The sequence below is a fragment of the Gorilla gorilla genome, chromosome 8 (genome assembly GCF_029281585.2).
Source record: "Gorilla gorilla gorilla isolate KB3781 chromosome 8, NHGRI_mGorGor1-v2.1_pri, whole genome shotgun sequence".
In the NCBI taxonomy this organism is placed as follows: domain Eukaryota; kingdom Metazoa; phylum Chordata; class Mammalia; order Primates; family Hominidae; genus Gorilla; species Gorilla gorilla.
Window position 1 is genome coordinate 101,535,466 of NC_073232.2, and position 215,294 is coordinate 101,750,759.

The window sequence follows — 215,294 nt, forward strand, 5'->3', positions numbered from 1 at the left end:
AAAACAAAACTAAAATGAATAGGCAGGAGTTAGATGGGGTGAGTGATGGGTGATGGGTGTGTGGTTAATAATAGGAATATTTACTGTCATCTGCAAGAACATCTGGGACACCTCCTCCTTTTCCTGAGGAATCAGGGATCCGGGGCCAAATTTCACTTTATCTTTCTTTTAGAAAGGGCTGTACCTGCTGCATGTATGTTTTAATTAAGAAAACTGAATATACAGAAATTCCAGATTTCAGAAGCAATGCTTTCATGTTCATTTGCAGTAGCTATGGATGGATTCATGAAAACAGGGGCTTCCTCAGAATCCCCTTGCACATCTATCAGCCACTCTAGTGTATACTATTGACTCACCAGTTTTGCAAAGCAAGGCACACCTCCAATTCTGTTCTTCCCCTAATCCATTCCCACAAATAATAAAATAATTGACTGCTCAGTGTTAATCTTTCTATGAAACTTTACAGAGTAATCCTATCATTTGCCTGTTATACAGAAATCAGCTGAAAAGCATTAAGAATATTAGCGTTCTTTTCCTCCATGAAACTGCTAGAGCACAACAAACAGAGCCCCTTCTCCTGCCTCCTTTTCTCTAACAACCCCCAACAGAACACCCTACACCCAGATTCCTCTCTTTCCATGGTAAGGCTGATGGAGGCTTAGAAGGACACTTGGTATGCCCGCTCCCTCTTCCCTTTTTTATCAGTCAAAATACCAGTGAAACGGGAGTCAATACTTATTTGATTCATGTTCTTTTTTTTTTCTTTTTTAAAGCACGAATAACATTTCTTTCAAAATAAATATACAGTTCTATAAAAAAATATAAGAAGGTACTATAATCTTGGTCACTGTCCAGCAGAAACATGTTTGATTGCTTTTAGAGTCAGAAGTCAACACCATCCACAAAAATGCATTCTTTTAGTCAAGTTTTAGAACACTTTGAAACATAGAAAAGTCCTTATTCTACAAACAAGTCCTTTTAGAGATACTCTAAATATGCCAGTGATGAATGTCTAATTCATATGCAGGATTCAAGGCTATTGAGGTGAGCTAGACTAAGAATACCAAGAACACAAAATTGTATTGATACACAAACAGTATGTAAATTACTTTGTCAGATTACAAAAATGCATCAGGTTTTATCTATGGTTTTCATCGGTTAATAAGTTAGTTGCTTTAAAAATATATATAGCTCAGGTGTTTCTCTTCATTCAAGTGTGAAAGGCACAGCAGTCCCGAGTCTTAGGGACACCCACCGCAGCCACATCACCGCGCTGGGACAGATGCAGTCCGCAGCGTTCCCAGTATTTTGTCCCAGTGTGTAAAGTACGGAGCGAAGTTGCAGTTAAAGTGAGAGTGATGCAGGTCGTGGTGCACCACACCCCCGTACCACCCGAAGGGCACCAGTCTGTGAGTGGACCAAGGGAAGTTGTAGCCGGAGTGGTCCTCCACGGACAGCCAGATGTTGACCACGTGGAAGGTCAGGGTGGTGAGCGGGTGGCACCCGAGCAGTGTGACGTTCATCATGTCGAAGAAGCCCAAAGAAAACAGTTCCCAGACGCTCATATACTGCGTTGCCAGCGCGAACGAGGACGAGTTCTGGTGGTGCACCTTGTGGAAGGTGCGGTACAGCCAGGGCACCTTGTGGTGCAGCAGGTGCCACACGAAGAACTCCATGTCGAAGAGTAGCAGGCAGAACAGGATGTGGTGCAGCAGCAGGAGCAGCTCGGGAGCTTCGTGGGGCAGGAGGGCCGGGCTGCGCGCCCAATGCAGCAGCGTCACGGGGAACACAAACATCACATGCTGGTAGAGGGTCTGCCCCAGGCAAGGTAGCAGCTGCCGCGCGGATGGCGAGAAGTCAGGGTGGATCTTGTAGCGCCGCAGGGCGGGCACCCAGGAGCACAGGATATCCAGGACCACGAAGGGCAGGCAAAAGCCCACGTATGTGGTGATGGAGAAGATGACCGGGAAGAAGGGCGACTGTAGGAGGGCCTCCCAGCTCCTCAGGTGGTCCCAGAGAGGCTGCAGGAACAGCTGCCCGGAGCTGCAAAGGACCTGGGGGTCGGAGCAGTTGTGGCAGCTCATTGCGAGGCTGTGCAAGGCAGCTGAGGCTGCTGCTCGAGTCCCACCGACTTTTCACAGGACTCACGGCCCCGCCCCGAGTGATGTCAGCTGCCTTTCCATCCTTTTCCCGGCGATGCGAAGCTTGAATAAGTTAGCAACCCGGCAGAGTGGCCCTTGATTGCTGTAAATGTGCTCATCTATAGCCGCATCTTACCGGCTTTTAGATATGCGTGTATGCAGTGGCACTTCGTACTTTTCATATAAGTTCTGATTTTTCAGTTGACGTACAATTAACACGTGATACAATGTACAGATCTACCGTGTGGAGTTTCTATGAGTTTGGCAACTCAGTTCACGTGTGTCATCACGGGTCTCAAACTAGACCGTTTACATTGCCACCAGAAAGCCCTCCTTTGTAATCAATGCAGAATTGCTTGTTTTTTAATGCATACGTATAACTGCATCCATGTGCTTTCATAAAGACGCAAGCATAATCGCATTTTAAAAAACTGTTTAAAGCTACATGCGGTCTGTAGCTCGGGTGTTTTCTGAGAACCCGGTTGCTGTCTATCCAGCGGCGATCGGGAAACGAGCCCTTTGCACAGGGAACCGCTGGTCCCCGAACGCCGGCGGTGACCGTCAGCTCAGGAAATCAGACGGGAAGGGTGGCCGGATGGGAACCTCCGCCAGCTCCAGCTTGTCCCCAGAGTTTTCCTGGCCGGCGGGCAGCAAGCTAGAGAGACCACGCACGCAGGCTCTCCGGGAGAGGCCGCAGCCCGGCCCCGTAGCTACCCTCGGCGGCGCGTCCCGGGGCGCCGGGCCCGCGATCAGAGCCGGAGGCACCACCGCACAGCGAAAGAGGGCTCCGCGGCGGCCAGGCTCAGCTTTGCCGGGAAAATGCTGGGTTTAACGCCCAGTCTGCGCCAATCTGGCTAAAAAGCCCGTTGTATCTCAATTTGGGGCGGGAACACTTAATTCAGCAAACCACCTGCGTTGTTCGTCAAGGGAAAGAGATGTGAGTTCCTGAAGCCTCCCGGGAGGCTGTTGAAGGACCAGGTGATGTCGTCACTACCCAGCCCTTCCCCTTGTTGGCTTTGTGGGGCCAACTTGCACTCGCCCTCTGCCTCCCGTCCTTGAATCCACTCCGGGCCCACAGACCCCGGCTACGGGGCTCTTCTCTATCCCCTGCGTTTCTCCGCCACCCAAGTGGGGTCCTCGGGCCAGGGGCCACCGAGCACAAGGAGGTCGGTACTAGGAGAGCTCTTGAGAGACCCTGGGAACAGCACAAAAATCCTCGCGTTCAACCCGGGGTCTGACACATGACACGATACAAGGGTCCCTTAGGGGATAGACGTTTTAGACACCAGCTTTGAAGCCGGGGAGCACTCCTAATTCTTGCTTAGTGTCTTGTATCTATGTGGTTGTGTCCAGCCCTTTACTCCTTGAAGCTTGCATTTTCTTATCCCCCCGATTCCCCACAAAGGGAAATTGAGAGTATTAAATGGAAAAATAATAAGTCTACCGTGTAAAGCCCACCTACTAGGTGCCACGCATTGGCTAAATGTTTTATTTGAATTGATTTTATCCAATCCTCAAAAGAGCTGGCTTCCTCACCCTGCCAAGAAGTAGGACTATTATTATTGCTGTGGGTTTACAGCAGTAAAATCATAGGTCCTAGCACACAGCAAACACACCAAGTAATATGCATGGTATTTTAAATTTGTACTCCACACGTTACCTAAAGAATAACTGAGAAATTTGAAATTAAAATCAAGTAAGATTAAAGAGAAATAAAAGATATAAAGCCATCTATTATGAGGAAAGAACAAGTACTACAAAAATATGGACCAATATATGGGCCTAAAACTAAGATAATATATGGTATATATGCATACATATGATATATATAATATGCCAATTCATAATATGTAATATATAAGATATAGATACGTATAATAGGCCAATTTGTAATTCAGAGTCTCCTAACTGGTGTGTGTCCACTAACTGCCACTGATGGAATACTGACATTCCTTAGGTGCTCATTCCCAGGAGCCCTCAGCAGTAGCCTCTAGTCCTACAGCAGCCTTTTTATTTAACCCAGTGTACTATGAAAACGTTATTATATTCTGCTGACATATTTGCTGTTGATGAGATAAAGGTTCAGAAGCAGCGTTGAGTTTCTTGACAGCCAATACAAAAAGGGAACAAGGGTGAATTTTTCTAATGCTGCTGCTTTGATTTCTAGATGATAGCAGAAAATAGGTATAATGTAGGCCCCTAGTTGCTTCCAATTAAACAACCTGTCCTTCCAAGGCTGTCCACCTCCACCGCCCGCACGCCCCCCGCCCCAACATCTCCTCCCTTCCCCGGTGTTGTTTTCACTTCACTTTTAGGGTAACCCAGAAACTTTTCTTCTCATTCCGGCTAGACGTGGTCTTGTCCTTGATGCAGTGTCTCAGAGAAGAGCGTCCTTCTCACTGCTCCAAACGGACCATTAGAGCTCACTTTCTCAACATTAAAATTGGATTTCTGCTCATAAGTAAAATATCACTCAAATTTACCCTCAACAGAAGTTAGCCCTCAAATTTCCTTTCAGCACACATTGTCCTTTTCTTGTGGTCTCAGTTATCATGCTTGGGTGCTCTGGTTGCGAGAGCAAGAAAGATTTTTTTTTAAGTGAGTGGCATTAACGGGTTTGCTTAATTTGGATTTAGCTGCTAGATATGCTGTCAAGACTGTCTCCTTTGAGTCCCCAGCCCCAACCAACCCATTCATTTTCTGCTTTGGTGTATCCATCGTCTATCGCTGTTAGAATAGTGTCCATGTGCCGACTACAGAAAGCCGAGGGCAGCAAAACTTGAGAGCGCTGGCTTCAGCCTGCTTTGTCCGTACTCTCCCCCGTGACTTTGTGGCACTTTGAAGGATAGCAACTAGCTTCTCTGCCATCTCTGCACTTGCAACTGACCAGGACAGAAGTTTTTGTCTAACATACAAATGCAACCATCCCAGGGAAATTGGTGAATTACAGTCGTATTAGTTCTCCACTCTATATCATGTGGAATGCTGAACAATATGTCAGGTAACCAAAAACAGGATCACTTAATGGACCAAAATAAAATTGAACACTATCAAGTGCTGACTAAGGTGGTATCATTTCTTGAATTTGGCACATGTGCACCTTTAAACAGTTTTTATTTGCACAAAAATGTAATAGCTTGCTAGATGAATAGGTCTTTTTAGAGCACAGGGTGTATCTTCTAGGACTTCTTCTTACAGTGCCAAGCATTGCATCTTGTATGTAATGAGTGTTCAAAAGATATTTGTGGACTCAAGATTCATTTTAAAGGATATTAGCTCTAAATTGAGGCTAAAAAGCAAATCTTTTTTTTTTTCTGGAGTACTGCTTGATGTAGTTTGGATCTACCCACCTGTAAAGACGGTTTTCCCTAAAACGGGGTGTTTTCTGATTAGAACTTTGGCCACACCATTTCTTGTCCAATTGATGGTTTTCCGCAAAAGCGGGTGTTTTCTGACAGGTAGCATTAGAACTTTGGCCACGCCATCTCTTCTCCAGTTGATCATGGCTTCCTGCATATGGTTTTTATCTTAGTATGGTTTTTCTGGCGGGGTTGGAGGACAGGAATCTTTTATTTTCTGCTTATCACAGGGGTCAAATCACTTTTCTGAGAGTACAACAATCAAGTTTGTGCACACTCATCACAATCTCAAAGTTATATGGCACCAACTTACCAAAAGACTGTGGATGCTGCTCCCCTTCCCCCAGCAAATAGAACATGTAGTTAGCAAAGCCTGCCATCAATCACATAATCCCTTTTTTAAATGACCTTTATGAATTTCTTTTTCTTTCTCAAATTAGATAAGGCCATTTGGGCATCTGTTTAATCAAAACTGTTCCTGGCTATTAGAGATGTGTAGTGTTGTGTAACAGGGAAGACTCATAGAGGTGGAATGATCTCGAATATCAAAAGCTAATCCTTCATTTTAAAGACTAAAGATTAAAAATGCAGTCTCAGAAAAGTCAAGACAAGGCTAGCTAGGGATAAAAAGCAAGTTACAGCCAAACTGAGCAGAAAAGGGCCAGGGTTGGTTCCAAGGTAAGTATCTCTTCAGGAGGAGTTTGGTATTGGAAGGGGTCATTGAAGCTGCTTTTATGTGACACTTTACAAAAGACTCAGAAAACATTAATTAGCCATGCCAAAAACAACAGGAGATGCTTATGAAGAACATGGGGATGTTAGCTTCCTCCAGACATTCTCCTGATGCTCCTATTGGTCCAAATACTGGTGCATATTTGGTTTTAAACACTCTCTATTCTGATCCACTTACATGTCGCATTTAAGTGGGCGCTTCTACTCACTTATACTGTTGAAACTCTCATCAACCTCTCTGAAACTTTTAAGGCATATAAAATCATCCCCATTAAAAAGGCATTGCCTTGCCTGTAGAGAAACAAATACTCGCCTCACCTGTCAAAGGGGTTATTGCAAATATTAAAGCCTTATGAAAAGGCTTTGAAACCCCGTAAGGCACAATACAAAATCTGAAGTATTATTTTCAGTAATGCTAAGACAATTTGACAAAGAGTTTTGCTTGCTTAATTTGGAATTGAAGTTGAAATCTGCACCTAGCACAACATAATGAAATACTGATTGAGTAACTTTTTAAAAATCAGAATAATTACTATTCAAAGTTGCCTTTCAATGTCACAACAGATCAGAGTGACTTATCTTTTGAAAATCTCTTAATACATCAAAAAATGACAAGAAATCACATTACAGTGTATTTTTAATGTTTATATTTAATAAATCAACACCTTTAATACCCACAGACACAAAATAATCATTATTTGGGGATGTCACTAGTCTAAATTTCAGTCCTATATATGTGTGAGGCCTGAGTTAAAACCTTTTCCTCCTGCCACCCATCCCCCAACCACATCTGAAGTTCTGATCACTCATTTACCTATTAGGCAAATTTTTATTTTCAGTTTACATTTGAGGGGCAGGTATTCCTTGAGAATGTTTTCCAGGTGTTATCCGCTAGTCAAGAATTAATTATACTCCTGAACAGAAATAATACTACCATGGCTGGCCATCAAATTCCAACTGGCTCAGAAAGCAACAAAGTTCTCTACCTTCCCTAGAGGAAGATGCTGGAGAAAATCTTAGAAAAAGTAGTGAGGACATGAACAGACACTTCTCAAAAGAAGACACTTATGCAGCCAAAAAACACATGAAAAAATGCTCACCATCACTGGCCATCAGAGGAATGAAAATCAAAACGACAATGAGATACCATCTCACACCAGTTAGAATGGCAATCATTACAAAGTCAGGAAACAACAGGTGCTGGAGAGGATGTGGAGAAATAGGAACACTTTTACACTGTTGGTGGGACTGTAAACTAGTTCAACCATTGTGGAAGTCAGTGTGGCGATTCCTCAGGGATCTAGAACTAGAAATACCATTTGACCCAGCCATCCCATTACTGGGTATATACCCAAAGGACTATAAACCATGCTACTATAAAGACACATGCACACGTATGTTTATTGCAGCACTATTCACAATAGCAAAGACTTGGAACCAACCCAAATGTCCAACAATGATAGACTGGATTAAGAAAATGTGGCACATATACACCATGGAATGCTATGCAGCCATAAAAAATGATGAGTTCATGTCCTTTGTAGGGACATGGATGAAATTGGAAATCATCAATCTCAGTAAACTATCGCAAGAACAAAAAACCAAACACCGCATATTCTCACTCATAGGTGGGAATTGAACAATGAGAACACATGGACACAGGAAGGGGAATATCATCGCACTCTAGGGACTGTTGTGGGGTTGGGGGAGGTAGGAGGGATAGCTTTAGGAGATATACCTAATGCTAAATGACGAGTTAATGGGTGCAGCACACCAGCATGGCACATGTATACATATGTAACTAACCTGCACATTGTGCCCATGTACCCTAAAACTTAAAGTATAATAATAATAAAAGAAAAGAAAAGAAAAGAAAAAGTAGTGAGGGAAGAGAGCGTGGGAAGATTTGCAAGCAAAGCCAAGAGTGCCCTCTTGTGGCAAACAAAAAAATGATTTTTAAAAATCACTCGTTACTTGGTAGCCCTTCATTTCCCGGAGTAAACACATTAACCTTGAGAAGAGTTCCGAGTACTGCCAAGAGAGAAAGGGAAGAACCGGATGACTGTTAAATAAAAGAGAAAAAACATACACACAATTCTTTGGGCCTATAAGTCTCACTCAATTTTATTGAAAAGTTTAAGACTTTAAAAGTTACAAAGTAGTATTCGGCCTGCCTATATTAACCATTTACAAGCATTGTACTGTTAGTGCAGCTAAAGTAATTATATCAGAAAAACATATCAATTGTCATTTTGTCCACCGGACAGTATTGTAAGGAAACGATGCTGCAAGAAAAGCAGACAAATATGGACTTCCCAACATAGGGACGTGAAGCAGATGTATTAAAAATAAGGACGCATATAAAACTAAGACAAAATGAATCCCTGAGCTGAGTTTGCATCCGAAAACATCACGTTCACACTTCATTTGGGTGAAAATGAACTAGGACACTTCTCATGGGCAACCACGGGGCTTTGGCTTCACACAGATGTGATCAATAATGACAGTAGCTGGCTCCAAGAGTACATTAATCTCAGAAAAAATAGTGGTATAGTCTCCACAGGGATTTGCTTCTCAGATAAGTAGAATTATGGCCTGCCATGAAATTGAGAGCTCATGAATATAGATGGTTGAATGTATCAGTCTTCAAAGCATTTAAAACATACTTTTGTTTTTGTTTTATCAGTGCAATTTGTTTTTGAAGACTCAGGAAAACTATTTCATTTAACCTGAGCAATTAAAATGTGTCAAATCACAGCTGTCACAGTTAGGTTTGATAAAATTAATTGCAGCAGCCTTATTACTGGCACAGCTGTGATATTTCTGGATTTGACTATGCACCTGCTGCAGGAAAACATGATAAAATGTCATTTAGATCTCTGACTACAAGACCGTTAGACTAGAGCGCTCTTTAAGGCAAGGACATGAAAACTGCGTACTTTTATACCTCGCTTAAGTCAGTGACAGATTTACCAATGACAGCACAATTTTAAAATTCCAACACATATATTACTTTGTCCTATGAAGGGCAAAAAGTCAATATATTTTAAATTTTAAAAACAGAATGGATATAATGACCTTTTTACACATCAGTGATATTTAAAAGACTTAAAGAGACAATACTATGGTTGAGACACTGGCTTCCTATTCCAGCCCTAATTAAAGAAAAAATAGCTAGTATGTTTCTAATTGAACTAGAGTGAACTGGGCATCTTCAAAGTTATCATTTTCTTGGATATAAAAACACAAAAGACCTGGGAAAGAAAAACAAGTGTTTTACAGAAATGAAGCAAACACATTTTCACATGACATAATCATTGACTTGGTGGTACACAGCTCAAGTCCAGCTTTCACTGATATTTCCTCATTAGATTAATAATTTTATTATAAAGCCTCCAAGGGGCATCCAGGCCCCAAATGAAGTCAAGATGCTCCCACTCCGGAATGCTCTCATGGAACACCAAGTTGGTGATCTGAGTCAGTAAGATATTGACGTCGTAGACATCTGCAAGCCAGTCGTGACCCCCGCTCCAGACTGCAGTCGGCACAAGCATGTCCTTCACATTGTATGTGGGAGGATAACTCTACAATGAAAAGGAACCACACAATGCCTCGTTGTTGTTGTTGTTTTAATTTTCAAAATCACAATAAGCGCAATCTCCATTAAACATTGTCTAATAAGTTTGACTAACAGACTAAATTTTAAAAATCCCTTTGGGTATCTTTTCAAGTTGCCATTATCGGCACAAAAAAAGAAATCTAACCCCAAATGAAAGAATGCTAATTACAATCGCCACTAGCTGTGGAGCTGCTGCTGTAGGCTGGGCACCAAAATGAATGTTTAATCCCCGGCAAGGAAGGTGTTGTACTCCATAGGTAGTAGACTCAAGGCAATAGTGGCTGGAAAGAGTTTGGGGTCATGCCCTCCTACTTCTTCCCTTTGGGTGTAAGACAAGTCACAGAAATTCTCTAAGCCTCACTGTCCTCATGTTTAAGTCAGAGATAATCACGTTTACATCACAGAGATGCTCTGGGAATTAAATTTAAAAAACAGAGCAAAGTGCCTCACACTTCAGTGCATTTAGCATGCTCAAAAATGCTAATTTTATTAGTGCAGGGAAGAGGCTTAAGCAATGTAATCTGGCCAAGGCCCCATAGCTACCAGATAACAGACATAGGACTGTCTGACTCTACAGGCTATGTTCGTGATTACTCTGAGTAATGCATAACAGTGATGATTCTTATTTAGAGCTGGGGAAAGGACAAAGAGAGGAGGCCCAGTCCACAACACCAGCTACAAAGCTTGGATTGTTCTGAATGGACTGATGGAAAACAAACACTAGTCAACTCCCGCAAACATTTCCCACAGCACCTGAGCCTGGCCAGAATCCTGATAGGCCAGGCTGGCTTTCTTGATGAGTTTTCAGGGCCCCCTTTAATGAAAAGACTAAAAACTTTACCTGGTTGTAATGAAAATAATTCTTGGCACTGCTTCCCCAGTCAAAGGCTTGAAACTTTTGGAATTTAACAGCCTAAAAAGAAGATAATTTGGAAAAGAGTTATCTGACACCAAAGTTAGAGATAACATCATAGGTTGCTGGAGCTAGCCACGACCTCGGAAATCAACTTTATACCAATATCCAGATTTACTCTTCATTTCCAAGGCATTATTTTAAATGAAATGGCATGGTTTTGTCCTGCTTTACTGAATGACTCAATTTCTCATTGTATGATTGTTAAGCAGCTACCACCTGACACAAGAAAGCAGCTATGCACATATGCTGTCAATTATACTAGATCAACAGTTGCTCCTGCTAGCGGAACTTTATGCTGACATTTTCTGCTGAAATTTGCATCCTAAGCTTTTTCAAAGAGTTAGTCATTTTACTTGGGAAATAAAGGTAGACAGATAGATAGCTACATATCTATATATACACACATATATATATATATATAGAGAGAGAGAGAGATGGATATATATAGATAAAATAATTATAATATACAATTGGCCCTCCATATCCACAGTTTTGTATCTGTGGATTCAGCCAAGTGATATTTTGCAGATTGAAAATATTTGGAAAAAAACAATAAAAGATAATAAAACAATAAAAAATACAAATTTTAAAACAGTATAACACCTACTTACATAGCGTTTACATTGTATTAAGCATCATAAGTAATCTAGAGATGATTTAAAGCATATGAAAGGATGTGCATAGGCTATATGCAAATACTACATCATTTTATATAAGGGACTTGAGTATCTGTGAATTTTGGTTTGGGGGTGATGTCTGCAGCCAGTCCCCAAAGATACTTGTGGGACAACTGTATATTTTCTATTTACCCATTCTACTTGTCTAGTTATATTACTTAGTCAAATTTTAATGATGGTATTGATTAAACACTTTTTCTTGAGTATTGGTATCAGTATAATCACCAAATAGTACTGCATGCCAGCACAATTCTAACTAGTTAGGGATACTAGAGCCATGAAATTGAAATTGTATTGAAATTTGCATTTATTCATATTTAAAATAGTATAATATAAAATATTAGCAAAACGTCACTTATTTTTAAAATTCAAAATAGTGCAAATCCATATTTCCTCTACACTCTCAAATTAAATGTATGTCAAGAATTAAACACAAAATTGGCAAGCCAAATGAATTTGAAATGGTAAGTTTTGGCCACAAGGTGGCGCCTAGTAAAAAGAAATGCTCAGACATTCTTTGTCAAAACTGCTTTTGATTTATGTGAAGTCTGTTCTTATCAACTGCATACAATTCTACTGTTTGATGTAATAAAAGACAGAGTGAGATGATATACTATAGGGGATTGTTACAGGAGAAATATTTGGCATCTGTTTTTGCCGTTGCAAATGACTGATATTAAATACCTGTGGCATATTTAACAAGCAAAACAAAATTTGGATTCACAGCACCTGTTGGTACATCTGTTCCCCATCTTTGTCAGTGAAAATATATTGATGCAAACTATTCTGCCACTGAACACAGACAGCAGTTCATCACTTTGTCACATGTCCTTCAGCATTCATATGAAGCACCAGCGTGAGCACAGAATACAAAGGTGAAACTTGCCTATAGCTCAGACTGAAGTTCTAAATTTGACTTTGTGCTAAGTCACTTAGGACTTCAAGCTATCCACTTGAAAGGATATTTCAAAAGAAAAGTATTAAGATGATTTACAGCAACAAAAACCTGGAAATAAGCTAAAGCCCAATTTTAATAAGTAACAATCCCTTGTAGTATATCATCTCGCTCTGTGTTTTATTACATCAAACAGTAGAATTGTATGCAGTTGATAAGAACAGACTTCACATAAACCAAAAGCAGTTTTGAAGAGAATGTCTGGGCATTTCTTTTTACCGGGCGCCACCTTGTGGCCAAAACTTACCATTTCAAATAATAGATATTTGGGTAAATATGTTACATAAATATACACAAGGAGTATGCCACTGTCATAAATATAAATAAAATAGAAACAGAAAATGGCTTACAGATAATCTCATAAATAATACTAAGTGGAATAAAATGAAACCAAATATACACTAAGGTTATACTTCTGTGATAATCATATCACAGAGTATATGTAGATAATGATCAGGAGGAAATGCCTATAGTATTAGGATAAACCGTTTTAAAATGACATTTAAAAATTATATTTAGGTCTTGAATGGTAATAAAAATGTAAATGGGTTCAACTTTTCTAAAGTACAATATGTATTAGAAGTCTTAAAGCTATGCCTACCCTCTCCCTTACTAAGTCTACTGCTATGAATGTATCATCCTAAGAAAACACTCTAACATATAAGGACAGATGATTTATGACTGCAAAACAACTATCACTGCAAAAAACAAAATGATAATAAAATTCAAGCAACAGAAACTGCCCTTTATGACAAATATTTTAAAACTTTAGTTACTGACCCGGAAAGGCATTTTTAATTATGGCAGAGACTGCCACCCATTCCCATTCTTGCCGTCTTCCTTTCAGTAACAGAATCCCTAAAGCTTTCCCTAAGCACATGGCTGCCAAGATAGAAACCACATCCCCATCCTCCTGCGAGCAGCCAGGCTATGGCCATACCGCTCACTTCTAAGCTATCTCCTTCGCACAAAGTCACTTGCCCTGAGCTCACTCTCCCCTGCCTTCCTGTGAGTTGGAAGAGACATGGAGGTGACCCGGCTGCAACCAGGCAGAAGAGGACAACACCCCGAGGATGGCAGAGCTATAGTATGGAGGGAACTGGGTCCCTGCATGGCCTCATGGAACACAGCCAAAACCCTCTATCATCAGTCTGGGCCACCTCTCTCTGAACTTTATTATGAGAAAGAAATAAACTCTTTATTTAGCAGCTGTATTTTGGGGTCTCTAATACAACAGCTTAACTTGTATCTAACAAATATAATGGCATTTCATTAAATGAAAATTTACATAAAAGCAGATGTAGTATGATCTGACTTTTGTAATGGAAATGATTATATTACAAAACTGTAAGATTATACCAAAATATTAATAGTGGCTATTGCTGGGCGCTAGACATACAAGTCATTTTTCTTTCACTCATGTATTTTCTAAAATTTCATAAAACATATTACATGTTTAACAAAAATTATACTGAATATCCTTTTTACAGTGTTCTTTAAAAGCCTACCAAAAGTATGTTTTTTTTCCTTTAAAGAAAAAAGAAAAAAAGAGCACGTCGTAATCATCTAAGGCACTTAACTCAAACATAGATCCCAGGGTCACAGCCCTAGGAATTCAGAGTCTCCACAGGTCTCAGACAGGCCCAAGAACCAGTATTTTTAATAGCACCTTAGGTAGTTCAGAACAACACTGGAAAACTACATTGGGATGGCCTTCTTCAAACAGGTGAGAGTACCTGGGCTCTGGGCAGGGCCAGTGAGAAAGTGAGAAGTAATATCAAGTCTTGGCTCTGGGGAGCTCCGAAATTCACCAGGTTTATAAGGAGAATGGAAAGATGAGTATGCTATATTTAAAATCCCACTAAAGAACAAGGTATGGAATTTATTAACAAGTTAATCCTAATTATTTAAACAAAAAGTAAACTTCTGAATGTACTGTAAACAAAATGGCCTTTAAGGTCAACCCCAAACTCATACCATAAGAGCCCTCTAATGCCACACCTGAATTCTAGCCCCAGCCTGCCCGGCATCCAGGCCTGCCCACCTTCCACAGAAGGCTTTTCCTGCACTGCCTCTAGGAGCCTGCAGCCTGCACCAGTGGCAGCCCCTGGCCAACAGCCCAGAGGAGGGAAAGCCAAAGGGAAGATCCGATACAATGGCTGCACAAAGCAACCAACCATTTTACTGACAAAAGATGGTACAGCGGGTAGAAGAGCAAAGGCCCAGGCTGCCTTGTACAGCAAATCTGGGCTTTGCAAATATTCTGGAGGTATATTCCAGGGTAGTTAGAATCTAAAGTCACCAGGTCACAAATGGGGCACAGAGCAGTGCTCTGGCTCTCACCCTGCAGCCTTTGACCCTGGCAAGCTGCTGGATAAGAGGGCTGGAACAAGACCAGTAGCCTAGATGATAGCCGATCCAATGTCTCTACTGCAAACCCCATGCCCAGTGGAGGCCCAAGACACAGAAGGGTGAAGCAACACAGGTCTGTAATATAAAATAGAGTTGGCCTAGGACAGCCTTGGTTTCAACATTCCCAAGGGCCTCTGACATCCCAGGTCTGGTGGCCATTTGTACTTTGCTGAGGCCTGGCGTGTACTGTGTGTGGGCTGCCGGCAGTCACTAAGCTGGTGGGAAAGCTCAGGATCTGCCTCCAGCCAGCTCAGTCACCCTCCATCATCTCTGGGGGTGCAATAACTGATGAGGTGACAGACATTGGGCCTTTTAGGAAAATGTCCATTAGGTAAGAGGTCCTAGGCATCCTCAAAAATGTAGGGGAATTCTAGTGACAGGGTATATGAAGAAAACAAGTGACTATAAGCATAAATGTGACCAAGGAGAAAAGCAGAGACCTGAACCAAGAACCAAAATCCTCAATCTTTGTGAATTTGAGGATTTTTGAAGGTTTGGGGGCATTCCTTAAGTGGTAAGCATGTGCTGTTCAGCACGTCATGAACTATTTGCATTCCAGATGCCCCTCTTTTAGGCCACAACAAACTCTGCCCCTGAGGAACTGACATTTAACTCTCAGCCTTCTAGTTACTATAAAGGACCAGGAGCCTGAGGCCAGGCTCTTCCTAGTTCCTTAGAGACGAGCCCCAGGGAAAGGAGAACTATAGCACTGTTAGAGTTCCTGGGGCAACTGAAGAAGGAGATGAAAGTATCAGGATGTCCCGAACAGGTTTGCTCCCAAACCTGGTGGAGCAAAAGAATCTACCAGGCAGATTTTTTGAAAATGCAGATCCTCAGAAATAAAAAGGAATGAACTACTGACATACACAACATAGGAAAATTTCAAAACAAGTATTCTGAGTGAAAGAAGCCAGACAAAAACAAGTATAAACTGCATGACTGTTCTCATGCAAGCTCTAGAAAATGCAAACTAAGCTACAATGACAGGAAGCAGATCAGTGGGATTGAGGGGAGGGATGGGGGGAGGTATCACAAAGGGGCAGCAGGGACATTTTAGGATGATGATATATTTGCTGTGTCGATTATGGTGATGGTTTCACAGGTGTATACAAACACTGAAATATATCAAATTGTACACTTTAAATATTCTATGTCACTTATACCTCAATAAAAATTTTTTTAAAAAAATAATAAAACGACTCGGGAGGCTGAGGCAGGAGAATCACATGAAGCTGGGAGGCAGAGGTTGCAGTGAGCCAAGATCGCACCACTACACTCCAGCCTGGCAACAGAGTGAGAGTCCGTCTCAAAAAAATAAAATAAAACAAAAAAATAAAAGTACAGATTCTCTAGTCCAAATGATTGGGACACAGGAGTATTTGTTTTATAAGCCTGGATGGTAGCCAATCCAAGAATTCCACTATAATTCCAACTCTCATTACTTTTTTAATGCAATGATTTATTAAATAGTGTACTTTTTAAAGCAATTTGGTGATTCTGATGCAAGCAGTGACTGCCAGGTGTTTGGAAATTACTATTCAAGACACCTACAGTGTCTTGGTTTAGGGCTTAAATGGTGAGTTGTTTCATATTAAAAATGAAGTTAGCTGAAAAATAAATGGCACAAAATTATGTCCTGAGGTAGAAAGAAGTCCCTGACATATTGTCAGGTGAAAAAAGAAAAGCAAGCTGTAAAACAGTAAGCAGGAGAAAAATCAATCTATTTCTACATCTACTATTTCTATCCATGTCTTTAACAGCATCTTTTTGAAAAGAGGTATAGAATAGAATGCAGAGACATTCAATATCTATGGATATGCATTTCCTCTCTGTCTAGGATTATAGAATGATTTTATTTTCATTTTAAGATAATTTTTTTCTAGATGTAGTTTCTAAATTTTCTAGAATGAACATGACTTATTTACATGATAAAATAATCAAAACTGTATTTCAAAAGTCAGGGGCCCCCATTCACATCTATCATTGGTTTAGCTCCAGTTTATTCACTGCTATTCCAAGCATATTGTGATCAGGGGTTAGTGTTGAAACAGCGGTTTCTATCTCCAAAACGGCTTTAAAATCACTCTTTATGAAGCAACACAGAAATAAAAAAAATCTAGGACTCAATGAGAAGCAGATGGAGGGGAGGAAACAGGAGGAGGAAAAGAAAGCTGGGGGAGAAGGAAAGGGAGAGAATATATTAACCTGAGACTTGAGGAAGGGAGAGGAGGGAAAAGAAAAATGTCAACCCCAGTAGCTATTTGTGAACCCACGTATAACACAGTGTGCCCCACCACAGGTATCAAAAGCAACACAAGCACGATGACAAAAAACCCAGGACTCTGGGGAAGAAAACCAGATCAGATTTGTAAGCAGGTTGTCTTTCTATTTGGAAAGGGTTTGCATGCCCAGACCTTCTGATGTTGATTTTACATGAACCCCAAATGCACTCCTGGAATGCCTACCTGGCTCCAGTGTAACATGTTTTGCACAGAAGTTCCAGCAGGAGAATGTGTTGTATATACATCCACTCTAGACTGCAAAATAAATACATTGAAATGAAGAATGAAAACAGCATTAAGGTGGCATTGATAATAAACATTGTATTTTGCCCTTCAAAGCACTAAAAACTAGAGCCATAATCTCAAGTATGTGAGATGAGAGGTAGAAAAAAATTATTTGACTAAAAATCTGTCCTATAAAAATACATACAACCACATACAAAGTCCATATGAAGGAGGTGCAACAACATGGTAAGCACGGGACTGTGTGGGTTTCGTTTACAGGGCATTTTCATTTTCTTCTTCATGCTTTCCTGAATTTCCCAAATTTCATATAACAATCACACCTTGCTTTAATTATCAGACAAAAGAAAAATGGCACTGAAATTCCTTAGGGCCTTTATTCCAGGATTTTAACCCTTTTTTTCAAAATGCCACATGACAAACTAACAAACATATTTAGAAACACGGGCATAGTATTGGCCAAGGGTTTATATTTTATAAAATAAAATGGGTTTACATTTTATAAAATGTACTTTTATAAATACACACACACTGCAAGCATACACATATGTGTATGTAAATGGCCATTCCAAATTTAAATACTTATAGTAATTTTTGAAAAATTGTGTATTTTAGATTCGGGGGGTACATGTGCAGGTTTGTTACAAGGGTGGATTGCATGATGCTGAGATGCGGGCTTCTATTGATCCCATAACCCCAGTACTCAATATTGGCTATAGTACTCAATAGGAAGTTCTTCAGCCCTTGTCCCTCTCCCTCCTTCCTTTTGGAGTCCCCAGTGTCTATTGTTCCCATCTTTATGTTTACTACTTATAATAATTTCTAAAAGAAACAAATCACTAGAGTAATTATAAATATTACAACTTAATTTGTGACAGATCTCCTCATTCAATAGTCTCCATCTAGGTACAACATAAGAAGGTGACCACAGTCAGCCTGAGGATAGCAGCAGGTGGTACCGTATTCTAGGCATTGGCCAAAGTTCATGCTTGTGCCTCTCAAATGAAAGACTCTTTAGAGTTCTGATGAGGTCATTCCCGCCTCTCCCATATCATTCAACACAAATAAGCACATTCACAGATAAAAAAAAAAAAAATCAAATCTTACTATAAACATGCATACCATATTTAAATTTCTCTCATTAAATCCACACAGAAGAAAACAGAGATTTCCACAGAGCTCCTTCAGTATGACATGAGTGCAAACGTGGGTACCCAGCCACTTCAAAAACGCACTCTGGGGAAGAAATTCTTTGTCTCCAAATAAGTCCTACAAAATAAAAAGAAACCCAAGAACATCTCAGCATTTCATTCTGGTGCATAAGTCTCCATGACTCACCTCAGAAGCAGAGACAAGTACCCAATGTCTCCACGAATGGCCTCAGGAGAGAACGGCAACCAGTGGACATCAAACCAGGATGCTTTTGCACAAGTTTACCAAAGCAAAAATCACACACTACAGAGGTGTATTTAAATTCTCCAAATGAAGAGAAGGAGGCAGAAAATCAAATAAGTTTACAGCAGACTTCTACAGTGGGAAAGGGCCTTAATGATCACCCCTCCCAGGGCCATCCCCAAGTAATTTTCATCTGACTCTGATGGATCGGTGGTTACTTCTAAGATACAGTCAAGGCTGTGATTGATCAGTAATGTCTGCCAGAGGTGTGCCCATCTAATTCAATGCTACTGGCCAGCAGGCCAAATCCAGCCCATCGCTTGCTTTTTTATTTTGTTTTTAAAATTTTTTTTTATTGGCCAGGCATGATAGCTCACGCCTGTAATCCCAGCACTTTGAGAGGCCAAGGCAGAAGGACTGCCTAAGCCTAGGAGTTTCCATCTTTCCTATTTAAGTCTTCTAAATGGCCCATGAGAGACGTTATACCTCATTTCATGTATATATTTCTATACAGGATTTCATATGTGTGTGTGTAAACATATATTTCATAAAAGACATATAATGCATGCATAATAGAACATCTGGTCTTACCTAGCTTAAAACTCTTTTTCATGAAATCTATTTCCTCCTTGAACAGAGGTTCGGGTGCCACAGCTTTAGGGCAGAGCCCTGATGAAGCTACTGGCTGTGTTTAGGAGCCATATTATAAAATACAATAATGATAGTGTTGTTAGGTCACCCTCAGTGTAGCTAGGGATGGGCTTTTGGGAACATTTCCTGTCTCCCATCTCCTACATCCTCTGTGCACAGGCTCACCTCATGGGATAAAGGGCAACTCCACAAATGCTTAAATTATTTTCTCCCAGACTCTCCTTGCTCTCCCTGTGAGGTGGGCAGAGCTGTACTGACACATGCTAACCATGAGTACACGTGGCACCAGTGTGCAGGAAACGACAGGCGTCCCCGGCCACCCCTGGGTCTGGAAGGAGGGGTAAACGGAAAAAAAAAAAAGCCCACTGCTCCACTGATATCAAAATGCAGGGGAGGAAGGCACAGATTATCCCTCCACTTGCCAGTTCTTCAGATCTGAGGAGGAAATCTGCGGGGAGAGGAGAGGGATGGGAGGGGTCCAAGTACCTTAATGAGATGATCTGGTAATCGTCCTAATTTGGCCATAGGGCTAGTACAGAAGGCGACGGAAGCCACAGGACCCAGGGCAAAAAACATTTTAATCCTTTTAGCCAGCTCAGGGATCTGTGAAAATGCTATAAAACCTGTGAGAACAAAGGGAAGAAAACACGAATTCCATCATCTGGGATTTCCTTCTCAGAAAACACAAAGGCGTCACTCGCGACGCCCTCTCGCGGAGGCCTGAGACCCACGCAAACAATACCACCAGCAGGAGCCAAAACACTTGACATGGGGCACTCTGAACTTCCGTGTGCCCTAACACTGAATTTGGTTAAACTAGTAAATCAAGCATTTGTTAATGCTTGTTCCAAATCTCAACCTAGATAAGCACTGGAAGAAATCCAGTCTGGGAGAATCAGAAAATCTTCCCAGTTCCTTTTACAATGTAAATAACAGACTATTTCCAAGAGCCTCACCCCATCACCTTTATCCCCCCCATGCCCCTCCCCCAAAGAACAATTTACAGACACCACGTTGAAATAAACCACCAATGATTTCAAAGGAACTCACACATTTAGAATCCCCTAGCTTTAAAATATATTTTAACCCTTGATATGGTTTGGGTGTGTTCCCACCCAAATCTCATCTTTAATTGTAGTTCCCATAATTCCCATGTGTTGTGGGAGGGACCTGGTGGGAGATAATTGAATCATGGAGGCGGTTTCTCCCATACTGTTCTTGTGGTAGTGAGTAAGTCTCATGAGATTTGATGGTTTTATAAGGGGAAACTCCCTCACTTGGCTCTCACTCTCTCTTGTCTGCCACCATGTAAGACGTTCCTTGCTCTTCTGTCATTATTGTAAGGCCTCCCTAGCTCACAATCCATTAAACTGTGAGTCCATTAAACCTCTTTTTCTTTATAAATTGCCCAGTCTCGGGTATGTCTTTAGTAGTGGCATGAAAACGAATTAATACAACCCTCTCTGACGTCTTGCCACCTGGCCCCAGAATGTCACTTTAGGAAGCAGTGGGGCAAAGGTCCCAAGCAGGCAAGTCATGAAAGAAGAAATATAAATGAAGAAAAATGCCTAACTCCATTTTTTTTCTGGCAATATAACTACATGTTTTGAGACCCTTCAAAACATTCATACCTTTCATATAGTAAGGCTCCTTCTAGGAATATATTGTAAGGAAAACATGTGACGGGAACACTAAGGTGTTAGTCATAGTAAACATTAAAAGGGAGAATTAAATAAATTATAGGACAGGTTCCTAGCCCCTAATTACAAAAACTCTTGCTGACTAGAATTATGGGCAATTTTTATTTTCTTTAATTTTGCTAAATCTTATGTTCTTCTATTTTTCTACAGTGAACATGCATTACTTATATAATCAGCATAAATTAAAATGCATATAACTTTTCAAAATTTTTTGTAAACCAAATGTACCTGTAGTTAGTTATATTCCACTTAACTTCAGAAGGCAGTATATTTTCTTGTTTTCTTTATGTAAGTCTCTGAACTTAGAAACTACTTGTTTTCTACCCTCTCACATCCCTATCTTGCTTTATCTAGGAAAACATGTAATATATTGTGGCTTACATTAATTTCTTCAATTTCAACCATATACATGAATTTTCACAGAAGACTAAATGTTACCAACATTCCTTATCCTATTCGTTATTTCTGTTTGGCATTTAAAAATAAATGGAATTTGAACTAACATCTTTTTATATTTCACTTTTAAGAAAAGTACAAACTCTGTAATGAAGAATTTATATCAACTTCTGATCTTATTTACATACATACCTATAGTGGTGCCTTGAGAATGACCCACATAATACACTTGTTCTTGGCCAGTTTTATTCAGAATGAAGTTAATGGAAGCTGGTAGGTCATATTTTGCCATCTCATCATAACTGTAATCCAAGAAAGGAACTCTTTCATTGAAATAGTACATAAAATAGAATAGCACACACATACTGAGTATGCAGTTTGATGAGTTATCACAAACTAAACACAGCTGGGAAAACCAGCAGTGAGTCCAGGAAACAACACCAGCAGGACTGCAGAAGCCCCCTGGGGCTCTCTTCCAGTTGTGTCTCCCAAAAGTAACTATTGTCCTCATTTTTCACACCAGAAATTAGTTTCGCCTGTTTTTAAATATTTCTGTAAGTAGAATTATACAATGTGTATTCTCCTGTATCTGGCTTAATCCATTTTTTGCTGCATATAATTGTAAGTTGTTCATTCTTACTCTACTATATAAATATACAACACTTTATCCATTCACTGCTGACATGCATTTGGGTAGTTTCCTGTTTTCCGTTGTTACAAATAGTGTGACAATAAACCAATTCTTGTATATGCCTTTTGTTAAAAGCTCTCATTCTTGTGTTTCATGTCCTTAGAGGTGCCTCTGGTTTTAAAAATGGGAAGCAAGCCCGGAGGCTGCTATAGTGCTGCTGACTTTCTCTAATACCTGGTACCAAAACATAGACCAAAACGCAAGTGTGCGTATGGGTATATGCATGCACATGTTGCCACTGGCAGGAGAAGAGCCAGCCCCTAGCAAGTTCATACAAGGTGCCAGGTTCTGTGGAGGCCCCTTCTCTGCATCCTCTCCTTTAAGCCCCCAGTGACCTTATGAGGTAGGTGTTTATTATGCTCCATTTTACAAATAAGGAAACCAAGACACAGGAGGCTTATGTAAGATGTCCAATGTCATACAGCAATTAACTGGTGGAGCCAGAAGGAAGAGGGAGGAAAGGATAATTTCTGGAAAGAAGAAAAGTGAACACCTGGATTACATATTTATGGAGAAAGGAGGAAAGTTATGGAATAACATTTACCCAGCAGCACCCACACCACCAGAAATGCCAAAATAACTTAAGAATTCCTAACTAAATGTAAATCTTAATGTAATCATTTACTTATAATTTACCTTACTGCTAGTCATTAAATTCCTAGCAACATTTAAAACCTTTCAAAAGACACTAACTTCCCCTCTCATACAACTTCAGAGTTACCACCTATCTGCCTCTTCTGCTGGAAGCCTGTTGTCTGCTTTAAGAGTACTAAGGAAATACATCCATGCCATTATCAATTCAAATATACCTGAAAGCCCAGAATTCATCCTGAGAAACTGAGAGTGTCTTATGTTTCCGAGACCAGGTATTTCCTCTGCTGTTGCCCATCCACACGTCAAAACCAGCATCAGCAAGAATGAAGCCCAGGCTGCTGTTGGCAAGGTTTGTGACCCAGTTACTAGAATCTGCCAGCAAGCCATGTTGCAGGAAGACAACTGGTTTGGGACCTGAAAAACATTCACTGTTTAGGAGGCAGTAGCACCAAGCTTCAAAACAAATATGATATCTTGCTAAATAGAACATTCGTAAAAGATCCATAAGCAAATAATGAACTAGAAATAAATTGAAAGATTGACATAGTGATGTACTCACATATAATGTTAGTAAAGAATTTTTTTAAAACAGCACTGGCAAGGTATCAGTGAAACTGGACCATTTTTTGCATGTCCGCTAACAAAACACACTTATGTAAGCAGCAAAAACAAAAATCAATATATTTTTAAGAAATTATAAAATGTTTTTACAATTTTCTTTCTTATAAAATGTTTTTACAATTTGCTTTCGTAATAGCATTTCTCACAATAATTCCTAACAAAATAAACCAAAGGAAAACAAAAGATCACACATAATGAGACATCACTATACACGTATCAGAATGAGCAACATCCAAAAACGCTGAAAACACCAACTGCTGAAGAGGATGTGGAGGAATAGGAACTCTCATTCATTGCTGGTGGAAATGCAAACTGGTAGCACCACATTGGAAAAGTTTGGCAGTTTCTTGCAAAACTAAACATACTCTTACCACATAATCCAGCAATCACATTCCTTGGTATTTTACCCAAAGGAGTTAAAAACTTACATCTACACAAAAACCTGCATACAGATGTCTATAGTAGTTTTACTCATAATTGCCAAAATTTAGAAGCAACCAAGATGTGCTCCAGTAAATGAATGCGTAACTAAACTGTGCTACATCCAGACAATGGAGTATTACTCAGCCCTAAAAGGAAATGAGCTATCAAGCCATGAAAAGATGTAGAGGAACCTTAAATACATATTACTAAGATCTGTAAAGGCTGCATTCTATATGACATGCTGGAAAAGACAAAACTATAGAGAGAGTAAAAAAGATCCTGGTTGCCAGGGGTTAGGAGGGAGGAAGGAATTCATAGACAGAGCAAAGAGGATTTTTTAGGGCAGTAAGACTACTCTGTATGATACTATAGAGGTAGATACATGCCATCATACATTTGTCCAAAACTATAGAATATACAACATCAAGAGTGAACTGTAATGGCCGGGTGTGGTGGTTCATGCCTGCAATCCCAGCACTTTGGGAGGCTGAGGCGAGTGGATCACTTGAGGTCAGTAGTTCGAGACTAGCCTGGCCAACATGGCGAAACCCTGTCTCTACTAAAAATACAAAAAAGGTAGCTGGGTGTGGTGCCCCACACCTGTAATCCCAGCTATTCAGGAAGCTGAGGCAGGAGAATTGCTTCAACCCGGGAGGCAGAGGTTGCAGTGAGCCGAGATTGCACTGCTGCACTCCAGCCTAGGGGACAGAGGGAGACTCAGTCTCAAAAAAAAAAAAAAAAAAAAAAAAGGAACCCTAATGTAAACTATGGACTTTGTGTGAATGTAGGTTCATCAGCTGTAACAATTACAATTCCACTCTGTGAGGGATGTTCATAACAGGGGAGTGTGGGGGCAGAGGGTGTATGGGAAATCTCTGTACCTTCCACTCAATTTTGCTATGAACTTAAAACTGCTTTAAAAAATAAAATTTAATAAAAATTTTTATAGCTGAATAAAAGTTAAATAGATAAAAAGGCTCACACACACAAATTCATAAATATATATGTCTGTGTCTGCCTGTGAGAATTTATTTTCTACTCACCTGTACCTGAGACAGTGATATAGCAGAAAAAACAAAGATGTGGGAGCCAAAGAAACCTGACCTCAAGCTGCTTACCTAATGCTGAGACCATTCAGTTATTCACGAAACAAGCCTTTATTGAGTACCAGCTATGTGCCAGGCATTCTTCTCAGCACTGAGAACACAGCAGAGAACAAAAACAAGAGGAAAAAAAGTACCTCCATGGAGCTGACATTATACTGACCATGAGTTTTATCCACTTATTTGATTGATTGACTGATTGAGATAGGGTGTTGCTCTGTGACCCAGGATGGAGTGCAGTGGCGTGATCTCTGCTCACAGCAACCTCCACCTTCTGGGCTCAAGTGATCCTTCCATCTCAACCTCCTGAGTAGTTGGGATTTCAGGCATGCACCACCACACCCAGCTAATTTTTGTGTTTTTTGTAGAGACAGTGTTTCACCATGTTCCCAGGCTGGTCTCAAACTCCTGGACTCAAGCGATCTGCCCACCTCGGCTTCCCAAAGTGCGGGGTTTACAGGTGTGAGCCACCACGCCCAGCCTGATCATGAGTTTTAGACAGCTCAAACAAACCTAGGCTCAACTCTGTCCTCTCCAAGTTCTAACGTGACACCTTGGGGAAACATCTCCTAAAATTAATATAATTCCCTGAAGAGTCGAAATGATAATACACATTTTATAGGACACAGTGAGATATGAGATATTATATGAAAAGTAGGTAGCAAAGAGTCTGACACACAGTAAGAGTTCACTGTATATCAACTCATACTATTAAGTTGCTTAACTAGTCTGCGTCTCAGTTCCAAAAATAATTGTTAAGAGGAATAAGTAAGGTAAGTATCCAGTATAGTGACTGACACACGGGTCACAGTGAACAAATGAGAGCTTTCTTTGCCCTCTGCTCATTCTTTATAATAGTGAAAAACTGGAAATAAGCTAATTGTCAAGTGGTCAAATAATTCATTGAAATCCACTTGGCATAATAATTATCCATCAACCATGACAAGGACAGTGACAGCATAGAAAAGCTTATAACATACCTTGCAAAGGAAAAAAAAGCAAAATACAAAATTATAGACTACTCTAAATTACAGCTATGCAAAATTAATGTACACCAAAGAGGAGTGTAAAATACCAAGGAAAAATGAGAAGAATGATTTGTCCAGATGATAAGACTATAAGTGAATTGACAAATGTTCATTTCTGCTAATGTCCTAATATAGATTTGATAACTAGCAAATTGTTTTTAAATGACAGTTCTGCTGCAAGGTAGCTTCCGTAGACAACTCCGGAAGGCACTGCTCACATACATGAAAATATACATGGTACTTCCTGGAGTTGTACAACCTGGGGGTGCTGTACCCTTGTGTTGTTAAAATAGCAGGACCCCAGGCCAAGAGTATAAAATGATTCCTATAACTTTTATTTTTTTTTTAAGAGAGAAAAGGTCTCATTCTATCACCTAGACTGGAGTGCAGTGGCATGACTGCTCACTGCAGCCTCAAACTCCTGGACTCAAGTGATCCTCCCACCTCAGGCCCCTGAAGAACTGGGATTACAGGTGTGTACCACAACATCCAGCCAATTTTTTAAAAAACTTTTCATAGAGATGAGGTCTTACTATGTTGCCCAGGCTGGTCTCAAACTCCTGGCCTCAAATGATTCTCTTGCCTTGGCCTCTCAAAGTGCGGGGATTACAGAAGTGAAACATCATGTATGGCTGCTGTGATTTTCTAATCACAAAATAGAAATGCCAGGGCCATGCAGGTGAATTTCTACCCATGGGGAGAAAATAGAAAGCAAATAGGACAAGATTAGGGCTGCTTTATGTGCTCATCTTTGCCTTCAAAGGTTCATTTTAATGCAATATTAACAAGACTAAATTTACTACGAAAAATGTAAGTGGAAGGCATTGTGGTAGATACAGTGTCTTATGCACAGGCTTCTTGGCTTCAATGAAGAAGATGATAATCCAGCTGGGAAAATATGAAAATTGATCATTAAAAATCCAAAATTATAAACTGCAGTGTAAGTGACAATTATAATTACCAAAATTAATTTATCATTAAATTATAGTTGAAAAATGTGTAACTACAGGCACTACCATCATCTCATGGTAACTGTACGTGAGAATGGTGACCAGGCGCCGTATGATGCAGTGGCTCTGCTGTACTGATGGTGCCCAACACTTTCTAGAAAGAGGGGCTTTCCTGCTCATGTCACAGCTCTTTAGGTATGTTGAGGCACTTTTCACCCACCAGGAGTGATCGGGAGCTAGGCCATGAGTAAGGCGACTTGAGTTTGAAAGGCCAGGAACGGGCTGCTCCCACAGGTCAGGTCATTTCCAACAAAAACGACTGCAATCTTCTTCCCTCAGGATGGAGAGTCAGAGTGAGGCAAGAGGAAGGCTCGGTAGGTGGCCTAATTCCTTGGCACTTGTTCCAATCTGTGCCTCTGTAGTTAACATGGAAAACACGGGACTGCCTAGTCTACGCCTCAGGGGAGAGTGTCCAGAGAAAGGCAGCAATGGTTTGAAACCAGAGAGGGCCCTGGGGCAAGGATAATTGAGAGAGGAGGAGGAGGGTGATATGTGGCAGCCAGGCCAGGACAGAGGCTGGAAGGGGAGATGTTGGCCAGCACATGGGACCAGGACTCAGCTCCCCACCTTCTCTCGATGGAGAATGTTTAAAATTTCCCTAAAGTCTCTGTACTTCCCTCTGTAACCTCCAGAGCTTTGAATGGGGAAATGTGGAAGTTGACAAGTTGAAGATATATCAGGAAACGTCTTTAAACATCCCCAATAAATAACTCCTGGATTCCCAAGGGCAATGAGGAGCTGCTGCAGTTTTCCTGGGAGGTGAGTGTGAAGAAAGGAATGGCATGTGGACAGCTGGAGCATGTGCTACCCAGGAGACCATGCCTAAGGTGGCTGTGCAGCTTCTAAGAACATCGGTAAATACCCTTGTTCCACCCAGACCGAATTCACACCTGCACAACGCTTTTCTCAGGGAATTACTTTATCCTTTGAAGGAGGCTTCTAGAGAATAAGTCAAAGACACTATTTTTCTAATTGTCCTTTTTTGTTTGTTAGGGTTCTTCCATCCCCTACTTCAAGCTGAATACAAAAGCTCAATGAACAACAGGCACAAAAGATGCACCAGATGGGAAGGAAACAGTGAATCTATTCTTTACAAGCTAAATGTTTTCAAATCTGGAGAATCAGGGCCAAGCACTGCAAAGGGTACTGCAGACCACACTGTTTTCTCATGGGAAATGCTGGCAGATGAGGAAAAGGGCTGATGAAGAAAGGTAAACATCTGACAAATGGCATGGCTTTAGAGCAATGGAGGCCACTCAGCTGTGTCCTCCACATTCAGGTGAAAAGTTTTTAATGGAAATCTGCTGTATCTTAAGCAGTGCACTAGAAGGTAAAATATCAAGAAGTGATTTGAAAACATACATTACGTTTCGTGCAAACCTTTAGTGGTGCCTACTGAGTACCAGCCACTGCTATTAGGTTGTTGCAAAAGTCATTGTGGTTTTTGCCCTTAAAAAGCAATGGCAGGCCGGGCACGGTGGCTCACGCCTGTAATCCCAGCATTGTGGGAGGCTGAGGTGGGTGGATCACCTGAGGTCAAGAGTTTGAGGCCAGCCCGGCCAGCATGGTGAAACCCTCGTGGTGGGTGCCTGTAATCCCAGTTACTCAGGAGGCTGAGGTGGGTGGATCACCTGAGGTCAAGAGTTTGAGGCCAGCCTGGCCAGCATGGTGAAACCCTCGTGGTGGGTGCCTGTAATCCCAGTTACTCAGGAGGCTGAGGCAGGAGAATTGTTTGAACCCAAGAGGTAGAAGTTGTGGTCAGCCAAGATCGCACCACTGGACTCTAGCCTGGGTGACAGAGAGGGATTCCATTTACCCCCACCACCCACAAAATAAAAAAGCAATGGCAAAAACCACAATTACTTTTGCCCCAGACTAATAGATGCTAGGAATGCAAAGATGGGTAACCCACACTCCCTCCCACAGGGAGCTCCATCCTCGAGGGAGACAGACACACGATGACTGTCCAACCCAGCAAGAAGAAGGCTAGAACACCACTCAGGAAGGCCCAGAAGAAGGAGAAAGTTACTTGGCCAGTGGGACAAACATTTGACCTGGATTCTAAGTAAGAGACAGATGTTTCCACAAAGGGTTCTGGAGAAAACATAGGAGCAAGATGAATAGAGAGCTGACACTGCACCCAGGCCTTGGCCAGATGGGACCAGTGCGCACATGAAAGCCTCCCTGCCTGATTCTGATGCGCAGCCAGGCTGGGGAACCACTAGGAAAAGTCCAGTGCCTCGTCTGACCTGCGGACACAGGGAATAGGAAAGACTTCATGGGGTGCACATCTTTCCAGGCTGGGCCAGTTTCCTTTCATCCCAGAACAAAAAAGTCTCTTCTGAGGAGGGAGATGCAGAGGATATAACTTACTGAACTTCTAGAGATGGCAGTTCCATTAGGCAAGACGGATCCTCAGCAAAGAAAATAGTATCGAATCCTCGGGTGAAAAACCTTTAAAAATGGCTTCCAAACCTCTTGCCCCTTCCCTCTGGCATTGGGTGAATACAAAAGGGAATGGAAAAGACTGGATGCTGGAAGCAGGCCCAGCCAACTGTTGCCAGCTTCTCTCACCTGCTCCCACCAGGGGGAAGAAAGGAAGGTACAATGTGGTTCTTTCCCATCCCACCACCAAAGAAGGATTTAAGGATTTACTGGCAAAGGATGTTTCTCTCTGGGAAGGTAAAACCTATTGCTGTTCACATCTTCCAGTGAACTATTTCAGATTTCACTTCACCTTGCTGAGAACAGCTGATTGAAATGATAGCTAGCGCCGATTGCACGCTTGTATGCTGTAGGTACTGTACTGAAAATCCTTTGAAGTTGGCACTACTGCCATTTAACAGAACAGGGAATTGTGGTAAAGAAGTCAAGTAACTTGCCCAAGGCTGAACGAGAGCTAGGAAGCGGGAGGGTTGGAGTCTAACCAGGTGTGTCTGACACCACAGGCCATGCTTTTCAGTGCTTTGCTAGGGAAAGAAGGTTAACAAGAGAGAAGTCTCTAGAACACATTGAGGCCTTCCGGCTGAAGACAGGAAGCTATTTTTGAAAGGATGTGGACAAAGTGCTTGAAGAAAGTAATCTCTAGTAGATGGAGGGGATAGGGAATGAAAGGAGGGGCACCCACTCAGCCTCGCCTGGTCAGGCAGCTCCTCCAAGGCCCAGCCTGCTCAAGGCACTCAGGGACCCTGAAGCCCTGTTTGTCTGAGTGACAAACCAGCATGACAGGTCAAGGGCTGCCTTCCCCAGCTAGGCCCTACGGGTGGCTCTGGGAGTTCTGTGCAAATGCAACTTGAAGAAAAAGAAGCCTCTAGGAGGGCTGGGGATTAAGGGAAAAGACTAAAGGACCATTTCTCAGCCTGGAGATGGCAAGTGATTTCATTATGGCCCTAAATAGGACAAAGCTGACAAAGAAGCAGCCCAGTGGCAGTCCACCACAATGCTGCCTTCCCAGTGTGGGTGGAAGCCAGGAGGCGATTACTCAAGCTCCGAAACTGAATGTGCTGAGCCCACAGTCCCGCAGGAGGAAGATGACCGGGTAGGTGGGGAAGTTCCTCCTGCCTCCCAAGGCACTGGCCTTCTCTGCCAGGATGCTGAGTCCGGACAGGACTCCGTCACCCTCCAAAACACACGTGAGAAATCAGCTGAGGGCCAGGGCAGAACCAAAACAGAGAACAAGGAGGAGGTCAGACACCAGTGCGTTAGCATGAAGCAGACCTCAGTTCTTACTGGCTACAAAACTTTGTAGGATTTGCTCAATTCTCTCTGAAGTATAGGTGTCCTTTTCTAAAGTGAGAATGACGAAGTAGTTAATACATAGTAAAGCTGAATAAATAATGGTCCCTGATAGTAACAATAATAAATCTATACAGTTGGTCCTTAAACAACACAGGTTTGAACTGCACAGGTCCACTCATACATGGATTTTTTTTCAATAAACATTGAAAAATTTGTTGGAGATTTGCAACAATTTGAGAAAAACTAACAGACCAACTCTGTAGTCTAGAAATAATAAAAAGTTACTAAAAGGTTAGGTATGTCATGAACGCATAAAATATATTTAGATATTGGCCTTTTTTTATTTATTACCATAAATATACACAAAGTATAAAAAGTTAACATTTTCAAAACTTAGACACACACTTACAGACCAAACATGGTGCCATTGACAGTTAAGAGAAATGTAAACAAATGTAAAGATGTGGTATTAAATCATAACTACATAAAATTAACTAGAGTATATTGTGTACTACTGTAATAATTTTGTAGCCGCCTCCTGTTGCTCAAGTATTGTAAATATCTGCTTAAATTTCCCATGACACTAATCATCTCCACGTGAGCAGTTTCTCCAGTAAATTGCACACTGCAGTAAAAAGTGATCTCTTGCAGTTCTCGTATGTTTTTCATCGTGTTTAGCGCGATATCATAAACTTTGAATAACACCATTGGACCCATACAAAGAACTAATAGTGATCTGGGAGTGCTCCCAAAAAGCAGAGAAAAGTCCAGACAAGAAAAAGTTGAATTGCTTGATATGTGTCATAGATTGAGGTCTGCAGCTTCAATTATCTTCATTTCAAGATAAATGACACATAAAGATGATTGTTAAAATAAAAGGGAAAGAAAATTTGTGAAGCCATTTGTCATTGCAGCTATGACAGCAAGTGCCAAAACCTTGCACTTTTTCTGAAATACCTTTTATCTCATATTGAAAATGCAGCTTTTATGTGGGTGCAGGATTGCTCTAATATGATTCTAGACTCTAATATTCAAGATAAAGCAAGAATAGATTCTAGACTCTAAGATTCAAGAAAAAGCAAAGTCATTGTATGACAACTTAAAGAAAAAAGAAGGTGAAGAATCTAAAGTTGGAGAATTTAATGCCAATAAAAGATGCTTTGATAATTTTACATAGAGGTTTGGCTTTTAAAATGCCAATATAGACCAGGCACGGTGGCTTATGTTTGTAATCCCAGCATTTTGGGAGGCCAAAGTGGGAGGACCTCTTGAGGCCAGGAGTTCAAAACCAGTCTGAAAAACACAGTGAGATCCCCATCTCTATCAAAAATTGTTTTAAAAATTAGCCGAGTATGGTTGGCACATGTCTGTAGTCCTAGCTACTTAGAAGGCTGAGGTGAGAAGACTGGTTGAGCCAAGGAGTTTGAGGTTACAGTGAGCTATAATGGTGCCACTGTACTCCCGCTTGGTGACAGAGCAAGATGCTGTCTCTAAAAAACCAAAACTTAATTAATTTTAAGAATTAAAAATTTTAAAAACTTTAAAAATATGTCAAGATAACAGAAGAAGCAGCTCCTGCCAACCAAGAGGCTGCATATAAATTCCTAGAGGAAAATGTATCTGCCTGAACAGGTTTTTAATGCAGATGAAAGTGTTCCATTCTAACAAAAAAAAATATATATATATATCCCACAAAGGACATTTATTAGTAAGGAAGAGAAACAAGCACCAGGATTTAAGGCAAGAAGGGATAGGCTAACTCTACTGTTCTGTGCAAATGCAGTAGGGTTGATGGTCTGGTCTGCCGTTACCTATAAATCTGCTAATCCCTGAGCCTTAAAGGGAAAATATAGACATCAGCTGTCAGTCTTTTGGCTGTACAATAAGAAGTACTGGACAATGAGAACTATTTTTCCAGACTGGTTCCATTGATGCTTTTTTCCTGAAGTCAGGAAGTACTTTGCCAGTAAGGGACTGCCTTTCAAAGTTCTTTTGATATAGGACAATGCCTCTGGCCACGCAGAACCCCATGAATTCAATACCAAAGGCATCGAAGTGGTCTACTTGCCCCCAAACACATCTTTAATTCAGTCTCTAAATCAGGAGGTCATAAGGACCTTTAAGGCTCATTACACACATACACTATGGAAAGGATTGAATTGGAAGAGAATCCCAACAGAGAGAACATCATGAAGGTCTGGAAGAATTACACCCACTGAAGATGCCATTGTTGTTACAGAAAAAGCTGTGAAAGTCATCAAGCCTGAAACAATAAATTCCTGCTGGAGAAAAGTGTATCCAGATGTTGTGCATGACTTCACAGTATCCATATCCATGACTTAGCCAATCAAGGAAATCAAGAAAAAGATTGTGGATACGGCAAAAAGGTGGAGGGTGGGAGCAGGTAAAGAGTTTCAAGATATGCATCTTAAATAAAGTCAAGAGCTAACAGACACACCAGAGGAATTAACAGAAGATGATTTGATGGAGACGAGTGCTTCTAAAACAGCACCAGACGATGGGAAAGAAGACATGGGAGACGCAGTGCTAGAAAACAAACTGATATTAGACAATTCAGGAGAAGGGTGGCAAGTGCAATTATTCAAGACTTCCTTTACAACACTGACGCTTCTATGACACAGGCACTGAAACTAAAGCAAATGATGGAAGAATTGCTATTCTATAGAAACATTTCTAGGGAAATGAAAAAAGGACAGAAATTACAATGTATTTTCATAAAGTTACCCTGAATGTGCCCACTTCTCCTGTCTCCCCTTCCACTTCCTCCCCCTCTTCCACCTCTGCTACTCCTACAACAGCAAGACCAACTCCTCCTCTTCCTCCTCTTCCTTAGCCTGTTCCAACATAAGAATGAAGACCTTTATAATGATCCGCTTCCACTTAATGAATAGTAAATACATTTTCTTTTCCTTATGATTTCCTTATAACATTTTCTTTTCTCTAGCTTACTTATTGTATATATGGAATATATACATATATATTCCATAAGTATATATATTCCATAAGTATATATATGGAATATATACTTATTGTATATATGGAATATAATACATATAACATACAAAATATTTGGCTATGTACGTTACAGGTAAGCCCTCTGGTCAACAGTAGGCTATTAGTTAAATTTTGGGGAACGCAAAAGTTATATGCAGTTTTCAATAACTCTGGGGGACAGCACCCCTAACCCCCATGTTGTTAAAGAGTTAACTGTAAATGTAATAAAATACCATTAGAACATAACCACTATGAAGAAGGATAGAGTGAAATGGCATTCTTTGGCCCAGGTAATATAATCATAGTAACAGCAAGCGCATACTAAGTGTTGACAATGTGTCAGGCACCATGCTAAGCACTTAAGCACTTTACACGCATTATCTCAGATAAGTCACCTAACAGCTCTCTGAGTTGCTGTAGTAGGCACAAGCAGGACATCTAGCAGATGCAGGACATCTAAGTCAGATACTTTCCACTTTCCACAGTGTGACTTTATCAGGGACATCATAGCTGTTCTCTAGCCTGAGAAGAGGGCCAAGTGGGCAGAGACAGTCACGGGCTGTGTGACTCCTGTCTTCACTACCCACCAGCTGCTTTATCTTGGGCAAGTTAATTAACCCCTATAAACCTTGGTTTCCTCATCTGTAAAACAGGAGGTAATAGGAGTTCTTACACCCTAGAATTGTATGAGAGTTCACCTGATGATTCAGACAGGGCACAGCGCTTGGCCTGTCCACAGGACGCATTCAGGGAGTCATGTGGCCTTTGCCACTGTGCAGTCCACTGCACTCACACTTCACTGTCACGCTGCTGGGGAGCAGGTGACGTGCAGGAGTGAACACAACAAGAGCACCCTGCATCACAGAGCAGGGAAGAAAACCGTTCCATGCCTCAGAATGCTGTTTTCCCCAAAACCAGCAATAATCACTCTGACCACCAGGCAACACGAAGGCAGTAATGTGGTCTGTCTTGTTCACTGCAGAACGTTCCAGGACATTATCATAATTAGAGTTTTCCATGCACCCAGGATGGTGCTGGGCCATTTACATCATTCTTCCTCCTTTGGGGCCTCTGAGGCTTAGAGAGACTAAATCATTTGCCCTAGGACTCACAATTAGTATATGATGCAGCTGGGAATCAAACCCAGGTCATGTGACAAATGTGCCCATCATCTCCATGCCAAATTGCCTGTCTTCCCTGCCCCTCTCTGCCACCACGGCCAGTCCTCAGACAGCTTTGCAGCACAGCAACTTGAGTTCCAGAGCTTCACAGTTGAGCGAATTTTGGGAAATTATCCAGCTCTCATCCAAAATTCTCCCTCAACAGAAGGAGCAGAGGGTCCACAGAAGAAAGCACCTGCAGGGGACACAGGGCTAGAAATGACACAGTGCTTGTCACCTGACCCCCAGACATAGTTCTATGACATTTCTTACTTTTCTTACTTCTGTCCATTGTAAACAAAGGCATCTTCCTCCTGTCCATACAGTTTAGAATACATCCCTGTCATGGAGGGCTTAATCCTGAAGAAGTCAATATCAGAGACCATCAAATCCATGTTGACATTTCAAAATTAAAAACAGAGGCTGGGCACCATGGTTCATGCCTGTTATCCCAGCCCTTTGGGAGGCTGAGGGAGGATCATTTGAAGCTGTAGTAAGCTATGATTGTACCACTGCATTCTAGCCTGGGAGACACGGTGAGACTTTAAAAATATTTATGTATTTATTCATTAATATTTTAAATAAATAAATGTTGTAAAAGAAATTGTATCACCTGCACTTACTATACTGCATATATTTCACAGGCCTTATCAAATTTTCACAACAGCCTACGAAGTAGCCAGTATTATTCTTCCTGTTTAATAATTGAATAAGTCAAAACTTCGAGAGGTAAAGAAAATTGCCAAGGTCACACAGCTAGTTAAATAGTAGAGCCAGAACTTACACCCATGACTGGTGGCTCTTCACATGCTCAGCTTAATCATGAGGCAATACAGCTTCAAGTTTTACCCACCACAGGAAGCATTTAAGTTGTGTTCACGGACTCCTAGGAGCCCAGGAGTAGGAAATCCTTAATGCAGTGTGGCCTTGAGCACGGGACACTATTAAATTGCAATGTCACAGGAGGGCTGCAGGAGCATGCTTGGGTAGACTGCAGCCTGGAGCTAAAGCAATTTACCAAGTAAAGAGAATCAGAAAAGTCTTCATCCCTGCAGAGTCTGGTGGGGATGACAGAGGTCACACACATCATCACCTACATAATAATATATTGTTTATTGTCTTAATTGCGATGGAGAAAAACACAGAGGACTATAAGAATATGTAGCCAGGGGCCTGACCTGGTGTGAGAGGCTGAGGAAATCCTCCCTGAAGATGTGAAAATTAGGTTGAGAACAGAGGACAGGTCAGAGCGGTTAACCAGGAGGAAGAGGAGGGAAGGGGACAGGGCAGAGCACTATCTTCCTTTCCACTTGGCTTTCTGCTCTGATCCCAACCTGGGTCTATGAGATAAGCTGTACAGCTGACCTCACTTATGCTGCTCCATTAGGCAAAGGTTCTGAATGCAATCCCCTACCCAATGTGCCATCAGAGTGCTACATGAGCCTGAGCTCAGCCCAAGTCACCAAGCTCAGGCATTGATTAATGAACCCATGTCTGTTCGGCACCACCAGGGGTGAGGAATTACATCCCAGACTACCAAGGCCTATGTGTAGCCCGTTAGAGCACTGCAGTGATTCAAAAAATAGTTTCTTTAGAAGTGAAGGATTTTTCTATAAGGAAAGAAAAATCTAGAAATCAACCAGAATTCTAAAATAAACAATCAAAGCAAAATACAAGCTGATAGTCTCCTTCTAAAGACTTAACTCACAAGCCATGCTGTGAATTTTCAGCTATGACTCTAATAGCTCAATGGACAACCCCTGGGGAATCTTTGCTGAGGCCACAGTTGAAAAGCCTGTTTCTGCACACTGAAGGCAGTCATTCCAGGCTTTCACAGTCTAGAGCGCCACTTCACCCACTCGGCAATCAGATGCATAACTTTCAGATACAAATGTGCCACTCTTGGTGTGTGTATATATATATAAAATATATATTGTGCCTATCATGGGATCAACTTGGTTAATATTTATTATGTAAGGCCACATTCTCCAGTTCAAAGATCACTGAATCTGTAGTCAGACAGGTCAGGACATGACCCTCCGACCTGAGACAAATTCATTTCCCTATTTGAACCTGGCTGTCTTATCCAACAAAATGAGGATGTTAGTCTAGAACACAGGTTGCCAAAACCAAGAATTCTACCTTGGAATCCACCAGTGAAGTGTGTTAAAAAAAACAAAAATCCCTAGCCCAGGCAGGAATCTGAGATCCCTCCAGTGCTAACTCCCCATGACTTTCTGAAATAAGGCTGAGCAGATGAAAACAGAGCCACTTCCCTATGAAGTGTAATTTCTGAATTTCAATTCCCTTCAGGAGCAAAGCATTGCTCAACACTTCCTAAGAAGTTTGCTTAATGGTGGGAAACAGCATGCACATACTGCACGAGTAGCCAAGGGCTACTACTGTGCAGAATGGAGGTGAAAGGTACAAATACCAGCTGGACAGAATATTTAAGGAACAGTGTGTATCTTCATTTCTGAGACCCCTAAAGACTGCTGAATGGCAATTTCACATCATTATAGCTGGGCTTTAAGAAACTTAATCCTGCAAAACCACATAGGATGAATGAGAACGGGAAGCCTGGCAGAGAAAAGAGCAGTTAGGTAAAGCTTTTAAGCAAACATGAGCAGAGAAGCCATGTGGCCAAGCCCTGTGTTCATAAAAAAAACCTGATCTCCAAGTGAGGCTACACAGTCAGTCAAAGAGGTCCATGGCAACAGGACTGAAAGATGCTCACCATTCAGCTGTAGACTCAGGTTCCACAAGGAATGTGGTACCAAAAAATGAATAATGTTTTAATATATTTTGTAATTACTTGTAAATAGTATGAATGTATAGCAGTATTTTGTGTGTATTAAAAGCATTAATTTCTTAAACTATATAAGCAAACTGAATTTCCATAATCCTGTCTTGAAATTCTTTCTTTCTGTTAGTATACGAGCAGCCTTGAAAATGGAAATGGCTCAAGACTCTCTCAGCTGCTGAGCTTATTTCAGGCGCCCAGTTAAGTGGTAACAAGAGCCTAATGTAGGCTGGTGGTCAGGGAAACAGAAGAAAAAGATGAACTGAAGCAATTTAACGTGGGTGGCCTAGAGAGGACCCGTGGTCAAGAATGATTCTGCAGATTCCAGGCTAGGTCATTAGGAGGATGCTGGTGCTATTAATAATAGAGGAGGAAGTCAGGAGGGGAAGTGGGATGCATGAGAAGAGGACGCGTTTCACTTTGGGTGTGAAAGGTCTTCTCCATTCTTTTTATCTATTTGCCTTTAAACACCGGAAATAACACCAGTGGCAACAACCTTGCTCTTGAATAGGAGTGAAGGACAGTAAAGAGCCTCTGTCCATGCTCTGTTTTAGAATGTGGAAATGCAAACCATCAGGAAAGCGCCTATGCAGTTCTTAGGAAAATCACAGTTCCTTTAGAGAACTGAGTTGTTCACCATAGACTTCCTTGAAGACTCCCCACTGAGGTTAGCTCATAGCAGGTATGACATACACATCAGTGATCCCCTACAGGGAGGGCCTCTCAGAATAGAGAAAGAACATGAGGACCAAATGCTATGAACAGATTTAGCTTAGAGTAAATACTTTCAGTCTATATTCCCCCATTCTAAAGACCTAGACTCTCCATTCTCCCAATCCCCAACCCTCTTGCCAAAAATAAAATAAAGTATATATAATATATCTCACAGAGGTTAAAAAAAAAAAAAGAAAAAACAAAGCACACAAGAAGTCAGGGGCAGACCCACGTGTAGCACCAAGGTCCCCTAAGTCTCCTTTCTATTACCTGGGAGCATATCAAGACTCATGCTCACTTTCTTCATATTCCAGGGCACTGCACCTTCCCCTGCAAGAGTGTGATACACACAGGTAGGGCATGTGACTCTGTTTTAACCACTGTATGGAGAGAGAAGTCTGAAGCTGGATATAGGAGGAGAGCTCTCAGCAAGTTTTACTGAGATTCTTACCATCGTTTAACAGTGATTCATGTTACTAATTAATCAACTATAATTTTAAGAAAAATAATACAAAGCATTTTTCTTTATACAGTGTCTGAAATCAGTATACAGGGGTTATTCTTTGGGGGAAAAAAAAGGAAGGAAACCAAGATCATATGCTCGCTCTAGCATAAAATATATGTTTTGAGTGTTTTGAGCATAGGAAAAACTAAAAGCTCTCACTATAACTCATCACTCATTTTATAACATATTTATAAAAAGGAAGCTTAATGGCATATATCTGTAAACCATAAAAATCTCAAGAGTTAGAAATCAAATTTCAAAAAAACTGGTTGTCATGGCCACCTAAACATTATTAAACTCTTATTACAGCTAGAACACATGGAAGAAAAAAGTTAAACTAGGATAAATTAAGAAAAAGCAAAGCAAATAATAATACAATGCTCACATTAACACAAAGGGTGTTTAAGTTTGTTTTGAATAACAATTTGGGCAGGATTTGAGGCAAAGGTGGCTCTTTTGCCCGTATAACACTTAAATTGAAGAATAAATAGCTATCTAACTACCTTAATCTAAACCTTAATTTCCCCAAGAAAAGTCTCCAGAAACAAAAAAATGTTAGAGAATAAGCTACATCTTACTTGAACCTGGGAGGCGGAGGTTGCAGTGAGCCAAGATTGCACCATTGCATTCCAGCCTGGGCAACAAGACCGAAAATCCGTCTCAAGAAAATAAATAAATAAGCTACATCTGGAGAGATAATTGAATAAAGATTAGATCCTTCTTCTGATAACTGCTTAATAATTTCAATCAGTCTGTCTAGAAATTCCTTTATCTGCACTGGAAACTGCAGTTTTGCTTGAGTTATAAAATGAGAGAGAGAAAAAAGATATACATATATATGTATATATATACTTTTTAAGCCAAAGCTACAAGAACTTTCATATATTCATAGTGATAGTAATTATCAGGACACGTGCACATGAAAATCAGCTTGGCAATATATATCAAAATCACAAATGCATATAGCCTGTGATCCAAAAATTCTATTTCTGGACATGTATCATGTAAATAAACTTGCACACACAAAAGCTTATTTACAGCAGAAATATTTGTTAACAGAAGACTGAAATAGCACAAATATGCATTAATAGGACACTTGGTAAATAAATAATGATACAGTCATATAGTGAAATATCATGCACTTCTGGAAGATGTGCTTTATGTATTGTATGGAAAGATCTCCAAGATATTAAGTAAAAAATTCAAAGAACAAAATAGTGCCATCTTTTGCATTAAAATGGAGGCAAGGGAAAAATAAGAATCTGTGTGTGTATTTGTTTCTAATGAGATTTTAGGAAATAAAAAGATTTTAAAATGAAGTTATTTTAAAAAGATACACAAAAAAGCAGGAAGTAGGGAGTGAGAGAGAAGGGAGGCATTTCACTGTATGTCTTCTAATTCTCTGATTTTTAGATTATGTGAATTCAAAAAAATTAAATAATTTTTAAATAGCAAAAGCCATCTATTTAATGCTCAAAACATTTCATTAAATACGCTTCCTTAAAAAAACAAAGCCTCAGAGATTTTAGCATATCCTCAAATGAATCTGGCCTTTGAACAAAAAATTAGATGACTCTTGTCCTTACTTCTTTAAAAGAAAATTATTTTTCTTTGCCTTGCAAACCTCAACACAGTTAGTGCTTTCGTCTAAAAATAATCCCATTTCAATGTTTTTAAGTTAAATCTGAACTTGGTTACTAACACAAAACCCAGACGAATTCTGGTTTTTACTTTTAAGAGCCTTCCCATACCTTTGTCAGAATGGTTCTTCCTCCCATGAGGAATTCGGTTAAGGCACAGAATATATCCATCTTCTGTCTCAACTAGGTATTCCTCACTAGGGAATCCCCAGTAAGAGATAATTTCACTCTGTAGAGAAAAAGGACGATGGAAATTGGGTGGACAGAATCTGAAACAGTCTCCCACATTAACAGGCAAAGGAGCAGATAAACTATGTTCTCCAGGCTTTAAGAAAGCATTTGTCATTGAAATTTTAGTCTGCTAAATCTAGTAGCCAACTTCCCATCAGAAGAGTAAATCCTCCCTTGTTTCACGCTTGTGTTCCACCTACAGGTGTCTGGTTAAACTTCAGTTTCATCATTCTAGCATGTTTTATACCAAATTTGCCTAACTTTACCACATCTTGGGCCTCTTTGTTTCCATCCTGCCTACCGGGCACAAATAAATGCTGATTTCTTTCTTTTCTAAACATCCCAGCTAGAACTGTCAATGTACAAAACACTTTCTTTGTTTTGAGAGATCCCCTGCCGGCCAATAAAGTATAAAAAATATTAACTTGTTTTTATCAATGGACTAAAATAATTACATAGAATATCAAGGTGGGATGGAAGAAAAGTTGAACAAAATAGGGAATTATGGTCACATTCACTTCTCTATAAGGAAGGATTCATGGGACAATTGTTAATCAGGAGCTCAGTGGGATATGGATAATTCAATTATCCAGGGGATTTAATGTAAATAAGTGCACATACCCTCTCTACCATAAGTACTTGAAAGAATTTAATTTTACCATTCTTATTTAAAAAATTATTTTAAAAGTTGGAAAAATTGGGAGGCAAAAGAAAAGCTTTGAACTGAGAAGTAAAACTTAACTTTAAGACCCTGTTATCAGGTCATACTCTCCTGGCTCACTGTGAATTTCTCTCCAAGTCCCTAAGCTTGCCTGATTCTTCAGCTGGGTCACGGCAACATCTATTTTAAAGTTGCTGTTTGCTTTAATAATTTGTACTTTACTGATATTTTGTGCCTAAATGAGGTATTTCCAGATTTTATTGTTTACTTACGATTAATAACTTTCAGATGTTTTAATTAGTCGAGTGGTTATTTTTGCATATTTTTTCTAACAAAATTTTGCTCAGATACTTTGACTTCTGTATAGAAATATGTTCCCTGGACATTCTTAATCACAACCTTTGTTCAATGTATTCTAAAACCAGCTCTCAATAGCGGTAATGTTCTTGCAAAGTTTAAATACTTTTTTATAGTTTAAACAAACAGTGAGACTTAAAAACGAAATGAATAAAAAATCATAATTTATCTTATTAAGAAGTATATATAACATTAAACTGAGGTTTGTTAGCTACATATTACCTGGTGAGAAAAGCCTAGCAAACTGAATCTAAGATTCAGAGAAATTGGGCTGGGCACGGTGGCTCACGCCTGTAATCCCAGGACTTTGGGAGGCTGAGGTGGACAGATCACCTGAGCTCAGGAGTTCAAGACCACCCTGGGCAACATGGTGAAACCCTGTATCTACTAAACACAAAAAAAATTAGCCAGGCATGGTGGCGCGTGCCTGTAGTCCCAGCTACTTGGGAGGCTGAGGCTCGAGAATCGCTTGAGCCCCTGAGGCGGAGGTCACAATGAGCCGAGATCGCACCACTGCACTCCAGCCTGGGCGGGCAGGTGACAGAGTAAGACTGCCTCAAAAAAAAAAAAAAAAAAAAATTCAGAGAAATTGAAAAGCAAAGGAGTTATAAAGAGATGAATGTATGGGTATGGCTTCATGTAGCTCACATAACTGGATCGGGGAAATAGATGCATTTTAAAAGTACATAACTGTGAGAAACTTACCACATTCATGTTTGTTTCAGGATCCACAGCTGTCAGTTTCCCTCCAGACCCCTCAGAATGCACGGTCCAGAGAACCAAACAGACCACCAACCCCAAGAACCGCATTTTCATTCTGTATAATAAAACAGTCTATTATTATTTGCTTGAATTTTACTACACAAAAATATTCTGGTAAATTAATGCTCCCACAAAAAGTTCTGAACCAGATTTAGGGCAAGTAAAAGGTGAAAGGAAAATATGAAACAAATGACTCCAGCCATATCTGAAAGGAGAATAAGGAATTTTTAAATTTTATTTTTATTTATTTATTTATTTATTTATTTATTTATTTATTTATTTATGTTGAGATGGAGTCTTGCTCTGTCACCCAGGCTGGAGTGCAGTGGTGCAATCTCAGCTCACTGCAACCTCTGCCTCCTGGTTCAAGCAATTCTTCTGCCTCAGCCTCCCGAGTAGCTGGGACAACAGGCACGCACCACCACGACTGGCTAATTTTTGTATTTTTGTAGAGATGGGGTTTCAACATATTGGCCAGGCTGGTCTCGAACTCCTGGCTTCGTGATTCGCCCACCTCGGCCTCTCCAAGTGCTGGGATTACAGGCGTGAGCCACTGCGCCTGCCCAGGAATTTTTTTTTTTTTTCGGAGTCTCGCTCTGTTGCCCAGGCTGGAGTGCAGTGGCACAATCTCGGCTCACCACAACCTCTGCCTCCCAGGTTCAAGCAGTTCTGCCTCAGCCTCCAGAGTAGCTGGGACTACAGGTGCAGGCCACCATGCCCGGCTAATTTTTGTACTTTTAGTAGAGACGGGGTTTCACTATATTGGCAAGGCTGGTCTCAGATGACTTCGCGACCTGCCCGCCTCCGCCTCCCAAAGGAATTATTATTATTTTATTTTATTTATTTATTTATTTATTTATTTATTTATTTATTTATTTATTTATTTTGAGGCTGAGTCTCGCTCTGTTGCCCAGGCTGGAGTGCAGTGGCGCAATCTTGGCTCACTGCAAGCTCCGCCTCCCAGGTTCAGGCCATTCTCCTGCCTCAGACTCCCAGGTAGCTGGGACTACAGGCGCCCGCCACCACGCCTGGCAAATTTTTTTGTATTTTTTTTTTTTTTTTAGTAGAGACGGGGTTTCACTGTGTTAGCCAGGATGGTCTCGATCTCCTGACCTCGTGATCCGCCCGCCTCGGCCTCCCAAAGTGCTGGGATGACAGGCGTGAGCCACCGCGCCCGGCCCAAAGGAATTACTTTTAACTAAGAAACCTCCCACCCACCACCTCCAGTTAATATATGACCTTTGGAGTCCAGCATACCCATTCACCTCCTAACCCCAAAGTTAAAAACAAATTGGTCGTGGAGAAATAACAAAAGGCAAGACTTAGAAGAGGATAGTTTGAGAAAAAGAAAGAGACACAAAATTTCTGAGCTTGCTTATTTCCCACCTCTTGCCTTCCACCTATGATTTAGACATGTTTAAGTTCAGCCACTATTAGCTCTTCCTCCTACTTATCTAACCACTTCTGTTCTTGCCCCAAATTATACGTCAGCATTTAAATTTGTCATTCATGAGAAAAAAGTGAAATGAAAGAAAATAGAGCTTTCAAAAGAAACAGAAAGGAAAAATTTGACCCGTCTCTCTCCTTCTGAAATTCTCTAACCATCAAATCAACAAAGACCATCTTGGTTTCTGGCAGTGATGACTCAAAATCACAGCAAAGACCTTGAGGATGCTGAAGGCAAAGTTAAATGCCTCTCCTGAGAACACGCAAGTGGTCAGAGAAAAACCTAGGACTAGATCCCAGAACTTCTACATTTTTAAAAAATAAATAGAATCACTTAAAAAGATGCAGGCATGTATGCCCATACAAAGACTTGTACATAAATGTTTATAGCAGCTTTGGGTGTAATAGACAAAAACTGGAAAAACCCAAATGCTTTAAAATGGATGACTGGATAAATTATGGTATATACCTACTACTCAGCTATAAAAGGGAAGGAACACAAAAAAATATAGATTAATCTCAAAATAATTATGCCAAAAGAAGCCAGATCAAAATAAGGAAAAAAAAAGTACTGTCTGATCCCATTCATATAAAAGTCCACAAAATGCAGTCTAATCTATATTCACAGAAAGCAGATCAGTGGTTTCCTGGAGAGAAGGGGCAGTAAGAAAGGATCACAAAGGGGTATGCACAAATAATATTTTGGAGGTGATGTACAGGTTCATAATATTGAATGTACTGATGGTTTCACAGGTGTGTACACATGCAAAAACTTATACAATTGTACAATTGAAATATGCCATGCTATTGTATGTCAATAATACTCCAATACAGCTGTTTGTTTTTAGTTTTGTGTTTAAACTGAATATTCCACAAGTCTTAAGAAATTGATTCTCAGGAGATTGCAAAAGTGAACTGACTCCCTTCTGTTGATGGAATTCCTCCTGGAATTATTTTTTTCCAAGAAGTAGTGAACTCTGAAATTCTTTTTTCTTTTTCTTTTCTTTTTCTTTTTTTTTTCTTTTTTTTTTTTTTGAGACAGTCTTGCTCTGTCCCCCAGGCTGGAGTACAGTGGCGAGATCTCGGCTCACTGCAAGCTCCACCTCCTGGGTTCAGGCCATTCTCCCGCCTCAGCCTCCCAAGTAGCTGGGACTACAGGCGCCCACCACCACGCCTGGCTAATTTTGTTTTTGTATTTTTAGTAGAAACAGGGTTTCACCGTGTTAGCCAGGATGTCTCGATCTCCTGACCTCGTGATCCGCCGGCCTCGGCCTCCAAAAGTGCTAGGATTACAGGCGTGAGCCACCGCGCCCGGCCGTGAACTCTGAAATTCTAAACAGGAGCAAACGTTATCCCCTTCAGTGTGCATTGGCAAAGCAAGGCCACTGCTTCTACTTACAACTTTGTACTTCTTCATGATAGGAAGGATTGTACAGCCCCAGGCTATTTTTTATCATAAATGCAACCTCCCAAAAGTCTATTATCACTAGAGAATAAGGAGTAAATTGAAAGGGAAAAAATTAAAGGAATTACCACAATTGAAAACAGAGTAGCATCTGCAGGAGCTGCTTTCATTCAGCGGTTTTCCTACAGAACCTGTATCAACTGCCCAGAGGAAGGTCCATGAGAGTAACAGCTAAAGCTACTCAGCTGAAAATCTCACCCAGTTAAGTTTTCCTTCCAACACAACACTACATACTTAGTATGTTTTTCTCAACATACTAAGCCAAGCAATTCTTACTAAGAAGGAGATACTGTGAAAATCTCGAAGGAGGGGGAAAAAAAAACCTTCCAGGCTGAATTAAGTGTGCTTTTCTGGGCTGTATTAACACCTTTATCTCAGTTCTTTAGACTTTGTAACAATCTGACTCAGCTTTGTACCCCCAGGACCAAGCAAAGTGCCACGTATATATTAGATGCATAGTACAGATTCTGAAAAAAGATAAGAGCAGTCCAACAGTTCAGTGGCAGAAGAAAAGGCCCCAACGCAGCATGCTATTTAACTTTCTAATAACAACAATTATTACGACTCCCATTTAAGCTCTTGCGAGGCGCCAGCCACCGCAGGCAGCGCTTCTGATCTACTATGTCAATTACTCCTCCACCGACCCTATGGCAGTACCATTAATTCCATTTTTCAGGAATCTGAGGTTCACCCAGCTGAAGTACTGGAAGCAAAGTGTCAGCTGTTTAAAAAGCAGTATCGCTGGGACTTTAACCAGGATTGATGCCCAAGTCTGCTTTCGACCACGCCGTTGGCTAACAAGAGAGGTAGGATGGGATGCCTGGAGGAGCTAAGGGGAGAGCACGAGGATGCAGAGAGAGGAATCAGACATCCCTGCTGTCCTCGCGGTCCAGGAGCACTGGGCAGCTTCACTCACCGGAGACCGCGCCTGTCCAGGAAAGTGGACAGCGCCCAGGGAAGAGTGGGCTTCTCTCTGAAGTTGCTCTCTGAAGTTGCCCTGGTTGATTGGCAGATGCCTTGAGCCAACGCCCGCAGAAAAAGCACCCGCAGGCACCCCAGGCAAGACTCGCTGGGTCCAAACGCAGAGGGTCTTGCCGGCCGGCAGAGCCTCGGGGCGCGACCCTCCCCTTGCTGGAGGCACCAGCTTCCACGCCGCACCCGCACCTGGCAGCGCCGCGGCGCCGGCACTCTCACCTGGAGCTGTCCTGCGGGGCCGCTGTCTAGAGTCGCAGTGCCAGCTCTCAGGGGCCGGGATGCGGATAGGGGACCTGCAGGGGGCCTGGTCTGCCTTGTCGGGAGGGCGGGTGCCCACCACCCTCGGACTATTTGTTCAGCCAATCAGAGAAGCCAGCCACCGGGAAGTGCCTCGGAGACTCCGCCCCAGACCAGCGCGGCCGCTTGCCAGCCCCCCAGTTGACCCCATAGAGCATGCGCCGTAGGCGGTTCTAAGAGATGGAGCCCGTCCTCCGCCTCGCAGGCTGGCAGGTCCGCAGCTCTACCAGCGCGTCGCCTACGCATGCTCTCTTAGCAAAGGCTGTTTTAGGCGGCCTTCTGCTCCGCCCCCGAAGCTCCTGCAGGGCGGGCACCTTCTGCGCCTGACAGAGAGCATGTGGGCTCTATAAATGAAAGTGAATCATGGGCTCCATTTAAAGCGCTTATCATTGTGCCTGATGCAAAGCAATCTTGCTGCTTTAAATTTTTTATTATTATTAAAGATTTGTTAAAAGAGGAAACAATATTCAATATGCACATATTATTTATTAATCATGGTCTAAAACAAAGATTTTATTGAGCACCTACTAAATGCCAGGCATTAGTAAGACAGTGGAGGTATAGAAACCAACCAAACAAGGTTCCTGTTCTCTTGTATATATTCTGATGGGAAGAGACACATCATGAATAACTATATAATACATGAGGTGGTGATAAGTGCTATAAATAACAACAACAAAAACAAACAAATAACAACAACAACAACAAACAACAAGGGGCTGGGCACAGTGGCTCACGCCTGTAATCCCAGCAGTTTGGGAAGCTGAGGAGGGTGGATCACCTGAGGACAGGAGTTCAGGGCCAGCCTGGCCAACTTGGTGAAACCCCGTCTCTACTAAAAATACAAAATTAGCGGGCGTGGTGGTGTGTGCCTCTAATCCCAGATCCTTGGGAGGCTGAGGAAGGAAAATGGCTTGAACCAGGTAGGTGGAGGTTGCAGTGAGCAGAGATCATGCCACTGCACTCCAGCCTGGACAACAGAGTGAGACTCCATCTCAAAAAAAAAAAAAAAAAAAGGGATAAGGAGGATGATATGTATATGGTAATCAGGGAAGGACTCTTATGAAGTGACACCTGAGCACAGGCAAGGAGGTAGTTAACAGCCTTAGATATTGGAGAAAGCACATTCTGGGTGAAAATAGCAGGTACAAAGGCCCTGTGGTAGGAATATTCCTGGTGGGTCCTAGCCAGAGTGGTGAGGTCTTTGAGGCTAAAACAGAATGTACATAGTAGAAAGTAATAGAACATGAAGTCCTAGAAGTCTGGTGCCTTGGTAGCCACTTGTCAAGATCTTACCGTGTCTTCTGAGTAAGATGAGAAGCCAGTGTAATATTTTCAATAGAAGGGCAGCATAATCTAGTTTAGAAAGATCATTCTGAACTACAGAAGCAGGGAGACTAATTAGAAGGTGTATTAGTCTGTTCTCATGCTGCTAATAAAGACATACCCAAGACTGGGTAATTTATGAAGGAAAAAGGTTTAACTGACTCACAGTTTCACAGGACTGGGGAGGCCTCACAATCATGACAGAAGGCAAAAGGCTTGTCTTACATGGTGGCACATGTGAGAGAAAGAACCAAGTAAAAGGATTTTCCTCTTATAAAACCATCAGACCTTGTGAGACTTATTTACCACCACAAGAACAGTATGGGGTAGACTGCCCCCATGATTCAATTATCTCCCACCGGGTCCCTCCCACAACACGTGGGAATTACAGGAGCTATAATTCAAGATGAGATTTGGGTGGGGACACAGCCAAACCATATCTTTCTGCCCTTGGCCACTCCCAAATCTCACGTCCTCACATTTCAAAACCAATCATGCCTTCCCAGTAGTCCCCCAAAGTCTTAACTCATTTCAGCATTAACTCAAAAGTCCATAGTCCAAAGTCTCATCTGAGACAAGGCAAGTCCCTTCCACCTATTAGCCGGTAAAATCAAAAGCAAGTTAGTTGCTTCTTAGATACAATGGGGGTACAAGCATTGGATAAATACACCTGTTTCAAATGGGAGAAACTGGCCAAAATGAAGGAGCTAAAAGCCCCATGCAAGTCCAGATCCATCAAGGCAGTCATTTCTTAAAGCTCCAAAATGATCTCCTTTGACTCCATGTCTCACATCCAGGTCACACTGATGCAGGAGGTGGGTTCCCATGGTCTTGGGCAGCTCTGCCCCTGTGGCTTTGCAGGGGGACCCTTCCTCCTGGCTGCTTTCACAGGCTGGTGTTGAGTGTCTGTAGCTTTCCCACGTGCACAGTGCAAGCTATCGGTGGATCTACCATTCTGGGATCTGGGGGACAGTGGCCCTCTTCTCACAGCTGCACTAGGAAGTGCCCCATTGGGGACTCTGTGTGAGGCCTCCAATCCCACATTTCCCTTCTGCACTGACCTAGCCCAGGTTCTCCTTGAGGGCCCCACCCCTGCAGCAAACTTCTGCCTGGACATTCAGGCATTTCCATACATCCTCTGAAATACAGGTGGAGGTTCCCAAACCTCAATTCTTGACTTCTGTGCACCCACAGGCTCAACACCACATGGAAACTGCCAAGGCTTAGGGACTGTACCCTGTGAAGCCATGGCCTGAGCTGTACTTTAACCCCTTTTTGCCATGGCTAGAGTGACTGGGACACAGGCTGGGACATAAGTCCCTAGGCTGCACACAGCAGGGAGGACCTGAGCCAGCCCACAAAAGTATTTTTTCCTCCTAGGCCTCTGGGCCTGTGATAGGAGGGGATGCCTCAAAGGTCTCTGACATGCCCTGTCAGACATTTTCCCCATTGTCTTGGTAATTAACATTTGGCTCCTCATTACTTATGCAAATTTCTGCAGCCAGCTTGAATTTCTGCTCAGAAAATGGGTTTTTCTTTTCTATCGTATTGTCAGGCTGCAAATTTACTGAACTTTTATGTTTTGTTTCCCTTTTAAAACTGAATTATTTTAACAGCACCCAAGTCACCATTTCAATGTTTTACTGCTTAGAAATTTCTTCCCCCAGATGCCCTAAAGCATCTCCCTCAAGTTCAAAGTTTCACAAATCTCTAGGGCAGGGACAAAATGCCCCCAGTATCTTTGCTAAAACATAGCAAGAGTCACCTTTACTACAGTTCACAACAAGTTCGTCATCTCCATCTGAGACCACCTCAGCCTGGATTTCATTGTCCATATCATTATCAGCATTTTGGTCAAAGCCATTCAACAGTTCTGTAAGAAGTTCCAAACTTTCCCACATCTTCCTGTCTTCTTCTGAGCCCTCCACACTGTTCCAACCTCTCCCTGTTACCCAGTTCCAAAGCCACTTCCACATTTTTGGGTATCTTTAAATAGCACCCCACTCTACTGGCACCAATTTACTGTGTCAGTTCTTATGCTGCTAATAAAGACATACCCAAAACCAGGTAATTTGTAAAGGAAAGAGGTTTAATTGACTCACAGTTCCACGTGGCTAGGGAGGCCTCACAATCATGGCAGAAGGCAAAAGACATGTCTTACATGGCAGCAGACATGAGAGGATATGAGAACCAAGTGAAAGGGGTTTCCCCTTATAAACCCATCAGATCTCATGAGACCTAGTCACTACCATGAGAAAGGTATGGGGAAAACTGCCCCCATGATTTAATTATCTCCCACTGGGTCCCTCCCACAACATGCGGGCATTATGGGAACTACAATTCAAGATAATGATTTGGGTAGGAACACAGCCAAACCATATCAGAAGGCTACCACAATAGTCCAAGTGAGAGTTAATAATGACTTGGACCAGGATGCTGATAGCAGTGAAAGTGGAGAAAAATAGGCGGCTCTAGGTATGTTTATAAAGTTGAACCAATAGGACTTGCTGGTGGATTGAATACAGGTGTGAGAGGGACAGTAGCATCAAGGATGGCACTAATGGAGTTGCCATGAATGTGAATGGACAAACTACCAGGAAGAACAACTTGAGAGGGAAATTAGGAGTTTGTTCTAGATGTGTTGGTTTTGAGATGCCTTTTAGAGACCTGTGTCAACTCAGGCCATGTCAGGAAATAGAAGCCACTCTAGGCATTGCAAACAGAGGACATGGTTACACAGGTAATGACATTGCTGAGAAGACAAACAGGGTTTGGGTGGCACCACAGAAATTATTAGCAACAGTGGAAAGAGCTGGGGCATTATTGGATGAAGGAAGTGTCACACCATAGACCAGAAGTTGAGCAACAGTCTCTGTCAGAGACACTACTCATGGCCAAGAAAGAGAGGAGCTAGAAATAGCTGGACCTCCCCTTCTTTCTTCCTTCTTCCTTCAGTCTTCCACAAGTCCCTTCTGAGGATCCTAGGCAGGCTAAAGGTGGCTGACACAAGAGCCTGCAGAGGTCAGACCACTCCACCCTCCACAAGACAGAGCAGAGCAGAGGTAGGACAGGGAATGGATTTGGAACAAAAAGGAGAAGATTGGAAAAACATCCGCATGGAGATGTTGAGTAGGGACTAGGATATATAGATGTGTTCAAGCTCCAGGCTAGAGATATGATTTGTGACTAATCAGATTAGAAACAGTATTTAAAGACATGAGGCTGGAGGAGATCCCCTGTAAAGTAAGCATAAGTAGCAAAGAACACACGTAGAGATTCAGAAGATATAAAAGCTGAGAAGACAATGAGGTTGGAGGAGAAATGAGTGTGTTGTACTTGACATGAACTGAAGAAAGAAATTTCATGAAAGAGGAAATGATCAGCCCAGGCAAGTGCCAATGACAGCTTAAGTGAAGTGAGTACTGAGAAATGAGCAACAGATTGAGCAGCATTTCTGTGTGTCAGACATTGGGCAATATAGTTACCCTTTCTAAGCCTCAGCGTCTTCACTTGTAAAATGGGTGTATGAAGGTAGTTTTGAGGATTAAGTGAGACACTATATGTAGAGGGCTTAGCACAATTTCACAAAAGTAAAAAGTGATGTAGCCCAAAATGCAACCCAGGCAAACTAAATCCAGGTTGTCATCCATGAGTGAATGAATGAAAATATAACCACGAAGTTCCTTCACTCAGGTAGGGGAAGATTTCTCCTACTTCCTGCTTTGGGCCATTGTGATCCACAGTGACTGGTGGATGACCCATACCTTTTCCAAGTTAAACTTAATAAAAAGAGAAAAGGAGACTCTACATAAGAAAATGATATTTATTCAGGTTTGCAATGTGAATAAGTGTGCCATATTATACTATGTGCATATTTAAAGAAGTTAAGACAAGGGGAAGTTTTTAAAGGCAAAATGAGAAAGAATAAATAAGTTGTTTTGAATCAATTGTCCTTGGCTACGAGGATCAGTAACAAGGGTGGCATTGGTCCAAGGTCTGACAGTTGCTGAATACACATCCTTGCAGAAGTATTTTCTGTGCAAGACTGCATTTTTGGCAGTCTTTTGTGATAGTTCTGAATTTCAGGCATATGTGTGAGAACACTCCCTTTATGGCCTTCCATGGGTCCATTTGCCAGGACTTTAATATAAAGGACTTCATTTTGATTTTGACAACTTTCACAACTATAAAAAGAAAGTTTTATAGAAAACAGGAGGTAGCAGTGGTGTGTGTGTGTGTGTGTGCATATATGAACATGTGTGTTTGGGATGGTCACTTTATATCATAAGCCAGACTGGTGAATTAAAGACAGAAACAATACTAATAGCAGTTCTGCTTCCAGCAAAGATAGAGTAACAATGACCTGGTTTACTCTCCTACTTTAAACAGCTAAGTTGGGAAAAGTATGAAACGATAATTTCAGACATTGGACCACAAATAGTGCAAAAGAAAGAGCAATCCTTGAGAAAAGGAAAACAAATGAAATGATCCCTGCAATGCCTCAGATAATTGCCTGGACAGATTTTCCAGGCTGTAGTTTAGGGAGGCCAAATCCAAGCAAAATCCAGCAGTTTATCTAAATAGAGGAGAAAAATGAGAATTAAAAAAGCATTCTCATTTGGCAGTAGGAATTCTCATAAGGCAGCAGAGTTGCAGGGCAGAATGCTGGAGCAGAGAGAGCTGAAGAGAGAGAGGCTGTGGCGAGCTGCAGATGGGTTCCTTCAAGTCTTTAACTAACAGTTTGCATGTGAAGAAACTATGCTAGACCATAGTTTAGTGGAAAGAACCACCTGCAAACGGTAAGATCCCCAAGGCTCACACAAAACTTGGAATGGTTTAAGTTACAACCAGCCAGAGTGGGAAAACATTGTAACACACAAGGCACTCAATAAAAGATTCATAAGACTATTGTCTCAGTATTGGAGCAAGATCAGCCCTAAGTTAAGGCTGCCTTTTAAAAATAAGAATACTGAATAAGAATAAGAATACTGAATACTGGGAAGTAGACCCCCAATTGATTTTTACCAAGGTTCCACGACAATTCAATGGGGAAAGAATGATCTTTTTAACAATGGTGCTAGAACACTTGAATAGCTATATGCAAAACAATGAACCTAGACCCTTAAGTCGTAGAAAAATTAACTCAAAATGGACCGTACACATACATTTGAAAGTTAAAAATATAGGAGCTCCTGGAAAAAAATTGGAGAAAATCTTAAGGAATTTGAGTTTTGTCAAAGATTGTTTAAATACAACACAAAAAGCACAACCTATAAAAGAAAAAATATCAACAAATTGGACCCCTCCAAAGTAAAATAACTTTTTTTTCTAAAAAAAGACGTATTATAACCATGATGAGATACCACTTCATACCCACTAGGATAGCTATAATAAAAAATACAGGTAATAACAAGTGTTGATGAGGATGTGGAGAAATGTGAACCCTTGCACACTGCTGCTGGAAATGTGAAATGGTGTGGCCACTTTGGAAAACAGTCTGTCTGGAAGTTCCTCAAAAAGGTAAACATAGAGTTATCATATGACCCATCAACTGCACTTTCAAGTATATACCCAATAGAAATAAGAACTGATGTTTACATAAAAACTTGTACATGAATGTTCATAGGAGCATCACTCAATATAGCCAAAAAGTGGAAACAACCGTATGTTCATCAACTGATGAATACATGAATACATAAAATTTGATATGTTCATACAATGGAATATTCTTCTATAATTTAAAAATGAAGCACTGATACAAACTACAACATGGATGAATCTTGAAAACATTATGCCAGATTTAAAAAGCCACTCACAAAAGACCCTTCCACTTGCATGAAATGTCCAGAATAGGCAAATCTCTGCAGACAGCAAGTAGATTAGTAGTTTCCTAGGGATGATGGTGGGTTGATGGCTAAAGGATGGGGAGGAAGAAGAAGTTAGGGTGATGAAAATGTTCTAAAATTAATTGCAATGATAGTTGCACAGCTCTGCAAATATACTGAACGCCATTGTTCCCTTTAAATGGTGAATTGAATGGTATGCAGACTGTATCTCAGTAAGTTTTTTTAACTTTATAAGATGATTTATAAAATGATTGTTCCTTAAAAACTAAAAACCCGATCAAAAATGGGCAAAATATTTGGACAGACATTTCACTAAAGAAGATATATGGATGATGAATAAACATGTGAAAAGATGTTCAACACCATTAATCATTAGGAAAATGCAAATGAAAACCACAATGAGATAACACTATTCTACCCACCAGGATGGCTAAAATTAAAAAGTGTTGGCAAGGATGTGAAGCAGCTGGGAAACTCTTTCATCGCTGATGGGAATGTAAAATGGTACAATCACTTTAGATAAAAAAGTATAAGTATATCTACCATATGGCCCAGCTATTCTACTCTTAAGTATTTACTCAAGAGAAATGAAAGTGTTTGTCCACAAATGATCATAGCAGTTTTATTTGTAATAGCCATAAACTGGAAACAACACAAATGCCCATCAACAGGTAAATGGATAAACAAATTGTGGTGTATCTATACAATGGAATATTACTCTGCAATAAAAGAATAATGATCTTCTGATGCACACAGCAACATGAATGACTCTTAAAATAATTATTCTGAGAGAAAGAGAACAAACAAAAACAGTACATGGCTCCTTTCATTTTCATAAAAATATAGAAATTGTAAATTAATCTACAGTCACAGAAAATTAGTGGTTTCCTGGAGAGGGGACATTTTTCTTTGGGGAGAAGAGGAGGCTGGATGACAGAGAGGCATGGGGAAACTTGGAGGGAATAAATATATTTGTTATCTTGACTGTAGTGATGGTTTCACAGGTATATACACATGTGAAAACTCATCAAAATGTACAATTTAAATATGTGCAATTTAATCTTCATCTGTCATACTTCGATAAGCCTATTAAAAAAATACTAATAGTTACTATTTATTGAACCCTTGCTATATGACAGATATAATCCTAATACTTTACATTCATAATCGTGTTGAATCAGTAACCACCCAGCAGAGGTGTTTTCCCTTTCTTCAGATGATGATATAGAGACTCAAGCCATGAAGATGATATTTAAACTCAAGTAGCCTAATGCCAAAGATCCAGCTCTTCTTCACTAACGAGAATTTAACCCATTTTCATTCAGCAGTTCTTTGCGTGATAGGCCACTCTCCTAAGGGTTGCAGATTCCGAGCTGAACAAGGATACCTGGCTCCTGCCCTCAGTGCATAGTGGAGGAAGCGAGAAGCTGGGGAACCTGAGGCTCGAAACAGGAAGGCCCAACTCACCTGGCTTATGGATGAGAGGTTGGGTAGCTGTGGAGAAGATTGGCTGAGCTGATTAGAACCGAATGTTGTCTCACCCTTCATTGCCAGCAGGGGGCAGCAGTTCCCCAGGAAGACCGTGTCTGGGCCTATGCACGCTTGGGCCTCCTACGAGGTGCCTACACATTCTGGTACATGGGGCCTCAGAGTCTCACAGGCCTTTGGCTGTGTTTTCCCCACCTCCACACACATTACAGTGCTTAACAGTTCAAGGCCCTCCATCTCCGTGTGCTCAGTAAAGGGAAGGAGGCTTTACAGAGCACATACAGGGCAGACTGCTCTGCCTCCCAAAGGGAGGCAATTTAAACATGTCCCATTCTGTTTTGTATCGGTTGGAAGCGCTGATAAAAGGTTTACTAGCATGCACTTGAAGATGGAGTTCAGATATCCGGGACGCTCCAGGCTTTGACCCGCGATAGTGAGCAAGGGTTCCTCTTCCTTTTCCTATGCTGGGCTTCTCAGTCAGTTTCATCACAAAAGGTGAAAGGTAGCTAGTAGTGACACATTCCAGCACCAGAAGAATTTCTAGAAATTATTGTCTAAGGGTCTTTAATTTCCAGCCCATAGTTGCCTTTGATTCCTATTAACGACATGTATGGACACCTACTAAAGAACTAGCCTGGAGCTGAGGACACAGAAATGACTAAGTCCAAGCTTTCAGTGCCCTCCTACATAAATGTGAGTAATTGGATGTGATGCCTAGTCCAGAAGTCATAGCCAGAGGCCCTCAGATATGCATCCTTTGCCAAAATAGCTGGACCCTCTGGGCGTTCTAGAAATTTGAATTAGTAGTCAACAGTTAAAAATCAGAAGAGCTCAAGACCAGACTGGCCAACATGGCAAAACTCCATCTCTACTAAAAATGCAAAAATTAGCTGGGTTTGATGGCGGACACCTGTAATCCCAGCTACTTGGGAGGCTGAGGCAGGAGAATCGCTTGAACCCGGGAGGAGGAGGTTGCAGTGAGCCTAGATCGTGCCATTGCACTCCAGCCGGGGTGACAGAGCGAGACTCTGTCTCAAAAAAATTAATTAATTAATTAAAATTAAAAAAATCAGAAGAGCTCACATAAAAATATATAATCCTGGCTTCTCTTGAAAAACAGAGAGAATGCTGGCTCTTGATTACAAGATGGAATAAATGTCTTAGAATTGTGGGAAAACTCATTGGCATAGGTCAAGTCCAGCCCCCTCTCAGTGCAGAGGAGAATAGAACTCTAGTCTCATTCTGTACCTTCTGTGGTTTATTCTTATTCTTCCTTGTTCAGACCTGTGCATCTAACACTAGTTTATATTGAATGGGCTGAACTTGCTCAGATTCATTAAGAAATTCTGTCTCTCTATTGCTGCCCTGCAACGTGCTATTCCTGAGCTCCCCTCCCTATCCCTGAACAGCCCGGTTGATTTTTTTGCCGTAACCAATCCAATTCCAATCTCACTTTTCAATTAAAAGTTTCTCTCCCACTTTTACTTCAGGCCTGCTTAAGATGAAGTCCAGCCATGGGAAGGGGTATGTGATCTGTTTTTTCCCTTTTCCCAGGTCTTTCCTTACCCACCTACCCAATGCTTAGTGCTGGCTTCTTCAAGCTAGAATCAGGGAAAGATGAGATAATAGAAAACAAGATTTTTATTGTTACCTGACTAGTGCTGAGGACTTGTAAACTCCTGGTATTCCCTATGGGAAAGCATACGATTGCTAGCTCTCTCATTTAGCACACACAAACGGACTGAACTTTCCAAAACAAAAAATCAGAATATACCATCTGACAGTGGCAAGCTACTATGCAGGCAATGAGGCATGAATTAAACAGCATTGAGTATCTAGTAAGTCTTCCCTCAGTGGCTTCAAGTCATCCCTGGAGTCTGCTCACAAGCTGTTCTCTTTGCCTCTGCATTCTCCATTCAGCACTTGTTGGAGTCTCTCTTTTCTTTGTCTCTCTGTACCTACAGCCTAAGGCTCCTAAATGACAGCACAATGAGCAAAGGGTCATGGAAACTCAGTATCTTTCTTCCTGTCTGAATCACAGCTTTGCTAAGCAAACCTTGACATTTTTATATCTTCATTCTGCAGATATCATCAGAGTATCCCAGCCTTTTTACAACCTTGCTATGCAAAGAATGGTCTCTGGCCCAGCACCTTGAGATCATCTGGGAGTATGTAAGAAATGCCAAAATTCCGGCCTCACCTCCAAACTACTGAATCAGAGTGCAAATTTATCAGATCACAGGGTGACTCACATGAGGAATGTTTGAGAAGCACTCTTTACAAGATTCTAATTCTATATATTAAACGCATTTTTCATATTTGTAGTAAATTTCATCAAAACAATTCCAAACTCTTTCCTCACATTTCCTCAGAAATCTCAGTGGGCTCTTGTCTAGGATTCCTCTCAGTTGACAATCACTTTTTGTGAAGGGAACAGTAAAAACTGCCAAGCCCAATTACATGTGCAGTTGTTGGAGTTACTTTAAAACATACTAACATGTTGCTGTTGGCAGCTGAGGCAGAATAAAGGGGAGAGGCAACTAGAGATTCCATCAAGTCTTCATGAATTCCTTACCTCTTTCTTCCTAGAAATTCTCTTCACATACAAAATAGATATCAGGGTATCAGGGCAAATTTGGCTTTGATTTTCACTTCTCTCCTCCTAATTGCCCTTCACCACCTCCAAGACTCCCTCAGTGAACTTTCTTAAATGAACTGCAAGCCTATTGGTCCATGAATAGATCCTGAATTTCTGCTGGATGACAACAGGTTTGGTTTTGCTGCAGGGATGGTGACCTTATTCTGACTTTAGAAAGATTATAAAAACAAGAGAAGGTTGTGTTAGTGGTATTGGACTTTACTTACTAAGTGCTCCATTTTGTGGGAAATTACCAGAGACCTTTTGGTGGATTGCTACCAAAAACTACAAATGTCACTTTTAATATGCTTGCATCTTTGGTTGGTTTTATGTTCAGGAAAACAACTTCATCTCTGTGATCCTTTCTATTTGCAATGGTAAAAACTCTCCTGTCCTCTAACCCTACCAAACATGTCATGCAAAAGCAATACAAAACCTACACAGAAAGTTATGATTAATCAAAAGTTGCTTGAGAGGCATAGATCTAGTTCAAAGAAGTACTGATAGCATATGGAACTGTCATAAGATCCTTAGGGCGTCACTTTTCCAGCCAGAAGCCTGTGTGGCTGTTGGCACCTTTGCCTGAGCTTTACTCAGGCCTGCTGGGCTTGTTTTGCCCACTTGGCCTGGCAGGCTGTGCTTGGCTCATGCTAACCAACCAGATCCCATGCCTCCAAGGGCAAGCCAGGTGTAGAGTGGTGAGAGGTGCATGAACAAGTGAGTGTGGGGTCCAGCCACTGTGGAGAGTCAGCAAGCCAGCTGCTCTGGTAGGGTGGGCAGCTGCAGGCACCAGTACAGATGCCAGTTCTGTGCAAGCCTACTGCTGGATCAGATGCAACACAAGCAGCTTCTCCTATGGGCACCCAAGTCTGGATAAGGGGAATGTGCTGGCATCCAGAAACTTGGAGATGCCAGAAACCACAGTGCCCCAAAGAGGGTGTCACAGCCCTGGCCTGGGGAGCCTCTAGGTTTGGGCTCCTGGAAGGGTCTCTGCTCTTCTCTGCTGCCTTTCTCTCCTTCTCATTGCTGGCAACATGGCAAGCAGGCGGGGTGGTGGGGGCATGTTTCAGCCCTATTTGTGTTACAGCTCTTTCAGTCCCACCATTCAGGGGGTCCTGAGTTCTTGTCCCACATCCAGGAAGAATGAAATATGCAGACGACTGGAGGGTAAGCAAGGTGAAGAAGTTCTTTATTGAGCAACAGTATAGCTCTCAGGAGACCCAAAGTGGGTAGCTCCTTTCCACAGGCAGGTTGTCCCAACAAGTGATCAGCTCTCAGTGGAGAGGAGACCCCCAGTGGGTAGCTCCTATCTTCAAGCAGGTTGTCCCAATGAGTGTGCAGCTCAGTGGAGAGGAGACCCCCAGTGGGTAGCTCCTATCCACAAGCAGGTAATCCCAAGTGTGTATCCCTCAGCAGGGAGGAAACCTGGAGTGGGTAGCTTCTATTCACAGGCAGGTTGTCCTGACAAGTGTGCAGCCCTCAGCAGAGAGGACACCCAGAGTGGGTAGCTCCTATCCGTAGGCAGGTCATCCTGACATCTGTCCCAGTCTGGCTGAGTCCTGGGTTTTTATGGGCTCATAAGGGAGGAAGTGCATGCTGATTGGTCCATGGGTGGCCATGGGTGGGCCCAGAAAAAGCACCATAAGTTCTCACTCTGGGCTGTGGACATCACCTAGAACTGACAGGTTGGCCCCCAGGCTTCAGGCCCTCCCTGGCTTCAAGGTGGTGCTTCACTGGGACTGCCCCTTTCTGCCCAGGGGCCTATCTGCATCCTGCTGCCATCTACATGTCATCCACGGCCCCTGGGCTGTTTGCGCTGAGGGGAACCTGCGGGCCCATGCTAAGCAACCCTCAGCACCATCCTCTTCAGCCTCCCTCCCATGCTCATTGGCACCCAAAGTCTGGAGGAGGCCCAGGCAGCAGGGGGCTGGCATGTTGGTGCCACCCTGAGCACATCCACACCTAACCAGGTCACAGCAGCACCCAGGCTTGGCCACAGCTTTGTTCTGGAGTGGATGCCAGGAGCAGGGAGAGGCCAGGCAGTAGGAGCAGGCACTTCTGAGCTTGCAGGGGTGAGGGGAAAGGAGTGGGGTGCAGGGGGTTGGGGAGTGGGGGCCATGGGGTCCTGGGCCCCCAAACTGCAGGGATGCCTAGGTCTGCAGCTACAGCTGGGCAGCTGTAGCTGTGCCTGGGAGGGTGGGGCTCCTGACCTGCCAACTCGGAAGGGGACAGGACTCCCACCATCTCCATGGAGTACACAGTCCTGGTCACACCTCCCCTGGTGCAGCTGGCGTCTTCGCAGAGGCCACTCCAGATGGGCCGCTGCTGCCATCGGAATCAGTAAACATATCCTTTTGTGGAAAATCATTTTTGAACAGTGTATAAGTAGCTTTCAACTACATAAACCAAGTGATACAGAAAAGATGCTTTTGTTCTTTGGGACTTGAATTGGAATTATTTTACTTTCCTTTTACATTTTTAAAACGTTGTTCATAGGGTAAATTAATATCTAGTGAGTATTGATAATGTGCAGTCTAGTTTCTAACACTGGGAAAGATTGGAAACTCATAAAAGATGTTGTCCATGGTGCTTGACTATAGACAAACATTTTCCATTGGCTCCTCCTAAGTTGCAAGTTCTCCAATCTTTGCTGTGTTCAGACTTGTAAAATAGCTCACTAGTTAATGAGAGACACCTCAACATTAGAGAACTAAAAACCAAAGAAGATGCTATGTTATTATTACAGGTGGAGCATCCATTATCCAAAAATCCAAAATCCAAAATGCTCCGGGATTCAAAGCATTTTTGGGCCAACATGAAAAATTCCATTCTGACCTCATGTGACAAGTTGCAATCAAAATGCATGTGTACAACACACAGTTTATTCAGCGTCCCTAAGAAAGAACCTCCCAGCCTCCTTCAGCTGTGATATATGTTTTCTACATATGATATATGTTTTCTATCCTCAGATTCTCACATAAAAAAATACCTTGTACAGTAACTTTTTAATCAAAACGCAGCATCATAGGTGGAGACTGAAAGCCTGCTGTTGTTTGTTGTTGCTGTCATTTAACAGCTGACGCAGATATTCCAGTGATGCTACAGTGCTGTTTAGTTACACTAAACACATTCTTTCTTACTGTATTAATGATATGTCATTTTTTTACTGTAAAATTCTTATGTGAGAATTAATGTAAGAAAATGACTGTGTATTGGTAGCATATAAATTCAGAGTCAAGAACGATGGTGATGCCAAACAACCACAGACTGTCCACATGTGTGGCTGAGATAGTGACACCTTTAGTTTCTGATGATGGTTCAGTGTACACAAACATTATTTTATGCACAAAATGATCTAAAATATTATATAAAATTACCTTCAGGCTATGTGTATAAGATGTATATGAAACACATATTAATTTCATGTTTAGACTTGGATCCCGTGCCTGAAATATTATGTATATGCAAATATTCCAAAATCTGAAACACTTCTAGTCCCAAGCATTTTGGATAAGGGATACTCAATCTGTACCTTGTGTTATCTTGAGTGGAAAATAAGGGGGCTTTATAAAAAAATGTTTTACTCATGTCTGACTATTTTCCATTTCCCAGTTTCTAATTAAAGAGGGTCTACCAAGTAACCTCATAAATCTGTTCCAGAGCAAGAATGGTCTATAAAGTGCTCTGTGACTTAATGTCTGTGTTTGCCAGAAGCTCTGTATATTGCCCTGAGAACTGCAGAGAGAATTGCTTTTGTGTAATTATTCTGAGATAGCAGCATCTGTAAAACTGCAGAGTGCATCAAGATTACCATGCAACATGCTTTACAAATATTCCTGAAGTGTATCTAGTCTATCCAGGACAGAGAAATAAGGACTGGGGAATAAGGTGTGGGTGGCTATGAATGTCAAATAAAATATCTTTGTTTATAACCATCAAGTTTACTCCCACACATTCTCTATTTTTATATTATCTTCAACCCTCCTGTTCACGTGATGTGTTTCCAAAATACTCAGTGTCAGCTTTATGAACACAGGAATCACAACTTGTATGTCAGGATCCTAACAAGGGCATTCAAAATGGAATGATTCAAAGACAGCTGATTTGCAAACAGACTATTTAACAGTTGTTGGGCAGGGGAAGCATAAGATAGTGCAGTAGCCCCAGGTAGTAGCAGTTCAGCTGTTAACCACCCTTAGGCTCAGAGAGATGAGATTGTTACTGGAAAATGGAAGGAGAAAGTCTCACAGAAGCTTCCCTGAAAGGAAAATTATTCCTTAGTAGACTGACACAGCCTGCTCCAGGCAGTCCCAGCAGGGAGAGAACCAAAGAAATAATTACTCTACCATCACTTTCTCCGTCCTTTCAATCTCCTGCAGGTGCCGCCTGTCAACAAAACCCAACCAGTAGCCAGAGGACACTGGAACCGGCAAGTATAGTCTCTGCTGTAAACCTTCCACTTTACAGGGCAGGGTGGAGAATGATGGAAAGTGGAACTCAGGGGAGATAAGGAATGGGGAATAAGCTGTGGGTGGCTATGAGTATGAAACTTAAAATATCCTTGTTTATGAACATCAAGTTTACTCTCACAAATTATCTATTTTTAAATTATCTTCAACCCTCCTGTTCATGTAATGTGTGCCCCAATACTCAATACTACATGGGAGATATCCTTCATATGATCTTTATCCACTCTCCTTTGGAAGAGGAAAATAGGAGGTCCAGGATTGTAGTTAGGAGTGCAGACTCAGGGGTCAGGCTGCCCACATTCAAGGCAAAATCTACAATTTGCTGGCTGTGCAAACTAGTGTAAGATTTTTAACTTCTTCTTGAGTTAGAGTTCTCTTCTGTAAAATAGAATTAATATTGTCTAGGGACATCTCAAAGTATGGATAAGATAATATGTGTTAAGTGCTTAGAATAGTGCCTTGCACTCAATAGATGTTAGTTGATTGTGTTTTTTAAATATTTTTCCTGACAGTAATTTTTTTATAAATCCAATTTATTTGCTGATTATTAATGGATTCTAGTTACTATGTAGGTTCAATATAGTTACCATTTTGGTATGTACTTTCAAACTTATTTTCCTCTGATACATAATTTCACAAAAATAGGCTCAAGCTATATATATTATTTAGTTATCTACTTTTATTCCCACTCAATAGTAGAAATCTAAATATGTCATTCAGTATTTTTTGAAATCATTTTTAATGGTTGCATGTATTATTTTGTCATTTGGAGTTACAATGATTTACTTTAAATCATTTGAATGATGTACTTTATTTTAAAATGCTTCCCAGCACTTTGGGATGCCGAGGCGGGTGGATCACGAGGCCAGGAGATTGAGACCATCCTGACTAACACGGTGAAACCCTGTCTCTACTACAAATACAAAAAGTTAGCCGGGCATGGTGACGGGCGCCTGTAGTCCCAGCTACTCGGGAGGCTGAGGCAGGAGAATGGTGTGAACCTGGGAGGCGGAGCTTGCAGTGAGCCAAGATAGCACCACTGCACTCCAGTCTGGGCGACAGAGACAGACTCTGTCTCAAAAAAAAAAAAAAAAAGAAAGTATAAAAATACTTTAAATGATTTACTTTATTTAAAAATACTTAGGGCCAGGCACAGTGGCTCACACCTCTAATCCCAGCACTTTGGGAGGCTGAGGCAGGTGGACCACCTGAGGTCAAAGGATCATGGCCAACACAGTGAAACCCCGTCTCTACTAAAAAATACAAAAAAAATTAGCTGGGCGTGGTGGCGCATGCCTGTAGTCCCAGCTACTCGGGAGGCTGAGGCAGGAGAATCACTTGAACCCAGGAGGCAGAGGTTGCAGTGACCCAAGATCTCACCACTGCACTCCAGCCTGGTGACAGAGTCAAAAAAATAATAATACTTTAAGAAGTGTAGTTTATTTCTATTTTTTAAGCCAGGATAAGCTCAATATCCATGGTAATTTCACTAGGATCATGTCCTAGAAACAAAACTTTTAGGTCTAATGTAGGTATATCTTTAAGGATTTTTTTTTGCTCTAATTAATATTTTATTCTTCTCTTCAACATTGTGCAAAGGCTTCAACATATTCGACAAATAAAACTTTGATGACATAATCATTAATTTTCTCTGAAGTCAACCATATAATACTTTAAGATGACATGAAAGTTTGTACATGAGAGACTGGAGTTTCTGAAGCTTATATGTTCCTCTTTTGGGGAAATTTAAAGCGATGCGTTGGCAATACAGCAATGCAATTGTAGCTTCAAAAATATTAATTTCCTTACCAAAGGTTAATGTCCTACAACTGACCCTCCATACTTTGCTGTATTTAAAATTTGGGGGAGAATGAGGTTTTTTTAAACTTTATTCTTTACTAAAATGTGAGACTAATTTTTAGTAATGAATCTGCAGGTACAGATTTGTAGGTAGCAACCTGATGAGTTTACAGAGCCACTAAGGTCTTCAGTTGTGGGTATGTGGGCCTAGACTTTGGAGACATACAGCTTTGAATTCTGGTCAGACATAAGTTGTGTGACCTTTACTCCAATTTCTTCCTCTTTGAAGGATTGCTCAATTATGTCTGTGCAAAGTGCAGATGGATCTTGGTGAATAGCTGTGGATTATTATCAACTTAACCAGGTGGTCACTCCAAATTAGCTACTATTCTAAATGTCTTTTTCTTGGAGAAAGTTGACACATTCCCTAGCACGTGGTATGCCACAATATATTTGACAAATGTTATATTGTCTATTTGTGTTGGTAAAGATCAGCTGAAGCAGTTTGCTTCCACCAGTCAGGGCCAGAAATCCACCTTCATTGTCCTATTTTAGGGATATGTAATTCTCCAGAACTGCAAAGATTTTTACCTGCCAAAATTTGTCACTTCTCCATTTCACAATACATCATGTGGTCCAATGTGATACTGATAGTATTTGCTGATTTAGACCAAGTAAGCAGGAAATAGCAAGCATTCTAGACACCTTGGCAAGACACAAGTGGGTGGGAAATAAACCCCTTATAAATTCAGAGGACTGCCACCTTATTGCAATTTCCAGAAGTCCATTTTCTGGAGCATGTTGATATATCCTTTCCAATATGAAGGATACATTTCTGTATCTGTTTTCTTCTACCACTGAAAAAGAGGCACTGATCTTAGTGGACCTCTTTGGAGGTCAACATATACCTCATTTGGGCCTGCTCCTCTAGCCCACTTCCTGAATAACCGTAAAGGCTGCCAGCTTTGCGTAGGGCCCAGAACGAGAGAATGCAACAGCTCTAAGCTAAAGGCAAGCTGCTCTGCTACTCATGTTATACGACCCAACAGATCTGATGGTGCTCAAAGTGTCTGTGACAGATAGGGAGGCTCTATGGCACCTTTAGCAGGTAAATCACAGAAGATACCCTTAGGATCTTGGAGCACAGCTATGTCATCCCCTGCAGATAACTATTCTTTTGATGAACAGTGGCTGGCTTACTTTGGGGCTCTAGTAGAGACTGAATGTTTAACGATGGCCCAAGACCTGAGCTATGAATTGGATGTTATCTGACCCATCAAACCTTAAAGTTGAGTGTGCACAGCAGTATTCCATCACATGGAAGTGGTAAATGAAATTAGACTTATGTAGGTCCTGAAGGCACAAGTCACATGAGCAAGATTCCTGTGACCCCTACTCATACTACATTGCCCCTTCTCTCTCATCTGTCTTCTCATGGGGAGTTCCATGTGACCAGTTGACTGAGGAAGAGACTATTTGGTCTACTTTATAGATGGTTCTGCACAATACACTGGCATCACCCAAAAATGGCCAGTGCAGTACTCCTGTCACATTTAGGGATGATTCTGAAGGACAGTGGTTATGGGACATTCCCCCAGTGGAAAGAGCTTTGAACGGTTCACCTGGATGTTCATTGTTCCTAGAAGGAGAGATGACCAGAGTGATGGATTTACATTGATTTGTAGCTCCATTAACCTGGAAAGTAAAACTGTCCCCAGCCACTTTGTACTCCTTATGCCAATTAACCAGCAGGCTTAAAAAATGTGATTATTATTCTGATGGGTGGTTTATCCTGGCTATGAAGGGAAAATGGGGTTGCTACCACACAGTGTGGGTAAGAAGGAGTATGGTGGCTTGCAGGAGGTCTTCTGGGGTGCCTCTTTGTATTTCCATATCCTGAAATCAATATTAAAATGAAAACAATTCAATGCAGTGAGGACTGCTAATGGTAGTGACCCTTTAATAATGAAGGTATGGGACAGCTCACCAGATAAGGAGTCATGACAAGAACCGGTGTTTGCCAAGGGCAAGTGTCATATGGAACAGGTGGTAAAAGAAGGAAGTCATAGGCTGGGCTCAGTGGCTTACGCGTGTAATCCCAACAGTTTGGGAGGCCAAAGCCAGCAGATCATTTGAGCCTCAGGGGTTTGAGACCAGCCTGGACAACATATCAAAGCCCCATCTCTACAAAAAAAAAACCCACAAAAACTAACCAGATACATCGTCATGCACCTGTAGTCTCAGCTACTCAGGAGGCTGGAGTGGGAGGATCACTTGTGCCTGGTAGGCTGAGGCTGCAGTGAGCCAAGATTGCACCACTGCACTCCAGCCTGGGCACACAGAGTGAGACTCTGTCTTAAAAAAAAATTTAAAAAAAAACTTTTGTTTTAAGTTCAGGGGCACATGTGCACAATGTTCAGGTTTGTTACATAGGTAAATGTGTGTTATGGGGGTTGATTGTACAGATTCTTTCACCATCTAGGTATTAAGCCTAGTACCCATTAGTTATTTTTCCTGATCCTCTCCCTCCTCCCACCCCCTGCCCTCCAGTAAGCTCCAATGTGCAGTGTTCCCCTCTATGTGTCCATGTGTTCTCATCATTTAGCTCCCTCTTACAAGTGAGAACATGCGGTATTTGGTTTTCTGTTCCTGCGTTAGTTTGCTAAGGATAATGGCCTCCAGCTCCATCCTTGTCCCTGCGAAAGACATGATCACATTCCTTTTTATTGCTGCGTAGTATTCCATAGTGTATGTGTACAACATTTTCTTTATCTAATCTATCATAGGGGCATTTAGGTTGATTCCATGTCTTTTCTATTGTGAATAGTGCTGCAATGAACATATACGTGCATGTGTCTTTATAATAGAATGATTTATACTCCTCTGGGTACATACCCGGTAATGGGATTGTTGGGTTGAATGGTATTTCTGCCTCTAGGTCTTTGGGGAATCACCACACTGTCTTCCACAATGGCTGAACTAATTTACACTCCCACCAACAGTGTAAAAGTGTTCCTTTCTCTCTACAACCTCACCAGCATCTATTATTTTTGGACGTTTTATTAACAGCCATTATGACTGGCATGAGATGATATTTCATTGTGGTTCTAATTTGCATTTCTCTAATGAACAGTAATGTTGAGCTTTTTGCACTTGATTGTTGTCTGCATGTATGTCTTCTTTTGAGAAGTGTTTGTTCATGTCCTTTGCCCACTTTTTAATGGAGTTGTTTTTTTCTTATAAATTTGTTCCTTACAGATGCTGGATATTAGACCTTTGTCAGCTGCATAGATTGCAAAAAGTTTCTCCCATTCTGTAGGTTGTCTGGTCACTCTGAAGATAGGTAAAAGAAAGAAGTTATAAACACTAGCTACAACCTTGTTCCCTGTCATAGAAATGAAGACTAAACAGTTAACATCAGAATTCCTCTTTTGGTGGAGGGGAGGGAAGCATAAGGAATTCCTTTCTATTTTTCTCTTTTGTTTTTTATCAAAGAAATTAACTTGATACATTTTCTAGAGTCAGAGTAGAACATACTGTCTCTCATTATAGGAGGAAGATGAGAGGAGGAGCTGAGTGTCCTCTGGAAAAATGGAAATGGAGTCAGAGGTAGGGGTTGCTGGATGAGACAGAGGAAGCATTTGTGGCACTATGTGTGACTGTTTTGGGGGTACTGGGAAGTTAATATCACATCTGGATCAACACAAGCGGCATAAACACAGTGTCAATGTAGCAGGAGCTCAGGAGACCAGGAGCACTGGAACCCAATTTACCTAGGCTTCTTTAAAGCATCAACAAAGGCTCTGAGAAAACAGAGCTGATGGTTAAGAACATTTTGACACCCTGGAAAGTGTTGTGCTGAGAAAAATATTGTGAACTGGGGAGCTGTGAGGAGCCTGCTAGGGAAAGAAGAGTCACAACTGACAGGACAGTACTCATAATCTAGTCAAAGGATTTAGCCAATGTAAAGACAGATAGCATGTGTGGGTATTCATTGAGATATTCCTGAGCTGTAGGTCATTTACAGCAAGAAGGCGGATTTGAAATAAAACCAGATATTTTATTGGGCCTCATTTCTTCAAGATGCTGTGTGAACATGAAGAATTCACAGGGCCAGAGAGCAAAGGTTAACACACTACAGCTCATGGGCTGAAACCAGTCTGCCACCTGTTTTTGTAAATAAAGTTTTATTGGAATTTGTATTGTCTATGACTGCTTTTGCACTACTTTTACAGCACAGTTGAGTAGTTGATACATAGACCATACTGCCCACAAAGCCGAAGAAAATATTTACTATTTAGCTCTTAACAGAAAAAGTTTGCCACTCCCACTATAGAACAGCATTATAGACATAAGTCACATTCCTGGGATCCATGAGACACATAAAACTGTAGGAACTACTGGAGTTTGTGTGCCAGTGACCCTTGGACAAAAGCGCAGAAGCTCACTGGGGGATTTTTTGGTTATTTGAAATGATTTAACATTTCCTGTGAGATATAATTTAATTAAGTAATAATAAAGGTCTAAAGTAGAGCAAAGGATTGCTTTCTATTGTCTCTTTTAGAGAACACAGGAAACTCACCTTTTAATGTCCAAATGATAAAGAAAAACTTATATGTGGGTATCAACATTATCAATCATTTGGAGATGATTAGAGAAAAAACAGATTACCTCAATGGAGAGGAGCAGTGACAGGGTATGTGTACGGTGCCTGAGTCCAGACAGTCTTTTGTGTTGGATACTCCAACAGGGGATCTTCAAATCTCTACTCTGATCAGTTCTGAAAGGCAGCCCAGAAGTTAAAGAAAGAGACTGTTGGGTTGAACATCTGAGAAACTAGGACACATCATGTCTTTATAGTGATTTGATTAAAATATAAAGGATTTTTTTGGAAAATGCTTTTGACTGATGTCTGTCCCTTAGTATCCTGGGCCCACTGACCCTATAAACAATCCCGTTTATTGCTGCTTAAATCTAGCAGGTTGAGAGGTATTTTCCCTAATCCTTGAACAATGACAAGAGACTAGGGATAAGGATGGCCACCAGAACTCCCAGCAGGAACAGGAATTTCCGTGTCTGATGGGTGGGAGGTGACCTCTGTTGAGACAGACTTTATTGGAGTTTTCTTCCTCCTAGAACACACAAAGATGCAGAATGAATTAATTTGTTGATGCTGCTGCATTATTAGAAGAGGCTTCTGGTGCTATGACTTCTGCCATCATTGCAGAAGTCAAGAATGCATTTTATTCTTTAATGTTTTCTTAAAATGAAAAGGCATTCTATCTTAAGAGACACTGCCAAAAGGCTCACATGACAGTGTCTGAGCTAGGCAAAGAAGTAGAGTTGAAACTGTCGGGGCTTTATAATAAATCATGTCTCAACTCAGCTAGGCTGAACTGTGTTTCCCAGAATTTCCTTGTGTTTCCAGTCAGGATGAGTCAGTAGACATTTTTCCATGTGATTTAGAGGGTGGAAAAGAAGCAACTATTTAGCCTTTTTATGCTTGGAACGTTCAAGCAGGTGTGTTTGTGAACCACAGAATACTATGGCCCATCTCCTGGGTTAACTCCTTGGTGTACCAGACCTGCAACTACTCCAACTTCCCCTGAATCCTCCTTCAGCATCTCTGAATCCTGGGCCAGGTGTGTAGTTAGCTCCATGATGAAGGGCTCCTGCTTCTCCTGCAGGAGGGGTTAGAGGCAGTGAGAGCTGACTTGGGTTCTAGTCCGTATTTGTGGAACTGCAGCTCGTGGTTGTGGTTCCAGCCTGTCCTTGTCCTGCCCACTGGACATTCATCCATCTTCCCATTTTTGCCACCTGCCTCATGTACTTGAAGCTTCAGTACCAGACATGAAATCAAGAGCCTTACAGAACCTGCTTGGCCAGCTCCCACAATTGCGTAAGATCAAATACCCAAAAGAAACGTGTATATCCCTTCCAGTGGCTCTGCTTCTGTTGCTGGATCCTGACTAATACACAATCAGAGATATCGAGTGAAACTGGGATTAGAAAACCAGTGATCTACTTTCATTTCTGCCAATTCTGGCTCTGTCGTTTTGTGAAAATTATTTTACTTTTTTAAGCCTCAGTTTTTTTAAAGTATATGCCTTTTACCAAATGATCCTCTTAAATTTCATTCCAGCTCTAGGGCTATCAGGTGACTTGATGATTGTATGTCCAGATATACCAGATGCTTCATAAATAACTTTCTAAGTGCAGTGTATGGAGATTATGTTATGATTGCATCTATTTTAATACTATCTTTGATGCTCAAGTACATAGCTTGTGTGAGAATAATGCCAGCTCAGTTCACAGTATGACCTTTCTACTCCATAGTATAATTTTGTAGAGGATGTTAAGCTTTAAAAGGTAGAGTTGTAAAAGCTAGGCTCTGGATAGGGCTGGGACTAGACAGGTAAGGTAAGCAAGGCACTTAATGCACATTAAGAAGACACTCACTCTCATGTCTTGCAAATGTGTGGTCAGCACTTGCATTACCTGCAGAGTAAGTATCTCCTTAAATTTTATGCCCTAGGCCCTCACTCACTTCACTCTCATCCAAGTCCTGATTTCTAGAGCCAGACTGCTAGGTTTGAAGCAAAGATCTTCTACTTGCAAGTGTGATTGTAGTTACAGCCTCTGTTATTTTGTTATACCAGCCTGAGCTAAGACATTTCTCAACTTTTTCCAGAAACTCAATTAGCAGCCAGGCTCTTTAACAGCAGATAGACACAAATTCAAAAGCATCACACCACATTATGTTCCACATACAGTATTGGTTAACTATAATACGCCAAGTAATGGCATTGCCCTATCTTGAGATATCTTTATGGATTAGAGAGGAACATTTTAAAATAAGAGCTGTAAAACTGTACTGTTGTAGAGCCTTAGATGATCAAATGACCTTAACCAAGTTTCTGATTAGTTTAACAGTATCGTTGGAAGAGACTTATTTTTCTGTCTACCAAACTGTAAGGCATTTGAGGGTAGGATCCATCTAATAATAATAACATATGCCAGTTGTTTAATATTTAGTGGCTGCAAAGTGTTATTCTAAGTGGTTTGCATGTATAAAGTCATTTAATCCTGACAACTCCATTAGATTTTTAATTGAAAATTAGATTATCAATTAATTAATAATTACCATTATTATTCCCATTTGATAGATGAGGAAACTGCAACAGAAATACTAAATAATGGCTAGAGGAGCTAGCGAGTGGCAGGTCTGGGGTCGAACGAAGGCAGCCTAGCCCCCAGAGCCCTGTCTCGACCCTCCGTCTCATTCACTGCTGAATCCCTAGTACTCATCCCAGAGCTCATCAGTTGGCTTCACTAAATGTTTATTGAATATATACCTAATGGCTGTTTTTATTAGATGAATGCCAAAACCAGTCACATAAACTTACTGTGTATTAAAACAAGGAAGTATCCAGGAAATGGGGGTGAAAATGTCATTTAGAAACAGAGGAGGAAAGTGTTGGAAGAATAAAGGCTGCATGCAGCAGGAAGTTTCGCTGGGAGTGGAGTGGCTGCAATACGAGAGGAAATAGCGTTACTGCATTTCTGCATTACTGCATTTTTACTTACAAGTGTGCAATCTTATACAAGTTATGTAATCCTTTTGAGTCTGCTTTCTCGTATTTAAAAAGGAGATAATCACAATATATATCATAAAGCTGTTTCAGAGGTTAAACACATATTTTAAGTAAAACACCTAAGAGGGTTACTGGCACATCGGTAGGGATCAATAAATGTTAGCTATCTTTAGTTTTACTTGCATTATACGCAGAACATTAGAGGCATGGAACAGTGTCTGACACATGGTTGAAATTCAATATATATTGACTGAGTGAATTAATGAATGAATAAAGATGGATCCATAAAGATAAATGGATGGCTAGATGGACAAAGTATGTTTTCTGAGTTCAGCTTCCCTAAAAAATACAGAGAATACAGAGAACAACCACTGAAAAATTATTGGCAATTATCTCTATATTGGAGGAAACAATTTAGAACAACCTCTGCTGGTCATGATTGGGTTCAGGGATATGACTGGATTGGAGGCAGTAAGGTGACTTCTTTCATTCATCTTCCAAGAAAACAAAGTACTACTATATTTGAACTTACCTGGTAACTTTTACTCTATGTTGTTGTCGTTGTTTTCAAAAATAAACAAATCCCTCCCCACTCTTTCCTTTCTCTTGCTTTCATTTGTGTTTTTTTAAGTGTTTCATGCTCACTTACCTAAATTACAAAGGTAACTTGGAAACACAGGGGGCTACATAATACGAGGTATAAGGGATTATGTACTGCCATTGTGAGAATCCCTCATACAATCCTGCCTTTTTTCTTTAGTTTCCCTCTTTTTGATCAGATTATGCTCCTGGTGTAAATCAGGCTCAGGACCAAGAGCCCTGGTGGGACCAGCAAGAGGGACACAGCAGGAGAAAGAAGAACAATTCCTATCAAAGCATGTTACTAAGTTTCTTTCTCTCAGGAAGTAATAACAGGAATGTTTTCATTTTCTCAGTTCTAATGATTTCATACTGAAAGAGAAAAAATAAGTCACAAGACCAGTGATCTCCATGGCTGGATTGGCTCCAAGAGAAATAATCCATGACAAGAATAGCTGGGAGTTGAGTCACTGTGCCCAGAAGTTCTGCAAACATGATTCAGGAGGTAATTCTCTCTGCTTTAGTGTAGCAGGGAGGTGTGGAGAACGGTCCACTAACATGTATTAACAGCGTGCAGTTTGCCAGGCACCATCCCTGAGGCTTTTCTTGGTTTAGCTGATTTAATCCTTACAATAAACATCTGTGATAGGAAGCAGAGGGAAAGAGAGGTTAAGCAAGTTCCCCAGGGCCACACAACTAAAATGCTGCTCTATTTTGCTTCAGACCTGGAAGACCTGGCAATGTTATCTTAGTTTGGAATATTAACCAAAAATATAAAATTACAAAGACAGGCTCCAAATAGTTCTTTATGCTTTGGAAAAGTAAGAAGTCTCATAAAATATAATTGAATTGTGAAAACTGTAAAATCTTCAGTCTAGGTTAAAAAAAGTAATTATGGAAGAACACAGAATATATATTACTTACATATGTGTTATAGTAATATTATTTACATATGTTTATATTTTAAAATATATAATATAAAATTACTTTTATATATAGTATAATTAAAAGAATGTACATGGTCTAAATACATTTTGATAAAAATAATATATAGTCTTTCATATGCACACATACACAGAGACATATATATAATGGAAACATACAGAATGGTAACAGGTTTTTACCAACATTGCTTGTAGCTAATGTAGAACATACTTGAGAAAATGGCTTCTGTGAAAGACCAGTTAGTACCAAAATAATCTGGCCCAGAAAAATAGCCACCATTCTTGACTACATTAATAGAAATAGAATAACCCCCAAAGGGAGATGAGAAGCATTCTAAACTGCACTGATCATGAGTTTCTATGTGATGATTTGTGTCCATTTGGAGCTCCAGTGCTTTAAAGCTGAAACGAACCCTGGCCTTTCACCACCCTCCCTGCCCATAGTATGGTATATCCTCTTATTCCTTCCCTCTTAGCTTACTGAGAGTGTAATTTCCAACCAGTTAAGCCAAAGAGGACTATTTTCTAGAAAAGGGGAGAGAGAATGAATTAGCAGATAAATGAAGAGTGTGAGGGAGGCCTTGGGTGGTCCTAGGGTTGAAAGAGAGTTTTGGAGAAGCATTCAGGGATTTGCTTTCTACCAGGTGGCAGAATATAGGGAAAGATGGGAGTGTAAGGGGTTTGCATTTATGGAAGGATTCCAGATTTCTAAATGTATTGGCAGGAGCCAAGTTCCTGTCATGACCCTTGATTGGAGACCAGGGCTTCGAGCCAAACCATAAGGGATGATAGAGAACAATTGATAGAAAAATTCATTCATTTCCTGAGAAAGTAATAGGAAAATATAAACCCACAAACAAAAAGTGACCTTCCCATGCTCCCAGAGGGGTAACAGAATTGACAGTGGAAGGAGGGATTTTCCAGCCTAAATCTGGCCTATACACACTGTACTTAGGTAAGGAAGTGGGAAATGGTAGCCAAGTGTGAATTAAATAGCAACCCAACACCATTTTGGACAAAAAATGGGGCCAGGATTTAAGACATGGTGTGAAGCATCTGGTCAATTTCTTTGACCCGGAAATTCTAATTTCTGGAATGCATCGTATTGAAAAACCCACACAGTTGTACAAAGACGGACATACAGTGATATTCACTTCAACATTGTTTGTAATAGTGATAATCTGAAAATGACTTAAATGTCCAGCAAAAATACATTAATTAAACATTAAAATATGCCTATTAAATGTTGTCCTTGAAAAAAAATAGCAAGATTATAAGTACTGACATGGAGAGATACCCAAGATTTATCATTGAATTGAAAACCACAGCCACAAAACAACATGGATGGGGAGTGATTAAAGCATATTATGATCCAAGTTTAACTTCAGACTTTTATTTTGTTTATAGTGATGAATTTATAATATATAGATTTTAATTTTTATAATTAGAAAACATATGCAAAAAATTTAAGGGTATCAATGTGTAGCAAAGAAAAAAACAAAAGGAAGAATCTCCCTCCATAGTCAGGTAAAAAGTGAATGTGCTCTCAGGCAAACAGGAAATGAAGCAGGAAGAGGTTCCTTGAGACACTAGAAGGCAGGGGAGGGGTCTCCTGGGTACATTCTCCCTTCGCCTCCCACTGCCTCGCCTGGCGTTAAACACAGCTGGATTACATTTCTGCTTTCAGAAGTTTGCACTCAGAGTGACGGTCTCTCCTAGGAGGGGACTCTGAATTCTAATTTTGTGATCTGCCATCTCCAAACACTGTCCCCATTTTAAGTTGGTCCCAGCTTCACCCATTCATCTCCAGTCAGAGTTTCTCATGTTGGTTCTGCTGATTTCTGCTACTTTTGACCGTAGCCCATATTTATGTGTCGGTTGGAAGTCTGAAGTTTTCTTCACCATCTGGTTTCACTAAAGATAGAATGTGTGAGGATGTTTTATCTGATGCCTTCTTCCTCGTTATTATTCCAAAGTAGAAATTTCTGACTAAGCTGCTCCAGTGTTTTTTAATGGTATCATTTCTGAAGTTGGTTTCAATGGCCAATTTTGGAATTCATGGCTGAATATTAATTCTGTTTACCTCTTTGCATTCCAGCTATTATAATCCCAATTTACCCTAAAGAAACTCTTGCCTCAGATATTATAGGTGAAAAGTCTTAAACAAAGAAGTACAAAAAGGAAAAGCACGTTAATATATTTCCAACTATGGTCATGCCACAGAGGAAATAATAAATAACTGTGGTTTTAAAAACAGTGGCTATTTATGATTTTAAAAAGAAGGCAAATATTTGTCTGTTAAGTATTTGCAACTCTTGAGAAGGATTCCCTCCTTGACCAAACTTTAGGCAGGTTCCTTTTTAGTCCGAGCCCTCTTCTTGACTAGGCCTCAACATGGCTCTCATCCTTCTCCTTCAGAGACCAGTTTTAGCAAAGAATCCTGCTGAGCCACTTTATCAAGAATGCCCCCCCACCCTGATATACAATTAAGTACTTCTTTCCCAGGCCTTGATATCTAAGCAAGTTCCTTTTAGTAATTTTCCATCCACTCCTTCATCCTGCCTGTTGACTACAAATCCACACTTGTTGTATTCAGTGTTGAGTTTAGTCTTTCTCCCATATTGCAATAGTCTGTCTCTCTCATTGTAATAGTCTTGAAAAAAATAAAAGTCTCCCTTGACATTTTAACAGGTGCCCACTGCAAAATTTATCTTTAACTCCACAAGGTTGCTATCAATACTTAACACTTTACAGATGTGGAAACTAAGGCTCCAATAGATCAAGTAATTATCCAAGGTCAAACCACTGGTAAGTGGTAGGAACAGATTTGAACTCAAGCATTGATATTCCAGAAACCAAACAAACACTTCGCTACTGCACTTTTTGTCTGACTTTCTCAGCTCAATAGTTTGTGAAAACATCTCAGTTTGGAACCAGTTTAGGTCATAAATGCCAGTTTTAGGGAAAGTATTAGGCAGGATGTATGATGATGGTATTTGGCAATAAGCCACACTATTGGGGTATGAAATCCAGTCCTCTGGCATGAACATCATAGGGCCAGCTACTGAGAACTATATATACTATCCCTACTTAGTGTTCCTGGCTGAGATATTCAACCCTGGCTCTTGGTTCTCCATCAGAATAAGCAGTTATGGTACTATTAGAGTTTTCCCTTTAGTGTTCCATGTGCATTCACATGCAGGGTCTACATTGTTGCTGTTGATGAGGCAAGAGTTAATCAACTTTACTCTTCTCATTCCACAGAGATGGAAACCAAGGCACAGAACTACTGTGACTTTCTCAGAACCTCAGACCTAGACTGGTTTGCACCTTGAACTTGATTCCAGGATATGGATTCATGAAATGTTAGTCATATTTCATACTGAGAAAGGTCCTGGAAGGATCATCCAGACCAACGATTTTTATTTCTCTGAGCATAAAACTGAGACCTGTTTTATGATTTATCTAATAGCACAAACAGTTGGTGACAGAAGTAGGAAATACAGCTGAGGCCAAAACTCATTCTGAACAGCAAATGAAAACAGATACTTTTGGCCGGGCATGGTGGCTCATGCCTGTAATCTCAGCACTTTGGGAGGCTGAGGCGGGCAGATTACCTGAGATTGGGAGTTTGAGACCAGCCTGACCAACATGGAGAAACCCCGTCTCTACTAAAAATACAAAAAAATTAGCCGGGCATGGTGGTGCATGCCTATAATCCCAGCTACTCAGGAGGCTGAGGCAGGAGAATCGCTTGAACCCAGGAGGCAGAGGTTGCGGTGAGCCGAGATCGCGCCATTGCACTCCAGCCTGGGCAACAAGAGTGAAACTCTGTCTCAAAAAAATAAAAAAAAAGAAAGAAAGAAAACAGATACTTTCATCGAATCCATTATGTGCCAGGCACTATTCTAAGAGCTTCACAACAAGCCTATGAAATAGGTGCTACCACTCTTTACAGATGAAGAACTGATGCAAGTTCACACAAGCAGTGCATTTCAGAGTTGAAATCAGAAGCTATATAGTTTAGATCCAGAGAGTTGCTGCACTTAAGGAACACACTGAACAAGGGAAGTTCTAGAACTGGGCAGACCTGGACTTCTCTCCTTGGGCATATCACTTAAGTTCTCTGAATCTTCTCTTACTCATCTGTTAAATGGCCATATTTCACATGAGTGTAAAATGGAGTAAATTAGGTAAGTCCTATAAAGCCCTGAGCAAAAATTCTCAATCAATATTAGTGTTGAATTAAGTTTCACTTAAAGCTGCCTCCTTGCATATTTTAAGTTCCCCCTGACAGTTTCTCTGTACATAGTAAACTATAACCCAACTGGGTGTGTAAACAGGCTGTAACCTACTCCTGTGCCACTCACAGTTTTGGCCAAAGGTGGCCAACCATTCAAACCATGTTAAAATAAGGCAAATGCTGGGCTGTAACCAACACTTCCATTTCTGTACCTCACTTCTGTTTTTTATAGGTCATTTTCCTTTTTCTGTCCATAAATCTTCTACCAGGCAGCTGCACCGGAGTCTCTCTGAGGCCACTCTGGCTCGGAAGTCTGCCTGATTGGTGAATAATTCTTTGCTCAATTAAACTCTACTAAATTTAATTTGTCTAAGGTTTTTCTTTTAACATTAGCTACTGATGTTACTATTAATATTAGCTAGTGATGACAGCAGTTCTCCGGAATCCACCCTAGTCCTGTGGTCATTTTTAGATATCTGGTTCTCTGACCACTACATTGCTAATCCTCCTTCTAGTAAATTTTCATCTACCTTGAACTTCCTTACACACTATTCCCCCTAAACCTTGTTCCAGTTGAGTGCCCAGCCAGAAAGATTAAAGCTCTCCCTGCTGAAATCTCCTTTCCCTCCAGCAGGAAACCAGTGTAGTTATGTTGTTTGTACTTGCCAGGATACACTTCCATTTCATATTTGCAAGTACACATAAAGGTATCTCTCATCAACAGCACAGTGCTTCCTTTCCTCCGAATCTGCCGTCAGCTCAGGCAGATTTCTAAGCAGCAAATCAGCCTTTGCCAGAACACTGCAGGACACCAGTGCAGCGCCCAGCCTGCGACCATGAGGTAAAGGATTTTTTCTTGCATTTATCCCTTGAAATTATGTCGTGTGCCTTTGAAAACCTCAAGGTAGATTTTCTTAGGTGCTGGATTTGGGCATCTGCTTAAATATTTAACATATCTTAGAGAATACTTGTTTCTTGTTAATTCAGGCATTTTAAAATTTGTGGCACTTCCAGACTCACATCAACATTCCCTGATGGAAGCCTTTAGAAATCCTAACCAGGAAGTGGCCAGAGCCTGGAGCCAGAGACGAACGTCCCTCGTAGGAGGGGTTGCTGGAGGGGGAGGGGCAAATCTATTTCATTCTGTCCTTGCAGGCACATTTTCATCAGTTAATGATGCAAACCAGGCTGAAACGTTCTTAACAAGCATGTGTGTTTCTGTTTTTCATTTGAAAGTCAGGAGCATGAGGTTATATTCATTATAGAGGCAGGGTTTCTCTGTGTCAGAGCTCAGCATTGGCAGCTCTAGCAAAGGACAGAATGCATTTAGCTGATTCTTTTCTAAGGAGCCACAGTCAGGCACTAAACCAGCATCTACACCTCTGAGGCCCCTCAAAGCCTCCAGTGAAGCCGGGCTTGATCAGACCTCAAAAAGATCTCCCTTTGTGTTTTGCTCTTAGTTCTCAGTGATCTTTAAAAAATAATAATAATAAAAAGATTAGAATCATGAAAGATTTTTCTCAGGATATGAATACTATAGGCACACTAAAGAAACTTTGGAAAAATGCCAGCAAGTATAAGCGAAAAAAAATCATACTGCCCCTTATATCGCCCACTGAAATTAAAATATTTAAACATTATGCTTGTGTGTACACCTATATACACTATATGTCAGGCCTCTGAGCCCAAGCTAAGCCATCATATCCCCTGTAACCTGCAAGTACAAATCCAGATGACCTGAAGAAACTGAAGAATCACAAAAGAAGTGAAAATGGCCTGTCCCTGCCTTAACTGATGACATTACCTTGTGAAATTCCTTCTCCTGGCTCTTCCTGGCTCAAAAGCTCTCCCACTGAGCACCTTGTGCCCCCCACCCCTGCCAGCCAGAGAACATCCGCCTTTGACTGTAATTTTCCACTATCTACCCAAATCTTATAAAACGGCCCACCCCATCTCCCTTCGCTGACTCTCTTTTCGGACTCAGCCCGCCTGCACCCAGGTGATTAAAAAGCTTTATTGCTCACACAAAGCCTGTTTGGTGGTCTCTTCACATGAACGTGAGTGACATTTGGTGCCATGACTCGGATCGGGGAACCTCCCTTGGGAGATCAATCCCCTGTCCTCCTGCTCTTTGTTCCATGAGAAAGATCCACCTACGACCTCGGGTCCTCAGACCAACCAGCCCAAGGAACATCTCACCAATTTTAAATCGGGTAAGTGGCCTCTCTTTACTCTCTTCTCCAATCTCTCTCACTATCCCTCAACCTCTTTCTCCTTTCAATCTCGGTGCCACACTTCAATCTTTCCCTTCTCTTAATTTCAATTCCTTTCCTTTTTTGGTAGAGATACGGGAGATGTGTTTTATCTGTGGACTCAAAACTCCAGTGCTGGTCACAGATTCAGGAAGACAGTCTTCCCTTGGTGTTTAATCACTGCAGAGATGCCTGCCTGATTATTCACCCACATTTCATTGGTGTCTGATCACCGTGGGGATGCCTGCCTTGGTCATTCACCCACATTCCCTTAGTGGCAAGGCAATTGTGGGGACACCTGCTTTGGCTGCTCACCCACATTTGCAGCCCAGGGCTGCTCACCCAACCCCTTCTCTCCATGTCTCTACCCTCTCTTTTCTCTCCACTTTCCTGGGGGGCAAGGACCCCCTACCCCTTCTCCACTTTCCTGGGGGGCAAGCACCCCCCACTCATTCTCTCTGTGTCTCTACCCTCTCTTTTCTCTCCACTTCCCTGGGGGGCAAACACCCCACCCCTTCCCCACATTCCTGGGGGGCAAGAACCCCGCACCCCTTCTCTCTGTGTCTCTACCCTCTCTTTTCTCTGGACTTGCCTCCTTCACTATAGGCAACCTTCCACCCTCCATTCCTCCTTCTTCTCCCTTAGCCTGTGTTCTCAAGAACTTAAAACCTCTTCAACTCACATCTGACTTAAAACCCAAATGCCTTATTTTCTTCTGCAATGCCACTTAACCCCAATACAAACTCAACAGTGGTTCCAAAGAGCCATAAAATGGCACTTTTGATTTCTCCATCCTACAACACCTAGATAATTTTTGTCGAAAAATGGGCATATGGTCTGAGGTGCCTGACGTCCAGGCATTCTTTTACGCATCAGTCCCTCATCCCTCCCTAATCTCTGTTCCCAATGCAACTCAACCCAAATCTTCCTTCTTTCCCTCCTGCCTGTCCCCTCAGTCCCAACCCCAAGTGTCACTAAGTCTTTCCAATCTTCCTTTTCTACGGACCCATCTGACCTCTCCCCTCCTCCCCAGGCTGCTCCTAGCCAGGCCGAGCCGGTTCCAATTCTCCCTTAGCCTCCGCTCCCCCACCCTATAATCCTTCTATCACCTCCCCTCCTCACACCCAGTCCAGCTTCCAGTTTCATTCCGCGACTAGCCCTCCCGGACCTGCCCAGCAATTTCCTCTTAAAAAGGTGACTGGAGCTAAAGGCATAGTCAAGGTTAATGCTTGTTTTTCTTTATCCAACCTCTCCCAAATCAGTTAGCGTTTAGGCTCTTTTTCATCGAATATAAAAACCCAGCCCAGTTCATGGCTTGTTTGGCATCAACCCTGAGACGCTTTACAGCCCTAGACCCTAAAAGGTCAAAAGGCCGTCTTATTCTCAATATATGTTTTATTACCCAATCTGCTCCCAATATTAAATAAAACTCCAAAAATTAAATTCCGGCCCTCAAACCCCACAATAGGATTTAATTAACCTCGCCTTCAAGGTGTACAATGATAGAGTATAGTCGGCCAAGTAACAATGTATTTCTGAGTTGCAATTCCTTGCCCCCACTGTGAGAGAAAGCCCAGCCACATCTCCAGCACACAAGAACTTCAACATGCCTAAGCTGCAGCAGTCAAGCATTCCTACAGGACCTTCTCCATCAGGATCTTGCTTCAAGGGCCGGAAATCTGGCCACTGGGCCAAGGAATGCCCACAGCCCGGGATTCCTCCTAAGCTGTGTCCCATCTGTGTGGGACCCCACTGAAAATCAGACTGTCCAGCTCACCTGGCAGCCACTCCCAGAGCCCCTGGAACTCTGGCCCAAGGCTCTCTGACTGACTCCTTCTTGGCTTACTGGCTGAAGACTGATGCTGCCTGATCGCCTCAGAAGCCCCGTAGACCATCACGGATGCCGAGCTTTAGGTAACTCTCACAGTGGAGGGTAAGTCCATCCCCTTCTTAATCAATACGGAGGCTACCCACTCCACCTTACCTTCTTTTCAAGGTCCTGTTTCCCTTGCCTCTATAACTGTTGTGGGCATTCACAGCCAGGCTTCTAAACCTCTTAAAACTCCCCAACTCTGATGCCAACTTGGACAACATTCTTTTATGCACCCTTTTTTAATTATCCCCACCTGCCCAGTTCCCTTATTAGGCTGAGACATTTTAACCGAATTATCTGCTTCCCTGACTATTCCTGAACTACAGCCACATCTCATTGCCACCCTTCTCCCCAACCCAAAGCCTCCTTCATGTCTTCCTTTCATATCCCCCCACCTTAACCCACAAGTATAAGATACCTCTACTCCCTCCTTGGTGACCGATCATGCACCCCTTACCATCCCATTAAAACCTAATCACCCTTACACCACTCAATGCCAATATCCCATCCCACAGCACGCTTTAAAAAGGATTAAAGCTTGTTATCACTCGCCTGTTACAGCATGGCCTTTTAAAGCCTATAAACTCTCCTTACAATTCCCCCATTTTACCTGTCCAAACACCAGATAAGTCTTACAGGTTAGTTCAGGATCTGCACCTTATCAACCAAATTGTTTTGCCTATCCACCCTGTAGTGCCCAACCCGTACACTCTTTTGTCCTCAATACCTCCCTCTACAACCTCTGCACAACCCAGTATTCCGTTCTGGATCTCAAACATGCTTTCTTTACTATTCCTTTGCACCCTTCATCCCAGCCTATTTTCACTTTCACTTGGACTGACCCCAACACCCATCAGGCTCAGCAAATTACCTGGGCCGTACTGCTGCAAGGCTTTGCGGACAGCCCCCATTACTTCAGTCAAGTCCAAATTTCTTCTTCATCTGTTACCTATCTTGACATAATTCTCCATGAAAACACATGTGCTCTCCCTGCTGATCATGTCTGACTAATCTCCCAAACCCCAACTCCTTCTACAAAACAACAACTGCTTTCCTTCCTAGGCATGGTTAGGTATTTCCACCTTTGGATACCTAGTTTTACCATCCTGACTAAACCATTATGTAAACTGACAAAAGCAAACCTAGCTGACCCCATAGATCCTAAATCCTTTTGCCACTCCTCTTTCCATTCCTTAAAAACAGCCCTAGAAGCTGCCCCCATGCTAGCTCTCCCTAACTCATCCCAACCCTTTCCATTACACACAGCGACAGTACAGGGCTGTGCAGTCAAAATTCTTACACAAGAGCCAGGACTGCATCCTGTAGCCTTTCTGTCCAAACAACTTGACCTTATTGTTTTAGGCTGGCCCCCACCCCCATGACTGTATCTCTCTGATCTACCTGACATTCACTCCATTTCCCCATATTTCCTTCTTTTCTGTTCCTCACCCTGATCACACTTGGTTTATTGATGGCAGTTCCACCAGGCCTAATCGCCACTCACCAGCAAAGGCAGGCTATACTATAGTATCTTCCACACCTATCATTGAGGCTACCGCTCTGCCCCCTCCATTATCTCTCAGCAAGCCAAACTCATTGCCTTAACTCAGGCCCTCACTCTTGCAAAAGTACTACACATCAGTATTTATACTGACTCTAAATATGCCTTCCATATCCTGCACCACCATGCTGTTACATGGGCAAAAAGAGGTTTCCTCACTACGCAAGGGTCCTCCATCATTAATTCCTGTTTAATAAAAACTCTTCTCAAGGCTGCTTTACTTCCAAAGGAAGCTGGAGTCATTCACTGCAAGGGCCATCAAAAGGCATCAGATCCCATTGCTCAGGGCAATGCTTATGCTGATAAGGTAGCTAAAGAAGCAGCTAGCATTCCAACTTCTGTCCTTCACAGCCAGTTTTTCTCCTTCTCAATGGTCACTCCCACCTACTCTCCCACTGAAACTTCCACCTATCAATCTCTTCCTACACAAGGCAAATGGTTCTTGGACCAAGGAAAATATCTCCTTCCAGCCTCACGGGCCCATTCTATTCTATCGTCATTTCATAACCTCTTCCATGTAGGTTACAAGCCACTGGCCCACCTCTTAGAACCTCTCATTTCCTTTCCATCATGGAAATCTATCCTTAAGGAAATCACTTCTCAGTGTTCCATCTGCTATTCTACTGCTCCTCAGGGAATGTTCAGGCCCCCTCCCTTCCTTACACACTAAGCTCGGGGATTTGCCTCTTCCCAGGACTGGCAAATTGACTTTACTCACATGCTTCAAGTCAGGAAACTAAAATCCCTTTTGGTCTGGGTAGACACTTTCACTGGATGGGTAGAGGCCTTTCCCACAGGGTCTGAAAAGGCCACCATGGTCATTTCTTTCCTTCTGTAAGACAAAATTCCTCTGTTTGGCCTTTCCACCTCTATACAGTCTAATAACGAACCGGCCTTTATTAGTCAAATCACCCAAGCAGTTTCTCAGGCTCTTGGTATTCAGTGGCGCCTGGTTTTACCTCAAACTGCCACCCTTAAGTCTCTCTTTGAACACATAGAAGATCTTTGGTGACAAAGTATACTCTAATACTTTCACCCCGATGAAGTCCTGTTCTTTACTTTTACACTTACTCTTATTCTCGTTCCCATTCTTATGCCACCCTCTACCTCTCCCCAGCTATCTCCACCACACTATCAATCTCACTCAGTCTCTCCTAGCCATTTCTAATCCTTGTTTAACAAACAATTGCTGGCTTTGCATTTCTCTTTCCTACAAAATCGCTGAGGCCTTGACTTACTCACTGCTAAAAAAAAAGGGCGGGGGGGGACTCTGTATATTTTCACATGAAGAGTGCTGTTTTTACCTAAATCAATCTGGCCTGGTATATGACAACAATAAAAAAAACTCAAAGATAGAGCCTAAAAACTTGCCAACCAAGCAAGTAATTACACTAAACCCTCTTGGACCCCCTTGGACACTCTCTAATTAGATGTCCTGGGTCCTCCCAATTCTTAGTCCTTTATTATCTGTTTTTCTCCTTCTCTTATTTGGACCTTATGTCTTCCATTTAGTTTCTCAATTCATCCAAAACCGTATCCAGGCCATCAACAATCATCCTATACAACAAATGCTCCTTTTAACAACCCCACAGTATCACCTCTTACCACAAAATCTTTCTTCAGCTTAATCTCTCCCACTCTAGAAGCAGCCCTGAGAAACATCGCCCATTATCTCTCCATGCCACCCCCAAAATTTTTGCTGCCAACACTTCAATACTATTTTATGCTATTTTTCTTATTAATATAAGAAGACAGGAATGTCAGGCCTCTGAGCCCAGGCTAAGCCAACATATCCCCTGTGACCTGCACGTATAAATCCAGATGGCCTGAAGTAACTGAAGAATCACAAAAAAAGTGAAAACGTCCTGTCCCTGCCTTAACTGATGACATTACCTTGTGAAATTCCTTTTCCTGGCTCATCCTAGCTCAAAAGCTCCCGCACTGAGCACCTGGTGACCCCCACCTCTGCCAGCCAGAGAACAACCCCCTTTGAGGTAATTTTCCACTATCTACCCAAATCTTATAAAACGGCCCCGGCCCTATCTCCCTTCACTGACTCTCTTTTCAGACTCAGCCTGCATGCACCCAGGTGATTAAAAAGCTTTATTGCTCACACAAAGCCTGTTTGGTGGTCTCTTCACATGGAAAAGAGTGAAACTATATAAAATAGATTTCTTTGGAAAATATTTCAAAGTTAAGGGTGTATGTTACAGTTGGTTTCATCTTATCCTTTCACTTAACATTATATTGTGAGTGTTTTCTGATATTATTACAATTTTTCAATGACATGGGTATTGAGAGCTTCATAATAATATTGCAAAATATGGATGTAGGATGTAGGATGACTTCTCGGTCTCCTTTCTTTGTTCTTTTTTTCATTTCCTTTCTTCCATCCTTCCTTCCTTTCCTCCTTCATTCCTTTTTTCCTTCCTTCTCTCCAATCCTTCCTCTTACTTCCTTCCTTTGTTCCTTCCCTCCATTCTCTTCTTCCTCATTTTTTTCCCTTCCTCCCTGCCTTCCAGATTCCTTCCTTTTTAGCTTAATTAAATGTATACATTCACATCATGTAAATAGTCAACGTGATCTACGAGGTAGGAGACATAGCAACCCCCTTCCCCATTCCACCCTATTTCCCAGTCTCCAGAGGTAACCACATATAACTCTTTTGGTGCCTATTTTGTGATTTGTTGCCACACCCTGAGATTCTTCCATGCTGTCTTTTTTCAGTTTAAAGTATTTATTATAGTTAACCTACCACAATACACATGATACCATGATACACATGAGTTATATAGTCTTAACTAGCCTTTTGATTTTTTTTTTCTTTTAAGCATGAGACCACAAGGAGTCACATACTGACCTTTAGGCAGGACAGTGCTTTACTCAGAAATCCCTGACCATGAGCTGAGTGCAATGATTCCTTGACTGTGGGTTGGCTCCCCTGGGAAAGGTCCGATTATGTTCTATGTTTGGGAAGAAGTGTATACATGGTTATTTAGGGCCAGAGTAGGATACTGTGGTGGAAACAACTCATGATCCTTCCAAATTAGTGTTTCCCCTTCATAATATGAAGTCATCACCAGGAAGGGGGCTTCCTACTCTGCAGCTACATGAACTAACCTTCACTTCTCCCCAGGTGGGCCATGAACTAGTGCTTCCTAATAGAATGCGAGTGAATGTGATGTATGTCATTTCCAAGTAAAGATGGTTAAGAATCAGGTGTACCCTCTTTACTCTCAATTTCCAGGCTCTAGGGGATGGTAGAGTCACAGGATGGAAGAACTCTGTGTCCTTGAATCATTGCATGGAAGAGAACTGGAAGTTGCCCAGGAACACCAGCCTTGGACAGTTATGTGAACAAGAAATAAACTTCTTTTACAGTGTCATTTATGTTTTTGAGCGTCTTTGTTGCAGCAGCTAGGTGTATACTAATTCAGGGATTCTGTGATAGCAATATTTCTTCTTCTTTTGAGTAGGTTTCCAAAACTTGATTTTCCACAATTCTGAAATATTTTGGTTCTGGGATAAACTTTTCTACTCTTTTGGCAGCACAAAGATCCCTTTGTACAGAGGCACTGATTTGTCTTCTTCTGGAGTAGCATCCCAGTTTCTCACTGTGGCCAACAAAGAGAATAAAAAGAAAAAAAGGATCTGAAATAGCAACCCAGCGGCAGCCACCAATACCTGATAATACTATAGTCAAAGCTCCACATTAGAGAACAGACCACTTTCAGGTGAGTGGCCCCTGGCCCTAGAAGTAAGTGGTATTCAAAGATGGTAAATGGTATGGGTGGCAGTAGAAGGTAGTAATAACTAACCCTTATTGGGCATTTACCATGTGCCAAGCACTGTTCTCAGAACTTTGTACATAGTAGTCCACTCAATCTCCGCAAAACCCTATGTGGTAAATACTAACATAATTCCTTTTTCTTTTTTTAGAGACCTAGTCACGTTCTGTCACATAGGCTGGAGTACAATGGTGCAATCTTGGTTCACTGCAGCCTCAAACTCTTGGGCTAAAGCAATCCTCCTGGGTAGCTAGGAGGACAGGCTCATGCCACCATGCCTGGCTATTTTTTTTTTTTTAATTGTAGAGATAGGGTCTTGCTATGTTGCCCAGACTTGTTTCAAACTCCTGGCCTCAAGCAATTCTCTTGCCTGTGCCCCTCAAAGTGCTGAGATTACAGACATGAGCCACTGTACCTGGGCACAATTCTCATTTTAAAAATGAAGAAATTGAGGCACAGAAAGGTTTCTAATATGGTTTGGCTTTGTGTCCCCACCCAAATCTCATCTCAAATTATAATCCCCATAATCCTCATGTGTCAAGGGCAGGACCTGATGGGAGGATTGGATCATGGGGGTGGTTTCCCCCATATTATTCTCATGATAATGAGTGAGTTCTCATGAGAGCTGATGGTTTTATAAGCATCTGACATTTCCTCTGCTTACATTCACTCCCTCCTGCCGCCTTGTGAAGAAGGTGCCTTGCTTCCCCTTTGCCTTCTGCCATGATTGCAAGTTTCCTGAGCCCTCCCCATGGAACTGTGATTCAGTTAAACCTCTTTCCCAGTCTCAGGTAGTATCTTTCTAGAGTATGAGAACAGACTAACACAGTTTCCATCTCTATTACTTAACAGCAGCAGTCAGATCCCGGCCCCCTTTTCTCCACCCATATGTAATTCCTCTTATGGTCTCCACTTACTCTTTTTTTTCCCATGTACTTGTCCCATATTGTCTAATTTATTTATTATTGTATTAGTCTGCATTGGCTGCCATAATGAAAAATCACAGACTAGGTGGCTTAAGCAACAGAAATCTATTTTCTCACAGTTCTAGATGCTAGAAGTCCAAGTTGGTTTCTGGTGAGGCCTCTCTTCCTGACCTGGAGATGGCAGCCTTTTCTCTATCTTCACATGGCCTTTCCTCTGTGTGAGATGAGAGAGAGAGAGAGAGAGAGAGAGAGAGAGAGAGAGAGAGAGAGATCTGAGGTCTCTTCTTTTTCTTCTTGTTTGTATGAAGACATCAGTGTTACCAGATTAGGGGCCCCACCCTTAAGACCTCATTTAACCTTAAATACCTCCTCACAGGCCCTATCTCCAAACAAAGTTACGTTGAGGGTTAGGGCTTCAATGATGAATTTTGGGAAAGGAGTTGGGAACTCAATTCAGTCCAAAGCAGTTGTTTATTGCCATCTCTTCCTGATAGAATATAAGCTCCATGAAGACAGAGATCTTTGTGTACTGATGTATCTTAAGAGCCTAGAATGGTGCCTGGCACATAGTAGATTCTCAGTAAGTATTGATTTGATGAATGAATGGTGAATGAATGAATGAAACAAATACTCCTAGTGTTCTAACAGGGATAAGGGTACAAATTTTCCCAGCAGAAGTTTATTTAGCACGGTCTTATTTCTGAATAGGACTATGGAAAGATAAAGTCATTTACCCACATCAAGTTTCCACTCAAAGACTGCCCAACTGCAGTCTAAAAAATTAATGCTGAAAAATGTCTTAGTCCATTTTGTTCTGCTATAACAGAATACCACAGATTGGCAGATTGGGAGATTGGGTAATTTATAATGAACAGACATTTATGGACACATGGTTCTGGAGGCTGGAAAGTCCAAGATCAAGGGGCCACATCTGGCCAGGGCCCTCTTACTGGGTCATCCCATGATGGAAGGGTAAATAGGGGGTGAGGGTGAGCAAGAGAAGGTTGAAGTCATCCTTTTATATGGAACTCCGTCCCTCAATAATGGCATTAATCTATTCAAGAGGACAATGCCCCCATAACCCAAATACCTCCCATTAGGTCCCACCTCCCAACACTGCCACATTGGGGATCAAGTTTCCAACACATGAACTTTGGAGGACATATTCAAACCACAGCAAGAAGAAATGGTGTTTAATTAATTTTTGAAAAAAGAATAAGAACGGGGAGCTGGCCAAGTGCTGTGGCTTATGCCTGTAATCCCAGCACTTTGGGATGCTGAAGCAGGAAGATCAGTTGATCCCAGGAGTTTGAGAGCAGCCTGGGAAACATAGTGAGACCCTATCTCTACAAGAAATAAAAAATTAGCTGGGTGTAGTGGCACTCATCTGTGATCCCAACTACTCAGGAGACTGAAGTGGGAAGATCACTTGAGCCTGGGAGGGAGGTCAAGGCGACAGTGAGCTCTGATTGTGCCACTGCACTCCAGCCTGGGTGACAGAGCAAGACTCTGTCTGAAAAGAAAAAAGAAAAAAAGGAAGAAAGGAAAGGAAATGAAAGGAAAGGAAAGGAAAGGAAAGGAATGGAAAGGAAAAAAGAATGGGGAGCTATTTTATTAACTATATCAATATTTTTGAAGTTCATGTGGAAGACCATTTTAAACGTGTATTTGTGAATGAGTACAGAAGGGAATGTCGTATAGGTGGGAACACATTGTTTCCAAATTACAGCCCATTGTGGGGATCAAGAGAACCCACTGGGCTACCTAAGTATTCCTCTAACAAGTGAGAATACTATTGAACAGTCACCAGCTCTTCTAGGTGGACAAAACTTCAGTTAAAAATAGACTCAAAACAAAAAAGAGGGTCAAATTTTTTAAAAAATCTTAAGGAAAAAGCATAGAGTTTCATTTTATAGAAGTAAAAGTATTTTTGCTTACATTCAATATATTATTCGGTTCTCAGACTTTAGCATCCATTATAATTATCTGGAAGGCTTATCAACACCTAGATTTCTGGGTCCCACACTGGAATTTCTGATTCTATCAGTCTAGAATGGGGCCTAAGAATTTGCACTTCCAGGTGATGCTGATATTGCTAGTGGCAGGTCGCAATATGAGAATTATTGCATTATACCATCTGTAGTTGATGTAAACCATTCCAGGAACAGGAGGCAAATCTATATTCTATGTAAATGAAATCTATTGTTCTAGGAAATATGAACAGGGCCTATATTCCAGGAAAAAGACACATATATATTTGTAGCAATGAGGGTAATCAGAACTCTTTCTAATAAGTTTCATTTTCTCAAAATAGAAATAACACCAGGAGAAAGCTGGTTTTCCTTTTCAGTTGCTATTTTGCAATCACATTGCATGCATAGTCTCACACTAACCCAGCTACTAAATCAGCTGATGCATACCTGCTGTGGTAACATTATATACAGGCACTAGCCATACAAATTTCTGAAGTGTAAATCAGTATCTCAACCATTTCAAAGCACAGTGACCATGGCAAAACCTTTCTCTATGCTTCTCCCCAACCAGTACCTTTATTCATAAGATTTTAAAATTCCTATCCAATAGTTTTCTTGAATACTGAGTTCAAAAAATAAATCAAACCAAACCCACAGCATTTCCACTTTCCTATTTCAGCATTTCTTAAAAACCTAACATACATTTCTGTAAGCACCTAATAGAACTTGTAAATAGAAGCCAGGCACTGTGGCTCATGCCTGTAATCCTAGCACTTTGGGAGTGCTTCCCAAGGCGGGCAGATCCCTTAAGGCCAGGAGTTCATGACCAGACTGGCCAACATGGCAATACCCCATCTCTACTAAAAATACAAAAATCAGCTGGGGCTGGTAGCTGGGCCAAGTAGCCAGCTACTTGGGAGGGTAAGGCACGAGAACTGCTTGAACCCCGTAGGCAGAGGTTGCAGAGAGCCAAGATCTCACCACTGTAGTCTAGCTTTGGCAACAGAGCGAGACTGTCTCAAAAAAAAAAAAAAAAAAAGAAGAAGAAGAACTTGTAAACAGAAAAGGAACTTGAAACTCTTGCGTAAGACACAAAAGTAAGGGTTTCCAACTGGGACAGGCTTAGCTGTGCATCCTAATCAAAGGGTGGAGACTTTTTAGGAAGGATAGTTTCTTTTTCCTCCCTGCCCTAGGCAGAAAAAAAATTATGGTAAATAATTTTCCCAAGACTGAATAACCTACCTTAACAACCTCAGTTTTGCTGGAGAATGTGTTCTATCTGTGCTTTGTGTAATTTTCTGACCTCAATCTTTGAGGTACTATTATTTTCTTTTGGGCCTATATACATGATTACCCCCTTTGTGACTAAGGGTATGAATAAGGAAAATACATTTCTTCTATCATTACAAAATACTATGGCTGTACATTGTGATTTGGGGATGTCAAATACCAGGGCAACAAGCAGGGATTTAAAATATGGTGGGGATTCTGGTTCAGGATGGCTGACTAGAGACAGACACCCACCCTCTCTAGAAAGAAGAACCAAAATTATGAATAGATAATTATACCTCGAATAGAACATCTAGGAGACAACACTAGAATTCAACAGAGAAGTCATGGGAAACACCCAAGGCGCAGAAGAAGAAGGTATCAAGTGGCCAGCTTGGCTGAGATTGGCCAGGATAACAGAGGGCCTTGGCATTTCAGGGAAAGGGCAAATGAGAGAACTTCAGCAGTCCACATCCCTCCTGCAAACTGCTGCAATCTGAAACATGAGAGAGTTTCTCTACCCATACAAACTGTGACACCAGTATGGGTGGTGATTTGGAGACCCCACAAAGGTATTTCATGAGACAGGGAACTCACGCTGGGTCTCTCAGCTCCCCCAAGACCTAAGCGGCACCATTGTGAGACTATAGTCATGGAATTACATCCTATCCTGGGAACCGCAGCTCCCATATCTCCATATCCCAGGAGCCCCCAGTGATATTTCCCAGTATCCACCCAGTGGGCTACAGTGACACAGCACTGGCTAGACCCAAAGGTAATACAGTGTCCGCAGCACCCCAGCCCACAGGGAGTACTACTCCCCAGGAAAAGAATGGTGCAATGTGCCAAAAAGACAGTCCCTGATACAAAGGAAACTAAAACATGTCCTTTCCAGAGCCCCCTGTTTGGGGCTGTGAGAAGTGACCCTACCCTTAGCAGCACCACAAACTCTGTACTCGGCCTCACAAGTGGATAGTGAGATACTCTCCCACTAGTGAAGCAGGCTGTGTGCTTGGGCTTATGTGTAGAGAGCAGAGCCCTTTCTTGTCCTCTACACACTGCTGCAGGCACAGCCACTGATGCTACTACCAGAGGCTGGGGCAGGGAAACCAGATGGCCGCTTGTCTGGTGCTGTGAGTGGTGACTGCACCCCCACTGGACGCATGGCCTCTGTGCCTAGGCTCACACCTAAAGAACAGCGTCTCTCCTCTCTCTGCACAGTGCTGCGGGGTTGCTATTACAGAGAATGAAAGAACCTGAGAGCTGTGTGTCTGTGGTATAGGTGGCAACCCTGCACCACAGCCACTGCCAACATCAGTGTACACTTATCAGAACCCAAGGGTTTGTCCCACCGTTGGCTACTGCCATTGCCCAGATCACATCAGCTGCCCAGGGACTTGAGAACCCACTCACCCACCTGGCCCACTGCTGCCACTATCAGCATCTGAGCAAGCTATCTGGGGGCCCAGGAATTAGCCTACCTGGTCCCACTAACACCAGTGCCAGTGTATGTTGTTCTGGGGCCGAAGATCAGACATCCTCAACCCACTGCTGCCACCACTGGGGCCTGAAGACTGGCCCACATGGCAACCCTGTTCCCAGTAAAATGTCACGATAGCCTCCAAGAATAACCCCACCCTAAACCATCAAGGAAATCATATATATCACTGATCACAGCCAAATAAATTGTACAGAGGCTACACTACCATGCACACTCAGAATCAAAGTTGAAGTGCCTTACTCAACCAATATTGTTGATATATCTTCAGGAAAAAGTCCTCCCCTACAAAAGCAAATTCAAAAATTGAAAGAAGTGACTATTATATTAGATGCTCAGATATCAGTGAAAGGACACAGGAAGCATGTAAAAGCAAGGAAATATGATACCTTCAAAGGAATACAATTCCCCAGCAACAGATCCCAATCAAAAAGAAATCCAGGAAAAACTATTCAAAATTATACTAACCACAGTGCCTCACACCTGTAATCCCAGCACTTAGGGAGGACGAGGAGGGTGGATCACCTGAGGTCAGGTGTTCCAGACCAGCCTGGCCAACATAGTGAAAACCCATCTCTACTAAAAATACAAAAATTAGCCAGGCATGGTGGTACATGCCTGTAATCCCAGCTCGAGAGGCTGAGGAAGGAGAATTGAACCAGGGAGGCAGAGGTTGCAGTGAGCAGAGATCGCACCACTGCACTCCAGCCTAGGCAACAGAGTGAGACTCCATCTCAAAAAAATAAAAAATAAAAAAAAATATATGTATATATAAAAAATACTAAAGAAGCTCAGCAAGATACAAGAGATTTCCAAATTCAATACAATTCAAACAATACACAGAAATCGGAGAAACAATTCAGGATATGAATGAGAAATTTGCCAAAGAAATAGGTATCATAAAAATAACCAAACTGAAATTCTGGAACTGAAGAATTCCTTGAATGAAATACAAAACATACAAAAAGCTTCAACAGTAGACTAGACCAAGCAGAAGAGAAAACATCAGAACTTGAAGACAGGTCTTTTGAAATAATCCAATAAGACGAAAATAAAGAAAAAAAAGAATTAAAAAGTATGAACAAAGTCTTCACGGTCTATGGGACACCATAAGGTACCAAATATACGAATTATCAGTATCCCCAAAGGCGAAGGGAAACTGAAAGGGTTTGAAAACCTATGTAATGAAATAATAGATGAGAACTTCCCAAGTCTAGTAAGAGATTTAGACATCCAGATACAGGAGGCCCAGCAATCCCCAATCAGATACAGTGCAAAACGTTCTTCTCCATGGCGCATGATAGTCAAACTATCTAAAGTCAGTGACAAAAAGAAAATTTTAAAGACAGCAAAGGAAAAGCATCTCATCACCTATAAAGGAGCTCTGGTATATGTGACCAAGAGGCATATGGAAAAATACTCAACATCACTCAACCCCAAGGAAATGCAAATAAAAATCACAATGAGATATCATCTCACCCCAGTTAGTATGGCTATTATTAAAAAAAAATAACAAATGCTGGCAAGGATGCAGGGGAAGGGGAACTCTTATACACTGTTGGTAGGAATGTAAATTAGTACAGTCATTATGGAAAACAGTATGGAAAGCTCTCAAAAAACTAAAAATAGAATTTTCATAAGACCCAGCAATCACACTACTGGGTGTCTATCCAAAGGAAAATAAATCAGTAAATCAAAAGGATACCTGCACTCACATGTTCATCACACCACGATTCATAACAGCAAAGATATGAAATCAACATAGGTGCTCATCAGTGAACAAATGGATAAAGAAAATATTGTATATATACACAATGGGATATTATTCAGCCATTAAAGAGGAATGAAATCATGTAATTTGCAGCAATGTAGTTGGAACTGGAGACCATTATGTTAAATGCAATAAGCCAGGCACAGAATGACAAATACTGCATGTTCTTACGGAAATGTGGGAGCTAAAAAACTTTATCTCATGGACATTGAGAATAGAATAATAGATACCAGAGACTGGGAAGGGGGGTGGTGGGAAGATGACAGTTAGGTTATGGGTACAAACATACCGTTAAATAAAAAAAATAAGTTCTAATGTTTGATAGCCGACTAGGGTGACTATACTTAGCAACAATATTATGTATATTTTAAAGTAACTAGAAGAGAGGACTTTAAATGATACCAACACATAAAAATGATAAACACTGAAGGTGATACATACCCCAATTACCCTGACTTGATCATTAAACATTCTTTGCACGTAACAAACACTCACATGCAACTCATAAATATGTAAATTATTATACATCAATTAAAAAGGGGAAAATATTGTGGGGCTTGGGGAAGCCAAGAACATAAGGAGATGTTAGGAATTGTTTGGCTTAGGTCAGTAATTGTGATGGATTGTTGAATGTCAGAGGAGATAAAGTTCTGGAAAAAGCAAACATTGAAATTTCCCCTGGCCGGGCGTGGTGGCTCACGCCTGTAATCCCAGCACTTTGGCAGGCCAAGGCAGGCAGATCACCTCAGATCAGGAGTTTGAGATCAGCCTGGCCAACATGGTGGAACCCCATCTCTACTAAAAATACAAAAATTAGCCAGGCATGGTGGTGCATGCCTGTAATCCCAGCTACTCGAGAGGCTAGGGCGAATCACTTGAACCAGGGAGGTGGAGGTTGCAGTAAGCCGGGATCTTTCCACTGCACTCCAGCCTGAAAAAAAGAGTTTCCCCTCTGATCACTTTGGTTAACGATTTTAGTTAATAATTATAATAGAAACTAGCATTTACTTATTACTGCCAGGCATTATTCTAAGGACATTTCACGTATTCTCTCATTTCATCCTCCCAACACCACAATAAACCAGTAGTGGTATTATTCCCAATTTACAAAACCGAAGCAGAGACATTCAATAATTTTCCCCAGAGTTTCATAGCATAAAAGTGGAGGCTGATTTCAAATCCAGATAGACAGACATCACTGCCCATGCTTCTAATCATGTATTCATTTATTCAACAACTACTTTTGGAATGCTTGCCATACCATGCAATGTGCAGGTTGTTTTGCAGGGACTGGAGATTCAGCAATGATTCAGACTAAAATCCCCTGCCCTGTCGAGGCTAAACAACTGCTCCTTACAGTGGCCTGTGGATCATATTGGTATAAGGCAGAGCAAAGATGAGTTAATATGGTAATCACAAGGCAGGGTGCTTTGTAAATGTGTCCTCCTAGGAGTTGTGCTCCCTTGATGCCATCGGTACATTCCACAAAGAGGAAGTTCTTCTAACTCACTACGCAGCTGGGCTTGGCTCTTACTCAAGAGCATTTTGGGGTGAAAATATCTAAGTTTACCAGCCCTTGTGCAAATCTGAGATGAAGGACTACATTAAAAGTAAAATTCACCTTAGCAGGAAGTGGAGTTTGCTATTCTGTGTATATCTTTAACAGTATCTGCTGAAAAGAACCCTTTTGTTAAATAATTGTATTACAAGTCCCCAACTTAATCTTTTCGAATATGAAATAAGAGAGGGACAGTGCACAACAGCAATGTCCCCAGACCCATCTTTAAGTGAAGCACCAGGCCGATGAAACATCCCTCTCTGCTGCCTTCTTTCTCTGATCACAACTCAGCTCCGGAGGAAAAAGAGTCCTCTAAGGTATAATAAAAAGAAAAAAAGAAAAAGAGTCCTGCCAATTTCACTTTCTAGTTTCACTTTCCCTTTTGTAACGTCAGCTGAAGGGAAACAAACAAAAAGGAACCAGAGGCCACTTGTATATATAGGTCTCTTCAGCATTTATTGGTGGCAGAAGAGGAAGATTTCTGAAGAGTGCAGCTGCCTGAACCGCAGCCCTGCCGAACAGCTGAGAATTGCACTGCAACCATGAGGTAAATATTTTCCCTTCGTATTCGGTAGTGCTGTTGAGTCATCTTGTCCAATGCAAATCCTGAGAAGCTATGCTCCCAAAGAGGGCCAGCTCCATTTTAGTGTTTGTTTATAGCCTTACTATGCCTCTACCTCTGTTGGTTGTAAATCTGTCTTACCAATGGTGGTTTGTTCCCTCCTGAACAATTTTCTGCTTCACACTGGCAAGCTTCCTAAATTCATCTCCAGAACTGCACGCCTGGGGAGCTGAGTTGCGATCAGAGAAAGAAGGCAGCAGAGTGGGATGTTTCATCGGCCTGGTGCTTCACTTAAAGATGGGTCTGGGGGCATTGCTCTTGTGCACTGACCCTGTCTTATTTCATATTTGAAAGGATTAAGTTGGGGACTTGTAATACAATTATTTAACAAAAAGGTTCTTTTCAGCAGATACTGTTAAAGATATACACAGAAGAGCAAACCCCACTTCCTGCAAAGGTGAATTTTACTTTTAATGTAGTTCTTCATCTCAGATTTGCACAAGGGCTGGTAAACTTAAATATTTTCACCCCAAAATGCCTCCTGAGTATGAATTAGAGATGGAGTGCTTGGCGAAAATAGTTCTGTTCTCACCTCTAACATTCCCTTCTATCCCCAAAACATGAGATTGCCCTAGAGAGGAAGGGTTAGCTCACTGAGTAGGAAGGGAACTATTTTCTCCAGTTTGAAGGTGGGGTGGCCGGACCTGGTTGCCTAACCCTCATCCTGGGAGCTCTGGAATCCCGTGTTACCAACCCCTGTGCTTACTTCCTATGAGACACCTTGCCCTCTGTCTGTGAGGTTCCTGATTTCTCTTCTTGAAACGATATTATTTCCTGCTAGTCTAAATGTTCTGCCTGATTTCAAAAAAAAAAAAAAAAAGATTTAAGATACTTACAGATTTCTTTTTTTGTAGTCACCCAGAATCTATAGAACCCTTTTCTTATTTCTTAGAATTTTAGCATGGTCTTATCTTAGAATTTTTCCCATTACAATACAGACCCATCTGTCCTGCTTTCCTTAATTCTTTATCTATTGTGACTTTCACTGGGCATTGCCCTTGTGCCCTAAGACAGTGGTTCTCAAAATTGAGCATGCATAAAAATTGCCTGGACAGCTTATTAAGGACAGAGTCCTAGGGTTGACTCCCCAGAGATTCTCATTAAGTGGGTCTGGGTTGGAGTCTGAGGATGTGTGTTTCTAAAAGGCTCCTCAGTGATTCTGAGACTGCGGTGGTAGCGTTAGTTCTGAGCCTGGTTGATAATGTCACTGTGGCTTTCATCCAGATAAGAGGCAAAGGAAGAAATTGTTGTTGTTGTGTATACAACTGGAACTTCTATAGGAATCGGGAGAATAGGTCCTCACAAGCCAGAGCCCAGGAAGCAAGTGTCTGGCATCGGCTTCTCTAACTTACCAGTGGAAATAAAAACCCAAAATCAAGCAGTGAAGTTGGATGCCTTTTAAATGGCTGCTCAAAGGGCTTTTACCTAAGTGTGTATATTAAATATTTCTATCCTGCAAATGCACAATGGACTTTATGTTTTATATGGTGGAGATAACCTCAATTCTATTTACTCTCTCTGTTTCTTTTGTAAAATGAGAAAGGAGCTAAGGAGTTTATATGTTAAGGGAATGAGCTCCCAAACTCAACTGGAAGTTGGAAATGGAATTGAGAGGGAGCAAGGAAGCTAGAGTGAGTCTTCAGGTGTTAGGATACGTGCTGCACATGCTTGGGGTCTGAGAGTGGTCATATTCTGTAGGACTCACCATATTCTGTAATGAATGCAGTAGAGAGTGTGATTGAGATGCACATGGAGAAAACACAGGGTCTGAGCCCTCCAAGCTCCCCAGTGTCCTGTTCTGATCCTCCTGGGGTCACTACAGTCCTACCCATCGTCCTGTGAGGCACTCTAGTAACTTTAAATCAGTTCCTGCTCACCTCTGTTTCTTGGAACAAATGGAGACTTAACTATCCCAAGCAGAATAAACAAACAAACAAACAAACAAAAATAGGATGGAAAATAGGCAGGAGTTTATAGGAAGGACCCACCTTCCATTCAAAGCTCCAAATAGGTCTTAGCAAAGAGCCAGGTTGTCTAAGTCTCCTGATGTAACTAACCCCAGGGGCGGGAGCCCCAGAGAGTGCTTGGCTTGGTATCGGGCATCCTAATGGCAGCTGCATTCCCATTGAAAAGCTCCTGTCCAAACAGATCTATTTTTATTCTTAGTGAGGTTACAGGAAGATTCCCAATCAAAATGGGAGTGGGAAGCAGTGGTATAAAAAGTGGGAGAGAGAGGGGCAGTTAGAAAGAGGGGTCACATAATCTTCTATCTAGACATATGTTTCAAAAGTGATCCTGCCACATTGCATGACATTCCAGATATCTATTGGTTGTATAAGAAGCCATACTATTTAGAAATACAGCTCCTGATACAAGGGTTGCTGTATAGATACCACGAAAAAAAAATTTAAGTAAAAAAAAGCAACATTACAGAGACTCCAATACACAGTGTTGAGAAATAATTTGGGGCATAGAATACTATTTATCTCCAAAGTAATTCGAAATACAGGCTTTTGCTCATTTGTCTGTTCTCTGGGTTTTTTCGGGGTTTTGTTGTTGTTGTTTTGTTTTGTTTTTTGGTTTGGTTGATTTTGGTTTATTTATTTCTTTTGAGGACCAACACTGAAGGGAAAGGAAAATCTTTCCAGGAGAGTCATAAGGGTACCCTAAAGAAAAAAGAACTCTTTCTATAAGAAAAGGAGCTAGTGGCCTTGTGAGCCTTCCCTGTAGCTGCACTTCTTGCCCCTTATTATAAAAGCAAAACCCAGAAGAGAAAAATAAAATTTCAAAAAAAAATTAAAACAATCAAGTACAAAATTATTAATAGAGCAACTCAGTGAGATGTGTTAAGAACAGAAATCACCAGTTTAAGAAGTAGAAGTATGGGGGGTGGGGGGGAGGGAAAAAATTACATTTTATTCCAAAATAAATGTTTAAGACATTGCTAACATAAATAATACTTGAAATTAAATGACAGAATAATACAAAAGCAGATAAAATGAGTAAAAATTAAGAATGGTTGAAAATAAGATTCAAATGGTTAAAATGGAAAAATTCACAGAAAAAAATGAGAATGTAGCATGTTAAAGTAATAAACCAATACAAAATAAAACCAATCTGATAAAAGCTCAGAAAGTTTGAATAGACAAAATAAATGAAGGATATATTAAAAGCTGAAATAGACTGAAAATCGAAAGTGATCAAGATTTCTTTAAAGGCAAATGAAGGAGAACTAAGGAATTAAGAATATCAAAGATAAAATGAAGCTGCATTTCAGAGGGATGAGAAATTAAAATCACCATGGCAAAACATTAAAAGAATAAAAAATTATAAAGCTGAAATTTTCAAAGTACAAAAGTAAAGCTAGGGAAGAATGAAGAACAGAAACAGCAATGAAAAAGACTTACTTCTTTAAAACTACATAAATAAAACCAAGCCTCCACAGAGGCCCTCGAAAGCAGAGAGGGCAGAGCTATTTAACAAAAACTGTCTTATTCATGAAAACCTAGCCACAGACTCAGAGAACAACCCACTGCCCTCGCCCTAATTCTTCTGCTGCCCACAGTCCCTAAACTCCTGCTACCACATGCAGGAATTAACAATAAGGAAAAATATTATAGAAAGAAAAGAAGGGGAGTTTCTTTGATTTGTGTTAACAGCCTTTAGGAGGAGGAGAATTTTATTTGCCATGCTCCCATTTCTTGACATATAAATCTGTGTCTCAAAGTCCATCTTTGTGTTTTTCCCTACAGTGAGAACAATAAGAATTCCTTGGAGAGCAGCCTACGGCAACTAAAATGCCATTTCACCTGGAACTTGATGGAGGGAGAAAACTCCTTGGATGATTTTGAAGACAAAGTATTTTACCGGACTGAGTTTCAGAATCGTGAATTCAAAGCCACAATGTGCAACCTACTGGCCTATCTAAAGCACCTCAAAGGGCAAAACGAGGCAGCCCTGGAATGCTTATGTAAAGCTGAAGAGTTAATCCAGCAAGAGCATGCTGACCAAGCAGAAATCAGAAGTCTGGTCACCTGGGGAAACTATGCCTGGGTCTACTATCACATGGGCCGACTCTCAGACGCTCAGATTTATGTAGACAAGGTGAAACATGTCTGTGAGAAGTTTTCCAGTCCCTATAGAATTGAGAGTCCAGAGCTTGACTGTGAGGAAGGGTGGACACGGTTAAAGTGTGGAGGAAACCAAAATGAAAGAGCGAAGGTGTGCTTTGAGAAGGCTCTGGAAAAGAAGCCAAAGAACCCAGAATTCACCTCTGGACTGGCAATAGCAAGCTACCGTCTGGACAACTGGCCACCATCTCAGAACGCCATTGACCCTCTGAGGCAAGCCATTCGGCTGAATCCTGACAACCAGTACCTTAAAGTCCTCCTGGCTCTGAAGCTTCATAAGATGCGTGAAGAAGGTGAAGAGGAAGGTGAAGGAGAGAAGTTAGTTGAAGAAGCCTTGGAGAAAGCCCCAGGTGTAACAGATGTACTTCGCAGTGCAGCCAAGTTTTATCGAAGAAAAGATGAGCCAGACAAAGCGATTGAACTGCTTAAAAAGGCTTTAGAATACATACCAAACAATGCCTACCTGCATTGCCAAATTGGGTGCTGCTATAGGGCAAAAGTCCTCCAAGTAATGAATCTAAGAGAGAATGGAATGTATGGGAAAAGAAAGTTACTGGAACTAATAGGACACGCTGTGGCTCATCTGAAGAAAGCTGATGAGGCCAATGATAATCTCTTCCGTGTCTGTTCCATTCTTGCCAGCCTCCATGCTCTAGCAGATCAGTATGAAGAAGCAGAGTATTACTTCCAAAAGGAATTCAGTAAAGAGCTTACTCCTGTAGCGAAACAACTGCTCCATCTGCGGTATGGCAACTTTCAGCTGTACCAAATGAAGTGTGAAGACAAGGCCATCTACCACTTTATAGAGGGTGTAAAAATAAACCAGAAATCCAGGGAGAAAGAAAAGATGAAAGACAAACTGCAAAAAATTGCCAAAATGCGACTTTCTAAAAATGGAGCAGATTCTGAGGCTTTGCATGTCTTGGCATTCCTTCAGGAGCTGAATGAAAAAATGCAACAAGCAGATGAAGACTCTGAGAGGGGTTTGGAGTCTGGAAGCCTCATCCCTTCAGCATCAAGCTGGAATGGGGAATGAAGACTAGAGATGTGGTGCCCACTAAGCTACTGCTGAAAGGGAGCTGAAATTCCTCCACCAAGTTGGTATTCAAAATATGTAATGACTGGTATGGCAAAAGATTGGACTAAGACACTGGCCATACCACTGGACAGGGTTATGTTAACACCTGAATTGCTGGGTCTTGAGAAAGCCCAAGGAGTTCTGGGAGAGGGACCAGATTGGGGGGTAGGTCCAAGGGCTTGGTGATAGAATTATTTCTCAATTGACTTCTTGAGTGCAATTTGAACTGTAACATTTGCTTAGTCACCTTTAGTGGAGTAATCCACTGGGCTTGTTTCTATATTTATATAAAGCAGCCAAATCCTTCATGTAATATTGAAGTCCATTTTTGCAATGTTGTTCCATACTTGGAGTCATTTTGCATCCCATAGAGGTTAGTCCTGCATAGCCAGTAATGTGCTAAGTTCATCCAAAAGCTGGGGGACCAAAGTCTAAATAGGGCTCAGTATCCCCCATCGCTTACCTCTGCCTCCTTCCTCCTCCTTCCCAGTCTATCATCAACCTTGAGTATTCTACACAATGTGAATTCAAGTGCCTGATTAATTGAGGTGGCAACATAGTTTGAGACGAGAGCAGAGAACAGGAAGATACATAGCTAGAAGCGATGGGTACAAAAAGCAATGTGTACAAGAAGACTTTCAGCAAGTATACAGAGAGTTCACCTCTACTCTGCCCTCCTCATAGTCATAATGTAGCAAGTAAAGAATGAGAATGGATTCTGTACAATACACTAGAAACCAACATAATGTATTTCTTTAAAACCTGTATGAAAAAATAAATGTTCCACCAGTAGGGATAGGGGAAAAGTAACCAAAAGAGAGAAAGAGAAAGGAATACTGGTTTATCTTTGTAGATTGTAATCAAATGGAGAAATTTGCAGTATTTTAGCCACTATTAGGAATTTTTTTTTTTTGTAAAATGAAGACTGAACTTTGTTCAAATGCTTTCATGAACCTGGTTTGAGATGATAGGAAAGCAACAAAATGTGGGAACCTGGTGACTAAGGGCCTGGTGCAAGGACTTGGGAAATGTCATTGATAATAGACGGTGGGGTTTCCCCCCTTTAGAAATGTTGGATATTAAGTGATATAAACACTTCTTTTAACTCTGAAAATATTCTGAGAAATCACAAAATTCATGGTATGCTTGGAACAATTGAGATTTTCTAGGTAGATGCTGAATAGCCTAGACATCAAAGTTGGTGTGAACCAAAACAAGAGTCAGCTGACCCAGCATCAGCCACACTCTGGGTTGGAAAATGTTTGCCTGTTGGAATTACTTTAAGCTTAAGTATATATCAACATTATTTTATTGTGCAATTAAAACAATACAAATTCATGGTTTTTTAAAGTTAAAAATTCTAACCACTATAACAACAGTTTTTGTGTTATTTTCTGTATTAAAAATCTTGTTGCATGCATTTGAGGTCATCAGGGTGCAAAATTTGTATTCCTGAAAATGTCATATATTTTCATTAATAAATAACCTAAATATGATAAAACATAAAGCAGTGTTCTGGTTCATCTGGAATTTTGCTGTACTTTAAATCTTTCAGACTCAGCTACTGATAAATGAAACGTTACACAGGTGTGAACCAAATCCAAATAACCTCGACTGGTCTACTATCATAATCACCTGAACAGAACAAAACTTTTTCCTCAGCTTTAAGAGTCCAGGGCTTCGGATAACAGCTGCCATCTGCCACCTGCTACCATTGACCTACATGAACACAGACATTCTGTCTCCACCTTGATGGTGGGTGGGCTGCTCCCCTTTTCTTTGTTAAATTTTGTGCTTTCATCACATTTTCTCTATTCTGACCTCTGTTATGAGAAATAAAAGTCACTGATTCCATTTTATGCCCCATCCTGGACGCAATCCAAATGCATGTTAGAGAGTCTTCCCTATTAAGTAAAGAATAGGAAGAGACAAGAAGGCCCAAAATCTCTATTATTTTTCAAGAGGCCTCTAATGGAAAACACAAATCACACCAACTGCAAAGGTAAACTCATTTCATTGGATCAAAATGGACAACTGTATGTTTCAGGGGAAGATCTAGCTCACCTTGCCTGAGTAAATTAGGACTACATCTGGTGCCTGGGAAGGAACACCACATGTATTCTGAGTGGAAGGTTAAAATGGACAGGTATGCCGACCTTGAGAGAGGACCCTTGGTACCTGTGTGTGCTAAAGATGGATGTATGTAATCTTGTCCTTGCATGTCATGCCACCAGTCCCTTGCTGGAACAGGACCCTTAGTGGGAAAACAGCAAGAAGGGTAGAAAAGGGAAACATAACATATTACACTTAATATGAGGGCTTAAAGTTAACAAATGATTGGAAAACAATGAAAATTATGTACATAGCTCCAGTTTCCTGAAATTTCACTATCCAGGAATAACAAATGAAGTCACATTAATTGGGCTTGACTTGTAATTCCCAGCCTTTTAACCACATTTCCCGGGGCAGGACATTTGACTCCCTTCATATATTCATCCAACACGGCAAGCCCCTAGTAGATGTCTCCTATGTGCTCATGAACCCGTTTATCAGAGTTATCGGACCACATCTGCTACTTATGTAGCTTCAGCACCCATATCCATCAATGACCATTGCCCCTAAAACTGCCTTCAATACATTTCACATTCTCTGTATTTGATTGCCACCTTGAGAGTACTAATATCTCTGCCAACAATGTTTTCAAGTGTGTTAGTGCCAGTGAAAGAGTGAGAAGAATTCCTCTTATCTCTGTGTTGGTTCCAAGTAGTTCTTATTTATTTCTCTGCCTCAGAGTCCTCAGTGAAAAAGATTCATCACTTCTGCTTGTCTTTCTCCATAGAGCTCAGACACAGTCCCTGGGGACAGCTGACCTTGAGTCATGCTGCACTTTCACCTTCCTTCATACCCTATGTCAATTGACATATCCAATACAACTGGATCCAGTGCAACTGGAAGACTGGAAGCATTAGAATCCTGATTACAACACAGATAGGCCTTGTGTTAGGATCCCTACCATACGTGCAATCAACCTTGGATGCCAATCTGAGGGTTGTAGTTTCCAACCTACATTTGCCCTATTGCCCATTTTGGAAAAGGGACTAACTTAGACTAATATGTAAGAAATTTTCCCCATGATTAATAGTGCAGCTACCTCATTGCTGATTATCTACACCTTCTAGGGAGGCTGCAAAGAGGGAAACCCACTAAAATCCTTAGATGTACCTAGGTGCATGCACTTGTAAGAGAGGCATTCTCAGCTCTACATGGGGCCTCCCTTCAGCTGCTTTACATACAGGACTTAAGACTAGAGAAGAGACCAGAGGCAGGATTTGTTGGAAGCCTGTGGAAACAAATCCCAAACAGTTCTGCTTCTCCTCTGGTTCTCTGTAGGCTGCTGTTGAAAAGGAGGCTACCAAACAGGTAAACGATACAAATCGACCCCAGAGCCTTGGTTTATGTCTCACTTGTTTTGGAAACATAATGAGTCATAGTTTGTGTTATTTCTGAATTGAGTAAAATGTAAAAATATGTAGTAAATTCTGCCCTGAACCTAGAAATTCCTGAAACCCTTCTAGAGACGTGGAAATTGGCCCCAGTGTGTTTATACAGATATAATCTAATTAAAATATTTGAAAAGTCTTTCTTTACCTTTCCAGCATCCTGGATATCCCAAGTAAATGAGCCTATTTATGTTCTGCTTTTGATTTACAGATATTACAGAGCAAAGGCACTGTGATATAAAACCACTGAACACACATTTTCCTTTCTCATTTTTAAATTAAACTTACTAATTTGTCATCAAGCACTACATTTAAAAACTCAAACCTGGCTGGGCGTGGTGGCTCAAGCCTAAAATCCCAGCACTTTGGGAGGCCGAGGAGGGTGGATCACCTGAGGTCAGGGGTTCCAGACCAGCCTGACCAATATGGTGAAACCCCATCTCTACCAAAAAAAAAAATACAAAAAAAAATTAACCAGGCATGGCGGTGTGTGCCTGTAATCCCAGCTACTCAGGAGGTTGAGGCAGGAGAATCTCATGAACCTGGGAGGTGGTAGTTGCAGTGAGATGGTACCACTGCACTCCAGCCTGGGTGACAGAGGTAGACCCTGTCTCAAAAAAAAAAAAAAACCCTCAAACCTACTTGTACGTTTTTTGCATTTAGTGAAAAACCTACATAAGTTGGAGCTTTAAAACATATGTATAAAACTTTGTAATATATCTTCTAATTGTTGATTAAGGAAAACTAGAGTTTACTAGAATATTTAAATAGAAACATTTTAAATAATGATTAAGGCTTTTAGGTTATGGAAAAGAGTTGATTTGTCTAAGTGTTAAAAAGGAAATTATTATTTCCACTAGCAATGTATGAGAAATACTGTTTTCAGCATCTTCACCAATACTGAATATTACCAGTCTTTAATTTTTGTCAATCTGATGAGTGCATGCATATATTTCCAAAAAAGGCACTGGCGTATAGATCACAGAAAAATAAAATGTTCAAGTGTGGAATCTGTATGACGGAAATCCTCTCCACACCCAGAATGCTAGTTTTCTCTCCTCTCTCTCTGTCTGTCCCCACCACCTCTCTCTTCTTTTTTCTCTCCTTCTTTCTCACTTTTATCTTCCCTTTACGTCTTCTTCCTTCAAGTTTCTCTTTCTAGAGATGACTTTGCGTCTCTATGCATGAAGTGGAAAACATCCCTACCAGGTTATTTATCTCTTCTCCTAATAATTCAACAAAGGCCAGGTGCAGTGGCTCACACCTGTAATTGCCACACTTTGGGAGGCTGAGGTGAGCGGATTGTTTGAGCCCAGGAGTTCGAGACCAGCCTGGACAGCATGGTGAAACCCTATCTCTACAAAAAATACAAAACTTAGCTGGGCTTGGTGGCATGCACCTGTAGTACCATCTACTTGGGATGCTGAGGTAGGAGGAACACTTGAGCCCAGGAGGTGGGGGCTTCAGTGAGCTGAGATCGTGCCACTGGACTACAGCCTGGGCAACACAGTGAGATGAGACCCTGTCTCAAAAAATAAATAATAATAATAATTCAATAAAGACTTTCTAGAATCACTTTCTTCTAATCAAAATTCCAAAGAAATATCTGTTTGTCTCATTTCAAGTCAATATCCATTACCAATAGAATCCAGTTGACTGAGGCAGGCGGATCACGAGGTCAGGAGATCGAGACCCTCCTGGCTAACATGGTGAAATCCCATCTCTACTAAAAAATACAAAAAATTAGACAGGTGTGGTGGCGGGCACCTGGAGTCCCAGCTACTCAGGAGGCTGAGGCAGGAGAATGGCGTGAACCTAGGAGGCGGAGCTTGCAGTAAGCCGAGATTGCACCACTGCTCTCCAGGCTGGGTGACACAGCAAGACTCCCTCTCAAAAAAAAAAAAATAATAATAATAATCCAGTTGACCAAGAGAATGAGATCATACGCCAGAGAAAGCAGGGGCTTAGAGTGCATGCTTTCTGCAGGAATGAGAGCAAATTATCCAAGAAGGAGACATGGGAGGAGGGAGAAAATGACTGGCAGAGGACATGGCTTGCATACCTAGAATACACTCTAGCTTTCAATCACACGAGCACACACTTTTGTGTGTAGTCCAGCACTGTCTTACATGTTATTACCTGTAGAATATCTAGAGTTCTAACTAGACCAGTATTTCTCAAACTTTAATGTGCAGTGCCTACTTTCATGTGCACAATCACCTGAGGATCTTGTTAAAATGTAGACTATGATTCAGTAGATCTGGGTGGAGCCTGAGACTCTGTATTTCTCACAAGCTCTCAGGTCAAATCAAGGCCAGTAGTCTGTAAACTACACCTTGAATAGCAGAGGTATAGATTGAACTGCAACCAATTCAATCTGGTTCCATTTTTCAGTTTATCCTTTAGTCAGAAATGAAGATCATACCAGCACATTTTCCTTCCTACAGCCTTCTCTCTCTTTCAGTAACTCATCTCTTGAGATCTCAGATAAGAAAATCTGTATTACCTCAAAAATAAGTATGATTAATGTAAAATGGTGCAGCCACTTTGGAAAATAGTTGGACAGTTCTTCAAATGGTTAAACATAGTTACCATATGACCCAGCAATTCCATTCCTAGATACATATGTAAGAAAAAGGAAAACATGAAAACATATGTTCACACAAAACTTGTGCATGAATGTTCATAGCTGTATTATTCATGATGGCCAAAAAGTGGACCCATCAACTGATGAACTGATAAATTAAATATGGTAGAGCCACATAATGGAATATTATTTGGAAACAAAAATAAGTGAAGTACTTACTGATACATGATACAACACAGATGAACCTTGAAAACATGCAAAGTGACAAAAGGCAATTTAAAAAGTCACATATTGTATGATTCTGTTTATATGAAATGTTGAACGGAGGCAAATTTATAGACACAGAAAATAGATTAGCAATTGCCTAAGGCTAGGGGAGGGGGTTGTGACGATGGGAGATGACAGCTTGAGAATGTTCTATAATTGATTGTGGTGCTGGTTGCATAATTGTGAATATAATGAAAGCTATTGAATTGTATACTTTAAATGGGTGAATTATATGATATGTGAATTATATTTTATTATAGCTGTTAAAAATGGGCACTCTTATTCCAAATATAATAAAGAAAATTTTTCTTTTGTTATCTATTTTTACTTCTAAGTTTGTTTTTGTTGTGTTGTATCCTTATTAGTAGCATTTTGAATACTGTCATTGCTTTCACATTCAGTAGATATGTTAGATAAGTTATGTATTCTATTTTCTGAGTTGGGTGTGCTATGAAAATCTGGTCCCATCTGATTTTATATTTAAATACTCATACGCAGGAACCTTACTGATTGGCAAATTGGCACAAAGAAAGAGTCCAAATACAGAAGAGAATTTGACTCCATATGTAAGTTCAAATCTGCATGTGTACAAGTTTAAGAATAATGTGAATTTATGACCGAGCGCAGTGGCTTACGCCTCTAATCCCAACACTTTGGGAGGCCAAGGCGGGCGGATCACGAGGTTTAGAGATCGAGACCATCCTGGCCAACATGGTGAAACCCCATCTCTACTAAAAATACAAAAATTAGGTGGGTATGGTGGTCGGTACCTGCAGTCCCAACTATTCGGGAGGCTGAGGCAGGTGAATTTCTTGAACCCAGGAGGTGAAGGTTGCAGTGAGCCGAGATTGTGCCACTGCACTCCAGCCTGGCTACAGAGTGAGACTCTGTCAAAAAGAAAAAAAAAAGAATAGTGTGAATTTCTTAATGATGCAGAATGTTATTCAGTCACCATGTGCAACTGTTGCAAATACTGCTAATTCATGAGTACTTTTTGAGCCAGGAATTAGAACAAAAAGAAAAGCAAGAAAATGGACAATAGGTCCTACTGTACTGGAAAAATAATTATTCACTACATAAGAACCTATTGCATTCTGGTGAAAGACAGTCTTTGGGCAGTTTGCTGAATTTGCCTTTTCTCTGATCTTTATTGCTACAATCCTCTCTGAACTCCAAAGCAGAATCTGTCTCTAAAAATCAGCTCCCTCACAATGCACAAACATGCATGATATAATCTCCATTCATTGTGAGCAAAGAAGGGAAGATAGGCAACTTTTCCCTGGGCTGGATGTTTAGGGTTTCAAGTCCAATTCTACCAGAATTAAGCACTGGATTCTGAGTAACAGAATTTGTTACTCAGAACAAATATGTTCTTTTATTGTTTATTTGTTCTTTTAAAATTTTACATGTTTGTATCTGTGATATATGGGACCCTCTAAAACATGGGGCCAAAGGCACCTTCTAACTGGGTATAAGGATGGTATTTATAACATTTATGATATCACAAATATATGTACCTTTTATAAAGATATGTCACTTTATTATCACCAAGATAACAAACTGTTAAGTTAAACAACCAATCAGAATTAGACTTTTCCAAGTTGCAGGTTACTTTCTTAGACTATAACAACCTCTGAACTCGAAGTATCTCATGAGACTCTGTTGTTGGAAACACCATATGTCATGTTCCTTTTGCTACACAAGAGTCTCTGCTTTGTGCAGCTACAGGATGGAGGAAACGCTTCTAGCTAACAATCCCTTAATCATCAAATTAGTCATGACAACTATACACCCTAGGTTTTTATGAATGTTTACATCATGGTTGGGAAGTATTATAAAAATGAAAGAAAAAAAAACCTCTCAGGGTAGTATCAACTCCTTCAGAGCTCAAAGCATAAATATATAATCCATCCATTAAACAATAATATGTGTATTACTTTTGCCCATTTTACAGCTGGGTAAACTAAATTATTATCCAGAGCTTGGAGAGCTAACAGCTCACGGATCCCTCCAGGGCCTGGCTTCATATGTTTAGTGTGAGGCAAAAAGGAAATTCTGGCTCAATGATTTGGCCCCTGGAAAATTTGAGAACTAGTAAAGTAAACAGAGATAATTAAATCTAGGTCTCTAGGTCTAAATTTACTTCTGGGGGACAATTTACTGGACAAAACTACTATTTTTTTTACAAAACATTTTGGAAGTCTTTCATATAACCGGCTCCCAGAAACCCCTACATCAGAATCTCCTAGAGACATTATTAAAAATGCAGTTTCAGAGGAGGTTCCAAGATGGCCAAATAGGAACAGCTCCAGTCTATAGCTCCCAGCGTGAGTGACGCAGAAGATGGTAGTTTCTGCATTTCCAACTGAGGTACTGGGTTCATCTCACTGGGGCTTGTCAGATAGTGGGTGCAGCCCACAGAGCATGGGCCAAAGCAGGGCGGGGCATCACCTCACCTGGGAAGTGCAAGAAGTCAGGGAATTCCCTTTCCTAGCCAAGGGAAGCCATGACAGATGGTACTTGGAATATTGGGACACTCCCACCCTAATACTGCGCTTTTCCAATGGTCTTAGCAAACAGAACACCAGGAGATTATATCCTGCTCCTGGCTCAGAGGGTCCCATGCCCAGAGAGCCTTGCTCACTGCTGGCACAGCAGTCTGAGATGGAACTGCAAGGCGGCAGTGAGGCTGGGGGAGGGGCACCTGCCATTGCTGAGGCTTGAGTAGGTAAACAAAGTGGCTAGGAAGCTCAAACTGGGTGGAGCCCACCACAGCTCAAGGAGGCCTGCCTGCCTCTATAGACTCCACCTCTGGGGCAGGGTATAGCTGAACAAAAGGCAGCAGAAACTTCTGTAGACTTAAACATCCTTGTCTGACAGCTTTGAAGAGAGTAGTGGTTCTCCCAGCATGGAGTTTGAGATCCGAGAATGGACAGACTGCCTCCTCAAGTGGGAGTTAGTCTGTTACTCCTCCCTGAGTAGCCTAACTGGGAGGCACCTCCCAGTAGGGGCTGACTGACACCTCATACGGCAGAGTGCACCTCTGTGATGAAGCTTCCAGAGGAAGGATCAGGCAGCAATATTTGCCTTTCTGCAGCCTCCACTGGTGATACCCAGGCAAACAGGGTCTGGAGTGGACTTCCAGCAAACTCCAACAGACCTGCAGCTGAGGGTCCTGACTGTTAGAGGAAAACTAAAAAACAGAAAGGACATCCACACCAAAACCCCATCTGTACGTCACCATCATCAAAGACCAAAGGTAGATAAAACCACAAAGATGGGGAGAAACCAGAGCAGAAAAGCTGAAAATTCTAAAAAATCAGAGCACCTCTTCTCCTCCAAAGGAATGCAGCTGCTTGCCAGCAGTGGAACAAAGCTGGACGGATAATGACTTTGATGAGTTGAGAGAAGAAGGCTGCAGACGATCGGTAATAACAAATTTCTTCGAGCTAAAGGAGGATGTTTGAACCCATGGCAAAGAAGCTAATAACCTTGAAAAAAGATTAGACGAATGGCTAACTAGAATACAGAGCATAGAGAAGACCTTAAATGACGTGATGGAGCTGAAAACCATGGCATGAGAACTATATGACGCATGCACAACCTTCAGCAGCCAATTCATCAACTGGAAGAAAGGGTATTAGTGATTGAAGATCAAATGAATGAAATGAAGTGAGAAGAGAAGTTTAGAGAAAAAAGAGTAAAAAGAAATGAACAAAGCCTCCAAGAAATATGGGACTATGTGAAAAGACCAAATATACATCTGACTGGTGTGCCTGAAAGTGACACGGAGAATGGAACCAAGTTGGAAAACACTCTGCAGGATATTATGCAGGAGAACTTCCCCAACCTAGCAAGGCAGGCTAACATTCAAATTCAGGAAATACGGAGAATGCCACAAAGATATTCCTCAAGAAGAGCAATTCCAAGACACATAATTATCAGATTCACCGAAGTTGAAATGAAGGAAAAAATGTTAAGGGCAGCCAGAGAGAAGGGTCAGGTTACCCACAAAGGGAAGCCCATCAGACTAACAGCAGATGTCTCGGCAGAAACTCTACAAGCCAGAAGAGAGTGGGGGCCAATATTCAACATTCTTAAAGAAAAGAATTTTCAACCCAGAATTTCATATCCAGCCAAACTAAGCTTCATAAGTGAAGGAGAAATAAAATCCTTTACAGACAAGCAAAGGCTGAGAGATTTTGTCACCACCAGGCCTGCCTTACAAGAGCTCCTGAAGGAAGCACTAAACATGGAAAGGAACAACCAGTACCAGCCACTGCAAAATCATGCCAAAATGTAAAGACCATCGAGACTAGGAAGAAACTGCATCAACTAACGAGCAAAATAACCAGCTAACATCATAATGACAGGATCAAATTCACACATAACAATATTAACCTTAAATGTAAATGAGCTAAATGCCCCAATTAAGACACAGACTGGCAAATTGGCTAAAGAGTCAAGAACCATCAGTGTGCTGTATTCAGGAGAGCCATCTCATGTGCAGAGACACACATAGGCTAAAAATAAAGGAATAGAGGAAGATCTACCAAGCAAATGGAAAATAAATAAAGCAGGGTTGCAATCCTAGTCTCTGATAAAACAGACTTTAACCAACAAAGATCAAAAGAGACAAAGAAGGCCATTACATAACGGTAAAGGGATCAATTCAACAAGAAGAGCTAACTATCCTAAATATATATGCACCCAACACAGGAGCACCCAGATTCATAAAGCAAGTCCTTGGAGACCTACAAAAAGATGTAAACTCCCAAACAATAATAACGGGAGACTTTAACACCCCACTGTCAACATTAGACAGATCAACGAGACAGAAAGTTAACAAGGATATCCAGGAGTTGAACTCAGCTCTGCACCAAGCAGACCTAATAGACATCTACAGAACTCTCCACCCCAAATCAACAGAATATACATTCTTCTCAGCACCACATTGCACTTATTCCAAAACTGACCACATAGTTGGAAGTAAAGCACTCCTCAGCAAATGTAAAAGAACAGAAATTATAACAAACTGTCTCTCAGACCACAGTGCAATCAAACTAGAACTCAGGATTAAGAAACTCACTCAAAACTGCTCAACTACATGGAAACTGAACAACGTGCTCCTGAATGACTACTGGGTACATAACAAAATGAGGCAGAAATAAAGATGTTCTTTGAAACCAATGAGAACAAAGATACAACACACCAGAATCTCTGGGACATATTTAAAGCAGTGTATAGAGGGAAATTTATAGCACTAAATGCCCACAAGAGAAAGCAGGAAAGATCTAAAATTGACACCTAATATCACAATTAAAAGAACTAGAGAAGCAAGAGCAAACACATTCAAAAGTTAGCAGAAGGAAAGAAATAACTAAGATCAGAGCAGAACTGAAGGAGATAGAGACAAAACACCCTTCAAAAAATCAATGAATCCAGGAGCTGATTTTTTGAAAGGATCAACATTATTGATAGACCACTAGCAAGACTAATAAAGAAGAAAAGAGAGAAGAATCAAATAGATGCAATTAAAAATGATAAAGGGGATATCACCACCAATCACACAGAAATACAAACTACCATCAGAGAATACTATAAACACCTCTACGCAAATAAACTAGAAAATCTAGAAGAAATGGATAAATTCATGGACACATACACCCTCCCAAGACTAAACCAGGAAAAAGTTGAATTCCTGAATAGACCAATAACAGGGTCTCAAATTGAGGCCATAATTAATAGCCTACCAACCAAAAAAATCCAGGACCAGATGGATTCACAGCTGAATTCTACCAGAGGTACAAAGACGAGCTGGTACCATTCCTTCTGAAACGATTCCAATCAATAGAAAAAGAGGGAATCCTCCCTAACTCATTTGATGAGGCCAGCATCATCCTGATACCAAAGCCTGGCAGAGACACAACAAAAAAAGAGAATTTCAGGCCAATACCCCTGTTGAACATCGATGCAATGCAAATATCCTCAATAAAATACTGGCAAACTGAATCCAGAAGCACATCAAAAAGCTTATCCACCATGATCAAGTTAGCTTCATCACTGGGATGCAAGGCTGGTTCAACATATGCAAATTAATAAATGTAATCCAGCATAAAAACAGAACCAAAGACAAAAACCACATGATTATCTCAATAGATGCAGAAAAGGCCTTTGACAAAATTCAGTAGCCCTTCATGCTAAAAACTCTCAATAAACTAGGTATTGATGGGACATATCTCAAAATAATAAGAGCTATTTATGACAAACCCACAGCCAATATCATACTGAATGGGCAAAAACTGGAAGTATTCCCTTTGAAAACTGGCACAAGACAGGGATGCCCTCTCTCACCACTCCTATTCAAAACAGTGTTGGAAGTTCTGGCCAGGGCAATCAGGCAGGAGAAAGAAATAAAGGGTATTCAATTAGGAAAAGAGGAAGTCAAATTGTCCCTGTGTGCAGATGACATGATTGTATATTTGGAAAACCCCACAGTCTCAGCCCAAAAGCTCCTTAAGCTGATAAGCAACTTCAGCAAAGTCTCAGGATCCAAAATCAATGTGCAAAAATCACAAGCATTCCTATACACCAATAACAGGCAAACAGAGAGCCAAATCATGAGTGAACTCCCATTCACAACTGCTACAAAGAGAATAAAATACCGAGGAATCCAACTTACAAGGGATGTGAAGGACCTATTCAAGCAAAACTACAAACCACTGCTCAATGAAATAAAAGAGGACACAAACAAATGGAAGAACATTCCATGCTCATGGATAGGAAGAATCAATATCGTGAAAATGGCCATACTGCCCAAGGTAATTTATAGATTCATGCCATCCCCATCAAACTACCAATGACTTTCTTCACAGAATTGGAAAAAACTACTTTAAAGTTCATATGGAACCAAAAAAGAGCCTGCATTGCCAAGACAATCCTAAGCCAAAAGAACAAAGCTGGAGCCATCACACTACCTGACTTCAAACTATACTACAAGGCTACAGTAACCAAAACAGCATGGTACTGGTACCAAAACAGAGATATACACCAATGGAACAGAACAGAGCCCTCAGAAATAATACCACACATCTACAACCATCTGATCTTTAACAAACCTGACAAAAACAAGCAATGGGGAAAGGATTCCCTATTTAATAAATGGTGCTGGGAAAACTGGCTAGCCATATGTAGAAAGCTGAAACTGGATCCCTTCCTTACACCTTATACAAAAATTAATTCAAGATGGATTAAAGATTTAAATGTTAGACCTAAAACCATAAAAACCCTAGAAGAAAACCTAGGCAATACCATTCAGGACATAGGCATGGGCAAGGACTTCATGACTAAAACACCAAAAGCAATGGCAACAAAAGCCAAAATTGACAAATGGGATCTAATTAAACTAAAGAGCTTCTGCACAGCAAAAGAAACTACCATCAGAGTGAACAGGCAACCTACAGAGTGGGAGAAAATTTTTACAATCTACCCATCTGACGAAGGACTAATATCCAGAATCTACAAAAAACTTAAACAAATTTACAAGAAAAAAATCAAACAACCCCATCAAAAAGTGGGCAAATGCTATGAATGGACACTTCTCAAAAGAAGACATTTATGCAGCCAACAGACACATGAAAAAATGCTCAACATCACTGGCCATCAGAGAAATGCAAATCAAAACCACAATGAGATGCCATCTCACACCAGTTAGAATGGCCATCATTAAAAAGTCAGGAAACAACAGGTGCTGGAGAGGATGTGGAGAAATAGGAACACTTTTACACTGTTAGTAGGACTGTAAACTAGTTCAACCATTGTGGAAGACAGTGTGGCGATTCCTCAAGGATCTAGAACTAGAAATACCATTTGACCCAGCCATCCCATTACTGGGTATATACCCAAAGGATTATAAATCATGCTGCTATAAAGACACATGCACACGTATGTTTATTGCAGCACTATTCACAATAGCAAAGACTTGGAACCAACCCAAATGTCCATCAATGACAGACTGGATTAAGAAAATGTGGCACATATACACCATGGAATACTATGCAGCCATAAAAAAGGATGAGTTCATGTCCTTTGTAGGAACATGGATGAAGCTGGAAACCATCATTCTGAGCAAACTATCGCAAGGACAGAAAACCAAACACCGCATGTTCTCACTCATAAGTCGGAATTGAGCAATAAGAACTACTGGACACAGGATGGGGAACATCACACACTGGGGCCTGTCATGGGGTAGGGGGAGGGAGGAGGGTTAGCATTAGGAGATATACCTAATGTAAATGACAAGTTAATGGGTGCAGCACACCAACATGGCACAGGTATACATATGTAACAAACCTGAGTGTTGTGCACATGTATCCTAGAACTTAAAGTAAAATTTTAAAAAATGCAGTTTCGAGCTCGGGGTTAAGATGGTGAACTAGAAGCAACTCATGTGCCAGGCTATCACGGAAAGGAAACAAAAGGGCTAGTGAGCATTGACCCTGCAGGCGAATCATCTGAGAAATCATGTCAGGGATTCGGGATCCTTCAAGATGTAAGGGGATTACAGAGAGCAGAAAGGGGTGAAGCTAGATACCAGCCTGTCTCGGCTCAGCGTGGATCCAGGAGAATTTCTCCAACACTGGAAAGGGTGAGTGAGTGAGAACCCCCTAGGGGATTCACACTCTCGACAGGGACCTGTGCAAGACTGGAAATGGGAGAATGCCCCCTGAAACCCCTGCCCACCCCCGACCCCACCACCGTGCTTCTAGACTGAGGCAGAGAGCCCCCCAGACATTTTGGAGGGCAACTCTCTAGTCCAAGGAGACTTCTGCAAGCCTTGGGCCCCAAGAAGACCAGCACTGGTGCCATAGCCCAATAAAGGCTGCAGTCCCAGTGCCTAGCAGCATAGGAGCAGTAAGATTGCCCCATCTCAAACCCTTTCTGGATGGGGCTTGGTGCCAGCTTCCAGCCTACTGGTCTTATTTCTCTGTCTGAACTCAGCCAGTGACCATAGCCTCCTGTTCTCCCAGGAAGCACCTGGAGGGCAAGACAGGTGACTACACCTACCCCTGCCACTGGTTGCCAGGCAGGCAACACTTGCTAGAGCTTCCATCCCAGTGGTTCCACTTCTGTCTGAATTCAGCCAGAGAGCACAGCCTCCTGTTGTCCTGGGAAACATTCAGGCAAGGTAGGCAACCCCACCTACCCTGGCCTCTTGTAGCCAGGCAAGCCATGCCTGCTAGAGCTTCCAATTTATGTTCCACAGCCAAATTCTCATTTCCCATTCCTTTATAAAATTCTTGTTTCTGTTGGTTCAACATACACAAATCAATAAATGTGATTCACCACATAAGCAGAACTTAAAACTGAAACCACGTGATCATCTCAATAGATACAGAAAAGGCTTTTGATAAAATTCAATATCCATTAATGTTAAAAATCCTCAACAAACTAGATATTGAAGGAACATACCTCAAGATAATAAAAGCCATCTATGATAAACCCAAGGTCAACATCATACTGAATGGGCAAAAGCTGAAAGATTTCCCCTTGAGAACTGGAAAAATACAGGGATGCCCATTCTTAGCACTCCTATTCAACAGAGTACTGCTGGCATGAGCAAGCAGGCAAGAGAATGAAATAAAAGGCACCTAGATAGGAAAAGAGGAAGTCAAACTATCTATCTTTGCAGACAATTTGATTGCATACCTAGAAAACCCCCACATCTCTACCCAAAAGCTCGTAGGTCTAATAAACAGCTTCAGCAAAGTTCCAGGATACAAAATCAACATACAAAAATGAGTAGCATTCCTATACACTAACAAAATCCAAGCCGAGAGCCAAATCAGGAGGGCAATCCCATTCACAATAGCCACAAAAAGAATAAAATACCTAGAAATACAGCTAACGCAGGAGGTGAAAGATCTCTACAATGAGAATTACAAAACATTGTTCAAAGAAATCAGAGATGACACAAACAAATGGAAATGCTCATGGATAGGAAGAACCAATATTGCTAAAATGGCCATACTACCCAAAGCAATTTACAAATTCAATGCTATTCCTAACAAGCTACCAATGACAGTCTTCATATAATTAGAAAAACCTATTTTAAAATTCCTATAGAACAAAAAGTGCTCAAATACCCAAAGCAATCCTAAGCAAAAAGAACAAAGCTGGAGGCATCATGTTACCTGACTTTGAACTATACTATAAGGCTACAGTAACCAAAATAGCATGGTACTGGTACAAAAACAGACACATAGACCAATGGAACAGAATAGAGAGCCCATGTTACCTGACTTTGAACTATACTACAAGGCTACAGTAACCAAAATGCATGGTACTGGTACAAAAACAGACACATAGACCAATGGAACAGAATAGAGAGCCCAAACATAAGGGCACACACCTACAACCATCTGATCTTCAACAAAGCTGACAAAAACAAGCAATGGGGAAATGATTCCCTGTTCAATAAAGGGTGCTGGGATAACTGGCTAGCCATATACAGAAGACTGAAATTGGACCCCTTCCTTACATCATATATGGAAATCAACTCAAGATGGATGAAATGTAAAACCTAAAAATATTAAAACCCTGGAAGATAACCTAGGAAATACAATTCTCAACATAGAAACCAGCAATGATTTCATGATGAAGGCACCAAAAGCAACTACGACAAAACCAAAAATTGACAAATGGGACCTAATTAAACTAAAGAGCTTCTGATAGCAAAAGAAACTATCAACAGAGTAAACAAGCAACTGACAGATGGGAGAAAATATCTGCAAACTATGCATAACCAAAGGTCTAATATTGAGAATCTATAAGAAACTTAAGCAAATTAACAAGCAAAAAAGCAAACAGCTCCATTAAAAAGTGGGCAAAGGATGTGAACAGACACTTTTTTAAAAAAGACATGCATGCGGCCAATAAGAATATGAAAAAATATGTGGTGTTTGGTTTTCTGTCCTTTGTGATATTTTGCTGAAAATGATGGTTTCCAGCTTCATCCATGTCCCTGCAAAGGACACAACTCATCCTTTTTTATGAATGCATTGTATTCCATGGTGTATATGTGCCACATTTTCTTTACCCAGTCTATTGTGTTGGTTCCAAGTCTTTGCTATTGCAAATAGTGCCGCAATAAACATACGAACCAACATGGCACATGTATACCTATGTAACAAACCTGCACATTGTGCACATGTACCCAAGAAATTAAAGTATAATAATAAAAAAAGAAAATAAATTTCTTCCTTCAGATACCCTAAAAAAAAGAATATGAAAAAATACTCAATATCACTAATCATTAGAAAAATGCAAATCAAAACCACAATGAGATATCATGTCATACCAGTCAGAATGACTATTATTAAAAAGTCAACAAAAATAACAGATGCTGGTGAGGTTAAAGAGAAAAGGGAACACTTATAAACTGCTGGTGAGAATGTAAATTAGTTCAGTCACTATGGAAAGCAATGTGGTAATTTCTCAAAGAACTTAAAATAGAAGTACCATTCAACCCAGCAATCCTATTATTGGGTACATACCCAAAGGAATATAAATCATTCTGCCATAAAGACACTTGTTCAAGTATGTTCATCATAGCACTATTCACAATAGCAAAGACATGGACTCAACCTAAATGCCCATCAACAGAAGACAGGATAAGGAAAATGTGGTACATATACACCATGGACTACTGTGCAGCCACAAAAAAAAAGAATATCATGTCCTTTGCAGTAATGTGAATGGAACTGGAGGCCATTATCCTAAGTAAACTAATGCAGGAAGAGAAAACCAAATACTGCATGTTCTCACTTATAAGTGGGAACTGAACATTATGGACACAAAGAGGGGAACAACAGACACTGGGGCCTACTTGAGGGTAAAGAATGGGTGAAGAGAGAGGACTGAAAAACTACCTATCATGTACTATGCTTATGAGTGGGGTGACTAAATAATCTGTACACTAAAGCCTCATGACATGCAATTTACCTAAATAACAAACCTGTACGTGTATACCTGAACATAAAATATAAGTTAAAAAAAAAAACCTACAATGAGATATGATCTTACCCTAGTTAAAATTGCTTTTATCCAAAAGACAGGCAATAACAAATGCTGGCAAGGATGTGGAAAAAAGGTTGTACACTGTTGGTGGGAATGTAAACTATTATAACTACTATGGATAACAGTTTGGAGGTTCCTCAAAAAACTAAAAATAGAACTACCATATGATCCAGTAATCCCACTGCCAGGAATATATCAAAAAGAAAGGAAATCAGTACATCAAAGAGATATGTGCACTCCCATGTTTATTGCAGCACTATTCACAATAGCCAAGATTTGGAAGCAACCTAAGTGTCCATCAGCAGAAGAATGGATAAAGAAAATGTGGTACATTTACACAATGGAGTGCTCTTTAGCCATAAAAAGAATGAGATCCTGTCATTTGCAACAACATGGATAGAAGTGGAGGTCATTATAAGTGAATTAAGCCAGGCACAGAAAGACAAATTTTACATATTCTCACTTGTTTGTGGAAGCTAAAAATATTAAGACAATTGAACTTATGGAGATAGAGATTAGAATGATGATTACTAGAGGCTGGGAAGAGTAGTAGCGGGGGAAGTGGGGATGGTTAATGGGTACAAAAATATACTTAGATAGAATTAATAAGATCTAGTGTTTGTTAGAACAAGAGGATGACTATAGTCAACAATAATTTATTGCACATTTCAAAATAACTAAAAGAGTATAATTGGATTGTTTGTAATACAAAGAATAAATGCCTGAAGTCATTTACCCTGATGTGATTATTATTCATTGTATGCTCGCATCAAATATTTCATGTACCCCATAAATATATATATCTACTATGTGTCCACAAAAAATTTTTTAAAATAAGAATTGGCTTAAAAAATGATGTTTCCTGGGCCCCACCCTAGACTGATGATCAGATACCTAATGTTGACAAAAAAAGTCAAACTCTGTAAAACATTTAAAGAGATTTATTCTAAGCCAAATATGAATGACCTATGGCCTGTGACACAGCCCTCAGGAGATCCTGAGAACAAGTGCCAGGCCACAACTTGGTTTTATACATTTTAGGGAGACATAAGGCATCAATCAATACATGTAAGGTGTACATTGGCTAGGTCCAGAAAGGTGGGACAATTGGAAACAGGGAAGCGGGGCAGCTTCCAAGTCATAGGCAGATTCAAAGATTTTCTGATTGACAATTTGTTGAAAGAGTTATTATCAATAGAAAGGAATGTTTGGAGACATTCAATAGAAATTCAATAGACAATCAATAGAAAGGAATGTCTGGGTTGTGGAGACCAAGGTTTTATTATGCAGATGAAGCCTCCAAGTAGCAGGCTTCAGAGAGAATAGGTTGTAAATGTTTCTTAATACACTTAAAAAGAGCATGTTCTGGCTGGGTGCAGTGGCTCATGCCTGTAATCCCAGTACTTTGGGAGGCCAAGGTGGTTGGATCACCTGCGATCAGGAGTTCAAGACCAGCCTGACCAACATGGTGAAACCTCGTCTCTACTAAAAATACAAATATTAGCCGGGCATGGTGGTGGGTGCCTGTAATCCCCGCTACTCGGGAGGCTGAGGCAAGAGAATCACTTGAACCCAGGAGTCAGAAGTGGCAGTGAGCCGCGATCATGCCACTGCATTCCAGCCTGGGCAACAGAGTAAGACTCTGTCTCAAAAAAAAAAAAAAAAAAAAAAAAGAGTGTGTTCCATTAGTAATTCCAAAAGGAAAAAGGATGTAATGAGGCATATCCAGCTTCCCCTTCACATCAGTTTTCAGGTTAACTTTGGAATGCCCTTGGCCAAAAGCAGGGGTCCAGTCACATGGTTGGTGAGTATGGCCTTAAAATTTAATTTTTTGGTTTACATTAGGAATGCTTCCACATTCTCTCAAACAAATTTTAGTCACAGTTTTGAATAATGTACTCTGGCTCAGCCATTGCAGGTCTCAAGCCGTTAGGTTTCATTTTCCTCCTCCCGACGATTTTACATTAGTTTCACTTTCCAGTTTCCTCTTCCTTCCCCTAAAAGCAATTACTCAAAAACGGAGAAAACATCAGCTGATGCGTGCCCTACTCTCCCACCCTTTATATAGTTCCTTCAGTATTTACTTGAGGCAGACTGGAAGACTTCTGAAGAACAAATCAGCCTGGTCACCAGCTTTTCGGAACAGCAGAGACACAGAGGGCAGTCATGAGGTCAGTGAAATAAGAATGCATAATCATGCTTGTTTTTGAGTGCAAATTGTAAGTTGAGTTTCTTACTGTGCAGGCACGTTCCTGAATTGTCCTGATGTTTATAGATTCAATATGTCTTTATCAGTCTGAGCATTTATAAGATGTTTGAGGGGTTTTTCCCTGTGGCTTTTTTTGGTGTTCACACAGGCTTCTTAAGTTTCTGGAATGGTTCCCTATGGAACTACATGGGGGGAGGCAGGGTGGGGAATGCATCAGCTCATGTTTCCTCCCTGTGTGCAGCTATTTCCTGCAATGAGAGGAAGGCTTGGCAGGAGCAGTGTATTTCACTCAGCCACAAACTTGGCTGATTCAAGGGTAGACCTAAGGGAATTACTCTTTTGGGCTTTTCTGTTATTGTCATTTTGTTTGAAAAGATTAAGTCACAGGCTTTTTTTCTTGTAATTTTAAAAGGAAGAATTTATTTTCAACAGATATTGTGAAAGATACAATCAGTACTGCAAACCCACTCATGAAGAGGGCAATTTTGACCTGAAACGTTGCATTACTTTAAGGTGGGAAGTGGAAGAAACAATTCTTACAAATGGGCATTTTTGTCATTTCTTATATAAAAACAAACCCAAAGCTTAGCATTTATTTTTATTGATGTAGTGAATGCTGGTCAGCAGCAAAAAAGAATTTCTCCTCAAAAGTGTAATGACCTAATCTATTATCTAAAACTAGTCTAATCTCTAATGGTGGGAAGCAGATCAGTGGTTGCCTGGAGATGGTGGGGATTGAGTAGGAAGGCTCCCAAAAGAATCTTTTTAGAATCATAGGAATAGTCTATAGGGAGGTAGTGATGGTGGCTACATAAGCATAAACATTTACCAAAACTCATCAGACTATACACTGAAAATGGGTGCATCTTATTGTATATAAAGCATAATCTCAGTAAACTTGATTTTTAAATTTATATATTGACCTCCTGGAGTTCTTCAGGGGATAGCATGTTAGGGAGAACTAAGAGAAAAGGATGCCTTTCCCACCAAGCATCTCTAGGAAAGGAGTGAGGAGGTGATTGCCAGGGAGGGAAGACCCCATCGACCATTCAGGGGGGCAGAAAAGGAAAACTGGATTCCCTACCTTACTCTGCCCCAGGGACTTGAAGATGCTCTGCAATGTCATGTTTGGGGATGAGATGGGTAAGAGGAATTCACTGCCAAATACCTCAGGCTAACCCTTTTATATAGAATAAGTTCCTGGTCAAGAGTGATGTTAATTGTGTCTGTGTGAGTGGGATTGACCAGAGAGCAAGGCATCTTAGTAGCCAGCTTGCAGGAAAGGTTTTACAGGGTCCTGTCTTTAGGTGTGTCTATAGCCACTGACCTGAGGAGGTCTGAGGGGGGCTCTCTGAACTATGCTGGACTCAGGTTCACATCAAGGTGCTCCTATTTCCAGAGGCTATAGGAACAGGAAGAGATTGGGCTGCTCCTCCCCAGTTGTGCTAAAAATTTCCAAATGGGAAAATCACCTGGAGAACTCACTGGCACGTGCCAGCTGATGGGCATCCTCCTCTGCCCCATCCACTGAGGAACCCTTGCTCCCTTTACACACTCACAAATTCACTTAAAATTATAACACAAATATATTAGTACCAGCAATCATGGTGGTAACATTTCTCTGTGATCTGTAGTTAGTGGTTTCATGCAAGTCTGTGTGAAGAGACCACCAAACAGGCTTTGTGTGAGCAACAAGGCTGTTTATTTCACCTGGGTGCAGGTGGGCTGAGTCCGAAAAGAAAGTCAGGGAAGGGAGATAGGGGTGGGGCCATTTTATAAGATTTGGGTAGGTAAAGGAAAATTACTGTCAAAGGGGGGTTGTTCTCTGGTGGGCAGGTGTGGGGGTCACAAGGTGCTCAGTAGGGGAGCTTTTGAGCCAGGATGAGCCAGGAGAAGGAATTTCACAAGATAATGTCATCAGTTAAGGCAGGAACAGGCCATTTTCACTTCTTTTGTGGTGGAATGTCATCAGTTAAGGCGGGAACTGGCCATCTGGATGTGTACGTGCAGGTCACAGGATATGATGGCTTAGCTTGGGCTCAGAGGCCTGACAAGTGGGCACTGTGTTAAACCCGTTTTACGCATGACCTCATATCACCCTTCCAACAGCCCTAGGAAGTAAGAGCTATTATTTCTATTATTAGCCTCATTTTCTAGATGACCAAAATGGGGCTTAGAAGGGCAAATTACTTGCCCAAGACCTCAGATAGAGAGCAGGTGTCAGAGCAGAGTCATTAATGGAGGCACCAAACTCTACTGCTGATCATCTGACTCTATGCCTAACGGCCAAAAGGTGAAAGATCTTAATGCTTTCAACTATGCTCACTTTAGAGAGGGGGCCAGGGATGGGCTTCCTATCTGGAGAGTAAGGGCCAGCCTTTGATGGTTGGTTACCCACGCCTTAGAGTGGCCAAAGCCACAAGAACTGAACCCAGATCTTGGAGAAGGGTGAAAGTGGTTCTCCCCAGGGCATAATTTTCTATCATTTGGATGAAGGGAAAAGGAAATTCATCCCAGGGCATTTTAAGGATAAGGGAATGAGGCTCAGTGATATGACTCAAGAAATATTCCAGAACTAAGCAAAGAGGTCACTGAAATCCAGGTGTCCTGTGGTTTTCTTCCCTTCACTCAAGATTGCCTGATAATGCTGCTTAATTCACCACATTAGCTCCACAAATAAAGGGGAAAACGGCTTTTTAAAATACCTCTATGACAGCACTTCTCAAAATGTGGTACAGGAACTCCTGCACCCAATTTCCAAGGCACTTGTGAAAACACAGGTTTCTAAGCTCACATCAGATTCACTGCACCAGAATCTCTGGGAGTAGGACCGCATAGTCAGTACTGACAATATACAATAATCAGAAGGCTCAGGATCCAGTTAAAAGAGTTTATTCAAGCAAAAAGTTGAGGGCAGCAGTCCCAGGAGTAGAGCTGCACCCAAGAATGGTGAACAGTACTTCCAGTGTAGAGAAAAATGAGGACTGTTTACATAGGCAAAGACAGAGGTGTTCAACAGAATGACAGCTTCTCTTGTTTTTGTTGTTGCTGTTGTTGTTGTTTTTGAGACAGAGTCTCACTCTGTCACCCAGGCTGGAGTGCAGTGGCCCGATCATGGCTCATTGCAGCCTCAGACTCCTGGGCTCAAGGGATTCTCCCACCCAGCCTCCCAAGTAGCTGGGACTATAGGAGCACGCCACTATGCCTGGTTAATTTTTTTGTATTTTAGTAGCAATGGGGTTTTGCCATGTTGGTCAGGTTGGTCTTGAACTCCTGACCTTAAGTGATGCACCCACCTTGGCCTCTCAAAGTGCTGAGATTACAGGCGTGAGCCACCGTGCCTGGCCAACATTTTCCATACAGAGGCTAACATACAGATATACAATTTGATTGGCTACCATTGATTACAGTCCAAGGGAATTGCTTAATATTCTTTTGTAAAGAGGTAACATGGCTGGCCGCAGTGGCTCACACCCATAAGCCCAACACTTTGGGAGGCCCAGGAGGGCAGATGCTTGAGCTCAGGAGTTGGAGACCAGCCTGGGCAACATAGTGAGACCCCGTCTCTACTAAAAACACAAAAATCAGCCAGGCGTGGTGGCATGTGCCTATAGTCTCATCGACTGGAGAGGCTGAGATGGGAGGATCGCTTGAGCCTGGGAGGCAGAGGTTGCAGTAAGCTGAGATCGTGCTACTGCACTCCAGCCTGGATGACAGAGTGAGATCCTGTCTCAAAAAAAAAAAAAAAAAAAAGTAACAATCAAAAGGGTCTCTATTTCCATAACATGAGGTCTATGTTTTAATAAAGACTAGGTTGTCTGAGGCCGGGCACAGTGGTGCATGGCTATAATCCCAGCACTTTGGGAGGCCAAGGCGGGCAGATCATGAGGTCAGGAGTTCGAGACCAGCCTGACCAACATGGTGAAACCCCGCCTCTACTAAAAATACAAAAATTATCCAGGCATGGTGGTGCATGCCTGTAATCCCAGCTACTCAGGAGGCTGAGGCAGGAGAATCACTTGAACCCGAGAGGCAGAAATTGCAGTGAGACTAGGGAGTCTGGTTAACAGGTAACCCCTCACCACACAGGTCAAAGAGCAACAGTCATGCACCTGAGAAAAAAAAACACTCATGTTACGTGAGTCAGTTTTCAGGGCTTAACTTTGCCTCTTGACATAACACATTTGGAAGCTTCTAAAATTTTATTTTCTTCTTACAGTGCCTTTTTACAACTTTCAAACCACAGTTTTCCAAATCTGTCTGGAACATGTTCCTGGCGTGAGTGAGCTCAGTCCTCACAAATTCTGTTTCAGTTTCCCCTCAAGAGGGATCTTGATAGGGTTCCATCAGTTTCACTTTCCTTTCCCCTTTCATAAAAGCACAGACCTAACAGCACCCTGAGTGGAAACCTCTTCAGCATTTGCTTGGAATCAGTAAGCTAAAAACAAAATCAACCGGGACCCCAGCTTTTCAGAACTGCAGGGAAACAGCCATCATGAGGTAAATAGTCCCTGCTTCTCTGATAGGAAACAGAATTTCTTATGTACAACTTCCTGACTTATGCTATTTCAGTGTTTGCTTAGAGATGAAATATGCATTTATCTAATTCAAGCATAAATCTGCCTTACCAATTCATGCATTTTTATTTCTGTAGCTTTTTGTGATGTATAGAGTTAGGCAGCCAAAGGACACAGGGAAATGGGAGCTGGGAGCTGGGAAGGGACGGGGCATATTGAGAGATCCTAGAGAGCCAATGCTCAGATCCTTTCAGGTAAAATCGGGCCAGTGAAAGCTGGGGCCTGGAGGGAAGTTACTGGAGGTCCTGGTTCATCTTTTGTTTCTTATATTTAGAAAGCCTAAGTCAGAGGTTTGTGGTTTTGTTGTGACTGTGGTTATTTTTAAACCACGCTTGCTTCTCAGCAAATGTGTCAATAATTAATTCAGCACTGCAAAATTCCAATTTATGTTAAGGTCACTTTTACCTTGAAATGCACTTTTTCATAACTGGAGGAATATGTCTACTTGAGTTGTCCTCTAGCAGGTCTAGTGACCTGCTAAGCCTCCCACGTGATCAATGAACAGGGAGAAGGTGTTGCTTGCAGTCTCTCAAACCGTGTTCTGCGAGTGGCCTGAATCATATCAACCTGAATCTTCTAATAGAATGCAAATTTCTAGGTCCTGCATTCTGAAATCCTGATTGAGTAAAACAGAAATAAGGTCCAGAAGCAAACATATATTTAAAGAGGACCACAAGTACTTCATAGGCACACTGAATGGCTTACAGAAGAAATGTCCATCTCCAAATCCTCTCTTCCTTAAATGCATACAAGGCTTCCTGCATTGTATGTGTGTAAATGTGAAGGAGGAAACCCCAAGAGGCAGGAGCGGGGAGGGGTGGGAAGAATGTTGAAATAAAGCAAAGCTTGTTTCTGGGCACAGTGGCTAAGCCTGTAATCCCAGCACTTTGGGAGGCTGAGGCAGGAGGATTGCTTGAGCCCAGGGGCTCCAGACCAGAATTGGCAACAAAGTGAGACCTACAAAAAAACAAAAATAAAATAAAAATAAAGCGAAGTTTGACTGTTTAAGGGGTAATTTAAGTATGAGAAACTGGTGATTGGAAATCACTGCCAAAAAGGGAAGTCTTCCCAGAGCCTTGCTGCTCACAGTGTGGTCTGAAGCTGAGATCCCCCAGGAGGTTGTAAGAAAGGTAACATCCCAGCTTATCTGAATCCAGATCTGCATTTTAAAAAGCTCTCCAGATGTTTGCGTCCATATGTACATTAAAGGTTGAGAAGTCCAGCTCTGGAGAGTTCCTTCACTTGCCTTCTGAAGTGATGGACTCCTTGGATTGGGCCTGTTCTGACCAACCAACTGAGCACAGGTCTGCCAGTTCCTTCACGTAGTCAGTTGGAGCATAACCAGCACATGTTGGGGACAAGCTGCACATGTGCAGACAAGAGTGGGGAAATCCCCACTCTCACCACTTCAAGAAGGCCACTTTCTGAAAATTTCAAGATTCTACTCTAGTAATAGCTTTGACTGGGAAGGAGATGTGGTATCTACCCTGGAGTCTGTGGGCAAGACAGGTGGTCATGATCTGGGTTAGGTGAGAGACTGTAACTATGTTGATTCTGGGGATTTCCTAAGGACTAGCAGCACTAGCTTTAACTGCTTTAGTAAGCGAAATCTTGTGTCTGCAATCCGAGGTCATGGGAAATCTCTTTCTGGACCGGAGGGAATCCTATCTCCCTAAGGTCTTCTACTAGATGCAGATCCAGGTAGGACTGGCATTCTACTCCCCACATTTCACCTGAACCTAGCTATTCTTTTTTTTCTTCTTTTTCTTTTTATTCTTTTTTTTTTTCTTTTTTTTTTTTTTTTTGAGACGGAGTTTTGCTCTTTCGCCCAGGCTGGAGTGTAGTGGCCCGATCTTGGCTCACTGCAACTTCCGCCTTCCGGTTTCAAGCAATTCTCCTGCCTCGGCTTCCCGAGTAGCTGGGATTACAGGAGCCTGCCACCACGCCCAGATAATTTTTGTATTTTTAGTACAGACGGGGTTTCATCATGTTGGCCAGGCTGGTCTCGAACTCTTGACCTCATGATCCACCCACCTCAGCCTCCCAAGATGCTGGGATTACAGGTGTGAGCCACCGCGCCCGGCCACCTAGCTGTTCTTTATCAAGTGACTGTAGTCATCATCCCACCTGCCTGCTTGTATTTCTTTAAATATCTGCATTAATTACTGTTAACTAACTTATTTATACATATAAGAAGTATTCAGAGTAACTTTCAAAAACGCATATGAGATAAATTATTAAGTGAGGAAACCTTGGCAATTGGAGTATTTGTTTTAAGAGGGCAATAGTATTATAATGAAAACCTCCTGACCTCTGGCTCTGGGGTTCATGTTTCTTCTTATCGAGGTCTCAGGCCTTCCAGTCCAATATATTTTGCTCCAAATTTTACTTCAAGGAGAGATCAAGTATCAAATACCTCATCAAATTGGAGACTTTAGGGAGTAAGGCTTAGGAAAAATCAAGAGAATCAAGGGACCCAATTTTCAGTGGGTTTTATAATCATAAAGCCACATGAGTAGTTGACTATCTTCCTGAATAAATTGTTCCATGTTATCATTAAATCTCTCAGGCTGGCCAGCTCTGGCATTGGTAAAGCATTGGTGGGGATGGAATATCCCTGAGAGATCCATATTCAGAGCTCTTTCACAAGTCCAGAAATGTTCAGTGTGCTTTTCTGCTTGTCCAACACTTTCTTGAGCAATTGATATCTTCTGAAGCTGATACATGACAGGGTGGAAGTATGTTTCATCTCAGAGGGAGAATCTTGAGCTATAAGTGCTTAAAATTTAGTTTGGTAAGATCCCTGGTTCATTGATATGTCAAAGCCCTCTGCCCTCCAAAAAAAAAAAAAGAGAGAGAGAGAGAGATATAGTGTCATCAGACTTACAAGGTGGTTTCTGGTTTCGTTGAGGCAAATACATCCAACAATACATCCAACGTCACCTGTCATCCTGCAGGTCCACTGGATACTCTCTATTAATTACTAGAGTGTTCAGCTATTTTTTTCAGGCACCCATATGTACCTGCAAATCTGCAGATACATTCTATTGATCTGAGACTCACCCTTTCTCCTTTTAACCTTCCTAATTCACCCATCAGCAAAGTTAACTCATGTTTCCATGACTTTATTATGATTTAGTGGCATAACAGATATAAGCAGAGTTGTTCAATTATCATCGTTATAACTTACTTTTGGTATTCATTTTTTAAATAATTGCTAACTTGACTTTTGACTTGTAGTCCTTCATACAGGGTAGTTAGAATCCCCAGGTAAAGCCAAATTGAAAACCCCTAGGGCCAGGTGTGGTGGCTCACACCTGTAATCCCAACACTTTGGTATGTCGAGGCAGAAGGATTGCTTGAGACCAGGAGTTTGAGACCACTCTGGGCAATATAGTGAGACCCTGTCTCTGCAAAAAAAGGAAGGAAGGGAGGAAAGAAGGAAAATAGGGAGGGAGGAAGGGAAGGAGGGAGGGAAGGAAGGAAGGAAGGGGGGAAAGACGGAAAATAGGGAGGGAGGAAGAGAGGGAGGGAGGGAAAGAAGGAAGGAAGGAAGGACCCTAAAATAGACAGGGAAGATATTGACACTGGAACCCCAGACAGGGACCAAGAAAAGGAAAAGGACTGTCCCCAAATCAAAGCACACACATAAAGAGGCTAGCCGGATGTAGATGGCAACTTCCCTCCTCACTCCCATTGCCCTTGAGTTGATTCTGCATCTCTCACTATAAAGCATTTCATGTGCAATCATATTGGGCCAAAAATGGTTTAGATCAGCATTACTGGAGAGACAGACAGGAAGTATAATAGATCAGTACACTTGCAGTAGCGGTGTGAGGGCCAGTGCTGGTCCATGGTAAATTGCAAATAAAGTCAATGGCTCCTTGTAGAACAAAATGCATTCAATTTAAAGAATTTTGTTTATTCTGAGATTACTTTTTCAGTGGCAAGGAAAATTCTTTCTTTTCTATCTTTTAAAATAAAATATTGGTCAGAATAGATGGTTGGTATCTTTTCAGATACATTAGCAGCCCTATTTGGTTCATAAATTTTTTCTGAAATTGTGCTTGTCTGTGAAATCCAAAAATAAGGAAACTTGGTTTAATGATTTCTGGAGGTTCTTTCCAATCTTATGGTGCCGTGACTCTACTGGTAAGAAGGAAGAAGCACAAACTCAGAGTGAGGGACATACAGCCCAAGCCCCAGGCAAATGTAGATAATGGGAACACACTTAGAGAACTCTTGTAATTTATCCAGCTAAATAAGGCAAGTGATCTCCTTTAGTATCTTCCAACTACAAAACAAAAATGTGTCCATTTTGTTTGTTTGTTGCAACAAATTCATTCTGTCTGGGAATCTGGCCTGTGTGGTGGGGAGACTACTTCAATCAGACTCAAGCTGAGCCTCCGTGGTCTGTTTGTAAGTGGTGGAAAAGATGAAGGGAAAAATACCTAAATCACATAACATGTTGGCAGACATATCTGGGCTTTTATTTCTTTACATGTCTCCTAACAAAACTGAAAGCACCTGGGGGGCAGAGAAAGTTGGGATAATCTCTATTTTTCTTAGTATCCATAATATCTAATAAAGTGACAAAAAGAGGTAGCCCAATAAAGAGTCATTGGATAGCTAAACAAACCTTACCCAGAATGTACAAGGAATGAGAACTGACTTGGTATTTTTTAATTTTTATTCTTACTTTTATTTTTTTTGAGGCAGGGTCCCACTCCATCACCCTGGCTGGAGTGTAATGGTGTGATCTCAGTTCACTACAACTTTTGCTTCCTGGGCTCAAGTGATCCTCCTGTCTCAGCCTCCCAAATGGCGAGGACTACAGGCATGTACTACCATCCCTAGCTAATTTTTGTATTTTTAGTAGAGGCAGGCTTTCGCCATGTTGCCCAGGCTGGTCTTGAATCATGGGCTCAAGTGATCCACCCGCCTTGGCCTCCCAAAGTGCTAGGACTACAGGCATGAGTCACCATTCCTGGCCTGACTTGGTAATTGAGCAGCGTGAGAGAGATCTCATTTCCTGTCACTGAAGCTGCCTCCTCTTACCCATCTTACCTCACCTCCTGCATATCTGCTTACACGGTGTAAGGGATGTACTTTGTGGGTGTCTGCACAGACTGTAGCTAAAGAAAAGTGAATGTAGGAAGCAACTTACAATTTTTCCAACCTTGTGATGGTACAAAAGTGATAATTCCATTCTTGTTTTTCACTTACAATACAGTATTCAATAAGTTACATGAGATACTCAACACTTTAGTATAAAATAGGCTTTGTGTTAGGTGACTTTGCCCCACTGTAGGCTAATGTAAGGGTTCTGAGCACATTTAAGCTAGGCTAAGCTACGGTAGGTTAGATGTATTAAATGCATCTTTTTATTTACAATGTTTTCAATTTATGATGGGTTTATCAGGATATAACCCCATCATAAGTCAAGGAACATCTATATATAAAGAGATTTATTATGAGGAATTGGCTTACCTGATTATGGAGACTGGTAAGTCCCATAATCTGTTGTCTGCAAGCTGGAGACCAAGGAAAGTTGATGGTGTAGTCCCAGTCCAAGTCTAAAAGCCTGAGAACCAGGTAAGCCAATGGTGAAAGTTCTAGTCCAAGTCTAGTCTAAGGGCAGAAAAAGACCAATGTCCTAGCTCAAGCAGTCAGGCAGAGGGAGAATTCTCCCTTCCTCTGCCTTTTTGTTCTATTAAGGCCCTCAACAGAACGGATAACGCCCACCCATACTGGGGAGAGCAATCTGCTCTACTCAGTCCACCAATTCACATGTTCATGTCTTCCAGAAACAACCTCACATACACACCTAGAAATAATGTTGGACCAAATATCTGGGCATCCTGTGGCCCAGTTCAATTGACATATAAAATTAATGATCACAGGGTGCAGTGCTTGGCAGTGTACATCACAGTGACCATGTTTATTTTCTCCACAGTGAGGTCACCAAGAATTCCCTGGAGAAAATCCTTCCACAGCTGAAATGCCATTTCACCTGGAAGTTATTCAAGGAAGAAAGTGTCTCAAGGGATCTAGAAGATAGAGTGTGTAACCAGATTGAATTTTTAAACACTGAGTTCAAAGCTACAATGTACAACTTGTTGGCCTACATAAAACACCTAGATGGTAACAACGAGGCAGCCCTGGAATGCTTACGGCAAGCTGAAGAGTTAATCCAGCAAGAACATGCTGACCAAGCAGAAATCAGAAGTCTAGTCACTTGGGGAAACTATGCCTGGGTCTACTATCACTTGGGCAGACTCTCAGATGCTCAGATTTATGTAGATAAGGTGAAACAAACCTGCAAGAAATTTTCAAATCCATACAGTATTGAGTATTCTGAACTTGACTGTGAGGAAGGGTGGACACAACTGAAGTGTGGAAGAAATGAAAGGGCGAAGGTGTGTTTTGAGAAGGCTCTGGAAGAAAAGCCCAACAACCCAGAATTCTCCTCTGGACTGGCAATTGCGATGTACCATCTGGATAATAACCCGGAGAAACAGTTCTCTACTGATGTTTTGAAGCAGGCCATTGAGCTGAGTCCTGATAACCAATACATCAAGGTTCTCTTGGGCCTGAAACTGCAGAAGATGAATAAAGAAGCTGAAGGAGAGCAGTTTGTTGAAGAAGCCTTGGAAAAGGCTCCTTGCCAAACAGATGTCCTCCGCAGTGCAGCCAAATTTTACAGAAGAAAAGGTGACCTAGACAAAGCTATTGAACTGTTTCAACGGGTGTTGGAATCCACACCAAACAATGGCTACCTCTATCACCAGATTGGGTGCTGCTACAAGGCAAAAGTAAGACAAATGCAGAATACGGGAGAATCTGAAGCTAGTGGAAATAAAGAGATGATTGAAGAACTAAAGCAATATGCTATGGACTATTCGAATAAAGCTCTTGAGAAGGGACTGAATCCTCTGAATGCATACTCCGATCTCGCTGAGTTCCTGGAGACGGAATGTTATCAGACACCATTCAATAAGGAAGTCCCTGATGCTGAAAAGCAACAATCCCATCAGCGCTACTGCAACCTGCAGAAATATAATGGGAAGTCTGAAGACACTGCTGTGCAACATGGTTTAGAGGGTTTGTCCATAAGCAAAAAATCAACTGACAAGGAAGAGATCAAAGACCAACCACAGAATATATCTGAAAATCTGCTTCCACAAAATGCACCGAATTATTGGTATCTTCAAGGATTAATTCATAAGCAGAATGGAGATCTGCTGCAAGCAGCCAAATGTTATGAGAAGGAACTGGGCCGCCTGCTAAGGGATGCCCCTTCAGGCATAGGCAGTATTTTCCTGTCAGCATCTGAGCTTGAGGATGGTAGTGAGGAAATGGGCCAGGGCGCCGTCAGCTCCAGTCCCAGAGAGCTCCTCTCTAACTCAGAGCAACTGAACTGAGACAGAGGAGGAAAACAGAGCATCAGAAGCCTGCAGTGATGGTTGTGACGGGTAGGAGGATAGGAAGACAGGGGGCCCCAACCTGGGATTGCTGAGCAGGGAAGCTTTGCATGTTGCTCTAAGGTACATTTTTAAAGAGTTGTTTTTTGGCCGGGCGCAGTGGCTCATGCCTGTAATCCCAGCACTTTGGGAGGCCAAGGTGGGCGGAGCACGAGGTCTGGAGTTTGAGACCATCCTGGCTAACACAGTGAAATCCCGTCTCTACTAAAAATACAAAAAATTAGCCAGGCGTGGTGGCGGGCACCTGTAGTCTCAGCTACTTGGGAGGCTGCAGCAGGAGAATGGCGTGAACCTGGAAGGAAGAGGTTGCAGTGAGCCAAGATTGCACCACTGCACTCCAGCCTGGGCAACAGAGCAAGACTCCATCTCAAAAAAAAAAAAAAAAAAAAAAAGTTGTTTTCTCATGTTCATTATAGTTCATTACAGTTACATAGTCCGAAGGTCTTACAACTAATCACTGGTAGCAATAAATGCTTCAGGCCCACATGATGCTGATTAGTTCTCAGTTTTCATTCAGTTCACAATATAACCATCATTCCTGCCCTTCCTGCCAAGGGTCATAAATGGTGACTGCCTAACAACAAAATTTGCAGTCTCATCTCATTTTCATCCAGACTTCTGGAACTCAAAGATTAACTTTTGACTAATCTTGGAATATCTCTTATCTCACTTATGGCTTCAGCCATGTATTTATATGTATTCTTGATAGCAATACCATAATCAATGTGTATTCCTGATAGTAATGCTACAATAAATCCAAACATTTCAACTCTGTTAGAATAGAGGTAATTGTGTGGTTTGTGTATGGGACTATAACAGTAATATTAATTCCCAAAATTTCTCCTACTAGGAACAGTGGGTAATTGCTAAGCCATACCATACTATTCTCGACATGTTCATTTGAACCCCTCGCTTAGAATGAACACCCTCCCCCTGAAGGCAGCCTATCCTTACATTATAGGAACTATGACTGTCTTTCCAGCCTAGGAACCCCAACTAAGCCTCATGCCCAGTTAGCAGCTGCTGCTGTTGACAGGGTTGCTGTAAGCCCAGGAATATCTGGGCAAATGCCTCCCTGACAGAGTGTGAGGGACACCAGTGTGAGGCTGGTCAAAAGGGCAGAGATCCATCCAGGTCTACAGCAGTCCCTTTCAAACTGCCAGCATCTGACATGGTGAGCTCCATTTTGTTCAGGTTAAAGTCAGACCTGGACAGCAAAGCTCTCTTAAACACATGGGGAATAGTCTCCATGGACTCTTAAGATTAACTTCTGCAGTTCATTTTTAATTCACTCATGAATGTAATATCTAGTCACAAGGGTGTAAACCGAAAGGTAAAAGTATATAAATGTATAAGATGATCATTTGAACACTTTCCTTTTAAATTCCTTATCCCCTAGGAATTAATGTAATATTTGAAATAAATTCTGAAATGATTCCCTAGCTGATTTAACACCTGGAAACTTGCTTGTAGGTTCATAAGTGGCAGAAAGACTGTGGCCCTAAAGGAGTTCATCTCTCTGAATTTAGAATATAGACCCTACACCAGGAACCCATAAACAGTTGCCCTCTGGTATTCACAGACATAGTATATGCACCTTGGACCATTTCCAAACTCAAAGATCCAGACCTGCTAGGGATTTTGGGTTTTGCCAAGGCATTATACCATATTAAGAGGCTAACATAGTACATCATGGTGACTATAGTTAATAATGATATGTTGCATACGTGAAAATTGCTGAGAGAGTAGATTTTGTGTTTTCACTACAAAAAGAAAGGTAAGTAGCTGAGGTAATGCATATGTTAAATAATTTGATTTAGCCGTTCCACAATGTATACATATATTAAAACATGCTATACACCATAAATATATACAATTTTTACATGTCAACTAAATTTTTACTTTTTATTAAAAAAGGCTAATGGGGGGTAACTGCAGCTAATGAATAAACATCCAATAGGTCCAGCATTCCCATGTCAAGTGTCCTCTGACTGTCATCCTTTATACAATAATTCTAATGAAATGCTAGATGGAATGGGACATACCACTCAAGAATACCACAGATGATCACCCTTAAGATATTATAAGATGGGCAGAGAGCACAGACTTCCACTCTTAACTCTTGCCTGGCTGATCACAAATCATATCCCAGCCCAGGTCCAGGGACCTACTTGCTTCCTTACAAACGAGGAGACCCTGGTTCTAAGACTTTTGCTGAGAGCAGAAATAACCTCCCCCATCCTCCTGCTCCTTAAACAAGAGAAGCTTTAGGGCAATTGTCTAAAAGGAAACAACATACCAGAAATACAATTCCTGGGTTAAAGCAAGCAAAGCTGCTTTTCTAATAACTCCCATTTTCTATGCATACCCTGGGTCCAGCATCCCATCTTCCAGGTGTGGTTAGAAAAGAGATCAGACCTTAGTGACTGCTGGTGAAGTGAATTGCATGCTGCAGCCCCTCATCAGCATCTTTGTACAGCTCAGTTTCGTGTTTTCTGCAGAATCAGGAGCTGACAATCAAAATGGCCCCTCACTCACACTCATTGGTCAGACTGGGCTTGTGATAACAATTTAGACTAATCACTGACAAGCAGGGATGGGGAACACTGAAGTCAGCTATTGGCTGTGTCCCGAAGCAGTTGGGCATTCTGCCACTGGATGCTGCTTTTGTAATCTTGTCATATGACAAAGCACTATGATGTTCTTTTGTTTTCCTTGGATTGGCTTAAGGGCTGGTGAGAAGCAGGAAATATTCTGCCATGGGAAGTCTACTGACCTGCAAAAATTTATCAAAATACACAGAAGCAGGAATGGAAGGTGGAAAAATTACAAACTGTGATAATCAGCTCCAAGAGCCATGTAGGGGTAAAAGGAGGTAGGTAATACCTCTCCTTACTCATTGTAAGAGTCATGGCTGACACTCCTATAACAAAAGACAAGTTAACAAGAGAAAAGCATAACAAATTTACTTAATCAAAGTTTTATGTGATATGAGAGCCTTCAGAAATGAAGACCCAAAGATCCAGGGAAAACTGTTTTTGTGCTTAGGTTCCATGAAGAATGGGCAGCTCTGTAGAGATGTGTTTGGACAAGAGTATGATCTAAGGGTAATAGACTGGGTTCAAATTCTTCTTGGACTCTCTGTGTAGCATTTCTTCTTTGCAAGTATGGGGCAGGATTCCTCTGGATTAAGGGTCTTCAAATGAGAAGGGAGAAGGGAGAGAGTGACCTTCCTAAGTTTTATGGCTTGCTTTGGGGAGAGGGCTTCTAGTTTCTATGATTGTCTTGCGGAAGAGGAATTCTAGTTTCCATGGTTCACTCCAGGGGAGAAAGAAGCATGAAAGACAAGAGGGCAGGAGAAGGTCAAAGAGATCTTTCTTCGGAGGCCCTTCCAATGTCTTTCAGTTCAAAGTACTCAGCACACCGAGGCGCTATACTTTGGGCACCATGTTCTGAGAGCCAACAGCTACAATGAAGAAGTATGAGAGCAGTCACTGGGTAGGGAGGGAGCTTTCAACTAACTTAGAGGAGCAGGGCCTGACCCTAGCAAGCATTCCTGGGGCCTCCTGGTTGCCATATGGGGCAGTACTTATGTGTGGGACAGTGATATGAGGAGCTACACTCAGGAAGCTTCCTGATCTCAATTTTTATTATGATTTGTTTCTGATTTGGGATCTTCCTAACTGAATTAAAGAACTTATATTAATTTCTAGCTTAATTCAGGCAGGAGTTAGTCCAAGTATCATTTGACAAACTTTATTAATCTTTTGAAAGTGCCTTGGCTTTGGGTTTAGACCTATTTCAACCTCACCTCCACCACTTAGTATCTCTACAGTGTTGGGAAAAATCGCCTAACCTCTGTGACCCTAAGATATTCCTACATAAAACCTGGGAATAATAAATTATACCTCACAGAAGATTAAATGTGTTTCCTTACAAGCATTATGGTAGATCAGATATACACAGAACAAAAAGCCTGTGTATCACAATGAAAAATGCTATATAATCTGCAAAACATATTTTTTAAATGCACAGCCACATTTAAAAGAGAGTAAGGAATTCCCTGAAGTCCAGAAATGACAGGAAAGTGAAAATCCACCAGAATAAGCATGTGTTCATTTGTGTTGGTGATCTACATCACTTTCTCATGGACTACATTACATTATGAAGGAGATGGAAGACAAAGTCTGGGGCCTGCACGTGGTACATTGTATCATAGAACTCACATAAAACCAGGACCCACTCAGAGGTTAAACTGGAGAACAAACTCCTTGCAGACCTAAATGATGGGGCTACACATGCCTGGTTTTGGCTTTGGCCCTAAGGAAAGCAGGGAGGAAAAAAAGTCATTGATAATTTCTAATCTTAAGTGGAGAAGCATGATTGTTTTCGGGCTGAAATTCTCACTATCCATGTGGCAAGAAAAAAAAAAAAACTCAAGTAGAAAATTTCATTTTAAGCAATTCTGGCTTGGTAGTGCTCCCATGCACCTAACAAAAGCAAATAAAAACACCCCTCAAAAGGAAATACTTTTTACATAGTTCTCAAAGAATTTCCAAGTTTGATAAAGTTCCAAGGAATATCAGGTCATAATACAAAATCAAAGAATACACACAAATAAATAAGCCACAATGTGCAAAAGTTGCCAGATAATAAACAATAAGCCAGAGCAACAAAACTGCAGATATTGTAATTTAATAGAGAATAAAAAAGAATGTATTTAGTACACTTTGGGAGGCCGAGGCAGGTGTATCACTGAGGACAGGAGTTAGAGACCAGCCTGGCCAACATGGTAGAACCCAGTTTCTACTAAAAATACAAAAATTAGCCAGGCATGGTGGCGGGCATCTGTAATCCCAGCCACTTGGGAGTCTAAGGCAGGAGAATGGCTTAAACCTGGGAGGTAGAGGTTGCAGTGAGCCAAGATCGCACCACTGCACTCCAGCCTGGGCAACAGAGTAACTCTGTCTTAATAAAAAAAAAAAAGAATGTATTAGTGTATTTAGTAAGTTTCAAGATAAAGAAAGAAAAAATTAAGTTTTAACAAAGGAATAGGCCAGGCGCAGTGCCTCATGCCTGTAATCCCAGCACTTTGGGAGGCTGAGGTGAGCAGACTGCCTGAGGTCAGGAGTTCAAGACCAGCCTGGCCAACATGGTGAAAACTCATCTCCACTAAAAATACAAAAATTAGCCAGGTGTGGTGATGGGTGCCTGTAATCTCAGCTACTCGGGAGGCTGAGGCAGGAGAATCTCTTGAACCCAAGAGACAGAGGTTGCAGTGAGCTGAGATCATGCCACTACACTCTAGCCTGGGTGACAGGTCGAGACTCCATCTCAAAAAATAAATAAATAAATAAATAAATTTGATTAGGCATATTTGCACAAGAACCAAACAAAACTTAGAAATATAAAAACTAAAATAATAGAAATTAGAAACTCAAAGGATTTGTTGAAAAGTAATTTATACACAGCTGAAAAGCATTTATTGATTTAGAAGACAGATTTGAAGAAACTACTCAGAATGCAGCACAGAAAAACAATGAGATGGAAAATCAACAGAGATATTCAGGGACATGGAGAACAAAGTGAGGAAGTTAAAATGCATGTGATCAGAGTTGCAGAAGAACAAATAAAAGGGAATGGAGGAAAGGCAATAGTTGAAGAGACAATGACCGAAATTTTCGGAATTAATGAAAAATGCTAATCCTCAAATACATGAATTCCACAAAAGATCACCCAAGCAGATGTCACCTAAAAACACAGTAGTATCTTTTAAGTGCCTTTGAGGCAGAAAGATTTTTAAAACGACAAAAAACAGAAGAAATATCTGTGAAGGAATTGGTATTAGGTTAAGCTCAGACTTCTCAATAGCAACAAAAACACAGTGGGAAATAGTTTCAAAATGCCAAGAGAAAATAATTGTCAGCCTATAATTTGACTTTTTATCCCTTTTTATTTGAAATGATTTTAGACTTAAAGTTGTAAAAATGGTGCCCAGAGTTCCCATATACCCTTTACGCAGCTTCCCATCATGTTAACACCTTACATAAACATAGAATAATCTTTAAGACAGGAAACTAACAGTGACAACATATAATCAACTAATCTACAAGTCTTGTTCAAATTTTACCAGTTGTCCCACTAATATTCTTCTTCTAGTTCAACATCCAACCTGGGATCTTCCCCAAAATGACCTTTGTTCACAGTGTCATAATTCACCCTGCAACACAAGCTCTGCTCAACTAGAGTTTGATGAATAAAATGATTTTCTCTTTGCCATTGTCCCTTTATATGAATATCTCATAAAGCATAAAGGTCAGGGTGGTTCCTGTTAGAATATTCACTTCCCTTGATTTCCTGCCAAATATCATTTCACAACCCTCCTGAGCTCCCTCTTGATTATAAAGGGAAAGACATTGACTCCAGTCTGACGCAATAAACAGAAGAGTTTTTGATGACCCTGCACCTTCTTTTCTTCTGATTTATGTGGAACATACCAGCAACAAAATCCTGAACCAAGATCCACCAGGGGATGGACAGGTGTCCTAGGTATGCCCAAGAATGATGCAACATCCCCAGCCATGCGCATGATGGCTGAGGAATCTGGGGACAGCTATTGTGTGGAAAGAAAGCCTTACAAAGGGAAATCCTCATAGGAAATTGAGTAGGTTGGAGAAAGAGCCACACTCAGTCAGGCTTAGCCTGTCTTTTCTCTCCTTTGGTATCCCAGATGGAGCTGTTATCTTCTAATAGCCTGCTGCATTGTTTTTTTCTAAAGAGAATTCTAGGAAATTGACATCAGGGTCTCCAAGACTACCCCTAGATTTGATGATTCACCGGAAAGATGAGCAGGATTCAACATATGGTCATACTCACAGCTAAGCCTTATTATAACAAAAGTATACAGAGCAAAATTAGCACAGACAAAAAGTGCATGGGGCCAAGTCCAAAGAAAATCAGGTATAGGTTTCCAAGAGTGCCGGTAGAGTCATCAGGTTGTGCTTAATTCCTCCAGCATCAAATTGTGACAACACATGTGAAGCCAGTTAGACTGTGTGCCCAAGGGTTTTACTGGGGACTGATCATGTATGCACCCTCTGCCTAGCATGTACCAAAATTCCAGACTTCGAGAAGGAAAGCAAGTGTTAGCATAAACTCCATCATTTGCATAAACAGTCTTAGCATAGTAAGCCACCCATATCATTTATAGAATAGCTAGAAAACTGGGCCGGGCGCGGTGGCTCACGCCTGTAATCCCAGCACTTTGGGAGGCCGAGGTGGGCGGATCACGAGGTCAGGAGATCGAGACCACGGTGAAACCCCATCTCTACTAAAAATACAAAAAATTAGCCGGGCGCAGTGGCGTGCGCCTGTAGTCCCAGCTACTCGGGAGGCTGAGGCAGGAGAATGGCGTGAACCCGGGAGGCGGAGCTTGCAATGAGCCGAGATTGCACCACTGCACTCCAGCCTGGGCGACAGAGCGAGACTCCGTCTCAAAAAAAAAAAAAAAAAAAAAAGAAAACTGTTAAAAATCCAAGTTCCCTGATGTTAGCCAAGGGCCAACCTTGCAAGCAAGTCTTTCTAAAGATAACAGTCTCAAACTTGCCATGCTAACTCTGCATGGTCCATCCCCTTAGTCCTTAGCAAGGCAACTTTATAGTAAAATTATTATTTCTAGGATCTCTGTCAGTATTGATCCCAGTTTTTTCCAATACACTCAGTATTTATCCTCTTTTAAGGATCCTGAATTTAGCCAGCTTAAACAAATCTGATTAATTATAGAGGTCTATCTTAGAAGTCCAGATAGCTTCCTCCATACATGTCTATATTAAACTTTTAACCTGGTGGCACATCACAGCTCAGGCCAGGAAAGTAAAGTGGACCTGATCACCTTCCTGGGCTGAGACAGTGTCATGATAGTCAGGTACACACAGACACAAAGCACAATCCCAGAGGACATGCATGGCAGCCCAAGCGGGACATGCCTTAGGCAGTACAGGTTTACAACCCCCACCATGTGGCCTTCCATGGTGGGGCCTACCACCGTAAGGTTTCCATTCCAGTCCAAAAAATACACTGAAGTCCTTGCTTTCAGAGGAACTGCCTTCAAGCTATCAGTTCCAAACACAGGAGTGAGGAAGACATCTGAGGTTTTCTGGATGGAAAGTTCCAGAGTGGATCCCCACCTCCATCACCAGTGCTGTCTGTTGTGCTCAGAGGCTCAGCAGTCTGAATTCAAAGCATTAAGTAGGAGTTTGGAAAGACAGCGTGGGAAGATTTCCATCAGACAGAAGGGAAATCTTCCAGGAACAGTTCTGAAAAACAAAAAGATTGTTAATGACTTCCTCTCCTTTATGCCTCCCTGGGGGCTGAGTTTCTATTTTTTTTCATTGTGACAAAGTCAGAGTGTCCTATTCAGCAATCATATATTTTTGTTCAGTTATATCCCATTCTCACGCAGATCTTTCAACTGGAAAAAGTGTATACAAAAAGGACAAAAGGACTTTCACCAAAAAAAATTTTCATGCAATTTAAGCATAAAGAGGTATCATGCTCACATTGTCTGTTACTGAACAAAACTGGGGTCCACTTGCCCAGCCCAGTAAAGCCAAACACCCACAGTGGGGTTTTGCAACAAGAGAAAGGAGGGCATTTGTTTGCGGGTTGCCATGCAAGGAGAATCCCGCAGCTCACGCTTAAGACCCTATTTTTGGTTTCTATAGAGAACCAAACATCACCTGACTCTAACTTCCTTGGCTGTTGTTTTAAGCTATTATTACCTTCTTGCTTATCAGCTTGCAAACTTACTTCTCAGGGCCCGGTAGTGCCTGGAATTTCCCTTGAAGGAACTTGAGATTTTCCTTTATTTCCATGCTTGCGTGGGGGTCCTGGCAGCCCACTAAGAAGGCGTCCCTGCTCCATCTTATGTCCAGAATGAAATCCTGAATTTTCAAAAACTTTCAAAACTGGCTAACATAAACTCCCACCTCTTTCATCCAAATTATACAGTGAGCCTAGAAATTAGTAATCCTTTTCTGGGGTCAACTGCATTTAATAATGAAACTTCTAAGGTCAGGAAATGCCACCCCAAAATATATCGCTTTGGACTTCAAAATGAAGGCACTTGAGAAATAGCAAATGCAAGACAGGATTTTCTCTGAGCTCCCTTTATCTGCATAAAGATAGACCCTCCAAAAGGAACTCAGATGTCATGAATCCCTTCCCAGGGAATCTTATCAACCAGGAAGATTAAACTTGGATCACTGGAGAGAACACTGGTGGTTGACCCCGTGTCCAGACAGACTTTGTCACAGGCTGTCACATATTCTTCTGAGGGCCCATTCATTTTTCATCAAAACAATTTACTCCCCCTAAGTAAGTTGCCTACATCTCCCCTCCCCTCTCCTTTAAAAAGAGGGTATATAAGCTTCTAGATCTCACTGGGTTCGGGGCGTTAACTTTCCTTTCATATGATGCCCCATGCACGTAATAAGTTTGTATACTTTTTGTTCTGTTAATCTGCCAGTTTTCAGTTTACTTCATAGATTCAATTATCAAGCCCTCAAAAGATATAGGGAAAATGTGTCCTCCCCCTACCTTACTAAGGTGTGTGTGTGTGTTAGGACAAAAGTGAGGGATGTAGATTCAGGCTGTCAGTCCATTTTCACAGATTGAAACTAATTGGGAAAGTTGAAAACAGCAAGTCAACAGCAATGAGATAGTCTCAAGATGGGGAGAGTCCAGTCTATCAGGAGTGGTTGGAGGGGTCACACTCCCTGTGATGTGTCCTCCTCCAACTTACAGCTTTCAACAGGGATTATAAATCAGTAATGCAATTAGCCTCTGTAACATGAAGGGGCTCAGACTATGCCACGCCAAAACATGCCATTTTGACATAAGAATTATTTTGAGTTAAAGGGAATTGAAAAAAAGCAGATGCAGGATGAGCTGTCTGCCCTACTTCTGTCTGCCTGAAAGCAGAATATAAATGTCTCTTGTGATGGTATCCCCAACCCCTACTTCCATTCAAGAAAGGGGATAATAACCTTATCACTGGACAAAGTCTACACAAACAATTCTTAGTAACTAGCCCTCATCTACCATTAGTTTCCCCAAATATTTGTCTTTGCACAATTTGACACCCCTCAAAGTTCAAAGCTCCTTCTTTTTTGTCTGGTCACTTCTCTACAAATGTATTGTTCTTTTGTTAAGATGCTCAATAAGTCTCAAGTTCTAGCCACTTCTTTCACTTGCTCATCACTGAGTTCTCTGGTGTGAAGAGACCGATGGGGTTCAGGAGGATATGATATTTATTAATTATTTAGGTGCACCGGCCCAGTAGGATTAACATCTAAAGGACTGAGCCCTGAACAAAGAGTGAAGTTACCTTTTTTTTTTTTTTTTTTTGAGACGGAGTCTCGCTTTGTCACCCAGGCTGGAGTGCAGTGGCGCAATCTCGGCTCACTGCAAGCTCCGCCTCCCAGGTTCAAGCGATTCTCCTGCCTCAGCCTCCCGAGTAGCTGGGACTACAGGCGCATGCCACCAGGTCCAGCTCATTTTTTGTATTTTTAGTAGAGAACAGGTTTCACCATGTTGCCCAGGATGGTCTTGAACTCCAGACCTCATGATCCGCCCACCTCAGCCTCCCAAATTGCTGGGATTATAGGTGTGAGCCACCGTGCCTGGCCTGAAGTTACCTTTTAAGCATTTCTTGCAGGGGGTTTGGGGGAGATCTGTGCAGGGGGAAGCATACTACAGAAGAGAGAAACAAAGGCAACTGCCTTTGAGACATGCATTACATCATTTCTTACTTTTTAAGGAAAAGCATGTTTTGCGACTTGAGTTTATCTGTCTAGTGACCTTGCAGCTGCACAGCTAGGGAAACAGAGTCTTCACAATGCCTGGGAAGGGAGGAGAGATAAGGCTTACTAGCCACAGAAAAACAGGCAGTTAATTTTTTAAAGGACTCCAGTTCTTTCTCTTTCTCAGGGGGAGTTGGGTTTTCTTACATACAACTGAGTTTTTCCTTACACACTCTTTCATTTCTTTTAATTCCTGTTTCAGTAGGCTGGGGCCTATGAACCTAAGATGGGAAGAGGAAATAATGTTTGCTGAGCCAGGCGCAGTGGCTCACGCCTGTAATCCCAGAACTTTGGGAGGCTGAAGTGGGCGGATCACTTGAGCCCAGGAGTTTGAGACCAGCCTGGGCAACATGACAAAACCATGTCTCTATAAAAAATACAAAAATTAGCGAGGTGTGGCGGCACATGCCTGTAGTCCCAGCTGCTCAGGAGGCTGAGGTAGGAAGATGGCTTGAGCCCAGGAGGTTGAGGCTACAGTCAGCTGTGATCATGCCACTGCACTCCAGCCTGGGCAACAGAGCAGAAACCCTGTCTCAATAAAAATCTTTAATGCACAGAATGGTTTTTTCCTCTCCTACAATCACAAATATGTAATCAGCAACTGGATTTCAGATGGCCTAATCAGAGAAAAATCCAAATAGTCCAGAAAAGCCCAAAAAGTATCCATGATGATTTTATAAATTAGGGCTCCACAGAGCAGTGATTTGCAAGGATCCCAGAATCTGAGTTCTGTCCATGGAGCCTATGTCTGCTTTCAGTTCAGCACAACACAAACTAAGGCTGAAACAACCTAACAATAGGCAGCCACAGGTTTCAGCTTAGAGTCAGAACAGGCAATTAGAATATGTGAATTCTGGATTTCAAAGGAGACAGCTTCTTTTCTTCCTGCAGCAACAAAACCAAGATACTTCAGGGTCAGAGAGCCATGGTCCAAGTCGAAGGGACAAGAAATGCTTTCCCAGGCCCTTTTTATTTTGTCAGGCTTAGAGTCTTAATTGACCCACTCAAAAAATACGCGCCTGGAACATCATCAGCCTTAAAGAGTCAGACATCTGACATACCAAGGGCTCTCTAGCAACTAAAAATGGATTTTTCAAACTCAGTATGTCTCCATCTGGAGACAACGTCTGAGAAATAAAAATAAAATCCTAAGCCCCACAAGCAACTGAAAATACTATACCCCCTCTTGGCCCCGGGGACTCCAGTGAAACCTTAAAAACTGAGTGCCAGGCCATGATGGAAAGTAAAGTCAGACACACCCCTTTCTTATTAATCTTTAACCAGAATTATTTCCTAAGGAGTAAGCAGAAACCAGCTCTGGAAAACAAGAAATAGAGGATACATTCCTTTATTGCCTTTAGCCAATCATCTGAGGCCACTGTTCGACTCCCCCTCCCTCTTTGCAGTTTCAATGTGACAGCTCGCCAGTTTCACAAGGCAACCCTTTCTAAAAATTGACCTCTATCTCCTGTCCAGTTTTGGCCCAATCACAGAGGAAGGGCAGTGCGGGTTTTCATGTCCTCTACTTCACCTTTTGACACAAGAAGGCCAAAAACTCCACCCATGGATCACGCTAACACCACCATTTTTTGTACATATGATTCATGGAAAGGCACGAGGCTCAATTGCACATGTGCATATTTTCCCTTTCATGAATATTCATGACTCCTCCTATAGCTTATCGAATATGTGTATTTGGACCCCTCATTCAGCAACAATTTTTGTCTTAGTCTTCCCTCCCACAAAGTGCCTGTGGCTTCTGGTTGGAGGCTATGCTTTCCAGCCTGTCAGAATGGCTAGCTTGGTAGTAACTGCCCAAGGGTTTTTTCCTGCCCACTGCACAAAGACCATGCCATTGTGGTAGAGAAAATTTTAATAGACACATGGAAGGAAAATAAATCTTGGGACCCCCAAGTCACTAAGCCAAAGGGAAAAGTCAAGCTGGGAACTGCATCAGGCAAACCTGCTCCCATTTTATTCCTAAATGAGATAACTACAAAGATTAAAAAAAAAAAGCTACATAGTTCCTTCACAATTTGCCCACAAGGAAATTCCTTGTGGGCCTCAATATCTTTACCCTAAAAACAGTTCTGTTGAATTTTACCCTAGCAACATAAACTGATAGCTTGTCTTCACCAGTACAGGACAGAAAGTCATAACTGCTCGCCTGAGACAAATGCCTATCTGGTTGCTTCCTCTGCCCTATCGTTCATGTAAAACTGCAGATTCACTGAGACAGACTAAGGCATAAATTGTTAGAGTAGGTAGTTAGACATGAACAGGGCAGGAGAGGGCCTCCTCTCCTACCAGGCAACCATCAGGTGATGGTCAGGCAGTTGTTAAACCATCCCTAAAATGATAATTGGTTGAAGCCAATGCCGGGGAAGGGCCATCTCCCAATAGAAATACCTGAAATTGGTAATCAGCACCTTCCAGGTAAGAGCTCAGGAGTTGGACAAGTGGGCTCAAGCATGTGCACTAAGAGGCAAAATGTCAGAGTTTAACTGGTATATGAACTTCTTCTAGGAACACTCGACTGGTAGGGAAACAATGCCTCAAGTGAGCATGTGCACAATTTCAGTAAACACACTGAGCATGCAGCCCCAGCCCCTCCCAAGTGCTGGCAGATCCCTGCATATGTAGACAGCCCAACCCAAGGGAAGAAACAGGGAAGAAATAACGAAAGACCCCAGAAGCATGCCAACTTGCAAACCCCAAGTCAAAGGTTAAACCATGCACTTGAATCTCTTACGTTACCCACTTGGCCCTCTTTCAAGATCAAGAATATAAAGCACACTGGGAGGCCGAGGCGGGCAGATCACGAGGTCAGAAGATCGAGACCATCCTGGCTAACATGGTGAAAACCTGTCTCTACTAAAAATACAAAAAAATTAGCTGGGTGTGGCAGCATGCACCTGTAGTCCCAGCTGCTGGGGAGGCTGAGGCAGGAGAATGTTGTGAACCAGGGAGGCAGAGCTTGCAGTGAGCCGAGATCACGCCACTGCACTCTAGCCTGGGTGACAGAGCGAGACTCCGTCTCAAAAAAAAAAAAAAAAAAAAGAATATAAAGTGCATTCAAGTACTTCACTTCCCCTTATTCCTGCTCTAAAACTTTTTAATAAACTTTGTCTCCTGCTCTGAAACTTGCCTCAATCTCTCTCTTTGCCTTTTCCCCTCAGTCGAATTCTTTCTTCCAAGGAGGCAAGAATTAAGGTTGCTGCAGAGCTGTATGGATTTGCTGCTGCTAACCAAATGACTATTCCTCTACCCCACCACCATATATAAATTGTGTATTCAGTGAAAGGCTGATCAAAGATCCAAAAGAATGCAACCTTTTGTCTCTTATCCACCTATCACCTGGAAGCTCCCACTTTGAGTTGTGCCACCTTTCTGAACCAACTCAACGTACATCTTACATGTATTGATTGATGTCTCATGTCTTCCTAAAATGTATAAAACCAAGCTGTGCCCTACCTTGGGCACATGTCCTCAGGATCTCCTAAGGGCAATGTCATGGGCCATTGGTCACTCATATTTGGCTCAGAATAAATCTCTTCAAATATTTTAGAGTTTGACTCTTTTAATTGACAGACACAAGACTAGTCATGCCATGTAAGAGATGGAGTTCGTATTCAAGTCATTCTCCTTCAAAACTCATAAGTTAGAAGTTTTGTTTTTGTTTTTGTTTTTTCTGAGACAGAGTCTTACTGTGTCACCCAAGTTGGAGTGCAGTGGTGCAATCTCGGCTCAATGCAACCTCTGCCTCTCAGGTTCAAGCAATTCTACTGCCTCAGCCGCCCGAGTAGCTGGAATTACAGGCACCCACCACTACGCCCTGCTAATTTTTGTATTTTTAGTAGACATGGGATTTCACCATCGTGGCCAGGCTGGTCTTGAACTCCTGACCTTGTGATCCACCCGCCTCGGCCTCCCAAAGTGCTGGGATTACAGGTGTGCACCACCATGCCCGGTGTACGTTAGAAGGTTTTCAAAGTGTGGAGGTGGCTAGGCTTGCTGCTGACTGGTTGGGCAAAGACAAAATCATAGACAGTTAAAGCTGTCCTTCTGCATGCTGAATTGCTTCTGGATGGGGCCACAGGAGGAGGATTGGTGGGTTCAGGTGGGTCCAGGTGGAGCCATGGGTATCAGACATGCAAAATACCCGAAAAGATGTGTCAAAAGGCCAATTTTAGGGTCCTACAATAGTGTTGTTATTTGCAGGAGTAATTGGGGAAGTTGTGAATTGTTTAACCTCAGGAATAATGGCTATCAATCTTTTATGTCTGCCCCCTAGTAGGATTCAGGCTCCGCTCCTCCCCACAGCCTGAGGGACTCTCATTAGCTTTACAAAAGTGGTTGAGTTTGGGGGACAGCCTATTACCATTTAAACTATAATCTAAATGTCTTCCAAAGTTAGCTCAACCCAGTAGCCCAGAAATAATTATGGGAAAGGCAAGATGGGGGTTGGTGAGTTAGCTCAGATCTCATTCCCTGTCATAATTTTCTCACTGATACAATTTTTGCAAAGATGGTTTCAGCCTGAAGGCTGCAATCCCCTTATGAGAAATAAAGCTCTCCTTTCAAATTTTATGAAGTTTGTTATTCTTCAGTTGAAATTATAAAGGATACAACTATTAGAGACATTTGAACCAGAGAAACTCCATCTTGAATAGGGGCTGGGTGAAATAAGGCTGAGACCTACTGGGCTGCACTCCCAAGAGCTTAGGCATTCTTAGTCATAGGATGACATAGGAGGTCAGGACAAGATACAGGTCAAAAAGGCCCAGCTGATGAAACAGGATGCGGTAAAGAAGCCAGCCAAAACCAAGATGGTGATGAAAATGACCTCTGGTCATCCTCACTGCTCATTATATGCTAATTATAATGCTAAATTTAGCATTATAATTTAGCATTAGCATGCTAAAAGACACTCCCATCAGTGCCATGGCAGTTTATAAATGCCATGGCAACATTCAGAAGTTAACCTATATGGTCTAAAAGTGGGAGGAATCCTCAATTCTGGGAATTGCTTGCCTTTTTCCCAGAATACTCATGAATAATCCATCCCCTGTTTAGCATATAATCAAGAAATAACTTTAAGTATACACAGTTGAAAAGCCCATGCTGCTGCTCTGCCTGTGGAGTAGGCTTTCTTTTATTCCTTTACTTTCTTAATAAACTTGCTTTCACTTTACTCTGTGGACTTGCCCTGATTTCTTTCTTGTGTGAGCTCCAAGAACCCCCTTTTTGAGTCTGTATTGGGACCCCTTTCCTGTAACACAACTAAGGAACAACCAAATGGAAGAGTTGCATAGGGCAAAGTATGGGGTGAGTAGGGGAAGGGTGGGCATGGAGCTTCCATATTTTTGCTTGGGATGCTACTCTTCCAGCACTTCAATGTGTTCACCAACTCAAAACCTCTCAGAACCCCATCCTTTAGAGCAGGTGTCCCCAATCCCTGGGCTACAGACTGGTACTGGTCCGAGGCCTGTTAGGAACTGGGCTATACAGCAGGAGGTGAGCAGCAGGCGAGCAATCAAAGCTTCCTCTGTATTAACAGCCGTTCCCCATCACTCACATTACTGTCTGAGTTCCGCCTCCTGTCAGATCAACAGAGGCATTAGATTCTCAAAAGAGCACGAACCCTATTGTGAACTCTGCATCCGATGAACCTAGGTTGCGCATTCCTTATGAGAATCTAATGCCTGCTGATCTGCCACTGTCTCCCATTGTTATGCCTAGACTATTTGTTCCTCAAAGAAGACTACCAGAGTCCAGAGTCAAAGCCAAGCGGCAAGGATCTTTACTACAAGTTCGAACCTGGTCCTTCTATTCTACAGCATACAGGAGGGCCTTGAACAATGCGAGTGTTTGCTTTTTATAGCCTGAGAGTTACAGGGGAACAAAGGAATTCTTTTGGTTCCCGCTTTTTCAGTAAAACTTTGAACGGCTGTCCTCTTATCGGAGACTTTCCTGGTGGTGTTTGTACTGGGCTCAGGAAGTTTGAGAGATATATGGCGATATGTGGTGAGATGGGAAGATGGGATGTTGTTTGTACTGGGCTCGGGAAGTTTGAGAGATATATGGCGATATGTGGTGAGATGGGAAGATGGGATGTGTTTGTACTGGGCTTGTTTGTTTTGAGCCTGGGGCTGAGGAATGTGCCCGGCTCCTTTCATTCCCCCCTTTTCTTTTCAGGTATTTTTAGAGCCAATCTTGGGTCTTATAAGTCTGATTCTGCTTCAGCGTTTACAGGTTGGTATTGGGCTCTGAGGACTATGAGTTGTACAGTGTCAAACCTTTCTCTAACGAACCGCAAAATTCTGTTAACAACACAAGGTCTTACGGTAAGCAGAAATAGTAGACTCAGCAGGGGTCCAAGGAAGGGGGCTAACAGAGAAAACATAGATGAGTTCCACCATTGGTCTGCAGCTGAAGCAAACTGCCATGTTCTTACTTCTGTGCTTAACTTGCGTAACTGTTGGACCTGGTCTTCTACGAGCCCTGATTCATTTATGTAGAAACAACAGTCTTCCTTTAGAAACATACACGTTCCCCCTTTTTCAGCAGTGAGTAGGTCTAAGGCCCTCCGGTTCTGCAAGGTTACCTGTGCTAGGGACGTGAGCTGCCGCTGGAGGGAGGCAAGGGACTCAGCTGACTCCTCCATAGCAACGGCAAATTGTTGGTACAGCTTGTTACTTTCTATAAGGGTGTGACCTAGGGCTCCCCCAGCCAGTCCGGCCGCCATGAAGGATGCGGTGAGGGAGATTCCTGCAATGAGGGGGAGAAATATGGCTCGTGCAGGTCTCGGTCTAGGGTCTGGGTGAATAACAGCACTAGTCCAGTTACCGGTATACCTTAGGAACTCGCCGGCAGTAAGCAGAGTTAACTGGGGAACTAATGTGACAGGAAGACACAGTAGGTTGGTAACAGAGGGGCTTGATAGGTCTTTAGATAATGTTCCATTACACCAGAAGAATATGCCTGACGAAGCCTTTAAGGTGATGTTAGGGGGCGTTGCAGTGATGCTGCAGAGGCTGGAATTAGTTCCTGAGAAACAGTAGGGAAACTTTTCTTGACTGGGGTTTAGGTATAGTGGCACGTTAGGGATAGGGGCATATGAGAGGTTTCGGTGGTTGTTAGCTTGGGCTGAGGTGGAGGATCTTTATGGCAGGGGGACAGCGGTTAGCGGTGGACGCCTTAGAGTGGCACACAGAAAGCAGCCAGACAGGCTGTGAAGTCCTGTAAGGTGGGCAAGTTCTAATCTTTCTTGCAATAATTTTAACCAGGAAAAAGGACGTAAGTCTTGTGTCAGGCGGTTTTCTTGTCGCTGGATATTTCTATGGACCAGGGGCCATACCTGCACTAGACCTTGCCACAGATAGAGGTGACTGCTAGGCCATGTGGAGGCGGAGGAGTAGTATACAGCCCTGTGTTGAGGCGTGGTCCAGCAGGAGTTCTAGAGGTCTCTAACTATCCATGTATATGAAAGGTCTCTATCTTGTCTGTGATGGAAGGGCCATCTGGGATTTATCTGTTCTTTTCCACCCCACCATCGGTATTTATGGATGTTACAATAGTTATAAGGGCAGCCGGCACTTTGGTGCCACCAATAGTGCTTACAATTGTATTCAGTCTGATCATACTTGAAGCATATTATTGGTGCCACTGGTTTGGCTACTGGGAAATCGGTAAAATTTAGTAAAATTGGGCTATTGCACCTTGAGGAGGGGCAATCTGCACTGGCCACTAATTTCCTGGGCTTATGAGGTTGCCTAGGGTGGGTTTGGTTTTCATAAAGCCAGAATCTCCAGACAAAGGGATTAGGAGCTGGCTTTATGTTTTCCTTAGCGGCCACTAGGGCGACTAATGTTAGAGTTAGACTACCTAACTGCATGTTTGCAGTGAGCTATGCTGCTGGCGCAGGGTGAGTTTTAAGGGGTTGTTCTTAGCTCTGTCCACAGTCCACGTGTCCGGTGCTTCAGCCGCCGCCGTGATTGGCCCCAGAAGGTCGGAGGTTGGGTCCACTGGCTTGACGTGGGTGTAGTGGATCCACGACGCAATGCCTTCTACCTTCAGGGCGGTGGGTGTGGTCAGGAGTACTTGGAGTGGTCCTTTCCACCTGGGCTCTAGGGTCTCTTGTCAGTGTCACTTAACTAGGACCTAGTCTCTCGGCTGGTACGGAGGGGGTGTCAGTGGGGGACTGGTCTCATATAGCTCTTTCAGCTTGGGCCAGATTTCTTGGTGAATTTTCTGTAAGGCTTGTAAGGAAAATAAGAATTCAGAGACATTTTCTGTTTCAGACTTAAGCAGGTCATCTTTTAAGCTAGGAACCAGGGGTGGAGGTCTGCCATACATGATTTCGTAAGGGGTAAGGCCTAGTTTGTAAGGGGTATTACGGGCCTGGAACAGAGCATAGGGGAGAAGGACTACTTAATTAGCGCCAGTCTTTATAGTCAATTTAGTTAAGGTCTCTTTTAAGGTCCGATTCATCCTTTCTACCTGTCCTGAACTCTGGGGCCTGTAAGCGCAATGTAGTTTCTAATTTGCCATAAGGATGGAAGCCAAGTCCTGACTTACCTTAGTGACAAAAGCGGGCCTATTATCTGACCTTATCTGGACGGGGAAGCCATACCTGGGAAGGATATCTTCTAGAATTTTCTTTGCTATGACCTGAGCAGTTTCTTTTTTTGGTTGGGAATGCTTCAGTCCACCTTGAAAAAGTATCTACAAAGACAAGTAAGTACCGGTACCCGTACTTTCCTGGCTTTATTTCAGTAAAATCTACGTCTCGGTAGATTCTGGGCCTGGTTCCCCTGAGCCTTGTTCCTGTTGCAGCTTGAGATTGGGGGTATGCGTTGTTAAGCTGGCAGACTTTGCAACTTGTCACGATACTGCTGGCCGTCTCAGCTATATGTCTGATTTTGAGCTTGGAGCGTCTGATCAGGTCTATCATCTGCCAGGCCCCCAGGTGGGTGGTTCGGTGGATGTGTTCTAACACCTGTTGTCCTAGTTTTTCTGGCAGGATGGTTTGGTCATTAGTATCAGTCTACCACCTATTCTGGATTTGTTTCAGGGGAAGTTTGTCAATCCACTGGAGATCTTGTTCTGAATATTCAGGGAAATATGGCAAGTCCTGGGGGCCCGGGTCAGGGAGCTGGAGTGCAAGGAGTTGGCTAGGAGCCTTCGCCACATTCCTTGCAGTTTGGTCTGCCAGAAAGTTGCCTTGAGCAGTTGGAGTAGTTAGTTTCTGATGCCTTGGGCAATGTACAATGGCTAACTTTTCTGGCCTCTATAGGGCTGTTAGCAGGGCTAGGATTTCTTGCTTGTTTTTTATCTCTTTTCTTTCAGCCGTCAGTAACCTTCGCTCCTTGCAAATGGCCTCATGTATATGCGCCGTTGCAAAAGCATATCGGCTGTCTGTATATACTGTCAGCTTTTTCCCCGCCCCTAAGGTAAGAGCTTGGGTGAGCGCTATCAGTTCGGCCTTCTGGGCCGATGTCCCCGGGGGCAGGGGTTCTGCCTAGATTACCTCAGTCTCTGAAGTTACTGCCGCTTCAGCGTACCTCTGGCCTTGATGCATGAAGCTGCTCTTATCAGTGAACTAGACGAGGTCGGCGTCAGGAAGTGGGCGGTCCTGCAGGTCTTTGCTCAGATTATCATGCCGGGGGGGGGGGGGGGGGGCGCCTAGGTTGGGTGTACTTTGGCTGTAGATGCTCTTTCTGTGCCACTGCTGCCAGGACCTTGGTCATTTTTTCAGTGGCCTTAAATTGCTTTTCTTCTGGAGTATCTCTGTTATTGTAAACCTGCCGGGCTATCTGAAGGAGGTCCTGAATCCGCTTTCTTTCCAAGTCTTCTAATTTCTGGAGTTTTCTCTTAATATCTGGGGCTGCCTGATTTATGAAAGGCATTATAACAGCTGCCTGACTTCCTGGAGCCTCTGGACCTATGGGGGTGTACTGTCTAAAAGCTTCTATTAATCTTTCTAAGTAGGTAGCTGGGCTCTCTGTCTTCCCCTGCAGAATAGAATATACTTTAGCCAAATTAGTGGGCTTGCGAGCAGCTGCCTGGAGACTTGCCATTAGAGTCTGGCGGTAAAGGTGTAGCTGTCCTTTACTTTCTGCCGTATTGTAGTCCTACGCCGGCCTGGTCAGAGGAAAGTTTGCGTTTATGAGGTCGGGGTTGGCAGTCGGTTGACCGTCGTCCCCCGGGACCAGCTTTCTAGCTTCTATCTGTATTCTCTCTCGCTTCTCCGTGGTGAACAAGATTCGGAGGAGCTGCTGACAATCATCTTAAGTGGGCTGGTGGGTGAACATGACACTATCCAGTAAAGCCAGTAAATCTTTGGGGTTGTCTGAAAACCGAGCACTCTGAGTCTTCCAGTTATACAGATCACTGGTGGAGAATGGCCAGTACTGGAGCCTGGGGATTCCTGTGTCATCTGGGGGTCCTATTTCCCGAAGGGGTAAAGCCACCGTGGAGTCAGGCGGCTGAGGGGGGCTAGTCCGCGAAGTGTGCCCTCGCGTCCGCCCTGCCGGCCTTTCAAAGTTACTTTCCTTTTCAGCGGGCCCGTGTGTGCCGGCCGCCTTCTATCCACCTGCTCCTTCCTGCAGCTCAGCCAGGGGGGCTGGGGCCTGGGGCCCGGAGGGGTATGGAGGGGGTTCTGTGAACAGTGGGTCCCCGCTGTCAGGTAGAACAGGATAGGGGGGGCAGTTGGCTGCTTGGATTTTAGTGGTCGAGCAACCAGTGCCTTACAGGGTTCAGAGGCTAATTGGAAAGGGGACAGCCAAGGAGGCGGGTTCTCAACAAGGTCCTGCCATATGAGGATATATGGGATTTGATCTAAGTGGCCCGCACGCCCAGGTAGGAAAATCTTGGACTTTACTCTAGTGATGACAGCAAGTCGGAAGGTCCTTTCGGGTGGCCACCCCACATCAAAGGCAGGCCATTCGGAGCGACACAGAGTAATTAGCTTTCCTTTCCTGATTTGTATACCAAGATCATGGCCCTTTGCTCTAACTTCTTTGAAATTACTCGTAAGGAGAGATACGGGAGTGCTCTGGGTATTACCTATCCTGTAATAATTTGTAATCTCTTCCTATAAAGGAATGTGGGTTTGAATCCCTGTAAAGGAAATCTGATTTGACTTCTTAATGCTATCTAATCGCAGGCGCACTTTGGCAGCCTTGGTCAGAGTTAGCTGCCTAGATCGTAGTCGCGCTGAGGCAGCCCAGGTCAGAGGCAGCTGCTGCCCGCCAAACCGGGGCAGTTCAGATCGCAAGCGCGCACCAGAAGCCCGGGTCAGAGTCAGCTGCCTGGGTCCTGGTCGCGCTGAGGCAGCCCAGGTCAGAGGCAGCTGCTGCCTGCCAAACCGGGGCAGTTCAGATCGCAAGCGCGCACCGGAAGCCCGGGTCAGAGTCAGCTGCCTGGGTCCTGGTCGCGCTGAGGCAGCCCAGGTCAGAGGCAGCTGCTGCCCGCCAAACCGGGGCAGTTCAGATCGCAAGTGCGCACCGGAAGCCCGGTTCAGAGTTAGCTGCTGCCCGCCAAACCGGGGCAGTTCAGATCGCAAGCGCGCACCGGAAGCCCGGGTCAGAGTTAGCTGCTGCCCGCCAAACCGGGGCAGTTCAGATCGCAAGCGCGCACCGGAAGCCCGGGTCACAGTTAGCTGCTGCCCGCCAAACCGGGGCAGTTCAGATCGCAAGCGCGCACCGGAAGCCCGGGTCAGAGTTAGCTGCTGCCCGCCAAACCGGGGCAGTTCAGATCGCAAGCGCGCACCGGAAGCCCGGGTCAGAGTTAGCTGCTGCCCGCCAAACCGGGGCAGTTCAGATCGCAAGCACGCACCGGAAGCCCGGGTCAGAGTTAGCTGCCTGGGTTGCGGTCGCGCTGAGGCAGCCCAGGTCAGAGGCAGCTGCTGCCCGCCAAACCGGGGCAGTTCAGATCGCAAGCGCGCACCGGAAGCCCGGGTCAGAGTTAGCTGCTGCCTGCCAAACCGGGGCAGTTCAGATCGCAAGCGCGCACCGGAAGCCCGGGTCAGAGTTAGCTGCCTGGGTCGCGGTCGCGCTGAGGCAGCCCAGATCAGAGGCAGCTGCTGCCCGCCAAGCCGGGGCAGCTCAGATCAGAGACAGCTGCTGCCTGCCAAGCCGGGGCAGCTCAGACCGCAATATATATCAGATGAGAGCCAGGGGACGTCTCCTACCGGTCTCCGCTGGCCGTCCTATAGCGCGTCCGCCAGGACTGTGCCAGCTCCAGTTTCAGACCTCGCGAGTCACAGATTCGGATTCAGAACAGACACAGACAGACAAACGGAGACGAGCCAGCTCACCTATCAGTAGATCGATCCTAGCAGATCCGTTGACCAGGGGTCTGGTGGGCTTGGGGAATCCCAGACGAGCCCCCAGATGTTATGCCCAGACTATTTGTTCCTCAAAGAAGACTACCAGAGTCCAGAGTCAAAGCCAAGCGGCAAGGATCTTTACTACAAGTTCGAACCTGGTCCTTCTATTCTACAGCATACAAGAGGGCCCTGAACAATGCGAGTGTTTGCTTTTTATAGCCTGAGAGTTACAGGGGAACAAAGGAATTCTTTTGGTTCCCGCTTTTTCAGTAAAACTTTGAACGGCTGTCCCCTTATCGGAGACTTTCCTGGTGGTGTTTGTACTGGGCTCAGGAAGTTTGAGAGATATATGGCGATATGTGGTGAGATGGGAAGATGGGATGTGTTTGTACTGGGCTTGTTTGTTTTGAGCCTGGGGCTGAGGAATGTGCCCGGCTCCTTTCACCATCACCCCCAGATGGGACCGTCTAGTTGCAGGAAAACAAGCTCAGGGCTCCCACTGATTCTACATTATAGTGAGTTGTATAATTATTTCGTTTATATTACAATGTAATAATAATAGAAATAAAGTGCACAATAAATGTAATGTGCTTGAATCATCCTGAAACCATCCCTGCCCAGTCTGTGGAAAAACTGACTTCCACAAAACCAGTCCCTGGTGCCAAAAAGGTTGGGGATTGCTGCTTGAGGGGTTTTTATGGAGGTTCACAATATATAGGTAAGATTTTGATGACTGATTGAATCATTGGCCACTGGTGATTGAACTCACTTTCTAGCCCTTCTTCCCTCCCCAGAGGTTGGGGGATGGGGCTGAAAGTTCCAACCCTGTAATCATGCCTTGGTCTTTTTGGCAACCAGCCCCCATAATGAAGTATCTAGGGGCCCCCAGTAGTGTGACTTCATTAACATAAACTCAGGCATGGTTGAAAGGGGTCTGTTATGAATAAGAAAACATGCTTCCTATCACTGTTGGAAATTCCAAGGAATTTAGAAGCTCTGTGACAGGAACCAGGGACAAAGGCTAAGGAGATATTTCGTATTATACCATAGCAGTGCTATTTACATGGGAAACAAGATCACCAGGAAATCCTCCCTGAATCTAAACCCCTCACTTGCCTAAGAAGCACCAAAGGACACAGGAAAAACCTGAGGAGCCTCTCAGCTGGAACCAAGCACTACGTAGCAACTGTGTCTCTCAAGAAACTATGAGGTCAACCTCTTGGTGCTCCTGGACTTTTGTTTCTAGCATATTTTTAAATTCCTGTATTTTTCTTGAATGCAAATTTCCCTGCAGACTCCTCCTAAGAAAGGCAAACTTTCTAACTCTTCTATTATGCTTTCTTATTAAGTTAACAGACACAGACCCAGAAAGAAAATAAAGTTGTGCTAACAGTAAAAGTCATTGCATTTGTGTCATAATTCTAACCGAATGAAAACATCACAAGCGATGTTCATAGAATTGCAAACCAGACAAAACTGACCTGAGGTTTGAGAGGAGCTGAGTGAGACAGGATGATGGGAAGAGTGAGTTTTAATCTATTCAGGCTAAGATGGATCACTCAAAGGTAGGTAGTAAAATAAAAGAATTTTAAAGGTAGCTATGTTCCATTTTTATTTGAAAGCATCAATGCTTGGGGCTCTATTGTGATGATAACCATTAAAATAAGATTTATCTTTTCAACAGATGTTAGGAAATATAAAACCTAACCAAAATTAAGGTATATCTTATTCAAAAGGTACACATTCCTCTTTTCCTGTTTGGTTTTGTGCTGGTAAGTTGCAGAAAGTATTTTCTTCTCAACATTATACTGACTGACTTGCTAGAATCTTTTCATCTGATATAGTGTCAGGAGAAGGAGAACTGAGAAAAAAAAAAGAGGACCCTATTCTCAGATGCATTTTCCACCATTTAAATACCTGTAACTGCCTGCTGCGAAGAGGTCTGCAGGAAGGACAGAGACCACTTCCTATTAGCTCCTCCATGCGGTGAGAAGATAATCTGGCCGCCTAAGCCACAGTCCCAGGAAGGCCATCAAATGCCCTGCAGAATCAAAACCACAGTGAGATAGCATCTCATCCTGGTTAGAATGGCTACTATCAAAAAAACAAAAATAACGAATGCTGGTGAGGATGCAGAGAATGGGGAACCTCATATACTGTTGGTGGGAATGTAAATTAGTACAGCCACTATGGAAAACAGTATGACGTTTCCCCCCAAAACTGAAAATGGATTTATTATGTGATCCAGCAATCCCACTGCTGGATATATATTTTAAAAAATTGACATCAAGTTATCAAAGCGATATCTGTATTCTGATGTTCATTGGAGCACCATTCACAATAGCCAAGATATAAAAACAAACTAAGTGTCCATCAGTGGATAAATAAAGAAAATGTAGCTTATATACACAGTGGAATATTATTCAACTATAAAAAAATGAAATCCTGTCATTTGCAACAACATGGATAGAACTGGAGGTCATTATGTTAAGTGAAATAAGCTAGGCACAGAAAGACAAATATTGCACATTCTCAATCATATGTGGGAACTAAGAACAAAGTGGATCTCACGGACATAGAGAGTGGAATGTTGGTTACCAAAGGCTGGGAAGGGTAGAGGGGAGGGAAGATAAAGAGGGGTTTGTTAGTGGGCACAAAAATGTCATTAAATAGAAGGAATAATTTCTAGTGTTCGATAGTACAGTAGGGTGGCTATAAGTTATTGCATATTTCAAAATAGCTAGAAGAATTGGAATGCTCTCAACACAAAGAAAAAATAAATTATTGAGATGATGGACATCCCAATTACCCTGATTTGATGATTACACACTATATAAATGTATCAAAATATCAGTTCTTTCAGTGAATGGAGCAAAGGAGGATGCCCATCAGCCAGCAGGTGCCAGGGGTTTTCTCAGGTGAGCTGCCCTTTTGTCCATTTTTGGCACTGCTGGAGAGGAGCAGCCCCACCCGTCCGTGATCTTGGGGCTCTGAGAATAGAGGAAGCTTGATGTGGGCCTCAGTCCAACTGAATCTGGAGAGTCTGCCTAAGGCATATTTTAGAGAGGGAGGACACATTTTGGGGCACATATGTTTTATATTGTTGTACCCCAAAATATATATAACTATTATGTCTCAATAAAATAAATAAATTGATGAATTAGTTAATTAAAAATAAAAATAAATGCCCTGTAGGGCAGTATTTGAGGAATAGGATATTGGTGAGAGAGATTCACTACTAAGGGGTTCCTATTTTTGTTAACTGCATTCCTGGTCACGAAATCATGTTAATCCTAGTGCTACACATGGGGTTGACCAGGAAACCAGGTTGACCTGCCCAGGGCCTTAGCAGCCAGCCTGCCCAAGAGGCTTTTCAGCAAAATGCTCAGGTGTGTCCAGAGACCTCTGACCTGAAGGGCCTCAAGGAGAACCTCTAGATTATGCTGGACTGAAGCCCTCATCAAGCTGCTCCTATTCCCAGAGGCTCAAGACCATGGCAAGGTGTGCTGCTCCTCCCAGAAATGCCAAAATTTGACAAAAGGGGAGCTCACACAGGAAAACACGTGTCACCTACTGTTTGATGGGCATCTTCCTCTGACCCATCCACTGAGGGCCTGGATCTCTTTCTCTATCTCTTTCTCTCTCTCTCTCTCTCTCTCACACACACACACACACACACACACACACACACACACACACAATGATAATGCCAACCCTAATGCTAATGACTAAGTTCTATGTTCTGCTTGGTAATTAGCTCACTCTGCCTTGATCTCTTATTGCGTTACCTCAGCATTCTCACTATAGTTCTATAACTAGGAATGATTATAACTCTTACTGGGTCATTTTGCAAATGAAGTATTTGGAAATTGAAGTTAATTACTTAAACTCACACATGTACTAAGTGGGGCAGAATTGGGTTGTTAACCAGGTTCCCTGACTCTCTGCTTCCTAATCATAAAACATATGAGAATGAACTATCTTACTGCCCTTTATTTGCTCAGTTTTTAAAAGAAATAGGAACCTGGAGGATTTTAAGTGTCTAGCATCTATTTAGAGAGTAACAACTACTGTTTAATAACATTTCACCCCAGAATGTGCCTGTGGCTCACAATCTAGAGAGGAAAAGATGGCCTGTGTTGGGGAGGACACACCCATAATCAACACAAAAGAAAAATCTCTCCTGCTTGTTGCCAAGGCAGCCAAGCATTATTGTTCAGATTATTCATTAGCCAAAGGGGTAAGGGAAGAGAATGAAACCCAGTCTACATTTGGCTCACCAAGATAAGTGTCCTGGCAAGGGACACATATACTCACAGAAAAGGGCACTCTTTTCTAATTTACACAAGCACCATAGAGACTAGAGGTGGTGCATGTGAGGCTAAGAGTGATGGTTTAAAAAATTGGATTTTTACTAGAGATGGGTTTTCTCCATGTTGGTCAGGCTGGTCTCGAATTCCCAACCTCAGGTGATCCACCCGCCTCGGCCTCCCAAGGCATGAGCCAGGCATGAGCCACTGCACCTGGCTCGTTCCGCATCAAACATGGGGATTCCCTAAGGTCACAGCAGTCAATCTCAATGATCTTTCCCGCTTCAATGTTTTCTCTGTGTATTAATTTCCCAGGGCTGCCATAACATTGTACCACAAATTGGGTGGCTTAAAACCACAGAAATTTGTTCTCTCTCAGTTTTGGAGCCCAAGAGCCTAAAATCAAGGTATCAGCAGAGCCATGCTCCCTTTGAAACTCCCCGCAGCATCCTTCCTTGTCTCCTCGTAGGTGCCATGCTCTCTCTTCACATGGCATCCTTCCTTGTGTTTTTATGTCTTCCCTCCCTGTGTGCCTGACTCTGTCTCATTTCCTCTCCTTATGAGGACATCAGTCACATTGGGTTAGCGTCCTCCCAATGTGCTCATCTTTACTTGATTATATCTGCAAAGACCCTATTTCTAAATAAGGTCACATTTACAGGTACTGGGAGCTAGGACTTCAGAGCATCTTTTTGGTGGACACAATTCAACCCTCCAATATGTCATAGATAGGACTGGGCATAAAGGAGTAGTTGGCTCAAAAGCTGCTCCTAACCAATTCTCTTTTGGCATGTTGATGACTCTAAGAAATAATTCTTTGTAAGAAAAAGGAGAAGACCATGCCTGACACTGAGTTTATTCAGAAAAGTCACTTTGCCCACCGTCTTGTTTTAGGGGGAAGAATAAAACTAGAAATGTTTATTTCACTATTTCTGCCTTGGGGAAAGAAGCAGTTGTTTTCAAATCTTAATGGACCAAGTTGGAAACCTAGAGAAAGGTGAGAAAGAGCTTCTCCTTGCCCAGGTTCATTTCTCCTGACAGCATTATTGCTTTTTTGATGCATGTCATCTGCTATGGCATCCTGAGAAACGAAAGTGTCATATAGCATTGAGGAGTTCAAAACCTATCTAACTGCATTAGTTTTCGAACTAATCTAAGTCACTGGCAGATTTAATTCCTTTCAGCCAGTATTCAAGCAGACAAAATGCATTTGCTGATATCATGATGTTGATAATTTTTAACTAAGGCTTCACAGCCTAGTATGGTTCCTCCTTAGGATATTGCAGGGGCAGCACCAAACACTTGGCAATATGGAATGACGTTGACGATGTTAAGCTTTACCTAAGCCCTATGCTCCTGGAAAACAGCTATGGGGAAAAAAAAAAATCCACCCCCCACCCTCCACCTGCCATTATTATTTTTTTTTTTTTTTGAGACAGGATCTCATTGTGTGTGTCACTCTGGCTGGAGGGCAGTAGTATGATAACAGCTCACTGCAGCCTCAACCTCCTGGGCTCAAGCAATCCTCCTACCTCAGCCTCCCTGAGTAGCTGGGACTACAGGTGTGTGCCACCATGCCCAGACAATTTTTTTTTTGCATTTTTTGTAGAGCTAGAGTTTTGTCATGTTGCCCAGGCAGATCCTGAACTCCTAAGCTCAAGCTATCTGCCCACCTTGGCCTCCCAAAGTACTAGGATTGCAGGTGTGAGCCACTGTGCCCAACTATTTAACAATGTTTCTACCTATCTTTTCATTAGATAGCATTCCATTTACATCAGAAAATCACGCAAATACTTCCTGTTTATTTTCACAGTAAAAATGCTGATTATCATGGAGTCAAGGATAGGCTTGAGCAGTTGAGATATCACTTTACATGGGGGTTGCTAATTGAAGCCCTTGAAATTCCTGATTTAGAAAACAGGGTCTTGGAAGAGATTCAGTTCATGGACACAAAATACAGTGTGAGAATGCACAACCTACTAGCTTATGTGAAACACTGGAAAGGCCAGAATGAGAAAGCACTAGAGAAAGAAGTTGAATGAGAACACACCAACCAAGCAGACATGAGTGACCAGTATCATCACATGGGCAGGTGACCTGGGGCAACTTTGCCTGGGCGTATCACCACATGGGCAGACTGGCAGAAGCCCAGACTTACCTGGATTAGGTAGAGAACATTTGCAAGAAGTTTGCAAATGCTTCCCGCTATAGAATGGAGTGTCCTGAGATGAACTGTGAGGAAGGACGGGCCTTGGCGAAGTGTGGAGGAAAGAATTATGAACAGGCCAAGGCCTTCTTTGAAAAGGCTCTAGAGGTGGGCCCTGAAAGTCCTGAATTCAGCACTGGGTGTGTCATCACTGCCTATTGCCTGGACGGTTTTAACACAACAGAGAGTAATGAGACATTTTCTCGCACCCCCTAAAATGGGCTGTCAGTCTAAATCCAAAAGATGCATACATTAAGGTTCTCCTTGCCCTGAAGCTTCAGGATGAAGGACAGGAAGCTGAAGGAGAAAAGCACATTGAAAAAGCTCTGATCAGTATGTCTTCACAGACCTATGTTTTTCGATATGCAGCCCAGTTTTATCGAAGAAAAGGCAATATAGATAAAGCTCTTCTGCTCTTAAAAATGGCCTTGCAGGGAACACCCACTTCTGCCTTCCTGCATCACCAGATAGGGCTTTGCTGCAGGAAACAGACAAAAAAAGCTAAAGGCAGGATAGAGAAACTGTAGACAAAATAATAAAATTAGTTATATCTCATGTTGAATTTGCTGTAGAGCAAAGGCCCACATTTGCAATGGTTTATGTGGACCTAGCCAACATGTATGCAGAGGGAGGTGAACACCAAAAAGTTGAGGACATTTACCAGAAAGCACTCAGCCTGCATGATATTAATAAAAGCTGTTGCAAGAGATTTATTATCGTTATGGCCCCTTTCAGGAATGTCATGGGAAGTCTGAAGCTAACACAATTGACTAATATTAAAAAGAGCTGGGCTGGGCGCGGTGGCTCTTGCCTGTAATCCCAGCACTTTGGGAGGCCAAGACGGGAGGATCACAAGGTCAGGAGATCGAGATCATCCTGGCTAACATGGTGAAACCCCGTCTTTACTAAAAATACAAAAAATTAGCCGGGTGTGGTGGCAGGTGCCTTTAGTCCTAGCCACTCGGGAGGCTGAGGCAGGAGAATGGCGTGAACCCGAGAGGTGGAGCTTGCAGTGAGCTAAGATCATGCCACTGCACTCCAGCCTGGGCAACAGAGCAAGACTCCATCAAAAAAAAAAAAAAAGCGGTGGGGGGGTGCGGCTAAATATAGAAATTGAGTCAAGTGCTAGAGGAAAAAAAATTTAGTGCTTTACTGAATTGGCTAACAGGCAAGTTCATTTGCTTAAATCTGATGGGGAGAGTTTGAATCTCATTGTGCTCCTTCACACATTGAAAGGGGAAAAGAAAGTGAAGCCGTGCTGTCCTATGAGACAGCCTGAGACAGGCTACTGGCCTGAAGCCTGTCTTTTGAGATGTTAAATGTTATCATATCTAAATCTAAATATCAGATAAATCTTCCCTGATCGCTGCTTTCAAAAAGGTATGACAGGAAGCAACACAAAACTGTTTGGTGGCACACATCGCATCATCAGCTCAACTCCCACTTTTTGGCTAATGAACACCTATCCACGTGGTTGTGGCAGCAATATCAGCACTTCTCCTTTATCACTGCACCCCTTTGTCGCTCTTGATATGTCTTGTGTTAGGTACTTGTCACCTGCCAGACCAATCAGACTTCTGAGAATTTGCAATTGGAATTGACAACTTCCATTTTCAGTCTACTAGGTCAGCTGTTCAAAGGAGATTTATATTCAGGGAGTACAGGAAGTCAACTTTTTCATATGGGCAAAGATGTTGACCCACAAGAAGATCTACAAACAAAGCACATGGGCAGAAAGAGAGAAAAGATTCTTGTGTGCACCACAGTATCTCAGCTCCATTTTCACTTCTTAAGGCCCATCTCTCTCCTATACTTTCAGACTATTGAGATACCTTATAATATAAATTATTATAGCTTTATAACAAATCCAATCCTTTGTTTAAGATAGTTCTCAGTCCTTGAAAGCGAAATAGTTCTAAAGTATTCATATATATGTATACATATAATATATATGTATATATATTATATATATACACATATAATATATATGTATATATATATTATATATATACACATATAATATATATGTATATATATATTATATATATAATTAGTCATTCTGACCTAAGGGAAGTTAAGTTGCATAACAAAAAGAGAAAGTGAAAAAAGTCCCCCTATTTGAGATGCACAAGTAGTGCTAGGTAGTGTGTAATATACTCTTTGCTCTCTCTCTATATCCAAAAATCTATAGTAAAATTAACCAAGATAACAAATTTGTGAGTAGAGTTTTAAATTGTTGCAAACTCTAAGAAGCTGTGAATTTACATGTCTGAGTGGGAAGCAAGAAAACTAAAACTGTCTGTGCAGAAATAAGAGGCAGAAGAAGCCATAACATCTACCTACAAATAAAAGACACATCAAGGAAGCATTTAGCCTTCCATGAATTGCACAGAATTGGAGAGTGTTGACAAATTTCATAGATATTTAAGGGCTGGGAAAGGATATGGAGCCCTTCATGTAGCTGACATGGGTGTAGAATTCCTTTCTAATTTTGGTGAGGAGATTTATTAGTTTTATTCAAAAGAACATTACCAGTGCATGGGGTTTCCAAGGAGCTCTCCTGGCCTCTCCTTGAATTCCTTACCTAATACCACTACAGACCTCTGTGTAGGGGCAGATTTGACTTTCCTTCTGGAACGCAGCTAAAGATAAAATCTAAAGACAGAGATCTTGTAAATTTGTTTGAGTTCTTTGTAGATTCTGGGTATTAGCCCTTTGTCAGATGAGTACTTGCAAAACTTTTCTCCCATTCTGTAGGTTGCCTATTCACTCTGATGGTAGTTTCTTTTGCTGTGCAGAAGCTCTTTAGTTTAATTAGATCCCATTCGTCAATTTTGGCTTTTGTTGCCATTGTTTTTGGTGTTTTAGACATGAAATCCTTGCCCATGTGTATGTCCTGAATGGTATTGCCTAGGTTTTCTTCTAGGGTTTTTATGGTTTTAGGTCTAACATTTAAATCTTTAATCCATCTTGAATTAATTTTTGTATAAGGTGTAAGGAAGGGATCCAGTTTCAGCTTTCTACATATGGCTAGCCAGTTTTCCCAGCACCATTTATTAAATAGGGAATCCTTTCCCCATTGCTTGTTTTTGTCAGGTTTGTCAAAGATCAGATGGTTGTAGATGTGTGGTATTATTTCTGAGGGCTCTGTTCTGTTCCATTGGTGTATATCTCTGTTTTGGTACAAGTACCATGCTGTTTTGGTTACTGTAGCCTTGTAGTATAGTTTGAAGTCAGGTAGCATGAAGCCTCCAGCTTTGTTCTTTTGGCTTAGGATTGTCTTGGCAATGCAGGCTCTTTTTTGGTTCCATATGAACTTTAAAGTAGTTTCTTCCAATTCTGTGAAGAAAGTCATTGGTAGCTTGATGGGGATGGCATTGAATCTATAAATTACCTTGGGCAGTATGGCCATTTTCACGATATTGATTCTTCCTACCCATGAGCATGGAATGTTCTTCCATTTGTTTGTGTCCTCTTTTATTTCGCTGAGCAGTGGTTTGTAGTTCTGCTTGAAGGGTCCTTAACATCCCTTGTAAGTTGGATTCCTGGGTATTATATTCTCTTTGAAGCAGTTGTGAATGGGAGTTCACTCATGATTTGGCTCTCTGTCTGTTATTGGTGTATAGGAATGCTTGTGATTTTTGTACATTGATTTTGTATCCTGAAACTTAGCTGAAGTTGCTTATCAGCTTAAGGAGCTTTTGGGCTGAGACCATGGGGTTTTCTAAATATACAATCATGTCATCTGCAAACAGGGACAATTTGACTTCCTCTTTTCCTAACTGAATATCCTTTATTTCTTTCTCCTGCCTGACTGCCCTGGCCAGAACTTTTTACAAATTTATAAGAAAAAATTTTTTTACAAATTTACAAGAAAAAAAACAGACACTTCTCAAAAGAAGACATTTATGCAGCCAACAGACACATGAAAAAATGCTCAACATCACTGGCCATCAGAGAAATGCAGATCAAAACCACAGTGAGATACTATCTCACACCAGTTAGAATGGCCATCATTAAAAATTCAGGAAACAACAGGTGCTGGAGAGGATGTGGAGAAATAGGAACACTTTTACACTGTTGGTGGGACTGTAAACCAGTTCAACCACTGTGGAAGTCAGTGTGGCCATTCCTCAAGGATCTAGAACTAGAAATACCATTTGACCCAGCCATCCCACTACTGGGTATGTACCCAAAGGATTATAAATCATGCTGCTATAAAGACACATGCACATGTATGTTTATTGCAGCACTATTCACAATAGCAAAGACTTGGAACCAATCCAAATGTCCATCAATGATAGACTGGATTAAGAAAATGTGGCACATATACACCATGGAATACTATGCAGCCATAAAAAAGGATGAGCTCATGTCCTTCTTAGGGACATGGATGAAGCTGGAAGCCATCATTCTCAGCAAACTATCTCAAGGACAAAAAACCAAACACCGCATATTCTCACTCATAGGTGGGAACTGAGCAATGAGAACACTTGGACACAGGAAGAGGAACATCACACACCGGGGCCTGTCGTGGGGTCGGGGGAGGGGGAGGGATAGCATTAGGAGATATACCTAATGTAAATGACGAGTTAACATTAACGAGTTAACACCAACGTGGCACATGAATACATATGTAACAAACCTGCACGTTGTGCACATGTACCCTAGAACTTAAAGTATAATAATTAAAAAAAAAAACCAGAGATCTGCTGATTAGAGATTGTAAAGACAACACTTCTCCAATCAGACAGCTCTTAGCTTCTGGCTTCTAGCTCTGTCCTGCAATTGTTTCTAAACCACTTCTTATTCTTGTAAACAAGATGGCTATGGTTTCCATTACTGGCTCATCTAGGCCTATAGAAACCAAAGGACATATTGTTCCTTCTTGGTTAAAAGTTACATAGAAAATTTACTAGAAGTTAGATGGCATTATTTACAGGGGTTGGCTAACAGACAAGTTCATTAGCATAAATCTGATGGGGAGAGTTTGAATCTCTTTGTGCTCCTTCACACCTTCCCCTGGTGCTGGAAACCAAAGCTGGTTTCCCTAGTAACCAGCACCTATTATGTGTGAGAGAACTGTGACTGTGAGTTTTGAGCGTTTGTGTGTGTATTTGGGTAATTACTGCTGACTGAGGTTTTCAGTACAGCATGAACTTTTTTTGTGCCAGAAACAGAAACTATTTTTTCTTTCCAGAGACAGGGCTTCACTGTGTCACCAAAGCTGGACTGCAGTAGCATGATCATAGCTCAATGCAGCCTCGAACTCTTGGGTTCAAGCAATCGTTCCACCCCAGCCTTCCAATTAGCTAGAACTACAGGTGTGCACCACCATGCCTGGCTGATTTTTTTTTTTTTAATTTTTTGTAGAGTTAGGTCTCACTATGCCCAGGCTAGTCTCAAACTCCTGGCCTCAAGCAGTCCTCCTGCCTTGGCCTGTCAAAGCTCTGGGAAGAAACTATTAAACAAAGTTCATTTTGAAATGACTCTCTTGACATTGGGCTGCATATGAGTGCTGGAGGAAAGGAGGGAAGAATGAAAATAGTGTGGTGAACTTGTGAATGTATATTCCACTAGCACAGAGCTATTAAGAAATCTTCCCCAGTGATCCTATTGTAAACTCTGGCTACACTTCTATGTATAATCCATATGCACCACACCTCACAAGCCTTCGGCTACATCACATTTGTGTGTTAGGCCTAAATTATGATAGCTTTAGCCCAAACAGATCAGAATACCAGAAAGGGTCCCCAGCTGTCTCAAGCATTCCAAAGAGGACTTCCACAAACATGCTCAGCAGATATTCATCACCTTCTTCCTCTCCAGCCTCTCCACCCACCAACTCTGCTCTCTCTTCTGCTGATGGATTTCATGGGCTTACTGCTCTCTTGGGATCATTGTCTTAAGTGGGTTATAGAAAACATATACATATTTAATATTTGCTTTAAAATGTACTTATTGAGCTCTCAATGTACTTAAGATATAAACATGGTGACAAAAAGCAAATTAAAATTAAGATGGTGAGAGAAAAAAGGAATAGCCAGGTCTAACACATCAGGTAAGTTGTCCACTTTTCCTGCTCTGGCCCTGGCTTTGTGCTAGTTATAACTCAGGTTCAAGTTACTAAGGATGGAGAAAAAAATTTGGAGGAGTCCAAAGTAGACAGAGAAGGACATACCCCCAGAGCATCACTTTGACCACACACAAACATATAAACTTACACACACAAACTCACACACTCACAAACACAAACACAAAACACACACACACACACACACACACACACACACACACACACACACACACAAATGGTTAGAAGGCATCCGAATCTGCTCTCCCCGGCTCTGGAACTCTTTGGAGCTGCCAGTTGTCTACCACAGGGATTGGATTATTTATATTCATTAAGCTCAATGTCAATCTTTTTCCATGGGCAGTGCTGACTCATGGCCTTCTCCACAGTCTACGGCAAAGGAAAAACTCCTTAGAATGACTTGTACACACAACAGAAGCATTCTACTTGTACATTCTTCTTGTACATACAAAAGAAGCATTCACTCCAAGCTCAGGGAAGAGAAACTCAGTCTCCTGCCTTTCTGGGGACCCAGAATGTCTCTTAAGTGCCCTTCCAACTAGTGCTTGGTAAATGAGACACTGGGCTGAGGAAACCACTGACCACAGGCCACGTCTTCCCTCTGCAAGCTTCTAGATTCAGTTGCCAGGATGGGCTCCTGGACTGTGCCTATTCTACTGGACACTGATTAAAAGTCATCTCTGTGCCCTTTCATTTCAGGCAGCTGGGGAGGGGATGGCAGTGAGCAGCCAAGAAGCGGTCTCTTTCCACCCTGGGAACCAAGCCATTGAGCTAAGTTCTGAAAACCGGTATGTTGGAGTTATCTTTATCAAGAAACTTCAAAAAGTTCATGAAATAGCTGAAGGAGGAAGATTAATGAAGAGAGTCATAAAAGAATATTCTATGGACAACAGATAATGCTTTTTAATGAGTTTTTCCTAAATAGAAGTGTTTCCTATATAGAGGTATTTGCGCCCTCTACTGCCTTCAGCTGCTACTTCTCAGCAAATTATCCCCTGAATATAAAGTCTTAGATACTAGCACACAGATCTTTTGAGTTTTTTAAAAAGGAGATTCATCAGTATATATGGATGAAAGGAAAGGCAGAGAGAATGGCATTCCTAGTCTCCTCTGGAGGAGGAATGCACACTATATTCCCCACATACAGCCAAAGTTCACTGTGCCCAGAAAATGTAGGAAGTTTCTTAATGAACTATATTAAAGCTATAAAAGCTGCAGCTCAAGAAACTGGTATGTGCTACCGAAGGCAAGTGCTGCTTCCATCAGGTGTGTGGGGGAACCCCCAGCATCTGACACTGCAGGCTTTTATGTAGAGCTGGGTGGTCTGATATGAAGCCACTATGCAGCTATTTCAATTTATATTTAAATTAATTAAAATAAAATCTAAAACTCAGTTCTTCAGATGCACTAGTTACACTTGCAGTGCTCAATAGTAATATATAGCTAGCGGTGGCACAGATTTAGAATGTTTTCTTTTTTTGTTTTTTTGTTTTTTTTTTTTTTTGAGACAGGATCTGTCTCTCTTGCCCAGGCTGGAGTGCTGCAACACAGTCATGGCTTACTGCAGCCTCAGACACCTGGGCTCAAGCAATCCTGCTGCCTCAGCCTTCCAACTAACTAGGACTACAGGCTCACACCACCACATCGGGCTAAGTTTTTTTTTTTAATTTTATTTTTTGTAGAGACAGGGTCTCTCCATGTTGCCCAGGCTGGTCTCAAACTCCCACGCTCAAGTGATCTTCCCAATTGGCCTTGCAAAGTGCTGGGATTACAGGTGTGAGCCACCCAACCCACCCTAGAACATTTTTAACATTGCAGAAAGTCCTTTTGGAACTAATGTAGGGTTTTTCAGTCTAAGCACTATTGCCATTTGGGGCCAGATAACTCTTTGCTGTGAGGGGCTGTTCTGTACATTATAGGATGTTTAGCATCAGCAATGACCTCTACCCAATGGTGTCAGTAGCACCCACGTCTCCAGTTGTGATCATCCAAAGTGTCTCCAGGGGCCAAGTGTGGTGGCTCATGCCTGTAATCCAGCACTTTGGGAGGCTGAGGCAGGCAGGTCACCTGAGGTCAGGAGTTCAAGACTAGCCTGGCCAACATGGAAAACCCTATCTCTACTGAAAAAGTACAAAAATTAGCTGGGCATGCTGGTGGGCACCTGTACTCCCAGCTACTCGGGAGGCTGAGACACAAGAATTGCTTGAACCCAGGAAGCAGAGGCTGCAGGGAGCCGAGATCGCACCACTGCACTCCAGCCTGGGCGACAGAGTGAGACTCTGTCTCAAAAAAACAAACAAACAAACAAAAAAGTTTCTCCAAGTATTGCCAGATGCCCCCAGGGGCAAAATTACCCCCATTTGAGAACTGTTCATTTAAAGCAGTAATCAGCCCAAGTAGGCACTGGCCAGATCCCACCAAAAGGAGATATCACAGAACTCATACAGACAGCCTGGATAAGTTGGTGGGTAAGAGTATCTAATGAAAGACCAGCCACTCCTACATCATGTGCCACTGCCACTTCATGATCTTAATGCATATGGCTTAAGACATATGGGTTAACAAGGCTAAGCTTGTGGCCTGCTTACAGATGGGGAATCTTGATAATTCCATGACTCTCCATTTTAGTTCACATCAGAACTACAACTCTTTATTTACCTTAGGGCTGGAGATCAATAACATGATCCAAAAGGTCTTCTATGAGCCTCACAAAGTAGTATTTCTTTTCTCTGTGCTTACACAGCATCTAAACTGTACATGTTTTAGTACAATAAAATCAAATATGTTCTAATCTGTCTCTGTGTCCCACGAGACAGCAAACCACTAGTGATGGAGGGGAAGAAGAGGCATCTCCATCGTTTTACCAACTGGTGTTCTCAGAATGCCAGGCATAACACAGGTAAGCATTAGTGGTTTGCTGAACGTTTGAACTGATGAGAAGCCCCTGACAATGAATGCTGCTTTGGAGGCTTGTGAGTACTACTTGTAAAGATCGCCTACCATCTGACCAATTATTTTTACTGTTGGAACCTTAAACATCCTTGGAATTCTCAGAGCTATAAGAATAACATGGGTGTTGATCTATGTTCTTTTTAGCCCTTCTAATTTAAGATTCTAAATTTTGGTTGCATGAATACTACTCAGCCAAAGGACAAGATCGTGTCCTTTGCAGCAACATGGATGGAGCTGGAGGCCATTATCCTAAGTCAACTAACATGGAAACAGAAAACAAGATACTGCATATTCTCACTCACCAGTGGGAGCTAAACACTGAGTACATGTGGACACAAAGAAGGGAACAACACAAATATGGGACCTACTTGAGGGTAGAGAGTAGGAGGAAGCCCCTCATAGAGGCCCCTATCACAGAAAACTTCCCGTCTCCGGTGTACTAATTTGGTAGTCAGCTGGCAGTTTCACCGTTGCACATTCCTTCTTATCTGCTTTTGCAGGATTACCATGACTTGAGATACAAGAACAGGTTTATGGTCCTAGACCAAAGCCTTTCCCCTAGTGTGTGCAGCCAGCATCATTGCACACTGCAAGAGTAGCCACGGGGACCCTTTGGGGTCAGACCTGCTCACAGACTAGACAGTCTTGGAAGTATTCTTCCAGTGGCGGAGACAACAGGATTATGATTTTGCCAAACACTTCAGGTTAAAGACCAAAAGTTAACCGAGGAAGTTTTTCATGAACCTCAGGAAGAGATAAACATCCAATTCTCTGTTATTTCAAAGCAACCAATGTGTACTGTTTTTATTAAAAGCAAATTAAGCTCTTATCAGTCTGTCTCCTGCTACATGACAGGTCACTTGAGAAGAGGAAACATGCCCTATGCATCTCAACAGAGTACCTGGCCTGTACATAATGATAATTCATAGCTTGCTGATTATAGAAATGGACAAGGAGCTTAGAGCAATGAAATCTGCCTTGGCCATGCTAACAATATGTTTGGATTGCAGTTCCTTAAACCTCTGTGGGTTTCCCAGAACCATGGGAATGGCATTGAACTTCTTTTTTCAGCTTAATTTATAATCCTAAATTTCAATTGCATCTAGAAAACATCTTCACCTCTTCTCATTTCCTTTATAGACATGGACTTTTCAAGTCCCAAGATACTTCAGACAGTCTAAAAACAACTTGCTTTCCAGGAACCTGAGGACTTTTCCAATAGACATTATAGGATCTATGAAATATCTTGAGTCTAGTTCAGTGATGTAAATGTTTCCTACAATTTATATAGACAATTCCAGGTGAATGAATATTTGACATGTAAAACAATGAAAGCACAGAAATTCAGTTAGAATTGGAACACGTGGGGCCGGGCGCAGTGGCTCACGCCTGTAATCCCAGCACTTTGGGAGGCAGAGGCGGGCGGATCATGAGGTCAGGAGATCGAGACCATCCTGGCTAACACAGTGAAACCCCGTCTCTACTAAAAATACAAAAAACATTTGCCGGGCGTGGTGGTGGGTGCCTGTAATCCCAGGTACTCGGGAGGCTGAGGCAGGAGAATGGCGTGAACCCGGGAGGCAGAGCTTACAGTGAGCCAAGATTGCACCACTACACTCCAGCCTGGGCGACAGAGCGAGACTCCGTCTCAAAAAAAAAAAAAAAAGAACTGGAACACGTGGGAGTCAGCCAGAAAAGTAAATCAGAGTAGCCCAAGATAGCCATCAAGACCCCTGAGGTGGTATGAAGATTACCAGGACTTTCAGAGCAGAGAAGTTCCTAGTAGCTGAGTATTTTCTCTGTGGACATGATTGGTGCAAGTTTGCAAACATGAGTAGTCTCAAAAGCAAACATCAGACACTCTCTGTAGAGGTCAGTGCACTTTGACCTCCATCCTTTCTGGTATTGCATGGATTATTAAGGTGCACAAGGGGAAACCAAAGCATAGAAAAATAAAGTTCTAGACTCAGAGCCTCATAGAAAGATAGGTATTTATTAGGAATTAGTCTCTGATCCAAAGCATTTGGACCTGAAAGGGATCCAGGGATCATTTGGAAAAGTATCTGTGAAACTTTAATGTACCAACAAATCATCTGGACATGTTAAAAGGCAAGTTCTCATTCAGGAGATCTGTGGAGGGGCCTGATATTCTGCATTTCTGGGCTTTTAGTAGATGAGGATGCCACTGTAACAGACCATATCCTGAGTAGCAAAAATCTAGTCTAGTGGTTTTAAACCATGCACAAAAAAATCGCTTTGGGATTACTTTTTTCAGAAAACTTACTGATAATACTCATGCCTGGGCTTCACTTCCAGAGATTCTGATTGATTGGGCTGGAGATTGGCTCAGGCATCTGCATTTTTAAAAGACTTCCAAGGAATTTTACAACCTTGCAGCCCAAGGTTGTAAACCACTGTTCAAGGCCAAACTTTTTCTATACCTGATGAGGAAACTCGGTGTTTAAGTGAAATCAAGTTCACTCTGCTAGTTCGTCGAACACAGAGCTGGTTCTGGAATGTTGATAGTGGTTAAGTTTTATTTCTCCAATGCTTAAGTTTCATTTCTACAAGTAGGCATCCTGCCCATTAGAAATGAGTTTCCCTCTCTAGTTTCCATTGTTTTTTTCCTATTTGTAGACACACACACACACTCTCTCTCTCTCTCTCTTACACAATGTGTTGGCTGTTTCCTTATTGTTGCTCTGTCCTGTGTGGTTCATGGCTGTATTTATCCAAGGACACACTGGGCCAGATCCTGAATACGTAATCAGTTGAGCCAGAGCCTCACAGAACCAGGACTGCTGCCAAATTCAGTGACCACATGACAAACACTCACTCTGTTTCTCTGACACGCTGTTACTAGCAATAATTTTATGCATGAAAATTCCAAAGTCATACTACTCTCAGTGTAAGCAGCTCTCCTAATGTTCATTTCAGTATTTGCTTATGTTTCTATCCCTTTTAGAGTTGAGTCAGGGCTAGTGCCTTACAGAAGATATTTGTATCTGAAAACACAATTGGCCTCCTAGAAGCTTCCCATCTGATACAGAACTGGAGAGAGAGAGCTGAGAGGAAATGAGTCCCATTCCAAAATCTCTTCTCCCCCTACACAGGTCCATCCTCACTAGGGAGAGGTTGAATGCCTGCTGCCCAAGAGGTACTGCTGGGCTCTATGTGTAGATATGGCCAGGGCTCCCTGATCTGAGCCTGAGATGGGAATATCTAGATTGCCCTGGCCTGAAGCTCAGAACAGGACACCCCTATCTCAGCAGCTGCACAATCAGATATGACACGAAACACCTCTCTCTCAGTGCCCACTGGGAAAAACTGTAGTCGGGAAGGGCTCCAGCTAATGGTCAGCACAGACTGCACAGATAAGGGGACTTGTCCCACACTGTGAAAGCAACACTCACAATTACTGAAGGCTGTTAAATGAGACATGCTTTCCATGCAATATCCCACTTCATCTCAACATAACCCCATGACGAAAGTCCTAGTGCTATTCTGATTCTATGGGTAAGTAAATGTGGCTTAGAAATGTGAACCAACTATCCCAAGATCACATGTCCAGTAAGCAGCAAAGTCCATTAATGACCCCAGGTAGTCTGATTCCAGGTGGCCTTCACTACTGAGCAACATCATCTTGTGTGCACAAAGACAAGTAAAGGTAAAGGGTTTTAATATTTCTCATTATGCCCAAGCTGCAGAGCAAGAAAGGAAACCTCAGAAGAAAACATCCCATTGGCCCCAAATATAGAATAATGGTTGTTCTATGATGGGGTGCTATTGTCTTATACTCAGAGCACACAGCCCCAAAATAAACAAGATGGCAAATATCTGTGCAGAACCCCCTCCATCAGGTGATTCTGTCACCTGACAGGTGTAGAAGGTTTTTTCTAATGGCCTAGGTTTGCTCGACCCCAGATGAAACAATGTTTGACTAACAATCATTCTTCCCTTTCAGCAAACTTGGTCTTCCACAGCAGGGCTACGTGGGCCTAGTTTCCTTTCCCTCATTCCCCTGAATGGTTCTAACCTCCATTTCTGTGCTGTCATTATGCTTAGAGAATTTTTCTGCCTACTTTTATTATTAGAGTATACTCAAGGAATAAAATGGGGAGTCTCATTACTTAAGTAATGTTGAGATTTGGTGGGTTTATGGAAGAATACATAGATCTAAATGATATCCTGTGCTTGTAAGATGTCAAGACGGGCCAGGTGCAGTGGCTCACACCTGTAATCCCACACTTTAGGAGGCCAACACAGGTGCATCACCTGAGGTCAGGAGTTCGAAACCAGGATGGCCAACATGGTGAAACCCCATCTCTACTAAAAATACAAAAAAATAGCTGGGTATGGTGGTGCACACCTGTAGTGCCAGCTACTCTAGAGGCTGAGGCATGAGAATCACTTCAACCTGGGAGGCAGAGGTTGCAGTGAGCAGAGATAGTGCCACTGTACTCCAGCCTGGGTGATACAGCGAGACTCTATCTTTAAAAAAAAAAAAAAAAAAAAAAAAAAAAAGAAGTCAAGAGGTCCAGCACATTCTTCTAGGAACTTGTCCCATGCGAATGGGGAGAGATGTGGTCTATCTCAAGTTGCCTAAATCCTTCCTTGAATAGACGTGGAGATGGGTTTTTAATTCACATAGAGAGAGAGATTATATACTATACTCTTTCTTAAGCGTATTCTTTTCCTAAGATATCCGCTCTCATTTCAACTGTGAATGCATAAAATCTTATTTGACGCTCCTTTTCTGGGTAGTCCTTCTTGTCTATATAATTTTTGGCTTTAGAAAGGTCAGGAGCAGTAACTGGAGCAGTAACTCAGAAGTTCCCTGAAAAGAAAGAGAAGAGCTGCCCCAGACATCTGAGAGCATCATTAACACCTTTGACCATGATGGGTCAAGACAAAATACAAGGCCACTCTGTAATCAGGTCTGAGTGCAGACAAAAATATGAATATTTTCCAACTGGATTCGAAAATAATCAAGCAGCCCCTTAAACTGGCCAATATGAGTGACTGCTGCTTCCTTTCAAATTACATCTGTCGCCTTGGTCTAGTCTTCTCTTTTTCCAGACACAATTTAAGATACCCAATTATACAATCATTTCTGCTTCCTGACAGCCTCCCATCCCATGCCCATGACCACACCTTACCACATGGGAGCCTGGGAAATATAGTCTAGTTACAGGCCCAGGACAAAGAAGAAACAGCACAGCGAGGCTATAGTTTCATTTGGTAATTATGAGAAGACTGTAATGAAGTTAATAACCCTACCTTGAAATGCTCACTCAAAGGGAAATCGCTCTCAGTCTTTGCCCTTTTGCTTATCTTGGTGCACTACCCCTACAAAACCAAGATCCAGAAACTTACAGGATGACATTGTAACAATTCACAAGAGGAATTCAGAATAGCAGCTTTCCAAATTTTCCTTTTTCTCTGCTAATTGTGTGGGCAATTACATCAGCCTTGGTATCATATAAATTTTTCATTAAACATGTGAACATTGTTTGATTGACTCTCTGATGGTTGTTGCTTTGTAACAGATAATCTTCAAAATAGTAGAAACAGAAGAAACATAAGGACAACTCAGAAGAACTATGTGAATTTGGATTTAGATTTTTAACCCCCATGACCCCATCACATTCTCTGACTACATTGCATATGTTTCTCTACTGACCAGCTCAAACATTGTTGTTTGAACCACTGATGGTGAACAGTAAAGATCATCAAAACAGTCAATATGCTTGAATAGGCTCCACTATAGCCAGGGTTGGCAGTAATGCAAATGCTGCTGGAGGATGTAACCAGTATGGGACCCTTCTTATAGACCAATATCTCAAAATTGAGGAGTTGTTTTGCCTAACACAGCCCCACAGAAGAAGACCTAACCATCTGCAACCTCATTCTTCCACAAATTGACAATGACTTTCTACAGTATTCTTTTAGGCACAAACCACTGACCCTGGTCTAAGGAGCTTCCATTGTAGACGTCCCTGGAACCACCTGGCCGGATACATGTGATAGTAACAAGTTTGACAACAGAGTCTGACATGATTCACAAAAATATACGTTCCTGTCTGCCACTGGTTTTTCCACAACACTGAATGTCATCATAAAGTCCAGTTATCCTCTATCTCCTACACCACATTGACTCCAGCAAGGGAATTTGTGTATCAAAACTGCTTCTCACACACCCATCCTCTTAGCTGCCAAAACTCAGCATGTATTTGTAATCAAAGCAGAGACAGCCCTATTTCTCTGTATCATTTTCACCCTGCCAATTCACTGGGCATCAAGGGTGTAAAAAACTGCCTGGATATACCTCCCATATATAAGCACCATGCTTATCTGAGAAGCCCTAGAACTCTGTGGACGAACATTGAAGGAGCCTCCAAGCCTGAAGCAAAGCACTACAGATCACCTGCTATCTTCATAGCACCATGAGGTAAAGGCTTTCTCTGCTTCACTGACCTTATTTCTGCACACTTTGACATTCTAAAACTTTCCTTAAGGGCCAATTTTTTGACAGGCCTTCTCCTAAGGGAGCTGTCCCACTGGTGGTTCTGACCCTGATAGGCACCCTCAACATGATAACCAAGAAGAGTTTAATAAGGGGGCTATTTAAGATGATATGGGCAAAGTTTAGGGAAATCAACAGGAAATGGTGCTTGTTGGTTGCAGGGCAGCGGGAAGAGGCGTGTTGGTTTACAACAGTGGTAACATGATAACCCTGGGCCTACAGGAGCAAGAGGAGAGAACCAGACCCAAGGAGACTCTAAGCTATAGCTGTAGGGGAGGGGCTTCTCAAGAGGCCTTTGGTGAAAAAATCACTGACAACCTCAAGCAGAGCACAGTGGGAGCTTAGGAATTAATTCCACGACCTTCACCTCCTCCTGCAATTTAATATCTGGCTGGTGCTCCCCAGTGGGCCAACCCCAGAAGAAAGTAAAAAAATAAAAGAGTTTTGGAGTTAATAAAGTCCATAGAGTCAGCTTCCAAGCACAGAGCATGGTGAAGAATGTAGGAAAGTAGATCCAGAGGGGCAAGATGAGAATAAATGTAGAGGCAAGTTTCCTAACTCCTGTTACAGAGCTCGCTTAGTAAGCGTAGCTGGCTTAATAAAAGCAGCAATGCTCTTAAGGAAATAAACGAGAAAGCAATCTTATTTCCAAAGATGTCATTTCTGTAGCACTTTCTAATAGAGGGACAATTACCCAGGCAACACTTAAAGACTGTTCACCAGGGAACAGAGGCCTGAGCCTAGAGAGGAGACTGGCATGGGGACCAGTCAGGGCAAGAGCATTGAGATCCTTTTAATATACAAAATACTCTTTTAGGCATCCAGGTGAGAAGAAGCAGCTATTTTTATTTGATAATTTGGTTAAATTCAGGTGGGAAAAAGAAGCTACTTTCAGAGATGGCCGTTTTTCTGTTGTTTGTTTGTTTTTGATACCAAGTCAAATTTTGTGATTACTGTGAAACTACGAAATTGTGATTACTATGAAATTTGCTTTTCACTGAATTAACTGTTCTCAAAGTGTGGTCCCCTGACTAGCAACATCAGCATCACTTGGGAAGGTAGCAGAAATGCAAATTCTCAGGCCCTACCCTAAACCTGCTGACTCAGAAACTCTAGGGTGGGGCCCATCAATCTGTGTGTTATAAGTTTTCCAGGTGATCATGTTGCCTGCTAAAATTTGAAAAACCACTATACTAGATGTTAGAAAATAAGAAATTTTGTAGGCATTGTGATATGTTTGTTCCACAAAATATATATTTCTTTTTTTCCTGGTGTAGTTAGAACTGGTGACCTGCAGAAAATGCTTTCACTCAAAAGTATTCTGACCTGCTAGAGTTCTCCTATCTGATGTTGCAGTCAGTGGGAGAGGAAGAACTTACAGAAAAAGGGGCTGCTCTTTTGAGATCCCTTTCTAGCAAACATGTAGACCTGTCTTGAGAAGAAATTATAAATGAAGGATTGCAAAAAAATTCACCACAAGAGTACCCAAGTCTCTCTTTTTAATATAATGGGCTCCTGGTCATAAGATGTTAGTTGTGGCTGGGCATGGTGGCTCATGGCTGTAATCCCAGCACTTTGGGAGGCCGAGATGGGCAGATCACGAGGTCAGGAGATCAAGACCATCCTGACTAACAAGGTGAAACTCCGCCTCTACTAAAAAATACAAAAAATTAGCCGGGAGTGGTGGCAGTCGCCTGTAGTTCCAGCTACTCAGGAGGCTGAGGCAGGAGAATGGTGTGAACCTGGAAGGCGGAGCTTGAAGTGAGCCGAGATTGTGCCACTGCACTCCAGCCTGGGCAACAGAGTGAGACTCCATCTCAAAAAAAAAAAAAAAAAAAAAAAAAAAAAGGTATTAGTTGTGTCTGCATCTGTGGAGTTGACAGAAAGCAAGCCTTTCATTCCCTGCTGCCTTGGTAGCTAGTCTATGTGAGAGGTTTTGCAATGGCCTGTGCGTATGTTTCTAGAAGCCACTGACCTGAGGTGGCCTAAGGGGAATCTGGACTATCCCAGACTGAATAATGCCCACATCAAAATACTCCTGATCCCACTGGTTCAGGGACAGAGGAGCAGATTGAGTTCCTCCTTCCATTCATGCTTATTGATCAAGACAGCTTAAGTGGACAAGATCCAGGGAAATGCCTGACAAAATATGGTGACGAGTCCCTGTCTGCCACAGGCATACAGGGATTAGGTCACTAAATACATGCACAAACTCATCTTTTTTTTTTTTTTTTTTTTCCAGACAGGGCCTCCCTCTGTCACCCAGTCTGGAGTGCAGTGGCATGATCACAGCTCACTGCAGCCTCCACCTCCCCAGGCTCAGGTGATCCTCCCACCTCAGCCCAAGTCGCTGGGACTACTGGTGTGCATCGCCAGGCCCGGCTAATTTTTGTATTTTTTGAGGACACGGTTTCGCTATGTTGCCAATGCTGGTTGTGAACTCCTGGGCTCAAGCAATTCACCTGCCTTGGACTCTCAAAGTGTTGGGATTACAGGCATTAGCCACCACGCTGGGGCCTAATTTGATGATAATATGTATACTACTAATAACAGCACTTTCTGTATGCTCACCAGGTAAAAGGAGGACTTTAGGCTCTCAGCATTTCCATTTTAGAGAGTGAGGACACCTCTAGGGTGATATTCTACTCCGTAGTCTTCCCAGGGCCCAAGTCAAGAAGATACATGTTGATGAACAACCACCTATAAGAAAGAGCAATAATTCTCTTCTGGAACTTGGCAGGGCAGCCTTGTAAGATTGCGTAAGTTGTGCACTTGAAATTCTACAATCTCAGTGAATGCCAAAATCTAGTATACTTTTTTCCACCTATCAATTCATGGCCATGATTAGATCACTCAGAGGAAGACTGATCTCTTTCTACTGCTCACAAATGTGCTGGGTGGGCCAGCAGCTGAGATGCTGAGATTGGGTACATATTTAGAAAGCTTGGAATGGCTTATCTTCAAATATTCCAGCAGCTCTAGAGTAATGGAAGTCTGTGTGGATTATTTTCCCTGGGTAGTGTCTGTTCTCATCATAGCACAAGCTCCACTGGGCATGAGTGGACGATTTGGGTCAAAAACTCTTCCTGATTCCATCTTCTTTAGGGGCGGTGACTATTTTCAGTGAGCATTCTTAAGCACAATATTGATTTTGCTTACTCCTGACCCCACCTCACCCAGCATATGTCCCACACACACCCCCACACACAGGTTTCATTGGGTAATCTTCCTGGGCCACAGCTGGAAGGAAGATTTCTGGGACTCCTCATCTCAGCAGTCAACTATACAGTCCTATCCTAAAGCAATATGCCAGGACTCTCATATTGCATAGACTCAAGGATGGAGAAGATGGCTTGGGATTGTGGGCAGGAATGCACTCAAGGAGGGTCTAAGCATAGTAGGGAGTTTTTTAGATGGAGACTCTGAGGGAAAAGTAAGGGCTGTATTGAGCTGCCAGCTGTGCTCGAAGCAGCAGTCATAAGCCTGAGTATCCTCTGCCCAACTTTGTGGTGCTATTCATTATCTTGTGAATCCTTTCCTTTCTTCCTTTCTTTCCTTTCCTTTATTTTGTTTATTATTAATTTTTTTGAGACAGAGTCTGGCTCTGTTGCCCAGCCTGGAGTGCAGTGGCATGATCTCGGCTCATGGCAACCTCCACTTTCCAGATTCAAGTGATTCTTGTGCCGCAGCCTCCAGAGTAGCTGGGATAACGCTGGCTAATTTTTTGTATTTTTAGTAGAGATGGGGTTTCACCATGTTGCCCAGGCTAGTTTTGAACTCCTGAGCTCAGGCGATCTGCCTACCTCGGCCTCCCAAAATGCTAGGATTACAGGTATGAGCCACCACACCTGGCCGTGAACTTTTTCTTTCCCTTTATTTTCAAAAAAGAATGTTTCATCATCCATTTTTTGTGATTAGATTATGGTTATATTATATTATATTATGGTTATATCGAGTCGGGATTTATATAAAAATTGTTTTTGCTATACATTGCTATATAGAGAGTAAGAGAAAATTTCATAATGGTTCTCTCTGAAATCATTCCTTGGGCCTAATGGATAGAAAACATGTCAAGTATAGACTGTAAAGTAATTAATTGAGAACACAGAGGTAAATATACTTACATAGGATGTGAGGACCACTTTTTCAACTATTAAGGATAAATTTCTTTTTCTTCCTTCATGTTCTTATAGGGAGACTAGGACTTCAGTTCCACTTCAGAGGAGTGTGAACTATTGGGGAAAAAAACCCTTCTGGTCCCACTGACTTCATATTATTCTCTCTTCCTCATGAGTGGCTGAGAGATTACTACAATTGTTGAGATTTTATAGCCTGTCCTCCACTAGGCTTCAGGGTTACTTGATGTCAGGAGCACTGACTTACAAAAGTGGGACTTGCCACTTCTTCAAAGAGACACATCTTACCTATGTAATGTTCATTCATGCCTCTTCTTCTGTCCCCATCAGTAAGGCTGCCCTTGTGAGGTGGTTCCACCCACTTGGAACCCCTCCATTTAGGATTGGTTGAGTAAGTTCACACAGGCAAAGGAGTTAGAAACCCTACCACATTCTCCAACCTGGCTTGAGCATTCATGAAGTCCAGCATTTGAAACCGTATTTGGCTCTCATATTTTACTCAGAACCCTTCATGGGAGGAGAGAAAACCAAAATGTGTTTATGTGTTGAGAACATGAAAAAGATGAGTAAGGAACCCACCTTTCTGTGAACCCCTCCACATTTCTTCTGACAGCATTAGTCATGCACTGCAAAGTCGGGAGGAAGCAGAAAGAAGACAGGTTTTGCAGTGTTGAGGGTGGTGCTGAGATTATTTTGATGTTAGCAGAATTAACCTCTTTTGAATTGACTTTTAGACTTCATGTAACCTATCTGTTGGCACTACAAGATGATTAGCATTTCCCCTTGGTTTTTATGTCAACCTGTTCTCTTTCCTAATGACATGACTGTAGAATCCAGAGGGGCACCAGATAATGGAGGCAGGGAAATTAGGATAGAGAATATTTGACTATTTGAAGTGCTGGCTTCATTTTCAGTGGACTGAATACTTTCTCAAAATGTAATTAATTGCTGCCTATTTTTACAGTGAAGAATCTGATGGAAAGCTTATTGAAGACAGCCTGATTCAGCTGAGATGTCACTTTACATGGAAGTTGTTAATTGAAGCCCCTGAAATTCCTGATTTAGAAAACAGGATCTGGGAAGAGATTCAGTTCCTGGACACCAAATACAATGTGGGAATACACAACCTACTAGCCTATGTGAAACACCTGAAAGGCCAGAATGAGGAAGCCCTGGTCAGCTTGAAAAAGGCTGAAGACTTAATTCAGAAAGAATATGCCAACCAAGCAGATATTAGAAGTCTGGTGACCTGGGGCAACTTTGCCTGGGTGTATTACCACATGGGCAGATTGGCAGAAGCCCAGACTTACCTGGACAAGGTGGAGAACACTTGCAAGAAGTTTGCAAATCCTTCCCACTATAGAATGGAGTGTCCAGAGGTGGACTGTGAGGAAGGATGGGCCTTGGCGAAGTGTGGAGGAAAGAATTATGAACGGGCCAAGACCTGCTTTGAAAAGGCTCTGGAAGGGAACCCTGAAAACCCTGAATTCAATACTGGGTACGCAATCACCGTCTATCGCCTGGATAAATTTAACACAGCATCAGGGAGGAATAAGGCATTTTCTCTGCACATCCTGAAATGAGCTGTCAGGCTAAATCCAGATGATGTATATATTAGGGTTCTCCTTGCCCTGAAGCTTCAGGATGAAGGACAGGAAGCTGAAGGAGAAAAGTACATTGAAGAAGCTCTGACCAGTATATCTTCACAGGCCTATGTCTTTCAATATGCAGCCAAGTTTTATCGAAGAAAAGGGTCTGTGGATAAAGCTCTTGAGCTCTTAAAAATGGCCTTGGAGACAACACCCACTTCTGCCTTCCTGCATCACCAAATGGGGCTTTGCTACAGGGCACAAATGATCCAAATCAAGGAAGCTACAAACTGGCAGCCTAGAGGGCAAGATAGGGAAACTGTGGACAGATTGGTTCAATTGGCTATATGCAAATTTGAAAAGACTATAATGTTAAAGCGAACATTTGAGATGGCCTATGTTGACCTGGCTGAAACGTATGCAGAAATAGGCCACCACAGAAAGGCTGAGGAACATTTTCAGAAAGGGTTATGCATGAAGATCTTTGAAGATCAGCTAAAGCAAGAGATTCATTACCGCTACGGCCGTTTCCAAGAACATCATGGGAAATCTGAAGATAAAGCAATTACCCATTATTTAAAAGGTTTGAAAATAGAAAAAATGTCCCATTCCAGGGAAAAACTTCTCAATGCTTTAGAGAAATTGGCTAAAAGATGTATTCACCAGAATGTACGGGTTGTGGAAAGTGTCAGCCTCCTTAGGCTTATCCACAAATTGAAAGGAGAAGTAAGTGATGCTTTGCTGTGCTATGAGAGGGCTCTGAGGCTGGCTGCTGACCTGAACCCTATATTTTAACGTAGAGGTCACCATTATCCATTTAATGGTCTTATAACTAAATAGAATGACTATGAAATTAAATAATGCAAACTTAAAGCTGTTGGAAATTTACCTTATTTTGAGCCTTGAGAGGAATGTGGCTGTGTGGCCTGAGTTATGTAGCATGCAACTGCAACTTCTGCTTTTTCCTGTAAATGATCAGGAAAGGCCTTGTGGCACCAGACATAAGACCCCCTGAAAGTATCATCCCTCCTGATGGAATGGTAAAGCAATCTTTCTTGGAACATAGCAAGTAGTAACCGATCAAATTGCTATAATGTGTGTACTGACCTTATGTGGAAAATGCTGCAACCCTGTTTACTGCCTATGTAAGTGAAATCTTAACTCCCCCTTTTTGGAATGCTGACTCCAATCATTAGGTGTCTGTATTTCCTGAGTGGTTACCCTCAAGCTTTGTGCTCAAATAAACTCTATACTTAATCATAATTTCTGAATTCCATTATTTGAGATTGAGACAACAGTCTTTCCCAATTGCTGCATTCAAAAATGTATAGTCTGATGAAATACAAAATACTTCGGTATAACACATACTCTATTGCCTGGCCACCCCCCTCATTTTTTCCTCTTCAATCCATGTGTCTGCGGCAGGAGCATCTATTCTTCCACAACACATCCCTGCATTCATTGACCAAGGCTTATTAATGCTGTTTTAGGCACCTACATCTGCTGGGACAATAAGAATCATTTTCCTTAAAATTTTGCCTTTGGAATGAGCAGTTTTCATCCTCAGTCTCCCAAACAAAAGAGACCTAAACAGGGAAGGTTTCTGTTCCATGTGGCCAGGGTCACTGACCTGCAACAAAACCTAAGAGTAAAATAAATGAGCAAAGACAAGAGTTAGAAAGGAGGGAATTTCAGGAGTTCTACAGCATTCTAGCTGGAGTTCTATTTCCCAAGGCCCTACTGTAGCTGGGACCTGCTGGTCAGTGAGCCAAGCCTATAACCTTATAATAAATTCAAATTTTTGTTTACATGTGTCCAGCTGCTGGCAATCACAAGGGATCTACGTGACCCAAACACACTGCTGGACATTTATTCACACCTGAGATCACACCTAAAATCACACATCTAAGATTACACCTAAGAGTTTTGCTAAGATCATAAATTCTTGGAGTGTATTTTATTAGTGATATTCAAAAACAAGTGTATTTTGTGTTTGATTTCAAATAGAAAAATGTAGAACCAACTTACACAGCATTAGAAGGCCTGAAGCAGAGGAAGTGATGGAATAGAAACCTGACCAAGAATTTTTATAATTTTTATTTATTTATTAGAGGCAGGGTCTTGTGATGTTGCTCAGGCTGGAGTTCAGTGGCTATTTACAAGCACAGTCATAGCACGCTGCAGCCTTAAACTCCTGGCCTCAAGAGATCTTCCCTCCTCAGCCACCTGAGTAGCCAAAACCATAAGTGCATGCCACCATGTACCACTTCCTACCAAGAATTTTTCAAAAAACCAGGGAGGCATTTACTACTACGGGCCATGGAATTTTAAGATTGACTTATGTTACTTGGATCCTTGAAAGCGGGGAGTGACCAATGATGGAGATTTGGGAGAGTGGGGAGGCAGGGGAGTGGAGTCATTTAGATGACACCTGGAAAGCACAGGAGTAACACCTTTTTCAACTTTGTTGATAGTAAACAAAGAACGTACTTATTCAATTTAACCAGAGGAAACTACTATTGACTTTTCCCTGTAAACAGGGTGTGATTCAGGCTCACCTGGCCTCTGAATTCCTTACTTGTAACTGCCACAGAGCTTCTTGTAGGGGAGATTTGCCTCCATTCATGGAATTAATCTAAATGAGACATCTGAGGACATTATCTCTACTAATTAGAAAACACAGAGACAATGTTCTTCTAACTGGACAACTCTAAGCTTTTGGTTTGGCTCAGTTCTGTAATTGTTAGTAAACTGACAGCTATTTGCTCCTTAGCTACTGGTTACTCTTGGCAAAAAGAAGTAACAAGAGATTTACAGTCCTCTTGGCTGAATTCATCACAAATGAAATAAAATTACTCAGCTAGTTAGTAAGTTGTCAGGAAATTAGGTTTTATTGAATCAAATTCACTCATTAATTAATATTGAAACCTTCCCACCACTCCAGGTACTGGAACCAAAACCTTTTGCAACTGCATCTACTTAATAGAGTTTATGAGTCTGTGGGTATATGAGTGTGTGTGTGTGTGTGTGTGTGTGTGTGAGTGTGTGTGTGTATGTTTGTGTGTGTGTGTGTGTGTGTGTGTGTTTGGATGAGCACCAAGTAAGTCTTAAAACTATTTTAGGCTGGGCGCCGTGGCTCACGCCTGTAATCCCAGCACTTTGGGAGGCCGAGGTGGGCAGATCATGAGGTCAGGAGATCGAGACCATCTTGGCTAGCACAGTGAAACCCTGCCTCTACTAAAAATACAAAAAATTAGCCGGGCGTGGTGGCGGGCGCCTGTAGTCCTAGCTACTCCGGAGGCTGAGGCAGGACAATGGCGTGAACCCAGGAGGTGGAGCTTGCAGTGAGCCGAGAGATCCCGCCACTGTACTCCAGTCTGGGCGACAGAGTGAGACTCCTTCTCAAAAAAAAAAAAAAAAAAAAAAAATCTATTTTAACAACATCAATTCACCATACCCTGGGAACGTAAGAGGGAATCAATAAACAATTATGGATTCGTTGGCTGAATATCATCTAAAGTGCTGCTTTTATCAGCGCCTTCTACATGCAATATGGGCCAGCAAAGAAGAGAGAAAAAATTGGAGGGTATATAAAACTTATCTACCTGCTTGTATTAAAATGAAAACAGTGGATGGATAAATGAAATTTTGTAATGGTTACCAATAAGAAAGAGAGGAAAAAGGAAAGGGACAGCAATAGGAGCCACACTTCTCCATGTTTGTTTTTGCAACCATGTCAATATTTTGCCTAATTATAAGACCAAATTTATATTTAGAAAAGCAATCCACATATGTATGCTAAATGTTTTATCAAGTAATTGTACTGAAGGCCCTTTTATGCAAAAGAAAATATAAAATAAATGGATGGGTGGATAGAGAAATGAGTGGATGAATAGATATGTAATGAGGTAAATATAGTAAAATGTTAACTGTAGAATCTAGTTACACAAGTGTTCATTGTAAAATACTCTCAACTTTTCTCTCTGCTTGACCATGTATAATAATAAAATGTTTGGATAAAAAGGGCAAATAGCAGTATCTAAAAAGTACAGCAAACTGAGACAAATGATCCAAAATATGTAGGGAATGGTGGATAAAATCACATAGGAAGGAAGGATTCCAAGTGATTTTTAAATGCGCTGTAATTTGACTCTACATTTTTAATAGGATATAGCTTATAGACAAAACTAACATGGAAAAAAATTCTTTTTTTTTTTTTGAGACAGTGTCTCGCTCTGTCGCCCAGGCTAGAGTGCAGTGGCATGATCTCAGCTCACTGCAATCTCCGCCTCCTGGGTTCAAGTGATTCTCCTGCCTCCGCCTCCTGAGTAGCTGGGATTACAGGTGGGTGCCACCACACCCAGCTAATTTTTGTATTTTTAGTAGAGACAGGGTTTTGCCATGTTGGCCAGCCTGGTCTCGAACCCCTGACCTCAGGTGATCCACCCATCTTGGCCTCCCACAGTGCTGGGATTACAGGTGTGAGTCACCGCGCCTGGCCGAAAAAATTCTTAAACTCTACTTAGCACCATTCTGGAGTTGTTTTGTTAATTTTGTTATTCAGAGACGGTTGTTGGTGTATTATATAACAGATTACATGAATAATTAAACTGGCATCACTTAGAAAAGGAATGTTTAGTTTGGGAGGAAAAATACATACGTAAGATTTTTTATGTTAAGTAAAAAAATCCAGTGTACCTGGGTTTGTAAGATTCATGTCATATTTTATCTTCAACATATATACACGGTATCCATGTCATTTTCCTGGTTTTAATATTGTACTACAGTTATATAAGATGTCACTATTTGGGGAATTTGGATGAAAAGTACACAGGATCTTTTCTGAAATTTCTTGTGTCTATAGTTGTTTCAAAATATGCCTGAAATGTAAAAAAAAAAAAAAAAAAAAAAAAAAAAAAAATGAGCTAATAAAAATTCTAGTAGTACTTGAATAGGTTGCAGTAAACCAAACTGTGGGTCAAGGTGGGCTGAGTGATATCATGGGCTGAGAGGTCTCTTGAAGTTTCATGAGAAGATATGTAAATCATCAAATCATTTACAGCGAAGAATTTCTGGAGTCCAAGTCCTCTCTCCATGGATGCGACTGGAAGTAGCTTAGGAAAAATCTCAGAAGCCAAGAAAATAGTTTTCATACAGTGGTCAGAACACTGAGAATTACATTCCTCAGAAAATAGGCTATAGCTAAAAATATCTTTGTGATTGAATACATTTGAAAGAGTATATAACATGTAATTAGCAGAGATGTTCCAATTGTTAAATGTTAAATTATAAATTAAAAAGAGAAATATCTAGAAACCTGACTTTTATAATTAAATGAAAAACGTGAGGAAAATCAAAGATGCAGGAACATGGAAATGGATTGATCGCTTCAGTTAAGCCTTTGGTTTTTATGATTCCAGCATGAAAGCATCTTGTGTGTCTTTCATGTCACTACAATGCCTTCATTTAACTATGATTACCAAAAAACAAGTACAGTAGCAACTTCTGCAGTACAAACTGATGGAAAGGACTGCTGAGGAGACAGAAAAGCTCAAGGAAGTAGTACCACCTAGGGGCTGAATTTGTTTCTAACAAGAAATCAGCTTTTCATTAGGTAACCAGGTCACTAGATCCTATTCTACCTGGCCATTAGCAAGCTGATAAGAGATTTTAGACTACAAGAGATGACCCTGGAAAAGATAGCGGAAATTTCTATGAAGCCCATTCCTTAATAAGTTGTGATTGGATATTTGAGACCCTTCAGCAGAAATGGCTTAGCATTTGTCCATATTATCATATTATAATTTTAAAAAAATACACTCAGAATAACATTCTTTTTCCATATCATCCTGTGAATGAAGAAGAGACTAAGGAATTCATTACCCATTGTGTAGGTGAGGAAACAAGGCACTGAGTAGTAAAATACTGAATCTGGGCCTCACAGAACAGGAAGTGGGTCCGGGGATTGAGTCCCATATCTCTCAGTCAGAGAATTTCAGACATACAATAGACATTAGGGATAATTGAGGCCCTGGTTCCCGGCGCAGGGCGCAGGTCTACATCAAAATCACCTGAAGATTTCTTTCTTTTTTTTTTTTTTTTTTGAGATGGAGTTTCACTCTTGTTGCCCAGGCTGGAGTGCAATGAAATGGCACAATCTCGGCTCACCACAACCTCCACCTCCCGGGTTCAAGCGATTCTCCTGCCTCAGCCTCCCGAGTAGTTGGGATTACAGGCATGTGCCACCACGCCCGGCTAATTATGTATTTTCAGTAGAGATGGGGTTTCTCCATGTTAGTCAGGCTGGTCTCGAACTCCCAACCTCAGGTGATCCGCCCGTCTTGGCCTCCCAAAATGCTGGGATTACAGGTGTGAGCCACTGTGCCCAGGCTGAAGATTTCTTTTTAATACTGAGCCAGAGGCCTGTACCTAAGGATATGTTCAATTGTTCTGGAATGGGCATAGTTAGCATTATTTTTGAGATTTACCTGGCTGATTCTAATGTGCAGTGAGGGTTGAGATCTGCCAACCTATTCCAAATGACTTCTCAGCTGAGGAAATTGAGATTCATAGAGGTGAAGCAGTTTATCATAACTGGTCAGTACCTTGCAGAGCCCAGCTTAGACTCCTGGGAATGAACTCACAACCTAGTGCTGAAATTTCATTTTCTAAATGTTTGATCCTCTCTGGTTCCCATTTTCTTTTTTATCTGTAAACACACACACACACACGCACGCAACTGGCTTTTCTTTCCTTAATGCTGTTCTATCCTGTGTCCCTCATGGGTTCGTTTATCCCAAAGAGACACTAAGCAAGATTCTGAATACCTAATCAGCCTGGGCCATAGCCCCGTAGAACCAAAACCGCTGCCAAATTCACAGCAATGGCAAGATAAACTTTTTGTTCAAATCTCTGCATGCTATCTAGTGCACTGGCAAATTGAAAACCCATTTTTTCCCATAAGAATTCCAAAGACATCTTGCTCCCCAAAAGGAGATGTTTTCTAATTCATCTGTTTCAGCATTTGCTTATGGCCTGATCGTGTATCTGAGTGCAAGACAAAACCTGTCCTATTAATTCAGAAATTCTTATTTGTGTAGAACTTTCTAACTAGTTGTTGAACTCTCTGTGGAAGCTTACAGAATTGGTGAGAGCTGACATGGGAGATGAGTCTGGCAGGGAGTTGAGCAGAAACTGTTTAGATCTGGCAGTGTGCCCAGTTAAGTGTTTCCAAAAGGAAAATACTCTTGCACCTGCTCCTCTTCTGCTTCTTATTTTAAAAGACAAAGTAGGTAGCTTTTTTTAAAGGAAGCATTGTTTTTATATATTGTTATGATTATTTGAGACAGGGGCTCACTCTGTTGCCCAGGCTGGAGTGCAGTGGTGTGACCATGGCTCACTGCAGACTCTACCTCCTGGGATCAAGTGAGCCTCCCACCTCAGCCTCCTGAGTAGCTGAGACCACAGACACACACCACCACACCTAGCTTTTTTTTCAGTTTTTTTGTAGAGTTGGGGTCTCCCTATGTTGTCCAGGCTGGTCTACAATTCCTGGGCTCAAGTAATCCTCCCACCTTGCCTTCCAAAATACTGGGACTTACAGGCCTGAGCCAATGCACCTGGACAACAATTTTTTATTTTTTATTTATTTATTTTTTTTAGACGGAGTCTCGCTCTGTCGCCAGACTGGAGTACAGTGGTGCGATCTCGGCTCACTGCAACCTCTGCCTCCCAGGTTCAAGCAATTCCCCTGCCTCAGCCTCTCGAGTAGGTGGGACTACAGGTGCCCACCACCACGCCCAGCTAATTTTTTGTATTTTAGTAGAGAGGGGGTTTCACCATGTTGGCCACGATAGTCTCCATCTCCTGACCTTGTCATCCGCCCACCTTGGCCTCCCAAAGTGCTGGGATTACAGGCATGAGCCACCGCACCCAGCCAAGAATCATTATTTTTAACTTGATGACTGAAAATAATAATAATAATAGTTACCACTTATTTGCATGCTTCTATGTGCCAGGTAGTTGCTAACTATTTAAACTCAAATTCCATGAACTGTAGTGGAGGTTGTACTGGAATTTGATTCAGAATGACAGTGTCCATGATGGAGCAATAGAGGGCTCTCTATTTCAAACCATACCTCCTTGCTTTTACCTCCTGCCTAAGTCATCACGGGTTAGAAGGCTTTCTAGGTATTGGCCTCTTTCCTTCATTCCTAAACCAGATTGGTTGCTTATTTCCGTCAAGCTGAAACCAAAAGTAAGCAACCAAAAATCAACAAGCAGCCAAAAGCCTTGTTACTCAATTAATTAAGAGTAGATTTTTTATATTTGATAGTAGGTTCCTTCTAAATATAGAAACTGAAAATAGAGCTATCTCCTTCAATTCTCCTTTTTCTGTGTATTCATCCAGAATCCAGCCACCAACTGCCACAATAGGCAGCAATGGACTGATGTTCTTTAGGGAGGACGCGAATCTCGTTCCAAACGCTGGCCAGTCATTGGGTTTCTGCAGGACTAGAAACATCTATGGTTGCAGGTCTGCAGTTTATCTGTTTTAAAATAGAAACAAAGTTTCATTTCCCCCCCGTCCCCGCCCCGTCAGCAGGAATTCAGCTAGCTTTAGTTTCACTTTCCGCTTTCGGTTTCCCTAGGTTTCCAACTTGCAAGGACACACCCACAGCTTACACCATTGGCTGCTGTTTAGCTCCCTTATATAACACTGTCTTGGGGTTTAAACGTAACTGAAAATCCACAAGACAGAATAGCCAGATCTCAGAGGAGCCTGGCTAAGCAAAACCCTGCAGAACGGCTGCCTAATTTACAGCAACCATGAGGTAAGGATTTCTTTGCTCCTCTGCCATAATGTCTAAAGTTTTTGAAAAAATGGTAATTAAATACTATTTCAACAGGTTAGATCTCAGTGAAGTCAGGTTTTCTAATTCCTCAATTTGAGTATCTGCTTATGGACTGAATGTGTGCATGCATGTGTGTGCACGTTCACACATACATAAATTGTTTAATGCATTTTTATGTTTGTTAGCATGAACTTGAGGAAGCTTACCTCATGCTATAGCCCAAAGAAGGGGAGGGAAATGGGAAAAGAGTTTTGCAGGAAGGGAGAAAATGATCCCAATCTGAGAGATTCTTTCCCATCAGATTCACTTCTGTCTGATCTGGGGAAGGAATGGACAGCTTGTCTGAGTAGAGGCATTGCTTTCTGCAGGTTCTTTACCACAGAGAAAAAGCAGGATCCACAAGAATGTGAAAGCCTCAGTCTTGCAGCCTCTCTGATGTCTTGTGGGTAATACAGTGGAGATGTGGTAGGAAAAGCTCACAGCCTTCCTCCATAGGCTTCTGGTCTCACTTTCTGCACTGCTGGCCTCTTACAACAGGTTTTCGCAATCAGGCTGAGCTTAAGATAAACAGATTGCCTCCTCCCTGGAAAATCCAGGCTCTTGGTACATCCTTGACCGAAGATGATCCACATCTGCTTGGGAAGATCCGTATCTTCCTTACCTAAAGGGCCTAATGTGGGAATTTCTCAGCTGATTTAAAAACCATTACTTAGGCCGGGCAAGGGGGCTCATGCTTGTAATCCCAGCACTTTGGGAGGCCAAGGTGAGCAGATCGCCTGAGGTCAGGAGTTGGAGACCATCCTGGCCAACATGGTGAAACCCCATCTCTACTAAAAATACAAAAATTTGGGCATGGTGGCACATGCCTGTAGTCCCAGCTACTTGGGAGGCTGAGGCAGGAGAATCACTTGAACCTGGGAGGCGTAAGTTGCAGTGAGCTGAGATTGTACCACTGCACTCCAGCCTGGGCAACAGAGCGAGACTCCGTCTCAAAAACAAACAAACAAACAAAAAATCCATTACTTAATACTGATTTGTAAATTTTCCCCTCAGTGCTCCAGTTGGCAAAATTTTGAAGAGGTAAAAATTCCAGAAAATGCACATTACAGGCCTATGATGAACCCTCCTCTGTAAACAGATGGAGTTGGTACTGATAATTAAAATAATAATAATATTAAATGTTATAAAGGTAGTTATCACTTCCTGAATTCGTATTAAGTGACAGCCTGGCTTCTAAAAGTGTTATGTAAATTATTCCATTTAATTCTCAAAAGATACTTATAAGGCAGGTACTTACACAGTCATGCATCGTGTAACAATGGGGATACACTCTGAGAAATGTAGCTGTTAGGCAATTTCATCATTATGCAAACATCAAACCTAGACGGTATAGCCTACCACACACCTAGGCTATAAACCTGTGCAGCATGTTACTGTACTGAATACTGTAGGCAACTGCAATACAATGGCAAGTATTTGTTTATCTAAACATATTTAAACATAGAAATAGTACAGCAAAAATGTGGCATTAAAATCTTATAGGACCACCGCCAAATAAGTGGTCCTTTGTGGACTAAAATATCATTATGCAGTGCATGGCTGTATGATCCTGATTTTACAATAAGGAATCTTAGATTTAGAAATGTTAAGATCACACAGACAATAAGTGGTAGCTTTGAGATATGGATCAGGATCTCTACATTCAATGATATTTCATTAAACCTTTAAATCAATGTTTCCCAAAGGGTGTCAGTGGGGGCTCATGTGATTATTTCAGATGGCAAACTCATTTGCTGTTATGTTTTCCTGCTTTTATGTTTATGTCAACATGTACTACAGGAAAAAATATATATACATATATAATTTGTAGAATTTTATTCAGGTTAGCAATGTGATTTTTTATTGTGATAAAATACATGTAAAATAAAATTTATCATTTTAATTAAAGTATACAATTTAGTAGTATTTAGTATATTCATGATACTACTGTGCAATCATCATCACTATCTAGTTCAAGAACATTTTTCTCGCTATGTGGAGAAACTGCATAGCCATTAAGCAGTCACTCCCTACTTGCCTCTTTCCCCAGGCCCCAGCAACTGTTAATCTGCTTTCTGTCTCTATGGATTTGCCTATTGTGGATATTTCATATAAATGGAAACACATACTATGTGGCTATATTGAATTTTTATAATTTTATATTTCCTAAGCATCCCTTTTTGAATATTAAGTTGGACTTTCTCATTCCAGAAGCAGGGCTCAGTCACCCTTGAGACAATTTCTAGTTCTCCACTTTTTTCCAGTTCCTCAATGTGATTGATCCAGATATCTGCTTTATATAACTACCTCCTGGTGACCACTTCCCTATAGCATAGCAGGGTATGACCTATTTGACTTGCCCCCACTGACCCCACCCCCACCCCACATGGACCAGGCAGATGTGCTGCAGTGACCACCTCTCAGTCACAGCATGACCCCTTGGCAAAACTTGCACCTGCTTGCTCTAAACCCACCAAATAGAACTCTCCCTAGGAAACCCACCTAGGTAACGCCCTGGCCTCCCATAAAGGTTAGGGCCCACATTCCCCACTCGCTGGTTGAGCAGGCATGTCCTCAATGGCTCCCCTTTTCCCATTGGCCCTGCAAGGCATATTACCCTCTTCTCTCTGGATCTGTAAGTAATAAGCTGCTTCTGTTATTTCACATACTATTTTTTTCATTGCCTCCTTTGTATTTCACCTGACCAACACACTCCAACTCTTCTTTACTGGTCATGGCTTTCCGAGAGAGTGGCTGTCTCAGTAGAAGTAAACTAAACACAGGTCAGGCAAGAGCCACAAGGGCATCTGCCCGATATAAACAAGTTTCCTATAAAAGGGGACACCTAGACATAGATCAGACCCTTAGGCATTAGGCTGTTCATCAAAATAAAGAAGTATCTCAAGAAAGGCACATTGTAAATATCCATGACCAAATACCCTGAAGCTCTTTCAAGGCAGGGCTGTAGATTGTAGCCACTCTCACAAGAGAGACCTCAAGACAAAATTAGGAAAAAAAAAATACAACAGTGACCTTTTGGATCAGTTTTTTTCATTTAGTGTAGTGTTGTCAAGGTTTACCCATGTTGTGTCATGTATCAGTACTTCATTCCTTTTTATGGCTACATAATATTCCACTTTATGGATATATTACAGTTTTTTATCTATCAGTTGGTGAACATTTGGGTTGTTTCCATTTTTTGGCCATTATGAATATTGCTGCTATGAACATCTGTGTGCAAGTTTTTATTTGAACACCTGTTTTTAAGTATCTTAAGTATATATCCAGATGTGGAACATCCAGGAATGTATACCCAGGAATGTGTCATATGGTAATATTATGTTTAACTTATTGAGGAACCACCACATTGTTTTCCACAGCAGCTGCATCATTTTACATTCCCACCAGCAATGTATGAGGGTTTCAATTTCTCCACATCCTTATTGCCTTAGTCCTTTTTGTGTTGCTATAGAAGAATAAGCAACAATTTCTAAGGCTGGGCAATTTCTAAAGAAAAAAGGTTTATTTAGCTCACAGTTCCGCAGCCCATACAAGAAGTATGGTGCTGGCATCTTCTCAGCTTCTGGTGAGGTCTTTGGTGCTGTGTCAAAACACACTGGAGAAGGTCAAAGGGGAAGCACATACAAAGAGGGTCTAAACCCAGGGTGCATCCTCACATTATAACAACCCATTCTCAAAGGATTAATCCATTCCCCCAAGAACCAATCCAGTCTCACAAGAATGAGAATTCACTCACTACTACTAGAATGGCACCAGGTCATTCATGAGAGACCTACCTCTGTGATGCAAACACATCCCACTAGACCCTACCTCCAAAATTGTGACACTAGAGATCAAATTTCCGTAGGAGATTTGGTGGGGACAATCAAACTGTATCCAAACCATAGCACTTGTCAATACTTGTTCACCTATTCTCCTTTTCTAAAATTATTATTGTAGCCAACTTACTGGGTGAGAAGTGATAGCTCATGGTTTGGGTTAGCATTTTTCTAGTGGCTAATGATGTTGAGCATCTTTTCATTTGTTTGCTAGTCCTTTGTGATTCTTCTTTGGAGAATTGTCTACTCAAGTCCTTTGCCCATTTTTAAATTGGGTTGCTTATCTTTTTGTTGATGAGCTGTAAGTATACTTACATATATTTCTCCATACATGAGTAATCACATACATACAAATATATAAGGATTTGGTTCTTTATAAAATAGGGTCATGTTTTGGACACTTCTTTACAATTCACTTTTCTTGATATATATGAAAGTCCATCAAACTCATATTATGAAAGTCCATCAAACTCAACTAGTTTTGATCTAATTCATGTAGTCTAGTGGCTACATAATATTCTATGGTATAGACATACCTTTATTTATTTAACCATTCCCTATTAATATTTCCAGTTTGTTGCTAATATATACAGTGTTGGTAATGAATATTCCTGAGTATACATCCTTATGTACTGGTTATTTTTTTCTGGGAGATAGATTCTGAGGAGTGGAATTACTTTGTTGAAGGAAATGTAATTTTAATGACTACCATTAATTTTAATTTTGATTTTAAAATTAAAATTGTGATTTTAATTTTGATTTTAAAATTAAAATTGTAATTTTAATTACTATCAATTTTCATGGCTGTCATCAGATTGATCTTGAAGGCCATAATAATACATGGCTTCAGAAATTGTGTCCTCATCCATTTAAACTCTTGCCAATCTGAGTGGAATAAAGTTATAAATTATTGCTTCTTTAATTTGCATTTCTCTAATGGCTAGAGGCTTAGGGCATCTTTTTTCTTTTTATAGAGACAGGGTCTCACTATGTTGCCCAGACTGATCTTAAACTTCTGGCCTCAAGCAAATCTCCTGCCTTGGCCTCCCAAAGTGCTAAGATTATAGGCATGAGTCATTGTCTTGATCCAGAGCATTTTTTTCATATTTATTGGCCATTTATATTTGCTCTTCTACAAATTATCTATTCACATAGATTTCCAGTGGTCTGTTGAACTATACCAATTTACAAAAACACTTTGTATATTACAGATGAGAATCTTCTCTGTATTACAAACATTTTCCACGTTTTTGTTATTTTTCTATTTACTTTGTTTGGAGTACCTTTGCCATAAATAAATCATAAATTGTTTTATTATGGTAAAACATATATAACATAAAATCCACCATTTTAACCATTTTTAAGTGTACAGGTCTATGACATTAAATACATTCACTTTATTGTGCAACCATGACCACCATCCATCTCCAGAAATTTTTCATCTTCCTAAACTGAAATTCTGTACTCATTAAACAATAATTTCCTATTCCCTCCTCCCCCAGTGTGGAGGATCAGTCAGAGTGATGGGAAAAACTATAGGGAAAGAATGCAAGCCTTCTGAAAGGTCAGAAGGTTCTGCAGAGCCCTGGGGGAGAACAGCTGAAGGCAGCTGTTCTATAACTCTGAGGCAGAGGGCAAGGAGTAGGTACAAGGGAGTGTGGGGGAATGTATCTTAAACAGGCTTGTTTATTTATGTTGACCAGGAACTGACCTTTGATCATCCACATGCGTGATGTTCCCTGAAAGGGGAACAATGAATGTTAATTCCCTACAGGTTGTGTTGGCTCCAGGTTTTCGGCATTGTGCCTGCACTGAATAAAAGTAAGCAGCTCCAGCTTCTCGGGGATGTTCTCTGGCTGCTAGAGCCAGGCAGTCACCTAGCTGCTCTTACACTGCATACCTGTGTCTGAGTACTCATTTCATCCATCAGCCAGGGTCTGTGGGACAGACCCGGCACCCTAGTCCCTGTTAATCACTATTTTACTTTCTGTCTTTATGAATGTGCCTACTCTAGGTGGCTTATATAAATTGAATCATACAATATTGTCCTTTTGTTACTGGCTTATTTCACTTAACATAATACCTTCAAAGTTTATCCATGTTGTAACATGTATCAGAATGTCTTTTCTTTTTTAAGGCTGAATATTCCATTGTATGTATATACCACATTTTGTTTATCCATTCATCCATCAATGGACAGTTAAGTTGCTCCTACCTTCTGCTATGTGAATAATGCTGCTATGAATATGGACAAATAAATAATCTGCTTGAGTCTCTGCTTTCACTTCTCTTTGGGTATAAAACCAACAGTGGAATTGCTGGATCAAATGGTAATTCTATGGTTAATTTTTCTGAGGAATTACCATACCATTTTTCACAGCACTTGCCCCCTTTTATATTCCTACTAGCAGTGCATATTTCTCTAGATTCTCACCAATAATTGTTATATCCTGCTTTTTTTTTTTAAATAATAGCCAACCTAACAGACATGAAGTGGTATCTCATTGTGGTTTTTATTTGCATTTCACTAATGATTAGTGATATTGAGCATCATCTTTGCATATGTTTATTGGCCATTTGTATATTTTCTTTTGGGAAATGTCTATTTAAGTCCTTTGCCCATTTCTTAATCAGTTGTTTGTTTTTTGTTGCTGAGTTGTAGAGGTTCTTTATCTATTCTGTATATTAATCCCCTATCAGGTACAAGATTTGCAAATATTTTCCTTCATTCTGTGATTTGTCTTATCACTCTGTTGATAGTATCCTTCCATGCATAAAAGTTTTTAATTTTGGTGAAGTCCAGCTTAATTATTTTTACTGTTATTGCCTGTGATTTTGGTATCATATCTAATGAATCACTGCCATTGCCAAATCCAATGTTACAAAGCTTTTTCCTTTCTTCTGAGTTTTATAATTTTAGGTCTTACATTTAGGTCTTTCATCCATTTTGAGTTAATTTTTGTATATGGCATAAAGTAAGGGTCCAACTTTACCCTTTTTCATCATATATCCAGCTTTCCCACACCATTTGTTGAAAAGACCATCCCTTCCCCATTAGATGGTCTTGTCATTCTTATTGAAAATCATTCCACCATTGTTATGGACTGAATTGTGCACTTCCCACCCACCCCTGCCCCAAATTCTTAAGTTGAAGCCTTAACCCTCTTATGTTGAACTGTTGTTTGGAGATAGAGTCTAAAAAGAGGTAATAAAGGTTAAATAAAATCGTAAGAGTGAGGCCTTAATCCAACAGAGCTGGTGTCCTTAGACACCAAAGCTCACTCTCTCTCTCTCTGTGCCACTGAGGAAAGGCCACTTAAGGATGCAGCAAGAAGGAGCCATCTGCAATCCAGGAAGAAATTCCTTGCCAGGAACCAAATTGGTTGTCACCTTCATCTAGGACTTCTAGCCTCGAGAACTGTAAGAAAATAAATTTCAGTTGTTTAAGACACCCACTCTGTTATATTGAGTTATGACATTCTGAGCAAACTAATACAGTCAGATAAGTAAGGGTTTTTTTCAGGGCTTTCTATTCTATTTAACTGGTCTATACATCTGTCTTTATACCAGTGCTGTAATATTGTGATTACTGTAGCTGTGTAGTAAGTTTTGAAATCAGAAAGTGTGAGACATCCAACTTTGTTCTTCTTTTTCAAGATTGCTTTGGCTATTTGAGATCCCTTGACATTTCATATGAATTTTAGGTTGAATTTTTCTATTTCTGCAAAAAATGTCATTGGGATTTTTATTAAGATTGCATTGAATTTGTAGATCACTTTGGGTAGTATTGACATCTTAATATTATGTCTTCTAATCCACGAACAAAGGATGTCCTTCTATTTATTTATTGCTTCTTTAATTTCTTTCAGCAGTCTTATAGTTTCCAGTGTACAAGTCTTTTGCCTCCTAGGTTAAGTTTATTGCTAAATATTATATTCTTTTTGATGCTATTGTAAATGGGATTGTTTTCTTAATTTCCTTTTGGGATTTTTAAATTGTTACTATATAGAAATATGACTGATTTTTCATGTAGATTTTGTATCCTGCAATTTTGCTGAATGTATTTGTTAATGTGTAGAATCCTTAGAATTTTCTACATATAAAATTATGCCATTTGTGAACAGAGATAATCTTACTTCTTCCTTTCCAACTTGGATGTCTTGTATTTCTTTTTCATTCCTAATTGCTCTGACTAGAATTTCCAGTACCATGTTGAATAGAAGTGGTGAAAGGAGCATCTTACCTCATTCCTGATCGTGGAGGAAAAGCTTTCCCTTTTTCACCATTGAATATGATACCAGCTATAGGTTTTTCATATATGGCTTTAATTGTGCTGAGATAGTTCCCCTGTATTAGTAGTCTGTAGTCTGTTGTTTTTTTCATAAAGGGTGTTGAATTTTGTCAAATGCTTTTCCTGCATCAATTGAGATGGTCATGTATTTTTTCCCTTCATTGTGTTAATGTGGTATATTACATTGATTATTTTTTGTATATTGAACTATCCTTTTATATGAAAGTCTCCATTTAGATGACTTTTTTTTTTGAGACTGAGTTTCTCTCTGTTACCTAGGCCAGAGTGCAGTGGCACGATCTCAGCTCACTGCAACCTCTGCCTCTCAGACTCAAGCAATTCTCCTGCCTCAGCCTCCCAAGTAGCTGGGACTACAAGCATGCACCACCATGCCCACCTAATTTTTTTTTTTGTATTTTTAGTAGAGACAGGATTTCACCATGTTGGTCAGCTGGTCTCAAACTCCTGACCTCAAATGATCCACCTGCCTTGGCCTCCCAAAGTTCTGGGATTACAGGTGTGAGCCACCGCACCCAGCCTATATGACATTCTTGAAATGACAAAATTACAGAGATGAAGAACAAATTAGTGGTTACCAAGGGTTAGGGGAGTACAGGTGAGGAGGTGACAGATGTGACCATAAAGGGGTAATATGAGGGAGATGTGGTAGTGAAGAGGAGTTTCGTTTCTTTATCAAAGTGGTGGTCTCATAGGCTTACGTGAAAAAAATGACATAGCACTATACAAAAGCATTGTTGTACCAATGTCAATTTTCTAGTTTTGAACTACTGTATTATAGTTGTGTAAGATATAATCACTGGAGAAAGTGGGTGAAGGATACACTGGATCTCTGTACTGTCTTTGCAACTTTCCGTGAATCTGTAATTATTTCCAAGTAAAAAAAAAATGAAAAAAAAAACCCTGGTCAAATATTATCTGTTTCATGTGGTCTTAATTTGTTGCATTACATGCAGAGTAAGGTCCTAAAGTCAATGTTTCCTAAGGTTCTGCATTTCTAACTGACCTCTGTCCTAATTATCTTAATATTAAAATAAGAAACTCTTATATAGCATATAATATGCTCTAAGTGCTTGACACATATAAGTTTATTAATCCTCACCAAACCCAGTGTGATAAATACTATCATTATCTCCATTCTACAAATAGGACTCATAAGTACAGAATAGTTACTTGGCTGGAAATTGCTCTAGCCAGCAATATGAAGCCAAGCAAACAATATCAACAGTCCATGAATAACTTAAAAATACATTAACTTTAATGAAACCTAAGTAAGGTGATCCTTTCAAGGATAAGCACTAAAATACAAGGTATTTTATCTGACTTTTTTCTTTTAGCTGTTCCTCACCTAACAAAGAAAATCTGTTTTTGTTTTTACAGTACAAATGGTGATGATCATCAGGTCAAGGATAGTCTGGAGCAATTGAGATGTCACTTTACATGGGAGTTATCCATTGATGACGATGAAATGCCTGATTTAGAAAACAGAGTCTTGGATCAGATTGAATTCCTAGACACCAAATACAATGTGGGAATACACAACCTACTAGCCTATGTGAAACACCTGAAAGGCCAGAATGAGGAAGCCCTGAAGAGCTTAAAAGAAGCTGAAAACTTAATGCAGGAAGAAAATGACAACCAAGCAAATGTGAGGAGTCTGGTGACCTGGGGCAACTTTGCCTGGATGTATTACCACATGGGCAGACTGGCAGAAGCCCAGACTTACCTGGACAAGGTGGAGAACATTTGCAAGAAGCTTTCAAATCCCTTCCGCTATAGAATGGAGTGTCCAGAAATAGACTGTGAGGAAGGATGGGCCTTGCTGAAGTGTGGAGGAAAGAATTATGAACGGGCCAAGGCCTGCTTTGAAAAGGTGCTTGAAGTGGACCCTGAAAACCCTGAATCCAGCGCTGGGTATGCGATCTCTGCCTATCGCCTGGATGGCTTTAAATTAGCCACAAAAAATCACAAGCCATTTTCTTTGCTTCCCCTAAGGCAGGCTGTCCGTTTAAATCCGGACAATGGATATATTAAGGTTCTCCTTGCCCTGAAGCTTCAGGATGAAGGACAGGAAGCTGAAGGAGAAAAGTACATTGAAGAAGCTCTAGCCAACATGTCCTCACAGACCTATGTCTTTCGATATGCAGCCAAGTTTTACCGAAGAAAAGGCTCTGTGGATAAAGCTCTTGAGTTATTAAAAAAGGCCTTGCAGGAAACACCCACTTCTGTCTTACTGCATCACCAGATAGGGCTTTGCTACAAGGCACAAATGATCCAAATCAAGGAGGCTACAAAAGGGCAGCCTAGAGGGCAGAACAGAGAAAAGCTAGACAAAATGATAAGATCAGCCATATTTCATTTTGAATCTGCAGTGGAAAAAAAGCCCACATTTGAGGTGGCTCATCTAGACCTGGCAAGAATGTATATAGAAGCAGGCAATCACAGAAAAGCTGAAGAGAATTTTCAAAAAATGTTATGCATGAAACCAGTGGTAGAAGAAACAATGCAAGACATACATTTGCACTATGGTCGGTTTCAGGAATTTCAAAAGAAATCTGACGTCAATGCAATTATCCATTATTTAAAAGCTATAAAAATAGAACAGGCATCATTAGCAAGGGATAAAAGTATCAATTCTTTGAAGAAATTGGTTTTAAGGAAACTTCGGAGAAATGCATTAGATCTGGAAAGCTTGAGCCTCCTTGGGTTCGTCTACAAATTGGAAGGAAATATGAATGAAGCCCTGGAGTACTACGAGCGGGCCCTGAGACTGGCTGCTGACTTTGAGAACTCTGTGAGACAAGGTCCTTAGGCACCCAGATATCGGCCACTTTCACATTTCATTTCATTTTATGCTAACAATTACTAATCATCTTTTCTGCTTACTGTTTTCAGAAACATAATTCACTGTAATGATGTAATTCTTGAATAATTACTCAAATCTGATAAAATATTAGTTGTGTTCAACAATTAGTGAAACAATGTGTGTGTGCATGTAAGAAACAGACAAATCATTTGTATGAGTGCTATGTAGCAGAGAAAAAATGTTAGTTAACTTTGTAGGAAATAAAACATTGGACTTACACTAAATGTTTAATTCATGAATTTTATTGTGAAATAAAAATAAAATCCTTAGCTCCTCCACCAACTGAACAGACCCTCTTGGCCAAGGAGACCCCAGAAACCTTAAAAACTAAGTTTCCCAACCATGACAAGATTGAGAGATCATTCACACCTCATTATATTCCCTCGCTTGCTAACTGCCATTGGACTTTTTCCACTGAGTTAAACAGAAACCCATGGAAAACAAAGAACAGAAGACTCACTCCTTGGCTGACTTCACCTAGCTCACTCCACGTAGCGCCACAGCCAGACTCCCCTCCCCTCTTGCAGTTTCCACATGACAACTGATCAGCCTTCCCTCCTGATAAGTGACCACTGCCCACAGACTGGTTCTGGCCAGTCCATGGAGGCTGCACACAGGGTGCCTCTATGTCCTTTGTTTCACCTTTTGACATAGAAAGGCTAATTTTGCTGTATTTTAATGTTAAGTCTCCACCACAGAGTGAACACAGAATGCATGTGACATACATGTTTACATACCACTATTGTGTGACTGCCCCTCATGAATATTCATAGCCCCCGATAACCTGTTAACTATGTGTGTCTAGCCAATCCACCAACCATAAAACTTCTGTAATACCCTCCCTTCCTCCAAGAGCCTGCTTTTGGTTGCTGTGGTAGGCTCTGCTTCCCAGGCTGCAGGTTGCAGGAGAGGAGGCTGCAGTGGCTCACGCCTGTAATCTCAGCACTTCGATGGGACGAGGCAGGCAGATCACCTGAACCCAGGAGTTCGAGAGCAGCCTGGGCAATGGCAAAACCAACCGTCTCTACAAAAAATGCAAAAACTTAGCTGGGTGTGGTGGCATGCACCTGTAGCTTCAGTTCCAGCTACTCAGGAGGCTGAGGTGAGTGGACTGCTGGAGCCAGGGAGTTCGAGGCTGCAGTGTCGAGATCTTGCCACTGCACTCCATTCTGGATGATAGAAGGAGACCCCATCTCAAAAAAAAAAAAAGTTCTCTCCAATTGTATATAGCTTGTGATTTTATGTCAACACTATCAATAAATAGCTTTCAGTGCAAGAAACCAAAAATACTGTAATAAACAGGCACATATTCTTCCCAAACCTCATGCAGTTTACAATCTAGTGAGAGACACAGATAGCAGTACAGAGTCAATTAAAGGTTAGTTTTCTTCATGAAGATGTTTTAATTTTAATTCAGTGTGAAAGGGTTCCAAGGAGTTTATCTTGTTTTATGCCATTTTATTTGAAGCACTACTTACTAAGTCATTTGCTGATATTAATCTAGTTAAATCAAGAAATATTACATGAAAATGTTGCTAAATCAGAGATCATGGGTAACAATCACCTTTGATTATGAATAATCACATTTTATTGAAAGGCAAGGCACAACAAATAATATTATAAGAAGGAAAAAATAAATAAGCAATGTTATTGATCTTTCATTCTGTATATGTTTTGGGGAGAATATACTAGTTTCTTTTAGTGGCTGTAACAAATTACCACAAACTTGGTGACTTAAAATTTCACAGATTTATTTTCTTACAGTTCTGGAGGTCAGAAGTCTGAAATGGGTTTCAATGAGCCAAAGTCAAGGTATTGATGACGCTACACTCCTCCGGAGGCTCTAGGCAGATAGCCTTTTCCAGCTTCCAGAGGCTGCCTGAATTCTTTCATCCATCTTAAAAACCAACAGTGTAGTAGCCTCAAATCTCTCTCTCTGCTTCCTTCTTCGCATCTCCTTCTCTCCTCTGACTCTTTTGCCTCTTTCTTCTAAGGATGCACCAGGTCCACCTGCATAATCCAGAATAATTGCCCCATCCGCAAATCCTTAATTTAATAACATCTGCAAAGTCCCTTTTGCTATGTAAAGTAGCATGTTCACAGGTTCTGGAGACTTGGCCATGGATACGATTGGGGGGGGCATTATTCTTACCACAGAGCACCCCAAGAAAATCTCCAAATTTTGGGCTTCCAATCCATTTTGCTTCAATTATTTAATATTTTTACTCCTTCCAGTAGATATTGATTTCATCCATTGCCCTTAAGAAGGTAGGACAGAGATTATGGCACATCTCACATTAAATGCTATATTTTCGTTGGAAATACATTTTTTGCTTCAACTTTTATTTTAAATTCAAGGGTACATGTGCAGGATGTTCAGGTTTGTTACACAGGTAAACGTGTGCCATGGCGGTTTGCTGAACAGATCATCCCATCACCAACAGATCATCCCATTGAGAGGTGAAGCCGGCTGGGCTTCTGGGTTGGGTGGGGACTTGGAGAACTTTTCTGTCTAGCTAAAGTATTGTAAAATGGACCAGTCAACACTCTGTAAAATGGACCAATCAGCTCTCTGTAAAATGGACCAATCAGCAGGATGTGGGTGGGGCCAAGTAAGGGAATAAAAGCAGGCCACCCGAGCTGGCAGCGGCAACCCGCTCGGGTCCCCTTCCATGCTGTGGAAGTTTTGATCTTTTGCTCTTTCAATAAATCTTGCTGCTGCTCACTCTTTGGGTCTGCACTGCTTTTATGAGCTGTAACACTCACCGCGAAGGTCTACGGCTTCACTCCTGAAGCCAGCGAGACCACAAACCCACCAGGAGGAACAAACAACTCCCGACACACCACCTTTAAGACCTGTAACACTCACTGCAAAGGTCTGCGGCTTCACTCCTGAAGTCAGCAAGACCACGAACCCACCAGAAGGAAGAAACTCTGGATGCATCTGAACATTGAAAGGAACAAACTCTGGGCACACCACCTTTAGGAACTGCAACACTCACTGTGAGGGTCCGCAGCTTCATTCTTGAAGTCAGCGAGACCAAGAACCCACTGGAAGGAACCAATTCCAGACAAATTTTGGTGATCATGAAGGGACTATCACCTATCGCCAAGCAGTGAGTACCATCAGACCCCTTTCACTTGCTATTCATCCTATTTTTCCTTAGAATTCGGGGGCTAAATACTGGGCACCTGTCGACCAGTTAAAAGCAACTAGTGTGGCTGCCAGACTAAAGACACGGGTGTCAGGCTTTCTGGGAAAGGGCTCTCTAACAACCCCCGACTCTTTGGAGTTGGGAGCGTTGGTTTGCCTGGAACCAGCTTCCATTATTCCTGTACTTCCAGGCTGAACCAAGGGTTGACAGGGAGGAAAGCCATTCAGCTCCGGGGTCCTGACAACAAGTTCATTGACCCTGCGGCCATGAGTGGAACTCTCAAAGTCATGTCGCCCAAGTGAGACTCGCCCATCTATTCTATCTACCCTAACCCTTGCCTCCTGGGTCCTAATGCCTGCCAGACAAACTTCCTCTTGCCTCTCTTCTCTGAGGCTAGTCCCGCTTCTAAAAACCACTCCCTGTCTCTGGTGCTTTTCTAGTTTCCCCTATAAGAATGATTTCTAGTATAAACTTCCGGACTCTGTTACCATCTTTAGGCACCCAGGCTCACCAACGAGAAAGACATAATTTTTGCCCAAAGCCCCATCGTATGGGGGACTATCTGGAATTTTAGGATCCCTCCTCAGACAAGCAGGCCTAACAAAAGCTATTCCTGAAGCTAGAATATGGGGAGCCTCAGAAATTGTATCCTTCCTATTCATATAAATGAAGACAAAAGGCATTACGCTCCAACTCTGGAGCTCCCTTCCCTCCCTCAGGGTATGGCCCTCTACTTCATTTTTGGGGCATAACATCTTTATAGGACACGGGTAAGGTCCCAATACCAACAGGAGAATGCTTAGGACTCTTAACAGGTTTTAGAGAATGCGTCGGTAAGGGCCGCTAAGTCCGATTTTTCTCAGTCCTCTTTGTGGTCTAGGAGGACAGGCAAGGGTGCAGGTTTTCGAGAATGTGTAGGTAAGGGCCACTAAATCCAACCTTCCTCAGTCCTCCTTGTGGTCTAGGAGGAAAGCTAGTGTTTCTGCTGCTGCATTGGTGAGTGCAACTATTCCAATCAGCAGGGTCCAGGGACCATTGCGGGTTCTTGGGCAAGAGGTGTTTCTGCTGCTACATCAGTGAGTGCAACTATTCTGATCAGCAGGGTCCAGGGACCATTGTGGGTTCTTGGGCAGGGGGAGAAACAAACAAACCAAAACCATGGGTGGTTTTGTCTTTCAGGAGGAAAACACTCAGGTATCAACAGGCTCACCCTTGAAATGCATCCTAAGCCATTGGGACCAATTTGACCTGCAAACCCTGAAAAAGAGGTGGCTTATTTTTTTCTGTGCTATGGCCTGGCCCCAATATTCTCTCTCTGATGGGGAAAAATGGCCACCTGAGGGAAGTATAAATTACAATACTATCCTTCAGCTTGACATTTTCTGTAAGAGGGAAGGCAAATGGAGTGAAATACCTTATATCCAAGCTTTCTTTTCATTGAAGGAAAATACACAACTATGCAAAGCTTGCAATTTACATCCCACAGGAGGACCTTTCAGCTTATCCCCATATCCTGGCCTTCCTATAGCTCCCCTTCCTATTAATGATAAGCCTCCTCTAATCTTCCCTGCTCAGAAGGAAACAAGCAAAGAAATCTCCAAAGGACCACAAAAACCCCAGGGCTATTGGTTATGTACCCTTCAAGCTGTAGGGGGAGGGGAATTTGGCCCAACCTGGGTACATGTCCCCTGCTCCCTCTCTGATTTAAAGCAGATCAAGGCAGACCTGGAGAAGTTTTCAGATGATCCTGATAGGTACACAGATGTCCTACAGGGCCTAGGGGAAAGCTACCATCTCACTTAGAGAGATGTCATGCTAGTGGTAGATCAAACCCTGGCCTTTAATGAAAAGAATGTGGCTTCAGCTGCAGCCTGAGAGTTTGGAGATACCTGGTATCTTAGTCAGATAAATGATAGAATGACAGCCCAAGAAAGGGACAAATTCCCTACTGGTCAGCAAGCCATCCCCATTATGGATCCCCACTGGGACCTCAACTCAGATCATGGGGACTGGAGTCGTAAACATCTGTTGACCTGTGTTCTAGAAGGACTAAGGAGAATTAGGAAAAAGCCCACGAATTATTCAGTGATGTCCACCATAACTAAGGGAAAGGAAGAAAATCCTTCTGCCTTCCTTGAGTGGCTACGGGAGGCCTTAACAAAATATGCTCCCCTGTCATCTGAATCACTAGAGGGTCAATTGATTCTAAAATATAAGTTTATTACCCAATCAGCCACAGATATCAGGAGAAAGCTCCAAAAGCAAGCTCTGGGCCCTGAACAAAATTTGGAGGCATTATTAAACCTGGCAACCTCGGTGTTCTATAATAGGGACCAAGAGGAACAGGCCGAAAAGGAAAAGCGAGATCAGAGAAAGACCGCAGCCTTAGTCATGGCCCTCAGACAAACAAACCTTGGTGGTTCAGAGAGGACAGAAAATGGAGCATGCCAATCACCCGGTAGGGCTTGTTATCAGTGTGGTTTACAAGGACGCTTTAAAAAAGACTGTCCTATGAGAAACAAGCTGCCCCCTCACCCATGTCCACTATGCCAAAGCAATCACTGGAAGGCACACTGCCCCAGAGGACAAAGGTTCTCTGGGACAGAAGCCCCCAACCAGATGATCCAACAACAGGATTGAGGGTGCCTGGGGCAAGCGCCAGCTCATGTCATCACTCTCACTGAGCCCCAGGTATGTATAACCATTGAGGGGCAGGAAATTGACTTCCTCCTGGACACTGGTGCAGCTTTCTCAGTGTTAATCTCCTGTCCTGGACAGCTGTCCTCAAGTTCCATTACCATCCAAGGAATCCTGGGACAGCCTGTAACCAGGTATTTCTCCCACCTCCTCAGATGTAATTGGGAGACTTTGCTCTTTTCACATGTCTTTCTTGTTATGCCTGAAAGTCCCATACCCTTATTAGGGAGGGATATATTAGCCAAAGCTGGAGCTATTATCTAAATGAATATGAGGAATAAGTTACCCATTTGTTGTCCCCTACTTGAGAGGGGAATCAACCCTGAAGTCTGGGCACTGGAAGAAACAAACTCAAGCTCCAGCCTTAAGCCTTCCCAAAGGATGAAACTTTTCTTTAAACATCACAGAGAAAGCAGAAATAGCTCCTGGGGTCCTTACTCAGACTCGTGGGACAACCCCACGACCAGTGGCATACCTAAGTAAGGAAACTGATACAGTAGCAAAAGGCTGGCCTCACTGTTTAAGGGTAGTTGTGGCAGTGGCCATCTTAGTGTCAGAGGCTATCAAAATAATATAAGGAAAGGGTCTCACTGTCTGGATACTCATGACGTAAATGGCATACTAGGTGCCAAAGGAAGTTTATGGCTATCAGACAACTGCCTACTTAGATACCAGGTGCTACTCCTTGAGGGACCAGTGCTTCAAATACCTATATGCGTGGCCCTCAACCCTGCCACTTTTCTCCCAGAGGATGGGGAACCAATTGAGCATGACTGCCAACAAATTAGTCCAGACTTATGCTGCCCGAGATGATCTCTTAGAAGTCCCCTTAGCTAATCCTGACCTTAACCTATACACCGATGGAAGTTCATTTGTGGAGAATGGGATACAAAGGACAGATTATGCCATATTTAGCGATGTAACCATACTTGAAAGTAAGCCTCTTCCCCCAGGGACCAGCACCCAGTTAGGAGAACTAGTGGCACTTACCCGAGCCTTAGAACTGGGAAAGGAAAAATCAATAAATGTGTAAACAGAGAGCAACCATGCTTATCTAATCCTACATGCCCATGCTGCAATATGGAAAGAAAGGGAGTTCCTAACCTCTGGGGGAACCCCCATTAAATAACACAAGGAAACCACGGAGTTATTGCACGCAGTGCAAAACCCAAGGAGGTGGCAGTCTTACACTGCCGAAGCCATCAAAAGGTGAAGGAGAGGGAAGAACAGTAGCATAAGCCACTGGCAGAGGCAGGGAAACACCAGCAGAAAGGAAAGCGAGAAAGAGACAGAAAGTCAGAGAGAGAGAGACAGAGAGAGGAAGAGAGAGATGAAGAAGTCAAAGAGAAAGAGAGATAGAAGTAGTAAAGAAAAAACAGTGCACCCTATTCCTTTAAAAGCCAGGGTAAATTTAAAACCTATAATTGATAACTGAAGGTCTTCTCAGAAACCCTTTAACACTCCAATACCACCTTGCTGTCAGTGTAAACAAGGGCGTAGCCCGAAAGCACTGAGGCCACTGACAACCAGTAGCCTTCCTATCAAAAATCCTTACCCAGCAGGTTTCCTAACAGGGGATCTAAATCTTAATTAATTCCCATACAAAGGTCCGACCAGATCTAGGAGGAACTCCCTTCAGGACAGGACGGATAGATGGTTCCTCCTGGGCAATTAAGGAAAAAAAAACACAATGGGTATTCAGTAAATAATAAGGAAACTCTTGTAGAAGCAGAGTTAGGAAAATTGCCTAATAATTGGTCTGCCCAAATGTGTCAGCTGTTTGCACTCAGCCAAACCTTAAAATACTTACAGAATCAGGAAGGAGCCATCTATACCAATTCTAAGTTAATATGGACTGAACGAGGTCTTATTAATAGCAAAGAATAATTGAAATCCCAAACTTACAAGGTTTTCAACTAACGTAAAGTTTGCTAAAAGTTAACAGTGTAACATGCATTATCCTACTACCATACACTCTCAAAGGATTTCTCAGACAGTTTGCATGAAATAACGAAATTTATCCTTACTCTACAATCCCAAACAGACTCTTTGGCAGCAGTGACTCTCCAAAATCGCCAAGGCCTAGACCTCCTCACTGCTGAGAAAGGAGGATTGTGCAGCTTCTTAGGGGAAGAGTGTTGTTTTTACACTAACCAGTCAGGGATAGCACGAGATGCCGCCTGGTGTTTACAGGAAAAGGCTTCTGAAATCAGACAACACCTTTCAAACTCTTATACCAACCTCTGGAGTTGGGCAACATGGCTTCTCCCCTTTCTAGGTCCTGTGGCAGCCATCTTGCTGTTACTTGCCTTTGGGCCCTGTGTTTTTAACCTTCTTGTCAAATTTGTTTCCTCTAGAATTGAGGCCCTCAAGCTACAGATGGTCTTACAAATGGAACCCCAAATGAGTTCAACTAACCACTTCTACCGAGGACCCCTGGACTGACCTGCTGGCCCTTCCACTGGCCTAAAGAGTTCCCCTCTGGAGGACACTACACGTACAGGGCCCCTTCTTCGCCCCTATCCAGCAGAAAGTAGCTAGAGCAGTCATCAGCCAAATTCCCATCAGCAATTGGGGTGTCCTGTTTAGAGGGGGGATTGAGAGGTGAAGCTGGCTGGGCTTCTGGGTCAGGTGGGGACTCAGAGAACTTTTCTGTCTAGCTAAAGGATTGTAAATGCACCAATCAGCACTCTGTGTGTAGCTAAAAGTTTGTAAATGCACCAATCAGCACTCTGTCAAAATGGACCAATCAGCACTCTGTAAAATGGACCAAATCAGCACTCTGTAAAATGGACCAATCAGCACTCTGTAAAATGGACCAATCAGCACTTTGTAAAGTGGACCAATCAGCTCTCTGTAACATGGACCAATCAGCAGGATATGGGTGGAGCCAAATAAGGGAATAAAAGCAGGCCACCCCAACCAGCAGCGGCAACCTGCTTGGGTCACCTTCCACGTCGTGGAAGTTTTGTTCTTTTGCTCTTTGCAATATATCTTGCTGCTGCTCACTCTTTGGGTCCACGCTGCCTTTATGAACTGTAACACTCACCACAAAGGTCTACGGCTTCACTCCTGAAGTCAGTGAGACCACGAACCCACGGGGAGGAACGAACAACTCCGGACGCGCCACCTTTAAGACCTGTAACACTCACTGTGAAGGTCTGCAGCTGCACTCCTGAAGTCAGCAAGACCATGAACTCACCAGAAGGAAGAAACTCCGGACACATCTGAATATCGGAAGGAACAAACTCTGGACACGCCATGTTTAAGAACTGTAGCACTCACCGCGAGGGTCTGCAGTTTCATTCTTGAAGTCAGCAAGACCAGGAACCTACTGGAAGGAACCAATTCCGGACACACCATCACCTAGGTATTAAGCTCAGCATCACTTAGCTATACTTGCTGATGCTCTCCCTCCCACCACCCCCAACTCCAACAAGCCCCAGTGTGTGTTGTTCCCCACTGTGTCCATGTGTTCTCATCATTCAGCTCCCACTTACAAGTGAGAACATGCAGTGTTTGGTTTCTGTTCCTGCATTAGTTTGCTGAGGATAATCACTGGAAATACTTGCTCTGTATTTAGATTTCATAAAATTTGCAACTTAAAAAAAGCAAATTCGTATACCTAAGTTTTTCCAAATGTAAGTTTTCTATTAACTTGATTATCAGTTTTTAAATTTATATTAAATTAAAAATCAGGTTCTTAATAGCCACATGTGACCAGCAGTTTCTGTATAAGACAGTACAACTGTTAGAAGTGATTGCTTTAAATGAGGCACTCGCTTCAGGCACTAAGTCTTGGGGGGTGGGGTGCCAGAAGCTCAGTGATCAAGGTAGACAATATTTCAATGCAATATGTTTTTAAAAATTCAAAATCAG

At 41.8% G+C, this 215,294-nt stretch overlaps 6 protein-coding genes, 3 long non-coding RNA genes and 1 pseudogene across 16 annotated transcripts; 7 read left to right on the plus strand and 3 right to left on the minus strand.

Annotated features, from left to right (window-relative positions):
• Positions 1-735: 735 nt before the first annotated feature.
• Positions 736-2,153, minus strand: CH25H (cholesterol 25-hydroxylase). Its single transcript, XM_004049758.5, has one exon. It carries the CDS (start codon positions 2,082-2,084, stop codon positions 1,266-1,268), a length of 819 nt encoding a protein of 272 aa, XP_004049806.1. The 5' UTR covers positions 2,085-2,153; the 3' UTR covers positions 736-1,265.
• A 6,177-nt stretch (positions 2,154-8,330) lies between these two features.
• On the minus strand, positions 8,331-46,968 carry LIPA (lipase A, lysosomal acid type). 3 transcript variants are annotated; one of them, XM_004049759.5, is made up of 10 exons: positions 46,640-46,968; positions 42,478-42,589; positions 40,635-40,752; positions 22,979-23,177; positions 21,671-21,780; positions 19,869-20,005; positions 18,459-18,605; positions 17,277-17,348; positions 10,693-10,764; positions 8,331-9,816 (listed from the first exon to the last, which is right to left on the minus strand). In XM_004049759.5, exons 2-10 carry the CDS (start codon positions 42,586-42,588, stop codon positions 9,583-9,585), a joined length of 1,200 nt encoding a protein of 399 aa, XP_004049807.2. In that variant the 5' UTR covers position 42,589; positions 46,640-46,968; the 3' UTR covers positions 8,331-9,582. The 3 variants fall into 3 exon arrangements, with proteins under 3 accessions (XP_004049807.2, XP_055209796.2, XP_018890104.2); XM_055353821.2 differs by having other exon boundaries at positions 46,610-46,968; XM_019034559.4 differs by having other exon boundaries at positions 46,362-46,959.
• A 21,058-nt stretch (positions 46,969-68,026) lies between these two features.
• Positions 68,027-138,953, minus strand: LOC109028559 (uncharacterized). Of its 5 annotated transcripts, none has more exons than XR_008669208.2 (6): positions 137,015-138,953; positions 88,163-88,259; positions 86,192-86,945; positions 72,529-73,098; positions 71,691-71,813; positions 68,027-69,416 (listed from the first exon to the last, which is right to left on the minus strand). It is a non-coding gene; the product is annotated as an uncharacterized lncRNA (long non-coding RNA). The 5 variants fall into 5 exon arrangements; XR_010135262.1 differs by adding an exon at positions 109,069-109,185 and having other exon boundaries at positions 71,691-73,098; XR_008669206.2 differs by having other exon boundaries at positions 71,691-73,098; positions 137,065-138,953.
• LOC129525129 (uncharacterized) lies at positions 77,364-87,009 on the plus strand. Its single transcript, XR_008669211.2, has 3 exons — positions 77,364-77,595; positions 78,370-78,486; positions 86,881-87,009. It is a non-coding gene; the product is annotated as an uncharacterized lncRNA (long non-coding RNA).
• On the plus strand, positions 79,602-86,712 carry LOC129525130 (uncharacterized). Its single transcript, XR_008669212.2, has 2 exons — positions 79,602-81,830; positions 86,579-86,712. It is a non-coding gene; the product is annotated as an uncharacterized lncRNA (long non-coding RNA).
• On the plus strand, positions 96,085-103,798 carry IFIT2 (interferon induced protein with tetratricopeptide repeats 2). Its single transcript, XM_019034560.3, has 2 exons — positions 96,085-96,661; positions 100,489-103,798. Exons 1-2 carry the CDS (start codon positions 96,657-96,659, stop codon positions 101,900-101,902), a joined length of 1,419 nt encoding a protein of 472 aa, XP_018890105.1. The 5' UTR covers positions 96,085-96,656; the 3' UTR covers positions 101,903-103,798.
• On the plus strand, positions 122,170-135,426 carry IFIT3 (interferon induced protein with tetratricopeptide repeats 3). 2 transcript variants are annotated; one of them, XM_004049761.5, is made up of 2 exons: positions 122,170-122,547; positions 133,119-135,426. In XM_004049761.5, exons 1-2 carry the CDS (start codon positions 122,543-122,545, stop codon positions 134,584-134,586), a joined length of 1,473 nt encoding a protein of 490 aa, XP_004049809.2. In that variant the 5' UTR covers positions 122,170-122,542; the 3' UTR covers positions 134,587-135,426. The 2 variants fall into 2 exon arrangements, with proteins under 2 accessions (XP_004049809.2, XP_004049811.2); XM_004049763.5 differs by lacking the exon at positions 122,170-122,547 and adding an exon at positions 126,649-127,085.
• A 21,770-nt stretch (positions 138,954-160,723) lies between the features above and the next one.
• On the plus strand, positions 160,724-165,132 carry LOC101133096 (interferon-induced protein with tetratricopeptide repeats 1B-like; annotated as a pseudogene).
• A 19,878-nt stretch (positions 165,133-185,010) lies between these two features.
• On the plus strand, positions 185,011-186,817 carry IFIT1B (interferon induced protein with tetratricopeptide repeats 1B; the record flags this gene model as incomplete). The annotated part of the gene is given in 1 exon segment (XM_019034561.4): positions 185,011-186,817. A coding segment is annotated over 1 exon segment (1,440 nt), but the record flags the coding sequence as incomplete, so codon positions are not given.
• Positions 186,818-194,295: 7,478 nt separating this feature from the next.
• Positions 194,296-205,787, plus strand: IFIT1 (interferon induced protein with tetratricopeptide repeats 1). The gene is made up of 2 exons (XM_004049764.5): positions 194,296-194,489; positions 204,078-205,787. The coding sequence occupies exons 1-2, from the start codon at positions 194,485-194,487 to the stop codon at positions 205,507-205,509; spliced, it is 1,437 nt and encodes a 478-aa protein (XP_004049812.4). The 5' UTR covers positions 194,296-194,484; the 3' UTR covers positions 205,510-205,787.
• The last annotated feature ends 9,507 nt before the right edge of the window (positions 205,788-215,294 follow it).

Coding starts and splice junctions, on each gene's coding strand:
- CH25H (XM_004049758.5), bottom strand. CDS start 2,084: ATGAGCTGCCACAACTGCTCCGACCCCCAGGTCCTTTGCAGCTCCGGG.
- LIPA (XM_004049759.5), bottom strand. CDS start 42,588: ATGAAAATGCGGTTCTTGGGGTTGGTGGTCTGTTTGGTTCTCTGGACC. Junction 40,753..42,477: donor CTGAAACAAACATGAATGTG/GTAAGTTTCTCA, acceptor TTTTCTCTACAG/AGTGAAATTATCTCTTACTG. Junction 21,781..22,978: donor GATGAATTCTGGGCTTTCAG/GTATATTTGAAT, acceptor CTTGGATTACAG/TTATGATGAGATGGCAAAAT.